The sequence below is a fragment of the Falco cherrug genome, chromosome 16 (genome assembly GCF_023634085.1).
Source record: "Falco cherrug isolate bFalChe1 chromosome 16, bFalChe1.pri, whole genome shotgun sequence".
Lineage (NCBI taxonomy): Eukaryota > Metazoa > Chordata > Aves > Falconiformes > Falconidae > Falco > Falco cherrug.
Genome location: NC_073712.1, coordinates 8,544,727 through 8,816,502, shown reverse-complemented (window position 1 = coordinate 8,816,502; position 271,776 = coordinate 8,544,727). Strand labels below are relative to the sequence as shown.

The 271,776-nt window shown below is 51.8% G+C and overlaps 9 protein-coding genes across 18 annotated transcripts; 4 read left to right on the top strand and 5 right to left on the bottom strand.

Annotated features, from left to right (window-relative positions):
* Positions 1-272: 272 nt before the first annotated feature.
* LRIG2 (leucine rich repeats and immunoglobulin like domains 2) lies at positions 273-25,895 on the bottom strand. 3 transcript variants are annotated; one of them, XM_055728046.1, is made up of 19 exons: positions 25,582-25,676; positions 24,422-24,545; positions 19,109-19,180; positions 18,566-18,640; positions 17,922-18,056; positions 17,266-17,409; positions 16,993-17,136; positions 16,243-16,386; positions 15,841-15,984; positions 13,006-13,086; positions 12,078-12,149; positions 11,878-11,946; positions 10,376-10,539; positions 8,853-9,173; positions 7,655-7,936; positions 6,581-7,030; positions 5,944-6,093; positions 4,370-4,651; positions 273-3,714 (listed from the first exon to the last, which is right to left on the bottom strand). In XM_055728046.1, exons 4-19 carry the CDS (start codon positions 18,634-18,636, stop codon positions 3,485-3,487), a joined length of 2,883 nt encoding a protein of 960 aa, XP_055584021.1. In that variant the 5' UTR covers positions 18,637-18,640; positions 19,109-19,180; positions 24,422-24,545; positions 25,582-25,676; the 3' UTR covers positions 273-3,484. The 3 variants fall into 3 exon arrangements, with proteins under 3 accessions (XP_055584021.1, XP_055584019.1, XP_055584020.1); XM_055728044.1 differs by lacking the exon at positions 24,422-24,545 and having other exon boundaries at positions 25,582-25,894; XM_055728045.1 differs by lacking the exons at positions 15,841-15,984; positions 24,422-24,545 and having other exon boundaries at positions 25,582-25,895.
* A 19,446-nt stretch (positions 25,896-45,341) lies between these two features.
* SLC16A1 (solute carrier family 16 member 1) lies at positions 45,342-61,944 on the top strand. Of its 3 annotated transcripts, none has more exons than XM_055728135.1 (5): positions 45,342-45,363; positions 55,228-55,485; positions 58,596-58,739; positions 59,185-60,048; positions 60,361-61,944. In XM_055728135.1, exons 2-5 carry the CDS (start codon positions 55,269-55,271, stop codon positions 60,636-60,638), a joined length of 1,503 nt encoding a protein of 500 aa, XP_055584110.1. In that variant the 5' UTR covers positions 45,342-45,363; positions 55,228-55,268; the 3' UTR covers positions 60,639-61,944. The 3 variants fall into 3 exon arrangements, with proteins under 3 accessions (XP_055584110.1, XP_055584109.1, XP_005447167.2); XM_055728134.1 differs by lacking the exon at positions 45,342-45,363 and adding an exon at positions 46,220-46,347; XM_005447110.4 differs by lacking the exon at positions 45,342-45,363 and adding an exon at positions 53,384-53,620.
* Positions 61,945-150,301: 88,357 nt separating this feature from the next.
* TAFA3 (TAFA chemokine like family member 3) lies at positions 150,302-170,241 on the bottom strand. Its single transcript, XM_055728302.1, has 6 exons — positions 170,001-170,241; positions 162,992-163,076; positions 162,602-162,717; positions 154,377-154,526; positions 153,285-153,409; positions 150,302-151,880 (listed from the first exon to the last, which is right to left on the bottom strand). The coding sequence occupies exons 3-6, from the start codon at positions 162,714-162,716 to the stop codon at positions 151,869-151,871; spliced, it is 402 nt and encodes a 133-aa protein (XP_055584277.1). The 5' UTR covers position 162,717; positions 162,992-163,076; positions 170,001-170,241; the 3' UTR covers positions 150,302-151,868.
* Positions 170,242-177,697: 7,456 nt separating this feature from the next.
* PPM1J (protein phosphatase, Mg2+/Mn2+ dependent 1J) lies at positions 177,698-187,275 on the top strand. The gene is made up of 10 exons (XM_055728296.1): positions 177,698-178,070; positions 179,351-179,477; positions 180,009-180,332; positions 180,897-181,009; positions 182,550-182,634; positions 184,228-184,346; positions 184,587-184,650; positions 184,829-184,936; positions 185,088-185,239; positions 185,546-187,275. The coding sequence occupies exons 1-10, from the start codon at positions 177,826-177,828 to the stop codon at positions 185,691-185,693; spliced, it is 1,485 nt and encodes a 494-aa protein (XP_055584271.1). The 5' UTR covers positions 177,698-177,825; the 3' UTR covers positions 185,694-187,275.
* A 1,602-nt stretch (positions 187,276-188,877) lies between these two features.
* Positions 188,878-198,872, top strand: RHOC (ras homolog family member C). 5 transcript variants are annotated; one of them, XM_027816500.2, is made up of 7 exons: positions 188,907-189,035; positions 190,430-190,502; positions 192,490-192,654; positions 196,861-197,018; positions 197,292-197,412; positions 197,734-197,864; positions 198,021-198,872. In XM_027816500.2, the coding sequence occupies exons 4-7, from the start codon at positions 196,863-196,865 to the stop codon at positions 198,192-198,194; spliced, it is 582 nt and encodes a 193-aa protein (XP_027672301.1). In that variant the 5' UTR covers positions 188,907-189,035; positions 190,430-190,502; positions 192,490-192,654; positions 196,861-196,862; the 3' UTR covers positions 198,195-198,872. The 5 variants fall into 5 exon arrangements, with proteins under 5 accessions (XP_055584399.1, XP_027672303.1, XP_027672302.1 ...); XM_027816501.2 differs by lacking the exon at positions 190,430-190,502 and having other exon boundaries at positions 188,897-189,035; XM_027816499.2 differs by lacking the exon at positions 192,490-192,654.
* A 379-nt stretch (positions 198,873-199,251) lies between these two features.
* MOV10 (Mov10 RISC complex RNA helicase) lies at positions 199,252-206,664 on the bottom strand. Of its 2 annotated transcripts, none has more exons than XM_055728422.1 (22): positions 206,432-206,664; positions 205,162-205,258; positions 204,910-205,040; positions 204,588-204,826; positions 204,268-204,508; positions 203,904-204,026; positions 203,645-203,798; positions 203,410-203,564; positions 203,091-203,267; positions 202,856-203,003; positions 202,604-202,765; positions 202,406-202,509; positions 202,077-202,174; positions 201,873-201,992; positions 201,685-201,787; positions 201,336-201,459; positions 201,063-201,254; positions 200,849-200,923; positions 200,610-200,735; positions 200,333-200,421; positions 200,009-200,130; positions 199,252-199,535 (listed from the first exon to the last, which is right to left on the bottom strand). In XM_055728422.1, the coding sequence occupies exons 1-21, from the start codon at positions 206,563-206,565 to the stop codon at positions 200,016-200,018; spliced, it is 2,907 nt and encodes a 968-aa protein (XP_055584397.1). In that variant the 5' UTR covers positions 206,566-206,664; the 3' UTR covers positions 199,252-199,535; positions 200,009-200,015. The 2 variants fall into 2 exon arrangements, with proteins under 2 accessions (XP_055584397.1, XP_055584396.1); XM_055728421.1 differs by having other exon boundaries at positions 199,252-199,757; positions 206,432-206,663.
* A 2,014-nt stretch (positions 206,665-208,678) lies between these two features.
* CAPZA1 (capping actin protein of muscle Z-line subunit alpha 1) lies at positions 208,679-220,325 on the bottom strand. Its single transcript, XM_005447108.4, has 10 exons — positions 220,183-220,325; positions 215,709-215,772; positions 215,396-215,447; positions 214,501-214,564; positions 213,097-213,303; positions 212,616-212,695; positions 212,090-212,168; positions 211,519-211,590; positions 210,820-210,882; positions 208,679-210,239 (listed from the first exon to the last, which is right to left on the bottom strand). Exons 1-10 carry the CDS (start codon positions 220,219-220,221, stop codon positions 210,099-210,101), a joined length of 861 nt encoding a protein of 286 aa, XP_005447165.1. The 5' UTR covers positions 220,222-220,325; the 3' UTR covers positions 208,679-210,098.
* A 127-nt stretch (positions 220,326-220,452) lies between these two features.
* On the top strand, positions 220,453-243,477 carry ST7L (suppression of tumorigenicity 7 like). Its single transcript, XM_055728423.1, has 16 exons — positions 220,453-220,769; positions 221,671-221,753; positions 223,455-223,614; positions 224,165-224,219; positions 224,763-224,878; positions 226,494-226,572; positions 227,409-227,563; positions 228,115-228,212; positions 228,840-228,954; positions 230,720-230,792; positions 231,459-231,561; positions 234,722-234,872; positions 235,009-235,101; positions 237,891-237,949; positions 242,639-242,708; positions 242,942-243,477. Exons 1-15 carry the CDS (start codon positions 220,571-220,573, stop codon positions 242,690-242,692), a joined length of 1,593 nt encoding a protein of 530 aa, XP_055584398.1. The 5' UTR covers positions 220,453-220,570; the 3' UTR covers positions 242,693-242,708; positions 242,942-243,477.
* A 7,052-nt stretch (positions 243,478-250,529) lies between these two features.
* WNT2B (Wnt family member 2B) lies at positions 250,530-268,523 on the bottom strand. Its single transcript, XM_055728392.1, has 5 exons — positions 268,127-268,523; positions 255,854-256,074; positions 253,949-254,226; positions 253,257-253,521; positions 250,530-251,856 (listed from the first exon to the last, which is right to left on the bottom strand). Exons 1-5 carry the CDS (start codon positions 268,288-268,290, stop codon positions 251,627-251,629), a joined length of 1,158 nt encoding a protein of 385 aa, XP_055584367.1. The 5' UTR covers positions 268,291-268,523; the 3' UTR covers positions 250,530-251,626.
* Positions 268,524-271,776: the final 3,253 nt, after the last annotated feature.

The following is a 271,776-nucleotide window of genomic DNA, read 5'->3' as shown; positions in this document are numbered from 1 at the left end:
GAAGAAGTACCTGCACATTTTCAGAAAAGGGTACAGGGTGTTTCCTACTAGAAAACTGAAATAAAAATCACAGAATCAGATAATGGCCGAGGCAGGAAGGGACCTCTGGAGGTCACCTCCAAAGCCTCTGCTCAAGCAGGGGCACCTGGAGCCAGCTGCCCAGGAACACCTCCAGATGGCAGTTTACTGTACTTTTTTTCCCTTGGAAAATTAAGTATCACAGAACAAAAATAAATTACTTGATTTGCAAACTAACAAAGCTACACCGGATGCTCAATGTATATAGCATTTTATTGAATGAAGGTATATTACAATAGACAAACATATATTACACATGCTATACAAAATATACATTCTTATGTGAAAAAAATATAAATAGACACTAGGAAATAGCAACAGAGAACAAGAGCAGCTTTGCTCACGCTCTTATGAACCCCCAGTTCCTGCACTGTTAATACTTTGGCATTGATTGTGTTTTGTGAAAACAGAATGGCCACTCTGTCCTGTCTGCACCTCCTGGAGGAAAGGGCAAAGAAAAGAGACTTGATTTTTTCTGCAAGTCTACCTAGGAAGTTGTTCCACAATGCTAAGCACAGCAAGGTGTTCACCTACTTACAAGCTTCAGCTATTTCCAACCAGCTTACGGACTTTAACAAGATACCGTTGCTCACGGAAGGATGCAAGTGTCCTAATTCATATCAGCAGCTTTTCTAGGCCACTATCTCACAGAAATCAGTGCAGCTTGAGCTCCTAAATGGCTTCAAGAGCTAGCACTTCAGTTTGCTCTGGTGCAGATGGCATTAATTTTAAAGCCTTGGTCCTGGCCGAGCACGTCTTGCCTACCTAAAGGGAATTCAATCGCACTAGGGAGTTGTGCTCAAAGTACACCTGAGATCTGGACATCCACAACTGTATGGCGGCAGATCTCTATTAGCTCAACTCCACAGGAGAGAGGGATGAAAGAAAAAGTAAGAGGCATTTGCCAAACAGCGATGGGAGGCAGAGCAGCAAGGGGGCTGTTTTCCCACTATTGGGAAATGGTGGCCCCACACATGCCAAGCAGCACTCCGCCACAGCAGCCTCTGCGAGGATCTGGAGAAAGCAGCAAGCTGCCCAAAAGAATGAGGCTTCTCTGCTGCTGTAGTTTCATGACATGACCTTTCTCATCTGGATTTAAACTGACAGTACTGGGCTCCTGCAACAGAGAGAACTCTGGATTGAAAACAGGCACCATGTCTTAAATTCAGTCTGGAGAGGAAAAGCCTGGAGGAAGTTAAGTTCATTCCTTTCTGGTTTTAAGATTCTTCTTTTAGCATGTATGTTATTAAAACATTTTGGATGTCAGCACCCAGAAGAGTTTAACACACCTGTGTTTCTCTCTACTTTATCCAAAGGTCAAGGACAATCGGATCATCTTCCTACTACAGCTACTGACTATCAAAGCAACCACAGCTGCTTTGAGAGTGTGCAAAGAGCGCTTGATAATATTTGCTCATTTCCATAGGTCTGAGTATTATTCATGTCCAAAGAGCTGTGAGAAAATAATAGTTATTCTCAGTGTTTCCTCACTTGTTTACTCAAGTAATCCAGTCTCAAAAGTTTCAGCTGTGATTCTGCATCACTGCATCCGATACTTCAGTCACACACCCTTCTATCCAGGAATGGATCAATGGGAAGTCTTACATGCCTCCCTTGGGCTGGTCCAGAAAGGTTTTCCTGTCTTTATAAAAATACACTGCGCACCTGTTTTCATTTTAGTATACATCCTATGGCTTGGAAAAAAATGCAACAATGACTAGGAAAAAAGCCCCTTGGCTCTTCAGGCATGAGTATACAGGATGACGCTGAAGCACTCTTAGCACTGAGCACAACATACTTGCTGAAAACTCACCACTGACGAGCCTTCAACAAAAAGATGCATCTTCCCAGAAGAACGAACTTGTCAGGAATGTCCTTCCTTTAATTTTGTCAGGCACATGCCACTGTAACTAATGAAGTCTGCGCTTCCTCTGTCTCAGCAAGTACTGGACTTTCAATATCGAGTGGTTCCCTGCATATTGTTTCATTTCTTACCTGCCAAATATTTAAACATTGTGGCCACACTGAAGTCTAGGGAATTATTAGAGAGTTCAACAGGGCAAAAATTTTGCCCGATACTTTACAACAGAAAAGGATACAAGTGTTTTAAGCTACATATGCCCCTTGGCTGTGCTGAGGAAACCGAAAATCCACAGTATAGTTCACTAAGTATTTATCAAATGCTCTCCCAATCTTTCTGATGCTTTTCATCACAACATTCTCTTCAAAAGCTCACTTAACTGTCAAGCTATAAAAAAATACACGAAGACCTCTCTGCAACATACACAACAGAAAGGCTTTTTTTAAAGATAAAAGGTTACATAAACTTCTGAAACAAACCACTGAAAACTCTCATCTTATAGCTGTTTTACCAGATGACCAGAAAGAAACATTCTGTTTACTGTTCTTTTTGTTTGCTATTTACAGAAACTTGTGGGAAGTTAGATACTACAGCATGGAACGCAGGTTAATACCACTCGTTAATGCAGGGCCTGCTGGGTTTATGCTGTAACGGACAAGATGGTGCCTGATAGAGAGATCTAAGGACTCTCTCAACACTCACGTGGGTGAAACTTGGCATTTTTCTCATGTCATGAAATGGATCAGCTTGCAGTCAGGTCAGCCCAGCTTAAGGCATATAGAACTGTACGTACAACGAAATTCATTAATATCACAGTTTCACCACATACCTATAGTAAATTCACCTCTTTCCGAAACGAAGACAGCCCTATCTTCTCAGAAACAAGCTTTCAGTCCCACCAAAAACACCCCATCCATATGGCTTGATATGCAGCTGTCAAGGCTAACAGTATGATACATACCTTTGGCATAATAGAAAATATATTTACATTACAGCCAACACATTTATATGCTTAGTGTATACAAAATATTTATAAATGCAAATTTATTTACAACTAGAGTCCATTATTCATAGGAGAAAAGAAGCTCCAAAGTTAGACTGGTAACAGACACCTGCCAACAGTCTAAGGAACAAAAAGCTGGCCAAGAGTTTTATGTTTACAGTTACTGGGGAATTCCACGAGGAGACCCTGAACATTTGTTTTCAAGCAGACAATGCAGCGTGAAATAGCTATGCATTCTTGAGAGATTTTCAAAGCATGCACCAACACAAAGGCTGCTTCCAACATCAGAAAATCCATGTTTTAATGCTATTCTTGTAGACATCACTAATCATCACCTGTTGCACATTCCCATTTTCCAATACACAGAAATCTAAGGAAAAAGGGCATGTGCCACCTCCTCCTAGAGAGTCCAACTCTACTTAGTCAGCCTGTAATTGCAGACACACATACACAAGCATCTTTGGCCTTGGGGTTAGTCCTGAGGTAGTAAATACAAAAAGTCAGTTGATAAGGATTTGCTTTCAAGACTTCATTTTAGTGTCTTACGTGGTTTCACTATAGTCATGAATGTTCCGTGTCCTATTAAAATCAAAGTTATGTTCACATAATCTGTGGCAAGGTCTGGGTGAAGCAGCTTGTTCCCGGTCACTGTCAATAATGCCCTCGCTTCGAAGAGGTCGTGGGGTCTCATGGGCTGACTGCTGATGCAGAAAGTGCGAGTGAGAGCACGCTAGGTCTTTGTTTATTCCCCATAAAGGAAGCTGAAAGGGTTCTGAGGAAGAAAAATTGGAAGAGGAACAGGACTGAGTTAATGATAAACACACTCAAATTTTAGACAGATTTTTTGAGTTGTGTGACTCAGCAATAACAGTCTTTCTGAGGTTATTTTTTCTATTTTTGCGAGCATATTTTACTGGACGCTGTCCCTTTTCAGCAGTCTGTTACAGTAACCAGAAAACAACACGCAGAGTTTCAGTGTGACTGTTTAAAAAGGCTACCTGGAAGAAAGTCAACATAAACCCAATCAATTTACAAAACCAAAATATTAAAAAAACCCAACTTTTGGAGTTCTTGGAAACTCAGGCCAGCTTAAACAGAAGGGCTATTGGAATTTTATTATATGAAGCTTTAACTCTTGGCTAATAGAGGTCCTTGGGAGTACATGCAAAGGATCACACTGCACAAGATTTAAGAGATGAACTGCAGATTAAGAAGCATCGTACTTTTAACATCACCCTCTTCGACTCTTGGGTACTGGATGCAAATCGAGGGCTAGTTCCGAGAACAGGTGGGTGGTAATGAACAGATGAGTTACCCCACAAACTACAGTCACTTGAAGAATTAGCTGTGTGTCAGCAACGAAGGGCAGCACAAGGAAGAACAGAGTTATCAGGGAATACAAAGCAACAAAAGGGGAAAGAGCTCACCATTAATCTGCTGGGAGGAGATTTTCTTTTCACTTATTTTGTCATGGTTGGTGAGGAAGACAGACATGTCTCTGTCTGCTAGGAGACTATCAAGAGCACTGGTTTCACGCTGGGTGCGTGCTGCATATGTTTCCTTAGGGATCTGCACCATGAGATTAGGGAGAGTTTGATCCAGGGGGTCCTCTTCTGTGATGTAGGCATAGGGACAGTACTCTCGTGTCCTGGAGTAGATGTTTGCATTGTCGTAACAGTCTGAGCAGATCACCAATGGCGTTGCACCACCTGGTAAATGCAAGGGAAAACAGAAACGCTCTCAAAGAGGATAAGGATGCTTCACTTCAATAGACTCTTTCCTGTCTCAGTATGATCAGATACTACAGTGGCACGGTTGGGAGGGCCTTTATGTAGTTAATGTGGTAACAGAGTACCCAGCTTAACGGTTTACTGAAGCAATGACATGAGCAATGCTCTAGGCTTCCCACCATCCAAATTCTCAATAGCACTGCCCTTCTGAGGCTGACCAGGGGAAAACCATGGACATGAGCAAAACAAAATCTCATGTTTGCTCTCCTGTTTCAAGGGCAAAAGGGTTCCATGCAGGTTCAATCAGCTTGGGCAGTGGGCTGAAACAGCCCTGGAATCAATCTGGGATACCTATCCATACTGGCTTATGCTCTTGTACCAGACTTGTACCCTGCAGGCCCACACGCCTCAAACCAGATGATAAAGTGGTCACTGATCTCAACTCCTTCCCCATACACACTCTAGTGTAGCGGGACTACAGACTAGAGGGAATGGATCATGGGAGAGATGTGAAAAACTTACACTGAAGGATCACTTTTGAAAGCCAGCCTATTTAAGGATTGGATGGCTTCTCGGCACTTGGATGGTAAAAAATAGCCTCCCTGTAGACTCAATGATGCAAATATCCTGAAAAGCATCCAAACAAGGCAGGGAAACAGTGCAGACCCTTTAGTTATGATTGTAGCAAGCAGACTATACGTCTGGCAGAGGCAGTAATTTTATGCCAAGGATGAAAGGTACAGCAAGTCACCTTCCAAGCAAAATATTTCCACCTCTATTGCCTGGCCTTTTGAGATGCCAAATGAAAGAAACAGCATAAAAATCTACCTTGGCATGTAACTTAGGAATTCTCTAATGGCATCCCCGCCTTGCTGAACAGATCACAAACCCTGAAGCAATGAGCCTCTGGAGGGACCTGTACTACTCTGGCACCTGAAGGACAGCAGTCACATCATCTACATGCAAAGGCACTCACAGAAGATGTGAGCCCAGACACTGTTGGACCAAAGATTAAACAACACGCACAGAAGGCAAAAACCTTGATAGCAGAATGTAAACAAACACTAGAAGAAAAACAGGGGATGCCTAAAACTCAGAATGATCAATGGAAATTTTCCGATCAGCACGAACTCTCACGTAGGAAAAGTCACCTTTGATGTTAATACACAGTACTGCGCTGCATTATGCAATACTGCTGCCAGTTATGAGGACTAGACTGCGCACTGGCATCCTGCTGAAACACAAGTAATACACGTGAGGGCTTTGCTTACCATCTGTGCCTTTATGCACGTAGCTACCGGCTGGAGGCATAAGCTGCTGATGGCTTCCCGCCTCCGAGTTACTGTAGCCTTCCTGAGGCTCCGACAGAGTTCCTTGGGAGGATAGATAGCTGGGAATGTCTGCAGGTAGGTTCATCTCCTCTGCAAGGCAGAATTAACATTGATGACATTAACAGCAAAGTCTGAAGATTTCAAGGTAGTACCAATAGTATTACCCACATTAACAAAAATGTTATCCAGAATTTCAACTCACATATAGTTATCTTTTTTTCTACCTCAGTGATTAGAAGTCCATATAGCTAGTTCAAAAGTAACAGGGCCTGAACAGAAATTTATACAGATTATTCCAGATCCTGAAAATGTTTGTATGTCTATTCAAATATTTATTTCCAAACTTTACTGTTTTCCCTCAATATAGAGCAAATCTAGTGCATAAGGGATAAAATTAATGCTTCTGATGTTTTAGAAAAAACTCTAAATTGAAGGAGTTTGAGCAAATCCCTGAAGAGCTTTTAGGAGGAAATATTCAGTGCTTCAATCTTACACACCTGTAATGAATCCAGAAATTTTACCACTCTTAAGTGTTTTGGATTAAAAACAGGGATGAGGACTTGCTTTTGCAGTTTACCTGTATTAGTGATGCTGTAATCTTCACTCTTCCTTCTCATGTGGTAGATCACGATAACCCACACCAGGGATGTTCCCACAACACAGCACACGACGACAATAATCACAATGCCTACTGTTGTCCAGCCATCCTCCTCATGGACAATGCCATTCTGGGAAGAATCACAATTTGGGGAAGCCAGGACATTCAGGTAAATATGGCCACGCTCGGTGCCCAGTGTGTTGGACATAATGCACGTGTACTTCCCAGCATCCTCCAGTCCAGCATCCACAATGATAAGGAGTTGATTTGCCGCAGCAAAAAAATGCCGTTCTGTGACTGTCAAAGGACCATCATCTTTAGTCCAGTTGAGGCGAGGGGCAGGACTGCCACCAGCTATGCACTGCAGGACAGCAGTTTCACCTCGGGTTACAGTTCTGTCTTCCAGGGGCCTAACAAAGGAAGGAGTTTCTGTGACAGTGGAGGAAAAAGAAAGGAAATTGTAAGATAATTTCACTGTGCAATACCAGAGCGTACTCCGTGGTATTTAAAAATCTGATCTTAAAACCCAAACCTAAAACTCCAGCAATGAAACACAGGATTCAGGAAATCCTATGAGTTCAGCTCTTCTATGGATCACTGCAGCAAATGCAGGTACAGCAAACATCCCCAGAATTACACTAGCCACAGTCTGCTTTAAGCATTCAGATTCTAAATTTGCCTATGACCATCATGTTAAAAGTCAGGGTCTTCAAAAAATACCACACTCTAGAAGGAACAAGCCTTCCATTACCACTCACCACAGTTCATGTTACCTGTGACTAAGTATGTTCTAAGGCAACAGAAATTACCTAGTCTACACTGCTGGATGGAGATACGCCCCTCAGTTCTCTCCTGCAAAGATCATACTAACTTCACAGGTCAGCGCTGTCGCTTAGCTTCTAAAGCTTCACTGTTCAAAAATCACTGCACGTGCCACTCTTTGTATTTTAACTTCTTTCTTCAGCACTTAAACTTGCTGCTTACAGATAAGCTACACTACCCCTGCAAAAGTGAAGGGATGCGTATGCAAGCATGTATTAGCACACCACTTACCTAACACAGTCAGCGTGGCATTTGCTGACAACCCCCCCGCAGTGTTTTGTGCCATACAGCTATAGATTCCCATGTCTTCTATTTTTACATTTGCAATAAAGAACACATCATCCTCAGGCATGACATGCATCCTCCTCTCTCTTGCAGCAGGGAAGTCTGTGCCACCATCTTTCTGCCAGGAGATCTGTGGAGTAGGGTGGCCCTCTGCAGCACACTCCAGCCGGGCCATTGCCCCAGTGCGGATAGTAAGATCCATGGGGGTTTTCAGGAAAGAAGGTAGCTCTGGATCAAAGGAGACAGTTTCAGTACCAGGGAAAAAGGTGCAAAAGCTCCACAGCACAGAGAGTATCTAAAACCAAAGAAATCTGAAACACACCTGCAGCTCTCCTTAAGAGAGAGGGACAGATTATTCTGAAGAATCGCACAGATTCTCAGGGATCATTTCTAAGAGCTTATCCGCGAAGTGTCAATACAGTATCTACAGTGCTTATTTAAGATGATCTGAAGGACATCGTTTCTCATGGGGAAAAGACAGGGAAAAGGTTTCGCCTTCTTCATAATCCCTTTGTCACACTTTTTCTTCCCTGGTAACAGGGAAGGTGAACTTCCATCTCATCAGTCCAGGTCTGATTATCTGTTCTGGACAAGCACAAGCAACACAGGCACCTCTGCTCTCAGATACAACAGGAATCAGTGGTTTACCGATGTGAACACTCTTCTTACCTCCCTTCCCTCAAGCCAAAATAAAGAGAGCCATGATGGATAAAAGCAAAGGACTTCACAATTGATTTTTCAGACTTTGCTTCCAGACCTACCTACTTTTAGCCGAGTCTTCCCAGCACTACAAACACATGGGAAGGTGCTTAGCTCTGAAGAAACAGCAGAGGGAGCTTTTAGTTTAAGACACTTCTACCTCCATTTAACTAGATGAACAACTAATTGTGTTTTAATGAAAGCATGGGAGATACCTGCCCCTTTTGGAAAGTGAGCAGAAGGCTCTTCACCCACAAAAAAACCCCATCAACAAACACCAAAAAACCCAAAACACTTCCTTCTGGCTTTATAAAAAGATGCTTGATACCAGTAAGACAGTCTTGCAACACTATTTTGGACCAGCTCTAGTGAAAAATAGACTTGTAGCTACTTAAATAAAGCTTTAGGTTAAAGGTGATTTTCCTTAATTATCATTATTGCTTACCATTGACAGTCAGCTTGGCTTTGTCAGAATAATTGGAACCAAAGTGATTGGTGACAATGCACTGATACTTTCCTTCATCAGTGAAATTCACATTGAAAAGATGCAGGACAGTGGTGTACTCAACCACCTCGCCACTTTGCTGCTGGTATCTGGCAAAATTCTTAATCTCTGCATCATACAATACTTCACTGTCTTTACGCCAGGCAGTGGACATGGGTGAATCACTGCTGCTCACAGCAGTGCAAGTCAGAGTCACGTTCATGCCTCGCAGAGCAACTGTGGTCTCAGGATGCACTCTTATCTGTGGTTTAGGGAAATTATCTGAAAATAAAAGCATCAAGATCAGTTACTTTCCTCTTCAACTTGCTAGTAATATTGCAAGAAAACTCACTGAAAAGACAATGTAAGCAGAAAGAAAGCTTTGGGAACAGATGTCCTGCTTGAGGTGCACATATTCAGCTGTTTTCAGTTGGAAATCAAGCTATGAAAGAGGATTAGAACCACAGGTAGGCATACAGAAAAAGCATTGAAAACAGTTCATGTAGAAGCATGGTCCTGAGCAGCGCCCTGCATTTTGTACAACTGTCTGGAACTTGCTATATTTAGATCACACACAAAAGTCATGCTAGCTGAAGAGCTAGGCTATTTAACGAAGGACTGAGACTTACTTTCAGATAGCATAAACATCTTGAAGAGCCTTTAAGCTCTACAAATACAAAGCATAGCAAGCTGGCAGTTCACTCTATCTCATCCCACTTGATGAGAGTTATTTCAATACCCGTTATTTCAGCAAAGACATTCTTGTAGGCACAGAGAACGTTCGGTATCAGGCTCCACAGTGGTGGTATTAGAATGGAGAAGTGGGTGCTTGCATCTACATGATGATTATTGTAGCCTTTACCACCAAAAGAATGAAAGAATTGCATACGCACAAGTAACACTTATCAGATTGCTCATCCAGAAAATGGAACACCAGACTATTTCCAGGCCTGCCACAGAATTCACACGTGACTCTGGACAAAGAACGTCTCAGTTTTCCATCTCACAGTTCAGTTACAAAAATAAACAGGCTTATGTCTGAAACCGTGGTGGCAGAGACCAGATAAACATTACAGATCCAGAGTGTCAGAATACGTGCCAGAGTATTAACTACTCTAGCCTTGCTGGTACGGACAAGAATTGGTAAGGAAGTGTCAAACAGTCCTTCCAAAGCTAAAGTCATTTATCAGCAGGGAGAAGGGAAGCATAACCAGTTTTTAACAGTAACCTACATGAAAAACAATGCAGTCTCACAGAATAACTCACTCAGGTTAACTTCAGTGCTCAAATACAACAAAACAAAGCAAAGAGAAACAGAATTAAATCCCAAACTCCAAAGCAGACCCAGTGATGTACACAGGCCCATGTGCGCATCATAGCCAAGACCGAGTATTTCCAGCAGTGCTTCAGCTTGATTTCCGAAAGGTACCTGCACAGATCTGTGTTACCATGTTTTTATATCAAAAGTCATTAAAAATACAAACCACAGACAAAGTCATCAGGGTCCACACTGAGAAGGCTTTGTCCTGCTAACCACTCAGGATGAGCACAGCTAACATTTACAGCCTGCTGTAAATGGCTGTCAGTGAGCCACTGGGGCAGCCATTTCAACTGGCAATCACAAAGCAAGCTGCTAGTGTTCAAAATTCTGCAGAAACAAGGCAAAACAAAAGCGTGATTAAAGTTTATGTATTTCACATACTTACATGTGATTTCATGCAACAGAACAAAGCATATAGACTCAGAAGTGTCAAGACTTACAGTATTCTTTTACGCCTATGGGTATTTATTATAAAATGTTAGCTATATACATGCTATAAACAATCTCGAAAAACCTTCCCTCTGTGTCAGCGTTAAAACCTTAGACTTCTTTTCAATTCTGAAGGAGACAGCCTCAGATTTTCAACTTTAAAAAAAGTTAAGCCTGTCTTTACAATTATCCCATCCCTCTTTAAAGCAATTAAAAGGAACATAACACTGCAGAGCAGCCCTATGTCTCAAACTAAACATACTTGCCATTATGAAATGAATGTAAGCCTCAACGCTCATTTTTGTGCCAGCTAATAAATATTTAAGAATGGAAGTGATTTGTTTCATACAGGTATCTACTGTAGCTTGTTTTCTCTGCTCCACAGAGAAAACTGCCAACAGGAAACAATAATGTGTCACTTTTCCCCCACCACCTGCTTTCAAAGTTTCCTAAATATTATGCATGACTATGACTGATGAGAGAAAGTCCACCACTTCAACAAGAAGTGATCTGCCACTAGATTAATCTAGTGATGAGAGAGGAGAGGTATGCCAACAAGCCAGGATTCATCCTACTGTTTTGCCCATACATACCAACAATTCCTCACTTTTAAGGTACATTAAAGAAGGCAATGAGCCTTCATCTTTAACACCTAAAACGTGTCTCCTCAAACTGGTAGAACTTGCAGACTAAGTCCATTTAGCCAAGATTAACCAATTGAATAACAGTTTTAAAACAGATTACATGATATTCAGAGGCTTTATCTCATAGAGATGACTGTGTTACATTAGGATTAGTCTTGGGTGTGAAGGTCACTTTACATTGTTATACTTTGAATGTCTGAAGATCACAAGAAGCTCTAGCAGCTTAAGCATCTGCTGAGCAAGTAAGAATTCTTGTCTAGCTGTGAATTTTAAAGCTCTTCCCTAGTCCCAAAAATGGGAAGACAAAATACAGGGTTTGCTAACTCCCCTGAAAAATTCCTGATAAATTATATAATTTTTCTTCTGTTCGCTGTCTACATGCTAGTGTGTGCCGAGCTTGCTGCAAAATCATCAGATATGAAAGACTTAACAGTTCAGCACTGCATGAAGAAATTATTTTTTACTAACTGCAACTAAGAAATGCAAAAAATGGAGGCACAGGTTTTATCAAACCTTAAATCTAAGTATACTGCTGCCAACTGTGAGTTGGTAGCACTTGTAAAGAATCTGTAAATAATTGTCATAAACTTACAGCTCCTTCAGGTGAGCCTGGGCAAATGCATTTTCTTGGATGGACATTACTGCATTGTTGCTTAAATCTCTGTAAGTTAAGCAAAGAGAACAATTATGGGCAAATATGATTTCATATGCTACCTTCAGTTAAATTATTGAAAATTTGACAGAGAATAGAAGACTGAAGTTGACAAATAGTAAGTTCTACAAAGCACTTACAGGTGTTCAAGTCCTTCAAGACCAGAGAATGCTTTCTTGGTAATTGACTTAATCTGGTTTCCTTGCAAGATTCTGAAAGACAAAGCCCCACAAACTCAGAAACCAGTCTGAATGTCAATGGGAGTGCACAAATAAGACCTAAAAGACTAGGGTTTTTCTAATTCTAGCTAAGCTAAAAGATCAAACAGAATTTTTTTGAGCTTAGAGGCTCAACTAATTTTCCCAAGAACAGTTCCTTTTCCATTCTTAACCCAGAGATTTGGGTTAGAGATGTGTCAGGAGGTAATTTAAGTCAGCAGAATAAGACATTGATAAGTAGAACTTGGGAGTGGAGCAATAACTTCCTCATACCAGTCTGCCACAATCACATCAGTTCCCAAGACTGCACCTTTATACCAAGCTATTCATTATAAGCAATGCCTGTAGCTCCAGAGGATGGAGCTTTCTACAAAGCACATGGCTCTGGATGAATCAAGTGTACAGTTTAACTACTGAAAAACTGTTAATTCTAGTGTTTCATGTTTGCTCAAAAATACTTTGTGGTGTGGTTTTGGTTCTGGGGTTTTTGTTGGTTTTTTTCTTCCAAGTGGTAACTTTTACCCAAACTAAAGCAGCACAAAAAGTGACAATCATCACACAGCAGGACTGGGCTATTCAATAATACGTACAGCCAAATACTTATGCTTAATTTCTTCAAATTGGTGCTGCAAGGTGATCTAGTGCTACACAGATCAAATGCTCCTGAACATGGAGCCCAAACCTGTATCAAGAGGTTGTAGCACACAAGTGGAAACACACCGAATACAGCTGCCAACTAGAAAGGCTTTCTGCCTTGTGTCATTGATTTACAATCACTTAATATTTTGCACTCTCCCTCTACTCTGTGTGCCTGGGAAGTACTGTCATTTTGATGGTTTCTAATACATACAGTTTATCCAGCCTGCCGAGTCCCACAAATGCTTCATTTGCATCTTCTATGGCCCAGGAGATCTCATTGTTCCGCAAGTCCCTGCAGAAGAAGAGCTTTCTTATACAGAAGCCTTGTAACATCATCATGACCACTGCTAGTGGCAAGCTGGGGATGAGAACTTTCTGTTGTACAGGCCAGCAACAGCGTTCTGGCACAGTGTCACCTGGAAGGTCTCAAATCTTTTAAAACAGTTTGTCAGAAGATGAATATCCCATTTCAGAGATGCCAGGGAAAATGGAATCGTTCAAGATCAGTGCCACAGACAGCACCACAAACAAATTCTGCAGTAAACTTCTTGATGTGGTATTTAAGCAAAGACCCAGTCTGACTAGCACTTGTCATGTGATGGACTATTTGCCAGAAGCTGGGAGAGGCTCCTGAAGCAAGTTGGTTCATGTAAGCGAATTAACCAATACACTAGCAGCATTAATCTTCCTGAGTAACAGGCTTATAATAGCATTAGCATATTAAGAGATTACACATAGGTTACAGTGTAAGGCTGCCAGGCACAAAGTAGTAGATTTTCAGAATGAAGTTGATACACTGCTCACAAATCTCGTTACCAGCTAATGGGATTTGTTTGACCTCTGCACAGCACTTTGGCCCCTCACATAGAAGAACCGACTAAACAGCAAAAGGAACAGAGCAATATGGTTCAGAGAGGATTACATGCTGTTTAGTGAGAAGGAGAAATAAATTCAGTTGCATTGTTAGCCTGAATGGCATGGACTGAGCCAAGAGTTTCCATCAAAGCCACGGTTTTTGTCTGTTTTGATACCACCATGCACAGAAGTCCCTGCAGGAAGGAGTGTGTTTAAAGGAAAATGCACCAATGAAAAAACAGTCTTTACTGCATTTTACCAGATACTTGCTTGATGGAGCTTCCAAACAAGTCAACTGACACAGATAGCTAGCTACTTATACAGGTAATTGTATACATCACCTCACACAAACACTTCCTTTCTTTCCTCACCTTAATGGTGGGAAAACAAAGTATCTACTTTCCCTTGGGTGAGACAGTAAATTGCATAGAATACCATCCTGGAAGAAAGAGTGATCAACCTCCAGGACGCTATCTGTGATAATACATTATTTTCTTACTTTTCCTACTTTGAAATATGGAAGCCTTGTTCTTAACACCACGCAGCAGTCATTTCCACAATAAATATATACACTTTAACATTTGGGACGAAAAGCAAAGAATTCCATGATTCACACATCAGAGGATCTTAACAAATATGGCCCTGATACTTCCTCACATTAAGTATTTTCCGCTTTGAAAATTATTCAGGCTAAGGCACTCAACATGGATGTGATCTAATGAGAAGAATGACTGATGAATAATATGCCAAATTTATTTCCAAGTTTCTAATTCCTGTGATCTGAAACTTGTTTCTAGAATTACCTCGCTGTCTGCTTTGGAATTTTAGATTGTGAATGCTGGAGGGGTATCAATGCCAAGCTACTCGCAGTATTATGAAGTAAATAATGTGTTAAGATGTAAAATTCCAGTGCTATTCTTCAATATACCTTTAATCCTACCTTGCTCTTATTACCTCGTAGTTAATATACCGTTTTACAGTTTATTCTTGTCAATTAAAGCTACATTGCAGAATAGTGACAGAGGCTGAACATACAGAGAAATATTAACGTCAGCCTTAGCACTGAAACAACCAGTATACAAACAATGGACAGTGACACGGTATCTCCTGTTGTTTGAAGTATTTTTACACTCCACTACTCAGACCATTTAGCAAAATGAGTGAGCAACGCAAAAGAAAAGCCCCTCATTGTGCGAGCTGAGGAGCTGCCTCCTCATGCTTGGCTGGCCACGAATGCTTGGAGCCTTGTTAATCACCACTGCCCTCTGTCCTGCACATTCCAACCCCGAAGCAAATGGCCAGCCTCTCAGCTGTTGACGCCCCTGAGGAGCCCAGGAAAACCTACTAATTAATCTGCTCTTGTTCTTTTTCATGCTACTCTAAATCTAAGAAATTAGTTTTAATTATTTCATTAAAAGGTTGCATTAAGGTTAACAGAATATGACTGCTTACATAAATCTCTCTGGTGAGTTTGCTTATTTAAGCATTTATTTAATGAACTGACAGAGGGGTTACAAACTTTCACTCCTTTCTCAACTACCATTGTTTAAGATGATTACAACTGTTCAGATCTACTTGGGACTTTTTTCCTTTTTTTTTTTTTTTATTAAGAGGCAAGATTGAGTCTTTTCTTGTCAGAGATACCAAACAGCTGCAGCTGCTACGAAAGGTCCTGGTGAGTGCAGAGCTGTGCCTCTACAACAGCAAGAAGTAACCCTACACCCTCCTATGCACTGTGCCTGCCTTCAGCACACAAGCAGGGTGGGCTTAAACCGTACCTTCTGCAACCAAAAGGGTTCACCGCTTGGTTTCTGAGGCTCCAACCCTAACAAAATGCTCTGGAATTAGGAGAGGTCCAGGCTGACCATTCATTCCACAACTGGCATTTATACAAGCTGACTATCCACACCTTCTTAGAACCAGTACGACATGCAGCTTGCACTCGAGGTCACCAAGCCACTGTTTCTTACCACCTCTAAACTGAAGTGGTTGGTTTGTTTTAGCTGCGGCAGAATTCTGTATCTCAACAGACCAAAAGATTATCAACTGCAGCACACCTGCAGGCAGGACAGCATGCAACAATGCCAACACGCTGATCTCAGGCTTGCATGGTGCAATATTCATTGTCTTTATTTCCAAAAGCTTCACTGCATTAAACTGAAATTTCGACTAGAAGTTTTTCTGTACTTACAAGGTTCGAAGATTTGTCAGACCTTTAAATACACCATCAGCAATGTGACTAATGCGATTGTCACCCAGGTTTAGTTTCTCCAATAAACCAAGTCCCACAAAGGCAGACTCCTTAAGGCGAGTTAGCTGGTTGTACGACAAGTCTCTAGAAACATTGAACATACACTTTAAAGGCAAGTAGGGGGGATTAATTATGAAGATACTATTGAACTTGATTAATTCTTCAGTTCTGCTTAATTTCTCTAACAGAACACTTGAAATATAAGTAAAATACACAGCATTACTATGGGCCTAACAAGAAAATGGAGTACTGCCTCGGCAATTCATTCTTGCTACATACCTGCTATCCAATCTGTTATTGCAACATTACAAAACCCCCAATGAAAAGCAGCCCAGGACTTACAGCTCAGAAAGTCTTTGGCAGAACTCCCATGCATCTGGACTGATCCTGTTAATGGCATTCTGGCTAACATAGAGTTGTTGCAATGTCCGCAGACCATACAACCAGCCCTTGTTTACTTCTGTTAAGTTATTATGTTCCAGTTCTCTGAGGAATTAAAAAGAAAAGCATTTGCCAAATAGATAATCAATGAAAAATATGTTTACAAAATTTGACCTTGTGGATCTCAAAATCATTTACTCACATTAAGCCTCAGGCAACCTGAAATGCATGATTATATTCATTCCATTGAAACCAGAAGAGCAAACTGAAGTACATGAAAAACTGAGTAACTCAACAGCTGCACTGACCCAGTGGCAGAAACAAAACTAATCTCTGTTCTCAAAGATTACTTCTTTTTAAAAAAGTTCTTGCTAGCACTGCATGGCACACTCTTGTGCTATCTCTGCCAAACAGTCACACAGCAAAAAAACATTCCATGTTATGGGGAGTGCAAATGAAAACCAGCAAAAAGCAGCCTAAAGGGTCAAAGCACTCTTGATCAAGTGGGAGGAAGTTGGGGAGAGCCAAGATCCTTCCACCTCTGAAGTAACTGGACACGATATCAAAACAATGGGAAAATACAGATCTGAACTCATTTCCTGTGATGCTCACCAGTACCTCAGCACCACCCTGACGTAAGGCAAGCCATACAGGACACAGCCCTCCACAGCTAGAGCCCCTAGAAGAAGTTCCACAACTAGGCGTACTCACAATTCTTCTATATTACCCAGGCCAAAGAATGCTCCATCCATTAGTCTGTTAATCCCATTGCGCTGCATTTTCAAGGATTTTAAGGATTCCAGTCCTTGGAATGTAAGGCTTTCCACTATTTTAATCCGGTTCCTTTTCAGCTCCCTTTCATAAAGATGACATCCAAATATTAAGACATCTTTCGAAAAGCACCACTTTGTTGAAAGTCAAGAACACAGATGAACACCACAGCTGTAAATGCCATGTTTTTAAGTTTTCAAGACTGCTACTTACAGAAACTGCACGTGAGGCAATTTGAAGATCTTTGGTGGAATCACACTAATCCTATTTCTATTCAGCTTTACCACCATCAGTGAGCTAGATAAGTTATCAAGACAGCCTGCTTCTAGAGTAGTAATTCTGTTGTTGCTCAGATTCCTAGGAAAGAAACAGGGAAAGAGGCCTTTCAAAGCATTTTATGAACACAACTGCACAAGCAATTCAGAGTGACCACTTATTTTTAGAACTCACGTTCCTTGTAAAGTCACATCACATCTGAATTCTGGCATACCAAACTAATTTTTTTCCAAAGAACTGGTGCTAGGAGCTGATTTTTACTGCATGCACATGCTTCAGTTAAACATAGTTAAGACAATGTCAACAGTCATCTACTCAAAATGGGCAGGAATCATTCCATGTCCCTGCTGGCTGAAGTACCTGCACTTTGACAACAGCAGTTATTGTTTTCCCTACTATTTGAGAAAACACAATACAGATTGGTATGAAAAGTGTTTTATTTCAAGCACATTTTTAGCTACGTTAAACGCTGCTACCAGTTCACAGCCATGCAAGGCTGCCTGCTTTAAGACAGTAACTTAAGAGTAGATGAGCTACTCAACGTTACTGTGCAGAGTCAGGAATCTCAGACATAACAGATCACTCATACTTACAGATACTTCAGTTGCATCCGAGGAAAAGAAGAAGCTTTAATTTCTGAGATCAGATTAGAACTAAGATCTAGATTTTCCAATGAAAGGTAAACTTGGAGTTGCTCAGCATTTATTTCTGGAATAGTATTGTGTACCCTGGAAAAAAAACCAACCAGCAACCAATATGGTTATCAAAACATCCTATTCTTCAAGTTGTACAGCTAAACCAGCTAAAGGATTCTTTCTGTATAGAAATATTATTAGCAAGCCTCTTAAATGGGACATGTACCACACACTTCAGAGTGTTAATTCCCAACGCAATACTGAAAATCCAAGAGCTATTTGCCACCTTGACATATGAATAGATTCAAATTCTGGGGCCTGTATTTGGGCTGCTCCTTGTGGGAACTGTCATTCCTAGACTGAATCCCTCCCCTTCAAAGCTGCCTGCCTTGGCTGACTGCATTTTATTGGTAATTTAGGGCGACTTGATTGCCTAACTGATTTGTATTTCTTTAAAGAGTGCTTACACATTCCCTAAAGCACTTCAGATGAGCAGTATTTCAAGACAAAAGAAGCTATGTTTTCCTGCAACTTGATAGCAGAACTCTAATACAATTCTCTCATTTGTTAAACAAGAAAAAGGCAGACAAGCTATTACTTACAATGAAAGAAGAGTTATATTAGAAGTTGTTTCTCCAAAATACGGAATTTCACTTAGCTCATTGTAATTCATTTTCCTTAAAAACAAAACAAAACACATTATTGGCACTGCAAAGAGAAGAAAAACCATTCTGTTTGCAGTGGAACTAACTTCTATCACAGAATGAATTTAACAATTTTGTTATCTTAATAGTACTTAGTAGTTGACAAAAAAGGTTCCCTAGCAGCTTAAATACTAATAATTTGAATAATTTAATAGTGGAGCATGCTAGTTTTTACCATTTTCATGGACACTATAACTTAGAACCACCTACAGTCAAAACAAACACATCTAATTTCTTTTTTGAAAATAATGGTCTTCTAATCTCTTATGAAAAAGTCTTCTGCTCACAAAGGATCACTTCTGTGCAAAATGTGCCACCATTTTTAATTAACTGGCAATGAATATTTCTACAAGTCAGACCAGACATCTAGACATGCAATGAAATGTACTAATTAGAATTAGGTACGATATCTTTAGTTTATCCTCATAAAAAACAACTTACACTTCTTGTAGTGTATGAACAGACAAATCAATGCTCCAGTTGGATGACAATAAGTGATTATGACTCAAATCCCTAGAGAACAGACAGAAAAGTTATTCTAGCTCCTGGAATAATAATTAAAAAACCCCAAAACACCATCATGTATCCTTTATGCAACCTAAAAGTTTTAAACCATATTTATGCTACATACAATTCTTCCTAGCTCATTCTAGTGGTCACTCACAATAGAAGTCTACAGTTCTATTTCTCTGCTTGAATCAAGTAACTTTTTTTCAAAAAGGTTTCTTGAAGGAAAGATCATACCTGACCTGAGCATTTTCCCCTCAAATCATAGCTTTATAGATCATACATGCCTATCACAAAAGAGAAAAACCTTCCAGGGACATGAAAATAATTTCTTACAAAACACCTGTTATTGAACTGATTTCTGTAGCAGCTACAAGCCCCATTTTCTCAGCGTGCCCAGCTTTTCAAAGATGTTGACTAGTCAAGGCGGGCTTGTTTTGGAGGAACAATGTACACACAATTACCAGACAAGCTGGAGGGGAGAGAAACATGAGGCTGGGAAGCTTATAGAAGGCATGCTTTAGTGCCAGCTGGTTTTGCTTATAAGAAACAAATGCAGGAATTGGATTGTTTCAATGGGCAGGAGAGTAATTAAATCTGTTTTTAATGCACATACTGGATGTTGATACTGTTCCCATTGCTTTTTAACTTTAAAGCAGTAATTTTTGCCTTGGACTTGGTGCAAAAAATGTTACTTGGGGAAAAAAAGCCCACAGGTCCGCTTTGGAGAGCTAACTCCTTGGACAGAAACTATCTCTATTTTGCGACATGAATCAAAGCATGACCAGAAAACGTCAGGTTTTGATGGAAGCCTAGTTCTAGCTATACCAGTGAGGACAGACATCGCTCCACATGGTGAAACCAACTCATCTTTTTGACGCCTTTCTGGCACAAGTCCAGAACGAAGATGAATCCCTGAAGCTTGTGCCAACAGCCCGAGTCGTTGTGCAAAGGAACAGGATTGGCACTGATGCCAAGCTCGTGAAACATAACTGACACCCCTGCCACAGTTGGAAAACTGTTGATAGGTGCATATATTATAACTGGACACTGCCTATTAAATCAAGAAGTCTGTCTCTGCTGGCTAGTTGTGCCTGCCTGTCAGCAAGGTAAGATGCTTCTCACTCCATTTCCAATTCTGACACCGAAGACAGAGCTATAATGAAGTATCTTCAGCAGAAGCTGTTCACCTCCTGATGAATTCCTCTATTAAGGTCCTGTATCACTGATTCTCTTTCATGATTACAGAAGTAACACAGTATATATTTATTACAGCCAGTTTTAAGATTATCAGGCAGGCTGCAGCTATGCTGACACAGGAGACAAAATTATCCTTTACAAACAAAACTATCTGTTAAAAAGCTTATTGAAGTGTCACAGTTAAAAATAATTCCATTGACAACCAGGCTCAGGCAGTCACTGCACCCACATGCTCGTCTACTCCTGCAATAGCTTTGGGCTTGTGGTCAACTGAACTACACTGAGGGTCGAACTTGTACAGACACGAAGCTGCCCAAAAACACATGACTAGGGGAAGACAAGAAATTGTACTGGTGCTGCTGCTGAAGAAGGTGTTGCAGTACACATTTAACCCTCGCTGAGGACCTGTAAGCATCTGTCAGTGGGTGTTAATGCTGACACAAGAACCCTCCATGCAGGAGGGAAGACTTGCAGCTAACCAGAAGACAACCTGAGCAGGACCTGGTTTTTTTCACCCCAGCACGCATGTACCTATGTATTTTTGATCTGTAAGACCAGAACCTTCTGGGAGAGAGCAAGGACTTCACAGACTATTTGCTGTTAACGTCCACTCAGGCTCAGCAACAAAGATACCGTTCTAACAATGAATTATTAAAATCCTGGGTGTCGTGGCAAGTCAGACAGTTGTTAATGCATTCTTTTAATTACATCAAGATGTAAATTATACAGATACAGCAGCAGTCAGGTTTGCAAACAATTATTCATTCCTACAATTAAAAGAAAAAGAACCTGGAGAAAGAAAACAATGCACATGCAGCCACTGAACACTACTCTACAGGCCTGCTCCCTTGATATAAGCAGTAATTAAGCCAATCCTAAATGCCAATAACACATGAAAACAATCAAGTGTGAACTGCTCCAGGTCAGGGGAGGCTGAGCACTCAGGACACCCTCTCAGGCTGTCGGGATCCACCCTGCCCACCACTGCCGGAGCCTGGCTCAGCCTGGGGGCTCTGGACTTGGCAGAGGAGCCCAGCATGACCCGCAGGAGCCACCAGCCACGCTCGCAGAGTGGGCAGCACGGATCCCAACTCCCAGAGGCAGGCTCTTTCCTGGATCTTTCCAACACTCAGGCACCCAGCCAGCACTGAGGAGACTAATCTTGGTAGCAGTGGGTTTAACCAGAGCGGGGAGTACTAAGCCACGCTGTTTCCAAAGGACATAAGTGCAACCCATGGAGGAAGGATGAGACAATGGACACAGAAGATAACAACACACTCCTCAAGGTGGCCAGATACTACAATGATGAGCAAAACCATGCCACAGGTGCTGAGCCAGACCAACCTGTGTGTCAGGCATGGTTAGTGGGCACTGACAAAGATCTCACGAGTCAGATTAAAATGCAAAGAAAACAGAAACTTGATTTTCCTAAGGCTTTCAGGAAGAATATCATAGAATAGAATATTTCAGTTGGAAAGGACATACAATGATCAGCTAGCCCAACTGCCTAACCACTTCAGGACTGGCCAAAAGTTAAAGCAAATTATTAAGGGCATTGTCCAAACGCCTCTTAAACACTGACAGGCATGGGGCCTGGGTGATGAGGATTTGCTAACATGCAGGTCTCCCCCCCCCCGGAGACAGAAGCCTACTGTCTTACTAAATTAAGATTTTAATTTAGAAAGCCCAAAAAAGTTTTTTCTATTATTACTCAGATTTGGACTACAACACAGTTTTGATCAACAGTAACTCCTCTTTCAAGAAGTTGGTTATAGTTCATACTTAAAACAGTTCTGACATTACTTATGCCTAGTTACTGTTACTGATACTTTTCTTTTTGAAATAGAGTGACCGATCACTAAATCCAAAGTGAAATATATTGTCTGATTTTCTATGTTTATAGATCATTCCATCACACAGCTAAGACTTCTGCTATTATGCAGAACCAGATAATTCCCTTGCTCTGAAAAAGCCAAAACCAAGAAATCCATCATTTTAAAAGCACTTGCATTTTTACTGTGAGGCCCATGTTATGCCAGATACAGAGCAAACACACAAAATTTGTATTTGGGAGTTTATTATCTGGTATTGTATGTAAAAATCATCTAAACATTCATTTTGAGCAGAAGTGGTATTCATCTCAAACAGAACACAAAGCACACACCAAACTGATTACTGTATACTGAGTCCTGGAGAATGATCTTAATTCATCCCAGCTGAGCGTACCAGCTCCCTCCCCACGGCACTGTGCTGGTACAGGTGCTGATGCAGCAATGCAGCCAGCCATGTGAGCTGAAAACACATAAGCTCACCCCAAAAAACTGTTGCAAATGGAACCAGCTGAACTAATTAACTTCTATTCATTGTCTTCCTATTTACCAGGATATATAAACAAACTTTCAGGCACTTGCGTAGGACTGAAAGGCAGCGACCACCAGCATCGTGCTTCCCTTTCCCACTACAAATGACTGCCCTACAAACAGGGCTTGCATTCCTTGCTCTAAAGAACATAAAGTTGAGATGCAGACATATAAAAAAATATTCACTAACTTCTTGACTTCCCTACCCTTTTCATCACCTGCCAAGTTACCCACAAAACATATGTAATTTAGCAGGAAAAATGAAGATACAGTTGCCTGAATACTTCTGTCATGAAAACAAGTTCTGAAGGCGTTCTCCTGGCCTTATTAAAAATGAAAACCCAAAACAAAACCAAAAACCCCCTACACTGGAAGCATCACCTGCAAGTAGTTTGAAAGGGATCGGAAAAACAAGAAATTTTAGTTCTCAAAGTTAGGTGAAATGGTATCACAGAACTAAGAAGGAAAAGCATATCTGGGACTTCTTCATGCGAGAAAACTTAAGCTTTGATTAATTTTAAACAGCTTGTATGCATTATAGCTTGTTTAGATTGAGAGCTGCTAGAGTAGTCCTAGTGAAGAAAAAACGTCACCCACACACACACACACTTTGTGTGCCAAAATCCTGAAAGCCACAAGAGAGAACATATGCAGAATGAATTGGGAGCAGCCCTCAGAAGGACTGGGGATGCTGGTTGACAAGAAGCTCAACAGGGCCCAGCAACATGTGTTTCCAGCCCAGAAAGCCAACTGTATCCTGGGCTGTATCAAAAGAAGTGTGACCAGCGGGGTCAAGGGAGGAGATTCTCTTCTACTCTGCTGTGGTGAAATCCCACCTGCAGTACTGCATTCAGCTCTGGGGCCCCCAACACAAGAAGGACATGAACCTGTTGGAGTGAACCCAGAGGCCATGAAGATGCTCAGGGGGCTGGAGCACCTCTCCTGTGGGAACAGGCTGAGAGTTAGTTCTTCAGCCTAGAGAAGGCTCCAGGGAGACCTTAGAGGAGCTTCCAGTACCTGAAGGGGCTGACAAGAAAGCTGGGGAGGGGCTTTTCACAAGAGCATGCAGCGACAGGACAAGGGGAATGGCTTTAAACTGAAAGAGGGGAGATTTAGATTAGATATAGGGAAGAAATTCTTCACCATGAGGGCAGCGTGGTGCTGGCACAGGGTGCCCAGAGCAGCTGTTGATGCCCCATCCCTGGAAGGGTTCAAGGCCAGGTTGGACGGGGCTGGGAGCAAGCTGGGCTGGCGGAAGGTGTCCCTGCCCATGGCAGAGGGGTGGGAACTAGATGATCTTTAATGTCCCCTTCCAACCCAAACCATCCTATGATACACTTATTTATTGCTTGCAGCATATGTCAGATTGCATAATGTAGTACAGTGCCAGCACTGCTTTTTCCCATTCCATTTTGTGCCAAGTAATTTTAAACACACCCTCTATCAGCTTGCAGAAAGATGCAAGTATATGTTGAAGCTTGAAAACTTGCTCTCCAAACAGCATGGATATCGTTTTGCTTATTAGCTACCTGATGAACTGCCAACTCACTGTTCCAAGCACTGACACCCTCCCTGGCAAGTGCTAAAGTTAAGATATCCTTGTACTTTTCTAAACACAAAAGGTTTCACAGACAACAATTTCTGTACTGAAATACACATTTACTCTTAAACATTTCCAATTGCTTACCATGCAGGGAAAGAAAACTACAGAACCACAAAGGGGTGAGAAGGTGACAAGCTTCCTCAGATATGCCCAGTTTTTAACACAGATCAGACTCTTTCAGTCCTGCTGGAGGAACTCCTGTAGTGAACTGAACAGTGGTTTGCATGTTTATACTATCTTCCAAACAGGCTTTTTTTCCCCCTTGGCCTGAAATAACGTTATTTCTATCAACTAGGAAACAGAATCACTCCAAGAGGGCTTGAAAACTGTTGCTTGAGCACAAAACTGGGTTTTGATATCCCTCATACTTCAGCAGCTCTTCCACCTGAGTACACTGGAGCCAAAGGTGACAAATGCAACAGTGACTATTATGACAGTAATAGCCAAGGAAGAATAAAGGTGTACTGGGCTCAGCCCCACCTGAACACTGTTTCGCCCACTGTCTAATTAAACTCTTGGGGGCAGAGACTAAAGGTGCATTGTAAAATGTTCTGAGGGTTGCGTTTTTTTGAAAAACAATGGCAGCAAATGTTTAGGGGAGCCCACAGCGGTTTTCCTAGGGGAAAAGGAAGTCACTGAGTCGGCAAGGCAGCAAAGGGATGCAGGGGAAACCAGAAGCAGTAGGAGCTGCCACAGCACATAGCTGAAGCTGGGGGCTGGAAAGAATATTTCCAAGCACAACTGTGAGGGACTGTGTCCTACAGCCTGACCCGAAAAAACGTTAAATCCTGGCTGGACGGGCATTACCATTCCAGCCTGCTTCTGCTTCACACTGCTCTCAAATGTTATCATCATGTAGCAAGCTAAGAAAAGCGTGACATCTGTGCCCTAGCGACCGCGAAGCACCAAGCTTCCTCCGGGCGGCTGCTGGAGCAGCGGGGCGCGACCGCCCCCCGGCCCAGCGGTGGCTCAGCCGCTGCCCCTGCCAGCCGCTGCCCCCCACCCCCCGCAGCACTGACCGCCCCGGGCCCGCGGCAACAACCCACGGGCCCCGGGGCCCAGCATCGCCGGCCTCCCGCCGCTCCCACCCGAGAGCCACGCTGCGGCGGCCAGGAGGCCCGGCCAGGCCCCGGCTCGTACCACCCTCCGCCGCCGGTACGCCGCTAGGCCCCGCACCCGCCGCCCCGCCGCCCGTTAGGCCCCGCGGCCTCACGGCCGCCCGCCCGCCCGCCGCGCTCACTCACAGGCCCGTGGTGCCGGCGGGCAGCGGCGGGATCCTCCACGGGCCCGGCCCGCCGGGCAGGCGGTGCCGGCTGCAGTCCAGCAGGCCGCGGCGGCAGGAGCAGGGCGCGGCGCAGGGCTCGGCGGCGGCGGCCGCAGCCACGGCCACCCGCGCCCACAGCAGCGTCAGCAGCAGCACCACCGCCAGCAGCGCCAGCAGGGCCCGCGGCAGCGCCCCGCGGGCGGCCCGCACACCCGGCCCCGCTCCCCGCATTCCCCGGCCCAGCGCGGCCCGGCCCGGCCCCGCCGCCCGGCCCAGCCGCCGCGCCCCGGCCCGCCCCGCCGCGCCACCTCAGCGCGCAGGCGGCGCTGCGCGGGGTGGGGCCGCGCCCCCCTGCCTGCCTCAGCCTGCCGGCGGTGTGGCGGCTCCTCTGTCGCCTCACGCCCGCCGGCCCGGCCCCCCCAGCCCCGCCGGGGGGTCCCTGCGCCGGGGGGCAGCGCGGCTCGGGGCCTGCCGGGCCTCCTCCGCGGCCGGGGGGCTCTCGGAGCGCGCGGTGAGGGCCCGCTGTGTCACCCGTCGCCGGGGTGCGGGCGCCCCCCGCACGCCGAGCTCGCCGGGGCTGTGGGGCGATGAGGACTTAATTACACACGGCGCTGATCGCGCTCGGCGGGAGGAGAGGTGGGGTCTCACCGGGGTCTGTCAGCGGCTCCCGGGGCCTCCGCTCGGCGGCTGCTCGGCCGCTGTGTGCTGGGCGGGGGGGGCGCTGCATGGAGACCCCCAGGCCCGGCTCCGCGCCCGCGGCCCGGCGTGACCCCGAGTGCCGGAGCCGCTGGCACCCGGCCGAGCACCACCCAGCCCTGTCACCGACGCCTGGTCGCAGCCTGCAGCACCCGAACCCCCGGGCCCCCGCAGCCTGCTGCTGCGAGCCCTCCGCAACCCACCCATCCCGCGCGTCCTGCTGACGGGTGCGGGCGGCCCGCAGCCCCTACGCCAGGTCCCCGAGGGTGGCTCTGGGGAGCAGCGCTGCTGGCCCCCAGCCCTGCACCCCGAGAAGCCGCTTGGCTGCTGCGGGGAGGTCGCAGGGGTCTCTGTCAGGGCGGGAGCCCCCAGTGCCGCTCATGCTGTTCACGCACTGCCACCTCGTGGTCCCGGCCCCGAGTGGGAAGGGACACGGGTGGAGGACGGCCACGCTCCCCCAGGACCCGGCTGCCCACCGGGCCTGGCGTGGGCACCTGCGGCCACAGGGCTGGGGCGTGGGGCTGGTAGCTGGTGGCAAGGCCAGCCCGCCCTGTCAGCATGGGGCTGCCGGAGGCCCAGTCCCGAGCGGGCTCAAGAGAAAACACCCCCCTTCCCCTCGGGCCGGCATCTGCGGCTCAGTGGTACCCGCCAGCAGAGCAAGCCAGGGCTGGCACCTGCAGCACCTGCGGTCCTGGTGCAGCCCCAGCCTCCCCAGGCGGCTTGCAGGGAGGCTGGGCCGCAGCCAGGTCCTGCTGCCCGCGGGTCTGGCTGCATGGCAAAGGCGTGCTCTCCCCGGCTGAGGCAGCTGCACATATCCCTGCTCCCCAGAGCAGCTCAAGGCACGGCTTCTGCCGCAGAAACTGGAATCGGTTGCCAGTGGCAGGTGCAGTGAGGCCCAAGTGCCCTGCCTGTTGCTGCTGGTACATCAGCATCTGTGCAAATGGGGCCATGCTCTGTGTGGGGACAGGGCACGGCAGCGGTGCTGCCAGCTGGAGAACCTGCTGCCAATGTCACGGTGGCCGCTGGCAGTGCTGTCCCCGGCTGCCCAGGGCCACAGGCTGTGGGAAGAGCTCAGCTAGGAGCATCTGTGCTGCTCAGACAAAGTCCAGGGCCCAGCACCAATCTCTCCAACAATGGTTCCCACTGTAATTTGCATTTACAAGAATATTGCCATGGCAGCAGAAATTTGCATATTAATAGAAGCCAGTCCTAATTGTTGAGTTACTCCCAATGTCTGGAAGCAGAAGGAAGCCTGCTGTGTTTTACCAAGCTGCAACTGTGGCTGTTGGAGGCCCTGCCTTCCCAGCCAAGTTCCTTAAAGCTCTCCCTGCTGCCCGCCCCCGCCCAGCACAGCTCTCCTGAGGTCCTCGCAGTCACCCGCTGTGTCAATTTTGCGGTGCAAGCTGGGGCTGCCACCCTGCCTGCCGGCAGCCACCCATGCACACAGGACAGATGCTGTACGTGGTGCGTGTCCTGCGTGCCTGGTACTGCCGGTGCTTCCCTCCGGGCACCTCGAGCCCCAGCCCCGCTGAACTGGGCACAAACCCTTGCAGAGTTGGTAGAAGTGGCACGTGTGGGACCACCTGACACGGTCCCACTGTCATCGAAATCAGGAATATGAAACTCCTTAACAACAATGTAGTTAAGAAGCAGGCACGCTTTATTGCAGTGATGGATAAAGCAATGGAGCGATCCGTGCATCCATCTCTGCAATAAAGCATGCCTGCTTCCTAGCGCTACGTTGGTGTTAAGGAGTTCCATATTCCCGATGTCGGTGATGCCAGGAGGTACCACCAGCCCGACCAGCAGAGCCAGCGTGGTTTCTCATGGTGGGGGCACTGGGTGCTGTCCCTGGCTAGGACATGCGGTGTGGGTGGCCGGGGCTCGGCAGGGAAGGATGTGCACGGCTCCCTGTCCCTGAGATGAAGGCTCCCTCCTCCTCAGCACAGGGCGCTCCCCGATCCCCACGGCAGGGGCCGGAGGCTCTGCTGCCTCCCAGCCCTGCCTGCCCCCCCCGGGACGCCCCCCTTCCGCAGCGCCTGAGCTGCTCTCCAGCCCCCTGAGCACCCGGGGGGGCCGGGCTCCTGCCAGCCGGCACTGCAGGCTCAGCGCGTCCCCTGCCGCCGGGGGGTGCCGGGGGTCCCCCGGGGGATGCCCCCGGGCTGGCGCCCGGCGCGACTGCCCCTGCCCGGCGCTGAGCGGCGCGGCGGGAGGGCGCAGCCTGCGCCGGGCCGCGGCCACTGGATGGCACACGAGCCCCGGCGGCGGAGCCGGGGGGCCCCGGCGGCTGCGCAAAGCCGCACTGCTCTGCGCGGGGCGGCCGGCCGGCTGGGGGGTGCTGGAGAGCGCTGTGGTGCCAGGGGGCTAGGGCTGCCGAGGGCTGCTGAAGGTGCTGGGGGGTGCCGGGGCGGACTGGAGGGGGCTGGGGGGTGCTCGGGGGGCTGGGGGTGCCAGGGGATGCTGGGGGATGCCAGGGGTTGCTGGGGTGCCAGGGGATGCTGCAGAGTGCTGGGGGTGCCAGGGGGCTATGGCTGTCCAGAGTGTGCCAAGGGGTGCTGAGGGTGCCGAAGAATGCTGCAATGCCAGGGGATGCCAGAGGTGCCAGGGGCTGCTGGGGACTGCTGGGGGCTGCTGGGGGTTGCTGGGGGATACTGGAGGATGCTGTGGGGTGCAGGAGGTGTCAAAGGATGCTGGGGGTGCTAGGGGGTGCCAGGAGACTGGGAGTGCTGAGGGGCTGGGGGGTTCTGTCAGTGCCGTGGGTGCTGGGGAGTGCCAGGGGGCTGGGGGCGTTGTGGGATGCTGAGGGATCTGGAGGGTGCAGGGGGAAGCTGGGGGAGGATGGAGGTGCTTGGGGGTACCAGGGGGTGCCAAGGGATGCTGGGGGATGCCAGGTGTACCAGGAGGTGCCGGGCTCCCAGCCGCACAGCTCTACTCCCTCCTCGCAGCCCTCAGGAGCATCGGTGGCCCGATCAGAGTGGGACTGTGACCTTGGCTGGATGCTATCTGCTGCACCTCCAGCTGGGCGCCCGGCTGCTCCGTGGGGGCAGCAAGGCCATCGTGATCAGCACTCTCTCCAGATAAGAGCAAGCTCACCTCCCTGCTCCTCGCAGGCTGGAAAATCAGGGAAGGGCTTTACACCTGCCAGCCTTGACAAGCATGGGCTGAAGTGAGCTCTTTATTTAATATCGCCCTTCTTGCCAGCAACTCTAGTGGAAGGCGGAGGGTGTCAGCCTGGCCGATAACTCACAGTAAAAACCTCTGACCATCTCCATCTGCCCCTGTCATCCTCTCATCCAGGGGCTCCTCACCAGCACAGAAGTACCTCCACGTCCCTCCCCTCACTGGGACGGCTCCCACCAGCATCAGGTGGTGCAGCGTGGCCCCATGCTGGGGGATGCCTGATGCTGCGCTGCTGGGACCGGGCAGCATCCGCCTGCCCAGGCTGTGGCTTCACCCTGGTGCCATCACCTTGTTGGCCGTGCCACAGGTCCTTGGGGCCTGCGTGCCCAGCTGTGCCCAGGAAGGTGAGCAGGCAGCCAGAGGAAGGGGCAGGGTGTCACTCCACCACCCTTGGCCTCCTTGTTCTCCTGCACCCACTGTGTCAACAAGAGCTGGGAGAAGAAACGGGGGCTAAGGAGGTACCAAGACCCCGCTGCTAAAGGAAAGATAAGGAGGGGGGGGCATTTACTGGTTTTCCAGTGGCGGTGGATGCAGCAGGTTCCCCTGTGGTGCAGGAGATGGGGGGATTGTGTCCCCAGACAGCCTGCCATGCTACCATGCAGGCACTGGGCAGGGACTGGGCATCCGCAGAATGCTCAGGCAGTGGTTTATTTAGGCCAGACTTTGCAAAAGACGCAAGTGATTTGCCTGAGAAGCCTTGGAGAGATCTGGCACTGTGGGGGAGGACTCCCTCACCTGCAGACCCTCCCTCCCCAAGAAGTAAGGCTGGTGCCCAGCTGGGCTCTGGCTGGGGCTCGGTGGAGCAGCCTCCCCTCCTCCAGCCCATTCCCAAGGTGGCTGCACCCTCCCAGCCCCGAGGGGTGGGATGCAATCAGGCAACCCTGGCTGTGTGCATCCATGGCCCCTATGTCCAGGGCACTGTGCTTGGTTGGCAGGAAGGGGAAAGTGCTGGGGGGCTGGCGGCACTGCTGCCCTCCCCCCCCCCTCCCCCCGCCCCGAGATTCACTGGCATGCAGCAGTCTGCTACGCACCTGCTCTGGGATCTGGGCACCTTCCCACAGTCACCCTGCCTGCAAACAGCCCGCAAAGGGGTGGCAAAGCCTGAAGAACAGCAGCAGCCATGGGCCTGGCCAGGGCTCGTAGGTCTTGCTTGGAGCATGCACAGAGCCACCCCACCGCCATGGCCTCCTCCCCGGCCCCAGGTCCGTTTGGTTTGGTGCCTACAGGATCACAACCCCACAGCTGCTGATGTGCAGCAGCCGAGGAGCTGCTGTGCCTGTGTGAGCACTCATGTGCGTGCGCCCGCCCGAGTGCAGTGCCTGCACGTCCTCTGAAACACCCGTTGTTCGGCCGGGAGCCAGAGCCAAGCCCCAGCGCTGCTGGCCATCAGTGGTCCCACGGCATGTCTGCTGGAGCTGGGCACGGGCGCCTCATCCAGTGTGGCCACAGCGCAGCCAGGAGATGCAGAGCTGCCATTTGGCCATTGTGTCTGTTCACAGTAGCATTCACAGCAGCATCATAAAGTAACAGCAAAAGTCTCAAATGCTTCTGCAGCCTTTGGGCTGCCCTTGCCCTGAATCCACACCCTTCCAGTCACCAAGCGCTTCCCAGGAACAGTAAGGAGATCTCCAGGCCTGTTTTCCCTAGGAAATCACTGCAACACAATAGCATCTTCAGGTGGAGCTCAGCAGACACGTAGCCAACACCTACAGCCCTTCCTCTCCCTCCCCTCCCACAGTTTGTTTGTTTTCTTCAACATTTATGGGTCAGCTGGAGTCTGGAGAGCTAATGAGTGTGAGCATGGCCCCAGGCCCTTCCCAGGCCATTACAGATGGAATGCTGCATAGGGGATGGGGACTGAATGGGGACAGGGATGGGGACAGGGTGGCCAGGGGAAGGCTCCTGCAGCACACAGCTGAGGCGGGTGACCTGCATTTCAATGGTGCTGCAGGCCCAGCCCAGAGACTGTGAGATCAAGAGTTAACTGTCTCCCTAAAGTGGGTCTATGAGCAATAAACTAGGAGCAATTTAACATTTATCCCAGCGTGGAGACCAAATACTGTGATAAACTGAACAATAAAAGAGCCGTTATTTTATAAACTTCAAGCTATATTTAAACTAAATGGAAATTAATATTTTAAAATATCTGACTTTATCTAGATTTACATTTTCATCGTCAGACTAGATCAAAGCATTTCCCGGGGAAGTTTATTTTAGGAATGTTTTTGGGACATACACCTGTGATGTTGCTCTATTTGGGACACTCAGGATACAATTCTTCCCAGCTGCCACACGTCATTACTTCCAGCGACAGGCTAGGAGCCACCCTTCAGATCTGCTGTCTGGTGTGGAAAAGCACCGGATCCAGGCAAGGAGACCATGACCATCGTCCCAGCATCTCTAGCAGACCACCGCACCGCACGCACCCCAGCGGGGGTGCCGGGTTCAGGGGGAAGTGTCAAGCCAAAGGCTCTGGAAAGCCACCTCCTGGTCCCTTGCCGCTGGCCGGTCCTGCTCAGAGGAGTCAGGGACAGAACAGGCTCAGGAACTGCGGTCAGGCAGCTGCGAAACCACCGGGCCTTCGCTGCTTCTCCACAGGGGCAGCCGTGTCCTGCCCAGCACCTCCAGACACCGCTGCCACGGGAGCTCCCAGAGCCAGCGCAGGATCCAAAGAGCACGCCGCCGATGTCAGAGCCAGGGCAAAGTCTGGCAGGACGCAGAGAGGTGTGAAAGCAGAGTGCCGTCACATGTGCCCAATACACGTGACTGCCGGTGGAGGTCCAGCGCCTGCGCTGCCTGCCTGGTGCTCTGCACTGGCCCGGCCGCATCCTGGCAATGTGCACAGGCGGGAGGAGAGTGGGGCCAGGGCAGGGATGCCTCCCACCGTGCGTGTCTCCTGGAGCAGGCAGCAGGAGCAGGGAGAAGCATCCTTTCCCATGGCTGTCATGTACCTGGGACATGCTGCACTGCAGCCATGCTGCCGGCACCTCACAGCTGCGCTGCACGGTGTGTCCCGGGATCGTCCCAGTCTGCGGGCATTGCCCTGGGATGACCGCGCCAGCCTGGGCCGGTGGTGGCCTTCTGCCGGTGGGGTGCAGGGACGAGCGGGTGCGTGTGAGGGTGTCTGCGCACCCCGGCCAGGGCATCGCCTTTCATGAGGCTTTGTCCACACCATCATTAATAATATCAAGGTGTTCTGCCAAGTTCCTTCCAGCAAACCTATGACTTCATTCAAAGTGACAGGGGACCTGATTTATTATACTAACGAGCCGGCGATAAATAAACATGACCTGAGAGAATCCCAATCCCACAATTCCATTCTTGTTCGGCTCCTTGGGGGAGATAAAAGGTTTCCTGCAATTTCCCAGTGCTACCCAGAATCTCCCCTACTTGATCTGCCAAAGCTTTCTCCTGCTGTCGAGCCTGGCATTTGATTGAATTGACAGGAGCGGCTTATTAATTGTACTAATGAGGGGCTCAGCAATATGGAGCAGTGGAGAGAGTCCAGTGTGGCTAATAAAACGCTCAAAGCTGAGCAGAGCATAAGGTCACTGTGTTGCCAGGCTACTGGCTAAACTGCCTGGAAAACGACTATGTGAACCAGTAGGTGACTCTGGGAAAAATACTGCTCTGGAACTCACATAATTAATAGGACAGTGATGCTTTATTTTCTTAGGAAGAATATACACTAGGGACGGTGTGAGCACACAGGCATCGCAGCCATCCCTGCGCTCAGCAGCAGGCAGGGGCCGAGTGGCTGGGGCGGCTGGGGGCTGCGGCCGGCGCTGGGGCTCGCTGCATGTGGGGTCCTGCGGCTCTGCCGAGCAGGACCAGGACAGGGCCACCAGTGGCCATAGAAGCCGTGCCATGGCAGGGCTGATGGGGGCTGAGTGCAGCAGCCCACGCCAGGAGCAGCCTGCAGCTCTCCCTTGGCTGGCCCTTTCCCGGCAGCACGGTCTGAGCCTGAGCAGCAGGATGCTCGCTGGGTCCAGCCAGGCTCCAGGAGAAGGTGCGAGGAAGGTGTCCATGCTGGGAGGGATCCTGTGCAGCCTGAAGGGAGATTTCAGATATCTGGCAACCAGGGAACTGTCCCGTGTTTGACCTGTGCTAGTTTTCCAAATACCACCACAGGGAGAGATAAACAAGGCTGATTAGAGCGAACAGTAACTGTAAATTTGGCAAGGGGATGTTCTCGGGATCTCTGATCTCTTGAGACAGTAATTCCCACTAGGAGTTTACCATACAGCCCCCAAGGGCTTGTAGCAATAAACAGGAATATTTTTACTCTAGCAGGAAGGAAAAAAGAAAAAAAAAGACAAATACTGATCTTAATCTCTTTCTCTGCAACCAGTTTTGGAGCCCCCATTCAAGTTCTCCAAATTGCACCTCACCAGGGGAGCTCACTCTCATACCAGACCATTATCTGAAGGAAGCCCTGGAGCCCGAGCCCTCTGGTCTGCAATGATGGCTCTGCCTAAAGAAAACGCTGGAAAAAAGGTCATTCATCTTTCAGGCTTGTCTGGGACTCGGAGCCGTGGCACTGGGGGCTCCTGTGTACCCCTCTGCCTGGTACCCATGCTGTGTGTGAGGCTGCCCAGCCCGTGAGCTGCTGGCTCTGTGCTGGGAGTGTTAGTGCGGTCCCTGCACAGGGAGTGAGCTCCAGGGATCTGGACCATCCCCCCAGGAGTGAGCAGCAGGCCACTGCGCCGTCTGCTGCAGTGCTGACATCTTTCCCACTCCATTGGCTGGAGCCACCTTGCAACCAGTGATGCACAGTCATCGGACAGGCTTGGTTTGCCTTTTCAAAATGCACTGACGTGGCTGTGGTGGCCAGAGAGCGGCAGCTGATAAGCCACAGAAATAACTCTCAGACAACTCGGCAGAAAGGTGTCCTTACAAAATCCACCAGATTAATGTCAGGGGAATGTAGTAATGTGACAGAAATGGCTTTGACTGTGGATGGGATCACAGGGGCTTTATCCGTCTAAACAGAGAGGCCAAAGGGACACCAGGGGATGGCCAGAGCCCCTCCCTCCAACTGCTGTGAGCATCTCTGGCTGCATGGGGCTGCATCCTGTGCCCATTCCTGGCCTTGGGCTGGCTCCTGGGGAAGTGTTGGTGGCTGCCACCCTGTCCTGGGATGAGCCAGGTGCTGTTCCCCACAGCGGCTGGGTGTCGGGGCAGGCAGGAGGGAGGGCATCCCAGCCCCATGTCCCCGGGGAGCCAGTGGCGTGTGCCCTGGCGGCTGGGTACGGGCATTGCTGGCAAGGTGGTGGGTTGGGAGTGGAGGCAGGAGGGCAGGCGGGAGGCAGGGAGGGAGGGCAGCCGGTCTCCACACCGTGCCTCACCCCAGGGCTGCCGAACAATGGCAAGGAAGGCGGCGGGGAGCTGGGAAGTGTGGGGTGTCAACAGGACACGCTCCAGTCACCTGCACCCTGCTCCTGCCAGAGCCTGGCAGGCTCCCTCCTGCTGGCACTTGCCTTCCAGCTGTGGTCCCACGGCTCCCTGCCCCACGGCTCCCTGCCCTCCGAGGCAGCTGCCTGGCCCTTCCCTCCCAAAGCTTTTGTTTCCCTTCTCTGGAGGGAAATGGATCTGAGGCTCAGGTTTCCAAGGTGGAAAAGCAATTTCTTCCCCTGCAAATTGCTCCGGTTTTGTTTTGTTTCCTGATCCCCGCTGACTCTGCTCACCCAGGCTGGGAGGCTGTGGTGGCTCCCAGGGCCACCCCGGTAGGTGTGAGCCCCCCGTGAGCACTGCCCGTGCCCCTGGGGCTGCGGAGCCGGGTGCGGGAGCCGGGTGGCTTTCCAGGGCTCAGCCAGCTGCTCAAAGCTGCAGCGGCACAGCAGACCCGTCCAGGACACAGATCTCCACCTTGCTATGGCCCCAGCCGTGGCTCGTGTGGGACACCAAGGTTTTTCAGACAGAAACGGGTGTTGCAAACCTCCTGCTCACCCTGGGGCTCCATGCCTGGGGTGGTAAGCCTCTGACACCTCATTGAGGCCCGTGTGGCCGTAGGGATCTGCAGAGGTGCAGACTGCTCCAGCCAGGCTGGTCCATGAACTCTGTCTCCTGCATGGGAGTTTCAGCTGAATTCTCTCCGCAACTGAGGTGAAATTCAAGGTTTCCTGGTGTGAGGGTTCTGCCAGCACCACCACAGCCCACTGCCCTGCTGCCTGGGGTGCCCGGGGCAGGGTGCATCATGCCACAGCATCCTGCCCTCGCCCCCGCTCCCCCGGCGGTGAGGATGCCAAGGGCCCCCTGCCAAGTTCCCTCTGCCCGTCTCCTCTCGCCAGCTTGAAATTCACTTGGGAAAAAAATACTTAGACTAACAAATAACAAACCTGGCAGCCAGCCAGTGATTCAAAGGCTCCAAAAATGAAGCCGAAATTTGCAGCTGGCCACACTCCCTCACGGTTTGGCAGCAGTGCTGGTGTCTGAACACCTGCCAGGGCCAGGAGCGCCTGCAGCGCCTGCAGCAGAGCGCGCCGAACCAGCCGTGGGGCATCATGCGTGCCCTGGCACTGCTGCTGGGGCCAGGCAGCGCTGTGTACCTGTGCCCCAGGCTTTATTCTCACAGAAAGGGATATGCTGGCTGAAGCAAGCAGCTGCTGGGACAAGGAAAATGCCCTGGAAAACTGTGCTGTGGGAGGCAGGGTGTGTGCTGGGGCTCTTTGCACAGCCGGGTTCAACAGGGCAGTGTTGCTCACCTCTCCCACATCCTGTGAACCTCCCAGCCGGCCAGGCTGGCTCCCTCCCCATCCCACGCAGGCTGGCATTGCTGTCCCAGACAGGCTGGCATCGCCATCCCAGGCAGGCTGGCATTGCCACCCAAGCCAGCTGAACACCAGCTCAACCAGGTCCGGTGCTGCCAGGGCAGCGAGGGAGCACGGGGCTGGCTGGGCAGGGAGGTCAGCGTGGTGCTGGGGAGCACGCAGCCGGGCGAGAAAACACAAAAGAGCCTGGCAGAGGGTCGGGGCTCCTGCAGCATAATGCATACTTTGCTAATCTTAAATGACACCGAGGCAGAGAGGTGCAGGGGAGCGGAGGAGCCAAGTGGGTGGCTGCTGGAGGGGCAGGGCGCTGGGTTGTGGCCCCCTGGCCTCCCCACGCCTGGGAAGGGGTGTCATGTGGAAGGGTAATTGGATCCTGGGATTTACTGAATGATACTGTGGATTATTTCACAGCCATCATGTCACAGGGTAATCTTGTTACGGCATTACACGGCCACGCGCACGCACAGCCCCAGCGTGCCCATGGCTGGTGACACATGAGGACCTACTTGGGAAGTCCCTTTGCTGAAGCTCGGTCTGAGACCAGATGGCAGAGGGGGGGGTGTCATTAGCCAAGGGTGGCTAGTCTTTTTGGGACCTGGGGCTATCCGAGGTACGTGAAAGGCTGGGACGTGGTGCCTGGCCTTTGCGGCAGGGCACAGAGCCCCCAGGGGTCTGTGAGGGGCCTTGGCAGGCGATGGCATGGCCACTCCTGCCCCAGTAGCACTGGGGCTGGGGTCTCGCCCCAGGGGTGGTCCTTGGGCAAAGGTGGCCGCACAGCAGGCAGGCAGCATCTCCTGGCTGGCACGCAGCGCTCAGCCCCCAGCTGCCCACCGCGTGCCCCTGGTGCCGGGCTCCCCCTCTGCCGGGCTGGTTTTGGCAAAGCCCACACCCGGAGAGGGAAAATGCCCGTCCCGGGAGAGCTGAGCCCCAGGTCTGCTGGGGGGGCACAAGCAGGGCGTCCTGCGGAGGTAGGGGGGCTCGTGGCTGGGTTGCTGTGTGGGACCTGGATGCGGGGTCTGCAGCTGCTGCTGGCCCTGTGACAAACGCCTCCTGCAAGCCCAGACCATGCGCCTCCCCCTCCGCTCCCTGCAACAGTCAGCTGCTTTTCCAAGGCGTAACGGAGGCAAATCCTGTCTCTGAGGCAGTGAAAATATGGCTCCCCCCACCCCGAGGTGTGTAAGAATAGCAGATGAGCTAGGGCAGAAAAACAACCGCGACCGCAGCTTCCTGCCGTGGCCCTGCAGCCCAAGGAGATGGAGGTGATGGGGACCGCCCGCACTGGGGCACCCACCGCTGCACCAGGGTCTCGGGGCTGCTGCTGGGAGTGGAGCGCAGCCACCCAGCCCGTGTGCCAGTGCGAGACCCCAACCCAACTGGGCACGGGGCATGGATCCCCCGAGGCCAGGGCTGCCAGAGGGCAGTAGGAACCCCCACCACCCTCCTCCTCCCTTGTCCCTCTGGTTTGGGATGGGGAAGTGGAAATTGTGGGGCAGCACGAGAGCAGCTGCCAGCTGAGTGGTGGCACTGGGCACACAGTCTGTGTTTTACTGGGGATTAATGGTCTTCGGTGCTTGTGCCACAATGAACTCCCACCTAGAAAATAAATATTTGTACCTGGCAGCAACAGGTTTAATCAAAAACAAGCTTTAATAGCACTTTTTTTGTTTGTTTGTGCCCTGCTGAAACACTGAAATCTGAAACATTGTAGATGCAGCGAACGCTCCCACCGCAGCTTTCCAGCAGGTTAACTTTGGACTGGGATGATAACAGATTATCTTCTAAACACACATGTGAAGGGAGCTTAATGCCAGCATGTTTGACTTGTCTTTAGTTGCTCCTACTCTAGTTTTGTCTGACTTTTTTTTTTCCACTCAATACCTTTTGCTCTTTTAAGCCTGTAAATCAGGGAAAGGGTAGCAGCACCTTTATCCTAAGATGAAGCATGACCTCCTGCTTAAAAACAAGGGCTGGCTTTATTTATCTCAAAGCTGGGCTTGGGGAATAACAGAAATATCTGTTGTCCCACAAAAGACTAGCTTATCAGCTATTATTAGAGCAGGGATGATAATTCAAAAGGAACAGCTTATTAGGCACATTTAACCCCATTCTCTGTTTATGGAAGACCTGGGATTTGTTTAGATGGTAACTGTGGTTGTTGCAAGGATTTTCTTCTGAGGCTTTTTGGAGACAGTGTGCATGTGCCCCGTGCCTGTGCTGGCGTGCATGCCATGGGCTGTTGTGCCGCTGTGGCGGGTATGTAGGTAGGTAGGTCAAAAGACATTTCACGGGGCACCTGCCCAGGTGAGGAAGCAGTTCTAGCTTGCACATAAGACTCATTAAATTGCTTTATGCAACTTCTCCTGCCTGTACAGCTCAGCCAACAGAGTTTGTGTAAACCAAACACAAAAAGCGCATGAAAAAGCAGAACTGAATTTGCCAGTGAGAGCTAGTTTTGACGGACACTTTGCAGTGTTTACCCAAACCTTATCCCTGGTAACGTGGACTTGGAATGCAAGATTCAGGGCCTGTAAATGTGTCTTCTCCCTCACAACAGCCTTCTTACTGCTCACCATGGCAGACAGCACTATCTCCTGGAGTCCAGCCATGCAGCTGGCCATGTGGCACCACGAACGCTGAGGGTGTTTAGTGTGAGGGCTGTGGGGAAGAGGAGAGCACGGACCTGTGGAGCGGGAGAGGCCAGGGGCAGAGCCAGCAGAGCATCCCAGCAGGGCAAAGGCAGGAGGAGAGTGCAGCCGAGTGGGCGACATGGCAGCAGGCAGGTCCCTAATGAAGCAGCAGCCACTTCCCAGGCAAAAGCCGCCTGTATCCCGCCCCGACCCTTGCTGCTGGTAGGGCATGAAATCCCAGCCTCTGCGGCAGCAAAAAGCAAAGTCCCAAAAGCCTGTACCGGGGCCATGACTGCCTCCAGCTCCCAGTGTACTTTGGTGGTGTTGGACTTAGGCCGGCCTGTGTTTGCGCAGCAAAGGGACCTGACCCACTTCAGAAGGAGCTGGCTCCAGGTGAGCCTTTGGGACGAGCTCTGGCCAGCACCCAGGGCCCCACTGCCTCCTCTGCCTGCTCTGCTGGCCATGGGTGCTGCTCCCTGCTCCCTCCTTCCCAGGGCTGGGAATGATGCTGAGCTGGGCCCTGGGAAGGAGCCAAGCCCATGGGCTCCCCCTGCTCTGCCCACAAGCAGAGGCTGCTCCTCAGCAGCAGCAAGCCTGGGTCGGGGCATGCAGTGGCTGCGAGCTCCTCTCCGGGGATCTTTCCTCCAAACAAGCACGGTCAAACAAAGCTGGGGGGGGGGGGGGATGGAGGCTTTCCTGACATTGTCAGTCCTGGCTCTTTGGGAACGGAACAAGTGGGGTTTTGGAACAAGCAGCACAAATGTGTATTTACACGTGCACACAATAGGTTGTGTGCTCCCCAGCGCTGGATGGGAGCAAACCACAGCCGTCCCGCTGCCAGGTCCTGCCAGCAAGGGAAGGACTGAGGCAGCAGCACCACTAAGCGCAGCCATGCAGAAACTGCCAGCATCCAGAGCTCTGCATTTGCTTTCCTTTGCCCCATGCTTGCCTCCACGCAGCCGGTGGGGGTTGTGGGCAAATGGCAGGGTATTTAAAAAATGCACCTGCATTAGAGCAGCCTGACCGCTCCTCTGAGCTCTGCTCTGTTCTCCCTCATGCCCAGTAACCTCGGAGCAGAGCAGTGCTCAGCACTGGCGTGCCCTGGGGCACCTCTTGGTGCAGCGGTGCTTGGGATGCTGCTGTGGAAGCAGTGTCTGCAGAGAAGGGGTCAGGCTCCAGCTGGGGTGTTGCTGGCACAGTGTGTCACAGGTACTGGGGTGTTACTGGCATGGTGTGCCACAGGTGCTGCCTTTCTCTCCCTTTTTGTTCCCCAATGGGCTCTGGGAGGTTATTTTGGGGGGAACTTTCAGGTGTCAAGCCAGCCCAGAAAGGGAGAGCAGGGCTGGATGGTCCCAGGCTGCTGCCACCCCTGTGGGCAAGAGGCTCTGCAGGGTGCTGGATGGGGGCACCTGGGCAGGGCTGCCAAGGCCAGACACATGGAGTATTGTCTGCCCTTGCCTCCCCATGGCCCCACGAGCAGGGTCATGTTTGCTCCACAGACACAAATGTGTCTCCAGAGGTGAGCACCCAGTCTGAAGCATCAGGAGCCCACCCAAGGGCTCTGCATCCCCTTTATAGTGCAGGAGAAAGTGAGCACATTCCTGACCTCCTCCCTGCATCTTCTGGTTTCCTTCTTGACAGTCACCCAGACATGGAGCCGCGCAGGCTGGGCGGTCACAGGGCTCTGCACTGGTGCTGGCCTGGCAGAGGGAGAGGGCTTGGTGCCTGCTCCAGGAGCAGACGGGTGCTCAGTCCCCAGGGGCTGCACCCATGGAGCCCTGGGTCGGCACGCACGGCCTGCTCTGCAGGCACTGCCTTGCCCGGCACCTGCCGGCTTGGTCAGCCTGGTTCTGCCACGTGCTGGCAGCCAGGACTTCCCAGGTGGGGTGGCAGGAGCAGGCTCCTTGCCATCCACAACCTGTGTGTTCAAGCCAGGAAATCCCAGCCCTTTGGTACTTGCCAGGCTCCAGGTTTAAAAATACTTAAGGAAAATAATCCTCCAGTCTCATCGAGGCCAAAGCAGTTCTGGGCAGGTTTCAGAACAAATACTGGGGGCTGTGTTTTGTCTGTTCTCAGCAGGCGCTTGGCTCAGTGCACACTGCCTCTCTGGGGACTCACACAGACATGATGTCTCAGTGGCAGTCCTCGGCCACATCATGGCTTGGGAGGGGACCGCACGAGGCAAGCCATCCTCTGCACACTGTGGAGTGGGAGCACTCAGCCTCGCCAGCCAGGAGTTGCCCGATGGCGGCTGAAGCCATCCACGGGGTTCGGGAGTGTGGTGTTTCATGCCCAGGTCCGTGATGCTTGCTCTGACCAGTGCTCACTCTCCACTTCAGCCTCTTCCTCCATAAGGGATGCTTGGCAGAGCCCCAGAGTCTGCTGGCCCTGCTGCCCTGTCCCGCGGCTCCCCAGACACTACACAGTCATGTGCCGAAGCACCAAGTGCACTGGGGCTCCCCAGTGACTCCCCCCAGCTGGGGAATGCCCAGGGCTGGTACTCACCAAGGCAGCAGGAAAAACAGCTGCCCCATGCAACTGGGCAGTGGGAGCAGGGCACCAGGGGACCACAAGGCATCTCCACAGGCATCAGAGCCAGCTGGACAAGACCCATGCCTGGAGGAAGGCAGGCCACCTGCAATCCTCCTGGCTCTCAGGCTGCCTGCAGTCCTCTCCCTTCCTTTTCAGACCTCTGAGAGTGCCCCAAGCTGCCTGAAGCTGATGCAGGACCAAAAATGTCGGGTACTACAGAGAGGAGCTGGGTTTTGTGCAACATCTCAAGGAAACAGCTGCTACAGACGCTGCAAAGCAGGACCAGAGCTGGAAAGCAGCCGTGAGCTCTACCTTATCCCTGTGGTGATGCTACCCTGAGATCACTGAAGGTGCCGTCCTCCCAGAAGCAGATCAGTCACCAAAGCCACCAGCAGTGAGAACCAGTCCTAGAAATGCGTCATGTGGAGGAGAGGAGCTGCAGCTTGTCTGAAGACCACGAGACATGGTCATGAACGCCACTAGTCTCTGACAGCTGGGGATCTTGCAAGGCAGGCTGTGAAACAAGGTGGAAACAGGCTCTCCGGGCAGGGATACAAGGGCGATGCAGGTGAGGCAGGGTTATCAACGCACAGTTACTTGGTGCAGGATATGGTTAAATTATTTGCAAAGCCCCCACCTTTTCCTCCCCACCCCAAGAACAGGAATAGAGTCACTAAAACGGCATGTTCTGGGACAGGGCATGTTCTGGGACAGCGGTGATCCCACGGGAGAGCTGGACACGGTGAGAAGTACACCCACCACTGTGGCCTGACCCGGTACCCCTGTGTCTCTCGTCAGGGGTCCCCAGGTCTGCAAGAAAGCTTTACAAGGAAGATAATCCCAGCACCTGGTGTATGTAGCAGAACAGGATCTCGTGCTGGTCAGACTGGTTTGTGTGGCCCCAGCTTGAAGAGGACACCAGTGTGGCTGGGCTGCAGTTGGATGTTCATCCACCAGCATCACCCTGAGGACGAGGACGGTGCCTCTGTGTCACCTACAGCACATGATGATGCTCCATCCCAGCAGTCTGCACGCTTGTGAAGGCACACGGTGAGATTCACCTCCAAGCAGGGGACTGAGCCCCTCCTGCCAGGGAAGACATCAGTCCCCTCCTCTGCCTGCGTGGAGGCACTGACAGCACCCGCTATGGATCCTGTAGGATGGGCTGCTTACTTGAGCAGAGGACTGATGCTGCCAAGATGTGCTAGTCAGGCGGCCAGCACTTGGGAAACGAGGAAGGAGAGTGGAAGGAACGAGTCACTGCACTGGGAACATATGGGATGACAATCTGCAGGGAAGGACGGCAGCCCCCACACTCCCAGAGACCCTCCCAAGTCCTCGTGGAGCAGCGAATTAGCATTGGAAAGTACATCAGCATCACTTCCCTCTGGCTCCAGGGACAGCAAGGGAGGAGGAACAGAGATACTATCTCCTGTGTCAGATAAGCTCCTTGGCTAAAGGTGACAGGCTGGCGTACTCTGCAGCATGAGGGGCCCACAGAAAGGAGCCAGAGAGCACTCACACCAGAAGATGAGGCACAACGCAAGCATCGGGGGAAGACTACAGTGTGTGATGTCTCTTAACATTTGCTATCTGGTCTCCGTGTGGGCAAGGATCCCCCATTTCTAGGCAAGCTCACCAAGGAGAGCATCTCCCTCCTGGCAGCGAAGATCAGGTGTGACAGCTTGCCGGGATGCACGGGGGAGCCAGGCATGTGGCATGGAGCAGCCTTGTCTTTCCTAGTGGTGCAAGCCTACTTGCTCCCATGTGCCTCTGAGTACCGCCACCCCCTCCTTAGCTCCCACCACCCCCAGGGCTCGCATGGAGGTGGCAGTCACCCTTTGGCACAGCTTCTGGGAGAGACTACCTGAGATTATCTTCTTTCTGCTGGTCTCGCATCATCTCATGCCCCAACCCACTGTATTTGTCTCACCACTCACTGGTCACACTGTGTCCTGCAACTGATTTTGATAGGGAATGTGCTTCGCTACCATCAGGTAACATGTATTGGGTGCAACTAGCATGCTAAGCGAGTGTAAGAAAAACTTCAGCTCCTCTTTACGCTGGCGTGCCAGCAGATACAGGTCTCTGATGCAGCCACTGGTGTCTGGACCCAGCGCACTTGGGACCACTTTCCAGAGGCACGACCTTGCTGAGGGGTGGCCTGTATCCCCAGGGGGATACATGTGTGAGTCTTACGGCAGGCGGAGGACAGAGCAGCGAAAGGAGCCCAAACGGGTGAGAAGTATTGACCTAAATGAGTGTGAAGTCGACCACAACTGCAAAAAAGTTCTCTGTGGCATATTAATTGCCATTTTGAACATCTTATCAGCACTTTCCTCCTAAGAGATTATTTTCTAAACAATGACAGAGGCTGTTACACCAACACACCTCCAAACAATGTCATGCTGACCCAGGCAGAGCCCGCACATTCCCTGAGGGCAGAACTCCTCGCCTTCTCTTCCCCATCCATTGTCACCGGGTTGCTATGATGGGTAAACTCAAAGCCTGGAAGCTAGCTCAGTTGAAGTGAAGTGTGAATCCAAAAGTTGAGAAAACCTTTTCCCCAAGCCTAGTCAGGAAATGAGGATGGATATCTCAAAAGAACAGACTTTCCCAAGAGATTTCCAATAATTCCTGGATTTGGACTCATGTTACCTCTCTTACTAAGCAGGACATGCGTATTCATGACAGATGAGAGGGCTAGACTTTTAGACCTGCTAGAGACATTAATTCCAAGAAAAAACAGAGCTAGTGATTACATTTTAAGATTACTACAGGTACTTAGCGTTTACAACAGGACACAGAAATCCTGAACTTGAATTGCTGTGCTGTGGCCTCTCTCGCTGGAAGTAAAATGGTTCAGCTGTGCCCGACTTTGAACTCAATTAGTGCCCACAACAAATGCAGCCAGTAGCAAGACTGCAAGGCTGCTTAGAGTTGCTTTTCAAGGACAGCTTTGTTGCCCAATATCCTGAAACAATATCCTGTTTTCTTCACAAGAAAAAAATTCCTAATGGGATTAATATTAAATCCGTCTTTTAAAGGAGACAAAAATGCAGTGGCAAGAACAGGAAGGACTCCTTTACACAAGATGGAGAAACAGCAGCAGCAGCAGTGCTGTCCTATGGCTTCTTGCCTGCCCTTCCAGCCCATCACTGCTTTGGCAGCTCCCTGCTCACCTGAGCTCTGCCATCCCTGGCCTCTCCTTTTCTACATTTCTCTAGAGCATAGCCATGCTTGGGGCATCGTAGAGGAGCGCCAGGGAAAGGACACGCTCTCCAGCCGTCATACGGCTTCATTTGCCCCAGCGGTGTGGGGTCTCCTCAAAGGAAACTGGAAGGCCGTGTGCCGGCTGGGATCCCCTCGCAGCACCTCCCACCCACGGCTGGCAGCGCTTGGCCCCGGCACTGCAGAGAGCTTCACCTCAGATAGGCTGTCAAAGAATGGCAAAAGCTAAGCTCGATCCAAAATTGCCCCTTTTAATTATTATTCATGTTGTTGTCTAAGCAAAATAGAGTGCAGACCTCTCCCTGTTAGGTCATGCAGGAGCAGAGGTATCAAGAAAACCTCCCACGCACTCACTCTTGGGTTTACAGAGCCTTGCCTCAGAAGTGGGTGAAGGAGTTTGTTGTAGTCCCTGGCCTTTTATTGAGTGCACCTGGTCCATTAAGTGCCTTGACATGCACAGAGCACACCCGTGCACGCGCCCGCTGCGACGCGCCGAGCGGTGGTTTCCTTTGATATGAAAGCCCTCACACCTCCCCTGCAGCTGCTGCCATCTCCGTCTGTAGAGTGTCACCATTTTTTTCCCTTCTTTCCCTCTCTTGGCTCTGAGTCGAACTACATCACGCTCCTTTCGGCTCTAAAACAAATTAGCACATTAGACATGCGACCCAGAAGACAATTAGCATCATTAGGCTGCGGGAGAGAGCAGCTCAAGGAAAAGATGGGCAGGTAACAGTGCTTTTGTGCGGTGCTTGGTACACGTGGGGAAGGAAAAGCGCTGGCTGCATGGCTGCCACAGGCAGTTCTGCATCTGGAGGGTGAGAAGCTCTGCTTGGGATGGGGACACGCATCCAGCAGGGGCCTGTCCTGCACCCCACGGCATTGCGCACACCAAGTCCGGGACCATTTTCTCCCACAAAACCCAACCGTGGGGGGAATGTCAGCAGCCCCCAGCTCTGGGCACCCGGCTGCTGGGCGCAGGGAGCAGCAGCCACCTGCAGCAGGGCGGCGTGGGGCTGGCTGCGGCTGAGGTAGCGGCAGACACACCAGAAGCATCCCCCACCGGCAGAGCGCGTCACGGCCATCGTGGGAAAGCAGGGGCCAGCTGGGGCGAGCCAGGGCCAGGAGGGCTGCAGCCGACACTAACGCGCACGGTCAGGCCACGGAGAGCCGGTGGGGTTTAATGGGGACACCGGAGCGAGCAAGGGCAGGGCACGGGCCGGGATGCGGCCGGGCCCGGCAGCGTGGGCAGCGGGTCCCGGGCCGAGCGAGGGCAGGGTAGAGTGGGGGGTCGCCCGGCTGCTCCTGCCCGGCCCCACGCGTGGGCCAGCCGCGCTTGCGGGACAGGCTCGGTGAGGTCCCCGCGCTGCTGCTGCGGCCCGCGGAACCCCGGCTGCGCCAGCCCGGCCCCGCCGGCGGCCCCGGCCGCCCGCTCCCCTCACCGCCGCCCGGGCACGCGCGGGCGGGGCGCGCTCCCGCTTCCCGCCGGCGGGGCGGTACGTGCCGGGGCGCACGGCGGGGCCGGGCGATGCCGGGGGCCGGGGGCTGCGGCGGCGCGGGGCAGCGCGCACGTGGCGCGGCGGGGGCGGCGCTCGGCAGCGGCTCGGCAGCGGCCCGGCCCCGGTCCCCGCCCCCCCCCGGCGGCGCGGCCCCTCCGCCCTTATAGCGGCGGGGGCGGGGGCGGCGGCACTCGGCCGGCGGCGGCACGCGCAGGTAGGGCCCGGCGCCGCGGCGGCTCCACGTGGCGGGACGGGATGTGGCGGGTGCGGGGGGGGCCGTGGGGCCGGGCCGTGGGTGTCCCCCTCCCCCCACATACACCATCGCCCTGGTGGTTCCGCGCGCTCCCGGCGCGGGGGCTCTGGCACGTGGGGCTGCGGCGGGTCGCGGCCCCACGCCGGTCGCGCGTGGCCGCCGCTCCGGGCCCCCCTGTGCCCCACGCCGGGGGTGCGCGCGGCGCCGGGGTTTGTTCCGCCGCCGGCACGGCCGCGTGGGCGAGCGGCCCCGCTGCGTGACGAGTCCCGTGTCGTGTCTCCCCCACCCCCTCGCCACGGGTAGCAGCGCCCCGGGGCCGGGTCCCGCCCCGCGCCCTTGTCGCGGTGACCTCCCCGCCCCGGAGGCGGTGGCTGGTGGCCTCAGGGGGTCCCGGGCGGCTTCTGGGCTTCAGGGCCGGGGGGGCTGCCCCGCGGGCCTGCGCGTCCCTCCGCCATGGCGAGTCCTGTCCCCGGCGGGGCTGGTGGGGACCCGCTGGGACGGGGCCCGGCTGGCCCTGACCGCTCTCCGCCGCTGGCACGGCAGGGCCGTTCCTGGGGGCTGCGGCGGGGGGTCCCCCCGCGCCCTCCCTGTAGGTCCCGATAGCGGGGTGTGTGTGTGTGACTAACGGAGCGGCTAGCACCCGATAATGGAGTGGGGGCTCCGGGGGGGCTGCTTCGCTGCGGTCCCAACGCGTGGGAGATGCGCTTTGGGAGTGCGGGTGGGTCTGCTGTACCGGAGGGGCAGGAGGCTGGCCCCTTCCTCGGCCCGCAGTGTCGGCGTGGAGCCCCCTGCCCACGTCGGGGGGGAGCATCGAGGTGCCGGTTCCACAGGACGCGTGCACGGGCACTTGGCTGTTTCTTCATGGCAGGCGCTGGACCTCGGCCGCTCGAAGCCGCTTGGGTGGGCCGGTTGCTGCTGTCCCGCTGGGGTAGGAGCTGGCGGGGAGGGGGCTGCATGGGGGGAGCCTGCAGGACTGTGCTCCGGCCCCTGGAGAAGTGCCTTTTAATGCATGTTTTTGCATTGCTCAGGGGGAAGCTGCGGGCACTGCGGTCCCCGCCAGCAGTGTGCGTGTGCTGGGGCATATGCCCACCTACCCACCCTTGGGTGCAGGGGCAGGCTGTCGCCCTGCCGCCATGGTCCCACTGTGATGGGCAGTGGGAAGCTGGGGCCGCTGGAGCTTGCTAGTAGCTGGCGTGCCCCCCGCTCTCAGTAGCGTGGGGCTGTTGAAAAGCTCCTGCAGCCAATGTCTCCTGCAGTTGCTTCCCTGCTCCAGTAGCTAGGTGCAGCCGGAGCTCGCCAGGCCTTGGTGACCACTATATTTGAAGCCTGGTGGCCTCCAGCAGGTGTTTGGTAGCCCCAGGATGCGATGCTCAGTGGGGCCAGGGAGCAGCTGGGTGAGTGGAGGGGAGTGAGCCCCAGCAGACATGCTGCTGGGGTGCTTCAGCCAGGGTGGGTGTCCTGGCTTAGGCTGGGGTCCCACAGGCAAGGGGCATGCGTGTGCATCGTGGAAGGGTGAGCAATGCCTGTGGGTTTGGAAGTTGACCTGAGGAAGGGGGTTGGGCATCAACAGGAGGATCAGAAGGAAACTGGTGTGGGCAGCTTGTATCCGCAGCAGGAGAGGTGGGATGTGTGTCCTTCCTTGTGACAGCAAACTGCCCGAGTGCTGCACGGCCCCTTCTGCTGGGCTCCCAGGTCCGATGCTTTGTGCAAGGGTTGTTGATGTTCTCAGGCTTTAAGTTTCTTCTGAGGAAAAAAGATGGTGGTTTTTTGTTTTAGTTGCATCACAAGAAACCTGAAATCTAATGATACTGGTTTTGTGCTTTTCTGGGAGCCCTAAGCCTTTGTGGTGCATAAGCATCCTATTTTCATGCTAAGTGAGGTAATTTAGTGCTGGCTGATTCTCCTGGGTGTCTTTGCTCTGAGGTTTTCTCGGCTGTGTCTAGAAGGAAAGGAGCAGGGCTGAGAAATGGGCCAGTACAGGGAATAGCTGGTGTGTGCTGGGGTTGGGGGGCAGGCTCCAGGCATAGAGAAACACCCTGCTCCTGTTGGGTGGCTTTGTGAGGAGGGGCTTTATCCATCTTACATCAATCGCTGGAGTGATGGATCTCTTAATTACGAACAAGTGTTTTGCTAGTGTACCGCTAACTTCCCTGCCCCAAAGTCACGGGGTGGGCCTGTGCCCATCCTGGCCCCTCGGGAAGGTGGAAAGCATCGTCCCCTTCCAGGAGGTGGTTCCTGAACAAGGTGTGAATGGTTGTGAGTGCTTTCTCCTGGTGCCTATCTCACACAGATTGGTCTGACTTATCTGGCAGCTAAGGTGGAAAATACCCGGTGACTTGCATGCTATTATTTTATATTTCCTTTATAAGGAGTTGAAAAGCCGCACGTAGGCCAAAGGAGGCAAGTTGTATCTCATTAAGCACTGTAGTGCTAATCTCATTGTTGCACTTCTATGGCTTTTCCTATTTCCTTCTGTGGAATCGGCCTCTAACAGTGACTTGAAGAAACTGGGAGCCTCTCACTGGTGATGTCTGTGCAAGTCGCTTTCAAATGTGCCTTTAAAGCTGCCGCAGTGTAGTTCTACTGTAGCCAAAGAAAATTCACATGGAGCTGTAGTTAATTCCCAAAACTGCAGTCACCCACATGCTGCTGGGTTGCTGGTGAGAGTCTGCCATCGCCAGCCCTGCACTGCCTCGGCCCTGGTTTGAGGGCTTTAACGAAGTGATAATATGGCGGTGGCTGGGAGCAAAGGCAGCTCGGACTCTTGCTCCCAGGAAGAGAGCGGCAGTCATGTTTTGACTCCGATGGCTGTGGCTTTCTGGCATTTTGTAGCCAACTGCTACCCTGCTCTGCCATGAAACCTAGAGCGGCCATGTCCATGGCTGGTGGTTCAGGCATCTAAAGAAAGAATGCCAATGCTATTTGGTACCACATTTTTCTCATTCTGAGGATTTCCTGGCGGGTACTGGCTGTCCTGGGAGCGTTCCTGAGTACCGCTGGTACAGGGAGGGTTGGCTCTGCTCCCTGGCAGAGCATGGCTTGTACTTGGGGGGGGACTGTGAAAGCCTGCACAGGGGCTCCGAGCCTTCCTGAGACGGGGAGGCTCAGCTGGCTGCGGAGGGGCTGACAGCTGGTTGTGTGGGAAGCCTTTTTCCTAGGGACTGGGAGCATGAGCGGCATCTGAGGCTGTATCACCAGCAGCACCCTTGCTCCATCCCCAGTACCTCTGAGCTGCAGGGATGGTGCCCTTATACTGTCAGGCTTGCGCTTTTTAAATGTGTGCTTTTTGGGTGAGTCCCTTCAATCCTGCCTGTGAAACTCCCCAGCACAGACAAGCCGCCCGGCAGCTCCCTGGGGCAAAGTGCTGGCAGAGCTGGGTCTGCAGCGAGATGGGCTGAGAGTGGAGGGTGGGCAGGGGCCAGCCCTTGCCCGGGGATGAGCCATACCCTTGTGGGGCTGGTTGGAGAGGGGGCTCCGGGTGCTGCGCCTGGGGCTGAAGCGGATGTGAGGATGCCTGTAAGAGCTGCTTCACCTAACGTTCCTGTGACCCGCCTGCAAACCTCTCTGAGTTTGCCTGCAGGGTTTTGGGTCAGAGGGCTCTGGGGGAGCCACGGCCAGGCTCTGGCATAGAGATAAGCCAGGCTTTGTGCTTTGGTCTTGCTGATAGCTTGCTTAAGCTCGACTTCACACTTTCTTGTACCAGTAAGATGCTTGGTCCTTGCTCAGCCACGCTGAGCATCACTGGTGCTAACAAGCAGGCACAGCAGCCCAGGATGGGAGCATGCCTGTTGTCTGTTAGGCAGAAACAGCTGCCCGTCCTCCTGTTGGGTCGGTTGCTCCCCCCGCGAAGCTCCTGACAAACCACCCCAATGTCCCACTTTGCAAGGCAGCTTGCAGCCCATGCACGGCAGCTGCCACACTGGGCCTGTCCCTGGGTGGTTGGAGGGGCTCTGCCTGCTGGAGAGACCAGTGGTGGGTGTCAGGGGGAGCCCCGGGGAGCGCCGGCTGCTGGCGGGGTGAGTGGGCTGCTCCGTGCCTCTGCAGGCCAGGGCTGGTGCCGGCGCAGCTGGGAGCTGGAGCAGGGCAGCTGCTGGTGCCGCCTCTGCCCGCGCTGCCACCGTGCCCTGTGGCGTCGGCCTGTCTGCGTGCCCGGGGTAGCTCACCCGGCTGGCAGCGCGGGATGCGCCTGTGGCTGTGCCGGCTGGCCCGGGTGGGCAGAGGTGCTGAGCTGCTGCTGGCAAAACCCTTGAGCTCGCCCGTGTGGGCTGCGGGCCTTGGGCAAACCCTGCCCGTGCTGCTGACCTCGCCTCACCCTGCGAGCACGCGTGGCGGCGGAGCAGGACCTCAATTGAGTATTGTCTTGGTGCGGCTCCCCTGCGAGCACTGGGGAGTCACGTAGCCTGTGTGCTGCCAGGTTAAACCCTGGCTATGGGTGCTCGCTGGAATTACAGCTCCACACTTAATGCTGTAAACCTGCTTAAAACTGGTGAGAGTGGTGTCTCATTAGCTTGTAACAATCAGTTTCATCTAGCTTCTGGCCAGAAAAAGGGCAAATTTGAAGCTATGAAGTGTTACTGTATACACTGTAACCAGGCTCATCGTTGCCAGCACCTCTGTTTCCCCAGCAGTAAGTACGAGGCTTCGGTATAGTTTTGGGGACCTGAACGGATGCTCAGGGTCTGCTGGTTCCTCACGTGGACAAATGTCCCACAAGGGTCTTTATGGCCCCGTGCTGTCCCACCGCGTGCTGGGCACTGAAAGGTCTGGCTGCTGTGAGCCCCTTTGGGGAGGCTGGGGTTGGGTGGATGGATGTGTTTCAGGCTCTTGTTCAGGTAACACTTCAGGACAGGGCTGGTGGGAACAGGCACTCGCCAGGCTCCTGGGGAGCAGCGTCCCCCTCCTGCGTCCCTCCCCTCTGCTGGGGGCTCGTGGTGGGTGATCCCTTGGGGAGCAGGGGCTGGGGCTGCTGGCAGGGGGCAGCTTTGGTGCCTGGCCTGGGCGTTTTGGTATCAGCATTCATTGGCCAAAGGCCGGGTCCAGCTGACAAGGCATGAGGAGCCCAAATAGCCACCATACAGCAGGGGTGTCTCTGGGAATCTTGCTGCCACAGAGGTCCCCTCCAGGCGTTGCACATCCCTCTCTGGAGCTGGGAGCAGAGGCAGCCTGCCCCCAACAGATGCCGTGTGCCTGGAGCAGGGAAGCCGTGAGCCGGAGGGCATGTGAGGGGAGGTGGAGGCACATGATGTGTGGGCAGGGGGCATCGCTCTTCCTCTGACCCCAAACAGGAGCGGTGTGAGGACACTTCCAGAGAGGCTTTGCCCCAGAAATATTTTGTGGCATTTGCAGCGCTTTATAAATGTGAGCCTCTGTCTTTCTGCGCTGGAGTCCTGCCAGTCCAGGGCCTTTAAAAGCATGGCAATTTGCTACATTATGTAACTAAAAGTCTTGAAATCTTCCTGTTCCAGGCCCCGCTGGAGAAGGGATAACAGAGCTTGTGCGCAGAACCCAGGAGATGGAGTGGGTTTTGGTCTGGTGTGGGATCTGTTTTGAGGTGATAATGTCCTTGCTGCCTAAGAAGTCTCGGTTCCTGGTCTCGCTGTTGCTGTGCAGAGGAGGGTTGCTGTAGGCTACCCATTCCTGTGGATTAGACAAGATGTTTACGGGGAGCAGATGTGATACTTGCAGTCATTACTTGGTCTCATCAGTCTTAATTACTGCAAATATGGTTATTTTATGTCCTAATAGGGCAAACTGTAGCTAGCTGCCTGGCAGCTGTGAATTTGATTTCCAAACACGTCTTACACGTTGCAGCTCTTCCAAAACAGAGCTGTAAATGTCATAACTATGTTCTGGGTGGCTTTTTTTTTTCCTTTTTGCAAAGAGGAGGGAAGCTTTCCAATTGAACTGGCTGCCTTACATGTGCTTTTTTTTTTTTGTTGCCCTCTCTCCTTTGAAACTTCTGTGTTGGGACAAGAAGGAAATAAGCAAGAAGCCTTAATGCGGTTGAAGGAAGAGTTTTCTAAAACTGGTCTTCCTTAATGAGGATTTTCAATGAGTCAGGGAAAAATGTTGTGGCATGCAGAACTCATCATGTAAACCCTCTGGCGTCAGGCTTTGGGAATCTTGCTTCATGGTCTCAAGCCTTGTTCAGATCAAGGTTTTTGTCTGTGCCTCAGCAATGCAAGAGAGGTCATGTCTAACCCACGAAAAGTCTTCTATTTTGTAGAGAGAGATGCCACCTGAGCACCCACAGGAGGAGGAATGCTGCTTGCAAGGAAAGAACAAATAGATGAATCAAGCCACAGCAATTTCAGTGCAGTTGAGCTCCTTGAGAGGGGTGGAAGAATTAAACGCGTGTCTCGGGAGCAAAAGGACAAAATTCCCAACACCTCATCAGCACCCCCCAGCTTTTGCTTAGGATAGCTTTTATTGCCAGTAGTTTTAATTAGTGCTAACAAATACGTTGTATCCCTCCTGGCAGCTTTTACTGCCAACACCTGGTAGTCTCATCTTTTTGAAATGTTTTAGACAAATTGGTATCATTGGATGATGCTTTAAAGTTCATTGAATGCTGTGAAAGCTCAGTGTGACTCAAAGCAAGAGGTGGCCAGAGCTCCAGCATGCAGCTGGTGCGGGGAAGTGATGGTAAGCAAAACCCAGCGTTCATAGCAGCCTTGCAGACGGAGCTGATGGGCGGGTGGGCTGTTCCGCATGCTGAGAGGCCGAATGTACGTGGTGAGCCTCTGCAGAGCCTGGCACTTCCCTCCCCGCCTGCCGGTGCCAGGCTGGTGCCCGTGGGTGCATGCTGGCTCTGGGCTGTGCCTCCGGGACCTGCCTGCAGCCAGACCCCAGTGGCGGGGGCTCGGCGTGGTGTCGGATGGGCTGCTTGCTGCAGCTGTGGTCCTTGGGGTCCAGGGGGGGCAATCTGCTCCTCTGGCTCCTGGGCATAGTTCAGCCGTGGACGTGCCCGGGGCAGCGTCTTGTAAATGATTCCTTTGTTGGAGTGGCAGGGTGGCTCGGATCTGCTCGTGATGGTCATGTGTCATACTGGCCGGGATGCAGGAAAATACCCTGCCAGCGAAAAAATCGGTGTCTGGGTTGGGCTAAACCAGTCTTAGCGGCTTACGGTAACCAGCCCCCTGTGCTCTGCTTCCTCTCGCCCTGTGCAGGTCCAAGGCATCACCTGAGCGCATCCGGGTGTCAGGTGGCTCTGGCAAACCTGGTGCCGTATCAGGTAACTTTGCCACCTGCGGTGCCAGGTGGGAGCGGGGGCTCCCTATGGCTCGGGGCCACTGGCTGCACTTCAGCCGGGACACCTTGGAACCCGGCCTCGGGTGTGCACCGAAGTGGTGGGGAGCGAGCGAGAGCAAGGCAGGCACTCATGGTACTGCATGTTGAGGGTACGAGGGGAGTGCCAGGTAGTGGCTGGCATGTCAGCAGCCGTGGATGAGATGGTAATTGCCGGGAGCGTGCTATAAATAGGAGGTTGCACCTCTCAGCCAGCATGCTGCTTTGAAATTTCGCTGCGCCTGGTGTGACCTGGGGGAGTTCTGGAGAATGCTTTCTTGCTCCAAGGCGGCTTTTTCTTCAAGTGGAAGCCTGAGGAGCAGAGCAGAGAAGTGCAGTGAGGGGTGGGCACTGGCAAAGGAGCCCAGTGTCCCCTGGCTTGGTTGGTGGTGCTCAGTGTGGCCAGGGTGGGTGTCTCTGGCTGCAAGAATGGGGAGAGCTGTGGGGCGTCAGGAAGTGTCTTCTAAAATCTGCAGGGGCACACAGCAGTACTGGGGACTGCAGCGATTCCTGTTGCTTTGCATATTGTAAACCATGCTTGTGAGCAGCTGCTCTGGCTGCATTTCCTCCCTGGGATGGCTTGTGCTGCTCTCTGCTGCCTGAAGTAGCCTTATTTCTTTGAGTAACCACAGCTCCAGGGTGTGATCCAGCTGCGCAGCAGCTGCAGCACAGGGAATGCATAAGCAGCCTGACCCATCTCGGAATTGCTCCAAATCAGCCTCTCGAAGGCAATTCCACACTTCAGCAAGCCTGGGTGGCATTTCCCTCTTCATTTTGTTTTCTAATCCCTTCTGGTTTTGAGCTTTTAAGGTGAATTGTTTTTATGCCTGGGTGCCAGGTGATCCTGGGGCTGCTCTGGGCAGACCCACCTCCCCTCCTGGGCAGTGCTGGCAGCGAGCAGGAGCCTTCCCCAGTCACTAAATTTAGCAGCAGCCTGTGACCATCAGAGCTGGCTGGGCTGGTGGGTGTGCTGTGACACCTGCCTGCTCTTTCCTCGCAGAAATGGAGCCGTCCTGCCTCATGTGTGTGGACTTATTTCCCTCGGTGCATCTGGATTTAATAACCTGGGTGTGTTGCTCCTGCCCTGGGTGGCCTGGGGCTTCCCGAGACCGAGCAGTGTGCCGGGGCGGTGCTGCTATCACTCTCCTGGAAAAGCTGCAGGGCAGGCGAGCCCTGACCACACCGGCCGCTACCCTGCTCGCCCCTCCACAGGTCCAGCCCCGTGCTGCCTGTAGCCCTGCCTGCTTCACATCACCTGCCATTTTCAGCTTGGGGTGGGGTATCGTGTCTTAAATTTGTTGCTTATGGATACCTGATGGCCAGGGCTCTTCAAGGCCAGCCACAACCAGGGTGTGTGTTTTGGGGACAGCCTTACTGGGCCAGTGTGCTGATGAGCCCCAAGCACTCACCTCCTGGGTCAGCTCTCCCGGAGGTGGTCTGGGGCACCGCTGCCGCGCCAGTCTTGCTGGCAGGACTCAAGCCGTGCTGTTGCAGGCCAGGGAGCGGGGCTGCAGCTGTCTGCTTTTGGCTGAGGCAATACTTTGTCCTTTGCAGATCTCTGAACCCCAACTGAGTCATTGCCAACTTGGTTCAAGATGCCACCGGCCATCGGAGGCCCTGTGGGATACACCCCTCCTGAAGGAGGATGGGGATGGGCTGTTGTCATCGGAGCCTTCATCTCCATTGGGTTTTCCTATGCCTTCCCCAAATCCATCACAGTGTTCTTCAAAGAGATCGAGGTCATCTTCAATGCATCCAGCAGCAAAGTCTCGTGGATCTCCTCCATCATGCTGGCTGTTATGTATGCAGGAGGTAAGTGGACTGGAGGCAGCAGTACACATGCTTGTGCATCATAGTACAGGATGCAGCTCTCCTGCTGGGTCTGATTCACACCTTGCTGTAGTGACGACAACCAAAATGATGCTAAAAGTTGGAATTCTTTCCTTATGTGAGAGCAAAACTTGCCTTAGCAAGTTTGCATGAAGGATGTTACTCAAAGAGTTCTATTTAATGCCCAGAATGCAAAAACCGGGTTAATCTGTCCTCCTCTGCAAAGCTGTAAGTAAAATCTTTCCGGGGAATTACGACTTGTGTAATTCTGCCCTTGTCCTTGTTACAGTGTGCTGCAGATGCTGTATCTGCTTCCAACTCCTGCTCAAAGGCCAGGGGAGCTGCTTTGCCGGGCATACCCAGCTCACAAGGTCTTTTAGATAAAGACACCAGGGGTTTTTTTTATTATTTATTATTATTGATTTTTTTAATCCAGCAAACAGTGGTTGTATCCTAGGGATCTGTTCCCAGTTTCTAGTCAGCTCCAATGGCTCAGCTGGGCTCTGGAGTGTAGTGAAACCTGGCACTGCCTGTTCTTCCTTGCCGGTGCTGAGCAGCGCCGTAGGCAGTTTGTGCTGTTTGAGGGTGGCAGTGCACGCTGGAAGCAGAGACATGAACAGAATAAAGCAAAACTACTTAAACTGAAGCAGCTCCCCTCCCCCATCCTCCAGAAACTGCTTCTTGGAGTCTTTTTAATCGCCAAGCTATGTGCTTTATGCCAGTCTCTAAGGTGAGGAGCAGGCAGAGTGCTCCCTGCGGGGCAATGCACTCCCGGCCCTCGCCTCGCCGCTCTCCAAACCCCGGTGTCTCATACCCACTTGCAAACACAGCTTTGTACTGGGTCGCTTGGCTGAAAGACACTCTTATTGGGAGCCTGCTGTTGTGTCCACTTCAGAGGCAGATCAGAGCTTGTACCACTGCCATCCCCAGCTGGCAAACTGCCCGCATCCTTGCTGCATTTGTGCATCGAAAGGAGCTGACGTCAGCACCCAGCTGAACACGAGGCTTTTCCTTTGGGGGAACAGGCTCTGCTTTGTCTTAGCTCAGCTAGCGAAGCGACCAGCACATTTCCCTGCTCCGATGTTATAACAAGCTTGTAAACTGTGTAACTGCTTTAATGAGACTCAATCTGGGCCATTCCTCCTCTCCTAATAGCACAGAGCTGGTTCTTCTGGGCACCCTGGAGGCCATGGTAAGAGCTCCCTCCTCCAGTCCCGGGCTTGCCCCCCTCCCTCCATGCTGACACTGTCCCTTCTGCTCCCCTTGAACTGTTGCCATTAAATCCCAGCAGCTTGCTAGTCTTGAACTGGTTGCCTGTAAGCCAGTGGTCTTGAACTGGTTGCCTGTAAGCCAGTGGCAGGGATGCTGAAGAGACCCCAGACCTGCCCAGGTGCATCTCCGGCTGTCGGAGTGCGGGAACATGGCACTGCCCCACTTGCTTGTTCCAGGGCTCCTACAGCCTGAACCCCCAGGCCCTTTGTAGGGGCTGAATTGCACTGGAGCTGTCATAGTACTGCATCCTGTTCTTCCCATCCCCCAGGGAACCTTCCTGCAGGAGCTGTGCGCTTGCTTGGAGGCAGAAAAAGTAGCTCATGCTCTGGCAAAGGGTGCTGGGCTGATGGTATCTTGCAGAGCTGGGGTAGTTCCTGTCCTGGGCAGAGCTGGGGGTGGTGGAGCAGCACATCCTGCAGCCCCACGCAGTCACCATCGGAGTATGTGGATGTAACAATCTCAGCTCCCCATTCAGGTCGAGGAGGACTCTGGTTCTGTTAGTCACACTTTTTTCACAGCAGGAATAATCAAAACACATCAACTAACTTTTGGTCAGAAAAGCTTCATGTGAATGTAGAAAACTGGAGTGGGTGTAAATTCTTATTTTTTGTTGTAATTAAAAAAAAAAAAAAGAGGGGGGAATTGCCATCAGGGTATGTGGCACTGCCTAGCTGAGTGGCTTCCTGGTAGCTGCCCTTGGAGCCTGCTGCTCCGGGCTGAGCTTCCCGGAGGAAAGGCCACAGCTGCCTTTAGACTCTGGCCAGAGGCATCACATTTGCTGAGTTCAAGGTACAGGTTTTGCAAAGTGCTGCGTGCTCTTTGGGGAAGCATGCAGGGCTGCGGACGATGTGGCAGCCCCCGGGTGCTGCTGCTGCCTCTCCCGGGACAGGGGCTGTGGCCCCTTCCCATCTGCTGGTGGCATCAGGTCGGAGCTGCTGGCGTGGGCTGCTCTAGCTGGCACGTAGGCCACTGGAGAGCTGGCCACCGGCTGCAGAGAGCAAGGTGCCGTGGGGCTGGGGGCAGCTTCTGCAGCAGCCCGGCTCCTGTGACCTTCTCCAGGCTTTGTTTAAACTGGGCAAAAAGGTCAAGTAGCATCTGAGGACCCATGAATAACATGTTGACAACCTTGCTATCTGTTAATGGCAAAACTAGATCTGTTAATATTCAATGGATGTTCATTCAGTTTATTTAAATACATTTTAGTATCTGTAGAGCATGCTTTGCAGTATCTAATCACTGTTTACTTTGGATTAAAGCTCCTGATAATGAAGCACTTAAGGCGGGTGTGCAGAGCAATTGGGCTCTTCCTGGCTTAGGGGTAGCAGTGAAAACAGAAGCACACCTTCTGCTTGCACTACCCCTCCCGTGAGCCCTTGAGAAGCTTTGCCTGCACCCCTCGAACCTGTTTCTTCACAGCTTTGTCTGATCAAGGCCAGAAACCTCTTGCTGGAGACAGGCAGTTGCTGTGCACTTGCTTGGCTGCTGAGACCCCAGCGCTGTGCAGGGCGGGTGGTTTCACCCCATCCCGGACCCCTGTTGCTGGGGGGCCGCCGGTGCCCAGCCGCTCCGGGTGTAGCCACCAGAAGGCAGCTTGTTCGGAGATGGCTCAGCTTTCTGTGCTCCAACCAGATTAACTCTGTTAATTCCCGCTGCCTCCAAACCTCCTGTCGTTTCCCCTTCCCCCAGTTCCCTGGCTGGGTGAAGTGTCACTATGTGAAAGCTCAGCAGCCTGGGCAGTAAACCTCCAGCGAGCTTGCGGGCATCTGTCTTGTCTCTCCTGCGAGCATCACTCATCTGGGTGTATCTCCTTCCCTCCCCAGGTCCCATCAGCAGCATCCTGGTGAACAAATATGGCAGCCGGCCCATCATGATCGCCGGCGGCTGCCTCTCGGGCTGTGGGCTGATCGCAGCTTCTTTCTGCAACACAGTGGAGGAGCTCTACTTCTGTGTCGGGGTTGTAGGGGGTAAGTGATGGCTCTGCCCCACCGGGGCTGCAGCAGAGGTAAGACCTCTCCCGAGGCAGCAAGAGGAGCATCTCGAACCCAGTAATTATTAGGGAATATTTATGGTGAATTTGCATAAACCCTGATTCCTGTTACATATGGGGTGGCCCAGGTGACAATATGGGGAGCCTGTATGTGGGACCGGTACTTGGTCCTGGCTGGAGAGAGTGTCTGTTCTGACCCGGGTTGGTGCTGTGCCCTGATGGTCTCCCGGCCCCCGAGCTCCTGTGTGCGGTTTCACTGCTGCCCCGGTGCCTCCTGCCCGGCCAGCAGTGGTGCCCAGCACCGCTCAGGTGATGGGGAAGCAATACACTGGAACCCTGCTTGTCCCACCGCCCCTTCTGCCGGTGCTGCTGGCTCAGGGGGGTGGTTGAGCTCTGAGCCCCTCGTTTCTCCTCTTCTTCAGGGCTTGGCCTCGCGTTTAACTTGAACCCAGCCCTGACCATGATCGGCAAGTACTTCTTCAAGAAGCGTCCCCTGGCTAACGGGCTGGCGATGGCGGGCAGCCCCGTGTTCCTCTCCACCCTGGCACCTGTAAACCAGCTCTTCTTTGGCATATTTGGGTGGCGTGGCAGCTTCCTCATCCTCGGTGGTCTCTTGCTGAACTGCTGCGTGGCCGGATCCCTGATGCGGCCCATAGGCCCCAAGCCAGACCAGCTGAAGAAAGAGGCCACTAAGGAGGTGCTGCAGGAAGCTGGGAAGGTGGTGAAAAAGGATGACAGTGACACCAGTGCAGACCTCATTGGCGGGAGGACCAAGAAACAGAAGAGCACACTCTTCCAGACAATCAACAAGTTCTTGGACCTGTCCCTGTTCACGCACAGGGGCTTCCTGCTCTACCTGTCAGGCAACGTGATCATGTTCTTCGGGCTCTTCACTCCCTTGGTCTTCCTCAGCAATTACGCGAAGAGCAAGAAGATTGCTAATGAGTCTGCAGCCTTCCTGCTCTCCATCCTGGCCTTTGTAGACATGGTGGCCAGACCTTCCATGGGACTGGTGGCAAACACCAAGTGGATCAGACCCAGAGTCCAGTATTTCTTTGCCATCTCTGTGATCTACAACGGGGTGTGCCACCTCTTGGCCCCCATGTCCACCACCTATGCCGGCTTCTGCATCTACGCTGGCTTCTTTGGCTTTGCCTTCGGCTGGCTGAGCTCAGTCCTGTTTGAGACCCTGATGGACCTGGTGGGAGCACAGCGGTTCTCCAGCGCCGTCGGCCTGGTGACCATCGTGGAGTGCTGCCCTGTGCTTCTGGGACCCCCCCTGCTAGGTAGGGTGTGCTGTGCCTGGGGGGCTCTGCTTGGCCTTGTGGGGCGGGGGTGGGTCCCCCTGAGCTGTGGGCAGCCCTCGGCACTGGGATGGGGGGGAGGGGGGGAGCACTGGCACTGAGATTGCCCTGGCATCTGAGGGATGGCTGGGGAAGTGGAGGGGTGAGCCCTGGCAATGGGGGTGGGGAGCAGGGGCTGGAGGAATAGAGGTGTGAAGCTGAGGGTGATGGGTTTGGGCTGGTCTTGGGAACGTCTCTACAACCTGGAGCGGTTCTGGGGGTATTTGACTAAGCTGTCCCCTCTCTGTCCCTCAGGGAAACTTAATGACATGTACGGTGACTACAAGTACACGTACTGGGCTTGTGGGGTCATCCTCATAGTCTCTGGGATCTACCTCTTCATCGGGATGGGCATCAACTACCGTCTGGTGGCAAAGGAGCAGAAGGCAGAGGAGAAGGCACGGAATGAAGGGAAGGAAGAGGAGACCAATGTCGATGAGGCTGAGAAGCAGAAAGAGGCAAACAATGACGTGGCCCCCTCGCCTCAGAAGAGTGCGGAGGATGGTGTCAAAGAGGAGGAGAGCCACATGTGAGGGACTGGTCTCAATCCCGGAGTGTCGGGGAAGTGCTGCTGCCCTGGCGCGGTGGCCGGGGCAGTGCTCCGCTGGCGCTGGGCAGCCGTGAGAAGTGTTTAAACCAGGTGTTCATTTTTAACCGGGCTCTGAATTGTCTTTCCATCTGTGTTCAACAAAGGTAACAGGGCTACACATGCAGTATCCGCATGTACCAGGGGCAGGGGAGCTTTTTATAGTCTGGCTTTTTAACAGTAACATGAATGTACTAATATGTGCCTTACAGCCTTCATATCTAGCTGAATTTGGACAAGCCTTAACTCTAAACCATGCTTTAGCCCTGTGTTCTGCTCGGGGTGGGGGGGCAGGGGGATGTGTATGTGTGTGGGGTTGGGGGAGTTTCGTTGTTAAAAAGCCATAAAAAGCAGGATACTGGATTTGTTGAAGCACGATGGGCTTCAGGGCCAGCCCTGGATGAATACTGCTTCACACGCTTCTTACCGCAGGCCCTCTGTGGAGAGGGGGGTCCGGGCGCGGGGCAGGGTGGGCTTCAGTTCCTGTGCCTGGTGCCTTCTGTCTCTGTAGTTGGTCTTTAGGTATGTTTTCAAAACACTTTAGCTACTGTAGTTCTTTAAAATCCCTCTTCTTGTAGCTGTGCTCTCATGGGATATTTAGGTTGGAGAAGGATGGCTGCGGTTTGTGTCAGGCAGCCTTGTCTGCTCTGGGGCTGCAGCAGCCCCTGCAGCCGAGCCCTCCGTAGGGAGGGCTGGGGTCTCCCCCCTTGCCCCCTGACTCTGCCCTGGCAGTGCTTCTTCTCAGCCCAGCACTGGGTGACGTGAAACGGGTGTGAATGCCGGGGGCTTGGCCAGCAGTGCTGGGTTGGGGTGCTGGGCCCAGTCCTGCTGTGGGGCTGTGCTGCCCTGTCCCCCTGGGGTGGGTTTCCCCCCCACCCGAGCATCCCTGCGCTGGTCCATCCCACCCAGGCGGGTGTTGCGAGTGCCTGACCCTGGGCAGAGTGGAGGGGCTGGATGGGGTGGGTGAGGTGGTACATCCCTGAGACAGGCCTGCTGCTTTTGCTCTTTTATCTCTTAGAAACCTCTATTACTTGCTTCTGTTCAACTGAGATCTTAAGGCAGTGAATGCCTAACCACTCAATCTAGGACATGTAAGGGGGAGGAAAGAATTTGTACGTATTTATTTTTTATTTTTTAGCGCTGGAAAATATCTCAACGTACGTGGAGCAGGTTAATGGCTCTCAAGTTCTAGTAAATGTTGATCAGAAATCATGTAAGAGGCTAAGTTTTTTTTCAAATAAACTTTTTTTTTTTTACAATTTACCCACCAAATGTGGAACTTCTTTCCTAGGACCACACTTCTCTGTGACACATATTATAAGGTCTGTTTTGGGGAGAGGTGCATGGGGCTTTGGCAGAACCCCAGTTTCCACCCGCTGCTCCAGCACCAGCACCCCAAGGCTCCCACTGAGTGGGTCCTGCTGGCTGTGGAAGCTGGTCCCCACCCGGCAAGGGTGAGATGCCCCTTTCCCACCTCAGCCACAAGAGGAGGCTTTGGGTAGGGTTTGGGGTGGCCATGGCTAAGTGTCCCCATGCACTCCGGTTGTGGAGACATCTCCCTTTGTTACAGGATGCTGGTGAAAGCCTTGAGGTCCCCCGCTGGCGAGGGGGATGGGCAGACTCCCCTGTCCTGCTGCTTCCCCCCAGCCGAGTGGGGCCAGGTGGTATGCAGCCCAGGGTCCGGCCCCCCCCTGCCATGGCCCTGCACTGATGGCTGAAACCAAACAAGGGGGTGAACCAGGGTCTCACTGATGGAGCTGCCCTGGGGTCCCCGGAGCCCCCAGCAGGGCCAGACCCTGCTCTGTGGCTGCTCTCCTTGCACTCCCTTGGCTGTGGGGCTTCTTGGGGCTCTTACAGTCTAAATCTCACAGAAAGCAGGCCAGGGGGGTTTGTTTTTTGGTTTTTTTTTTTTCATACTGTAGAATAACTTTATAAAGCCAACAGAGTGTTTTGTACAAAAGGATTTTGTTATACAGTGCTGAGCTGTGATACTGTAAAGCCAAGGAACTGTATTTTTATAAATGGAGTGTCTACCGTAGCTACAGTAATGGGTTCACATCACAATAAACCAACCCTGAGGAGCTGCCCCTGTTGTCCCTGTTTCTCCGGACAAGCTGCCAGCCCTGCCTGCTCCCCTCCGTGTCTGGGGTGGTCCCTACGGGGGCTGTCACCCGTGTAGGGGGCTGCAGGAGGGGGCTTGGGTGTAGCTGGCTGATGGCCATCAAGCACTGACAATGCCCCTGGGTGGGGGGGTCCTTGCCTGTCCCGTATTCTGGTGTCCCCACAGTTGACACAGGTGTTACCGTAACCAGCACTGCCTGGGAGAGACTTGCACAGCTGAGGCCGGGTGCCAGCCCTTTTTCTAAGGAAAAAAAAAATGTTTAAATAATTTCCTGCTGCTTGGACTTGGCTGGCTGGGAACACTTTGCTAGTAAATCCTTGACTGTTTTCCAAGGGTGGCCTCTCCCTGCGCTGTCCCCTCTGCGCTGTGCTGTCTGGAGCTGGGCGTCAGCCCTGCCTTGGCTCCAGCACCTCCTGTGGGACTGCTGCTGGAATCCACCGTCGTGGAAGTGCAGGTGAAGGAGGAAGGGAGGCGGGTGGGTTCAGGATGAGAATCCTGCCCTTGCTCTCGGGCTGGGGAGTGACGCAGTCTAGTAGCAGTCGTATAATTGCTCTGCTTGTAAGGGCAGAGCGCCGGGGCCCGGTCTGCGTGCCGTGGTGGGGCTGGCACCCCGGCGAGGTGCGGACTCTGCCCTGCAGCAAGCCTCTCCCAGGCGGCATGGCTGGGCAGGGGCTGTCTGTGCCCCGGCCCTCCCTGGCGGCTCAGCTCGCAGAGGGAGCAGGAGCAGGGCTATATTTAGTCACGTTATTTCAACCAGCAAAGGTATCCGGGGCACTGGGAAGTACAAGAGCGGTGCTCGGCTGCCGGAGCCCCCCACTATCACCTACCCGTAAAACAGCAGCTAAAATAAGCCACAGGGCATGGTGCAACTGGCAGGAGTTCTGGCTTTTGCCATGGTGGTGGGTGAGCAGGTGCTGGATGCTCAAACCGGACCTTGGTGCCTTCGGGGAAGTGCCACTCTGCAAAAGCCCGTGTGGCAGGGACACCCTGTGGGCTGAGCCCCTGGGGCTGCTTCACCAGAGCTGGCTGGCAACTGCTGGGACGATGCCTCTGCAATGGGCCACAGAAAGCCCGTGGGGACGTGGGCACCCCCCCAGTCCCCAAGCCAAGAGGCCCCAGCGGCAGCGGGCGAGCAGCGTGGGCACCACCGGCCAACCCCCTGAATGATCACACAGATTTCCTTTGCGCTCCGCCAGGCCGCCTTCCTTCCTCCTGGGGGGTAGCAAAATAAAATTCTCTTCATAGCAGGCAGAATTGAGGAAATACTTGGGAGCTAATTCCCGTGCAGTTTGTTTTCCCAAACATCTGAGGTCGCCGGCCAGAAATGCTCAGCAGTGGCTGGGGGGGCTTGGGGGCTCCCAGAGGAGCAGGCGGTTGCTCCAGCCGCCATCCGGGAACTGCTGCTGGCTGCTGACCGGGAACTGCTGCTGGCTGCTGACCGCCGGCGACAGCCCCGGCCGGGTGCCCGTGGGAGGGGTGCGCTGCGGGATGCCCTTCTTCCTTCCCTTCGTCCCTGTTCTGGGGGATTTGGGGGATGTGGGGGGAGGGCACTGGGTGACCCCCTGTGGATGCGGGGGCTGGGGAGCTGCCATCACCCACCCACCGCCCCTCGGGGGGCTGCCCAAGCGCACCCCTGCCCAGTGGGTGCCCTGGGCCCATCTCCCCGCTGTGTGGGAGCTCCTGCCCCCAGTACCATGAGGGGCCAGGGCAGGCAGGGGAGGGGGCAGCCTTGCAGCAGCCCCGCATGCACAGATGCTCCCGGTCTCTTGAAACAGCCTAATCCTCCCCACAATGTGGCACAATCCCCTTCCTGGGGAGAGGGGAGCCCGGCTGCAGAGCTCATTCATGTGACAAGCATGAGGAGGGGATCTGGGTCCCTGCCCAGCTTCTGCTCTGCCGGGGAAGTTTATTCAGTATTTTCGGGAGATTTGGGTTCTGCTGAGTGTGCAGCTCCAGCCGCTGCTCTGCAAACAACTGCTGCTGTTCCCAGCGCCGGCGAAGGTGCTGGCTGGGTGATGCTGAGGCAAGCACCGTGCCCAGGAAGGGAGGGCGGCTGTGGGGACAGTCTGTGCCACCAGCACTGCCCAGCTGGGCAGGGGGCAGTGGGCACCTGCCCTGCCTGGTCAGGGGCAAGCCATCCACGTGGCTGCCACCTTCTCTCTGCAGGCGGGTGTGTGGGAATGACCACAGCCCCACAGAGCCCACCTCCACTCCCCCAGAGGCGAACATGGCTGCAGAGATGCTTTCTCCAGCATCACCCAACACCCCCCACAGCTTGCAGCTGAGGAGCAGGAGGAACCCGCAGGAGGAGCTCATGGCTCTCAGGGAAGCCTTCCTCCTCTTCCTCTTTCTTGGGCTGCCCGTGGGACAGGCTGGCTCCGGGCCCATGCCTCGGCACAGGCAGAGCTCTCCCTGCCTGCACTCACTGGTTCAGCCCTGGGGGTGGCCAGTCCTGCCTGTGGCGTGGGGGCAGCTGGGCTGGTGGCCACGGCCACGGCCACGGCTGTGTGTGCAGCCTTCGCCACTTGGTCTGGGCTCTGCAGGGAAAAGCAACAGCACCTTAAGGTATGAGCAAAGCGGCATTACGGGAGACAGATAATCAATTGCTACAAGATGATCATCAATTATTTTCACTGCACATTATATTCTGTTAATGAAAGCCCTTTGCCAGTGTCACGGAGCCATTACAGGGGAGGTGAGGGATGCTCTGCCGTTGCACGGTGATGGCAGGGTGCAGCACATGCCCCGGGTGGCTCCCATGGGGCTGATGGGCTGTGTTCACTGCAAACACTGCCAAGGACAAGCTCTTCTGCACTTTGCCCGGGCTTTTCCCTGGGTGGACCCGAGACCTTTGCTCTGCTTCATGCAAATTGTGGCATCTTCATGTTACTGGGGTACAGCCTTGGAGAATAGCCTTGAGGTCCGGGGGGCAGACAGTGCTGCCTGGGCAGGGACTGGGATGCTGTAGCTGGGGTGCCCGCAGGGTGCTCAGGGTGGCTCTGGGCCAGTGAGGCAAAGGAGGTGTTGGTGCAAAAAGCTGGCTGGAGGCACATGGTAGGCAGGCTGATTCAGTCTATGCTGCATGCCATGACTGTGCATGGTGGGAAGAGGCTACACTGGCCCCACAATGGGCCCAGACATGTCCTGAGCACCCCAGGCTTTCTGCAGTGCTGGCTGATGACTGCTGTGTTGGCAGCCAGGAGGTGCTTGCAGCTGCCGAGGCTGGTGCCTTGGCCAAATGCCTGCCTGCACCCGCAGCCGTGCCCACTGCTCTGCCCACTCTGCACCCCAGTGTACAGCAAGGGGAGGAGGAGATGCTCATGGCCACCCTGGATGCTGTTGGGCCCAGCAGGAGGGAGCCACAAGGCCAGCTTCCCCGGGTGCACAGGGACAAGCTGATTTACCCCGCTGCAAATCATCAGAGCGTCCTGGGGCCACAGTGCATTGCCTGCTCATCCCTCTTGGGCTGTCAGCATCTCAACAGTGGCTTTTATTGCTGTGCTGCCCTGTGACGTTTCTCTGTGGCTTGATATGAATTTAATTATTGCTATTAATCATGAGAAGGGTCTGTGCTGGTGGTTTGCAGAGCCAGCCACCAAGATTTACAGCCAGAGCAGCCGGTTACTGGTAGAATTAGGGCTGGAGCAGAGCATTGGTGACCCACACGGGACGGCTTGGGGCTTGGCTGCCTTGGGACCACCATCTGCCACAGCAAGGGCAAAGGCCTGGTCCCAGCACTGCGCAGCACAAACCCCTGCTCCTCCAGGAGCTCTGAGCCAGGCCTGCTGTCATCCCTGCTTTCCGTATGATGGATGTTACATGGTGCCAACATGTGCCCATTTCAGGACACAGCCCTAGGAGAAACAGCTCTTGCACGAGAATTGGCAAAGTGTCAGCACTGCAGCGGGCAGGAACCATCCCCATGTGTGGTGGGAGCTGGGGACAGGAGTCCGGGTGGGTCCATCAGCCCCAGGGCGGAGGGCTGGGGCTGCGGGGCTGGGGCCAGTGCTGTGCTGGGAGCCTCTCTGGGCTCATGGAGGCATCGGGCAGACGGTGCCACGGGCAGGGGCCAGCTGGGCTCCCACTGCGATGCTCCTGGGCAGGCAGGAGCCAGCCCAAGGACGGGGCAAACCCGCCACCCAAATCGCTGCAGGAGGTGTCCTTTGGGGAGCCACGGGCTGCTGCGAGCCGTGTGGGCAGGAGGCAGCTTGCAGGCGGGAGCGGTTTGCAGGCAGGAGCTGCCCGGAGGCCGTTGCCTCACGTACCCACGCACAGGCTGCACGGTCCAGCGTCGGATCCAGCTGCATGAGCACCCTCTCGTGGCAACGCCCCCCGCGGCCCTGCTCCCCTGCGCGTGTACCTGCATCCCCACCCTGCCCCGCGACCCACGAGCATCCCGGGGGGCTGGATGCTGCACCCCAGGCAGCTGCCAGGGCTCCAATGTCCCTGCTGGGACCCGTTCCTGCAGCAGGCGGATGAGCTGGTTTCTGGGGGGGGCGGGGGGCATGGTGCATTGGGGGGTGTGGGTGTGAGCCGGGCTGGGACCCCAGGGGTCTGGGGGCTGCGGGCCAGGGTACGGGCAGGGCTGTGCCAAGTTAACCAGCCTGCCTGCACCTGCGACTCCAGGCATGAGAGCTGGGAGTAACTGCACTGGGAAAAGATTAACGCTGAGTAAATCAAAACAGTATGATCCTGGCCACGATTAACAAAGTATTAATTAATTACATACCCACAGAAAAAAAAGATAGCTAATTACCTTCTATGGAAAATTAGGGGGGGAAAGACAGAAAATGAAACATGTTTAAAATTTAATTAGAGGCCGCATGTTGTGCATAAGAATGAGCCTGTTTTTGTGAATTTAATTGTTTGCAATTACAGACCAGTGTCTTGTTTTCACCTCCTCCCCATCAGACAGTGAGCTGCATCCCTCATCCAGTGGTGTTGGTGTCCCACCTCCCCTCCGCCCTGTCCCCTGCGGGGTGGCCGAGCCGCAGGGGAGGAGAGTGGTGTCACGGCGGCTCCTCGGCCAAGAGCCCGAGCTGTTCCCATGCGTAGGTGCGGAGCCCAAGCCCCCCGCTGACCCCTCCATCACTCCCCTTCCTTTGATGTCTGTCTCAGGAGTGCCCGCAGCCCTCAGACAATGAAACGGTAAAGCTAACCATGCTTTGAACTGCAATAAACCGTGTGAAAATGGAATCAATTCTGCAGTCGGATGACTCAGTAATGAAGAGTCAAGTCCCACACTGCGGTGTGTCACATCTCTGATATCTTCATTGCTTTTATCTGCATGGAGGGAGCAGATTTACCCGGCTTTCAACTGAGACTGCAGCAAACGGGCTGGCGATTATCCCCTTCCCAGAGACATCCCAGAGGTTAATCCCTGATCCACCCCAGTGCACCGGGGCAGGAGGGAAGCTGCCAGTGCGGAGCTGGGTCCTGCACTGTCAGCAGGTGCTGCAGGAGCATCACCAGCTGGCCCCAGCCGTGAGGCCCCAGCTCTGCCCAGCACCTACGTGCAGCTGGGCACCGGTGCCCACGGCAGGGTGGCCGGAGCAGCCCGAGGGGCACGCAGTGGGCTCTGGAGCTGTTTGCCAGTGGGAGCATGGCCTGGGCAGAGCTGAGAGCAGCGCTTGGCTCCTTCCGAGGCTGGGGGGGAATCCCTTGCAGGGCTGTGCAGGACATCGCAGCTGGTGATGGGTCTTCGCACTGGGGCCAGGGCCAGGGTGGGAGCAGAGAGCAGAGCACTGAGGGACTAATACATTAATAACATCTTAAAATAAAAGATTTATTCTCACCCAGAACAATTTCTGCTACTACATCAGGTCAGCCCCAAGCTTTGGAAAGGGCTGAGAAGTCAGTCAGGGCACCATGTCCCAGCACAAACCCCAGCCTGGCACTGGGTGCCATCCCAAATGGCTTCTATCCCTCTGCAAAGCTGAAGGGGGAAAAGCCACATCTGGCTGCAGTCCCAGCCCCTGGCAAAGGCACTGAGGCAGCCCCAGCTCTGAGCTCAACCACAATGTGCCGACACATTTAGAGTGCATCAGCCCCTTCAAAGTGCATCCTCACCAAACCTGCAGCTCCACGGCTTTGAACAGCCTGTGCTGGCCGGGTCGAGTGAAGGGAACAGCTGAAAATGTCTATAAAATAATTTAGGAGCTTCTCTTCCAAGTTTCTTCCTGCACAAAGCAAAGGAACAGTAAAACAGGGTGATTTGCTCAGGAGAGCAGCAGCTGGGACCCAGAACCAGCCCAGCCCACCCAGGTGAGAGCAGCACCTCGCTGGGACCCAGGGTGCCCGTTGCACTGCCCGCCGCTCAGGGTGGCCGGGACTGCTTGGCCTCACCGTCAGGACAGGGTGCAGAGCAGCAGACATGTTTCCCAGGCCTCAGCCTTGGCCATTGCTGCTTTCAAAGGAGCGGTGCTCCCTTGGAACCCTTCCCTGCAGCAGCCCTGGCTCTGTGCTGTCCTGCGCCAGGCACCGTGACACAGCCCCGTCCTTCAGGGGCCGGTGGCAGATCCTGGGGCAGCCGCCAATGGCGGTGATGCCTCTTGTGTCGAAACCGGTAAGATCTCCCATTAGCTGAAGCTATAGTTTTGTCCTGTCCTAAAAACAAGATCTTACCAGGTTTGACTTTAAGGATGTAATTAATAGCATACAAGTCAGAATAAACCCAATTATGAAATACACTTGTGCTAATAACTGCTTTTGAGACCATATGGGGATCTAACACATGGCAAATAAAAGGCAAAGCAAGCCATTATCTTGAAATGTTGGGTTCTCGCTCAGCCAAACACTATGAAATCATTGTGTTTAATTATGGGATATCACCCTGGAATACCAGCTTACTAATTATTTATAATGATTTCTGAATGCACGTTATAGGCTCCTGGACAGGGCACTGACAGTTGCCGTGAGTGGCTGCAGCCCGTAGTGCTTTCCTGTGGCCGGGCGCTGTTTCTCCCAGGAGATTTCATGATCCCACAGGCTGAGATGTCCCTGTTCCCCAAGGGAATGGCTTTTGCTTCCTTTTCCCACTGTGGTGCACCAGGGTCTGTGGTGCCCAGGGTCCCACTGTGATGCAGCCTGCAGGGTATGGCGGGGCGAAAGGCCCATTGCCCGGCCCCAGGGCCAGCAGGGTTGGGTATCACCCGGCACCTGCGGTGGATCTGTCCCCTCTGGGCACATGCACCAGGGCTGGAGAGCTGTTGGTTCATGGGAAACAGGTGCTTGTGCATTTATGAGAGCTGCACAGGAGCACAGCAGCGGTTCTGGGGGAGCAGCTGTGCACCCCGCTGCCAGTCCATGGATATTCCTGCCTTGGGTGGGTGCAGAGCCCATTACAGCCATCACCCCCCGCGATGCTCGACTGGCTGCCCTGCGGTTCCGTGTCCTTGCAAACCCTGCAAAAGTCACTGGAGCATCTCCTGCCCGTCACTCCACACCTGGGAAGCCTGGTCAGTGCTTGCGGCTGTTTGCCCCAACCCTGTCGGACAGGGGAGCATCTCCTCGGTGCCGGGGCGTAACAGGTAGCGGTAACAAGGACATAAGACCCCCCCATAAATTGCTCCTTGGTGATATTGTCACATTAATGGCAAAGTGAACAGCCCCCTCATCGGCCACCTGCTTTCAGCTCGGTGGGGGAAGGGGAAAGTCTCGTCTGCAGTGGTGACTGCTGAGGTGGGTGCTGACCGGAGCCGGGGACCGGGCAGGATCCAGGCGGGGCGTCCTGCCTGCGGTCCCGCAGCCCTTCACCCCCCTTCTCCCTCAGCTGCTCTCAGCCTCTGCTTTTCCCTGGGGGCCGGGGCAGGGCAGCCCCCGCTCAGCCGGGGCCAGGCCAAGGCCAGCCCCGCTCCTCCGCCCGCCGCTGCCCGCCGAGCTTCCCGGCGGCGCCAGAGGGCACTATGCGCCGGGAGCCGGGCGGGGGGAGCCGGGAGCCGGGCGGGGGGAGCCGGGAGCCGGGCTGGGGGAGCCGGGCTGGGGGAGCCGGGAGCCGGGCGGGGGGAGCCGGGCGGGGGGAGCCGGGCTGGGGGAGCCGGGAGCCGGGCTGGGGGAGCCGGGAGCCGGGCGGGGGGAGCCGGGCTGGGGGAGCCGGGAGCCGGGCTGGGGGAGCCCGGCTGGGGGGAGCCGGGCTGGGGGAGCCGGGAGCCGGGCTGGGGGAGCCGGGCTGGGGGAGCCGGGAGCCGGGCTGGGGGAGCCGGGAGCCGGGCGGGGGGAGCCGGGCGGGGGGAGCCGGGCTGGGGGAGCCGGGAGCCGGGCTGGGGGAGCCGGGAGCCGGGCGGGGGGAGCCGGGCTGGGGGAGCCGGGAGCCGGGCTGGGGGAGCCCGGCTGGGGGGAGCCGGGCTGGGGGAGCCGGGAGCCGGGCGGGGGGAGCCGGGCTGGGGGAGCCGGGAGCCGGGCTGGGGGAGCCGGGCTGGGGGAGCCGGGCTGGGGGAGCCGGGAGCCGGGCTGGGGGAGCCGGGAGCCGGGCGGGGGGAGCCGGGCTGGGGGGAGCCGGGCTGGGGGAGCCGGGAGCCGGGCGGGGGGAGCCGGGCTGGGGGAGCCGGGAGCCGGGCTGGGGGAGCCCGGCTGGGGGGAGCCGGGCTGGGGGAGCCGGGCTGGGGGAGCCGGGCTGGGGGAGCCGGGAGCCGGGCGGGGGGAGCCGGGCTGGGGGAGCCGGGAGCCGGGCTGGGGGAGCCGGGCTGGGGGAGCCGGGCTGGGGGAGCCGGGAGCCGGGCTGGGGGAGCCGGGAGCCGGGCGGGGGGAGCCGGGCTGGGGGGAGCCGGGCTGGGGGAGCCGGGAGCCGGGCGGGGGGAGCCGGGAGCCGGGCTTGGGGGCACCGGGAGCCGGGCTGGGGGAGCCGGGCGGGGGGGAGCCGGGCGCGGGGAGCTGGGCGGGGGGAGCCGGGAGCCGGGCTTGGGGGCACCGGGAGCCGGGCTGGGGGAGCCGGGCGGGGGGGAGCCGGGCGCGGGGAGCTGGGCGGGGGGAGCCGGGAGCCGGGCGGGGGGAGCCGGGAGCCGGGAGCCGGGCTGGGGGAGCCGGGCTGGGGGAGCCGGGAGCCGGGCTGGGGGGGGGCCGGGAGCCGGGTTGGGGGCACCGGGAGCCGGGCTGGGGGAGCCGGGCTGGGGGGAGCCGGGCGCGGGGAGCCGGGCGGGGGGAGCCGGGAGCCGGGCTTGGGGGGGGCCGGGAGCCGGGTTGGGGGAACCGGGAGCCGGGCTGGGGGGATCCAGGGGCGGGGCTGGGGGAGCCGGGAGCCGGGCTGCGGGAGCTCCCGGCGCGGAGCAGCACCCCGGGGTGCCTTGGCGGGCGGGGGGGATGGGGGTGGGGGTGGCCAGCAGCAGTGCGGGCTGGAGCAGCCCCGGGTGGCTGAGGCCAGCGGTGCTGGGCGGTCACTGGTCACAGCCAGCCACGAGCCACCGGCTCTTTGAACAGAGAGGGCTGTGTTCTGTAGTTAAGGTAAACTACTGGCCTGCTGGAACAGTCTCTCATTGCAGACCTCTGGCTAATTTGTTGTTGTTAAAGGTAATGGACAGCTTTTCTTTAGCCATGAAATTGACAAAAAAAACCCCCCAAAAAACCAAAAAACCCCCCAAAACCCACCCCAAACAAACAAAAAACAACCCACAAAAAAAAATCCAAACAACAAAAAGCAGGAAAAATAAGTAGCAGCCCTCTCAGCCTGTCTCCATGGGAGTAGAACAAGTAGGATTAATGCACAGCATGGTCAAATAAAGTGCTGCTTTCAATGACTCTTAAAGACAGACAAGAAAGGAGGAACGAAAGCAAAGCGGGAGAGAGGAATTAAACCTCACCAGGCCAGAAGGCAGAGGAGCTGAGAGCAAGGGCTCCTCTGAGCATCTCATTGAAGTGACCTTCACCTGTGGAGCCAAGGGGAAAACCCGCAGGGGTCAACATTGCTGTTCCTGCAGCCTCTCCCAGGAGCCCGGGGCAAGCACCCTGTGCCGCAGGATGGGGATGGACATGCTGCGCCCAGCCCTGGTGCTGTTGAGAATTCAAACTTCACCGAGGCAGGCAATCCAGCCGCTGCCACACAAGGGCCTGGGAGCACAGCTCACATCACTTGGCACACACAGGGTTACCTAATTTACAGGATTTATGACCTCCAGTGCTTCCCATGTTTTCTCTACCCTCTGCTATTAATCAATAACCCATTATCATAACCCTTAGGAAATGATTTATAGATTGTATCTTCAGTTTCCATCTTGGAAACAATACTTGTCTGCATCACAGCTTCCTCTAGAGCCTCTGGGCTGTGAGGATGAATAGAGATAGCGTGTCTGGAGCTGAGGGGAAGGGACAGCACAGCTGCCTGCCTGTCAATGAAGATATCCCGCGTGCCGGTGTCCCTGTGTGGTGCCAAGCCACGGACCCCCACTCCTGCCTGCGCCAGCTGTGCAGGGGGTGGTGGCCCCCAGCGTGATGGGGAGTAGTCTGGGCTGGAGAGCAGCAGGCAGGAGCAGGAGGCAAAACACCGGTAGCCCAAGTCCTGGCAGTCACGGGGCTACCGCTTTGTACAAAGGCATTTTCCTGGCAGTGCAGCCACTGCTGGCAGTGAGAGCGCAGCCGTGAGCTTGCTGCACCGTCAGTTGCTGAGTGTGTTATCTCTAGAATTAATATGCCATCGGCCAGGGGCATGGATTATTATAGAAAAATTATGCAACTAAGTAGGTTGTTAACAAGTTGATTTAAAATTTATAAATGGGGGGGGGGATAACAGGGCAAAGAACGACAGGCTCAAATTAATTTAAACTGTTTGATGAGGAATCAGCGATGTAGGGAATGAGATAGGGAGGAGGATTAAAAGGAGTTCATATTTAAAATCAATTTGAAAGGGTGCCAGAAACCACTCCGTTCAGACTTGGTCATTGTGAGACCTCGTTGCTTTTTTCATTAGTTCCAAACTTGTTGGCTGTAATTGCCAGGTCCCAGGCAGGGTGGTGGCTGACCTCCCTCCAGTTGCTGCAGAGGATGCTCACCTAAAACTGCTTTTCTGCCCCCACTTGAGTTGCTTGGCACCACCGTGGCCTGGGTCCCGCACCCAGAGAAGTGATAAAGCTCAGTTATGTCTGAGGGTGACCTAGCTGGCATGTATGAGGATGAAAGGCTCGTGGGGAAGAGAGGAGTCGGATGGAGAAGAAAGAGCAGCTGAAGGTGCTGGAGAAGCTCCAGGTGACAGTTTTGTGATGTGGCGGCATGGCTGCTGCAGGAAACAGGAGAAAAGACGCTGCATTGCTTATGCCTACAAATTCTCCAGCATCATCATGCATGCTTTCATGCTAAATTTACGTAAATAAGGCTTAGGATAACAAGCAAAAGAGCATAACCAGGGACTGCTGTTCTGGCTCAGGACATAAGCAAAACAGGGTGGGGAAAGCTGCATCTCTTGTCTTCTAGTCCTTTATGAGAAAGAATCATCTGCATTTTTAAAAAATCATTTGCTAAATCAACATCACTTTTATGCATATATGCGCCCATTTGTGGGAGCACAGGGCTGGCCATCCATCACACACTGTCCTGCCCTGGTGTGTCTGTGGCCACTGTTCAAATGCCGGTCAGGTGAAATGAATGGGAGTAATTTTTAAATAATAAGAAAAGTTGTAAAGAGATGGTATCAGTATTTAACTTTAATTGGCTTTTGTGGGGCTCAGATTCCCAAAGTAGCATATTTTTAGTAACAGCAGCATTTTTATGGGCTTAAAATTGGGTGAGACCAAAGAACTGTTATGTATTTTAGGCAATCAACAGACTACTTTTTCCAAAGTTAATTTGAAATGTAAATCCATATAGTTGTTTGTTATGCACTAATCCAGCTGTGTGAGCATAAAGCTCCCTACAACATAAGTTGTTCACTTACTATGTTATAATACTTTCATTTTAAGCTTCGCAGAGGCAGTGGCTTGTCCTGTTCCTCTGTTGGGCCAGGTCAGAGGGAACACCCTGGTGCTGGTGCTGGAGTGGCAGGATGCTGCACACTGCTCTGGCATCCCGCAGGAGCGGCAGCTTCCCCAGGCGAGCAGGGTGCTGGGCACTGCTCAGTGCCGCAGGGATGACATCTGTGATGCCAGCCTGGCACGTTGACTCCCTGTCTCAAATAAAGACCTGCTTCCAAACCAGTTCTGAACAGTGAGACATACATAAAATCCAATTAAAAATATTCCAGCTTTGTTTTTACTCTCGGTGACTTGTCAGTTTAGCAAACAATGGTGCTTATAACCATTAATCATCGGGGCTCAATTTGTGCCAGCTGACTCATTTACCTCCCAAGCAGGCAGGCTTGCAATACCTTCATTGTGTGTTTAACTTTACAAATAATTTATCAAACACAACACCCAATTAAATTGCCCTTCTGTATCCATTAACCATCATATTGATCTTCTTTTTGCTACCTTCACCACTAGCTGTGGGCCTTGGGTTTGTTTAATATCATAAATATTATTGCAGCCCTCCCTGAAATCCTGCTGATGAGCCTGTGCCCACACCGAGCATCATTTGGGTTTGCTCCACACTGCCTGGCCCCCGCTGTAAAGGACATTCCCCTCTCCATCCTTCCCCGGGATGAAATCTCAGCTGCTGGTGAGTGTTCTGCTGCCGGAAGGGTGAGAGGAGGTGCAGAAATGCAAGGTGTCTCCCCAGTCAAATCCAAATCTCTTCAGTGCACGAGGGTGTGAGGGCTGGGCTTAGTGGTCATGGCTGGCCAGTGCCTGTACAATGACGTGGGGCCTCAAAACATTTCCAAACAATTCCAAGCTTCAGAAATGCTGCAGAGTGTTTATAAATAGCTGCATGGTTTATCTTAGTGCAGGGTTAAATGGCAAAAAAAAAAATATAAATAATTAAGTGACTTGCCCTAGGCTACCTAACACATTGAGGGGAGGCTTGAGATTAGAAGCCAGGTGTCCTCAGTCCCTCTCCTCTGCCCTCATCATCACCAGATAAAGACAGCTTCTTTAGTCTTTCTTTGTATCCATGAATCTCAGTTTAATTAGCTTTATCTCCATATACCTGCTTTATCTCTTTTCCTGCACCTCCGAGACTTATCTCTTGTCATACTTCTGCACTGGGTGTGCTCTTTGCAGACCATCTTCTTCAGCCCCACGAGAGGCAGGCAACAGATGAATTTACCCTTTGGACTAAAGAATATTCTTCTTAATTTACTGACACACTAAAGCATTTAGTCTCTATCCCACACAGAAACCTTCAAAGCGGGAAGATTTTCCATCAAAGCGGGGAAGTTTGTAATCCTGTGCAATTTCATGGCTACTTGGAAATAACACATTAAGGCAAAAATCCCATACTGGGCCAGACTATTTAGGGGTGCTGGGTCAATAGCAAAGATAATTAGATACTAACAACAGAGTTATTCCACATTGTCCTCTGGATTGTATTAAAGAAATGCTTTGCAGCAAAACTAAGCGGAAGAATGCTGCTTTGTCTTTTTTTGTATCCACGAAGCCGTGAACTGATTTATTGTTCCTGTCCTCGGGGTCCAGCTTCTCTACCTGTTGTTGGAGCCTGGGATGCTGGGTGGCCACTCACAGGAGGGATGTACTGAGCCCCTTCTCCCTCCCAGTCCTGGCCACGCTGTGGGAGCATGTGGGTCTCTGTGGGTGCAGCACCGTGCTGAGCCCACTGGAGACAGTCTGACATGGTGGGGGACTCGAGGGGGACCACGGAGCAGGCTGGACCAGGGCATCTCCTGCCCAGCCTGCAGCAAGCAGTGCTATCAGGGCTCACACAGAAGAGTCCATGATATCGAAATTAATCACTTTATTTATTTACTTAATTAAATTGGAGTGGTGCCATCAGAGAGTCAGCTGAAAGTAGAATGAAAGTCATGAATAAAACAGGGAGGTGTCAACTTCAGCAGCACTCCCTTGGGTGGGCAGGGCAGGTATTAGGGTCTGCAGGGCAGTGCAGGGTCCCAGGGCAGTCGGAGACCCTCTGCTGAAGGGGCGAGGGACTCCCCATGGGTAGGCAGGGGCCATTAGGAAGGCTTCTCATCTCCAGGAGTGACAGCCTAGGCACAAACCCCCAAATCTAGTGTCCCATCCAGAGCCTCTCTGGTGCCAGCAAGTGCCTCCACCTCTGCACATCTCCCCTGGCCACTCAGCCTGACGTTCTCGATGGAGGATTAACCCAGGGCAGTGGAAACTCCTCTGACAGCAGCTCTCCCTCAGCCCTCTCTTTTCTTGTGGCCTGCTGCAGGGAATGAAAAATAACCCATGCACATCCCTATTATTTCCACATTAATATTTCCTAATTTAAAATGCCACAGCACATTAATCTAATGAAAGCATTTAAATCTTCTTCCCTGCCGTGGCCCCTCCAGCAGACTGGGCACACGCTGGGTTATTGCCATGACTCCCTTTGCCCCGTGGAGTATCCCTAGCCCTGCAGCGTGGCTGGTGAGCACTGTGCTCCCCAGCTGCCATGGGCATGGGGCAAGGCAGGGTCCAGGAGGCTTCTGCAGGTGCCACTGAGCGTTTTCCATCTCCCTCCTTGTGCCACATCCGGCAAGTGAAGGCAAAGTGGGGTCCCACTCCAGCATGCAGGCCCATCCCCAAGGCTACTGGACCACTGGTTTTTGCCATGGTTCCTCTCCAGATCAGGGCTGCAGACTTTCAAGGAGAGGGAGTGCATGAGCCCGTCTGCAGGCAAACAGGCTGAAGCTTGGGAACGAAAGAAAGGTCAAGAAGCTGCTCAGACTGACACGGCACGGCATGATGTGATTTGGCAGCGTGCAAGCTGATGGCTTGTGATGGGAGGCAGAGTCCAGAGAACATTTGTGAGCCAAAGTGACACTGGTTTCTGCACTGGGCTAAGGAGCGAGCTCCCGGTTCAGTGCTGGGGAGCAGGGCAGGCAGCCCAGCACCCCAAAGGGAGGTCAGCACCCACCCTATGGGGACAGTGTCCCCTCATCACCAACCCCAGCCGCAGCTTCAAGGCTCCAGGTGCTAGGAAGGTGAGAGGATCGATACATAGGCATGGAGAACCACACGGGCACCACTAGCTCAGGCTCCCTAGTGCTGGCTGGGAAAAGAGGCCATAGTGATGGGCAGCAACGTAGCCAGCCCCCCACAACCCCCCCACTGTGGAGCATCAGTCAGAGTACCCCCGTGGGTCTGGGAGGTTTGGCTTTCCAGGGCATCAGGTCTGACAGGCAGGAACCTGCCCTACGGGCAACCCTCCTTGTCAGCGCTGTGCTCCCCCCCGTACGAGGCAGCCCCTGGCGCTGGGAAGCCATACGTGCTGCCCTGGCTTTGCATTCCCAGCACATCCCTGGCTAACGGATAACTGCGGCAGTACTATAATTCCATAATCACTTGCAGAGAGACTGGTTCCTGCCTTCTCATTTAAAATGTCACAGCTTGTGTTTGCTCTTTTATGCTTTGTACTTTCAATGAACTTCTTCTTCCCAGGACCCATTAGCTGGTTTAAAACTTTATAACAATCATTAGGGAGTTGTTCATTGCTAATTGTGCAGTCAGGAATATGCCTGCCAAGCTCTGCCACCTCCTCCCTCCTCCTCCCCTGCTCATTAAGGTGCATTGCTTCTGCCCTGACATCCCGTCCAGAGCAGGCAGGCACAGAGGTAGGCAGGGCAGGGATGGCGCTGCGTGCTGCCTGCTGGGCCATGCAGCTGCAGAGCAGAAGCCACAGGGAAAATCACTTGCCCTCTCTTTATAGATGCTTATCAACATCAATGCACAGCTCCCAGCCTGGTCCTGGGGAGTAAAATCAATGCCTTCAATACGTTTCCAGGTATCCTGTCAGGGCACCCCCAGCAGACAGAGCTTGTGGAGACAGTGAGTTCTACCACCCTGGGGCTGCCTTCTGCAACCTACCTACAAAGGCTTTACAAAGGAGGGAAGGGCTCCTTTTTGTGGTAGTGGGGGGAACTGGATGCTATGGCTGCTCCTCAGCCTGGCTAGTGCCTAGGAGCCACATGTAGGACTCTGGCCAGGACAGTGCTGCAGCAAAGAGATGCTGTGCAGAAGGTGGCCTGACTGGCAGAGAGAAGGTGGCTTCCAGAGGTTCTCGCTGCCCCCAGAGCATACACTGAACCCCTCTCTGAAGGCCTGAAAAAAGAGATGTTTCAAAAATGAAACCTGCTTTTTACAATGAAATGTGTCAGCTGAATCCATAGTGACTGCAGGGGGATAACATGTTTAATCCTCCCAAGCAAGAGGGAAGATCCCTGCTAATCCACGCTTAGCCCCAGGAGGAGCAGGCAGGAGGGATGCAGGGGGCATTTTGGAGAGCAGCGGAGCACTTGAATGGGAATTAAGGCAGCCTGAAGTGCCAAGGCTGAGCATCGCACCCAGCCCAGGGCTGGGGTGCTGAGGGCAGGGTGTGAACCTGGACCACACGTGTGCTGGAGGGGCTGCAGATGCACCCCTGGACATGCCGGTCAGCAGTGACCTGAGATACCATGGCTTGGGGTGGATTTTCCCTCTTTGCCACCCTCCTGAGTCCTGCTTCCCCCTGCTCTGGGCTCCCTGACTCGATTGTCCTTGGGAAAACTGGTTGCCCTCAAACCAGCCCTGTTTGCAAGCAAAACAAAAACCCTTCGTTAGCTGGATACTTTTCCACTGCTGCTGTAACCAAATGCCAAGTTAAATAAGTTATATGAACGGTATTTGATTTGGTGACAAGCTGGAGGAGACCTCTGGTGCCCAGGGGATTAATGTCTAATCTTTGTCCTGTATGTGGAGGAGGCGAAGAGCACAGCAGTCAATAATGCACTCAATTTTGTTGCTCATCCACAGCCTTCTTCACCAGTAATTAGACTGGGAAATGATGAAGTGTGAGGTTGGTGGCATTTGCATGCTGGCTGGCTAGTGCTAATCAGAAAGGAGAAAATACACTTCTTTTAATTGGATTATGCAATCAGAACTGATGAGAGGAAGAAACTTCTTCCTACTGAACAGCAATTTGTTGTTGCTTGAGTGAAGGTTTTGTGCCCCACGATCTCACTTTGTGCCATACCCTTTTAGCAGACTTATTTTCCTACCTTAAAGTCAATTAATTTCCTCTGTGTCCAAATGCATCTTGGGTCCACTTCTGTGTGCTTTTCAGTCAATAGCTCGGGCTTTTCTTTCACCAGGCGATGGCAAAGGTTTCAGAAATCACTGACATTTTGAGACTGGCACTGATGTGACCATATTCATCCACAAAATGAGGACGTGAGACACTTTCAGTGTAGGCGCAGGAGGAATTCTGCCAAAGAAGCAATTTTGTCCCCATTTCTCCGCATACAGCCCACAACTGCAGAAGAGAATTAATCTTCCCTGGCCACGTGCTTCCTCGTGCAGCCCGGATGCTGCCCGGCTCTGCTGCCCATGCGGAGCCTAAGCCCACTGGCGGTGGGAGAGCCGGCGGCGACAGGCTGGGTCCTGCACCGCTGTGGGCAGGGGCTGGGGTTGCTCCTCGGAGCTGGGCTGCAGGGAGCACTGGTTCAGCTGCGAGTTTCTTAGAGATGTCAGCCTGGGAGCTCCTGCTTCACTGTGCAAACCCAATCAATGTGGCTCGTGTAGATGACTGAAGGAGTTAAAAGTGATGAAGGTCAAGTCATTGCTGAGATGCTGAGCAGTGGTGCTTGTTCCACTGCCTGCATCTTTCTCTTTAACCTCCCATAGCCCTGCCCAGGTCCGTTTCTGCTCTCAGTAGTACTCCCCAATTCCTTGTTGCATCCCTAAGATGTGCACATCAGGTCTGACCGTGCCACCAGCCCTGCAGCAGAACAAGCAGGAGCGCTCCAGCCACACTGACACTTGCTCAGGCCAGAGCTGAAGGACAAGGACAGGAGAATCCCACCTCCTGATGCAGCTAAGGGCTGGTGACACTTTGCAGCGAAGCTGTTATTTTCCCAAAGCTTATTCACATCTGATTTGGCTGTTTTTGAGAGCCGGGAAACACAGGCCTGCACCCCTGCATTGAACATCACCTGGAGCAGAGGCTTTCTGCGTTGCTGTTCCCCTGGGCTCTGCTGCAAAGGGCAGATGTGGGTGCAGCTCGGTGTCCTTTACAGGGTAATGGTCTTCTTGTCTGTTTTACAATATTAAACAAATGAACAGTCTTGTCCTGTTGGTACCTTCTTGATAATAACTCAAGCTGTTCTTGTTTGCCATGATACTGTTCTAAACCACCATTGCATGATGCTGTCACTGCATGACAAAAAAAGACTAGCGAGGTTCAGCATGGCTGGGGGGCTGGGGTGTACACCCACTGCCTCCCTGCAGGAGCTGCCCCTGCTCCCAGCCCTCTGCTCGTCGCAGGCAGCTCATCCATCACACGGGCTGATGGGCAAACCCTGCCGGGGTAGGGACGGAGCAGGATGGAGGCAGTGGCTGGCGGCTCTTCCCAAGTGCCCTGGAATTCCCACACGGCACAGACTCAGCAGATCCGGTGAAGTGCGTTGTGCAGTGGCAGGGGAAGCAGCAGAGCCCAGGAGTCTGGTCCTGGCCCTGAGAGTTACAACACAGGAAAGACACCATTTACGTACAGCTGGCATCCCTGCAGAATGAAAACCCATTATCCTTGCTGAAACCTTCAGGTCTCAAACCATTTCAGATGTAATTCAGTTTCTTAATGCAAAAGAGAAATGCTCTGCAGGTCCGCAGGGCCAGTCGCAGGGATGCTTCCTGCTGCTGCTGGAGTTAAAAGCCGTGTTTGGAGAGTGGGTTGCCGAAGGGGAAGGAAGTGATGGGGCATGGTGCTACCACCATTCCAAGGGCATCACAGCTCCAGAGGCTTTAAATATTTATAATTATTTTTCTCAGCTCTTGAATTATTAAGTGCTGGGTGTGTGGTTTACTCTGCAGTGAACGTGAACAATCAGGCTGCATTTTTTCTGAATGAACTCTCTGCTGGTAAGGATTGCCAGAGCTGCATTCTGCACAGCTTGTAAGGTGCATCTCAGCGGGTCTGATCTGTGTCAGAGCTATTAGACCAGCATGTGACCCTGTGGATGCCAGAGCTTTTTCTTGAGTTCCTGGGGCTTAGTTCCAGCTGTGATTAGCCCAACCCAAGCAGTGCATTCAGACGCAGCCAGCACCACTGGAGTCTTCATTCACTGGGCATAACACTCCCTCCGGCAGTCTACTGCATGGGGAAGGGCTCACTCCAGCGGCACTAACTCCCTCCTCTTCCTCCCTGGGCTTAAGTCTGACCAAGGAGCACTGTTAAACTGGAACTTGCACGCAGGCTCTGCCAGTCTAAGGCCAGACATTAATCGAAGGGGATGACATCATGTAGACAAGACCCAAGGCAAGGAAGGGACTGGGAAATGCCTCATGTAGCCCAGCCTGAGGCTTTGTACACAGACCATGATGCACAACCCTGCTTAAAAACTGATTTGCAGCCCTGCTGTGATGGAGAAGGCAAGGTGGAGGCAAGCAATAAGGCAGACAGCATAAAGGGTAGCTTAGCCGCAACCGCCCTCTGTGTTTTTAATTTGCCTTGTATCAGAAGACTGCAGTCCATTTCACATTAGCAGTCCTTGCTAAGCCCTGCTGGCTCAAGCAGGCAGGACCACTGTCGGGTGCTCAGACTGGCAGCACCTTCAAGGACCAGACTTAAAAGAGAAGGCGGCTGCAAAAGCCACTGAGCTGCCTAAGGCAGCAGGTACAGGACTGGCCTTAGCGGTGCAGGAAGAGCTGAACTGACAGTCCTGAGTGAATCGCCATTTGCCATTCCTCTCCAGGCTTCAAGGCTTACCACAGACAAATAGGGAATATCCTTTTCTCAGTTCAGCTGCCATTAGAAAGGGCTCCTCGGCCTCTCTTGGGTGCTACAGATAAGGAAACAGCATGTCCTACACACCACATCCTATACACGGCACCAGTGGCAGGAAGACAGCTCAACACCATGTCCCAGAACAAGGCCGTGCCAGCGGTGGACGGAGCTGCCCGGGCTCTGCAGAGCAGTTGTGGGAGGGAGGAAACCCCTGGCGATCTGCAGGAGGTGCTGGGGAGATGCAGCCCGGGTGCCCTGTTTTGCCAAGGCATCCAGCTGGAAAAGTCTGTGCCTTTCGGTGAGTCCTGGCTGAGGTTTCCCTTCATCCCCACCCCCCCACTACCCTGCCATCCCTGGCACATTTGGGTGGGAGAGGGACTTCTCCCTTTCACCATCACCTGCCTTCCATGAAGAACACTGTCCAAAGGGGCACATACCCCAGTTGTCGCAGAGCAGAGTTTAGCTGAGGATATTCTTCCCTTCCCTCCTGGGCTGGGGAGCTGAAAGGGGGAATGAATTTGATATAAATGCCAAGGACCCAGAGTCCAATTGTTTTAATCTGCTAATATTGCAAAAGCTGAAATTTATGATTATTTTTGCATATATCACTTTGAAATGCAAATTTTAATGACGGCTTAGATATCTGCATAGTCTCTCAGGGTTAAAGGACAAAGGGTAGCTAATAACTTGTAAAAAAATGTCTATTTCCTTAGAGCACTTTGTACTATCAGGTAATTTCCATATCTGGCCGATTTTCCTAAATTCCCTGGCCCACCAGAACTAGGAGCAAGAACTCTGTTGTACTTGGCTAATAGCGTAGAGAACCGAGCAGCGGCTGGTCTTCACTTCAGCCCTCCGGGATTTGCAGCAGATGCTGAGTGCTGCAGTACCAGGCAATTTCCAGGCTTTGCCTGTTCATCCCGGGGAGTTCTCTCTCTCCTCTCTCCCTTCTCTCCAGTTACCAGGATTACCTTAAGCAGCTGGGTTGTCTTCCACTGGTAAGGATGCTTAAACGCAGACAGATTTACAGGCTCCCAGGTCTCCATCCTGGGCACACGCTCCTCTCCAGCACACACCTTTGTAGATGCTGGTGATGCCGACCCAGAATGGTGTTAATTATATAGGGTTACATTGGCAATAACGCATGGTGTACATTCAGTCCTCCCACCCCCCGCATGTGAATGTGATCAATAAGCAATCCAGTCATTAGAAATAAAGCTACTCCTATTATCTGCTGATCAATAACACATTAGTCTTGGACATACCTGCCTTACAGCACCTCTGGAAGGAGAGTAGCTTACAGCAGGCAGACCAAGGGCAGGGGCTGCAGCCCCACATTAGCCCCCCTGGCACAGCCTCCTAGTGCTGCAGAGCATCTGTCTGCCTGGGGCACGGGCAGCTTTCACTGATACCCGCTTTGTACCAGCTGGGACATGAGACACACACCCCCACCTCCCCCCCAGCTTTGCTTCTGTAAAACAATCTGTTTGCAGAGCCAAGGGCAATCGCAGCTCGCCTCTTAAGGCTCTTTGCTACACAGCATCTCTCACCACCACACACAAGTGTAAACACAGCCTTGACTCCACTCCTTATTTTACTGCCCAGTATATCTGCATGTGGACAGAAATATCTCACCAGAGGATGCTGCTGGGAAATAGCTGCTCAGTTCTCGCTCCCCTTCCCCGCCGGCAGCACAGGTCCCTGCCAGCACTGTGAACATCTCGCATGCTGCTGCTGGTTGCTAAATTGGGGTGGCTTCAGGCCAGCCACAGGGGCCCTCCTGCGGGTTTGCCCAGCCTGTTGGCACAGGCAGCATCTCTCAGAGACCAGTGATTTGGGGACAGTGGCCAGGGACCCAGGCTGGCGGGAGCACAGCCACCACAGCCCTGTTGTGCTCTGCACCTGCCCGCGTTTATATCACAGTGCTTTCACCTGCGCCCCGGTGGGCCTTTGGTGCCCAAGGACAGCCTGATGTTTCTTCAGTCTGGGCCCATATCTATTATTAATATGCAATTGTAAACAGCTTTTTATTATTGCACACCTCCAACCTCTCGGTCCCCCATGCCCTCCCTCTGCTGCTCCCCACTGCCCCTGACTGGAAATGTTGACAGTAATAAATGGCTGGCAAAGCAATTATACACATTAAGCCGAAAAGTATGAAGACGAGGTCAAAACTATTTTCTTTCTATAATTACACAGAGAGTAAATTCGTTTGGCCAGGAATAAAAGTGACACCGAAGGTCATGGCAAAGCGAAGGGAGCTGGGCGACCAGGCTGCCCCACTGCACAGCTCCATCATGAGCTGCCCCCGCAGCCGCGGCTGCTGCCTGCACCCCAGTGAGGCTGGTGCTTACCAGTCACGCTGAGCTGCGAGAGAGCCCAGACCCAGGGAGTCCTGCCTTGCAAGAGCTTTTTGCTCTGTTTACGTTCTCTTCCTGCTTTCAGGTCACTTCCTAGCTTCTTAAGTGAGCAGCTGAGCTGGCCGTCCCACTTGTTTGAACATAAGCCAGCCCTGAAATAAGGCTGTTCAGTCTGAAATAAACCCTATTACAGGTTAATAAACTTTGTTACTCTGCTAATGCACCATATCAAAAAAGCTATGAAAATCAACTGCTAGGTATAATGACCTGCTCACTCCCCAGCTGAAGTGTCTTGGCCATATTATAACTGACCTTATTCTCTGTAGAGGAGGAAAAATACCTTCATTCCGCAGAGCCAGGATGTCGTCCCCAGCCTGCCGCATGCCCCGCGCCCACCTCCAAGGCCCCACAAGTGGCTGGTGCTGGGGGGCACCCTCAGACCCTCACTCACGGCTGCTGCAAGGGAGGGGCTGGGGAGCGGAGGGGGCCGGTGCCCATCCAGAGCTGCTCCTCTGTTGTGTGATCTCCACCATGGAAAATGGTGATGGCATCAAAGGTGAACTTGAGCTTCCAGGACCTGAACAGATTCAATTTTTCCTGGGTATTAACAGTCTCCTGGGAAATAAGGTGTAACGGGCTTTCCCAGAGCCCTGCAGCACTGGGTCACCTTTCCACAGATCTCAGCTGCAAGAGCCTGCTCTTCCCACAGCCCCACTGCCTCGGGGAGGCTTCCGAGCAGCAGCATCAGTGTCTGCTGCCTCCGGTACCCACTGACCTTCACCCACCACCAGTGCCAGTTATCTCACATGGTCCCTGGCCAGGGAACAGGTCACTCTGGTGTGGGGTGGGAGCATCGTGGGGGATGCCCTGGGTGCCATTAGGATGGGGGGTTAGTTGGGCACAAAACCCAGGACCTCACTTGCAGCTCTCCTTGCTCTGGGCACACAGAAAGTTTTCCCTTGAGACATCCTCCTGGCTGGCTCTGAAGTGTCTGGTTTTAGCTGAATAATCACCCGTCTTGCACTAGAAAAGGATTTCCACTCTTTAAAATTGGCTTTGGTGAGGTTTTGCTTTCTTCGAATCAAAGCTCTAAGACAATTAATCACTGCCCAACTCCTGCCGGTGCATTTAAGTGCTCAGCTTGAAACAGAGATCAGTAACGGGAATTAATCTTTCTGTAACAAGGTCTTCAAAATAACAATCACCGTCCTGCAGCTGTTCTGAAAGACCTGTTCTACCACCATGCAAACAGAGGGACCCCGCTCCAGATTCCACTGGCAGTGAGGCACGGCAGGGATGGATCTGCAGCTCCCCACAGCTCCCGTTCCAGCCCTTCCCTGTGCACTGGGACCAGGTTTGGGGCAGCAGCTGCCCCTCCGTGGGAGGAAGAGGTGGAGAAGTGTGACATTCCCAACCTTTCTGGGCACCTGGTTTGTGCCATGCCCTCGCACAGGGTGGAGCAGCAGTCAAGGCATGGCTCCAAGCCTGTCCCCCCCCCAGGACCCCTTGGCTTCGGGAGGAAGGGGAGCCGGGCACAGCGAGCGTGCCACACGCTCCCCCTCCCACACCAGCCCTGCTGCTGCTCCTCACGCAGCCGGATGGTGACCTCCTGTTATTCGCACGGAGCATTGAAGTTAACATCTGGAGATATCTAATGAAACTCCAGATTATTAATGACTTCCATGCAACATTTACAGTTAAAGGGCATTTCCCACAGCTGTTTATATTTCAGCAGAGACATGTGCAACCTTTCTCTGAGATCCCCAGAGCCTAACTACGGTAACTGCATTTGATAAGGAAAATTCAAATCAACTCCTTTCCATTTTTCCCCCTTTCTTTTTTAGTTCACAGACCATGAAGGAAACAGGTGGGAGTTGAACAGAGATTGAAAATGACAAAGGAAGTCTAGAGACATTTATTTCCACTCAGAACAAATTAATTAGGATGTCTGGGGACACCTGATTAAAGTTTCTGGCAGAGTAAGGGAGCTAAAGCACTGTTTCCTCTCCGTGCAGGGAATGCTTTAGCACACAGCATCACCAGAGCCGAGCCGCTGGGGCCAGGGCAGCCAGCGCGGGCAGCACCAGGACCCCGCTGCAGGCAGGGCAGGCTTGCTGCCTGCGGGACAGACCCTGGGAAGCTGCCACCCACTCTGCCTTCCAAGTTCCCAAAGCACTAAAGACTTTTTTTTTTTTTTTTCAGGTGCAAGCCCTTCAGCTGGGTTATTCTGGGGTGGGTTTTTTTGCCTGTATTATTTAGAAAGAAAAAAATAAAGCTTTCAGGTTTTTCTTTCTTTTTGACATTGGGCTTTCTCTCATTCTTCCTCCTATTTGTTTTGCAGCACTGGCAAAGGGGAAGAGAAACACCAAGAAATAAAGAAGCACTAGAGCACAAAACCCTGAAGTCAGAAGCAGCAGTTGAGAGGAAGGCTGTCCTGTAGGTTGGGAATAGCTTTAACAACACATTTTAATCTCACGAGGCATTCCACCTCAGTTGATGCCCCTTCCTGTTACCAGCCAATTAAGGCCTTTATCAGGGAGCACATCACTTCGGCTTAGCAGATCCAGAGCAGTGGCCGGTGGTGCTGTATTCCGCTGGCTGAGCAGCACTCGTGTCATCCCAGGGACCCCCTCCCTCCCCAGCCGCTCCCCTGCGGAGCTGCACCCCTACCTCCAGGAAAGGCTCTGCTCTGCCCAGAGGATGCCCAGCTCCCCGAGCTGCTGCTGCACCAAACGCCTCCAGGGAAGTGATAATAGAGACTGGTCTGACTGGGAGCAGAGCATAAATATCAGCAGTGAGGGGCTCGGTAACTGGAGTCTCTTTCAACCAGGCACAAAATTCCAGGTTCTGCCCTGCTACCATGGCAATTGTTAAAGTTTGGGGGGGAAGGTTGGGGACTGCGGGGAGGTGAGGTGCCCAGAGGATTGCAGCTGGCTCTGTATTTCATTCAGCTTTATTTCATGTCCTTTAGGTACTGCCAGGCAATTTCTGCTAACGTGCTTATGGCTCGGACAGAGGTGGGAGGGGGTCTTGGTACCCAAGTGATCTCCATACAGAAGCGGGCAGTGGTTACCATGCAGGGTTTGGCATTGTACCTGTGCCCTGGCCAGCAAGGATGGCAGCTAAATGGGGCTGCACGCCTGCTGCGAGGGTCTTGGCATGAGCACCTTGCAAAGGGGACTCCCTTGTGGCTGCTGGGTAGCACATTGCCATCCTCAACTAATTAATCTACTGCTTGTCTTCAAATTACCCTTCAGCAAAGAACAGCTCAAGCACCTAAAGTTGTGTTTGCATCACACCATAAGTTAGTGCAGAACAAGGGATTTCCATCTCTGCCTGCAGGCTGGCGCCCAAGACCAAGGCTACAAAACAATTGCTGCTTTTCAGGATTTGCAGCTGTCCCCTTCCTCCTGCTGCTGCAGCCAAAGCTGGAGCGCTCATCGCAGCGGCAGAGAGCTGGCAGGCCCTGACCTCTGACAGGCTGCAAAACGCTGTGTTTAAATCGGTAATGACTCTTGGCACTATTCCTAATTTAAATCAAGGGGTACGTACTTATAGGGGAGAAAGTGGTTTTTATGACCCTATCTTTGTATCATCTATCAAAAAGACAATTTGGTCCCTGCAGTATTCATCTATTTATCTGGACATGCGCACTTCACTTCCATTCGGCAAGATTTATTGTTTTTTCCTGTTAGCCTCAGAAATTGCTTCCATTCCCCCGGCTGCTGTGGGTGGGTAACTAGTGGATACACGTTTATGGCCTGATGTAAAGTGCTTGAAAAGCCCGTTGAAACCCACTGTGCAAGGTGAAGATGGCAAGGAATGGGATGCTGAATCCTCGGCATTCCTGCCCAAGCCCGGCATGGTGCCTGAGCCCTGGCGCAGAAGCTCTCCCAGCCAGGACACAATTAGCTGAGATGAAACAACAAAGTCCTTTCTAAATTAAATATACATAAAATCCTCGATTACCAAGCTATTTTCAGCAGAGAATGCCATAATTTCCTGCTCATTCCCATTCAGTGGTCCCTCATTTTGCCACCACTGCTCAGAGTGGGGTCAGCAGCACTGAGCCCAAAATTCCTCCCTTATTCTCACCACCTCTTCTCTCCAACTTCTTATTCCCATTGTCTGCAGCACACAAGTGAGTGTGGATGTAGCTCAGCTCATGACAACAAAGAGGGAGGAAAAAGGTATTGGTGCATGTGTGAACAAATTTTTTTTTCTCCATCAATAATTTCTGTTTAAAATTTTATGAACTCCATGAAATCAAGATTCCTTATTTAACTCACTCTGAACGAATGCAATAAAGCCGCTCTGGAGGAAACTTTCCAGTGGCTGCAGGCATGGGAGGGTGGGTAGGACCATCTCTGTCCTCCCCAGGCGAGGAGAGGGCACCGGCAGGGGTGCTGAGTCTGAGCCCAGGTACAGCAGCAGCAGCACAGCCCCACAGGGTCCTATGACTACAGGGCTATGACCAAAGTTTATTTTTGGCCCTATTTTTAATCCTAGCTGGAAAATTTTCCTCCTCCCTGGGAGCTGACCATCATGCAAAAAAAAAAAAAAAAGAAAAAGAAAAAGAAAAAAAGAGAGAGTGCAGCTTTTATGGCATATTAAGTAGTCAGAAAACCAAGATCCATTTGTATCGGGGGAGCTTGCTTTTGGTCTAACTGTATTTGGAAATTTGCTGTCTGGAAGAGCTCAAGCCCTTAGAAAAGCAAAAGGAAAACTTTGCTTGTAAACCATTTCATGCCCAGGGTGGTTGGAGAGCTGCACCGAGGCTGCAGAGATGAGCAAACACACCAATCCAACCCATGCACGGAGAGGACATGCAGACCTTCTGCCACTTCTCTCTGAGAGCAGGACATAAATGAGCCTGTCAGCACAGACAGCACTAAGCGGAGGACAAGACTTTTTAACACACCTATTTATTCATGTCTAAATCCGTCTCGCTGGGCCATGCCAGCCATCAGTGCTACAGTTTGATGGGAACGGTGCTTCCCTGCATCCCTCCCTCCTCCTGCCCAGCCGCACTGAAGGACAGAAGAATAGTAATAAAAAAAGGCAAAAGAAAGGAAGACCAGTGACTTTTGCTTGGAGCTGCTTCCTCAGCCAGCCGAGCCCGTGGTTCCTGGGCAGAACCCGGCCATGGGGCGGTTGGGATGTGTCCCAGGAGTGGGGATCAGCTGCACCTTTGTCACTCCCTTTGATGGACCCAGGCCTGGGGCCAGGCAGCACCTACACTGAGCTGGAAGTGGATTATCTTCCCCAGTTCAGAGCAGCCGCACTCATCAAGGCAGTAATCCGTGTCTGTTTAGACAGGCTTGTTTGTTCCGGAGGGGCAGAGCAGAGGCGGGGGTCACCAGGAGCCGGCAGCAGCTACCAGCCCTGCTGCCGAGCAAGCGCATTAAACATCGCTGGGTCCTCCAGCCCACAGCTCCCCAGCTTCACTGCAAAACAGGCACGTTAAACATCACCAGGGCTTCCCGCTGTGCGCTGGCACAGCTCAGCATCAGCACTGTCCTGGCTAACAGCTGCGTGGGCAAACATCGGTATTTCTGCACTGCTGGCACTGCTGAGCAGATTTGGCCATTAGAAATTATTTGCTGCTTGCAGCCCTTGTAGGTACATACAGGGGAAGAGAGGACAAAGCCAGGAGGGAGGATGAACTAACCCAGAAGCCACAGGAGTGGCAAAGAGTTGGGGGAATTCAGCGAATTGGTCTTGCATTGCCATGACAGTGTTTCCCGTTCCTCAGGGAAAGCTGTTCCAAAAGATAAATAGCCTGAAACTACTGGGTTCTCTCTTTCCCTCCTATTCTGTGAAAATGCCCTTTGGGCATTGCATTGTCAAAGTGGAAATTTGCCCATTTTCCCTGGTATTGAATGTAGTAACGGATCTGGCACAGCTTCCCTCTGCCCGTGTGTTTGCAAAGGAAGAACATGATAGACTATCAAATCCCTCAACTTCTGTAGCCTCTGTTAGATAGCGATGTAGATACGGAAAGCATAAGGGAATCACAGAAATGGCATAATGATTTCTTCAAAAGGATATCATTTGGAAACAGCTTTTCTATTTCCACTTTATTGGTTATTTTTAGTTGAGCAGCTGTTCTTCTTGTGTTGATATAAAATCTGTTTCTTTCATTCCTGAAGAATGAATTTCTTTATTTTGTGGCTATAGAATTCAACTTTAGAGGTCACTTATTGTTTCCAAGTTCAACATGCTCTGGAAGGAATCTATATTCTTCTCATATGGTTCCCAGGCATGAAAGCAATCTCTAAATACTCAGAGGATAAAATGAGGTCAAACCTGCAATTCCACGCAGCTGCTGCCGAGTGAAGCCAGCACTCCGACCTGCTGCTTTGTTTCTGTCAAAGCAGTTTACAAAACAGCGGTGGGAAATTATTTTGCAATAAGTAGAAACCTACAAGTACAGACAGGCTGCAGCCTTGGGTTTTCTTTCAAGTTAGTCCCCTAAGAAAAGATTGGGAATTTCAGTTGGCCAGACTAAATTTATAGCTGAAGGAAGGGCCATTTCACATACAAATTATTACAATTGCATCATTTGCAAAACCTTCTAGTGCAGCAAAGATTGCACACCCTCACCAGTGCCGGGCTTGAGCTGCAGGATTCCCCATGGCACGTGGATCAAGACAGGTACTTAGAGGTAGGAAACGGCATCCAGCGCTTCCCAGCTCCTACAGAATGGGAGCTTTCCCCTCTGTGGCAATCGGAGCAGGAGCTGGAGAAGTTCTGCCAAAATTTACACAGAAGCGGCGGTGATGAGCTGCATCCCAGCGAGCTCGGTGGAACCACTCCGGTGCCACCATGGCTCGGCACAGTCCAGGGCTGCTCAGGGCACTGCTCGGGGTCCTGCACAGCCAGGTGCTCACAGCCGGATTCCCCCCAGTTCCCACGGGAGGGTGGGGGTGTCCCTGCAGGCACACGGCTAGGATGCTCGCTCCAGAGCCACCCCATCACCAGAGAGCTGGCTGGGTGGGAGATGTGCACAGCGCTCCAATAAAGCACTAATTGCCATATCAAGGCATTTAGCTTTCTTCTACGGGCAGTTCATCCTGGAAGCCTCCATTGTGTCTGAGGCTAAGTAGAGGTGTTAATTACACAGTGCTCATTTCCAAGGTGGGTATTACAATGCCTTTCCTGCTGCAGCTGGAGGAATGTACAAAAGCATTAATACCCCATTCTGGAGAAAATAAAGCATTTAAAATGTCCCCAAAAATGCACTTTAAAATTTCACACAATTCAGCATTTGCAGAAGTTGCAATTACCTAAGCCAGTGCTGTATCTTCCAAAATAACCAGTTCCTTTCTTTCCTGATGCTTGTTATAACACTGCAGAGGTTGTTAGACATTTTCTCACCATCTGACCGTAGTTAGATACAATTCAGATCATAGAGAATTTAAAAACAGTTTCTTTTTAACCCTCTTCTTACAAAGACCTTCCTTCCCTCCAGCCACCTGGGTTTGAACCAGTCAGAAATACTGTGAAAGCCGCTTTTGTCACAGCCTCGGTCGAGGGAGGGTTCCAGCCACCTTTGCTCCCTGCGCAGCCCTGCCTCTGCCGGCACCGTGACCTGTGCCGGAGCCGGAGCCCCGGCTGCAGCCCAACGCGCCCACCTCACCCAGTCACCTCGCACAGCTCCGCAGGCAGAGCAGCCCCAGCCTTCGGCCTCAATACTGGCTCCACAAGAACGCCCGCGAAGGTGATGTTTAACACTCCAAACACACGTTATGGTTGAAAGCTCCCTGGTGACTGACCCATGATCAGCTGCTGTCAGAAGCTTATGCCAGGAAAGTGATGTGACTGCCGTGCGGCGACCCCAGCTCGCCACGCTGAGCTTAAAGCCCAGGAACAATCCGGCGGAAAGGCAGGAGGGTATCCAACAACTGCTGTCACAGGGAGCAAGAACAGACTGCAGGCAGTATGCTTACATGACTCTGAGAAACTTTTGTCATATAAAATCCAGGAAATACTCAACATCATTGGAAGCACTGGCAAACATTCCCCTGCTTAAGCTCTCCCCTTTACAGGGTGCACAGAAGCTCAAACCACTTTACAAAGTTAAACTGATAGGCAAACTAAAATTTGTGTGTGTATACATACACACACAGAGTCCAGCTTATATCCTGTATTTTCTATTTCATGTGTCAGCAACTCCATATAGAAAAATACTGCGCGTATAAAGAATCATTGCTCTGACTGTAAAAATGCAAGTTTCTCTGGGTGAAAAACATTGTCTGTTTAACTGTGCATAGCAACGCTACAAATCCATAAAGAACATGAGGTGACTTTATTGCACTGCCGTTTCCTGGGGAGTTTGGGCAGCATCCAGTCGGCCAGCCTGCAGTAGGGCTGGCACTCCGCATTTAATGGTGGAATTTGGGCAGGGATTGACCACGACTTCATTGCTTCCACAGTACATACCCCCACTCTTGCAAGAAGAGTTTATTTGCCTTTAATTGCCTAAATACCTGGGTCCTTCCCTCATCTGGAGAACGGCATCTGTATTTCTGTGCCCTCAGAGTGCTGCTGTGCCATCACTCCTATACCGAAGTAGCCCAACAGCCACGTCTGCTGAAATCCCACATTTGCTCACAGGAGATGCCAATCCCTTTTTGTCTCTGTCAGCCTGGAGTTCTGACCGACAGTAAAAAATAAGCTGTTTAAAAAAAGTCTAAGCAACTCAGTATGTGTAGCTCATTGAAGTAAAAAAACTTGCACACTGCAACTTCAAGATCTTCCTAATTAATACACATAAGTGATTGATTGACCTCAAAACTTTGTGGCAGGAAATCTATTCACTTGCCAATCAATCCTGAAGAGCTGCCATTTAAAAAGGACTAAGACAGATGGCACCAATGAATTGTGCTGCAGTGAAATGAAGCTAGGAACGCAACTTCAATTTTTCACTTTAATCTACACCAGAATGTCACTGTGTTCATTTACAGTACCCGTGTATATTGCCATGTACCATATGTAAAACGCCTGTCTGCAGGCTGAGGGGAGGTGTAAGAATTTAGTAACAAATTACACCAGGAGATGTAAACAGAATGAGAAATGCTTTGCCCTAGGACGAGGTCGCCAAAGGCCAGGTATAGAGCACCTGGTGGAAACGAGCCCATGAGCAGGATGGAGCCTCGAGCAGCACGGCTGAGCCGACACGAGTTCTGCTCCCTGCTGGAGTGCGTGGCTCTGAGCCTCCACGCACTCTTCCAAGGAGCTGCGTGAAGCTGGACAGCTCTGCAGAACTTGGTAAAGTCATGGGAAAACATGATTTGTGAGTTCTTATTACGGCACATTTAGCCAGCAGCTGGTGCATGAAATCCAAGTTGAGTTCCCCAATATTACATTTACAGGAGGGGTGTTTCTGAGCGTGAAGTGCTGACTGCAGAGACTGGTGAGGTGCAACCAAAAGCCACATAGGCTTGAGGACAAGTTGAAAAACACTGCTCTCACTCCTCATTTCCACCTCCACTGGAAAATTTTGCTTTTGTAACTTTTGCTTCCATCTGTCCAGTCTTTAGGAGCCAGCCAAGCAGAACACACAAATTCAAGAGCATTGCAATGCTTTGGTTTGTATGAGCGAGGACCCTGCCACACATCTCATGTATACGAGGCAAAGCAATGGAGAAGTTAAGAACCTGCTAGAGGTCAGGCAGAGCTGAGCACCCGCTGCCAGGCTTTCTGGCTGCTACCCCACTGCCGAGATCCCTTTTGCTCTGGGTACGGGCTGGAGGCACCGGAGCTCGGCTCACCTCTGCCCTGAGTCAGAGCAGATCTCGCTGGGCAGGGATTTCACGTCACTTAGTCTTAGATTCTGCAATAGAAACTCATTTCTCCCTGCTTCAGGTCATTAAAGCTTCTGTCAAAGTGATAAAGCACCCAAAAGTTTTGCTGTTACAGACCGCAGCCTCACCCCACAGCTGGGCTGACACAGGTAAGCTGGGAAAAAGCAGCACAAAAGATGGTCATAGTTTTATGGGAAGTTACTCCAGAGTCTAAACCAAAACAAAGCTGCTTCCCATATTTTTTGATAATTTATCCCATGAAAGCAAGAACTGCCTTGGACACGTGGAAGCAAATAATTAAGAAGTGCAAATGAAGGTGTTCAGCAAAGTGTTTTGCTGCATTTCAAAGGGACACACACGAGATCTTCCTTCAAAGGCTGCCGGCGCACGGAGCGTGTGGGAATGCAGCTCCGCCACCTGCTACCCACCCCGCCGCCGAGCAGAGGATGTATATACACACTAATTGGTGTTGGGCATGTTGTGGGGTTGGTTTTTTAAGTAATTCCTTCTTTTTCATCTAAGCTTTTTCTCTTTCTAGATGAAAGCAAACTGCATTAATTTCTCTTGATTTAGTGGAACCCCAGCTCTGTTTACACTTACTCAATATTTCCTAATTCAAACCCAGGACATTTGTAATTTCAGGTTTATTTGCGACCCTTAAGATTTTAATATGTTAGCTGGAACATTTTTGCAGAAATATGCTGAGTACTGTTTCCATTATGATTAGTGCTGCAAAAGAATTTCTGGTTGTCAGCTTCACTTTTAATATTTTATAATCAATAGCTAGATAAATAATAATGCGATCAGGAGCCCCTTTACCAGCGATACAAATTATTCTGAAACCCAGCTAGTGCAATTAACATTTTCTTTTAATTTCTCTGTATAGAAAATTAAGATTGCTGTCAGGAGTATTATAATTCTTGGAGGAGGAAAGCAACTAAACGGCTGTGCTATGACTTGTGGTCTGCCCAACAGGAGGGATCCTGCTGGGATCCTGCTGATCTGAGCTCACCTGAGGGGCCCGTGTCCCGGCCAGCCTGGCTGATGGGGTCGGTCACCCCGGCCTTGTTGGTGGCACCGGCATCCTGCATCCTCCCGGTGGGGGGGGGGGGGCACGATGCCCCGGGGGTCCCTGCTACCCACACGAGCCAGTTAGACAGCACTGTGGGAGATACTTTCCCTGTCTCTAGGAACAGCTTTTACAGGTTGTTTTTTTTTCTTTATTTCTCTTCTTCATGGAATTTGGATAAAGAGTCTCTGTCATTGTCTACACGGAAGTAACATTCCTCCTCTAATCGATTGGACAAGGAGCCTAATACCAGTATCTGATCTCCCATTAATTACTGAGACAATTATCTTAAGAATCCACAGCTTAACATTCCCTGTGATTAGTGGGAGATCATTATCTACTCTGATAGGAATTTCTTCTTATATTAACAGTGATGTATCAAGGTGGCTGGAGCTGCACTCCTGCATTAATGGGAGAGGGCGTGCTTCAGCCTATCCTTCGCACCTCATGCGGTTGCACCCTGCTCCTGTCTGCTGACTTGCACTAACATAGCCCAGCAGTACACAATCAGGTAATTCAGGACCCTTGGACCATAAGCAAGTGCAGTTATTTTTGCCAGGAACATCAAAACGCAATGCTCATTAGAAACATTTTTGGTGCTGGACCCAAGTGCCGGCTCAAACCCATGGAGAGCCCAGCTGGGCACAGCACACACTGCCTCAAGCCCCAGGCACCGACCACCAGCTCCCCCAGCCCAGAACCCACCAGAGGTCAGCCCCTAAACCTCACGTGAGGGGTACAGATGGGGCCACAGGGTTTAAGATGATGCTGGAGAGCAGCAGGCAGTCCCCATGTGTGGCATGCTGTGGAGACAGCAGGTTTGGGGAGGATGCTGCAATGCATGCTGTGCTCCCACCCCATCTGATAACAAGCTTATACCCTGAGCGTCAGGCCCTGGAGCACAAGCAGGAGGGATGCAGCTGTGGTCAGCACAAGCTGCAGGAGACAAGCAGAGAAGCAAAACTGGCAGCGACGTGCCTGGCACGAGGCTGGGCAGCTGTGAGGGCAGAGATGCTGCGATTACTGCCTGCAACCGGGCAAACAAGACAGGCAGGGTAATCGATGCTGTAAAACTGTCACAATTCACGTCTTTTCTGAGTAAATAAAAGGCAGACATTAAACAAACAGGACATAAATACAATATGTTAAGGCAGCAGAGGAGCATGGTTCAAAAAACAAAGCAGCTTTTCCCTGGGAAGACCCCGCTCTGGTCTCATGTTGGGGTAATGGGCAGCCTGGGGTCCTGGGGGCTGGCACAGAGCTGAGCTTCCCCTGCTAATTATTCCTCCAGCTAAGGCTTTATGTTTCCTTAGGAGAATGACAATATTTATTGTCAAAGAGAAAGTTTAATTTACAAAATGTTTTCTATTGAGCCAAAAACCCCAAGAACACTGCACACAGCTGGTAGCCCACAGGCTGCAGAGTTGCCTCCCCTCGGCCAGCCACCCCTCCCTGCTGTTCTCCTTTCTGCACAGAGAACGGTCTGCACAACAGCTATTTGTGGCCCTACAGTGGCAGGGCTTTTCCTCCCCAGATGAGGATATGCGTTAAAGAAGATGTGCAGGTATTTCTGGGCAAGAAGCTTTTTCTGATGGATGAGGAGATAAATAGCAAATAAAGAGAGGCACTGGCTCACAGTGGGCACTGAAGTCAGTGGAGCCGCTGTAATTTACAGAAGCTGAGCTCTACCCCGACTCATAAGCCATGACTCTGCAACAACACGTATAATTAAAATACTAATCTCTATGGAAAGTGGATGTATTTAGGATGACCATAATCACAGCTGAACACAAATAGAGTTTGTTCTCACAGATCCAGGACAGCTTCCAGCAGGTAATAGCTGTCTGTGCAATGATGCTTTCCTCTCTCCCTGCTTCTCCCAACCCTGGGCTGACCTCCTGGTAGTTTAAATTAAGCAAAGGCAGAAACAATTCTACATGAAGATAAGTATATTCATTAGCAGTGGGCTCTGGTATAGCTTCATTGATTTATGGCTCCTAAAAACCCATTCTTGCATTATTGTCTGCATCACTAGAATTTGACTCCTGAAAGCCCTTTGCTGGTTCAAATGCTTCATAATTTATGTTCCCAGGTGGGCATGTCTCAGACTCACACGAGCACATGTCCCCACAGTCACAAAAAAAACCCCTTTCCCCCATTTTAAGCAGTTCACTTGCAAGATGATATCACCATGAGAATTTGGTAGTCCGTCCTCAGGAAACTAACTCCAGTATTTAGTGACAAAAAGAATGCTAGATGGAATAAAGGGCTCGAGCCATGGAGCACTTATCAGAAGAAGTTAGATAATATCCTGAGAATGCAAAATTATAAAGCAAGTACTCTGAGTCTCAGTGGAGATGATATTCACCTCTTGCACTGCGGTACTAGGGAAGAGAGAACCAAAATGAACTAAAAGTCTAGAAATATTCTAGTTCCTAGCATGCTATTTCAAATGCTTGCATTTAAATTATCTTTGGAGCGAGATGGTGTAGAATATTTATTATCGATTACATGCTCCTGCTGCTCCAGTTAGTGTTTACAGGAGGCTGCTTAAAATTCAGAACGGATGCCTCCATGTCAGCCTTGCTGTTCCCAGGGAAGTACCCATCTGAGCACCAGTTCCTCAGCAAAATAAACTTCAATGGAAACCATTCATTTGCTTCAAACTGAACCTTTATTTCAGGTCATGAGAATCATCAAAAGATATTTGGAGCAATTTGTATGCAGATGTGTTTATTTAATCTGAAGTTATTTGTGCAACTGCATTGTAATAAGATGAGAAACAGGAGTCATTTCAGAGGTTCTGTTATCTTCTCCTTTAGCAACAAAACACTTTGGTGTCCTTTGTCAGCAGCTCAGGCTGGTTTTTTAAGAGCAGTGAATTCACCATCTAAAACACAACGGGGTGCTGCCACTCCAGGGGTCAGAAACCCTGCTCGGGGATTTGGCTTTAGGAAGGCTTTGTGCAGGAGAGGGACCTGAGGAGTGATCACGAGGGTCCCAGCTGTGGTCTCCAGCTGGGCAAGTGGGGTCTGGTACAAAGCTGGATGGCCAGAGCAGATCACTTCAGTGGGACACCACAGGGAATGAAATACTGAGATGCAGCAAGACGAGCGATCGCAGACCCAGCCTCCCACACAGTGACAGCAAGGGTGCCACCAGCACCCAGCGAGCAGTGCCTGCTCATCCCAGGGACAGCCTTCCTACATCATGGAAGCCACCCAGCAACAAAACAAAAAGCCCCTATTTACACATCATAAGTGAAAATAAAAAAAGAGCAAAAGCCACAAATAGATTTGCAGATGCTGCACTTACGGAGATGGTTACACACATCCAGTGTGCCCTCCACACAAACTGCCTGCTTCGCTGTCCTGTCCCACGACTGAGCCTGATGGTCTGCCAAAATCACAGTTTTGCAGCACCAGCACTAGTCTCGCTTCATTCCAAAATTATCTAACCGTAAGTTTCAAGGGTAATGAAGTCATTCCATACACCGCTTTTCCCAGGGCACAAGTTTTGAGCCAGCCCTACCTGAAGCCAGCCAGCTGCCAGGGAAGCCACCAGGCATCCCCTACCCTCAGAGGACATCTCCACCCTGCCCCTGGGGGGGTATCGCCCTGAGGCACAGGGGGAGGATGCTGTGGGCAAGCAGGAGAAGGGAGCAAGTCTGGAGGCACTGCAAGCACAGGAGTGCTGGGAAAATTAATCTCAAGTTCTGATATTCTTTCAGTCACACTTGTAATTGTCTAATGATTTAGAGTTGGGTCCCTAGGCATGGCAGCAGTTGCCTGAAACATCAGATCTCACCAGAAAGTATTCCAGAAAAAGGTTTGTCTATTATGCCGCTAATCAGATGGTCTTGAGAAGCTGTTGGATAAAACTAAAGAGAACTAGAGAAAAAAAAAATGAAAAATGGGAGAGATGTAATGGAAGAAAAGCAGAGATAAAGTGCTGTCTGGAGAGAAAAGCAAGGAAATATGCCCCAAGAAATAAATTGAGAAACATGAGAAGACGATGAGATCTCATTTATCTCTCACGCGTTTCTCTCTCAGTGATTGAGCACTAACAGAGCAATAAAAGAGCCGCTCTGAAATCTTCTGTTGTTCAGGAATCACAAGAACACCCAAAAAGCAAGCTTTTAGCACAGCTATGAATATTTTTTAAGGCTTTCCTTAAAAAGATACAGATACTTGGCATCACCAACCCTGTATCAGCTCTAGAAGTTGCTCATGTCAAGTTTAGGTGAGCAAGGCAGTATTAACTGGGCAATTAAGCATTTAATCTGGACAGCAGGTGCAATGAGAATCCCTCTTTTTTCCCCCACACTGTAATAAAGGAGCAAACAACTTCATCAGAGGAAGGTTTTGTGAAACCAAACCATGATCTTTAAATCCTTAGAAAGAAATATAGGCAACTTCACAGCTCCTGGAAGTATTTACAAATAAATCACATTAGTGCTGCAGACTACAAGTATTCTCCCTCTGAGCCCACCAGCACATGAAGGCCAGAAGTGCCTTGAGAAGCACCACCATGCCAGGCCACGCAAACGACAGGTTTTCCCCACAGAACTGATGCTCCGCAGTAACAATGCCCCAACTCCCATCTGCTCCTACCTGCGGGGCTGTGCTCCACCCCACCATCCCATTGAGATGGGCAATTACGCTGTGACTAGGGCATCTCTCTCTCTTCCCTAGCGCCTCTGGAAGCTACTCAAACGTTGCCTTCAATTAGCCAAGCAGATCTGCCTGTGCCCTCTTCCAAAAGCCATGCTGTCCCCAGAGCAGGGCCACCTCTGTGAACTGCTCTTCAGAGGCTTTGCTGACGCTGCAGGAGCAGTGACCTCAGCAAAAGGGTGAGATCAGTCACCGAGGGATGCAGTGCATCTGCTTGGTCACTGCCTGCCAGAGCGGCTGCTGGGTCAACAGCCATGTTCAGCTTCATTTAATGGAGCCCAGCAAAAGCCAGAAGGTACAGCGTAATTAAGCACATTTGTAAAGAGAAAATGTAGCACAGTCCCACAGATATCTTATAAAATGCAATAAAATCTTCTGTGGGCCCTGGGCCAACAGGAGGGAGCAATGTCTGCTCGTTAGGCAAGCCCTGGAAGCAAATCCAGCAGTAACAGTGCAAACAGCGGTGCATGGAGTTTCATTTCCATGTCTTGGTGTTGGAGACATTTGGCACGCATTTTAACCATTAAACATTTCCTCGGACCCCATTAAGAAACAACTGCTTTAATGACTAAGGTGTCTCCTAGTGACAGCTCTTGCAAAATCTTCTCAGGGGATCGATGTTCATTAACACTCAGCCAAGCAGAGCTCACTTAACCCAAGCACACATGGGTGCTGCTGGGATGTTTGCAGTACAGGGGACAGTTCTGTATTTTGTGGGTGGTGTCAGGGAATAAACATGAAGAAAATGGTCTCTCCTGGATCACGTGCTGCTGCTATACAAGCTGCCTCCAGTTCATGGCTCTGCAGGTGTGGAGAATGTGTCCCCACCAGCCTGGGCGATGGTGGAGGTCACACACCCAGGGGCATGATCGCATTGAGCGGGCAGCAGGGGCCCAGCCGAGGATGCTGGCTGCTGGGAGGTGGCACATCGGAGCCTGCAATGCAGAAACCATCCTGCCCTTTCCCTAGAGTTTAGACCAAGTCAGAGATCTGGCCAGAAAGTCCCCACATGGAAAGTACTAATAAGAAATCATGTTAACTCAAGCCTAGATTTAGTTGCTGGAGGCCTGCCTCATCTCTGCTGCTGCACGCTCTGCTACTGCCCAGGGCTGTGGGACCCTGCCCTGGTGAGCAGGGGCTGGCGGTGGAGATCAGAAGGAAAAGTCAGTGTCTGTTGGTAAAGAAAGAAGAAGCAGCAAGATCTGGGCACCCAGAAGATTCCCAGGGATTCTTCCAGTGCAGGAAAAGCCTTGACATGCATATACCATGCCTGCCCAGCCTCAGCGAAGACAAAAGATCAAATCGCTTAACAGCAAAAGTACTCTGGCATGTAAAACATCACCGACAGGGAGGAAAACAGATAATCCACGCTCCCCTGGGCTAGGTCCCGTGGCAAACATGGCCTTAATGCTCTGCTGCCCACCTCTGCATCCCCAAGGCTTCCTGCTATTTCTGTGGCTTGCTGTAAAGTGGTTGCTCCTGGTAACTAATGCTGTCTGGCTAAAGATTAATTATTACAATTTCTCAATCTCCTTATGAGGGAAAAATAGGGTTTATCTGAAAATGGAGCTTCACAGGCTACACAACCATACCTCACACATTGTGCCATGGAAATGTCAGTGTTTGCTGGTGTTACTAGTCTACGGTGCTGAACACACTAACGGGATGATTAGGGCATCACATTAAATTAGATAGATGTTTCCAGGCCAGAAAACAGTTCCAAACTCCCACGTTCAGTGATTTTCATATAGCAGTCACGGTTCCTATTCTGATCTCAGAGATGCCCCAGAAAAGGAGCCAGAAAGGGCCAGACTGGCAGCTCTGCGCTAACAACGCCAAAAAACTGACCCAGGCCGAAGCTCCCCATGGTGCCACATTAGCCTCGTCCTCCCTCGTGTGACCTGGAGCTACCAGAGGTGACAAACACACAGTAGTGTGCCACCCGCTGCCACAAAGGGCTCTGGAAGCAGCAAGTCCGTTGGTGGCTGGGCGAGAAGGTACCTCGCTTTGTCCCTGTGCCAGGGCTCAGCACGTGCTGGTCGCCCCAGTGCCATCGCGCCTGTGGTTCTTTGGTAACTAATAATAATAATTGGCATTAATTCTTCAAACTCTCTTGCTTTCCCCAGTTCCTCTGTCATTGCAATAAGTGTCACAAAATCATTTATTAGCCTGAGACAACAGGCTGTATACTCTTATCTGGTTTCCCCCTATGTGCACCGCTGATGTCCCTTGGGACACAAAGTAATTTTTGCCACATATTTTTTGGAAAAATGGCATTGCTATAAATGCCAACAAAAGCAAGGGAGAGGTGGGGTTCACAGAAAAGCCTTTTCCAGCCATCACTGACAAAATATTGATGAGAGTGTGAGGACCTGGCTTTCTGCTCTGCAGCTAATAATGGGAATATTGCTTTAAACTGTAACACCTGAAAATTCTGGGATGTCCCTTCCCTGGGGTCAGGGCTGGCACAGGCTTGTGCTCTGTCCGCTGTTACAATTTGCATTACGGCAGTCAGGAAGTAGTGCAACACAAAACAAAATAGCAAGCAGCAAAATGCTTTACCGCTGGTCAGATTCTACTGTCCATGCTGTTTCTCCATCCTCCTGAGGCCAAACCACACTGCTCCTTCTCTCTACTTCATCTGGGTCCCCTCCTTGTCTCTGCTTCATCCAGGCCCTCCTACACTCCTCAGAGCTATTTAACCACTTTGCTGTGGGATCACAGCTGCACTTCATCAAAGCAAGGCCAACAGCTGCATATTATCAATGTCAATCAACCCACTGTCTTCGTCCCCCTACACTCTGCTGTCTTGAAGCACCGGGCTGAAGGAGCTACCGCACACCATCCTCATCCTCAGCTCAGACTCAGCACACACAGAAGCCCAATTCAGCCAAGATTTAATTGCAAAGCCTGAGTAAATGAGCCCTGGACGACTGGTGCCTCCTGCCTTCCCTCAGCCCACACAGCGCTGAGTGTGCAAGGCAGATAAAGTATTTTAAACCAGAGGCTGAGGCTGAGTGGGGAAGAGATCAAAACTTTGGGTGGGTGGCTTCTGGAGGAAGATGCTAAAAATTCCTGGGAGTTTAGGAGGATTTTTCTCTTTTAAGAGGCAATAGCTTTTGTAATGACTGTGCACAGATTTTATTTTTAGGATGACCTATCTGGAAACTTAGCATTAGCAGTGCAAAACCTCTGTATTTGCTTTTCATTAGAGCAATTTAATTTCCATTTGCCTAGTATGAAAATTCATTGTTGTCAGCAAAAAAAAACCAGCAGCAAAAAGCTTGCCTAGAAACCAATCCTGGTGCCTTGCACTCTGAGCTGTGAGGTTAACCAGCTCTGCATTCACGCGCTTCGGCTCCCTTCAAAAATGCTGTTAAATTGTACTCTGCCTCCTCTTCCCAAGTAATTCTGGATTTTGTTCAGGAGCTTATGTTGCATATGAGAAATAATACCTTCCTGTAGGGCACTGCAGGACATGCAAGCGCTAATGGCTTTCAACACGGTAGTTGTGCCGTTTAGAATGAGGTAACTCCTTTCCAAGAGAAAATAACAGCTAAACCCAGGTTTCTGTAGCCCTTAACCTCCAAGGGTTTTCCTATCTGTTGGTGGTTTGGGGTTGAAGCTTCACAGACATTGCTTTAGGGAATAGTATCATGCATGAATCGATTCCTTACAATAGTTATGGATGATGGGCGGTGTTAAAGGCAGAGAACAGGGAAAGAAATTCCTTTTTGGAGGAAGACATGAGTTGCTAGAGAGTACCCCATCATGATAAGAAGATAATGGGCTCAGGAGGCAATGGTTCTATTTAATTCCAGCATACGTTATCGTTGTGCTTGTAGGGAGTAAAGAGAGAAGTTCCCTATAGAGATGGTGTTGTGGCAGGGAGATCCTTTCAGAAAAAAAAAAAAGTGTTTTTTTTATATATATATATATATGTATATAAAAATATGTATATAAGTAATGCTAATATTTCAGTTTATTGGAGAATTGGGGCTATGTTAGTGGTACTATGAAGTCTTACCATCTCAGAAGCTTATGGAGTGTGTTTCAATAAAAATCCAAGGTGATGCCATGGGAATTCTCTTCGGAGCAGTGAAGAACTGCCTCCACAAGGTGGATGCGGCGATAGAATTCAGGAATACTGTTGACACACCAATGTTATGATTGAAATCTGAAAAAGTAATTCGCTGCATGATTGCAGAACAAAATCTAATCAACAATGCCAGCAAACAAGAGAACCTCTGAAGGTGTGACATCACAGGAATTCTCTCAAAAAGCAGTGCCCGCGTTTCTGGCGGGTTCCCTGTGGTCCCAGGGTTTGCTCCCTCTCCATCGCCTCGTTCCACCTCCGGCTTCTGTCCCTGGCTGCCATCCCAGAGGGGCCTCTGCTGTGCTGGGACGTCAGGCTTCGGCCACCGTGTCCCTGTTAACTTCTGCAGTTTAGCTCTTATATTTGCCACCTTCATTAAGTTTATGTGTCACCCAGGGCTGTTTCTGAAGCCTGATGGAAACCTTTCCCAACCCCCCGCCTTTCCCCCCCGTTTTGACTCCCTCTGTGCTGCCTTTTCCTCCCAGTCCTCATTAACATTCAGCCACATGTCAGTGGGGTTGTGTCTTCAAGGTTAAAAAATTCTGATGGCAAGTCAGATTCCCTGGTCTGAAGTTTGCCTTTGAAGTCTTTTTTTGAGCCGCTGGGGAAGGCAACAGGCGGGCAAGCGCTGTGCAGAATACTGACACCGGGCACAGCCCACGGACCGTGCCCAGGGACATGGAGCAGCGATTTCGGCGGGGGGAGCAGGTCACACCACGGGACTTTTGTTCCAATGGAGAGGAGAAATGAAATCGTCAAGTAGTGAACAATAGGGAAATTAACCATTCAGACTTTTGTTTTCAAAACTATGGCTGTTCATCCACTTAATATTCATGAAAGGAACTTAATACGTAATGTACGATAAATTAAAGCCTTTATTTCAGCGTCCTCCTGCTCTTCCAGCAAAGTGCATGGCAGACATTGTGAAACTGAAAGAATAATTAGAATTCATCTCTGGGAAAGAAAACGAAGTAATTACCATTAAAAAAATCTTTCTGCTATTTTCTACCAAGCAAGAAATTCTGCTAAGGTATTATCAGCAATCAATAGCAACGTACTTCAATAATTGATGATAAGAACATGTATCAGCTGGATAAATTGGCCTTACAGTGTGATCTGAGCACACAAGAAGATGCTGCCAAGCCTCCCGGAGCAGAGTTGTGCTCCAGCCCAGCGTGCCCAGGGCGAGCTGGAGTGGCTCGAACCCATATCCATCTTCCTGGCAGGGAGGTAAAGCCCAGGTGCTCGTGCTAAGCATGGGTGGTAATCCAAGACACAAAGAATACGAGCTTCAGCAGTTTTCCCTTAAATTACTTAGGAGTTTTGAGCTGGAAACATCTTTTGTATTCTTTCCTAAAAATCCGCGCGCTGTCCTGCATGGCAAGGAGCAGCTGCCGTGCCGGGCTGGAAGCGAGTCCTTGCAATCTGCATTTCCGTGGGTGGTCTGGGGATACTGCAGGATCAAACCTGTTGGGTGAAACTCTGAACCAGCAAAACAGTCAAGCAAAGCACAATTTAACATGGATGGCTATCATTAAATAGGTGAAAAATTCCCTTGAGACTATGCCCGTTTTTATTTGGAAGGCTGGAATTCCTGATTGGATGTGAAATCTCAGCAGGGAGGACCAGGGCTGAAAAAGCCCCTTCATTTTCTGCCAGGCAATTTGTTTTTCTAGGGGTAGAAATGCTGGCTATTTAAAATACTTATGATCAGTTCTGTTTTCAACTGTTATTTGCTGGAATTAAGTGAGTTTTGATTGGAAAATAAGCTTAACCAACTGCTTTATTAGTCAGCGGAAATTGCTTTGGCTAATTGACAGAGGAAATACTGGAAGAGAAATCAAGACCTGGAAAATGTTACTTAACAGGAATAGTTCAGCTCCCCTAAATCACGTTAACTTTCCATTTTGTGGTGATATTGAATGCAGGCGTGGTATAGGCTCTTTTTCAAGGGGAAATAGTAGAAAATTTTCCTAGTAGTGGAAAGTAATTGCATTAGATTTATTGAAATAAAGATGATTTATTCACCTTTGTGATTGGGAATATGAGTTCTCGAGGTGTAAAAACCAGACCTGATTATTTCATTCACTTTCTTATAAAATTAAAGGTTGATGGAGATGGAGAAGGCAGAGCAGGGTGGCACTTTGTTCCCAGCCACCCAACGCCCTCAATTGCCCCTCAGCAAATTCCTCCCGGGGAGTGCTGGCAGTGATATGTCACAGGAGGAGCCTTGGTCTGGGTGCCAGCCCTTTGCTGCTGGCCCAGCGGGCACATCTGCACCTAGGGGGCCTAGCACAGGCACTGCTGGCATGGGCACCATTGGAATAGGCACTGCTGGCATGGGCACCACCGGCATGGGCACTGCCAGCACATGTACCACTGGCACAGGCACCACCAGCGTGATGCCCAGCTAGGACATCCCAGGCTAAAGTGGCTGAAATGTCTCCTCTGTGGTTTTATTCTAAACAAAAGCTTTCCCTGAATGAGGAGGATGGGCCTTTTGTTATTTTTCTATACGAGTGCACTGGCTGTTCCTCCTGCCCATCCTCACGGCACAGCCCAACCCAGAGCAGGTACATTTCAAACTGGAACTGCCAGAGATAAAGCATGAAGAGAAGCAATAGCACTGGTCTTCACCATCCCCTCCCCAGGGCTGTGCCCGAACCACTGAGTGTGATGGATTTGGCCCCTCCAGACCTTAGTCATCCTTCACTTTTGCTGCTGAGGAGGTGTGAAAACAAAACCCCTGGGCCAGCCCCGGCCCAGGTCCCATGAGAGCCTGGAGGCAATTGCTCCCCACTCCCAGGGCTGAACCCCAAGGGCGGCATCCACCAGGAGAAGCAGAACTTATGTCCAGCGTTTGCTGTCCTGCCAGCACTGCAGGAGCAGGGTCCCTGCCCAGGAACTCCATCACGCTGACAGCTCCTGGAAAAATGCTGCTGCTGGCTGCTCTGCATGGCTGTTCGGCTGCCAGGCTCCCAATGGCACCATCAATCCCAGCCTGCCAAGGCTTGTTGTCCCTTACAGTGATCAAAACAAAAGCAAATTCAGGCAGCAGCTATGAAAGAAAGATGAAAAAAGGAAAGGATACCTTGGGCGAGGAAGGCTAGACCGGATCACTGGCACGAGGTACTGAGGGGTGTGCAGGGGCGCATGGCGCTTCCCAAAGGGCTCCTGGCACTCAGAGCCTGCCTGATCCCCAGCAGGATGGATCGACTTCTCCTGCCCATGTTTCTGCAGGCAATGAGCAGGATGCTGGTGAGCTGCCCCTGCCCCAGGCCAGCAGGCACCCACGGCTGCGTGGTTCACTCCGAGCTGCTTCCCCAGGTCAGAGTTTCACGGGCCAGGTCACGAGCTGCAGACACCATGCATCCTCACCTGCTGCTGCCCAGCTTCAACATCAACAGAAGATAAAGAGCTCTGAAATGTTGGTGGCCAATGTCTGTTCCTAATAAGAGGGGCCTTTCACTGGATATTTTTGTTTAATTAGCACACTGACTGTAAATATCACCATATATACGTACTGAAAGAGAGAATCAGTTCATATTGTATGGCTTGGCCTTAAGTTTTCTCAACAGTGAATTATTAGCTTGGTGATAAATACATTTTGTCATTTCCTACATCATAAACATCTATTTCTAGTGCTAATTAGAACAGATTCATTGTTGCAGAAGTTATAAGTATCTATAAAAGCTTGCAGTTGTTTCACTAAGCACTCTGTGTGCAGCTGTGCCCCCCCAAATCTGGAACACAGTAGCAGATGGCAGGTATTATTGTACAATTAGCCAGAAAGGCTGGGTTATCCGCTTACCTATGTAATTAAGGAGTTTGGGAAAAAAAAATTCAGCTTAGGCAGAAATATTAATATTACAACCCTTCTGCCTAGGCAGACTCTGCTTTTGAGCCTTACGTTCACTTTTCGTTTTGAAAGCAGAAGTACAAGGGATGGCACAGAAAAGGAGCTTCTCTGGTTGCTGACACGTTTGAGGGATATTCAGGGCTTGGGGTGTTTTTTCATTGGATATTTGTTGCTTCAGTGAGGGCTAAAAAACATTTCCCTGTTGCTTTCTGCTGCTCTGGTAGTAACAAAAACCATTATTTTCATCTGAGTGTTCTGTGTTAAGCACAACTGTGCTCAACACAGTCGATAAATGCGGGGAATAAAATGACATATAAAATGTTTGAGACACGAGAGCCTAGGTAACAATCCTCAGCCACAGAGCATGATTTTCCTGCTGGCTGTGAGCCCGTGGGACGGAGGATGTTTATCAGCTTCTCTGCCCTTGTCCCTTCCCACGCACGTTGCCGGAGGTTGGTTTGCTCGGCACGGAGGTGACTCCGGGCAGCAGATCCTACAGGCATCATCAGATTTAAAGCCTGCACGTGCCCTCGTGCCATAAGCGCGGTGCTCTGCTGATGGGAAACCTTTCACACTGGTACGACGCGTACCATAAATTACTGCAGGTGAAAGCAGCCCCAACGCCAGCTGATAACCAGCCGGTGTTTCTGCTGTGGCAGGAGCGGGTCGGGGGCACCGGCAGAGACGCAGCTTGTGCAACCACCAAGGGTGTTTTGTCTCCTCTGCTCTTGGAGGCCTGTCCAAAGGGGTGGGTGAAGGTGGGCTTCAGTGCTAGAGGTTTGGATGGGGATCAGAAGAGGAAAAACTTAAGACTGGGCATAGCAAATGCAGACACACCTGTGCAAACCAGTGCTGAAACCACGACATTCGGCCCTCACTGATGCAGCACCACATGTCAGCAGAGGTGTGCAGAAACCCCTCAGTTTTTGTCACACACAGAACTGCTAATGCGATGCCAGTTCTGCTTCCACTCCCCTATGCTGGCATAGAGTGAGTGCAGAAATAGGCATAACACAAGCAGAGAGGAAAATATCAAAATTCATATTAAAAGTTCTGCCCAATTTTGTCTGGAAAGGCATTGGACAAAGTTCCTATTTTGGTTGTAGTCAATAACTCCGTTCCAAGGTATATTGCTAGGATCATCCGCAGAGAGCATAAAGTTTGCAGGCAGACTCCCAGCCTGATGAAGACACAGCTCAGCTCAGGCTTTAACATGCAATATTCCTCGTAGAGTGATGAACTCTGAGCTGGTAGCAAGGCAATTTCTTCTCTGGATCTCATTTGGGCCAAAAATGACAAATGTAGCTGCTAATTTAATTGTCTGTTGAATTGCCTTTCTCAGAGCTGGCCCAAAAATCAATGCATGGATATATGTTGGCTGCATGTACCCAGCATTATATATACCCCCAAATAAACTCACATCTACTTCTGGTCAATTGCAAAACAGCATAAGATGGTAATAAAGACTGAACACAAATAGGCTATTTGGCTGAAATATCTGTAATTTAAAATGTGAATGTTCCTGCTGCCACAGGAGCTGAAATGAAAGGTCACACGTTGCTTGCCAGCAGCACAAGGTGGGGTAGGGAAGCCCAGGGAGCAGCAGCAGGCAGGATGGTGGGTCTGCTGTGTGGGAACTCGCACGGTGAGCAAATCCACGACCAAGAGGGGAAATATCCCAAGGAAAGGACTGCATAGTGTGAAATGCAAGCCCTGGGGAGTTGCACGGTGCTTGCCAAACTGCTGCAGAGCTGGGCAGAAAGGCAGCTGTGTCTGGTATGATAGAACCAGTCAAAGGGAGTTGAGGGCTCTCTCTGGAGCTGCTCAGACCCTGGGTGAGCACAGAGCCCCGCACGTTTCCTAAGGGCTGACACATGACAGCAGCATCCCACCTTGCGGTTAATCCCAGCCTGCAGTACCATGCAATCCTGGCCGCTTTGCGAGGCAGGATGCAGCAGGGCTCCCAGCTCATCTCCAGGTCAGTTGTTCCTCATGCAGGAGAGAAGTGGAGACACAAGAACTGGTTTGGTTGTCAAGTGTATTATTTCCCATGAGCAAAATTACCCATGTTTTGTTTCTTTAGCTATTTAGATCACTTAATTTGTTTCAAACTAATTACTACTTCATTATGGTAGCATGCCTACTGCGAGCACAATTTCGAAGTTAGAAATTTGATATGCAATACAGTCCCCGAGCTTTGGGCCAGATTTTTGCTTAATAGTTTAATTTAAAATTCAGGTGAACCCCCAAAGCATCACCAGCTCCCTCTTGAAGTCCAAATGTGTTTCTCTCTGAGCATCGCTTGTGTAGCACCCAGTACTTGCAATGTAATGTAATGCACAATGTAATGTGAAAAATGCTATTTTCTCATCAAAAGCACAATGTCAGAATTACTTTCCTCCTGTTCTTTAAGATACCTGTGCTTTCCCATCCTCAATTAAATGTCAGGTCACACTGGGTATCCAATCAAAGCTAGAGACGTTTCAGATCCCATTTCACATAAGCACGGGGAGGAATGCTGAATTTTTATCACCTTTTTTTGATCTGAAGCCTCCAGGACTGAGAACAAATATATCCAGCCCACAGAAAAACAACACTGGGGCTGCCTGCACCCACCGCCACAGTCTGCCCTGAAAAAACCCTGTGCGGATCTCATTGCCTCCTTCATGCACTGTGTTCAGCTGAATTAAGCTCAAAGATTAAAACAATAAGAAAATAAAATTGAATTAAGTTGATGAGAACACAAATGTAATTTGTAATTAGATCTTTTGTCTTGCCATTTCATTCCCTGCTCTTTTTATAGCCCTTCTCTCTCCAGCTTTTGTGCCTTCTCCTCATGTCTCTTTTGATATTTTTTTTTAAGTCCCTTGCTAAACTCTAAATAACATGTCTGCATTATGTAATCCTTAGACAAATAATTAACCAGGAGTGGTCATGGCAGCAGAGCCAGCCGAGGATAGTAATCTTTCCTGGTATTGCTTCTGCCTTGGCCTCTGGTTTCTGACCGCAGCATCCCGCAAAGCCCAAACACACCAAAGCGGCTGTTCCCAGCAACAGCCCTGCAGGCAAAGAGATTAGCCCGGTAAAGCCACATAAGACAGCAAATGGCATATTGGAATATCGTGTTGCTGGAAACCGGCCTGAAATGTTCTGCAAATGCTGCGGTGGAGGCTGGAGAGCAGCGGGGCGAGGACACCTCTGTGCTGCCCCCGGCCGTGGGGGTCTGCAGCTCCCAGCCCCACACTCCACCCGGATGACCCCCCCCATCCTTCCAGGGCCAGGGGAGCTGTGGCTGCTGCCTTCCCTGTGCTGGCCTGCGGCATCACACCCCAGCCCATAAATCTTGTTGTCCCGGGAAGAGGCTTCACCAGCCCCAGCACCCGGGTCTTTGAGGAGCATCACCAGCTCAGACACCCAGACCGGGGGGGGTGGCAGCGGGCTGATGGGCCATGGTGGCAGAACTCAGCACTCGACAGTTCTGCAAGACAGAAACTGGAGGGAAACACCTTTAAATGAACATAACGCCTATCCTAGCTACACCTAAAGAGCTGGTGCCTCTGTAGACCTCACAAAGCGAGCAACCAGGCCAACAAATGAAAGCACACATGATTCATCTGCAATGAAAGTGCCTTTCATGTGGCCTCTCTGGCTGTGGTGTCTCAGGGTTGAGCAGAGACCTCAGCCCACCTGCACATCACTCCCACACCAAAGAGCTGCTGCACAAGGGGACAGCAACATCTCATAGCAGAGCTCCAGGCAGAGACTGTGAGCCTCTGGCTAGCTCAGAGTGCTTTAAAAGCAAAGAGGGGAAATATTTGTTAGACTAGCAGCACTGTTGGGTTAAAACAGAACCTCAGAGTGTTTACAGGGTGAAAAAAATCCATGAACCCCAGGGAGAGGAGGGGAAGCATCACCCTGCTCTCCCAGCACGTGGGGCAGAGGCTGCACTGCTATGGCAGGCAGCCAGTCCTGGGCTGTCCGTCCTATTCGGGACCAGCGTTGGACCTTACATCTTGGATATACAACAAATGGCTCAGAAAGAGTCAAAAATCCCAAGGCAGTTCAGGGCAGCACATGCTCCTGGTGCATGTAAAGTCCCAGAAGTGAGGGCAGCAGGGGCCAGGGAGCTGCTGTGTTCCGCCACCAGGCATGGCTGGGGGCCAGCAGCTCCCACTGGAAGCACAACCGTGCTGGGGGATGCTTCACTCAGCTTTGCAGTTCCATAGTCCCAGCACTCATGAGCTGCCACTCTCCCAGGCCACCCTGGCACTTGGATGTCCACGACTGAGCAGTTTCTGTTGTTTTGCAGCAGCAGAGGGTAAAACCCAAGCGTGCAGCAACCAATGAGAATTTGACCAGGGACCAAGAGAAAGAGAAGAGCAGCACTGTCCTCTGGGTATTCAGAGTTCCTTACATAGCAGCTGTATGCAGGGAAGGCTCTGATTAAATTACCTCCCAAGCACACTGACTGTATTTGCCTAGAAGCCTAGCTTTTATAACTGTGTTTTCTTTAATTGAGAAAGATGACAGCTCAGTTTTCAGCACCTGCTTCAGCTCCTGCCAGGCTGGTTTTAAGACCCAGCCAACACTGTTCTCATTCATTCAAACCTGGATGCTTTTGCTGTAGCTGGTGTTCTATGATTCATACTTTTGGTTTTCCTAAATTGGATTATCACAATCCGAGGCCTTTTGGGCTGCCCACAGACTGTTCTGGCAGAGTGCAGTGCCGTAACTCAGTTTAACACGCAGAAATTTCAGTTCTGAACCTTGTTACAGTTAATCTTCATCCGCTTCCTTGTGGAGAGTGGATTGAGCTAATGCTGTATGGGATGCTCTGCCCTGCTCATCCACCATGAATTCTCCTTCTTATCATTCATGTAGTCCTGAACCAGCCGTAGGGCTGCAGAGCTGGGGCATGTCCAGCTCATGATCTTAGCCAAACTCTGAACTTACAAAGAAAATGCCACCAGGTTAAACAATTTTCCCTTTCTGAGCTGGGTGGCTCTTGGTCAGGGTCTGCCCACTGTTCTGCTGCAGGAGCTCGCACCCCCTCCTCCACACTCACAGCAACCCCGTCCCCAGGCTGAGCTCAGTGGGACTGTGCCAACAGCCCAGCCTCCAACCTGCTGCTGCCTCATTCAGTATCTAAAACTTGATTTTGTTGGTGCATGTACATAGGAAACAGGACATAAACATTTGATTGGGGGAATAAAAAATGTTTTCCTTTTCATGCCACTTTATAGTAGTTTGAGCTGATTTCTAGTTTGTCATTGGTAATTAACAGACATTACTGCTTCTAATTCCTCATTTCATTGCCCTCTGATGCAGAACGATCTCCACAGTATAAAAGCATTTGCTGGGCTGTGCCACACGCTCGCACGGGCGGGAGGCTACATGGCGTTCACTTTGTAAAGAACCATTAAAAGTGACTCCAGGAGTCAATAAGCTAACAGCTTCACTTCAGTTGCTTTATTAGTATTGATTCAGTTAATAATTATTTATCTTAATCCCAGGCCCTCGGCAGCTGCCCGTTTAACCCTTTGGAGGAGGTACGTTATGGAGTCAGGCAGCTGTGCGGCTCCCAGGCTGCAGGGAGGTTTTCTCTGTAATGAAATTCCTCAGTGATTTTCTGCTGTGATAGCCCAGGCACTCTCAGCCAAGGATCAATAAGAAGCAGATAGATGGCAGAGCAAGCAGCCCCTCTCCGAGAAGGCTGCAGGGGACAGGATGCGAGCACTGAGTCCCCTCAGCAGGACCAGGAGGGACCGGAGCATCCCTGTGCCCGAGCTCCGTGCAGGTGCTGGCACCCTGTCCCCTGGGGCAGCTTCCCCACTTCTCTCTCCCCCATCCAGCCCAATCAGTCACCGCACTCTCTTCTGCTAGGACATTTGTGTGCGGCGTTGCTGGGCTTGGCTTTGCCCCTTCACTCACCTTAACCTCTATGCAATACCTTCCTCCTCCTTTGACTCTCCAGACCCAGCAGTATTGAACATTAATTCCCCATTTATTCTCAATAAAAACCGTTCTTTAACTCCTAATAGCTTTCCTAAAGCCATAACCTGCTTTGTCTGCTGTTTAATAGGAAATCAATATTGTTGTAATACAATGAAATTAACATTGATTTATCTCATTCTAACTGGCAGCTAAACCAATAAAGCATTAGTCCATGTGCTCCTTTCAGGAGGTCCAGTCATCTTCAAGCCTGACGTGTTTCTCTTTTTTGTAATTAATTATTAGCAATCTGGCATAAGGCTTGCAAAGGGGATTAGGCAGAATAACTACTTGCAGTGGTTTTCTAAATTAATGCAAAAGTGGAACCTCTCAAACTGCGATGCATTTGAAACGTGCTCATGCTGGCAGGCACAAGTTGCATAAGGACGGTCACCTGTGCTTGCCCGGGGCTAGGAGCAGGGCAGAGGCCACCAGCACATTGTGTCTGCTCATCATGACCATTCCAGCTAGACTAGCAAAGGCTGCAGAGCCCTAACCTCCAGAGGCACGGCAGGAGTGCCTGGAGAGCATGAAGAGGAGACACTGATTTGCACCATGGCCATCCAACTGTCACCACTTGAATTCCCCTGTCACACACCCCACAGGTGGCTGTTCTGCCACCAAAACCAGGCGTTTAGAGGGAACACTCCATCCCAGAGCCAGGCAGCTTTGGTGCCAGGGGAGGTTTGTGTAAGCGACAGTGCTGCTCCTCTGCTAGCCCCAGCCCCGGCTGCTGGGTGGGAGTCTGTCCCTGCCACAAACACAAGCAGCAAGGCACAGGCTGGAGACCTGAGCTTGAGGTGTCCATGTTGTGCTATGAACACTTAATTGACTGAACAGCTTCTGTAATTACATCAGTAAATCCTGCTGCACAAGCATCCCCTAACTTGCAGCTTCAGGGTGTAAATAGTGCATTCCCCTGGGTGGGGAGGGACCTGCCTGCCCTGGGACCGATCGCACACGTGGCAGCACAGGCAGAGGGGAAGGATGGGTGTCTTGTCATTTTGCTGGAGCTTTTTTTTCAACAGCTGGTGGTGGATCAGCCGCCATCAGAAATCCTTAGAAATCAAAAGGTAAAAACATATTTTAGGCCAAGGAAAAAGGACTTTTGTCTCTCACTTGGAGGACTGGGAGAACCATTTTTCATTTTAATAATGTGGTGATTAACTTTGAGGCAGGAGGGAATACTCCTCCGAGACAGGAGCACTCTTGACTGCAGTTTACATGGGATCTACAGTAATTCTGTTGTATTAATATAATTACCAGACAATCCATTTCAATAACATAATCACAACCCATATTTCATTCTCCAATTACTGTTCTGATTAGAACAGTTCCTAAGCCATAACCTCCTCACAAACCCATCACCAAAATGATTTTTAAAAGAGAACAATCCAATAATTACTCTCACCATGTTAAGCCAATTAGCCCAGTGGCAACAGAGCAGAAAGGTGGTTTTCTTACTGACTACCCATCAGTAGGGGAAAGAGAAGTTTCAGCAGAAGAACACATCCTTCTTCAGAGACCTTTTTTAAAACTTGCAGTCTTGCTTTAACTTAAACATGCTGGGACAAATCAGCCCTGAGCAGCTGAAGACAATGCACCGACAAAGAGTTACAGTTCGGGGTTTGCCCAGTCCCATCTCCCCACCACGTCCCACCAGTTGCCCGCCAACCCCACCAGCTCCCCACCCCAGGTACCGCATGGTGATGCTCCTTCAGGGACCATTTCACTGACGCAGGTGGAGACTGGTGCACGATGCACGGGTGATGTGCCCAGGCTGCTGGGTGCTGCCCATCATTCCCTGCTGCTTTCCTGAGACTTGGCTCTGTGGCCATTTCTCCAGTCCTGCAGCTCAGCCTCGGCTGCCCTTTCTCATTTAACTGTGAGTTTTGGTAGTATTTTTCCTGCCCCACATCTCTGCACTTCCATCACGCTGGACAAGCCACTACTGCAAAAGTCTTCCTACTGGCCCCTCAGCCAGGAGCTGCTGCCGGCACTGCGGTGAGGCTGTGCCGTGGCACCATGAGTCTGCGAGGGCTGTGTCTGCTCACAGGGCGTGCTGCCCTGCGCCCCTGCTCCTGTCACCTGTTTAAGTGCTAAGGATGACCCCAGGTTTGGCCAGATGCTGTTTCTGTAGCCAACGGAGGGAAGGGGAGGGTTAGACAAGCCAACAGCCACAGTCATGGAGGACCTAGCCTCGTAATTACACTCTCATTAACAGCTCTCGCCACTTACTTTTGCCTTCACACCATCTGCAGTGCTGGCTGGGACACGGTTCACAGGAGGCACTGTGCCACCCCCCTGCCAGCAGCCCAGGTGCCCCGGGAGTGGGCACAGGCAGCCTGGCTGCAGGCTGTTCTCAGCAGGGACCCTGGGAGGGCAGCCCCCTGGCCAGACCCGTGCAGGGGGTCCCACTGGGACACAGGGCAGGCTGCAGTCTGCCCCCAGCTCCCTGCCAGCAGTCGCCCTGCTGTGATGCTTGTTTCACTACCTGGGAGCTGGACTTTCCCCAAGCAATGTGTGGGGCAAGAGGAGACCCACGTATGTTTTTGACTCCTTATCTTAGCAAACTATAAAATGTTTTGGACTTTCCCTGTATCAGAGCCTGGTCTGTTCTCGGCTGGTAAGGGAGCAGGTAACGCCATCCTCACACCTCCAACTCCTGCAGTATTACCTGCTCCAGACACCAGCTCTAAATGTTCTAAATTTAAACAAATTACATTTCCAGCTGTCCAGGAGATCACAGCAACATGCAAGGGATGAATCCCGCTTGCCTCAGCACTGGAATTAAGGAGTAGAAATACAATTGTTTGCCATAAGAAAGCAGTTCAGAAAGCTGCATATTACACATTATCATGTTATACATGATGGTTTTGCACTGCAGTCCTCCGAGATTGTAATGAATAAAATCTTGACAACATTCTCTCCTGCATTAATCATTTTAAGCTGATCCTACAGGATACAAGGGCAAATTAAATTCTATTTGCAATTTCATGCATGACGCACAGGCGCGGACGATGCCTGAGCTAGCAGTTTTTCAGTAAGACAAGCGTGTAAGTTGCAATTATGCAGTTACTTTCTCCCATGTGCCAACACTCTTATTACTGACAAATTTATAAATGAAAATGTATGAATGGTATTAAACTCACCTTCAAGTATGTAGCAAATTAAAATGAATAACTTGTAAGACTCTATTTGAAGAAAAACACTACTTTTAATGGTTAAAACGACAAATGGAAGCTGTGCCTTTCCAGGGCTGCCTGCGAGCCTGCTGTCATTGCCTGACCTGACGTGCCCTGTGGAAACCAGGAGGCTCCCACGCCACGTGCCTGTACACCTCATGCAGGCAGTTGCCTGCTGCAGGTGGGCACTGCTGGAGGTGAGCACACACCAGCTCCAGCAGGATGTTCAGGAGCCAAGACCCTGTCCCAGTGTACCCCCATCAGTAGTGCTGGGTGAGACACCCTGTCCCCAAGCTTGTGGGCAGCACAGGGATGGCTGTTCAGGACAGCAGCCCTGGCCCAGGTGGGCTTTTCCAGACACCTTTGGTTTCTGGCACTTCCAGGGCGCTTTCTTCTTCCTTTTTAAACCGTAAATAACTGGAGGAGCTCAGCTATACAGAACAGCCCAGCCAGGGCTGCAGAGCCCCACAGCTCATTAACAGCTTCTGAAACAAAAAAAAAGCAAGACCTCTTTCCCTCCTCCCTTAGCGTTTCAAAGATCCTTTCATCACCGCCAGAAAAGCACAGGGCTCCTGCTTCCGCCTCTCTCCCGCCCCAGCGGCTGGACCACGCAGCGCGCGGCAGAGCTGCAACCCGCATCCCGGCCTCCCTGCGAGCCCGGAGCGGCCGCTGCGAGCTCCTCCGCTGCCGGGATTTACGATTACCATCCGACCTGTTAAAGCAACAATCTGTCGCTTCTGCAAGGTTAACCGTGTCTATTCAGGCTGACAGAGGCTCACGCTGCTAATTTTACATGATCTACAGAGCCCTAATGCCTTCTCACTTTTGGCGACATGCAAGAAGTGTGGCATATGTAAGCTACGGTATTACTGTTGCATGCTCTTTCTGAGTAACGCAGGCATTTATTGACAGTTTCTATCTAATGCACATCTCAGAAAAGACTGCTGCCCAGGCTCTTCTTCATTTCCCATCCTGCATGACTGAGCCCCAGACAGCCTTCTGCAGCCTGAAGGCAGCCAGGACTTTCTGGATCAAGAACAACACGGATGTGAAGTTCCAGCCTAACTTCATTAATCAAACAACAATTTTCTAAGCAGCAACTAATTACCAGCTGCCTGGATCCCTCATAAGGGAGAGTTTGAAAAGCAACAGCCACAGGTATGGAAGCCAGCGGCAGACAGCCAGGAGGAGCCCAGTGACTCACACAGGGTGTCTCAGCATAGCATGAATGGTCTGATGTTGATGCAGGGTTTTATATAGGAGCAGCAGTAGGAAAGCAAAGCAATAATAGAGGTAATAATAACTCAAGCTTGCTCACTGCCCGTTTGTAGGTCAGCAGTGCCCTTCATGTGCTGACACTGCTCTGCTTGAGCAGCTCCCTTAGCACAAGAAATGTCTTATTCACCCCTGAAGCTCCCTGGCACATCTGTTGGGAGGGACTGTTTCCCTGGGGCTGGCCAACCCCATGCAACGCAGAAGTCAGAGTTGCTGCTGGTATCCACTGTTCACAGGGAGTCTGTGGCGCGCACACACACACACGCAGCCCCCAAGCATCTAGCATGCTTTGTGGTACCCAGCTCGTCCTTCTCAAATGGCTTCTTGGGTTCCCCTGTGCAGCATCTGCATGCAGGGAAGGGAAAGGGAGAAACTGGCAAAAGGCTCCATGTTCTCCTTTTCAAGCTTCACGACAGTGCTAACAATTTTTAAAATGCTGTTCTTGATTTTGTTGTTTCCTTTTCCCAAGGCCCCAGCCCCTGCAGTCAAGTGATGACGCGTGTTTCTCACTGCTGCTTTCATAGGGTAAATGTTCAAAACAAATGAAGCAAACTGGAGGGAGGGAGGAAAATAATGCAGAGCTGGTAAGTAGGATGTCTCTCTGGAAGGCACATTTGAGTCAAAATACAGGATACAAAGAATAAAGAAGTGGTACCTGGCGGGCACTTGAACCAGTGTCTTGCAAACCCTTTCCCATGCCCCTGCGATAGCAGCCAGCTCTGGAAAGTGCAGGAAAAGGGCTAGATAACAAACCTTTGTCTCAGAGAAAAGCCTTAAACTTCCCTTTGGAGGAATTAAATTCCTGCCTAAGTACTCCCCAGCCAGCCAACTTCGTGATCTCCTGTCCCTCTCCATTGCACAGCACTCCATGCAAAAGTTCAAAGCCATTTCCAGATGCATTTGTAAGGAGGCCTGTGTTAATCAGGTTATAATGTAATATGCTTCTTAGTCCTCTGGAGGGGAAACTTACACTTTTCTTCAAAGCAGTTTTCTCTGATAAGTTATAACCTCCCCCGCCCCCCCAGGCCTTTCTCCTCGTTTGCTGTTATTTCCCCACTGGGAAGAAGCGATTTTCGTGAAGTTATCATATACAATATCACACACCAGACTCCTCTGCTTTGGCCTTTCTTGGTGCACCAGCTGCAACAGAGCCCCAAAAAACACATGGGGCCCAAAGCAAGTCCCACGTGGGTATTGCAGCTCCTGCTTGCTTCTCCTGCCAGCCCCACCCCCCAACCCCCTTACCCACCCTCTCATCTCCATGGGGTTTTTTTCCCCCTCTACATTATCTTGGATTAAGAAACTCATTGCCTCAGACTGCAAAAGCCTTGGTAAGACCCTGGGCAGGATCAGGCATCAGTGCAGATCACAAGACAGCCTGGAAACCCGCGTGTGCTTACAGCGCTCTCCAGCCCCTCGCATCCTTTGTTTGCCTCTGCTTCTCCCTTCTCTCTCTCTCTCCTCTGTGCGTGTTATTTATCCCTGCAATTAGATCAGCCAGCTCTGCAGTGCGTCCAGGAGGGCATTTGCATGGATTATCTGCGAGGCACAGTGCATGGTGCTGTCGGGATCTGCCTCCCACACACCCTGCTTCTGGGGCAGCCCGTCCTGCCCAGGCACTCTGGGAGCCACTGTGGCTGGCAGCTCCCTCAGCAGAGGGGCCACCAGCCCAGGGAATGTGGCTGCCCCATGGAGCAAGACTCCTGCAGCCCTCCAGGATGCTGTGCCAGCACAGCTGGGCCATGACTGGGAGCCCCCAGGCTCATCCCAAGGCTCCTGTCTCCAGGGTCCCCTCGCCCCACAGGCAGATACTCTCCTTGTGTCAAGCAGCTCAGCTGCAGCTGGACACACACACACACACAAATAATAATCACAGATCCATAGGAAATCTTAAATTAAGTGCAGGCATCAGGCAACCAGAGAGGTAGCACACCAGATCTGATAGCAGGCGTGTAACAGGCTGACACCTCTTCAACACAGCCATGCGAAATTGCGCTGTGCTCCAGCCCGTTGCAGCCTGGAGTCCTGAAACAAACCCAAAGTCATCACCAACCTGCAGTGTCGCTCCGAACACTTAATAACTTTTATTGTGTGTTTTCAGTCTGTGCGTTTGGAGTTTTCTTGTAATTTAGGTGATAGGACCCCAAGGAGGAGCCTCATGAAAACCCTATGCCATGTTTTATTTGCAACATTATGCTAATAGTCTATGGCTTTATTTCGTTGGTCTATAAATTACCTATTCATAAGCAAAACGGTTCATCCTGTATGGATGCACCATGCTTAATTAATACTGAAAATCAGGCTGCAACTCCATGGTTGTAGAGACCAAGAAGTTCCACAAAAAGGCAGGAGAGAAGCCTGGTGTGTGCCTCAGCAGCGAGGGCCAGCCACCACCACCCACGCCAGAGACACCAGAGCCCCACGCAGCACCACCACACCGGGGCTGCCAACCAGGCCAGGCTGTGCGGGCACCTCCTGCTGCCAGCTTCTGCCTGCACCTTCGAGCCAGGAGACAGGTCGGTTGAGTAGTTAGGGCAGCGGTCTGCCAGGAGGAGTGGGGCTCAGTCCCTCAAGACCCTGAGGCTTCCCTTCCACCAGGCCTTCAGCAGCTTCCCAGCACGCTGCGGCGCACAGCTGCAGTTCTGGCATGGCTATGGTTCCATCGCTTGCACGGGGAGCTCCTGTCCCCAAACCCAACAGCAACATGTCTTGGAGAGACACCACAGAGCAGTCCCCACATTGCCCTTTCCAAGGTTGCCTGAGGAGGTAGGGGATCAAGGGATTCTTTTGCATAATTAGCTCCTTTTGTACTTGCCATATCATCACAGGCTTCTCTGAGATTTGTCACCCTCATATATTTTCTGGCTTTTGTGGGCCTATTTGAGCATTTTTTTTTTCTCAACCAGCTGTTTATGACCTTGGCAGATGCTACTAAACACTGCCTGCACCACAGCCCCGCATGAGCTGGGAACAGGGATGCAGAAGCTCAGCAGGGACTGCCAGAGGCTCGCACACACACATTTATCACACCGGCACCGCTGCCCGAGCATGGCTAGATTAAACATTAAGCATTGGCTAAACATGAACACACTGGCAGCTCAGCAAGATGCCAGCTGAGTGCTGCAATTCTGGGAGCAGGGATACAGGCATCACCCAAGCATCGCCACCGACTGCCGGCCATGGGAACCCAGCTCCCCTCCCGCCCTCGCCCCGGCAGCCGTACTCACAGAAGATCCTGCCGCCGGCAGCTCACTCTCCTGGGAGGCTGTTGCTTGCTAACCACAAGCTGCCCCGAGCCCTTTAATACCTTGCCCCAGGTGTGGTGGGCTGGAAATCCCGCAGGTGTGCCGCCACCCCCCCCCCTCCCCCCGGCCCCCCATGGGCTGATCAGCAGCTCCTGAGTAAAGACAAGTAGCTCCCTGCCATGATTGCTCTCCTCTCAAATTTACCTAACCCTGAAAACACAGTCCTAATTAAAATATTGACGCAAGGAAGTGGAATCAATCACCAGCTGGCACACCAGGACACGCTTTGCATTAAGTAGCAGCCAGCTGGGTTGTTATGGACTCCTCAGGTGACATTTAATGGCTGTTTGTACAGGAGGAGAAGTGACCCCCCAGCTCAGCGGTGGCAACAATTAGCACAGAGCAAGCCACGGGTGTGCACGATTTTAACATTGAATAAAGACTATTGGTCTTACTCCCCTTAAGCATCCAGGCAAGAAGCTGAGCCCTTGTTTTTCAAGGGTGACAAAGGTCCCATTTTCAGGGCCTGGGGGTGCAGCTCTGTGTAGTTTATGCTGGGGGGTGGGTATCAGTTATCACCCTGTGCCAGCTTCCCCTGGGACCTGGCGTGTCTGAGGGGACATTTCCGTGTGTGCCTTTGGGCGATAGCAGCCAAAACCTGGGGTGGAGGGAAGAGAGCTGGGGGCTTCGCTGGAGGAGGCAGTGGGGAGATAGGGATCCCCCCCAGCAGAGCAGGGAGGTGGGGGCTTCAGGGGTGCATTTGCATTAACAACGGGGCTCATTTTCCACTCACTCCCCTCACCAGTGCCCATGCTGTCTCTGTGCAGCAGCATCTGGTCCAGACTGGACTCCTGCACTGGGGTCACTCATGGGTGCCAGCGAGGGAGGGCCAGAATGGCTCAGCCCCACCCCCGCACCAGGAGCGGTGTGCTCTGCCACTGAAAAACGTATAAAGCAATATTCCAGGGAGCATCAAAGAGCTGCGGAAGGTATTGTTAACCTACATCAAAGATGGAGGCCTGAGCAAGCGGCTTGGCAGGGGTAGTGAAAATCACGGCAGCGAGATCAAAAGGAATAAAATACCAAGATGTGCAATATTTCTTTGCCAGCCAGAGAGACAAATAAGAGAGCTTCAAAGGCATCTTCTGTGCTCATGACTGACTGATAAATAAATAAATAAGGCAGTTGGCTCCTCCTGAGCTCAGCAGTAAGAGGATGAGGAGCAGGGAAGGAGACCTGGCTCCTGACCCTGCTCAATGGACCCGTTGCGCAGGATGGCTCCCTGCCTTCCCATCTCTGCTCTGCGGAAGAGCAGTGATCTAGAAATAGGTGCAGGGGGAAATACTCGATGGAAAACACCACCTGAGGTTCTGCCTTCACTATACGTCCATTCCTCGTGCATGGTCCAGGAGTCTCAGACCCGGAGAGCAGCTGTGGATGAACGACCCAGCAGCGGAGCATCCCCGGGCTGCCCATCCCCGCACGAAGGGGCTGCGGCTCTGCGCTCGGGAGCCCACGTGCTGCCCTCCTCCCTCTGCCTGTGGTTTTCAGCTGATTCTCTTTGAGACTGCTGTGACTCCTTGCACAAACTCTCCTCCCGAGTGTCATATTAAGGAGGCTATTAAAAGACTTTGAAAAGTGTAAGTTTTCACACTCCAGTTACAGCTGACATCTGCCAGCAGTGGCACCCACAGCTAATTAACAGCCCCTGTTATCAAAATATGAAACTCGTTATTTGAAAGTAACCGCTTTCTTTCTCCCAAACTATGTTCATAAAATGACACATCAGGCAATTTTTTTCCATCCATGAGTTACCTTCCATTTTCTCAGTATTTTGAGAAAGTACCATGGGTTTCTTTCTTTCGGAAATGTTTTTTTTTGCCATTTGGGAGGAAATGTGTGTGGCAGTGAGCACCAAGAAACAGTGGCACATGCCACAGCAATGGCAAAGCCCTGCCAATGCCTCTCCCAAAGGACTGATCCTGTGCCATAGGCTCAGGGATGGTTCTGAAATCATCATCCCCTGTTCCTGAGGCAAAAGCCACAAGGGAGCAGGAGCACCTGGCGGGTGGGAGCACCAGGGTTTGCACCCACTTCAGCAGCACCGGCAGTGGATGCTCCTTCTGAACGTGCAGACCCTGCTGCTGCCTCAAAATCAACCAAATTATCAGCATCGCTGAGAAGAGGCTTTTGCCCATCACCTCCTACTTTTGACAGTGTTTTGGGGTGGAGGCGAGACAGCTCAGCCTGTTTCATTCCAATCTCACAGGCTTCATACTCTTCTTCGTATGCATGGGGAGGTCACACGTCCACCAAGGCACGCGGGTGCAGGCGTGGGAGTGCAATTCCCTTTGGAGACAGAACCCTGTTTGGGGTACTGGTGTTTGGTCTTTCTTTCTGTCAAGAACAGGCAGCAGCAGTAAGCCCACAACTGCTGCTGAACAAAGAAGGCAGTTCTTTTATCTAAATGGCAAATTCAGAAAATAAGCAGGGAAACAGCTTGGCTTAAAAACTGAACAAACTGCAAATTATTCTGTTTGAGCCTGTTCTAAATTTTCAATTGGACAGTTCACTTTTGACTGTTAGTGGATCAAAAGATGCATTTCCTCGAGTGTCTGAAGGCAGCAGAGCGGACAGAAGCAATTTCTAACCCCTGTCAGGTCCCTGGCTGGGCTGAGCCCATCCTGGCAGCCACCAGCGCTGGGCTGGTTGTTTGCCCAGTGGCTTTAACAAGAGTTCACTCAGGCTTACCCGTGATTATTGGGTCTTTAAGCTAGTAATTATTAAAATGAAATAACAGCACAGCAGAAGGCAGACTGAACTCCCTTCACTCTGCAAACACACCAGACCCCTCTCCCTGCTGGGGTAACAAAAGCACATAAATAGTCCACTTAACACTGGAAACTCAGCCAAACAGGAAGGAATTTATTCATGGCATTTTTGCAGCTTTTGTTTGGGGATCTGCAGGGGGGATTTCAGTGTAAACCTGCCTGGCTTTGCTGTTGTTAACCCTTGTTTTGCTTTTAGCAAGGGAAAGGGAAAAGCAGCAGAGGTTCAGGTGGACACCATGGGTTTGTGTGTCCTGCAAAACCCAGGTATATCAGAGTCATCCCTGGAAAAAAAATCCATTGAAGTGAGACACAAATGCAGCTGTTAGAACAAACAGGCTCCTGCTCAGTTCACGGTCTAATCCAGCACCAATGGGAGCAGGGGGTCCACAGCTCCCCCAGACCCTCAGTGTTTTTCCATCCTGACAGGGATTTTGGTTCTGATGCTGCAAGCTGGTGTGTGCTTGGGTGGGTGAGCCCTTCCCTCCGGGACTGCTGCTCTCTGAGCTGTTGGTCTCTCTACAACACTGGGGATTATTTTCCTGCTATTATTTCCCTTTTCTCATTTTCTCCTGGATTCTCCAGTGTGTTTTTAGCATTTATAAGGGATGGCAGTCCGTCTTTCTCTGAGAGAAGCAGTTCAGAGCTGCCCGCTGTGTGTGGGAAAAGGAGCTCCAACCCAGCCAGCTTCCATCACCGCACCCGCCGCTGGCACTGCTTATCCTGCTTTTTCTGCTGCTGGTGCCCAAGTGAGACGGGCAGGTGGTGGCTTTCTTGGTTTTCTGTTTCTGCTTAAAACACCAGGATTTATTCGTGCAGTTTCTTTTCAACATTTCTGCATGAGAAATATCACCCTGATGTTCCACAACATCTCCACAGTTGCATCTTTGCCAAAACCAACAAAGCAAAAAGATATCTCCTGATGCTGACATTTCTTTAAATAATAAACTTTTCCCACATGCAGTTTCGTATCTGATGTTTTCCAATTCATAACTGCTCTGGCAGTGGAGAGAGAGAAAGTGTGAGGAACCAGGAGGCATGGTCTTGCACATCATCTAGACTCCGGCTGTCAAGCCTTCTGCACAGCCTGCCCGAGGCTTGCCTGTAGCTTCCTCGGAAAATCCCAGCCAGTGACTACTGTACCAACTTACTTTGTTGTTAACTTAGGCTTAGGAATGTTTACTGTCACCTCATTTGTTTCCCATTCTTTATGGCTCAGGTATTTTATTTGTGCAGCTTCTTGTCCTAACAAGGGCAGAGCAGAGAAGGTGAAGGGCCTGGAAGGGTTAAACAGTTCAAGGGTTAGATGGTGACATGCACCAGAAAAGGCCTAGAGCCAGCACTCCCCACAGAGCAAAGGCACGGCATCCCTGCCCCAGACCCAGGAACCGGAGCTGAAGGACAGAGGGAAACGGTCAGGATGCTCATAGCTGCCCTGGTGGGTAAAAGTGTTGTTTCCAGCACCGGGTTAAAGTGTTCAGCCCTGTGGAGTGAGAGCCAGTTGGTGTCTGAAGTATTGTACATTTGCATTATAAAGGATCAGATCCAGGTATAAATTATATATCTTGTTTCAGCCCCATCCTTAAAAGCTAGTGAAAATTGTCCTTTGAAGAACTGATTCCTCTGATAAAAGACCTGTATCACGCTTCTGAGGAGCTCACCCCCTTTGCAGAATGGGGATGGCAGGGGTGTGACAGCATTCCTGGGGTACGAACTGTCCCCTGCACAGGCCCAGCCGGCTGCTGGGAGCATGGCAAAGCGGCTTAGCTCCCATGCTTGGGGGTGCTCGTCTCCTACAGATCTAGGAGATGATTATTTCCGTTCTGGGTATAATAAAATACATAGGGACACATGCTGCCACGCTGCTCCCTGGCTGCACTGTCTCCACAGGAGATATCACAGTCACTCCACAGCTAAAACCATGTACAGAGGTACAGGAATTCAGCCTATAGTACTTGAATTATTGCCTCCCAAAAACCATGCCCAAGGGAAGCGAAGAGGGGGGGGGACAGGGCCGTGCACCCCAGGAGCCAGAGCTGGGGGCTGGAAGAACACAGCTGGCTGGGGCACGGGCAGTGGGCTGCTCCTGGGGAGGGGGGTCTGCTTCCACTGGCTTGCTCCGAACTTGTGCTGGGGGTCCAGGGAGCTGCCCACGGGCTCTGGGCTGAGAGCAGAGCTGGGGCAGGCTGGGTGCCACCCATAGCACCCGTCGCAGCCCTGCCCAGCTGCTGCTTCTCCTGCTGCCAAAGAGCCACAGCGGGGCAGGAACCGGCACCTCACACCAGAGGGGAACGCACCGAGCTCACCTCGGCACTCCTGAACACGGGCTGTGTAAAAGCCTCCGTGTTGTTCAACAATCTTGGCATTAAAAGCTGCATGAGTCTGGTGCTGCCCTCGCCTGCTTGAGGGACAGAGAAAACTCACCGTCATCATCCAGGGAGCTGACACATAACTTCCCCATTACATCATTTTTGTTGAGCTTGTGTGTCCATGATACCGCCGTCAGCAGCGGGGGGATTGCTGGTGCCACCAGCCTCCGGCGTGGGCTTGTCCCCCCTTGCTGAGGGGACAGGGAGCACAGGGCCCCAGGGACACCAGGTCTGCAGCTGCTGCGCACCCCTCAGCTCCTCACCCTGCGCGATGGAGCTGGCCTCCCTCTGTGTAGGAAAGAGAAAAAAAATGAGTGTGGCTGCCCTGGAGCTGGGGCTAGCATCAGCACCCTGTCGCTGTCTCGCAGCTCCCTGCATGCTGGTGGATGCACAGAGTGTGACCCCAGGCTGTTCTGCCCGTGCCCCCCAGCGACCACCCCACAGTCCCTTTCCTCCCTGTGCCGCTGCCCTCAGCCAGCACCGTGAAGCCTGTCCAGGGGCACCCAGGGTCCCTGCCCTGCTGGTGCGGCTCACCCCGCGGTGATGGGAAAGGTGAACCGAGGTTGTCCTCTGCTAATATCACAGCTGGAAAAATACTGTTTTCTGTCTGTGTGCATGGGAAGATGAAGGGGTACTTTGCATACTGGGAGCCATAATCTGTAGTGTGATGTACCTATTTTTGTTGTCTCCTTCAAACATATTTAGAGGATTAGAGAAAGCTCACATCATACAAGGGATATAAATGTTATTAAGGGAGAAATGTATTTTTCAGCACAGGCTGCCTGGAAAGTGTGTCGACAATAGTTTTTTAAATACCTGGGCGCTGTTAGTCATAGAAAACGCTTTTCTCCCCCCCCCCCTTTTTTTTTTTCTTGTGTAACCGTAGTCATCATTCAGCCTTATAACTATAATGGATGGTTGCTAGAAGCCTTCCAAACAAGCCAGCACAATAAGATACAGACGGTTAACCCACATCAATTCTCTAAGGAAATTTCATGTTGGGCCCTTTAATACTCTATCTTTGAAATTATTCAGATAAGTTGGTGCATAGGGCACTGCTGCAGGGAAAAAACTGAACCTGGAACAAAGTGGAATGAGATTTGAAATAATAAAAATAAAGAAAAACCACACAGGCAAGCTTCAGGTACACCTCAAAAATTCAAATGAGCTCATTTGCAGAGCTAAAAATTTCCCAGGGACTCAAGTTGATTCAAAGAGAAATGTATTTAATTTAAAACAACTCACTTCAGGGAGCTCTGCACTGGGATGAAATCTATTAAATAATTGATCAGCCGGGGAGTAAGAAAGAGGGGGGAAAAAAGAAAAAGAAAAAAGAAGGGAAGGCAGGCACCTGGCTGGTGCATGGAGCTGGCAGGGGAACGCAGGGTGCAGCATTGGGTACCAGCCCTGCTGCCCCAGCTGGGGCGAGGGACAGACCGAGGGGTGGCGGGCACCCACAGCCACCCAGCCAGGGACAGACTGAGGGGTGGCGGGCACCCACAGCCACCCAGCCAGGGACAGACCGAGGGGGTGGCGGGCACCCACAGCCACCCAGCCAGGGACAGACCGAGGGGGTGGCGGGCACCCACAGCCACCCAGCCAGGGACAGACCGAGGGGGTGGCGGGCACCCACAGCCACCCAGCCAGGGACAGACCGAGGGGGTGGCGGGCACCCACAGCCACCCAGCCAGGGACAGACCGAGGGGGTGGCGGGCACCCACAGCCACCCAGCCAGGGACAGACCGAGGGGTGGCGGGCACCCACAGCCACCCACGCTGCCCCCATGGCTCGGCAGCACCCAACCTCCAGCAGCCAAACTGGGGCCAGGGGAACCCCTGGAATGGCACATCCCAGTGTCCCTCTGCAGGGGCACAGGGATGTTCGTCTCATCCTGCCGGTGTGTCACAAGTTTTTATTACATTTTCTCCCAGCTGCAAAGTCAAACAGAGCCTCACGTCCTGCGTGGCCTCTGTCTTGGTATTGGTTTCCTTTCTGCTTCACTGGGTACTTTACAAAGTACTTAAAATAAAACAAATATACTTAGTCCTTTCTCCTCAGCAGCTCTGAGAGCAGATTAAGATGGAGCTGGTATCAAAACACATGTACCGATGATTTTTCTGCGGTGGTTTGGATTTGGATGTAAGATGGAAATACACTTTTAGTGCTTGGATGTAACACTGCTGTGTATGCAAACAGCAATTAAAACCCGCAGCCAAACTGCATAAATCCACCAGTGACAGAATAACTGCAGTTAAAGGGGAAAAATGAAAAGAAACTGCAGTTCATTTGCATTTTTTAAGAGTAATTTTGTTCAGGCTACAGTTGTTCTGAATGAAATGTAAGTTCTAAGTACTGTTTCACTGCACCGAAGGCACATTGTGAATGCAGGAGGCTTTGAGCTGCAGCTGGGCTGCTCTGAGTGGGTGATGAGGACAGTGCAGCAGGGACCCCTTCCCACCTTGGCCGCAGCACCAAGCCCAGCCAAACTGGGGAGGGTACCAGCAGCCCTGTGCCCCCCACCCCAGCCCCTCGGACAGCACTGCCTGTCTAAATGTTATTTGTATTGATTTTTTTATTTAAATAGCTTCCCCTTATTAACTAAACAGAGATGGCACAGACTTCCAGACGATATGCTTTCTGCCAGCAGCAGTGGGCAGATGAGTTAATGCATGCTGAATTTAAGATCTATCTCTTTTTACTGCAGACTTTACATGATCCTCCTGCGGGAAGCCCCTGGGACACGTGGGCTGGGCTGGTGAGAGCTGGTGTCAGTAGCAAACACTGAATGGATGCTCATATAATTTCTAATAAATGAATTAAATTAGAGGCATAAATGTAATTGTTATCCACTTCATTTACTATTGACTGCAATATTCCTGCTCAATAAGGCTCAACGAGGGAAGTGAGCAATGTACCCTGGACTGAGGATCCTGTGGGGAGGCAAAGCTCCCCCAGGCTCCTGATGTGACCGAAGCGGAGCTGGTTGGTCCTTGTGAGGGGCTGGTGGGGCTGCTGTCGCTGCCTGGGCACAGAAGCATCACCCAGCATGTCCTCCAGCAGCATTCCTCCTGCACAGCTCCTGCTCCCAGCGACGCAGCTAATGGAGGCATGGGAAAAGCCAGGATCAGAAAGGCTGGAGCTCAGATGGGTGCTGGACAAGGGGGAAAATGTGCCCTTGGACCAGCACTGGGGTGCCCAGCTCTGCTGCTGAGGGTTGAGGGCTGGAAACCCCGTAAAGGATTTATTCAAGGATACTCAGATGAGGCCAGAAGAGAAATGCTCCTTTCTGCTGCTGCCTGCTTCTGTCACGGTGGGAGATGGGTGGGCTGGTGCAAGGGGCTCCCAGTTCTGTCTGGGGCAGCTGCTGCCGAGTGGCACAGGGCTGAGCCGAGCGGGGCTGAGCAGAGCCTCTCCCCAGCAAAGACTGCTTTGCAAATGACATATAAATGCTGCTTGCTGTAAAAAACAAACTCAAATTGTATGTCTCACACAGAAGAGTGAAGCACGGGATGGGAAGAGGCACAGATGGAAGAGGTTGTATAATTTTACTGGTCTTAATAGCAGATGATGAAGTCAGTTTTTAATAAATCAGTAACAGAACTGATAGCAGCTCTCCTTGTGTCAACTGGCCAAAACCACCCCTGGATCTACCCTCTCCTGTCGCCTCTCTTCCCATTCACTACATCGCCCTCAGTTACTTCCTTTCATACCTCATTAGGACCAATAAAATATGTAAAATTGTGATAAAATAGAATATTGAACACTTTTTCCTCTGCTTGTGATCTGACAGTATCAGTCCTGGAGATTCCCAAAAAGGTTTGTTTTTTCTCTGCAAAACATCGCTGTCAAAACCGACCTGGTCTAGGACATGAGTTATGCTCCCCAAGACAGCAAAAGCTTTTTGGGTAAAAATCACAAGTACTTTCTTTCTTCTTCTTTTTCCTTCCTAATAAAAATAAAATAAAAATAATAAAACCCCACAAAAACCAAAAGAACACCCTGCTTTCTCATAACTACATGCCCAGGAATATTTCAGCTCTCCAAAAGGTCACAGTTTTCCAGCAAGTGTTGGTACCTTTCACGGACATGTGAAGCAGCTGGTTAAAAGGTAGGAAACACAACAAACCAGGGGACATCAAAACAGTCCATGCAACTCTGGTTTTTGTTTTATCCTGCAAACACGTGCATATGTGGCATCATTCAGCCAGTGAGCTAAACCCCTGGGGTGTAAAGCATACATTAAAAGTACAGGATTGAAGTCAAAGTGACAAATTTAAGGAGATTATTTCCATAAGCGTGATTGTGAATTTTCTGTCCTTTTCTTTGCAAGAACATTTTTGTCCTCTCCGCACACCCAATTACCATAGCAAGCTAATTATTGTAATGTGAACCAATTTTTTTGTATGTAAATTTAATTTAAAACACTTTTCTCTTGATCACCAATGTTTAACTAGCTCATTAGAAGCATTTATCTTTGTGAAAAGGAAAAAATCCACCCAGACATTAGAAACACTGACATGATGAGCTGCTATCAATTAGCCTGAGCCCAAGGGTCCATATTTCATCTTTTGGGAGCAGGGGGTCCTCCGGGCTGGGTGAGCACGAGGGACCGCCAGGACGGTGATGCTGATGGAGGCACAGTGCCTGGGGCAGGGGAGCTGGGGGCACAGTTCTGCCCGCTCACCTGGGCATCACCGCTGTAAAGAGGGAGCAATAGCGAGTGGGCAGTGGAGGGACGAGGGTCTCCCACCCTGCAGGGCCTGTGTGGGGTGGGGGGACTTGAAAGCAGCCGCATTATGCAGCTGAACACATCTGTGCCGGCTGTCCCCAGGGAAGAGGAGCTACCTAAATGAAAGGATGGTGTTAGCAGAGGGATGACGAGGTATGAACTGAGAAATAAATTCAGGCTGGAAATTACAAAAAGGTTTCTAAGCTCAGAGCAGCGCGGGTCTGGGTTGTAAAACCCTTCCAAGAGCGGTGGGAAAAGAAAAAAATCCACCGTACTTCTTAGAAGTGGTTTGATGAGTTTCCACAAAGACTTGCAGGGAGCAGCGCTGATGAGAGGAAGCGATGGGGTTTGCGAGGTTCCCCCCAGCTCCCGGGGGAGAGCCCTCAGAAGCTGGTACAAAGCAGCACCGGTGCCCAGGGCAGACGCGCCACATAAAGCACAACTCCCTCCTGCTTTGCTTCAGGGGGACAGGAGTGCCTGAGCCCCACAGCCCACAGTGGGGCCCATGGCTTGGACAGGAGCCAGAAATGCTTAAAAAAACCCCAACAAACAATAAAAGCCAAAACAAAGCACAACAAACTAACCCCAAAGAACCAGTCAAAGACAGACAAACAGACATCTGCCACGCTCTGGGAAGCACCAGTGGGTGTTACCCTGCGCTCAGCACAGCTCATACTCTCTGCTCCCTTTCTGAGCCAAGTGCATCCCTTGGAAAATGTATTGATTACATGAATACAGACTAATGAGAGGCAGGCAGCACCAATGAAGGCAGTTAATTGCTTATTGCACTTTTCTTTGGCTGGTCCCTGGTGATTTTTTCACCAATGAATAATTCAACAGCCACTGACACGTAAGTAATATCTCCTCATTTGCATTGAGCATCATTCATTAGGCAGCAGATGAAAACCTCACCTATCCACCAGCTAATGCCCTGGAAATGAATGTGTTGAGCAATGGTTGGTTCAGCTTCTTGTCTGGGACCTGGAGGCACCACGTGCACTTCTGCGGCAGGAGGGGAGGAACATGCCCCACGCCCCGGGGAGCCCAGCCTCCCCCGGAGGGGTGTGCAGGGCTGCCGCCCCATCCAGCACCATCCATGCGTGGCCTCCAGCCTCGGTGACCAGCAGCACAGCAGGGATGAGGGCTGTGCCTTTCGAAATCTGCCTTATTTCCAGCGTCAGCCTTTTGGCATTTTAAATCATTGAGCACTACACAGAGCTGATAATCAGATTTACTGATGGAGCTCCTCTGTCTCAGAGACATAACAAATCCCTTTTAATCCTTTTCTTAAACTCTTCCTTACAAGTGCTTACAACAGAGTTTATCTTTCAGCTTTGAGTCTAATTTTGGCTTCCAAATGTGTTTTCTTTTCAAATAAGGCTGTAGCTGTACTTGTTATTTCTAAATGACTGAAGTGGAGCATATTCCACAGACTTTACAAATATTGCACCACCCTCCCAGCCCATGAACCATCCTGAAAAGTGCATCCGAACACGCAATATCCACATGCCAAATGGGCTGGGAAAGGCACTGACCTGAAGCCTGGCAGCAGCTTTGCCTTCACCAAAGGGTCCACACAGGCAGGTGGGCATCAACACTGACCAGCTCAGCCAGTACTTGAACCCTGCCAAATGAGGACATTTGGAACACCAGGGCTGCCTCCTTAGATGCAAACAGCTCATCAGCAAAGCATCCCCATGCCACCGCCTCCGCCCCGGGAGCCATCCCTGTCCACCCAGGGCAGTGCTGGGCATCCCTGTGTGCCAGGCTGATGGCAGGGAGGGTTTTGGCTCAGCAATCTTGTTTAGGAGACATGGGTGCATTGGTGGCGTGTCACACACTGCCAGGACTGGGATACAGCAGTCCCATGGCTTGGCTATGTTCTTTCCACAGCTGGGAAGACATAGGAAAAATAAAAAAGCATTTTTAACCTGTAGCCAACACTGGTGAGAGAAAGCCAGGCAAGGGGAGGAACAGCCTCTTGCCTTCCCACCAGCAACAGATGCTCCCCCTACCTTAGCAGTGATCTTTGCAAGTGAAGTTACAGGTAATTTAGAAACCAGCAGACAAAAATAAATCACCTACTTTTTTTTTTTTTAGAGTAGGAGCTACAATCATTGCAACAAGTGATGAGATTGTTCTCCTGTGAACATCTCCTCATTACATCCCAACTAAGGTGCTCAGGCACCTTTTGGGATAGCTGCAAATTATATAAAAGCCCAGCCTGAGTCACAGCAATTAATCTCTGCATCAGCAGCACCACTCACTGCTTTTCCTGCCTCTTCTGCACGTGGTTTTCTAATCAACCAGCTCAGCCTGTTCCCATAGAAACCAAGCAGCACATCACTACAGAGTCACGGCTTCTGGGTTTTTTTTAAGTTATCATCAGATCTTTATTCTACCCCTAAGAAAGCCATGCTGATAGCTGGAATTGGGGATGGCCACTGTGCCTTGACTGCCAGTGGAAAAGGAGGCTCAGCTGTGAGTGCTCCCATGCATGGCACCTGGGGAGCTCAGCAGGCTGCAGAAAGTTTGCTGTCAGTATAAGATATTGGGAAGAAATTCTTCACTGTAAGGGCGGCAAGGTGCTGGCACAGGGTGCCCAGAGCTGCTGTGGGTGCCCCATCCCTGGAAGGGTTCAAGGCCAGGTTGGACGGGGCTTGGAGCAACCTGGGCTGGTGGCAGGTGTCCCTGCCCATGGCAGAGGGGTTGGCACTAGATGATCTTTAAGGTCCCTTCCAACCCAAACTATTTGATGAGTGCATCTCCTGAATCTATTCCAGCTGCAGCTTTGCCTTTTGCATCTGCTGTTGGCAAACATTTGTTTCTTCTCCAGTTGATGTGTGCTTCTGAATGGGAAGTTGTCCTGGCACTGAAACGCGCTGCAGTAGTGAGCCGTCACCTTCCTCCAGGGGAGGAACAGAACCAGTGTTGTGTGCTTCGCTGGGCCAGATCTGATGAAAAACGTGGAGCAACTCCAGACCCAACACTGGCTGTGGGTACCAGCACCAGGGCTGTGCCTGTGCACAGCCGTGTCCCATTGCTGCATGGCTGTGTCTCATCACTGTGTGGGCTGGGTGCCATCAGCCCGTCACCATGGCATGGGCTGAGCACCTGCTCCTGGAGCAGCGAAGAAATCAGGGTAATTCAGCTTCTCTGCTGCCCACATGTGACCCTCTCCAAAGCCCCCCACTGTCAGGACAGCCCCAGGAGGAGGGCTTGGACCAGGCTTGGTCGCCAGCAGCAGCCTCTTCAGCATCTTCCTAGTGTTCCACAGCTGTGGGTTTCAAAGGGCTTTGGGGAAAGGAGGCAACTACCCCTCACCCAGCCCTTCATCCAAGGGAAATTAGGTTTAAGGTCTCCAGTTTGGGTGCACATCTCAGGGGAGAAGCTCTTAGGAGCAAATGCTTTTAAAGATGCTTCTAGAAAAGCTCCCTTCCCTCAGGTGCCTCAGGCTGGGGCACAGAGACCTGGGGTCCTGGGGAGGCCCCTCTGCAAGGAGCCAGGCAGAGCTACCCAAGGATCCTGCTCCACTGGGGAGAGCAGCAAGAAAAAACATCTCAGAGCTGCATCTGCCTGGAAACCTTAGATGTTTTGCCTGGAGTTTTGTTTTTTCCATCAAAAGCTGCTAATGTAAATATTTACTGGCAACTATTCCCATTCTATTAGTGACAGAGCTTTGTGAAGGCTATGTTTCTTAGGGAAATACTTTAAGAATCTGCTTGATGTATTCAAATCATCTCCAATGTATTAATTTAATTTTCTTTTATTTGCAGGAGTGAAACTCCTGCACATATGGCTATGCTTATGCAACTAGTTGATTAGATTTTACATTTCCATGTGTAATTTATGGTAAATTGCCCACAGATTTTTTAAAAACCTCTATCCTTTAAATATGTCCTGAATGATCTCTTCCATGCACTTTATATAGAACAAAAATAGGGTGATTCTGTATTCTAAAGGGACACCTACTGATAAGAACATGTTGCATTTGTAGTAGTTTAAATGCAGGATATAGAAAATGCCTATCTTGCTGGGATTTTAAAGCCCCACTAAAATGTATTTCAAGGAATCAATCAGTACTGAGTCAGTGTACAAGAACTGCTTTAATAAATCTAAATAGATGTGTCAGGCTCTAAGTGAATTGCACATTAAATAAAATCTGATTCTTCATCGAATGTATTGATTGTTATCATTAAAAGCATATTTGTTACACTTTCTGAGCAGGGGGCTGATCGAAATAACAGCAGCAGACAGCACCGCTGAGCTCGTGGGCTGCAGCAGGCTCTGGAGGGTCGCCCCGCGTGTCCTGCTGAGCCTTGGCAATTCCTTAAAGCCTTCGTTTTACACTGGAGAAACCTCAGCCTTTATGTCTTTCTGTTATACGTGCCTTAAAACACGAAATCATGAAACAGAGACAGATTTTGTGAGCAACTCTGAGAAACATAAAGGTCGTCATCCTGTGCATCTTCCCAGCTCTGGAAGAGAGCCCTGGGGCGAGGCTGGGAGCTGGTCCCCAGGGTGGGAACAGCTCGTGCCTGGGCTCTGGACACGACACCTTGCCCTGCGCCAACCCGAACCACTCAGCCGTGGCCGTGGTGAGGCTTTAGTTCATCGCTTGTACGCAGATAACGACTGTGAAAGTGCAGCAGGTTGAATGCTGCACTTGGATTTCTACGGTGGGTCTTGGTAAACGTTCTGTGATCAGTTTTGCTGGGGAATGCACTTGGCTGCCAGCAGTGCGGAGCGGATGAGGGGGTTAACCCTGTGCATCATGTGCCAGCCATGACCAGAGCCTAATGCCACTGCGATCCTATCTGCCGGTGCCCCAGCAAGGCTCCACCACCGCTGGTCACAGCAACAAAGGCGGCGTGAGGGAGCGGAGGTGCTCCCTGTGTCGTGAGCATCCAGCATGTGCGAGCTGGATCGTGTCAGTGCACAGATCCCAGCCAGCTCCGTGCACAGGTGCTGCAGGGATAACGCAGGCTCTGTCAGCAGAGTACTGCGATGTGTGTTTTTTCTTCACACATTTCGCTTTCACTTGCCCTTAGGCTTTCTTTGACCCTGTTAAGTAAGCAGTTTGGGACAGGTATTCCATAAATATATATTCTCCCCAAAAAGCTGTTTTGCAAGTGTGGATTTGATGTACAATAAGCTGTTCCAATGTCTGATTTATAAAGCATATGAAGTTTCTGACTGAAAAAAATATGATTAATTTCTCAGGTGTCTCCCTGATTTATTGACCGTGTGGCAATTTATAAGTCATGTCAGCAACTTCATAAGTAACACAATTAATTCTGAAGTTATCCCTGCGTTATCAGAGTCCTGTGTCACTGATGAATACGTGATGGGTTTGAGTTATAGGTTGGCTCTGAACTATGACTGACTCTGAAATAAGTCACAAAGCTGAGTCATAAATCACAAGAGATGGATCTGGGTACACCGCTGAGTCACAAGCGCGTCGTCGGACCGCACACCCCGATTTACGGGCCGGTGAGGTGGCGTCTGCATTATCTCATGGCTTGTGAGTAAAGGCCGAGGTGTAAATCTGTGATGGTGCTGCCAGGGGGGCGAGAAGCAGCAGGCGCTGGGAGCCCTTCGCACCCGTCTGCGCTGCCCGGGAAAGGGCAAATGGGGCAATAACCTCCAGAGAAAGAGGCAAAACTTGGAGGTGTGAAACACCACTGCTCTGTCATTAGGCCCCAAGGCAGGCTCCTCCATCACTGGAGCAGCTCCGGCACCGATCAAGCAGGGAGTCACGCTGCCAAGATGCTGCCCTGACCCTGTGACTGGTGCTGGGAGCAGCTCCGGGACACCCCGTGCTGCCCAGGCTCCCCACACCAACAGACCGAATTAATCCGTCATTACCAAAGGTGTCCTGTCAGCCCTGCCGGGAGCGGGCAGCTGTGGGGCAGGGAGGGTGGGAGCACCGTGATGGGTACAGCGCTGTGGAGGGCACATTGCTGGGGTGGGACGGGGACACCACCAGCAGGTCTCCAAGGCAAGGGTGCTGATGGAAGGTGACACCGAGGGCAGGCACTGGCTTGCTCTGCCAGGCATTAGCAGAGGTGGCTGCTGCACCCTCTCCCCACCTCCCTCCCACTTGCCCTTTGGCAGCGGAAGGAGGTCTTCTCTACAGGAGCTGGTCCCAGGCAGCGCTGGGCTCTAACAATAACCCCACCTCTACAGCAGAGCAGTTTTTCTCAGGAAATCTACCTGGACATGCAAATGCACTGAGCTTATGACTTTCACTGTGACTTAGCGTTTGCCTAAATGAGAGAGGGTGGCTGGCTGTGTCCTCGGCCGGCCGTCACCAGCGGGCGACATCCCCATCACCCACCAGGGTACACGCACTCACTGCTCGCAGCCCCGGCAGCACGCCGACATACGCTCAGCACTCCCGCAGCAGGGTGAATGGACCCAGTGAGAGCAGCAGTGCAGCCGTGCTGGCCCTGTTGCTCATCTTAATGACCCCAATTAGCAGGCAGGGGCACGAAGGGGGTGCACCCCCCCCCCCCCCGCCAGCCTTCCCCGCCCCCACCTCGCTTGCGGACACACGGCACTCAGAGGCAGGAGATCGGCCCCTCGTGCCCTGGGCGTGCACTGATGCATTTGCCACTGTGCTGCTTGTGTTTGCACACGCGTGTGCGCAACTCGTCAAAGGTCAGTACGGAGAGCCTTCCCCTCGCAGGTGAATAACTGCAGGTGTGCCCCACATCTCTGTTCTCGCCTCTCTTCCTGGGGTACCAACTCTACAGCAAGCCTGGCTGGCACTGGTAGATATTGTAGGCTATTAATTAAGATGTCATTTACAGGCCCACTGGGTGACCTTAATTAAACTATAAAGAGGCAAACACTAATAAGAAAGATGATATCCCTGTGGGTGGTGAATCACGTACATGAACCTCCTAGTGAGGAAGCTTTCCTTCACCTGACGGAGACGGGAGATCTCCCAGCTTGCTGCAAGGACTAAGCCTGGTGTCACTGTTGGTGGCAGAGGTGGCAGCTCCCCTGCCCACGAGACACCTTCCTCCTGCACCCACCGCGTGGCAGGGCCATGATTCCTCCTCCTGAGTGTGCCGGGATGGGTAATTCCTGTGGACTTCACGTGGGCAACAGGACAGCAGCCTTTCCTCAGAGCATCAGACACTTCCTTGAAGGACCACCAAGATGTGTTTCCCTTCTCCTTTCAAGAATCTTCTCCCCTTTCAGCTCAGCAGGTGCTTACCACAGGCTGGGATGGAGATCACCAGAAACCACGCCGGCGCTGCGGATGTACATGGAGCTTTTCTGTTTGTTTTCCTTCCTGTGCATCACTCAGATGCTGTTACACTAAACACTCATTTCATATTCCCAGGAGATGAGGGAGATGTCATGGGAGACATTTACATTTGTAAACTGCAATCAAATCTAATTTAAACCAACACAAATACTGATTAATAGAAGAGGGAACCTGATGCCAAGTCCCATGGCTCCACCCCAAATAACAGTGGTTTATTTTTTAAGAGGCAGATTTGCTTGTTCTCTTTCATTCCCAACATCTGGCAGCACATCTCCAGGTCCTGGCTCCGAGGCAGCCTGGCAGCCACGCTGTGTTGGGAAGTGATGCAGGGGAGACCATCTGACAGCTGGAGGTTGTTCTACCTGAAACACAGCTTTTCTTCAAAAACTCACCACTGGGACATCATGATACGAGATAAGCTCCATCCCCATTCTCATTTTGCACTAGGTCACTGGTTTTGGTTTATTTCATTAAAGCTGAATTTATTCCAGCAAAGCAGTTAAAATATTCATTACTAGTCTTGCCACCTTTAAGACTCCCCGTTCCCTGTGTACCAGCCCTAATTGCTTGCTCCAGGCAGAGTGCTGGCATGCCATCTCTCCAGCTGAGGTCTTGCATGGAAAAGGTGCTAACAGGAGGGAGTCAGAGGTGTGGAAACAGCTCACAGCAGAGTGAGCTGCCACACGAGCACGTTGTCAGCAGCCCCGTGATGCACACTGGCAGCAAGGAAAACCCTTCACACGTGGACTTGGTGAGAAAAATGCAAAGCACATAGCTTGCTGAGCACAGAACATTGTACACGGAGCATTGAGCCGAACCGGAGGGAAATGGTTCCAAGTGGAGCAGAAAGCCAGTTTGTATAAAAAGCAAATTATTGATAACTGTGGAGACAAAACAAGCAGAACCACCGGATGGGGTATGAGTGATGGACGTTCCTAGGAAGACAGATTTGGAAGTGGTGACTACGGCATCAGCCATCAGCTCTGTCCTGGAAGAAGCGGACCCACCTGCCTGAGCACCGGTGACGGGGACCTCCCCCATCAGCCCTACCCTTCCCACCCAGCAATGGAGACCAGAGAGCAGCAATCCCAGGAGGGGCCAGGGGTGGTGGTGGAGGTGGGCAGGGGAGCACAGCGGGGAACAGTGGGGACATAGAAACAGTCCTCAGTGCTCCCCTCCCACTTCAAGCTGCTTCTGCAGACCCTCGGCTCCGTCTGTGCCCACAGCCTGATTTTGAGCTGTGGCTTTGTATTGCACCCAGGTAGCTGCCAGCATGAGAGGACACTTCCCTGGGATGGACTGCAGGCAATTAATTAATGTCCATGAAGTGGCTGTTATTACAGCAGCTCATCTGGCTTCTCCCTTTGCAAAGAGCCTTCACTGGGATGGTGTCTGGCAGTCACTGTTCTCAAATCACAGTTTTTTCACGGTGAAAGGCTATTTTCTCCAAGCAGCCAGCAGGGATTTTATTGTTTAAATAGTGTGAAATCCTTCTTTATGAGGCCACTTGCCTTCTGGTCTACAAGAATGGCCTTTTGCAGCATCTAATGTTCCCTGTTATCCCTGATGCTATTTGTTAGAGAGACAGTCTGTCCACTCCGGACCCTGCTGTCCTGCTCTTCCGTTGCTAACCCTTGAGGATTTAAAGATGAAATGACCGATGCTGCAGGGGAGGACCACCAGGCGCTGCACCCACAGGTGGTTAATCTTCCAATTTCTTGCAAAGGATTTTAACAGCATTTCCTTGTGGAAACGGGAGGTTTGCTCCACTGATGCCTCCTGTGCTCAGCTGTGCAAGGCCTCCTATCCAAAGGGAAGGTGAAGGAGCCAAACGCGAACATTAATCAGCCACCGCAGCCACAGTGTGCGCATGCCTTTTCCTGGCACCAGTGTCAGTGAGAGCCAGAGACAGGGGCTGAAGTGCAAGGGGGGGGGTATTCCTGGCCCCCCCCGCCCCGCCATGCCAGGGCACTGCAGGATGAAGACATGTGTGGGCAAAGCCCCGAGTGCTTCCTAGGCCCCAGCCAGCATCAGTCTCTGAGTGGGGACTACACTGACGTCGGTGGGTTCAGGGTGCAGACACCCCGTGCAGCAATGGCACCAGCTCACCTGTCAGTATGACTATACTGTCAGTATTCCACCTTCAGCTCAACTTATTAACCCAGTGTTCCTTTCAAACAAAATATCACATTGCTTAATTATTTTTTAGCTAACCATTTGCAAATGCCATCAATTACTGAAAACATGATGCCGCTGCCTTTTGCGAGGCACTGGAATCAGGCTCCATGTCACCCTCTGACAGGAGCATCGTAAAAGTGCATTAATCAAACTGCATATCAGTCACAAAAATTGAGGAGTAATTTGTCAAAGTCACAGCCGTGCTCAATAACCGTTTGGAGATGACTAAGTAATTAATCAATAATGCATTCTCACCTTTTCATTTCCCTAGGTTGCTATGGCTTGCACAGTGGAAGGGCTGGAAAACAACAGACCAAGGTGTCCGGTGGCTTTAGAAACAGCGGCTGGAATTTCCTGGGGAGTTAATTCATCCCGGCCGGGCACCTTCCCTTCTTTCCCGCACACCCGCAGGGCTGGGACCCCCTGAGCCGCCTGGCAGCCCAGACCTGCGGGGAGGCTGCACCGCACAGCCTTAACAGCAATGCTCGGAAGCCCATTTCAGAGCAGGGGGCACCAAGCACCTGGACACAAGCAGAGGCGCCATCAAAGGGACAGAAAGCATTGCCCAGGGCTTGCATTCCCGACTGGACACCTGGACAGACCCTGCCCAAACCCGTTGGCAGGCAGGGTGCATCACCACAAAGCTGGACACAACCTCCAGTTCCATCAGTCAAACCCAGGCTTTTAACCCAATGCTCACCCCGTAATCTAAATAACTGTTTATCAGAGATGCTGTTAATTTAGTCTAAATTCTTCTTTCTTAATGTTTTTGAAATAACACTCTCTAATGCGATCCAAGAATAACCCATTGGTGTAATGAAAAAATTTCCCTGTGAGGCTAAGCTGCTGCTTCTTGAATGGCCTAAAAATGGCAATTTGATTAATAAAATGGTCAGATTTGCAGTATCGAAGGGCTTTTCAACTCAGAATCAATCACTTCACATCTATTACTCAGTGCCAGATTCACTGAGTGCATTGTTGAACTCATTGAAAACTGTGTTAGTAATATTAAGTAATTAGTAAGATTAATGCTGTTGCAGAGCTATAACCTGGGCAGAATCCAGATCAATTAGAGGTAATTATCTTCTGCCCAATTAAATCATTTATATTCTGTTTTTCCCACTGTTTCCCCCCCCACTAAGAAAGATTCCCTTCCTCTGCACGGTACACACGGGCTGAGCCACCAGCACGGCGAGTGCCAGCCGCAGGATGTTTCAGCAAGACACCGCTAACCAAGGGAGTCCCTCCTGCTCCTGCTCCTCCTCCACCAGGTCAGCTCATTTCGTGCATCCAGCCCCACCACCACGCACACTGCCCACCCCGCTGCCCGGCCAGCTCAGGCAGCCCCGCGTCTGCTGCTACAAAGCCAAAATATTTTCAGCTGAACTCACCAGTTCTACACACTGTTTGGCCCGGAGGGTTGATGCAATAACTTATGCATGATCCTGGCTTTCTAATCAAAATTTCATTATTATAAATGATTGCAAAAGTTTTCATATTCTACATTTTGTCTTTGCAGAGAATTTTAAGCACTCTTTAATTTTGTCCCTTGGTGCTGGTATGTGTAATAATCCCACTGATCCATATTCATATCCTCCCAGTTCCTGCACACATTTCACAACTCATGGAATCACTTTCTTAAAGAACTGAGTATCCACAATATTTATTATTGTAATTAATGCAACATGATTTCAGTCCCTTTAATAATCACAGGACATGATTCCCAGTGTATTTAAATAAGTGATTGACTTAGAGCTCACTAATATGAATGCATCCACAAGTATTTAATTGGATCGTTACTTGATCCTGGCTCCGTGCAGTGTATCATGTTACCAATAAATCAATTATGCATCTCTCTGCTCGCAGCATCTCTCCTGATGGCTCAGAGGACCAGGCTGGCTGCAGAGGGGTGGGTGCACCGGCCCCCAGCTCAGGGCTTTCTGAGGGAGAAAGTGATGGCAAAGGATGTGTCCAGTCCTACTCTGTGGGACTCAATGCACAGCCAGCTCCCAACACACATGGAGAAGCTGAGACCAGAGAAAAGCACATCATTAGAAGGCAATGGAGCATGTGCTAATTTGTCCATGTTTTCAGTTAGGAGGCATTTATTAGGGATGTCTGACTTATTCATATTCAGGTCAACCTGCTAATATTATATTAACCTCTGTTGCCACTGATGTGCATAGGAAAAATTAAAACCACACTGCACAGGGATTTTACATGCCGCTCGAGGCATCTCCTGACCATGCTCAGTGCACCGCTGGCTGCCCACCTCAGTGCCCGTCAGCCTGGCCACTGGAAGATGCTGAAGCTTCTTACCAGCACAAGACAGCACATGGCTGGAGCACCCTGTAAGCAATTCTGTCTCACAAACCCAGGGGCTGCCCTGGTGGCCGAGTCCTCCCATGCCCAGTGCGGGTTTCTTCTCCCCAGAGCATCTTTCAGTGGCTTTGGTCCCTGCGGGCAAAAGGGCTGCTGGAGCAGCAGCAGTGCAGCAGACCCTTTCAGGACAGCAATGCCTGCTTTGTGGCTCTGAACCTGAAAGGAGGGGATGGGGACCCCCACAAGACAGGCAGCAGGGGATGCTGAACGATCCAGGAGAGCAAGTGCTAGATCATAGACTGAATGCTCCTGCAAATGTCAACAAAATCATACACATATTATTTTTACTTATTTGACCCATTAACTAACTACAAAATTTCTCAGTAATCCCCAGCAGATGAGCATCAAAGAGAAGACCTATGGTCCTAGCTAATCCTTTTATTAAGAAGTAATGCTATAGAAATCAAATACCAGCAGTAAGTCGAGAGATTAACAACAGGCTGGGAAACACACAAATTAAATTGCATTCTCCCCTGCCCCAGCCAATGGCTCGATTTCTGCTCTGGTCACTGCAGCCCACCCCTCCCCCCCCCCCCCAGCAGGAAAACAAGGTTAGACGTCACTTTATAAAAATGAGACTCTACTTTAATCCCTGATGCAGTCAGTAAACAGAACCTACCCAGGAAGAGCCGATGCCCATGCAACCCACACCCCATCTCCATGTGCCTTTTGCCTGGTGAGGGGAGAGTTCTTTTCCAAATGTGCAGGGATCCAAATCTGGAGACAGAGCCATGCCCAGAAGAGATGAGGGGCAAGTGCTGCCAGGCTGGTGGCAGCAATGACCACGTCTGGGGCTCAGCACCCCTGCCTTTTCAACCAGCTTGGGATGGGAGTCAGGGATGGGGCTTTGCCTGCAGAGAGGTGGGACATGGGCACTGCTCTCTGGTGCGGTGACACCTCTGCAGCAGTCCCCGGGCTGTCCCGCATCACCTGCCTGAATGCCAGACAGGGGGACAGGCCCTGGGTAGAAGAAAGATGATGTAAAGAAAACGGATAGCAGTTCTGTTCAGTGCCAATGGAGTAGGGGGTTCCTGCAGGGAGGGCTGTGCCAGAGCCACTGGACATGGCTGGGGTCTCCTGAGCAAGTGGCAGCGGGAACCAGTGTCCCCAGGGACCCTCCTGAGGCATGGCAGGAGCCAGACTGCTTGCAGAAGGGCCAGGTCTGCAGGTGACCCCAGCAGCACCGTTTGTGCCCTGACTCTGCTTTTATTGCACAGCAGCATCTGAATGAATATTTTATTCATTCCCTTAAGAACATCTCCACAAATGCACACTTTAATAAAACATGAGGACGTGTGTTTAGAAGAGCCATCTAATGCTTCAAACAGCCCCATCATAGCTTATTAACCAGAGCAAACACAGTGCAGTTGTATTTTTATCTTGGTGACTCTAATGGAGTCCCACCACGTGCGAGGCAATGGGAAGGTGCCCGCAGCCCCATGTCCCGGCAGCGGGGCCTGAGCTGTGGCTGCCCCAAGTGCCGGGGCACAGGGCAGTGCATGTGAACACTGGAGCCATTCACTTCACCCCCCCCCCCACAGTCAAACAGGGATGTATCTGTGAGCATGCCAGAGAGGAAAAAAACCCCAACCATACAGTGTTTCTTAGCGAAAAGTATTAGCAAACTAGAAAAATACTGAGCCAGATGCTCATGTGCAAACATGCTCATGGACAAGTGCCAGAACAGCTGCAGACACCTTCCACCTGTTCGACTCGCATAAGCTGGATGAGATGGACTCTACCGCTCCTCTGATAAGCCAATTTTGATTTTCCGCGTGTCTAAATATGGCATGGGAGCTGCATAGTAATTCTTTTTCCATAACTGAGGTGATTCTAGCAAAAAAAAAAATGCTTCTGGAAAAGGCAAAATATTTTCTTGTCCTTGTTTGACTTCATTGTAAAAACAGCAATAAACCAAACGGCCAGAGAGGAGTGAGCTGAGCAACGGCAGGAGGATGGAGGTGGCAGGGGTTACTTCTGCCTCTTCCTGCTACAGGAAAGGGAACCAATTAAGTTGGAGAGAAGGAAATTTAAAGCCAGCGAAAGAAAACGTTCCTCCGGCTCTACACCGGGCTGTTCAACTTGCTGGTGCAAGAGGCCACTGCAAGCAAGTTCCCAGTGAGATGATGTAGGAGCAACACTGGCAGAAGTCACAAGGGTGGCACTAGCTACAGCAGCGGAACTCCAGGGAAAGCAAAGGGGATTTGGGGAAGGGCATGGGCCAGCTCCGGGCAGCAGGCACTGCAGGCTGGGTGAGGGAGGGGAGCACCAAGGCCTTGGCTTTTGGAGGCATCAGCTGCTTCCACAGTGACACATGGCTCACGGTGCAGGTGTGCGCAGCAGTCCCAGCTCGGACAAGGTGCGGTCCTCACCAGCAGCATCCTTCAGAAAACTTCTGCTCTGGAACAGCTTTGCATTACTGCTGACAGGTAGCACTGATTTATAAAGCAGAAATAAATGAGTCTGCTCTGCAATTTCACCTAATTTTGTCTCCCATTTCAATTTGCCATCTTTCAGCATAATACTGGGTGGTTAATTATGTTTCCATCTTATTGCTCAGATAATACCCCCCTTGTACTGCACATCGTAGCTACTCAAAGGGTTTCATTTTACCTTTCATTTCACCTCCTAGCACAGCTTTAAATTTAGTCAGCTTGTAATTTTGGGGTATTTTATACATTATGCCTTTATTATTGTGAAGTAAAATGGAATCCTTGTCTTTTAATTCACTCTCTAATAATTCTCTACCAAACCTTATATAATACAAAAGGCTTTTTTTTCCTAAAGACTAATTGAACGGGGTGTAATTATAATACCCAGGGAGATGATATTGAAAGTACCTTAACTGTGACAGTTTCCTCTGACTAATCGCCCTTTCAGCAACTTGCAAGCCCTGGCTGCGCAAGCTCCCCAGCAGTGACTGTACTAACGTGCCGGGACCGAGCTTAGGGGGCTTTGGGCACAGTGCTGCTCCTGAGTCAGGACCTCGAGGTCTCTGAGCTGCTGGTGCAGCCAAAGCAGCATCTCTCCCCTCCAGAGACCAGCGGCATGGTCCCATGTTGGAGAAGGGAACAGGGTGTTCAAGGCAGCTGAGGGCCATGGCAGTGGCACTGTCCCACCACAGGAACAAAGACATGGGACATCTCACAGCCCTTTCCATAGGAGCAGGCGTCCAGCAGCCACAGTGTGAGGATGTTCCCACCTCCATCACCCTCTTCCTTGGGGTAACGCTCCTGCTAGAAACGTTCTTCCTGTTTGGCCAAAGGAAAGCATTGAAAATACAGAAAGAGAGCACAAGGGAGGAGTGCCAGGAGCCGAGGCAGGAGCATCCTTCCCTGGCTCCCTCCAAGAGATGGGAGACAAAACCAGCATTACTATGGGCTGTAGCGCTTTCCTCTGAAAAGCATTTTACCTGCCAGGAGGGGAGCAGTGATTTTCTTTATTTGTATACTTTACTGTGATAGCAGTATACAACAGGCAAGGTCAGCGCTCAGCAGACACCAAGGGGCTATTTCCTCACTAAACCGTGTATTGCAGTAAGTGAAAAATAAGCATTAAGGGTGGCTATTATGCTGACAATAAAATGTTTTTATATCAATGTAGGTGTCGAGCTCAACACTTCTGCAGAGTGGATCCTTCCCATTATGAGCCAACTACAAATATGCTTAGCCAAGCAGGGATGCTTCCAGTAGCAGCCCAGTGTTTGTTATTAGAAACAACAAAATTCCACTTTGCATTCAACAGCTAGGGCTCTTGGTGGAGGACAGGCTACAGACTGGCCCTGGAAAGGGGTGGCATCCGCAGGGACATTGCACTGTGGTGTGGGAGCTACTGTACAAGGAGAAAGGAGAGGACAGAGGAAGCTCTCAGCAAAGCATCCTGGAGAAATTAAGGCATGTTGCTCTAGGATTGCTATGAGTTAATTAGCCTTCACTGGCTAGAACAGGCTTTCAGCTCTCCTCCAGAGCCAGCTTTCTTCTTTCCCTCAAGCACACACTCACACAGGCTGTAGCTAGTATCGGAGGGAAAGGAGGTACTTAAGCAGAGCTCACCAGCGTCCAGCTCAGCAATCACTTGAGCTAACAGGGATCAGGTCTGGTGGGGGGTGCAGGCACCTGGGGATTTCCAGGTGCAGCTTATTCACAGTTAAGCTTCTGCCACCAAAGCTTAGCAGACACAGCAGGGATCTGCTCCCAGAGTGGCACGGTTCAAGCGCCCTTTGCCACCAAGTGTGGCTGCAGCAGGCACACATCAACACCAGCACCCCTGCACATCCCTGTGCTGCTCACCTTCCCACTGCCCATGGCCCTGATGAGCCCTGGCTGCTGCTTTCGATCCAATTTGGAATCACTCATTACTGGCATCTCTCTGGTTAAACTTCCTTGGCCAGAATTCACTCATGTACAGACTAATCCTAAAAGCCTTAAGAGCAGGGCCCCCAGCAAGGGCTTAACACCAGGGAATAACCCCTCCAGAGCCCTGGGAGGGGATGGAGGGATGGGACGCCCTCCCCACACTGGTGGGGTGAACTCAGTACCTGACCTGAGGAGCAGAAACGATTAAAGCTCCCAGCCTGCTATCAGTTGTGAAGGGCAGAGCAGGAGCACACAGAAGAAGTCCTTGTACATCCCCATGGAGGCAGAGGACAAAGTGCCATCTTCCCACAGCTGTGCTGAGCCTAGGGGCATGGAGAACCCCACCAGGCAGACACGCATGTGGGTGTAGGCAGCAGCAAGCTGCTCCCCTCTCCTGCAGGACAGCAGTGGCCAAGGCATGGAGGTACCTCCACTGCCCAGGACACCACAGGAGGGCCATGCAGAGCCCCCCCCGACAGCCCAGAACTGGGAAAAAAAGAGACATGGGAAGGTTGCTAGGAAAGCACAAAGCAAGAGCACATTCCCAGTGCCATATTGCTCCCCCAGAGCAGGAGAACGAGCAGCTGAAGCACCTGCTGCTCCCCAGCCCAACTGCCCTGGCACTTGGCTGGCAGGAGCGGGAAACAGCCCAGCCCCAAAGACACCAGGGACAGCACAGCTTCTGCACAGAACAAGAGCAGTTAAGAGCAGTACCTCCTCCCGCAGCAGCAGCATCATGCCTCTTGCAGCAGCAGGACCCACCACCCCCTGCCTCCTTTATTAAAGCTGTCCTGGGGCCTGATTGCCTATTGCCCCCAGCTGCCTTTGCCCTGCACCCCCAGCTCAGGGGGTGCATGGCCCCTCTGGCCCCTGGTGACCGGGGGAGCAGCAGTTTCTGCTGGCAACCCCCGCGTTGGGGCTGGTGGCGCAAGCCCAGGGGCTCGGGGGCTTCACCTGGCCCAGCTTCAGCTGAGCAGAGACAGAGGGAAAGGCTGGTTTGCACAGCCCAGCCTCCAGCACCAGCCCCTGCTCTCTCCAGCTGTCATCCAAGAGCGGCGCCGTAAATTATTCATGCTGGGAACAACACTCAATAAATGAGCTTGACCGGCTGTTTGTTGCAGCCCTGTCCCTCGCCCTGAGCCCTGGCCCAGAGTGGGGCACAAGTTGTCCCGTCCTGTCCCCTGCCCTCTGCCTCCCTCCTCACAGTGCTGTCCTATGTTCGGGGATGAGTCCTGCCTTTCCTCTCTGTGAGGACAGATCCTCTTTTTTCACTGCTGAGGAATCTCTTGCCGATTATTCTGAATGTGGGTTTTTTTCCCCTCTGTTTTTCTGTTTTTAACTGATAAGATCTCCCAGCAGATAGGGCTCTTCATCAGGAGAGGTACAGAAAGCTGACGGTGTTTTTTTCTGTATCTTTTGTCCATCTTAGCCTCATTTCCCCAGGGAAGGATGCTCCTGCTGTGCATCCCTTCTCCTGATAACTTGTGGCCCAGGCTCATCTCATTCCTTTGATGGAGGAAAGCCATCTCAAAGGTATTTATGTTCATTCAGCTGCCCAAGACAGAAAGCTACTGCGCAGCCAGGGCTGTCCCACCGGCAGCCCAGTGATGTCCCAATGCTGGGACACCCTGATGGCCCCAGCTGCACAGGCAGCTGCTGGCTCCTCTGCTGGGCTTTGCCCTCTGCTGCTTCTCAAACCATTCCAGCCTGCGTAACAGATAATAACAAAAAAACTGTCTCCAAATACTTGACAAAACACAAAAGCCCTTTGCTGGGTAACCCAACAGCCGAGCCATGCAGGGCCCACGACAGGACAAACGCGCTGGTAGCACATCAGCGGCCGTGGCCCCGAGCACGGCTCCCTGCCCACTGGAGCTGGAGAAGGTTGTCGCTGGTCAGATCTCAGCATGCAGAAACAGAGACACGGGCAGACTCAACCCTGCAGCAACATCAGTGAAACCGAGATGAAAATCAGCCTGCCGAGCATCACCCGAACTGCTCCTCTGCGGTTCAGCTAAATGAAAGAGTATGCCTTTTTAATGCAATGTGTAATTAGAGAGTGTAAGTCACAGCCAAAAGATTTTATTGAGCCAGAGAATTAGACAGTTGCATGAGTAATGAGAGCGGCCGCCGTTGCACAAGCCGGTTGGGATTGGAATGGCCAGGGCAGAGCCCCAGCCCCTCCACCTCGGATCCGGTCAGCAAGAGAAGAGCTCCCAAAGCCTCCCTTTGCTGCTGAATGAAAAGATTTTTTGCAGAGATTAAAATGAATTTATTATTTCACAGTCTGGTATTTACATCACATCTGGAGCAGGTATTACATACCCTGTTACAAAAATGTCTAAATAACGAGTCCCACCAGTGGCAGCTGGAGCACATAGGCAGGCAGCTGCCTGCACCCCAGCATCCCCCGGGCTGCACGCTGTGCACTCCAGCCCCAGCCCCTCCTGAGCCGGCGTGGCCCCCCGTGTGGGTCACAGAGCAGGGCTGGGGCGCCTGGGAGGCACTGGCCCCGCTCTCCACCGCAATACGCTTGCTCAGGCCGTGTGCTGCCAGCACAGCAGCCCTGGAGCCCCCAGCCTGGCTGACATCGGGAGCATGGGGCTCCCGTCCTCTCCCCCTCGAGCTGCCCCTCCAGGGGAAACGGTGTGTCCTGGAGAAGGTCACGAGCTCAGGGCCAGGAGATGGTACATTTTTCTTTATTTTGCATTAATGCAACAAAGCCTTGCATGGTCTGGCTCTCTGGCTGGGCATCAGCACGGTGTCAGGCACACCAGACCCGCAGGCAGACGAGGGCTTCCCCTGCGTGTTATCCTGAAATTCGATTGCAAACACAAGCAGTAGCTTGGTGCCTGGGACTTGCATGGTAGAAAACATATTAAACTCGCAGCCTGATTAATGTAATTAACAAGGAAGGAGAAACCAGCAGCATGCTCCATGGAGACATTTCACCATCGCCGGGGGCTGATGGGGTGTCAGACACCCCCGGCCATGCCGCCGCATCCGCCACAGGTGGCCACAGCAGGCAGGTGTTGGGGCAGGGGACACGCAATGCCCCAGGCGCAGAGCAGCCCACCAGCCACTGAGATCAGGCCGGAGCTCAGCGCCTGCTCCGGGGAACCCGCTGGGCCGGGAGCCGGCAGCCAGGCAGGGGAGAGTTTCACACAACCATTGACTTCCCAGTTCCTGACGGCAACCTTGATTCAGCATCCTGGGAGATGGGGAAAGGCGACTCACAGCAGATTTCAGCTATTCCAGAATAAAGCCCATTTGGGGGGACTGCCATCTGTCTGTCTCTGTATTGTCAACAGCTCTTACACAACTGGAGTATTTTATTTAAGAGGACAGGAAAATGAGCCCATTTCTTGGTCAGTGAGTGTGTCCATAGGGAAGGAGGAGACCACAGAGTGACAGGAGTCTTGCAGCTGCACTGGGGTCCCATACTTGCAGCTTCTGGGGAAGCTGGGGCTCAGCGGATGCTCTGACCCCATGGTCCCACCAGCAGATGCAGGACAGCAGTCCCGGAGCATCCCAGCTCTGCAGGCACCACCTGGGCCATGTCCTGCTGCTCACAGCTCCACAGAGCACTGGGGACCAGCGCCAAGGCTGGTCAGCCACCACGTTGCACGGAGGCTATCGTGTGACCTGCGGGCAGAGGAGAAGGAAGAGTGTGGCAGGTGTCTGCTAATGGAAACAGTCAATCTGTTTGCAGCAGGTGAGTTACCCAACACATCCTGCTGACTCTCCCATCCACAAATTGCCAGCAAACAGTCTCAGGAGATGCAAATATGATTTTTCTCTTTGCATTCATTTAACGGGGTGGTCATTTCAAATTTCAGCTTATGGATTGTTTGTGAACCCTGTGCTCTGGCTACAGCTTCCCCTGAGGGTCTGTCTGCAGAGGGGACTGGGAGGGGAAAACCCAGCCCCCTGGGCACAGTTCCTCACTGGGCACCCAACATCACCAAAAGTCCCTTTGAAAACATAGGTCTGTGTTTCCAAAATGCCACCTCCCCAGGCAATGGCGAGGGACCCAAAAGGGGTGTTAGGAGCATGCCCACGGAGGTTGGGGCTGTGGGCGAGGGAGGAGGGCAGAAGCCCTGGGGTCCTGCAGGTGGGAATGGTCCCCAGTGAGACCCCAGGACAGCAATGCCAGAGCAGAGGCTTTGAGCTGAGTTAGCAGCTGGGGGGAAACCAGACAAACAATACTAAGACAGGAAAAAGACAATAAACTAAAAGTAGTGCTGCAGTTACTGGTCAGTGATGGATGCCCAGGGCCAGAGGAACCTTCTTGGATGTCCATAAAAACACTTGAGCATGAAAGTGCTTTCTGTGCACAAAAATAATAGCAATAATGAAAAAAATCCCAACATAACTTAATAGGATAATTTTATGGCAGGGGATATGGGGTGAGAAAAACTAAAGCATAAGGAATAATTACACTCAACAGTATGAACAATGATTACAAAATTATGCAACTGATTAACCATGGCATATATGTAATTACTAATGAGTTTGATAAAATTTTAATTACACCTTGTTCTTTGGGGCATTCAGCAAGCCATGAAAATAATAATCATGTAGTGCTCTGTCACAGATGATTGCCTCAGACGGGGAGCGGTGACGGATTCAGGGCTGCAGCACTGTGCTGGGACGAGCAACCTGCTGCCCTGGAGCAGCCAGGAGGTGCTGAGGAGCAGCCCCGGGCTGGTAGGGAAACATCCTCAGCACATCTGCTCATGGGCTGAACCACGCAACACCCTCCTCACCGAGCCTCCTCACGGCAGTTATTGATCAGCAAAGCTGTGGGACCCACTTGGGGTTTGTACCACCCCCAGCGACCCCTCCAGCACCAGTGACAACAGCCCAGCCCAGCCCCTCTGCTCTGCGCTGGTGCATCTGTAACAAACGGTGCATGCCCTGGAGAAGCTGGAGCTCTCCCTTTCCCCTCCCTGCACACTCTCTGGGGATGCTTCCCTGGGTTTTGTTTGCTCCAAGCTGGAAAAAGTACAGCCAGGCTTCCCCCCAGCACCCTGCCAGGGGACATACCTTGGTCGTCTTCACTTTGTTGCCGCTACTGCAGCTCCAGCCCGAGAGGTCGGGCAGCACCTTGCACTCCTCCCCGTCGAGGCACGGCTCCATCTGGCACCACCACTTCTGCAGCACGATGGAGGCTGGCAGAGAGGAGGGCATCAGTGGCGGGGCGCCGAGGGTGCCAGCCCTGCCTGCCTTCGGCTGGCGGCAGGAGGTGCAGCCCCCCTCTCCAGCACAGCCCCCCTCCCCAGAGCTGCTCATCGCCAGCCTGGCCTCACTTGACCCAGCTGCTCCGCCTACCTCCAAAACACCCTGATTTCTCTCCCTATCCCAGGTAAAAAGCCTAATGGAAGCCCTGTCCTCACTCCCAGCAAGAGCAAGGAGAACACTGCTGCTCAGTAACCTACTTTGGGTTCCACTTACAGAGGCAAAGGGACTGTCTACTACCCCTCTACTCTGTTAAGTTCTTGTATGTTATGCCTCCAACATGGGTAACCCAACTGGGCTCCTCTACATTTAGGAATGACAACACACCAGCTGTTTGGGACAACAAAAGCTTTCCCTGACAATTCTTCCTGGCATTTCTTGGTGTTGCACACAAATGCACTCACAGGACACTGGCTGTAAAGCCAGTCAATATCGCACTGGCAGAGGCTGCAGACACTCCTGCCAGCCCTTCAGTGATGCCACGTGATGCTATTTGATAAAATATAGATGCTTCGAGCTTTGCTTAGTGCTCCTCGCAGGTGATGGTGCTTCATGGCTGGAGTCACATCCCTGCCCCCAGCTGCAGCAGTGCAGCGAGCAGACATGCAGGGATCGATGCTGCGGCACCTGGCCATAGCACAGCAACGCACTGGAGGAGTTCGAATCACTAGAGCACCATGACCCACCCATGGCACACAGCCCGGGGCTGCACGGGGTGGGGGGACACAGCCACGCCAATGGAGCATCCCCAGAATGCTGCCTCTCCCCTTCTGCTTCACTGCAGGAGCCCCTGGGCAGGTCTCCTCTGTTCATCCCTGGGGCACAGAAACCCTGCACCAGCCTGACCGACCCAGAAGACGCAGTCAGGGATGCACAGTATCCGGCTTGCAGGGTACTCACCATCCACACAGGAGGGAGCCGCCCTTGTTGTCCCTGCCACCTGCCCCGGGAAGCAGGAGCATTTCACTGTCTGGGAGCGCTCCTCGATCTTGTTCTTATTGCAGCACCTGTGAGCTGCAATGACTTCGCACGTGCCAGGCTCTACGTGCACTGCAGGAGGACAAAGAGCCACTGTCAGGTGAGGCTGTGCCCTGAAGCCCCCAGGCCACCTCCCGCTTGCCACCCCCAGGCAGCGCTGCCAGCGTGTGCCATGACCGAAGCATCGGGAGAGCCTAGCATGGGCAGCACTGTCCCAACCTCCGGCAATCGCCCCAGAGCTGCTGCTGACATACAGGTGGCTCTGCCCCGCATCTCCCCATCCCATCCCTAAGGAGGAGCACTGGTCCTGCTCCAGACCTCCTGCATCTGAGCTCTTACTCCCAACAGCCCTCACACCCATCCAACCCAGCAAAATTAATAGCCTCTTGCCACGGCCAAGCCAAGAGCTTTACTGAAATGAATGAGCACATTAGTTAATTGAAGCTGATGAGATGCACACTTTGCTACAAGAGAGGATGGTGTGTCATGATGCCTTTGGCTTCAAAGTACCACCTCTGGCTGGAGGAGGGAGAACCAGGACAGTGTTTCTGCCCTGCAGTGACACAGAAATATCATGGTGTTCATCAGAAATCCGGGCTGCTCTACTGTTCCCCCTCCCAGTGCCATTAAAATATTAAGGAAGAAAGAAAACTAATGTGTTGGCTTATCACCTCTGGGATCCAGGTTTAGAAGCTAGTTATGCATTGCAAATCAATGACTTTCGCTGGGTAATGGCCCACACAAGCACAATGCAAATTAGCCAGCCAGGGCTGGATAGAATTCATTCCCATGACCCGAGCGGGCAATCCCTGCAGGTCCTGTTTAATGAGTACCGGAGGAGCAAGCGCAGAGCCATGCACTGAGACATCCCCTGGGTCACCAGGAACAGGCTTTTACTTCTGCAAGTGAGTGGGAGCCAGGCTGTGAGGAGGACAGGGAAGCTGCATTCCCGCAGCGTGCCATCCCAAAACATGTGCAGACAAGCACACCCCAGGCTGCCAGACCTGGCTGCAAAGGAAAGGCTCAGTAAAGGCTGCAAGCAGGACATGCAGGGCTGCGGGGAGCAGTGGCACGCTGCCGCTGCTGGAGGTACCTGTGAGCTCACACTCAGCCCCTTCCCAGCACACGCAGCTCTGGCAGTAGCTGCGACCTCACCTGCATTTGCCAGCCCACCCTTGCCATCCTGCTCCCAGCTCTGCTTCGTGCCCCAGCCACTGCCAGGAGGGTGGTGCTGAGGGTCCCATCCAACCCCAACCCCACGAAGCGAGGCAGCCAGCCCAGGGAGTCTGTGCCGCAGGTTCACGCTGGTGTCCCCTGCCCAGCTCTGCAGGAACCGCCACGTGAAGGGGACTGGGGGGGCTGCCCTGTGTGCTCCTGTGGGTCCCCAGCACATAGCCACGCTCACCAGCAAACCTCGACTGCCTTCGAGGAGCTTTTGGAAAGCAGCCGCTTCACCTTTGCAAACGAAAGCTCTGGGAAATAGGATCTATCTCCAGGCACTGGGGGAAATCCCTCTGCCTCGCAGCCACATTTTCACATCCCTGCTGGGAAATGCTGATCGAAGGGCAACCGCCCAGCTCGTGCCAGCCAGGCACAGCTGCGACAGCTTCCAGCCAAAGCAGTCCTTGCCCCTCTCCTCTTCCCAGCCCATGCGAGCATCCGCTGGGAGACAAAAGGGCAGGACACAAAAAGCCGCCCCGGGACCCGCTCTCCAGCAATGCCACCAGCCTGGGGCCAGGGCAGAGACACTCAAGACTGGCCCTTTCTGTGCAGCTGCAGCATGAGCTTGGGCAGTGACAACACTGCTCATCCCTCGCAGCCGGCTCCATTGGGGAGCCACGGCCAGGAGCCAGGCACCCCTGCGCCCTGCACCCACCAGCACGAGGGCAGGGTGGGCCAAGCAATTACTATGGCTTTAAATTGGCTTTATTTATTGTTAATTTCATGGTCATTTCCTTTTAATGAACCATCACTTCCATTTCTGCCCATAATATTTACACAATTACCTGTCCTGGAAGTATTTTGTAATAGCATCTCTGGCCATAAATTTTATCTTCCCTTTTAAATGCCATCATAATTCAGCTTTAATGATAATTTCCATTCTTTTTGTATGCAGAAATGGTAGACTTCGTTAAAAGTGAGAAGGGAAGTAACTCATTACAACACAAACGTGGCTGGTTTGCCTTGTTTTTACAGTTAATGGGATTTTTCAAATTATCTGAGGAATAAGCAGGGGTCCTTGGCTTTGCCTGACTGTGAACCCACATTTCACCATGTTCTGGTCCAGGACCACTAGGAGTCACTCACCACCCTGTGCACCCCACCCCCAGGGGTTTTTATACCCTCCAACCCGAGTGCTCACATGTAGCGGTGGTTTTGACTCATTTTTATAAAAGCCTCTCTGCAAAGCTTCATTAGCGGAGCTCTTCCCAGGAGGAAGGGGCAGACGACTGCTCCGCTCCCTCTCACTCCTGCTCTCCGGCTTCTCATTTTCAGCTAATTTTAAAAGCTTCAGCTGAGGGAGAGCCAGGCAGAACTGAGAAATCGCTCATTACAGCCGTGCAATAAGAGTGTGCTAACACACCAAAGCCCTTTTAATTTACTCAAAAAGGTGCAGCATGGAGATAAAGAAAAATTTGCCTCTCCTCTGCATTACCACAGCTGGCTGAGCACTGCAGCACTGGACCCGCAGCCCTGGAACCCCATCCTGCCCCAGCAGGAGCCCATGGGCACCCACCGTGACTCTGCCATCACACCAAGGAACCACAGCAGGCTATGGGTGTGCAGACACAAGGAAGGTGCTCCCACCACGACAGATGGACACAGTCCACCTCCAGCTTGCATCTTGCCCCTGGCTGCCCGGGCACGGGGAAGACAAAAACCATAGCAGACGAGAGATGCTCTCACTGCTAAGATGCTGCTTTGTGCTCCAGCCCTGCTAGACCCAGCCCGGGGCTGCAGTCAGCCATGCAGTGCCAGGGGTGCAGGTCTGCTTTTGTGTGAGGAGCACGGAGGGCAGCTGCGAGCCTCAGAACAGAGAAGTTCAGAAAGCCTTTGTTTTCCCTCAGAAGCATACAGCTTTCCTTTGAGCCAGCCAGAGCCCAGGCAGCTGCTGCCAGTGGGATCATGCAGTAAAGTGCAGTGCCAGCAGCCTCTGCCCCAGGAGGAGCACAGTGTGTGGGGGCAGGCACCCCATCGCCCGCAGCCAGGCTGCTCCCACCTCACCTGCTCTGGGATTCAAACTGTGAACAGCTCAGACCAACACACCACGGAGGCTGGGCAGCCTCCTGGCACAGCCCCACAGCCCCCTCAGGGGCACACACAGCCCTGCAGCAAGGGCTCTGCTGATGGCAGAGCTGGGGAACCCCCACACCCCTGGAACCAGGCCCTCTCTTGGGCTGTGAAATACCTTCATCTGCCTAAAGGTCTTGTGAACATCCAATATCCTGCCCTGTGACACAATTACACAGGAAACTTGCCCCAGGCATTTCCATGCTGCACAGACCCCTTCAGATGCCAGCCCCAGCCCGAGGCACTGCAGCAGGGCACGGTGCATCCCCTTCCTAAGGGATTGCTCCCAAGAGAGCTGCAGGCTGCGTTTGAGCAGGAGGGGCAGCCCCATGGGGAGCAGAAGAGGCACTCCACCCGGTGTTAAAGCACCTCGGCTTCCTACGCACCAAACAGATTCACCTGCTTTCCCACACCTCAGCTGCAGGGAACGCGAACCACACCAGGCACGAGTGCCGTGGACCTCAATATCCCAGTGAGCTCAGGAGTCTGAGGGGTTGTAACCAACACAAATGAATCCCTCTGCACCAGATACGGCGAGTCCCAGGATGTCAGCAAGAGGCTTTGCTGTTTCCTCATCGCAGAGGAGATGAGCAGCCCCATGCCAAGGGATGCTGGCAGGAGAGAGATGCCACTGCTGAGCGGCTCCCTGCCACACTGAACTTTCATGTCACACACTTGGGAAGAGCAAGAAAAAAGCCTGAGCACAGAGAAAGCGATGGGCTCCTCCAGAGCTCCCTGCAGCTTCTTCTCCTTTTGCTGAGCAGCAGGAAACTTCGAACCAGATAGGACTGAAAATGCTGATGGTGTGTTTAACACTGAGAGCTGGAAACCCCCAGAGAGCCTGGGATGAGTTCCAGAGCTTCTGGCATGCTTCTCCCTCCCATTTAACTGGTATTTCCCTGCTGGAACCCTTCTTAAAAAAAAAAAAAAAAAAAATCTTATCTCACAGAACCGTAAAAGCACTGTAAGAGCACAAGGCTTTTGAATCCTTCATGCAAAAACAAAATAAAAACGCTGTCCTACTCCAGGTGACCTTTAAGTGAGTGGCAGAACATGTTTTTTTACAGAATAACCTGAAACGACACATTCTGTGTGTCCCAGGGAGGCATGGGCACAGCTCCACATGTTCAGTGTAAAATATCACTCTGCTTGCTGGTGGAGAGTTGTAAAATGAAGAGAAGCTGAATGCCTGTAACTGCCAGGCAATGCCCAAACCCTCTGTGTCAGAACCCCTTCCTCCTGGGCACTGAAATGCCATTCAAGGGGTCCAGGTGTCCAGAGAAGGGCTGATCAGCACAGCAGAGACAGGCAGAACCAGGAGGGAGGCAGAGGGTCCGGTCCCCAGCAGGGAACAGAGCAGTGCGCTCTGCTCGGAGGGTGGCACAGCCCGGGGGGCAGTGGGAAACAAAGGGCGGACCTGGGCAGCCAGTGGCGTGAGTGGTCTACTCCATGCCCTGCAACAGCTCTACTACTAATATTCACTAAATAATTAAAGTCTTAAAAATCACTACTGCCTTAGATGCATGTATTATTTAGGAGGGTTTTTGGAGAGAAGCAGGCTTGTTTTTATTGCTCCTTATCACTGCATGTCAGTTGGGATTTTTTACTATCCTGTCACCTCAAGACTCCACATTATGCTCTGTCCCCCTTCATTGCACAAATGAGCACGTGCACACCCATGAACTGCTCGTGCAAATCCCATCATTTCACACCTGCAAGCAGAAAGCCAAATATCTGGACTGTGTCAAGAGCAGTTGGAAGCATCCTGCCATCATGCAACAGATGAACCTGTACAGGCACCCTGCAGCTGTGGGATACAGCTCCCGACACACAACCTGCCTCCCTCCGCAGCACTGAGTGATGCCTCCCACACACCCAGCACAGCTCCTGCCTCAGCTACAGAGGGGGGCTTAGAAAAATATAGCATCTTGATCTAAAGGCTGCACATGATGGAGGAACCAACACTTCCCCAAGCAAGAGGGAATCTTGCAGAAGCATCTCACAAATAAACACCATCAAACTGCTGTCTTCACTCTGAGCAGCGATGCACTGACCAGTAAATCTCTCTTACAAGATAATCAGAAATCGGTGCTTCGATTCACCCAGAGAACCTCATTTCCCAAAAGCAAATCCCAGATGACTAAATGCCTTTACTTGTGGTCCAGGTTGAGCGATGAATGTGAACAAAGGCAAAGATGGGACTTTGATCATCAGCATTAGAGGGGTTTATCTGAAGATGCTGGGGCCACCTTTGTGGGAGCTGTATCCAGACAAGCAAGCCTTGTTCATCACGTAGAACTCACTGCTGTTATACGGGGGATTAAACTGCTGGTGAATCATTCTTCACCGAGGAGTTTCCTATTCCATTTCCAAACGACTTAATCTCTGCACTTGATTCATGTGGCTCTAAGTCCAGCCACACAGCCCAGGAAGCACCGCTCCACTCGGATACACCAGCATTCCCCATGTGCTGGGTGAGCACAAGTGATTCCATCTTATTTCTGCAGCCAGATGTTTACAGTGCGGCATTTCCCTGGAGGGTCTGCATGCAGGCTCTCTGTTCAAGAAATTCATAAGTCTGGGGGCTCTGAAACCTTGTGGCCACAGCGTCACAATTAGTGATCTTTCCGTTATTGCTCATTTTTCGATGCCACACATGGTTTTAACTGTGAACAAGTGCAATGCTCTAAGCACTTGAAAGCTCTGAATGTGCCTGTCAGTTGCAAATGAGAACACAACATTATGAAAGTGCGTTTCAAACTTTACTGAAAACAGTCCCAAATGAAGCAAAAGCACAGGGCAGACAACAGGAAAATAAAGCTGAAGAACTCAGCAAGCAGACTAAGAATTCCTGGTTTGTGCCCATGGAAATCAGCCCAGGAGAGGCGGCAGCTGCCAGTGCAGCCATGCAAAGTTCTTACAATGCCAGGGAACCAGGATGCACAGGGAGAAACCGTGTTAATACAGACACAGAGCGGGGTCAAACTTTTAAGTATTTGCTCCTGGCATGCCCTCTTTGCTGTGGATTAGAATTTGCTTGAATACAAAGTACAAGATTTGGTCCACTGTGGATAAGTCTGTGTGAGCAAAAAAAAAAAACCCTGGCTCCCTGCCTGTGAGCACGTGAATCCACGAGCCTGTCTCCTCACGTATGGAGCGAGACTTATACATAATTCACACCCCGTGAGTACGCTTGGGCATTTGCACTTTAAACCTAGGTGAGACGCTGCTTTATTAATGCCAGGTCTGACTCTTCCCTGAAGCAGCAGCTCCCCTGCAAATGGCTCCAGCCGAGGAGCGAGGAGGGGGGCTCTCCGTCCCCCGGGACCAGGCAGGCTGGACAAGCATCCAGCTGTGGGCAGTGCCCCAGCCTGCATCCTGGGGAGTCCTGAGCTGGTGCCAAGAAGTAACTCCAGAAATGACTGCAGAGTTTTATCTCCTCATGCACCTGCTGCAGGTTAGAAAGAGGGTAAGGCAGGTAAGTGCTGACTAACTGGTTGAGGGAGTCACTCTGGAAGACAGGTTTTGGTTTTAAGCAATGAGGATAGGGATTATAGGATTAGAACTGCTTTAACTGTCAGGCAAAAATGACAGAAATAGGACAGGGTTAGGTGTGGGTCAGGCAAGAGCACAAACAATGTCAAATTAACCCCTAAATACCTTCCTTCCCAAACACAGGCGCAAGAGGCAGACCGCAGGCACCCCAGGATTGCTCTGTACTCCAAGCCCTCACTCTGCCACCCTGCTGCACAGCTCTGCCAGCAACACCAGCCTCCCACCACCACCAAGGAGAGGAACCCCCAGCCCTGGACCACCGGATCCCCGCTCCGCACCAGGCGGGATGGGCACAAAGGGCTGAGCACGACTTCTCAGCTGCTTCTCTTCTCACGACACCAACTTCACCGTGGCTTCACGTAACCCCTCCAAAAATCACATCGACTGCACAGAAGAGCATTGCAGCCCACACGCGCAGGGGGGATCTCAAAGCCACTGCCAGAATAACAAATTAACACCCCAGAGCCAAGGCTACACTTTCCAGCAAGACTTTCAGTTCTACATCAGTTTATACTTGTTCCATGTTTCGAGATGATCTTTACAACCACAGGTCTGAAAATTTATATTTCTAATGAAAGCCTGAAGTGGAGAGTCCATTGCATAACAAGTATGGTTTGTGATATTTGTGGCAACTTAGATGGAAAGAGTTACATCTCACTGCTCACAGATGAAGAATTACCTTGGTAATAACCTGAATACATATAGATATGCCTCAGATTTTGCTATAGACATAAAGAAACGAGCTTCTCAGCTCCTCAGACTAGCTAGACTCACCAAGCAACAGTTTTTAAATGCCTCATATTAAGTATTTACAAGTCATAACTCCAAGGAACAGCTTTACTGCTATAAGGCTCCAGGTTCCTGCCTGTCTCCGAGGAGCAGCCCAGAGAGTTTCCTGCCTGCACGAACACTAGAAGCGCAAATCCCACAGCCGTCACAGCGGCACTGGAGAGAAAACGTTGGTGTCTCTCAGTGACTATTTGCTGGATTCTGCCCCTGCACCTTCAGCATGCTCATCCTCACCACCTGGAGCCCAGTGATGGGGCCAGACACAGAGGTGCCCCCAGAGAGACACCCATCCGCTCCTGCAGCTGCTGTGTGCCACAGCCCAAGACCACCTACACACATCCTCCCACCCAGGATCAAGGGATTGCCCCTGGCCCCTCACCAAACATCTCAGGTCCAACAGAACCCCCACCCTGGGCATCCCATAGAGACTCCAAGGTACCACCAGCATCACAGGAGCCCAGGGCGATCGCACAGGAGCGTGACGCACATAGCGAGGACATCGCTTCCCCTACCTGAATGGCTTCTGTGGTGGGTGGAGGCCAGCGTCAGTCTTCCCCACAGTGTGGTAAGGCAGAGAGTGAGCACGAAAACCCATTTGCTCAGGCTTTGTATGTCTCTCTCACTCATTCTACCAAAAACAAGAAGAGATGTGCGGAGGAAGAGGGGCTGAGGAGGGTTGGAAGGTGCAGCCCCCACTCACCGACGCTGCTGCACACAGCGGTGCAGCCCCTGAACATGCACGGCCACAGGGACCAGGATGGGTTCCTTGCGGGGTCACGGCCCTAGGAGGCAGGGCATGCACCCAGGATTCACCCACCGCCCTCAGACTTCTTCAGCATCATGGGCCATCGCAGCAGGACAAAGAAATCACACCAGCAGTAGCACAGATGAGTGATAGTTACCTTTTACTGGGGATTCACGCTAACACCTGCGCATCTGCCAACCTTGGGTAGGTCAGGTCTTTGCAAGGGGAAGACATCAGTGCATCTAGAAGGAGAAAGAGAAATACGGGCAGTGATACCTGCTGCAAGTGCCTGGGGAGTGAGAACCACCACATCCCCAGGCCCGGGGATGCTCTGGAGCTTGGCTGGTCCCACATCAGTGCACACACCCTCATGAACAGGAGCACCCGCCTGCCCGTTGCACACACCGGCACCTCTCCGGGAGCTCAGCCCGTAACCCTGCTCATGCCCTCTGAACAGCAGCAGGACTCCATCCACTTCAGAGGAGTTGCTCCTAATTTTTACCATCAAGAGTGCAAAATCAGGCCTGTTATAGTATGTTATTAACGCAGATCACAAATACTAAGCACAGACGCAGGTGTGTGGGAGGAGCCACGGTACATCAGCAGTGAGTCATCCCAGGTATCACCTTTTCCATGTGTGGTTACACACTGTCATTGAGGTCTTTTGCAGTGACACCCAAGGTTTGGCTCTCACAGGCTTGCAAACCACTCGTCAACTGACAGATGGACGGACTGACTGTGCCGGCTGCCCCAGGGCCAGTGCCACACGGGAAGCCAAGGGACGGGGCAGCTGACACTCAGGCAGACACACGCAGCCTGCGGCAGCACCAGGACCCACACCCCAGTGTCCCAGCGTGATGCCTTCTTCTGGGGCTGCTTCTCCTCTCAGTGTAGCTGCAAAGTTCATAAAACCATACTGACACAAAACTGCGTCCACTACCTGTGAACGTGCTGGGTCCCCCTGTCACCCCTCTTGGCACCTCTGTGCACACCAGGGCACTACGCTGGCACCCATGCCATGCAGGACGTGCTGGGAAGGAGCAGAGTTTTACATCATCTGGAGCCCTTAAGGAAAAATTCAAATTCCCAAAGACTTGGTATTTTACTGTCGACTGCTTTAAATATGTTCTCTGTACTATTTATCAGCCACAGCCCTGCAGGTGGAAACAGCTCCGGGGCTCTGCAGGCAGCAGCACAAGCAATAACAGCTCTGACAGCAACATCTCCGCTCAGCATCTGCCAAGCAAAGTGACAGCCTCCTGGCCTCAGTTATTGCCTGCTGAGATCTAACCAGGTCCAGGGCAAATAACCATGTCCCCCATAAAACTTCAGTGCTGGATCGTAATTTATTAACGAGAAGCCACAAAGACAAGCAGCAATGACTCCAAGGCTCAGGAGCGCTGCCACGACCAGACAGCGGGTGCCTGGGCTGCCCCTGCCCCATACAAGGCTCGCACCCACGGTCCCCTCCCTGGTGAGTTTCGCTGCACCAGCCTCCCTGCCCGCACCCACTGGGGCCAACGCGAGCAGCGAGGGCATTGAGGGTAGTCCTGGGGTATGGGCAGCGAGGGCAGTGCTGGGATTCCGGGCAGGCACTGGACAAACCCAGGCTGCGGGGAGAAGAAATCTTTAATTTTGAACCATCTTCTAAGTTTCTACCTGCTCTGGACCAGCCTGAGACAGTGAAACAGACTCATATAATGAAGTGCTAGAACAGAAAACATTGACATTTTTAATCAAAACAAAGTGATTTGAGGTGGTAAAAGGGCATTTCTTGTTTTGGAGCATTTCAAAATGAATTGTTCCGTTTTAAACTGACATTTCAAAATGAAAAATGTTTCATTCCAAAATGCTGATTTAAAATGATATTTTCCATTTTGATTCTCCCAGCTGGAAAAAAAAAAATAATCAGAAAATGTCACCAAAAACGTTGACATTTGCCCAGGAAAAAAAGAGAAAGGTATCTTGACAAAACCCCCCATATTTTATGCTAGAAAAGAATGTAGACGTAAGAAAATACTCCTAATTAACACTGTGGGGTAGTCAGCTTGGCCAGGAGCAGACTGAAGCATGGTTGAGGAGGGCACGGACATGCAGGCATGCCGCTTACCTTCCTGGCTCCATCCCTGCCCGCTGGGTGACAAGGGACTGATCCTGCTCCAGCACAACCCTCACTCAGGCTATACCCTGTGCTGCAGGGGCCAGAGGAGCTGTGCAGACCTGCACCACTGCCCAGGAACAAGGCAGTCCCAAGCCGGCACTGCATCACCAGAACAAACCCAGGATGGCTTAATGTGCAAAAAAGCCATCACTCCTTGAAGCCGGCACAAGCTGGTGTGACAAGACTGCGCCAACTCCCCCGTGTAAAGCTGTATTTAGGCAGTCTCCAGCGGGGCTGTCGGCAGGGTCTGCTCTGCAAGAGGCTTCCTCAGAGAGGATTTTCACACAACAGCCTGCACTGTCGGAGTCCCTTCAGAGATGCATCAACCCATCATGTAAATATTGATGCCAGCTTAAAACACGCGCTATTTCCTCAATGAAAAAGTAAACAGCTTTCTCCAAGCTGCTCAGCCCTTCACATAAACGCAGGGGCAGTTGCGTGCATCGGTGCTCAGCGCCGTGGCCAGCCGGGAGCTGGGCACGAAGCCCTCCTGTGCCTCTGCACACACACAGCCAAGCTGGACCAGGGGAGCCAGGGACAAGCTGTGCCCCAGCTGTGCTGGGACATGTACCACAGCCCACATCTGTCCTGCCCCACAAAGCAGCACACCTGGCAGCCCAGATGTGAGGACAGCAGACATGATGCTGTCACCAGCTTCTGCATCTCTTGCAGCAGCGAGCCCCCGATGCCAACGCACATCCCACGCAGCTTCCAGCAGAGCAGCTGGGTCCCTGCGGGAAGTCAGCCCACACTGGCTCCCCCTCCATGCAGGGAGCACAGCCGAGCTCCCAAGCATGAGCACAGAGCCCCACAGCACACAACAAGGCCCCTCTGGAGGAGCCCAGCCCCAGCTCCTGCCCATGGAACACTCCAGGAGACATCCCCAACTCTCTCAGCTAGACCAAAAAGCGAGTGCACTGCTGGCTCTGGCTGCCTCCATCCTGCACAGGACAGAGATGCGCTCCCAGTGCAAACTATATTTAGCTTAGAAAGGCTGAGCTGTTTGCTACAGCCAAGGAAGCATAAATAAATCACAGAGTTATCAATAATGCAGCCTGCACTGTCCACACCTCACTCAAAAGGGAAGCCACCGAGCAGCAGGAGCCAAGCTGGCGGCCAGGGAGAGCATGCGGGGTTCGAAGGATCACAAGGCCAAAAGGTGCCATCCCCGGCAGCAGCCATCGGAGCGATGCTCCTCCCCGCAGCCACACCGGCACAGGCACTCAGGGCTCCCACTCATGCATAAACTCCCATTAGAAAACACAGCTGCACAGAAATTGCTATTTTGACAGTTATCAACCTCCATTGTCATGAGACTCCAACTACAAATGTTTGGTCTGACTTGAAATTTTTCAGCCTGGAATGTCATTTTGAAACGAAGAGTGGTGTTCTGGCATGTCAAAGCACTTAATTCTGATTGAAAATATCGGTATACTCTGCTCTGTTTGGAGTTCTGTGGAATTTTTCATTAACGTTTTTTAGCTGCTTTCCGCCTTTTGGGGCTGAACTGAGACCTGAAGTAACTACAAAGTGCCCCAAACTCTCAGAAAATAAATCTCTGTTGTGGCCAGCATGGTAAGAGGTGACTGTTCCTCCACATGGGCCCACGTCCCTTTCCATGGGCACAGGCCATCACCCACACATGAGCTCATCGAGGTTCCCCCAGCACACAGACACACAGGCACACCAGGAGCAGCTCCACGCTGCCCTCCCAGACCCCAGCCACTCTGCCAGTCACAAGAACTGGAGACTTCTTCCTCCTTCTCCATTAAAGCCACACGTAGAACTGTGACCCTCCAGCCAGGACTGCTCCATCCGCAGCTCAGCTGGAACGCAGCCCAGCACCCCACAGTGCTAATGAGGGACTCTCTGTCATGCCAAATTATGCTCCAAGTCCTGCTGGTCTGGAGCATTGTTTGCAACGGTCCATGTGAGCTGCATAATTATAGTTAGCAGGATTCCACCCAGAAAAGAGACAGAGAGGTGGGGGAGGCTGGCACACCGGCTGCTTTTCTGTGCCGAGTGACACAAGCTCTCCCCACTGCAGCTCCAGCACTGCCAACCTTTGTGCACATCTGGCCCTACAGTTCTGCCAGTTTTCTGAGAGCTATATTCATACCCCTCTTGTCTCAGCACTTCTTGGAACTTGGGCACCTTCGTTTGGTGCAGGAAGAGGTGCAGACTTTGGCCCAACAGAGCACAACCCAGGGGTCCTCAGTGCCGGGCAGCCCTGAACCCCAGTGCAGAGTGGAGAAGAAACCGGGCTGGAGCCCAGCAGGCACAGAAACCTTCCCACGATGTTGGAGATGTTACACTGCTGTTGGAGGGAGCAATTTCATTTTAATACTCCCTTGAAGCAAAAAGTCAGACCATCTTAGCAAGTGCCCCACTGTGCAGGACCAGGGCACAGGCTACACACCCATGACCACCCTGTGCATCCCTGCCATGCCACACAGCTACCTGGCAAACCTCATGACAGCAGTGGCCAAGCTGACCCCTCCTCATACAAGAGGGAGGGCTGGACCCCCAGACCACTGCTAGCTCCATGCCTGCAGACACTGCCCGGAGGGAAAGTGTCCTTCCCTCACCCCGAAACACAGCTCCGTGGGCTGCACAACAGGCGATGGCAGCAGCATGGAGAGGCTGCTGAGTCTCCTGAAGAAGCTGACGCCTTCTTGAAAGATTCTGACAAGCAAGGAGACACCTTCACGGTCCCCTGGGAAAGCACAACACAGGCTCAAGAACAGCTCTGCATCCAGCAGCCAAAGAGATGGCAAAAGCAGCAGGGCAGGCTTGGCAGAGGGCATCTCCCTTCTCCCCCAAGGCTGGAAAATCAGCCAAGTGCTGGATCCTCCACCTCAGGCAGGTGAGAAAATGCTCAGCCGTGTGCAGGCTGTGAGATTTGGGCCCTGAACCTCCGAGACACTCTGCTGCTGGTGGTCCTGGGAACAAGCTGTGAGGCTGGGGGTCCGTGGGGAGGCTGGTCAGCAAGATGCTGCCATCCTCTGAGCACAGACTGACAACAGCAGCAACCTCCACACCTCCAGGTTCAGCAGTGCAGGCCAGCAGACTGGCTACCTCCTCGCTCCTTCTGCAGCACTGAGGATGCTCTATTACAGGCAAAGCTGGGAAGTCAGAGCTACTGTGGCCGCAGAGCTGGGGGCAGCGCCCAGGAGGCTGGCATGCCCGCTTGGAGCTGTGCTGACAGGAGCTTCACGCATCAATTCCTGCGCCCTCCCATGCTCCGTACTGCCCTAAACACTGCACTGCTCCCCTCCAGAGGGAACCCCCACCACAGGGGAGCCTAGCCCAAGCCCCAGAGCTCCAGGTTGAGCTGAGTCCTTTTGCACACTTCATTTAGGTCTTACTTGGGGTGCACTTACAGCAGTCCAGTCCCACAGATGTGCTAGTGAGTACAGCACGAGGCACGCACCCTCCGACCATACAAAGAGGTGGCAGGGGAGCACACAGAAATGCAGAACGCTCTTTCCCCCAAGTGTGCTCTCTCATCCTCTCCTTTATGCTGATTTATTTCCAGCTCCTTGCTCATTCCTCCAGCGTCTGCAGCATTTCCTTCCCAGTCAAGGTGAGCGGGAGAGTTTTTAACTGTAATTCCACCCAAGCACAGGCCTGCTCCTGCTCCTTCGCTCAGTGAATCCCAGCCACCCCACTGCCTCTGGCAGTTTGAAGGTCAGCTCTGCTGACAGCTCAAACCTCAGTCTCATCCAGTGCCAGGAACCTCTCTCTGGCAGAGCGTGGCCCCTCATCAGGGGTTTTGAAACCCAAGGTCAACAACAGCTCAGTCAGTCTTGTCAATGGAGGAAAGCAGAGGACTTGACAGCTCAAATTGTTTCCCCAGGAGATACACCACCTCACCTGTGCAGGCTTTTTGCCGGGGTGTGGGTGCCGCAGCACAGCGAGCTCTGCCAGGGCAAGGGCACCTGCACGCTGACTAGCCCCCCAAGCCTCACATACTGCATCAAAAGGGATGGCTAACCGGCAGGAGGAGGAGACTCCTGCTCCCTGCCCAACACCACGGCATGGATCCGCTCCTGCCTGTCTCCAGAACAGGACTGGTACCACTCACACTCTCCTGCAGACCACTGAGCCTCCCCTCGCAGGCGAGTGGAACCCCCGGCTTGTGCAAGCTGCTCCCCGGCCCCTTGCACCAGCCCGCCCGGCAGCAGGACACCAGCACCCCGCACCACCCCAGCCTGGCACCGGCCAGAAGCGAGCCCACCCCGGCCGAGGGAGCTGCAGCAGGGGGGAATGAAGTAGCCGAAGAGCGAAGCCCACCTCCCACCCGTCCCGCCCGAGGCTTTGGCTGCCGGCACGGCTCGGACCGAAGGCGGGCGGCGGTTGCTCTCGGTTCCCCATCCAGGGAGAAGCATTTTCGGCTGCAGTAACCGCGGATCCCTCCCGCAGCGCTTTGCCGCCCCAGGCTGCGAGCGGCTCCGGGGGCTGGCAGAGCCCTTCCACCGGGGGAACCGCACCCCCGGCCAGGGCTCAGCCCCGCGGCGAGACCCTGCCGAGCCGGTGACCACCCCCAGGCCCCCTCGGGGAGGGCACCCCGTCCCGCGGGGCCGCCCGCTGCTCTCGGGGTCCCCTGTAACCGGGCTCACGACGGGAGCCGGCGCGGAGAAACTTCTGCGCGGACCGGCCGAGACCCCCCCGCCCCGCAGCGCGGGGCGCTCGGGGAGCCGCGGGCCGCGCCGCCGGGGGCGCCGGGCCGGGACGCGCTGCACCCGGCCGGGCCGGACCAGGAGCGCGTTGCGCTGCGGAGCCCCGCACCGGCACCCACGGGCACCCCGAGCCCGGCGCTCCCCGCCGGTAACGGCCCTGCCCCGCAGCGGGACGGCCGCGGCCACCCCCTCGCACCGCCCCGGGGACCAGCACCGGGCAGGGGCGCGGGGCCCCGACGGCGCTGCCGCTGAGCGCCGTGCCCGGCACGGGGGTCCCGTCCCACCCCGCCCGCCCCAAACTTTCCGTCCGGGGCCGCACGTACCTGCCGGTGCCGTCCGTGCGGGCCGGGGCCGCCGCTGCCCATGGCCCACTCCGCCAGGTCAGCGCCGCGTCCGCGGGCCGCTGCGGCCGGGGGCCGCTGGCATCGCCGGGCGGCGGCGGCGCCGGTAGCGCGGGGCTGGGCTGGGCGGGGGCGGCGGGCGCGGGGCCGAGCGGAGCCGAGCGGCCCCGGTAGCCGCGCGAAGGGGTGCAGCGCCGCCTGCCGCCCCGGGACCCGCACCGGTACCGAGCCCGGGCTGGCACCCCGCTCCGCGCCAGCCCGCCCCGCCGCCCGTCCCTCCTGGAAGGATGCTGCGCTGCGCTGCCCCGCCCCAATTAGCCCCGGTGCTCATTAACGTAGCCAGTAGGGAGGACCGGTCAGAGCTAATTTACCTGAAAACCAATTTCACCCCCCGCAAATGACTAAAAGAAAAAAGCGTGAGAGCCCCGGTGCGCAGCGAGTGACACCGCACGGGGATACTCGGGCGGAGGGGCAGCCGCCCCCCCCGGTGCCCTGCCCGGGAAGGGAGCCAGGCCGCAAGCCAGCCCTCGCCGCCTTCCCGGAACCCGGAGCTGCTGCAGAAACACCGGGAGCGGCCTGGCCCCAGCCCGCCGGCGACCCCCGAGCCCGATACCGCTCCAGCGGCTCCCCCAGAGCAGCCCTAGGCCACCGAAGCGAACCCTCCCGTGCGCCCCGGGATGGCCCGTGAGCTGCTGCGGCCACTGGCAGCAACAGGCTGTAAAATGCCAACAAGCTGCAAAAGCAAGGGTTGAATTTTCACAATCGCTGCCAGGAGTTAGCCTCACAGCCTCCGGACAGCTGACATGAAAGGCTGGAATTACACGTAACTCATTTTCTTCGCTTTACCATTTGCGTACTGATGAAAGCCGGTGGTTTCTGAAGACAGCTCGCAGTTTACTCCTGGACCTTTCAAGCCACTGCTCAGCTGGAAGCACTGAATGATTTCCAAGGCCAATCTGAGTTACAGATCAGTGGCAGCTGTGCAGACAAACCACATTTGGGCAGTTTGCAGATCTCCTGGTCGTTTTGTTTCCATGAGACCACTGAAGCCTTTGTGCATCCCCTCTCCCCACCCAGGCACCAGCCCTTGGAAAGGGCTCTGCCAAAAGCCCCAGTGAAGTGTGCCAGCCACCCTCACCAAACACTCACTGCCCCCCAGGTTTGTCCAAGCCTCGCAGCCTCCAAGCACAGTGGGAGCAGCAGATCACGCTCTGAACACCCGGGGACATCTCAGATCACCACCAAGCTGGGCCCCTCAGGGCCACCCAGCACTCTTGCCCATGGCTTTGGTGTGTGGGGTCTCAGCCTGTCCTGCCTGCCAGAGCCCCGGCTCCTGCTCCTCCAATGCTCCGTGCCTCTCACAATCCTCATCATCTGACCTGTTTTCCTTCCTCTGATCCAAGCGGATTTCTGCAGCCAGTTAGAGCAAACCACAGCCTCCACAGCACCTCACATCAGACGTTTCCATTTTTTCCTTAGGAAAGGATGCCAGGCAGAGACAGGATCCCCCCCCAGCGGGGAAGGCTTCTCTCTACTTTGTGTATCCACAGCAGAAGCCCAGACTTCTTCCTTTTTAATCTTGGTTTGATTTATAATGTCTCCAGTTCTGATCAGTAAAACCAATTAGCACTGGTGAGAGCAGAGCATGGCCAGCAGCAGCGCCAGCCTCAGGCAGCCACCCCGAGCACGGTCCCTCCTAGCCCCGCCACCCTGCGCCCAGGCTGGGAGGCAGATGTCCCAAAGTGACCCACCAGCTCCCAGGGGCCCCAAGACCTCGGCCTGGGAGAAGAGTCACCCCAAAATGCACATAGAAAGCCAGGGGAAATACCCCAGCTTTAAGAAGCTCATGGTAAGAATAGGTTTCTGTACTATTTCATCTAAAGGAACTGACTTTCTCCCTTTATAGAGTCAAAATTGTATATGTCAAATTCCAATTAATTAGACTTGGTTGCTCAAAAGAAAATGGAAAAGCTCAACGTGATTAACCCAAACCCCAAGTAATAAGATATTAAGAAAATACAAGCATCTCATTTTTCAGATCAGAGGTGTTTTAATAATAATGGCAAAAATCAATATGAAAGTAAATTAAATCTGCTGTTTATATTCATCAGGTAATTTGATAGAGAGTCTGCCAATCGAGGTCTCCATTGCTATGATAAGTAAATACAAACATATTACTTCTCAGATCACAAAGTTTTAATGGAAATGATCTAGAGCAAATGCAATCAAAACTATCTTTCACACCAGCCAATTTCCAAATAGGCCAGATTATTCAATAAGGAAGCCCACAAAAAATCAAGTTCTTTATTGATATAATGGTACAGAAATACAAACTCGCTGCTTTCCAGATCACAGCATTTCAATACAGGGGAAGAATTAAGACTCCAGTAAAGCTGATTTCATTTAAATTCCACTAGAAGTGAACACAGTAATTCCTCCTCCCACCGACTGCTTGTCCGACTGCCCAGCAGCAGCAGGCTCCAGCAGTGCTCTCCTCCCCTGTCACTCTTTGAGGAGCCAGTTATCTCACCCAGGGAGGAAGGAGTTCTTAGCATCCGTAACAAGGCAAGTTCGGCGAGGAAAGGAACCACACTAGAAAGATCTTAGTGATGAATACCCCTGCTACCATGTAAGAAATCATTTCCCTTGCACTGGATGGCTGTCAACATACCTGGAACCCTTCTGTGCTCTCTAACTGGCTTTTTTTACAGGAAGAAAACTCAGGATTTACGGCAAGGGCTTGGGATAGATGCAGAGGCAGGTGGGCATGCCAGAAGACTTTAGATCCTCAGTGCGATCAACACATCTGCAGATGCTAATAGAGACATACAAACGATTTTATTAAAGATGGAAAAAAGCAAACTCCTGATGTTTTATTCCTGGGGAGGATTTGTTACACCTCGTTTTCAGTGGGTCACTGAATTAACATTTAAACTTATTTATCCCCTTCCTCTGAGGGCATGACAGTTCCTCCAGACTGTCTCAGCAGCAACCACTCAGGTCCAGAGATCTTGCTCCCTTTTCAGAAGACTTTGCTGACAGCAAGGAATTTCAGTGCAGATTCGCAGCCTGACAGTATGAGGGTACAGGAGGCAGGATCTCCAGGGAGCCCGGGGACAGGCAGGGATGAGTCCTACTCGGGGTCCCTGCATCCTCTGGGACATGGGTCTTTCCAAACTGAAAAATAAATACCCAAAGGCTCCATAAATTCCAGTTAGCATCATTATCACACATTTATTATTTTCCTTCTGTATTTCTACTGCTAGGTGACATTATATGAGGAGACTCGTGAAGCCTTTTGGAGCAGAACGTAGCATGAAGCTCCCTCGGGCAATGTGAAAGGGCTAAGGCAGATCTGGCAGCAGCAGCGGGGGGAAAAGCCTAGTGACCCAAGGGGGTAAAAACCTGCTGCCCTCTGCCACTGCAGCAGGGAGAGGTGAGGGTAAAAGCCTGCAGGAAATCTGCAGCAACACCAGGTCATCTGGTCTGCAGAACACTGACTACAACAGCCCGCAGAGAGGTCACATACACACCCCGAGCTGCAGCACTCGAAAGGCGGCTCTGCACTCGAGCAGGAAGACACAGAATAAAGATGTGTGGTTGCAATCAAATTATCCCTTCAAAGAAATAACAATAAATTCTGAACTTCCCAATTACAGGGGACAGGCAAACCTTGGAAACCATTAAGAGCTGCTTCTTCTGTTGATGAATTATCCAGAGTGCACAGAGCTATTTGCTGAGCTTCACTGTATTACACTAATTATAAATTAATATATTGCTCATTACACAGTAAAGCTGTGCAGTCAACTAATGCACTGCTGCAAAGAGCCTATTTTAAAACATCCTTTGGTACTTTTATGATCTAGATGTTTAATTTACTTCTGTTCTGGCTTAAATGCCACCAACATGTCATTCTTTCACAAAGAAATATCCCAGGCTTCATCCTACCTCCTTTGGGGCTCAGAACACAGATGGATGACGGAACTTAGAAAGGCTTTTTCAGTGCTAAGCAGTTGCATGAGAAATTAAGCAAAATAGCATAATTTAAGCCTAATTCCTTTGCTACTAGTTTTTAAAATCAGTCATTATCAGGACAGCAGGCTGGCAGGGGATTATCTGTCCCAGCGGCAGTGCTACCCGTGCACAGCTGCTTCCTCGTCGTGCAAATGCGGCTGGTGCCCTGGTGAGCTCAGCTCCTCTTGCCCTGCTCAGAGACAGGCAGAACCAGGAAGAGGGCTGCTCTTCTCAAAGAAAAAAAGGGGGTCTTTGAAAGGAATTAAAACCTCCTCTCCTTTGAAAATAAAGTTTTTCATTCAGAAAAGGGCTTTGGAAAATTGTTCCTCTGGTCTCTCCCTAGAAATTAAAAGCAGTCATTTTCATTACCCTTTTCACATAGCTTTGTCCAGAAACAGAGATGATGTCATAACCTTACATCTCCTCTGTGCTGCACAGGGAAACACTTAGCAATTAAGAAGGCAGGCAAGGACCCAGGAGTTTATCTTCTCCCTGGAGCTGCAGGGCACTCAGCTGGAGCAGGGGGGCACTCAGCTGAAGAGGGGAAGGAAACACCAGTGCCCAGATCCAGCAGAAACCCTAAAACAATGCTGAGCTGCACAGAAATCTCGGGTTTAGATCAGCCTGAGCAATCCTGACAGCTCTGGAGGCTGAGGGAAAATGTCTCCCCAGCTTTGCACCCACTTGAGTGTTGCTGCTAGAGATAACTCACTGCAGCCTGGAGGTGAAGAAGCATCTCCAGAGCTGAGTTTGGAGGCAGAAAGCTAGTGGTTTTGGTAGGAATCATGCAGGACAGTAGGTCTCCCAAATAAAGCATTGAAGGCTCACCCAAAGCCATGCCCACATAGGGTGAGTGCCTGGCCCTGTGCTCAGGCAGGGAGGGATGCTCTGGGTGAGACCAGGGGCAGGGGAAGTACAGACATCCTGGGCAGGAACCCCTGAAGCCGGGAAGGGCAAAAGGCAGAGCTGTTGGCTTCCACAGTGGCCATTTACTAGCATTTGTCTCTGCAGGCTCCTAGTCTGACTCAGTCTGTGACCGTCTGTGTCCCCAGACACAGGCAGGGGTCTTGTTCCAGGCAGCCTTGTGATGGGGAACACCAGCCTGGCAGACGAGGAAGAAAATTCACATTGAACTGGCAGGCAGGATGAATAGGAGGAAACGGAGCCCTCTTTCTTGGAAAAGTTGTTAGCATTGCATTGTTTCAGAGGACATTCTTGCAGCATGTTTTTATGTCAGACCATTGTTTGTGTGCAGCACTCAGCATAACGGAGACAACAAACGCAAAACAAGACCAGCCTTACCCAGAAGTCATTTTGGAAACTGCCGTTTCTTTCTTTCCAAGGAAAGCATCCTGGTGACTCAGCAGTATGGGGCACGTTGGCAGCCCTACAGAAGCGAGAAACATTCCCTGGAAAATCCGGTGATTTTCAATCTTAATAACACAAAGGATATTACACTCACAATACTGTGACCACCCTGTGTGACAGCAGCAGGACAGAGATGCTGCAAGGGAGAAAGCACCTGGAGCAAAGAGAGGGCTTTCCTCTTTGGAAACCCAGGGCTGCCGGAGAGGGCCCAGAAGGGTGCTGGCCTCCAGGCTGGCACAGCTGCTCTCGGTCAGCCCCTGCCCACCACAGCTCCCCTCCTTTGGGGCTGGGGCTGCCAGAGCACCCACACAGCCAGAAGGCACCAGGGGCCACAGGGAAAGAGATGGGGAGCCGGTGCTAGAAATAAGTGAAACTGGGTAACCTGTGGTGTGCCAGGGCTGCACACCCAGCCCAACCCGGGGGTCCCCAGCCCCCCACAGTACCAAACCCTAAAGTAGCTTACGGAGAGGTGTACCGAGCCAGGGGGTGCTGCAGAGACGGGGCTCCCAGCCGTGCCAGCCCACCCAGGAGAGGGGCAGGAGGGCAGCTCAGCAGCCTTGCTGCAGGTGCCGGCAGTCGCAGCCCACTCGCTGCAGCTCTCCCTGCCCGGTGTCCCGGGGGGGCTCGGTCCGGTGTCCCCGGGGGGAGGGTGGGTCCTCGGCCTGGTGTCTCTGGGGTGGCGGTGGGACGACTTTGGTCTGGTCTCTGCAGGGGGTCGAGGTCTAGTGTCCCCAGCCCGGTGTCCCGGCGGGGGAAGCTCGGTCTGGTGTCCCCAGCCCTGTTCCCGCGGCGGAGGGGGTTCGGGCTGGTGTCCCCAAGGTGGGGGTGGGCTCGGTCCGGGGTTTCTGGCCCAGCGTCCCCGGGGCTCCGTGCAGCCGGCCGGTTCCCAGGGCCGTAGCGCAGCCTGTGTCGCCACCCAGCGCCTCCACCGCTCCCTGCACCCCCTCCCCCCCCCACCGGGGGGCCCGCGCTGAGCGCCCCCGGACAGACAAGGGGTAATGGAGGGTGGCGGGGCTGGGAGCGGCTATAGCATCCCCCCCCCCCCCCCGGCACAGACACACATCGCTGCTGCCGGGATGGTCTCAGCTGGGCAGCTCGCAGCAGAGCTCGGGGATCGCTAGTTAGCGGCAAGACACTGCACTGACCCGCTAACGTGCGGTGGGGCGAAGAAGCACCCACATAGGCGCTGATGCACCCACGTGCGCTGAGCTGTGCTGCAAACATCCACTGCAGGTCAGGGGTCCCGGCGCACTCCCTCTCAGTTCTGTAGCACCCGTGATGGGGAGCAGGGACATATTTATCAAGGAACACTTTAACTGGAGCCAAGCAACAGCTGGGACCACCAGGTGAGCAGTGGGTGCAAAGCAAGGTGGGAAATGAGGCAGCAGTTTCAAATAGGGGCACGTGAACAGCAAGGAGAGCAGGAGAAAGAATATGAGCTTGGGTTACATGAGGACTGTTAAAGAACAGCAGGCTACTGAATAGCTAGTAACCCAAGGGCTTGGAAGGTGGGAATAGAGGTAGTATGAGCAGCTTCTGTAGGGTGGTCTTAATAGCCTGGTGTGGTTAGAAGAGCTGGGGGTGAAGGTGGCTAAAGCATGGAGGGCTTTATATAGCTAGCAGCGAGAGCTCTGCATCTGCTCAGACCTCTGTAAAAGCCCTGCGTGGGAAGGAGTAAATGGCTCTTCTGCAGAGCTGAGAGCACTGGGACACACGAGCCCTGGAAATAGCCTCAGTTTTACTCTACAGTAGACAAACACTGGTTTTTTCAGCAGGTTTTCTGTTGTCATAGGAACCCAGTGGCAGGGAGGCAGAGGTTGGGCCATGTGAGAGATGCTGTATGAGTGCCAGATCTTCCTCCTGCCCAGCAGGTGGGAATGTGCTGTTCTGGGTCAGCTAAACCTGCGTCCTGCTCGGCGCTGGGGTCCCGAGCCTGGCTGGGAGCGGGGGGAGCCCCGAGTCCTAGTCCTCTCGCGTTAGCTCCTCGCTTCTCCGCAGGCTGCCTGTTTATTAATAGCCTGGCATGGCTGCGAGGGGGTTGGGTTTCCTTGATGAGCGCAGGGAGAGTGACAAAGCACCTGTCGCGGGAAGGGGATGTTGTACCGCACTCGGTGGCTCTGCTGGACCCCCGGGAAGATCCAGCCAGGAAACCCACCTGGCTGGAAAGCCCAGGCACGGAACGGGGCAGGGCGCGCCCGCCAGCTGTAGACCCCCCTCCCCGCCTCCGCCAGCCGGGACGAGCCTTCCCCCGAGCGGCTTCTGGCCGCTGCCCCGCCGCCGGGGGCTCTGCCAGCGCCGGGGCCGCCGCTCGCCGCCCGCGGAGCCACCGCGGGCCGATGCGCGTCCGCGCTGCGGCGCGGCCCCCCCCGCCCGGGGCGGAAGGCGGGGCGGGGCGGGGTCCCGGCACGGCTCGGCACGGCTCGGCATGCTGCTGCGGGTGCGCACCGCCGTGGCGCAGCTGGTGGCGGGGCTGGGCGCGGGCGCGCACCCCCCCGCGGAGCCCCGGGGCGGTGGGGAGGGGGCGTCGCCGGCGGGACCCCCGTTCTGCCGGCCGGCGTTCCTGCAGCTGACGCCCGAGGAGCTGCGCCGGGCCGACGACCACGCGGGCCGGGCGGTGCAGAGCCCCCGCGACGGCCGCCGCCGCCTGCCCTGGAGCACGGGCTACGCCGAGTGAGCGGGGCCGGGGCCGGGGGGCGCCGGGCGGGGGTCTGCGGCCCGGGGAGGGCGGGGCGGGCAGCGCAGGGCGCCGGAGCGGGATCCTCGGGAGCTAAAGTGGGTCGCAGCCCGCCGGCGGTGAGCTCGTTGGCTTCCGCAGGAGCTGGGGAGCTTGTGCCGGTAACGGTGGCGGCGTGGGCTCAGGCTCGTCCCCGTCCCGAGGGTTTGAGCTGTGATGGCTTTTTTGTGCTCATCTGCGCGGTACCGGTGACGCTGATGGGGAACTGCCACCGAGGGCTGAAGGAACTGCTGCAGGACCCCGGGGGGAGGAGGGGGTTGAAGCTGTCTTTGGGATGGGACCTGACTTCAACTTCCCCTTGGAGGGCCTGATCCTCTTCTTCTTTTACTTGCTGCCAGTTTCACCCTTAACTGAAGGCCGATGGAGAAGGTCAGGCTCTGAAGGCCACCTTTGCTGCACAGTGCTGTCAGTTCACACCCCCATCCCTTGCTCAGGCCGGCCTTCCTGATATCTTAGGGAGCTTTCTGAGATACTAGTTTGCCCCAGGAGATACTGGGATAGGAGTACCTGGGGCAAAACCCACCCTCTGCTCGGTGCCGAGGCTTCCCTTCCATCTCCCAAGACTTGTTTGTGCAAACCACTTCAAAAATCTGTGCCCACAGAGCTCATCCTGTTGTGGATGCTTACAGCTTCCTCCCGTGAGCAGGTTTTGCAATCTAGACCTGAAATCTGCTGTGCCAGCATAGGTTGTGAAAACTTAGTGTGAATCTTTTTGCAAAAGTTCTGCTGGTTTAATGTTCATTGCCTTCTCCCCTCCTTCTCTGAGGCACCTGCTCCCTCTGAGAGGTGCTGGGTGTGATGGGACGTGGATGAGGCTGTAATCCTGTCCATGAGTCCCAGCTGGGGCGGTGTGCATTGAGGCTGGTCCAGGTTTTCAGGCAATTGCTCTGCATGGGGCAGTGGTGAGGACCTTCAGCAAAACCAGCTTTTTCTGGTCACCTCCCTTGGTGGGTGGCTGGATGGCCGCTCTACCCTGGACCCATCTGTGCTGGTGGGAGCGAGCACTGCTGCTGGTGCCAGATCAACCCATGCAACTGGTCTGGGACATCTGCTCGCCTGGCTGCTGCTGCCCCAGGCGGGACAGGAGCATCCACAGAGAGCATCCCCCAGGATGTGGGGGAACAAATGGGGGCCGGTGGGATGAGGTGCTGCGAGGTGGCTTCTGCTGGAGTGTGGTGTGAAAAAGGAGCCTTCATACCTTGTTTCCTTCTGGCAGGGTGATAAATGCAGGGAAGAGCCAGCACAACGAGGACCAGGCATGCTGCGAGGTGGTGTTCGTGGAGAGGAGACCCAGCCTGAGGGGCCGGCTGCCATCCCGGGAAGGCAGCGGAGAGCTGGACGGGGTGAGAGCTGGGGCAGCATGCACAGGCGGGGACATGACAGAGAGGATGCCCAGTGGCAGGACACGAGATGGGGCCCATGGCGATGTGTGCACACTGCTGCTTCCCTGGGGATTCCCTTGGTTCCCAGGTCAGCTGCCCCTGCTCCCTGCCAGCTCCTGCTATCATCCCTGCTGGACTACACCAGGGTTGGCTGGCCCAGGGAGACTGCTGGCCCACGTGCCCCGATGGGCTGCGGAGGTGGCTGCCATGCTGGCCCCATCGTGCCTCCTCTTTGGAGGAGCCAGCTGCTGGAGACATGTTGCTGGCAGCACGAGGTGTCTGACGCAGGGCTGGGCTCCAGCCAGGGACCAGCCGTGTCCAGACAGCTTTGACCAGCTGCCCACATCGCTCCTGCCTGCGCTGGGCTGGGACCTGCGAGCCAGACGCAAAGCCCCATGTCACTGTCCTCAGCTGGTGACCCCAGCTGCTCTCAATTCCCCATCCCATCTGCTTCCTCACAGGCTCACTTAACCTTCCTTTCTCTCCCTGCAGGGCAGGAAGGGTTTTTATTTCCACTACTGGGCCTTGTTTGACGGCCATGCGGGCAGTGGTGCTGCTGTCATGGCATCCAAGAGGCTCCATCTGCACATCTGTGAGCAGCTCCGGGATCTCGTGGACATCCTGCAGGACCCTTCCCCGCCTCCCGTCTGCCTCCTGCATGATGCGAGGGCTGGCCCTGCGGAGCCAAGCCGGGTGCCCCTCACAGAGGATGACAGGGAGGTCCCCCACGATGCTTTGCCGCGGTTTCATCTGGAGAAAGCGGTCTCCCATGACAGCCTGGTGATCGGTGCCATCGAGAACGCCTTTAAGGAAATGGTGAGTGAGCCCCTGCCTGCAGGGATGCCCAGGGCATCTCCTGGGAGCATCTCTGCTGCCTGTGTGTACCCTGGCTTGTCCCCTTCAGCAAAAGGCAGCTCTGCAGCAAGTAGGGGGCTGCAGTGAGCGGTCATAGCAGGGCGGGCTCAGAGAGGGCACTGCGATGCTCTCCTGTATTTTAGGGGTTCAGGACGCAGAGGCTTGGGGCTCCAGGTCTGTGTGGGTGCAAAGGGCTTCGTTGCACTTTGTTCCAGCAGGGCCAGCTGATCCCCTCCTGTCTTGCTCTTTCCTGCCCACTCCACTGCCCTGGTAAAGCCACTTCCCCAGCTGTCCCGCAGGACCCCTGCCTGCCCCCCAAGCCCTGCAGCCACCCCTGGGCTGTGTGGGGAAAGGTGCCCGGGCCCTGGCTGGCCGCGGCTCCTCACCTGGAGCGGGTTCTTGGCTTGGTCAGCAGCTGAGGTGCTGTCAGAGCAGCCAGGCACTATTTTGGGCTGGTTGCGGCTTTGCTTGCTGGCGTGGGGCCATGTGCCCGCCCTTGCCTGGAGCTGCTCTCTGTCTCCCCAGGACGACCAGATCAAGCGGGAGCGGGCGTCCCAGCACGTGTCTGGGGGCTGCTGTGCCCTGGCTGCCATCTACCTCATGGGCAAGTTCTACGTGGCCAATGCCGGTGACAGCAGGTACGGCCCCACAGGGCAGCCCCCTCCTTTCACCCCATAACTGGGGAGCATTCCGGCAGAGTAGGGTAGTGCTGGAGGCATGGCTGGAGCACCCGGCTCCATCCCTGAAGCTGGGCTGTCCTGGGGAGGGCAGAGGCAGCAGGACTGGGCAGAGCCTGCCTGCCTGCATGCCCTGGGGACAGCATGCCCTGCCATGATCTCCACATTTGCCCAGTGCACAGATGGGGCTGCAAAATCACTTCCCAAAATTTGGGACTTGCTCTCTTCTTTCCTGACAGTGTCCTGTCTGCTTCCCAGATGGCTCTGGATCACACCCTAGACCCTGCTGCTGGCGGTGGCCTAGGCTGCAAGTTGGGGAGTGAAAACTGCCCTCAGCAAAGCTTTCAAAAATGTGCAAGAAGTCATTTTAGGGCACGCTTTATAGCAGCGAACTGTTTCAGGAGAAGGACATGCAAATCTATGTGCAGACAAATTCCATGGGGGCTTGGAGCCTGAGGACTTTGACTGATACATGCATATCCTTGGGTACATTACTGTAATTGTGCCTGGGTGTCTTCGTTCCCCCCAAGCAATGGCAGGGAGGCAAGTCCGCCTTATGCTGAGGGTGAAGCTGGTTTGAATTGCCCTGTATTTACTGCAGGGTTAGCTTGCCCTCAGCAGTGTCAGGCCAGCAAATACTGGCTCTGGTAAATTGTCTGAGGCTGGAGGACATGCATCCAGCTCAGGGACAAAGGAAGAGTAGATCCTTTGTGCCTCTGCTTTTGGGTGCAGGACCTCTCCATGGCAGCAGCAGCCAGGCGCCAGCTGTGCGGGACAGCAGCATGCACAGGATGCTGAGGCTGTAACTGTGCCCCTGGGTGAGGATCTGTGGTCCCTCCTTGGGCATTAGATGCTGCCAGAGCTGGGTTCAACCAGGCCCTGTGTTGTGTGTCCCCCCACCCTGAGAGGGGACCTGCAGCCCTAGGCAGGACAGCAGGCGGGACAGCTGAGCCACCAGTGCTGGAGATCTGTGACTCCCCCCATGACATCCAGAAACATCTCATAATCAGACTTCCTTTTTTTCCTCTTTTTTTTTTTTTAACACATCAAACAGTCAGACTGGCCCCAGCAGTGAGCTGCAGTGCTGGTGCGGGCTGGGTGCTTGCACCCATGTCCTGCTGCTGCTGGTTTCTGCCTCTCCTGTGTGCGGTTCCCTCTAAGGGAGGGTTCAGCACCTTTGTGCTGCTCCTGTTCTAACCATACCCTGTCCTTTGGTTTGCTCTGCTTCATCCCCCTCTGCCGCATCCTTCTCTTCCATTTTCTCTTCCTCTGTGCCCTTATCCTGCACAGGAGAGAGGCATGCCCTGCCTGCCAGGGGCTGTGGGGCTGGCGGGGGGCAAGCTGCAGCGGAGCCAGCAAGCAGCCCCCCAGCCCAAGGCTGGGAAGGAGGGAAGGGGTTGCACCCCCTAGGCAGGGAATCAGCCCAAGAGAGCTGGGCTTAGCTCCCCCACCATGTCTCTTCTCCTCCTCTCTAATCTCATCCTTCCATGTTTCATTGCAGGGCCATTATCATCCGTAACGGGGAAATCATTCCAATGTCCAGGGAGTTTACTCCAGAGACAGAGAGGCAGAGGCTGCAGCTTTTAGTAAGAAAGACCTTTCTTCTCATTCCTGCTGAACCACCTCCTGGCCCCTTCCCAGCCCTCCATGCTGCCCGCTGGGCTGCCATGGTGGGGTGCTGGGGGTCAAGGGCAGCCCCACAGCTGGGTCCTGCTGCTGGCACTTGTCCATCCCAGCCAGCTCGCTGGGAGAGGCACTGGGACGTGGGGAGCTGCCCTGGCTTACTGGCGTGGGGGCATCTCGTGGCTGGTGCAGCCCTGGTTTGCTACGGGGCCAGCACGAGGGGCTGTGCCTGTGAGCCTGACCTGGTCAGGACCTGGGGATCCTGGGCGCTCGGCACGGGGCTGGTTCGGTACAGTTGCATGGAACCAGTTCGGTCCATCTTTTGCTGCTCCTGCCCGGGGAACGGAGAGCATCACCTGCCTGGGCTGCGCACTCACCTGCTGCTGCTGCAGGAGCACCGGGCTGGCTTGTGCAGTGGCCAGGAGGAGCGCGACTCTGCTCCTCCACCCACCGTGCTCCCTTGCACGGTCGAAGGAGCCGCAGTGCTTGCGCCGAGTCCTACTTTCTTCCCTGGCTGCTCCCTGGGGAGGCAGGGAGCTGATGCATGCCAGCAGGTTTCTAGCTTTCTTCCTGAAAGCTCCTTCTCCTGCCCGGCCTGGACAAACCTCCCTGTGCCACGCAGGGAGACTTTTTAAGGTTATAAAGACCTCTCTGACGGCAGTGCAGAGAAGGAGGCATTTGTGTTGGAGGAGGTCTTGCTGGATGCGATCTCCTGGCTTGCAGTGTACTTGGAAAAACACTGAGCCATTTTTTCTTGAATCTATTTTTGAATGACCGAGAGGAGGAAACTGCTGTGAGTGGGATCCTCTCCAGCCGGCTGTGATGGGCAGGACGCGGGCAGGGGGCCAGGCGCATGCTTGCTCCACTGCACGGTGCCCAGGCTGTGGTCAGGGCCTGTCCTGAAGCGGGCCGGGGCTCTCCATGCCTCTGCACCAAACCCTCCCATGTTCCTGAGGGCTCTCCTCCTTTCTTTCAGCTCTTTCTTCCTCCATCTGCACTTTCTAGTGTGTCCCTGTTCCCGGTCCCTTGCACGGTGTGCTCCAGGAGGCCCTGGGGCTGCTGGTGCTGCCCTGGGAAGGGGCTCTGTGCTGCTGCTTGTCCCTCATCACGGCTGCAGCTGGGACACGGTTTCTGGAAAGACTCCTCAGCTCTTTTCCTCGGGCGAGTGCCATGCCCTGTGCTGAGCCTGGGGTCCCAGGAGGTTTGCGGCTCTGACTCCTCCTGGGAAAATTCCAGCTTTTCCTGGAATTTGCTAGGTTTTGATCTCTTTTGGAGATCCTTATTTCCCAAAACTCCTCATGCAAAAGCTTAACCTTCTTGCTGGGTGGTGGCATGGCTGTCCCCAGCTCTGGGCATAGCACAGACAGGTGGTTTGAAGCTGCTTCACCACTGCCTGTTGGGGTTGCAGCAGAGCGGCTGGTGTTATTCCCACCACGAAATGCTGTCGCCGAGGTCCTGGCAGGCTGGTGGGTCCCATGCCACAGTGGCCAGTGAGGTGCTGCTGCATGGATCCTGCTCTCCTGGCCCTGCAGCTGAGCTGCTGCTTCTTCCCGCAGGCGTTCCTGAGGCCCGAGCTGCTGGGGAAGGAGTTCACCCACCTCGAGTTCCCCCGCAGGATCCAGCCCAAGGAGCTGGGGAAGAAGATGCTGTACAGAGACCAAAACATGAATGGCTGGTAACCCCCCCAACCCGCCTGGCAGGCTCCGTGCCAAGGGGCAGCACTGGGGTCCCACTGCACATGGGTGCCTGGCTCCAGCATCCCTTCCCATGGGGCAGGGCGGGGCTGTGGCACACTGGGTACCGGGTCTTAAAAAAAAGGGATTTTGTCCCCGGGGATGCTGTGTCCTGAGTGGGCAGGGGAGGTGCTGGAAGCCTTCACCTGCTGACGTTTTGTCTCTGACTTATTTTAAACCAGGGCTTACAAAAAGATAGAAGAGGATGACCTGAAGTTTCCACTTATCTATGGGGAAGGCAAAAAGGTGAAGTGCTTTGGCAGGAGGTGTGTGTGGGTCGCTTCCTGCCTGCCCTCACTGAATCAGGAGTTTCCAGCCCGTTTTTGCTAGTGCTGTTGCTGCTCCAGTGCCACCAATTCTCAGGTGGGAATGGAGGTGGAGATGAAGCAGCTTAAAGTTTTCTTTTGATTTCGCCATTCTCCAGGCTCGGGTGATGGCCACAATTGGGGTCACACGGGGTCTGGGAGACCATGACCTCAAGGTGTTCAGCTCCAACGTCCACATCAAGCCTTTCCTGTCCTGCTTCCCAGAGGTGAGTGTGGCTGCCAGTCACTCCATGCCCAGGGGCTCCTGCAACGGCTGGAGCCGGTCAGGGTGACCAGATCTGTGGTGCACCCAGCGCAGCAGGAGCCTGCTCTGCCTCTCTGCCCCTCACCCTCACGTCTTGCCCCATTGCTTGCCAGGTCAGAGTTTACGACCTCACACAGTATGAGCACTGCCCTGACGATGTTCTGGTCTTGGGCACTGATGGGCTCTGGGATGTCACCAACGACAAGGAGGTGGCTGGCGTGGTGATGGAGGTGCTGACAAACTATGAGCCCAATGACCCGTGCAGGTGAGTTTCGAGCAGGCAGGGGGATGAGCGTGTCCTTCACTAACACCTCCCCTTGGCCTCGCTCCTTGGAGCAGTGTCGTGGCTGTGCATCCTTCTGGCCTTTGGGCTGGTGCTGTTGCTCTGCAGTGTGCAATGCTTCCCTGGATGTGTGTATCTGAGCTCAGATCTCTCCTCTCCAGGGGGCCCTTTCCTGCACCTCTAGCTCCTCCACCTTCTCCTTCCTTGTAAGGGACTGCAGGATGCTGCAACAGGGAGTCTCGTGGGGTCTGGGCTTTCTGCTGAGCTGTGCTGTGCTGTGCCCCCCAGGTATACCGTGGTGGCCCAGGAGCTGGTGGTGCGGTCCAGAGGAGTGCTGAAGGAGAGGGGCTGGCGGCTGGCCAATGACAAGCTGGGCTCTGGCGATGACATCTCTGTCTTCGTGATCCCTCTGGGTGGCCCAGGCAACTACACATGATGCCCGATGACCCCAGGGCAGCGGGGCTTGCCTTGCCTGGATGAAGATGAGCAGGACACTTGACGCTGCCTCGGGGCCACCTCTCCCCCAAGCACTTGTTTCCTGAGCCGACTGTGAGAAGAGTAAGAAACCTGGAGCCTCTGTCTGTGCCCCTGCCCAGAGCATCCCTTTCCACCTGCTTGCATCCCAGCCCCGGGTGGAGATGGAAAGGCCTTGGACAGAGAACGGGGACTGGGGTCGAGGGATCTTTTTTCATGCTGCCACTTTCTTGATTGCTGTGAAAAGCCAAAAGGCTCCCTGGCTTCTTGGTGCATCCTTTGCATCTCACCCTGGGCCTGGGGGTGCTGGTTCCAGCAGTGTGCAAGAGCTGTCAGGCTGGTGGGGCACTCATACCTGGGGATGTGCGTACTTGCTGCTGCTGCAATCATCTCCCCCTGCCCTGTGGCACTTGCACCGGTGACACCAAAGCTGCTGCTGGGGCTAGGTGCTGGGGCTAGGATGGGCAGTGGTCTGGGGTGAAGCCCTGCCGGCAGCTGGGCAATGCTCAGCGTGGCATAAATCGAGCTGAGGGTGGTGTGGTGGTGGGTGAGCACCACGACTGACATCCCAGCTTTGTGCTTGCCCTCTCCAGCCCCTCACGCCTACATCCCAGCCATGCACCTTGTTTCAGTCTCCAGTTTGGGAGGATGGGGCAGTGCTGGTTTGCTGCGGTGCACCGAGAGCCCCTGGGAAGGAATGAGCATTGTTGCACTTGCACTGGCTGTGCCATGGGTTCTGCCCCCACCCTTCTTCATGCCTTGGATCACTGCTGTGTTTCTGGAGCCAATTATTTATTACTGTCTGGAGAGCTGAGCTGGAAATTGTCTAAGTCCTTTCTTGGTGTGGAGAGTCTGTATGAATATATGTCTGTATTCTTGAGCAGTTCTAAGTTGGCCACTGCTGAGCAGCAGTTGCACGCAGGGCAGCCCTATTCAGCCAAGCTTAACAGCTTAAACGTGCTGCATGGATCTGCTTAGCTGAGGGCTGGAAACCCACAATAAAAGCAGCTTGGTTGTGACTGGGGGGGGGGGTGTGGGGGTGGTGCGGGGGAGACAACTCCCTCCTTTTTCTCAATAATCTCAAAGCTGGTGCTGAGCAGAGCTGTTGTAGCAGCAGTTGATCTCTGTGCAGGATCTTATTTTATATCGCACATACCACTGACCTGAAGGATGCATTTCCTGGAGCTCTGCAGTGTGTTGCATCCTCCCAAAACATGAGGGACGATCCCACCCTGGCACTGTGGTGAGGGGGAGAGCTGCGCCATGGTCCCTTGTTTTGGAAAAGCTCCCTGGCACCAGCAGTTTGTGTCCTGCTGTCCTGGGTGCAGCCAGCTCTTGTCAAGTGTCACCTTTGGTGAATGTTGTTTGTCTCTTGTAATCAGTGAGGTGTAAATAAACTGGGTGCACTTAATGGGAAGTGAAAGCTATCCAGTGAGATTTTAACCTATTGACATCTGTGCTGAAGGGAGCAGGGAGCAATACTGGAGCTGGGAGCATGTCCTCACATAGCACTGTGTGTTTAAATAAAGGTTTTGCCACTCGGAGTCCCACTTCAAAGTCTTTCTTGCAGTGCTCCTGCAAAGAAGACTTACCTAAAAGCCAATTAGCTCTGATTAATTTATGTAGGCAGGCTCGGTAGCGAATAGGCCCAGGCAGGGTCATGTGAGCTGCTGTCCCTCTGCCCTTGGCCCTGGCCAGACCCCATGGACTATCCCTGCCTGGGGTGGGCTGGGGGGGGGGGTCGCAGCTCCCCACAGCAGGCTGGGGGACAGTGGCAATGGCCAGCCTGGTGGGGAAGGGTCACAGGGGGGGTCATTAACCCAAACCACAACCTGGCTGCTGAGCGCTGCATTGGGTTTGGATGGGGACTGAAAACCAGCAGGCGTCAGCCTGGCCCCCCCCCCCGGCTGCTCTCTGGTGTAGGCAGTGCCAGGGCACAGGCAGGGATGGGAGGGGAGGAAAGGCTAATGGTTTTCCTGCCCATGGGGTCCCTCCTTCAGGAACGGGTGGGCTGTGGATGGGGACACAGCTCTGCAGGTTATGGCTCCCATGGATGGGACTGTTAGGGAGGTAGGACCCCTCTCCTGGTGTTCAGGCATCCCAGCAGCAGCTTCCCCTGCCTCTAGGCATCCCTGCTGTCCCAGGTCCCCCTGACTGTTACCCTTGTGCTCCTGATGCTCACACGTGTTTTCCCCACACCTCCAGCCCCCCCTACTTGTTTGCACAGCCCTCTTCCCCTGGCACAATGTTCTTTGTGCTGGTGGCTGAGGACTGGCTCTGCTTTTCCAGGTCACTGCTTGGGAGCTGCTGGGTAAGGCGAGGAGGCAGAGGCTGCGTTTAAAGCTTCCTCTGTAGTTCCCTTTTTTCACTAAGGAAACATTTCCTTTGGAACCAGCTCCTGGCCTGGGGCTTGATAAATTAAGAAAAATTGTCTCCGAGCCCTTAAAATAGCAGCAGTTTATGAGCCTGGGTCTGGGCCAGGACCCTGGGGCTGCCTTTCCCTGGCTGCGTGACAGGGACTCAGCCCTGCAGCGGGGGCGTCGCAGGGGGAGCAGCCACCCGTCCTCCCGTGGTGGGCAAGGAGAGCCGGAGCCCCTGCCTGCAGCACTGGGGTCATCTCGGTGTGGGGTCCGACGGGTCACAGACCCCCTCTGCCAGTGCCCCTGCGGAGGGGAGACAAGACCCTGGGGACAGGGCATGTCCTTTGCAGCTCCGCTGTGCCTGTTACGGTGGGGAACGGGGCCTTCCCCGGGGACAAGGAGCCGACTGGGCAGCGCGAGGGGTTGCAGGGGGGTGCGATGGGGTTCGGGTGCTGGTGCTTGCTGGCATCCGCCGTCCCCGGCTAGCGACGGCTTTGGGCTGCCCTCAGCAACGCTCACGGGGGCAAAGGCGTCTCCTCCAGAGATGCTCCGATGGGGACGGCTGGGTAGGGGGCAGAGAGTGGGGGGTCCTCCCTGGAAGGGTGGGTGGGAGCGGCCGCTCAGCCTGTCCAGCGGCCCGGTCCCTGCCTGCCGGCGGGAGCCCCGCCCGGGAAAAGCCGCTGGGGGCGCCCGGGCTGGCGGAGGCCGCGGCTGTCGCCCCGCCCGGCGGCTCGGGACCGGGCTGGGATCGGCGCCCGGGGGTCCCCGGCGCCGGGAGGGGGGCTGCGGGCTGAGCACGGCTCGGCTCGGCCGGGCTCGGCGCTCCCGCCCCGCCCTCGGCGGGCGGCCCCCGGACGGGGCGGTGCCGGCGGAGCCGCGCTGCGGGGCCGAGGCCGGAGCTGGGACCCGCACCGGGACCGCGCCCGGGGCCGCGGCGGAGAGAGGTGCGGGCTGCGCTCGGGGTGCGGGGCCGGGCGCTGGGGGCACTGGGGGCGGGACGGGACCGGACCGGACCGGACCGGACCGAGGCCGGTGCTGGGGACTGGGGTTACTGGTGGGATGTGGGGTTACAGGGGTCTGGGGTTACTGGTGGCGTCTGGGGTTACCGGTACTGGTAAGGTGTGGGGTCGGAGCTGGGATCTGGGGGAACTGGTGGGGTTTGGGGTTACTGGTGGGGTCTGGAGTTACTTGTGCTAGTGGAGTGTGAGGTCGGAGCTGGGGTCTGGGGGAACTGGGGTCTGGAGTTACTGGCACTGATATGGGGCGGGGTCAGAGCTCGGGTCTGCGGGAACTGGGGTGTGGGGTTACTGGTGGGATCTGGGGCTACTGGTGGGGTGTGGTGTCAGTGCTGGGGTGGGCTCTGGGGCACTGCTGGGGCAGCCGGGCACGGGGGGTGGGTGCCCCAGCCAGGCTGGGTTGGAGCCCAGCGGGACGGGAACCAGGATGGGATGGGTATGCCAGGGATGGGATGGGGGTCCCTGCCTGCGGGGTGGGGGTGTGTCAGCGGCAGTTCGGCCACCGCGAGTCATCCCCCAAGGGTGGCCTTGGACTGCAGGTCCCGACTCGTGGATGCTGCCCAGACAGGGCTCCCCACTGCCTCCCAGCCTGTGACTGACAGGGCCAGGCTAGGGTGAGAGCCCAGGAGCTGCTGCCCCGTCCCGCCGTCCCTCCCCACTGCCCCTGCTCCAGCAGCATCCCCATGCACGGCCTTGCTTGTGGAGCGGCCGCTCTGTGTTTTCTTCAGAAAAAGGAAAAAAGTTCCCTTTGCTTACTGCTGAGCTCATTTTTAAACGTTTATATTAGGGGGGCTTGCGGGGAGGAGAAATAATTGTGTAATGTCTTAGAAGCAGGGAGCATTCCAAAAGCATGACTGCGTGGCCTGTTCCAGCACTAACAGTCCGCAGCCAAACCTTCCCAGCGGCCGCCAGGGCCCCTCAGCCCAGCTTCAGCCTCTCGACACCCGCGGGGAAAGAGCAGCGTGATCCCGGGCTGCTCCGCCGGGCATCGGCACAGGGATGCGCTGGGAGCCGGGACCCAGCTGAGCCACCCGGGCCAGGCAGCAGCTCTGCCGCATCCCCAGCAATTCCCCTCGTGAAACCGGAGACAGGAAGGTAGCGGCTCTAGCTGTGTTTGGCTGAGACCAGTTGCATTTTATTTTCATTTTGCCAAGCGCCTTTAGCTGTCCCAACAGCTTCAATTTATGTTCAGCTCCTCCTTCCCAGCTACAAGTAGTGTAGGTAGAGACCGTGTGAGATTTTACGGGCTTTAAATTGAATCCATGTTCCTGACAGCTACAGCTTCTCCAGGGAAAATAAGCCAAGTCACTGTCTTCCAACAGGTTATCAGGAGCGTTTAACCAGGCTCACCTCCTAACTTGCTGTTTACACTGGAGAGGCGTATTGACATGAAAAGTAAGGAATGTATTAGCAAATATTGATTGGCCCTGGGGCAGCAGCAGTCAGGCATTGCATGAGTACAGGCATCTGCTGAGATTGTGGCATGTTATTTGAAGCTTTCAGCAAGACACTTGTACTGCTGTGAGTCTGGGAAGGCTGTCATTTCTGTGGGAGGTAAAATAAGAACATGGCATGATGTCCTTTGGAAAAGGCAGGCAGTGTTTTCCCACGAAGCTCAAGCATTTGTGGTTCAAGCTTTGTTAAGGCTTTCAAATTCTTCTGTTCCAAGTCCTTTTCTCTGTTTTGCTTCTGGATGTTTTTGCGGGATTTAGCAAAGAAAACAAGCCAGATTGGCTGCTCTGCTCCGGGTCTGGGTTGGGACAGTTGCCCTTTGCTGCTGTGCTAGAACATGCTTTAACCCAGGCCGCTGATTGTGCCCAGAGAATAACTCATAATTTTAGAAGAAAATTGGTAAGCTGAGTTTGAGCTCACCATTTGGATGTGGCAAGTCTAGGTGTTAAGGCGTCACGCAGCTTTCCCGGGGTAAATACAGATGCTTTCCCCAGTGCCGGGTGGTTTTGGCAACGGTGGGGCAGGATGGGGAGGCTTGGAGCAGTGGGAGCCGGTGTTGCCAGTAGGTGTGGGTTGTGCTCTGGGTGTCAGCGATGGTTGTTGGCGTGAGTAAGGGCTGGAGGCTGGTCTCCTCTGTGCTACACAGAAATGCCCAGCTTGGCCTGCCGGGGGGCTGTGTGAGCATGAAATTGCAGATGCTGCTGTGCCAAAACCAGCGCCGCTTTGATCGTCTCGAAGCTGCAATCTGCCGGGAGCTCAGAGCCCAAGTTCTGCCCGGGCTGTTGCGTTTCCCTCTGGCATTGCTCTTTGCTTCAAGCCTTTTAGGAACTTTTTTCTGCTTCAGTATGAGAGTCCCTCAGATACCCGAGACACTTGCCAAGATGCTTGTCCTGTGCTACCTTGGTCATGGTTTAGATATCTCAGAAAATTAAGTTCCCCTTGATGGGCGAACCTGTCAGATTTTAATTTGGAAGTTTATTTTCTTTTTCATTGCACCAGTTGTGCCAACAAGTGCTACCAGCTAAAACTGTTTCTGTTGTGAAACAGCACTGCAGGGCTTTCTGCTGGGAATTCATGCAAAGAACCTTGTCCCTCTGCCATCCCATGCCCAAACACCCTCCATGCCCTTCCAATTACTTGAACTTGGGGACAGCTGTAGCCTTGACATACACCTTGGTGGGCTCCCTGCTTGTGCTGATCCAAGCTGTGACATGTTGGTGGGGTGGGAGGAGAGCTGCTCCCAAGGGGGTCCGGGGGAGGGACCCCCGTGCCCCCAGCCTCTGGGACTCTGGCAGTGTCTCTGGTGTTCCAGGGCTGTCCAAAGCAGCTCTTGTTTGCCCAGCAGCACCTCGCCGGGGTCCTGTCCCAAGGTGCCCTCGCCTGGCTCGCTGGGGTGGTGGCAGCAGCCCTGTGCACACACACAGCCATGTTTAGAAGTGGAGACAGCCTGTGCTTGGCTGCACTGGTTAGAAAACATTTTCTGTGTTCCCTGCTAGTGTTCTGTGCTTTCTGGATGCTGCGAGCTGCCTTAGGTCTCGTCTGTATTTCAGGTTGCACAACCTGAACCGAAGGCATGCGTTTTGGCGTTTTTGAAATCCAGTTGCGTGCCTCGTGGCTGTTGTAGCCTTGAGCCCGGTCTGTGCCGTGTTAGCCCAGCTCCTTCCCAAACAGGAGTTAAACTGAAACAGTCCAACCGAGCACTTGAATGCTTTAAAGTTTAGTAGAGCTGAAGACACAGCAATATCAGGAAAATGTTGGTCTGTTCAAGAGAGGTGGTTTTGCTTCTGTGGTTGTGTTGCACTGCCAGGGGGTCCGGGTGGGTGCCTGGGCTTTGGGGTGACAGCAGGCTGCTTGTTCCCTGAGCCTCTGGTCTCAGGGGAGCAACCACAGAGCTGCTGGGGCAAAGGCGTATTTGCTAATCTTCCAACAGGCAGCCTGGAAGGAGATGCTTGGTGGCTGCTGTGCAAGGCAGGAACACCAGCCCCGGGTCTGTTCTCCCATCTCTGGCCGTGAAGATCCCCAGGGCAATCCTAGTGGCTGCACAAGCGGTGCCTGGAGCTTTGATGCTCCTCCTTGCTCTGCTCTCCTGGACAAGGTGCTCTTTCTGGACAAGGAGATTTTGTTTGGAGCCGGATGGCTGCTGGGCTGGGGGGCAGTGGGGAGCTGGCCCTGCCATGCTGGCAGCACTGAGGGTGTCCCTGTGAAGGGGGTGTCCCTGTGAAAGGGCTGCTCCCAGCATGGCTCCATCCCTGCCAGCTCAGCCCTGCCCAGGCTTCGGGGTTATGCCTCCAGCCAGGGCTGTGGGCAGAACAGAAATTCGGCTGGTTTTGCTGATAAGTGGTGTGACAGGTCTGGCCGGGTGGGGCTGTCATCAGCAGCGCCTGGGAATTTCTGCTGTAGAACAAAACCCCTCTGTTGGCTGGGGGTGTGTGGGGTGGGTGTGTGTGGGGGTGGCTCGCGCCTTGCCAAGGAGGTTCATTGAAAGATTTTGCCCCCTACCTTGGAGTCCTGCTTCAAAGTGTTAATATCTTTCTCTGCCATTTCCTGAGAGCCCGTAGCAGACGCTGGATGATGGACTCATCCTGCTGCCAGAGGAATTCCCTGTTTCCTGCTCAGCAAGAACCTCACATTTTGAGGCACGAAGCTGGGCGAGGCCAATGACACAAGGGCTGCCCTGAAGCCCTGGCTGGTTTTATGGTGATGGCTTTAGATTAGCTGCTTGGAAAGCAGAACAGAGTGATTTGGTTGCATTTTGCAATTTCTTGGTGTGATGAATAAGATGCCTGCTCAGGATTAGGCTGGTGCCGGCCCCAGTGGTGAGCACTAAGCCCGTGGCCGTCCTGGGGTGGCCCCAGCCTGCCCGCAGCAGGGTGCAGGGCTGGGCAGGAGCCTGTGGGGTTTGGCAGTGCCGCTCTGTGGGAGATGCCGGCACAAAGTTGCTGCCCCCTTTTGTTATCTCTGTGGACACAGATGCGAAGACGTCTTCCAGTGAGGCACCTCAAGCGCTGCTCACGCTCAAAACCCGTGGTTGCTGCACGGGCCGGGTTGGATTGCCAGCGTGGCTGGGCAGTCTTTGCTGTAACTTGGGGTGGTTAACACTTGGCAGAGTTTAAAATCTGGATTTCCACGTCTTGATGTGGGTGACTGTGTCCTTTTAATCGTTTGGCCTGCCAGCAGCTGTAGTAAAGCTATCCTCCTCAACTTGTCTTCACATTTTCCACTCTCTTTTATCTGCTTGCAATCTGGGAACAGTGCAGAGCCCTTTGCGTCAGGCTCCCCTGTCCCAGGGACCGGCCTCATCCTGCTGAGTGACAGCATCCCCTGGCAGAGGAGCTAGTCCCTCCCCGCACAGAGTGCCGGCAGCCGGTGGCGTTGGTGCTGCACCGGCTGGCTTGTAGGGTGAGGGCACAGATGGGGGCACCCGGCCGGTCGCCGAGGCACACAGTGCTCACAGCCTCCTTGCCCCACTTGCCTTTGCATGCCAGCTATGGATTAGTAATGGGCTATTTCTGGATGGCTTTTGTGAGTAATGGAATGAATTGTGCTGAGATTTTGGGTGGGGACAGTGCCTCTGCCTGCTGAGTCACCGCTTGGCATCACACAGGGCTTGGGAGCTGTCGGGGCCCAGAGCCATCCCAGGTCAGGGTGGATGATGGAGGCCGTGGGAAGGAGCGCTGGGTGCGGCAATGCTGTTCGGTTTGGAGCATCTGCCATCGTCCTCGCGGGACAGCATGCGGGTGCAGGGGAGCTGGCAGCCGTGAGGTGGTCTTGTTTTAGGTCCGATGTCAGGCAGACTGGACACAGGCAGATCCTGGCGTCTGTCTGGGAGCAGGTGTTTATCTCCCCAGGCATCCTCTGTTCCTCACGCTGCAGTTGTGTCTCCTGTGTTGGGTGGATTAGATAGCGGTGTTACCCACACCACCTTTCTTCCTCCATTCATCTCCGAGATACAGAGCTGCAAAGCAGCAGATCACATGTTGCTGCGGGCAAAGGAGTTTCTGTGTTAGTAAATAGACTTTTTTGCCCATGAGCTCTCCTTTTACTGTGCTGTGGAGATGATGGCTGGAGAGAGGACGAGCCTTTGGTCAGATGAGAAGGATGGTTGCAATGGGGGATGCATTTCTTGTGTTCTCAGGGTTACACTGTCCCTGACAACTTGCCCTTCTCATGGGGGCAGGAGACAGCAGGCTCCTCCAGCCCTTTTATCTGCCTCTGTAACACAAATGTCACGTCTCCTGAGGATAAGCTCCTGGCCGGCTGCCCATGTGAGGGGCCCTGGGCGTTCCTGGCCCAGCTGGGACAGGCAGGAGCAGGAGGACATGAGGAAAGGGAATAGGAGCTGTGCTGGGGGGGTTTCCCCTCTGTGCTCAGCCCCTGGCAGTGGGACCCTTTGGGCACTTCAAGTTTTTTATTCAACTTCAGCGTTGCACAGATGTGCTCACCCTTTATATAGGTATGCTGCTCCACTGGGATGTGCACTTTACGCCGAGGCTCCTGGTTGAGGAGTGCCGGCTCCTGCCAGATGTGGCCCTTCATCCTTGCTTTTCTCACTTAACAAGTGCTGGTTTACTATTTTTATTAATTGCTCCATGGCACTCAGCAGCCACAAACCATTCCTGCTTCATCTTGTGAGGCAAAGTGCTTGTAACCTGGCAGGGGCTGGCATGGGTTTGGGTGAAACCTTTCTCTCTTCTGCCCCATCCACACGGTTGGGCAGTTTGGTTTGTGAGAGCTGGGGTGGTCCCTGAGACTTCCCCAGGGTCCATGTGACAGCCCTGGGGAGGTTTCCTCCAGGCAGGAGCTTAGCGTGACCGTGACCGTGACCGGCTAAGTATGCAGAGGAGAGGAGCTCCCTTCAGCCTGCTTTTGAAATGCAAGTCAGCCGCTGAGTCTTAATTTCTTAATCCTTCACTTGCAGCTAATTATGATGCAGCCTTACTCGGGCTTTTCTCCTCCCTTTTCTGTTGGCGCAGGGTGCGGGTGTGATTGCCCCGGCAGAGGACGGACACCAATGCCTTTGTTAGGGCTCGGTGTCAGTGCCCGATAGGTTTTCCCAGCGTGATCTGCTCCCAGCTCGGTGCCTTGGTGTAGGTGTCCTTCCCGCAGAACTGCCCCTTCCAGTCCTGCTGCCCTGGGCAGAGTGGGTTCGGAGAGGGGCAGGGCTGGCTGGAGGACACGGAGCATCCCTGCCTTCGTGAGCGGTTTGCTGGTCACCTACAATTTCCCCCAGCCCACAGACCAGCATGTGCCTTTCCAGGGATTAAACCCTGAGCTGTCAGTGTGTGTCTTGCCCGGGGTTTCTGCAGGGACAGGGAGCTGGTGATGTGCCGAAGGTGCGTAAGGAGTGGGTCAGGCTTTTTGGACTGAAGCATCTGGGAAGCTGGGGATGGGAAAGAGATTTGGGGCCTGAGGTCAGGGAAGGATGTGATCCCACCACGACTGATTTTCTTGTGCCTTGTTCAGACACCACAGCAGGCATTTTGTGGCATTTTCCTGGGTGATTCTCAGGCTCAGCTGTAATCTCCTTTTGAAACTCAAGGATGCAAAGGCAGAGTTTTACTTGGGGCAGAAAGCAGCCTGCTGTACTGTGAGGTTTCAGCTGTTTGCTGAGTGATAGCTGGCAGCTTCTGCTGCTGCCGTTGCCAGTGTTGGATCTCCGCGGTTGTGTGGCAAAGACTCCTTTGTCAAATAAGCTGGGATGGGGCCAGCCCAGTGCCAGGTGCCAGGCGTGCAAGTCATGCTCGCTCGGACCTCCTAGAGATCGGTTTGGCAAGTTCCAGCTGCTGATCAGATAACTTGGGAGCTGGTGAGCATGCTTGAGTGAAACTCGGAGTACAGTTTCTGCCCTGAAGAATTCATAATCTAAAATAAAATGTGTGTGTGTGACACTAAGGTTGTCAAAAATCCCATTTTCCTGGGGTTGGATGGCAGGGGCGGGAGCCTGGCTGCTCGGTGGGGTGGGTTCATTGTCTTGCACAAGGTCCCTGTGTGCAGCCGCCAGCCCTCACCATGGCTGGGGCATCGGGGTGTCAATTCTCCTGGCTGTGGCTGCAGGATATAAATGGTTCCAGTCAGGCTGGTTCTTGCAGTGCCTGTGAGCTGGTGCGTGCGTGGAGGTGTACCTGGCTGGGCTGGGAGAGCCTCTGTCCTGGCAGTCACCAGCTGCTCATGCCAGGTGTGCCCGGGTGTCCGTGTCCAGTGCCCTCCCGGGCAGTCGTTTGAAAGGTTTTGGGGCACGGGGGGCCAGGAGCATGGGCTGCCCATGGCTGCTCTGTCCTCTCACCTGCTCTTGTCCCCGCAGCAATGGCAGCCATCAGGAAGAAGCTGGTGATTGTGGGAGATGGTGCCTGTGGAAAGACGTGTCTGCTGATCGTGTTCAGCAAGGACCAGTTCCCTGAGGTCTACGTGCCCACTGTGTTCGAGAACTACATCGCTGACATAGAGGTAGACGGGAAGCAGGTAAGGGCAGTTGCAGGGTGCTGGAGCTGCTCCCGTCCCCTCGCTCCTGCCCTGTCAGTGCCATCAGCCAGCGCTGCCGCACGGGTCGGTCCGTGCAGCTCGAATTCACCTGCAGTGCTCGGGGGAGCCCCACGGGTCCTGCGTTTCTGGGTCACCCTGAACCTGCCCCAGTTTAAGGAATATTGTAGCTAGAACTGAGGAAGAGAAACCTGCTTGCTCCTGGCCCGCCGAGCTGTCTGCAAGCTGCTGAGCTGTGTCACTCTCCCTTCCCAGGTGGAGCTGGCCCTGTGGGACACAGCGGGACAGGAGGACTACGACAGGCTGCGGCCCCTCTCCTACCCGGACACAGACGTTATCCTCATGTGCTTTTCTATTGACAGCCCAGATAGCCTCGGTAGGGAGTGGGGAGCAAGGGGGGGACCTGGGGCTCCCACAGGATTGGGTGCTGCTGCTAAACCCCTTGGGGTCTGGAAAGCCCCCGTGCTGCCTCTCTGGGGGATGCCAGTCCCTCCCTTCCATCTCCTGGCTTTGTGTGTGCTCCAGAAAAATGCAGGGAACTTGCAGGCTTGGTGGAGGTGGTGGGAGAGGAGGATGCTGCAGGGCAAGCTTTCCCTGCTTTCTTATGGGAAAAGCCTGGTGCCGGTTCCTGGGGCTGCGAGGAGGCTGGGAGGGAGCAGCCCCTCAGCTCAGAGGGGTCCGTGTGTGTTGCTTGCAGAGAACATCCCTGAGAAGTGGACACCAGAGGTGAAGCACTTTTGCCCCAACGTGCCCATCATCCTGGTGGGGAACAAGAAGGACCTGCGGAATGACGAGCACACGCGGCGGGAGCTGGCAAAGATGAAGCAGGTGAGGGCAGCCCCGGGGTCCCGCTGTTCTGCTGGCGACCTGCCTCTCCCCGTGCTGCATCCTGGTGCTGGGGGCTGGATGCCCCAAGGGCACTCACTGCGCTTTTGCTGCTGTTTTCTGGTGAAGTTTTCGAATCCTCTTTTTAATGTTTTCTAGGAGCCGGTGAAGCCAGAGGAGGGGAGGGACATGGCCAACAGGATCAACGCCTTCGGCTACCTTGAGTGCTCCGCCAAGACGAAGGAGGGCGTGCGGGAGGTCTTCGAGATGGCCACCCGCGCTGGGCTGCAGGTTCGGAAGAACAAGAAGCGCAGAGGCTGCCCGCTGCTGTGAGCAGCCCGGCGGGTCAGGAGGCAGCTGCCTGCGCCGGCACCCTGCTGCCCCGCACCGTGCGGGGAGGGAGTGCTGGCAGATGGACCTCGTGGTGCCAGTACCTGCCCCGAACCCTCTGCACCAGAGCTGCTGCCCAAGCCTGCAGGTGTCCCTGCGAGGCTGCGGGGCCGTGAGGGGCCAGTGCCTTCCGTACCCACTGGTCTCTATGGGCTGGGCGTTTGCGTAGCTCCCTGTGTCACCCCGTTTTTGTACCGCTCACCCTGGTTTTGCCTCTCCCATGGGAATTGCCACGGTGTTCGCTCTCCCTCCCCAGCTCCAGGCAGGTGCTGCAGAAGCAGGAGGTGCTGCTGGCTGCTGCCCGCAGCTCACACGTGGGGTCTGCTGTGCCCTCGAGGTGCTCTGCCCACTCCCCTGGGCCATGCGGGCAGTGCTCACCAGCTTTATACAGACTTGCCCAGGGCAGCTTTCAGCCCAGTCTGTGTGCAGAGCCAGGCTCAGCCGCTGCTGCAGGGAGCTGGGCTTGGCTGCTGCCAGAAGCGCTCTGCTCCCAGGACCAGTGCTCTGCCCAGCTCTGCCAGTAACACCTTCTTCCAGTCTGCACGGGTCACGGACTTAGCATCGGTAAACTGAACTGCGTAATTGGGAGAATAAATGCAAACTGGTATTTTAGTAATTTAACTCAGCTTGTGTTGCATCCTTCTGGCTGTCCTTTGTGCCCTGTGCTGGTCCAAGCTGCTGCCTGGGGACTGGGTCCATGCGCTGCAGGGTGGGGGCTTGCTTGGCCCCCAGCCCCTCTTGGTTCAGCCCCTGGTGGGGGATCAGGGCTTGTCACCATGCACTTGGGTAAGGCCCAGGGAGCAGCTTATGTGGGAAGGGCTGGGCAGGAGTTTCCTAGTTGTACCCAGTCCCTGGTGCAACAGGTGCTGCGGTCACTGCTGGAGCCATCCCTCCTCTTTAACCATCTTGGAGCAGGTCAGGGAGGGCTGCAGCAAGCCTGTCCCTGCTCCGGCAGCCCCAGCTGCAGTGGCAGGGCCCAGAACTTGACTTCAATACACCATTTTTCTCTAAATGTTTATTGCAGGGAAACAAAATGAAGTGTGGCTGCACAGCCATGCCAGCTCTTGGGCCGAGGAGCCGAGCCACCCTGTGCCTGAGCCCCAGTCACCCACTGCAGCAGCGCTGAGCTCCCCTGCACACCCCAGGATGCTCTTTGGAGGCTGGAGTTGCGCTTAAGCCAGTCATTGACTGGTGAGACCAGTCACAAAGAATTAGCTTTCCACAACTGTATCGAAAACCTTAAAATGGAGAGTGATTCCAGTCGAGCACTGGCACGGTCCCGCTCTGCAAGGAGAGAAAGGTGGCTGCCCCACAGTCTGTGCCAGGGCTCTTGGCTGGCAGGACCCCCCTGCCCCTCGGGCTCAGCCCCATCCCCACAGGGATGCATGGTGCACTGGGCACCCCGGGAGTGAGGCAGGGGGAGAGCAGGCAGCTGCTTCAGGCCAGGTGCAGGCCAAGGGGTGCTGGAGCTCCACAGGGCTTCTCCTCCTTTCCCAGATGGGTTTCCTACAGAGAAACCCCATGGCAGAGCTGCCCCCTGATTCAGGAGGGGACAGGCAGCCCCAAAGCAAGAGCCCATCCCAAGTCCTGTTGCACTTGCTGCAGGAGAAGCCTCCCAGGGTCCCTTGCACATGAAACTCTACCTCGGCTCATCCCCGGCCCCGCTGCCCCCCGGGGTGCTGATGCCACCCGTTCAGCTGTGCCGCTCCTCACCTTGCTCCCGTGGGGCTCCACTGGCAGCTCCCAGCCCTGCTCACCTGGCTGCTAATTGCTGAGGTGCAGCGCGTGGAGGTCAGCGGTGAGGGTGTCCTCTGCCGGGCTCTCGTCCTCGTAAGGGTAGCCCGTGTAGCCACCCTCCTCCTTGCAGTACCTGAGGAACCTGCGGGCACAGAGCGAGGGGAGCATGGGCAGGAGGTGCCAGTGGCATTGCTGCCTGCGCTGGCCTCACTGCTTGCAATGGCCTTGCTGGCTCTGTAGTGCTGGGCACAGCCAGGCACTGTCTGCAGGCAGCAGGGAAGGGCAGGCAGGTGCTCCAGAGCATCGCCTGGGGAGGGGGCCAGGTGCAGCTGGGCAAGGCTGACCTCTGCCAGTGCTGGTCCTTGCTGAGCACGGCCGGGTTACCCACCACGATCAGCAGAGCCTTGGCCCTGGTGATGGCCACGTTGAACCTCTGAAAAGGTAAGAAGAGCGAGGGCCTTACCGTGCAGCAGCGCTTCTCAGCCCCCTCGCCAGCCCCTCCCAGCCACAGGCAGCTCCACTGGGGTGCTGAGCACCCAGAGCAGCTCTACCTGCCTGCAGGACACTGGGGAGGAGGGGGGAGTGCTGAGGGAAAGGGGTCTGCTCAAGGCAGCACAGTACCTTGGGGTTCTTGAGGAAGCCCAGCTTGAAGTCCTGGTCAAGCTGGAGGTATTCACTGCAGCTGCGCACAGTGGAGATGAGGATGATGCACCGCTCCTGGCCTTGGAACTCCTCCACGGAGCCCACCTGTGTCAGGGACAGCAGGTGAGTGTCTGGGGAGCACCCCCAGGCTGGGGCTGGTGGGGGTCCCTCTGCCCATGGCAGGGTGGGCTCCTCTCCCCCGGCACCCAGGACCATACCTTCAGCAGGCTGATGTCTGGCAGTGACCGCAGGGTGGGGTCCAGGGAGGTGATGGCTTTCCGGATCTTCTCCACCTGGGGGGAAGCATGCAGCACAGTCCAGCTGCCATGGAGCCATCCTCAAGTGCCAGCCCCGGGGCTGCCCACCATCCCAGTGCCGCTGCCCCCTGGGAGGTCTCTGCCTGTCCCCGGCCCGCAGAGCCGTGCCCCTCACCTGCTTCCTGTAGGGAGAGATGATGCCGATGTCCTTGGGTGAGACGCTGGGGCAGCCCCCCTTGCCCCGGCTCTGCAGCAGCTTCTTGAGGTAGTGGACCAGCACCTCAATCTCAGCCGTGTTGAAGAACGAGGGGCTCTTGGCTTCTCTCCGGTCTTCCCCACAAACCCCATGGAAGATGATGGGGAAGCCCTGGCGATGAAGAGCGTTGGGCTCTGCTCTGCCCACAGCTCAGGGCTCCCCCATGGGCCCCCTCACTGCTGCACCCCTCACTTTTTTGGGAAGCTCCTCCCAGGCACAATACAGACTCCGGACGTCAAGCTCGATGCTCTCACAGGCCTTCAGCTCACTGTCATAGAAGAGCTCATTGGGGATCCTGAGGATGGCTTCGTGGGACCTGGCAGAGGCAGGACAGTGCCCAGGGCATGTACCACGCAGCCCCAGCACCCTGCTGGGTGCCGTGCATCCAGACTGGTGGGTGAGCTCCCATCTCCCACACCAGCTGGGGCACTATGAGGCTCTGGGGAGCCCGGGATGCACGCACAGGTCTTGCACCAAGCCACACTCAGCAGAGCAGCCCCATCCCCACCTGCGCCCATCCCCATGCTGGCCCCGTCCCCACCTGTAGTTCCAGAGCAGTTTGGTGACGAACTGGGGGTTGTATCCTCCACTCGACTTCTTGTACAGGGGGTTGTGCAGCATCAGCCTCTCCAACAGCGAGGTGCCTGCACCCAGCGAGACCCCGTGGCTCCCCGCAAGGCTGCTCAGCCCCTGGGCGCTGGCAGCGCTTCCCTCCCTCTCCCCACTCACCCAAGCCATGCTTGATGGATAGCGGTGACCTCAGGACGGGGCCCAGCTGCTGGGGGTCTCCTGCCAGCACCAGCTGCCCCCCATTGGGGTTGGTCTCTGGGTCCATGGCAGTCAGGAGCCCTGGGCAGAGGGAGAGCTGAGTGAGGGACAGGGGGGTCCCCAGGCCACGCAGAGACGCTGGTCCCTGAGATGGCAGCCACTCACCTGCGATAGCAACCACACTCTCTGGCTCTACCGCCTGGCCGCACTCATCAATGAAGACGTGGGAGAAAAACCCTGGGGGGAAGTTGGCTGATGCCAGCCTAGGGGAGAGGTGGAGTGAGGCTGCCTCAGCATCCCTGCCCTGGCTGGCCATCCTTCCTCTCCTCACCTTCATCCCCACCCTCCTGCAGAGGAAGCGTCCCCTCTGCTGCCCACTCTCCTCCACACCTTCTCCCCACCACACCCCACCAGGCTGCCCTCACAGCCTGGCTGCAGGGCAGCCCCTGGGTCCACCCACTATGGGCAGTGGGGACAATCCCTGGTCCTCCAACCTTCCTGCTGTCACCAGCGTGGTGATGAAGATCCGGTAGCGCCCCAGGTGCTCCTTGCTCAGGTACACGTAGCAGCTCTGCTTGTCATCCCAGTTGCAGCAGGGCTAAAACAGAGGTGTTCGGCAGGATCCTGCTCTCGCTGGGAACCGTCAGCCCAGACATGCAGCATGGTGCCGGGATGGAGGGGCAGGGACCTACCCTGATATCGGCGGGCACCTCATGGTAGCTTCTGGAGCTGGCGATGAGCCTGTAGATGTACCGGGGAGCAATGTCCTTGATCAGGCGCTGGCACAGCAGGTCTGCGGCACTGTTGGAAGGGCTGCAGGCCAAGATGTGGGCATCCTTGAAGCACGTCCATACCTAGGTGAGAGGATAGGGTGACAGCACCGAGCCCCACGGGCCAGGGTGGGCAGCAATGCCCAGGACTGGACCTGAGCACTGGCTGCTCACCTGCTTGATGGCTTCTACCACTGTGACCGTCTTGCCTGTCCCAGGGGGGCCAAAAATGAGGTATGGGGCTGGCCTGGACATCCCCGTCACGATGTGCATCACAGCTCTGCACTGCTCCTCGTTTGCTTGCAGCTTGCGGTCAAACCACCTGTGGCAGCAGAGGCTGAGCGTGCCAGGTCCCCATCCCCTCCTGTCCCTGTCCGTCCCCTCCTGCGCCACAGGCACGGGGACTCACCGGGGCTGGAAGGTGCCTGGGAAGAGGGACTTGTGGCAGGAGGCAGAGGGGAAGAGGAGGCTGGACAAGCCACGCTGCATGGCCAGGGCTGCAGCCCGGTGCTGGACCCGCAGCGGCAGCCGGCTGAAGGTGAAGGTCACGTCGAATCTCAGATTGTTCACAAACTTCTTCAGCAGCCTGGGAAGGAGCAGTGTAAGCAGGGCATAGGGATGCTCCCCCCTGCCTTCCTCAGCCCTTCCCAGCCCACACCCGGCCTTCAGTGCATCCCAGTGGGGCTGCCAGGGCCCTGCCAGCCCAGCCGGGGCTGGACGCCACTCACTTGGAGGAGAAGCCCAGCCTGACCTTCTCCAGCTCCACGCTGTGCACGTAGCCCTTGTACTGGACAAGCGGGGAGCAGTCCCGCTCACTGCTCAGGTGGGCAAAGAGGTGGTCCCCCTTGAGCACAGACGGGCGGTTCTCGGCCACACCAGGCACCTGTGCCGAACAGCCAGCGTGATGCCAAGCACGCCGAGAGCCCCAGCACCCCTTCCGCCCCCCGGGCTCTCCCTACGCACATTGAGGACCAGCAGCGTCCTGTCCTGCACCATGGGCACATCCTGCATGTCGTAGCGTCGGATGTCCACCTCCATCTGGATCTCCTCCAGGTGCAGCAGCAGCTGGAACTTCTGCTTGTAGTTCTCAGCCTGCAAGGGGGCTTCCAGCAGCGACCTGCAGGCAGCAGGGATGTCATCGTGGCCCAGGGACACCCTGGCCAAGGGGCAGCGGGTGGGGGGTGAAGGGCTGGGCAGCATGCCCCCACCCCTTGGCACTCACTGCATGGCAGCCCAGCTGGAGCTGGCACTGGCGCTGGGACCGAGCAGGATGGTGTCCTTGAGGCTCTTTGGGTAGTGGTAGATACCCAGAGGGATTTCCCTCTCCAGTTCGTTTTTCAGGGAGCTGGGGGGAGGGGACAGCAGTGCCACAAGGACTGCAGGGTTGGGCTCACGCTGGGCTGAAACCACCCATGGACCCCACAAGCAGGGTGTCCCCAACCCTGCTGTCACCAGCCATCATGCGGGGATGAAGCACTGTCCCAGGGTGCCGGACAGCTAGATCCCAAGGAGTTGAGCATTGTCCCAGCTGGAGAATAGGCTGGGGCCCTCTGCACAGGATGGCCGCAGGTGACCCTGCCACATACCTGTCAGGGGGGACACCGTCCTCAGTGATGATGGTGACAGGGTGCTGGAGACTGGCCTGGTAAGACTGGAAAGGTGCTGAGGGTCCCAGGTCCTTGGCCAGCTGGCTCTCAGCAACAGCAGCAATGCAGCGCCCGATGCTGAAGTGCTCATTCGGCTCCTTGGTGAACTCGAAGACCACCACGATGCAGAAGAACCCGTTGCAGGTGCTCAGGCACTGCACCTGGATGGGGTATGTGCCGCCTGCGAGGCAAAGAGGTGAGAGCTGGGTCCTGCACCTCCTCCAGTGGGGCAGGGTGCGGGCCAGGGGCCAGGGCCCTACCTGGGTGCAGCAGCAGGGACTGGCCCTGTGTCACCCCTTGCTCATCGGTGAAGGAGAGCTCTCGCGATGGCTGGCGTGGCTGGCACCGCCACAGTGTCACAGCCTCCGTCCCACGGTTCTGCACCAGGACAGAGGCCAAGCAGGGCTTGCCACGCACCACCGGGAAGCGGATCTGTCCGTTGCCCTGGTCGTGCTCCGAGGTGATCTCTACCCCATGCTTCCCGCGGATTAACTTGGCCCTGTGGGAAGGGAGGGTCAGACTTTCCCTGCTGGTGTGGGGGATCCCCAGGGCCATGCCGGGGCAGGGTGCTGCTGGTCATACCACTTCTTGGCATGGCTCTGGGGCACTTGTGGAGTGGAGCTGGGCTGCTGCCCTGAGGCAGATGCAGACGCTGCCTTTGTGTTTGTCCTGGGTCTCCGGTACTGGTCTGCCACCACCACACGCCTCTTCTCCTGCAAGAAGCCACCAGCATCAGTGTGCCCCCAGGGTTCTGCCGGGGCTGGGAGCTCTCACAGAGCCAGTCCCAGTGGGTGCAGGAGCTGCTGTGCTGCCCCAGCCTGGGGCCTCCCTCACCTTCTTGAAGTGCACTGACTCCCCATGGACCTGCACCTGATGGGTCACTCTCAGCGCGTACAAGATGCAGGAGAAGTTGGGTATTTTTGTATCAGTCCTGCACAGACAAGGGAGAGCCCAGCTCGGCTGCGGGGGGCACAAGCAGCTGAGAGGAGGCAAGCAGGGAGGGAAGGTGAAGCAGGGCACTGAGGCTGGGGTGAGGGGCACTCGGTGGCTCCTCTCTGCGCTGGGAGAGGGAGGAGGACTGGGGCTTTCCACTGGCCCCTGCAAATCTTACATCCCTGTAGGCTGCTCCAGCAGCTCCATGCTGTGGCATGTTGTTCCAGCTGTGCCATGGCCATTCCAGCTGTGCCACAGCATCACTGGCCCCAACAGCTATGCAGTCCCTGTCCCTGCACAAGTGACAGCAGGGCAGGGACGCATCCTCATCCCAAGATCCTCGACAAAGACGCTGTCCAGAGGGGTCAGCTACCTGCACAGCCCCAGGGGCTGAGCCGGCACAGATGGGGGCTCCTCCAAGGCACGGCCACTTTGCTTCTGGCAGTGATGCCTCACCTGGTTCCTCCTCCCACACCCTCGGGCATGTCCCGCAGCTTGCCAATGGGCTGAATCCCGCCTTTGCCAATAATTAACAGTAGTGACATTGCACAAGGGCCAGCGTGACCAGTGTCAGCAGGGTGAGATGGGGAGCGTGGCAGGCAGTGGGTGTCCAAGGCGAGCCCAGGCAGCTGCTGAGGGGCCCATGCAGCTGGGAAACATCTCAGCAGGGCTGTGCTGAGATGGGGGGGCCTGGGAGCATGCCAGGCTGGTGTCTGGAGAGGCAGCTCTGCCCCACACTGCACCTACAGCCCAGCATGACACGGCTGCCCCAGCAATGCTGCTCTGTCCTCTCCATGCCTGGAGGGAGCGGAGCCTCTGCATTTAACTCGTCCAAGTGGTCCTTGCTGCTCAGAAAGCACATGCTCCTCCATCGCCCCCAGGCAGGTGATGAGGGAGAGCCCCTGAAGACCACACTGGCTCCCCAGTGCTACCCTCACACCCAGCTGATGGCTGGAGCTGGCTTGACACCCCATGCAAAGCCCTGGCAATGCTGGCTGGGGACTGGTGATGCTGGCCAGGTACTGGCAGTGCTGGCTGGGGGAATGGGCAGTGCTGGCCGGGGGAATGGATGATGCTGGCCTGGGACTGGCGACACTGGCCGGGCGATGGACGATGCTGGCTGGGGGTCCATCCCAGGCAGTGCTGCCGGGGTCCGGCCAAGGGCTCTCACCTGCTCCGAAACTCCTGGTTGTAGATGCCCCGCAGCGTGTCCCTCCGGCTCTCCTGCTCCCGGCCCGTGTCCTGCAGGAACTGCACGAACTGATGTCCCCACCGCCGGGCCTCCGCCACGCTGAACCGCGGCATGGCAGAGCCGAACTGTGCCGTGCGGAGCCGTGCCGAGGTGTGCCGTGTCGGGCTGGGCTGGGCTGGGCTGAGCCGCGTCGGGGCTGGCCCCGCAGGGGGAAACGAAAGCGAAAGGGGCCGCAAGCGCTGCGGGACCGCCCTCCCGGAGCGGGGGAGCGGGGCGGGGGGGGGGCGGCTCCGGTAAGGCACGGCACGGCACGGCACGGCACGGCACGGCATGGCACCATCGCCCCGTGCCCAGTTCGGGGAGAGCCTCGCCCCGGGTCCCGCAGCGCACAGAGGGTCCCGCCTGCGGCATCCACATGGCAGCGGGGATCGCGCTGGCTGCGTGCGGGGGGACCGGGACCCCGAGGGGCGCGCAGCCCCCTCGCAGGGCTGCCCCAGGCGCGGGGGAAGCGAGCGCCCAGAGCGGGGCTGCGGTTGCGGGGCTGGAGGAGCTGAGGTGCTGCGTGTCAAAGGTCTGGGCTCGCCGTCACCCCCAAGCCCCGGCAGGAATCGCTCCCAGGGAGGCGTGCAGAGGCTGCCACTCGCACCCGTGCTGCTGCCAGGGCAGGAGCGGGGCCCCGGTGCTCTGCATCGCTGTATGCAGTGACGGGGGTGATTGCTCCCAGAGCTCACACAGCTGCTCTACCAATGGGGCAGCAGCAAGAGCTGGGTTCTCTGCTCCTGGTTTCCTGAGCTTCCATCCTCCAGCCCGCCTACGAGGGGGGCGATCCCTGACCTGCCTCTGTGCAAATGGCTCAGGACCCTGGGACCGCGTGTGGTGCTGGCTGGCTGCTGCTTTTGCCTCGCCCGTGGCCCAGGGCTGCTGGAGTAAGCTACTGTTCTCCCCACCTTAGCTTGGGTGGCGTTTCCACCGCTCCGAGCTCTTCAGGCTGCTGCTGTCTGAGGGTGGCTGCCAGGCTGCGATGGTGCAGGGCCCCTCGCAGGTTGCGGGAGGGCTCGAAAAATGGGGTGTTGCCTTTGAAGAAGTTGCTTGTAAGTCTGTCAGGTATCGCAGGCAGAATCCTGGTGCTTTAAGCTTGAACTTGCAAATGGGTAGGAAAGCTCCTTCCCCAGGGGGCAGCCGCCTGGGCTGGCTTTGCCTTCCTTGGCTTAGCCCAGCAGTCCCAGCTCACTGTCATTCACCTGGGCTCAGCCTCTGACTTCGGTACCTTTACCAGAGCCAGCCTGGGATATGCCTGCTCTGGAGCTGGCCTCAGCCTCTGGTCTCCAGCAGACAACAGCAGATGACTGTAAGGACTAGAACGCCTCTGGGCATGTGTCACCGTGGGGCTGGCACTTGCTTAGGGTCCCGGTGGCTGAGAGTCACGCCAAGCCTTGCTTTTCCAAGGAGGAAATAGGAGCTGGGAAGGGGTGAGGACTGGGAGCGCTGAGTCTGCTGTAGAGAAGGCTGGTGGGGGAGAAGGGCCAGGCAGGGAACAAGTTGGCCTAAAGGATGATTAGCTAAAGATTTGGAGGACAAAGAGATACAAACAGTCTTAAGGCTGGAACAAGTGGTGGCAAACTATTAGCCTAACTAACCCGTAGCAGGGAAAAAGCTAACCTTGAGGCAGATAAAAGCTCTTTTGTGTGCATAGCCTTATCTTGCGACCCGCTTCAACTTCACATTCTTCAAACTGCTGCAGTGCTTGTCTGGATGGGACCACAGCCACAGACTGCAGCACCTTAGGTGCTCATCCACCATAACCTTTCCTCTAGGTGCTGCAGCAGGGAGGAAACCCTTTCTACAAACACCTGCTGGCAGCAGCGCTGTCCTTGAGTAGCGCTCTGCACAGCAGTGTGCAAACCCTCCAGAAGACGGTCCTTGCCACGCACCCGGCACAGGACACATCCAGCAGTTAGTATTTCACAGGCCGAGCAGAAGAGGTGGGGCAGGCAAGGCACAGATGAGTGGAATAAGCTTGTCCACCATTTTCCCCAGGGTGAAGTGCTTCATTAAAGCTGCGTGACCATTTTTTCTTCTAATCTGAAAGCTCTCTGGTCTGTGTAGCAGAGTGGGAGCATCACCTGTGGGTCTGCGAGCAATACCAGCCCTGCTTTCAGGCTGTTACCTGGAGATCTGCCTTCATCAGGAGCCAACAGAAACAAGCCACAAAAGAACACACACAAATGGCTTTAAAACAAAGATGGGTGTATTTCTACTAGACTGTTTGGTACAGAGATGGCCTGTAAGATGGTCAGTCCTGACAGCAAATACAAATATACTTTATTCAGACAAAACTTCTCACAAAGGATAGACACTTATTTTAGGATATTACTGTGCAAAATCTGAAGCGTGATGCACAGGCAGTTCCATCCCTCTCTTCCCAACTCCCTTCTTTGTGTATTTAAAAATAGGAAGACACTAGCCAGTTTAAAAAACAGAACATGCAAGAACACCCAGTGATAAAAAAGTGCAAACAAAATGAGTTCACCAAAAGGGTTTCATTTTGCAGTGAAGCCATGTTCTGAGTTCTGAGAAAGGCATTCACATGCCTCTTCAACCTCCCCTTAAGAGAAACTGGTAGGACTGCTATTTCTGATTTTACAGGGGAAAAAAATTAACACAGAGCAAGCATTTAGAGAGCAACAAATAGATCAATTCCAAAATTCCCTTTAAGTATGAAAAGAAACTGGCCACAATTGAGACAAAATGGAAAGATATTTTCTCTCACTTTGGTGCAAGTTTATTTATTTTGTACACTATCCATTGATACACCTGTGATACAAATTCTATGAACCTGCCACAAAGCATTAAAGCACAACATACCTATTATTCTGTAGACATTTGCATTTTTTAATCACCATCCAGCCTACATGGATCACTACCGATTCAACACAGGAACTTGCAGTTCTCTAAAAATGCAGATGTCTGACAACCGTACTTACATGGGGGAGTGGAGGGCAGAAATGTTCACTTTTGGGGAACATGGCTCAAATCTTCAGATTAAAAAAAAAAAAAAAAAAAAAAAAAAAGTGATGTCCCTGGAAGAGCTGGCTGTGTAGGGATTTCTGTAAAGAATCTTGTAAACTCATTTTATACAGTAAAATCTAAGCCTGCAGGCTTTTTGCTTTGTGGGGGTCAGAAATAATAAGGAGAACATGAGGACGTACTGTCTTTTGCATTTATTATACCTTGCAGCATAGCGCCTTGAGCTGTTGGCAGATTTGACAAACTTACTGGAGGACCTGGAGTGCTGTGTACGGGTGAAGGGAATGCTCTGCACCCTCAGCTGTATTTGTAAAGGGCTTTTCCAGCTAGGAAGTTTTCCAACCAGTACAATCAGTGACTGAGAACAGCTGTACTTCTGAACCATGAATGTAGCTTAATTAAAATGACCTATCAGTAAATGCAGTCACAACAGGAAGTTTATGTGGCAGGAAACACAAAACACAGACAACGCTGTTTGTTCCACAGTTCTGAGGCTAGAAAACCTGTTAACTTTGAAAGCCCTAGAAACACGCTGCACTGGTTTAGAAACCATCTACTTGGCATAGGACCACATTTGTTTTTTGCACACAAACATTTCATAGATCTCCTTACTTCTGCACTAAGCATTCTGCATTTCTTTGCCAATCTTGTAGCTGAGGATTTTGTTCCAGTCGATCTTGGTGCGGGTGACGGGTAGCTGCCGGCGTAAGGCTTTGAAAGTGGTGTCTGACATAGTCTGGTAGTTTTCACTGATTGCTGTCTGCAAAAGCAAGTAGATTCAGTTACAGCAGGAGTAAGACACACTGAGAAAAGCATGACTCTCTGTTAAAGCTGCAAAACCCTTTCTACAAGGTGAAGGCATGCTATTAACTAAACTAGTAACGCAGTCACCAGTCTGTGTGCAAGTAAAAGGGTTTCTATTAAACTCCCCTGTGAACGCAGCAGTGTTTCCTTAGGTGTTTCAGTGACTTATTTTTTATCGAGTCTCCTTGCACACGGGCTGGGACAATGTAAAAAGCTGTCACACAAATTTCCTCTTCAGTATTTTTAACTGTCACAGAGGAAAATACTTAAGACTCACCCACTCCCTTTCCACGCTTGTTCCAGGTATCATTTGAAACCCTTTAAAATAACTATATAGCAAACTTAATTATTAATTACAAGTAGTTTACAGCTACATTCTTTAAACAAATACTACTGTTCTTTTCTAGGTAATTCTTACAGTCAATATCAGATTCAGCCAGAAACAGAATTACAGGTCGGTTTTCCATATTTCCATTAACTGTAAATGAAGACCAGTATGATTACATCATACTTATTTAACCACCACTGATCCTTACCTGGTACTCGTTTTCTGCATTTTCTATTATCTTAATAAATTCCTTAGCTGTCTGGACATCACTCTACAAAAAGGGGAAAAATATTTTTTTATGTTTAAGAGCAACTTACAAAAGCTACACAATGGGTTTTTCAAATGACAGGCTGAGTACAGAGGAAGAGGATAACATCAGCAGCTTCCGCCTCATGTTTGCAGCTGGGTTCCTTTTGCTCTCTAAGGATGTCTCAGTGAGGTTCAGGACAGAGGTATGTATTGGCTAGAGCTTTTGCTCCAAACCGAAACAGGACTGCACCCTAGTGAGCAAAAGCCAAGTAGACCTTCGTGGTATAGACTGGGGATTTTGTGACTGTTGCTCCCTCTACCGTACCACAGGACTTCTTTTCCCTTACTGTACTGCTCTTACCATTTGTTTTCCTTGCACGTAGGTAGAAAAGCAGATTCTGCCCTCTTTAACTGAGCCTCCTAGGATGAACTTTCCGACAGAGACTGTATTTTCCAGTACAGGCAAACTTGAAGCAATCGAGAACCTGGGCTTCCCATGTGACTCTAAGCACTACAACTACATTGACCAGTCACCCTAAAATTACATTACTTTGAAGTGAAGAGAACATAGACATAGAAGCACATACTTCACGAGATGTTTAAGAAATAGTGTCTTTATCATAAAAAAACCCAACCAAAAAACTTGTAGCATACTTACTGAAACCTGTACAGAGTCCTGTATATCTTTATGACTAACCAGCTGAACGTTGCCATCCTCATAATAATGAACCTGAACAAAGAGACAAAATGCAAGTTATCATTAACACTCTTTATAATCCCTAGAGCCCCCAAATGCTACCAAAATGGCGCAACAGCATTGTTGTGCCAGTCTTCTCTGCTTACGTGGAGACTAAAAGCAGGATGGATTTTCTAAAAGGTTTCATTCTTTGTCAAGACTGCTCAAGATAATGTTAATGCAGTAAATGCCTAGAGTTGAAATAAGAGCAATTATAAAAGAGTTCATGGTATAGGTTTTAGCCCTATAAAGTGAAGCACACTTGGAGGCGCATAGGGTAATGCTATACAATAAACCACAGGCCAGACTGTAGACCATGCCCGAAACACTAGATTTAAGAATAAATTTCTTGAATTATATAGTTTAATGCCATCTTGACTTGAGAAGGACATTTCAGCTGTGTTTCAGCATCTCATGCCGAGCTGAATGCATTCATGTAAGAGAAGCACAATGCATCTTCTCCTGTTATGTCCACCTGGATTTTGTAACTCACCTGGATTTTGAGCACTGCAGCCACTTGAGCTGTTGGTGGTGTGATGGTAAACTTCCATTCTGATCTCCAACGACCATTCCTAAAAACAATCAAAGCATGAAAACAATTTCCAAGAAGCTTCAACAACAAAAAGAACCAAACTAACAAAAGCAATCTGTTTCTGCTGTCATCTTATGACCAGTATTACAGTGCCTTACATGGCACTGAATTAAATTTCTGAAGCACAGCTGAATACGATGCAGCTTCAGTACAGGCCAGCTCCAGTGCACTTGTGCTCAGGAATACGTAAGGGGATAACTAGCTAGCTCTGCTAACACCTTTCTCTCTGGATAGGTCACTGAGCTACACTGAAACCTTCAGGGAAGCACCAAGGGAGCTGCAAGGAAAAGAGACTACAGCATGAAAAGCAGAACTTCTTGGGAAGTCCAAGGCTACTTGCTCTTCAGACTGTGTCAGACAACATGGAGGATGGGTTTGCTTGAGGACTAGTAAAGGAAGAAAATACACAATGTTGAAATAATCTTACCAGAAGTTTTTGGGCTGGAACTGGTGGCTCTCAATACAGGCAATAATTGTCTGCTGCCCATCTATAGATTTACCATAAACCTGTGTTTAGAAAAAGAGTTATAAAGGCCCAAGAGCTGAGGAAAGCCATTCTTAACATCCCTTTTTTGCAGTATGGTGGCTTGCTGTGTGGTATCTCACCGAGAACATGTACCACTGATTACACCTCCACTTGCACATACGTGCAAATACTGCCTCCTTTTTACTAACTGTGGGTGTTCAGATGCTTGGCAGCCATGACTAGAAAAAATTAGGTCTAATACATCTTTACCACTGTGGCATACCCAGCTATTTGCACTTTCTTTGGAACTTGTTATTCCAAAGTTAGCAAAAACGTTAGTGAGGATGGAGAATTCAAACAGCATGGCCCAGCACAGAGTCCACTCAAGGTACTGATTGACACGAAGCAATGAAATTTCAGTGAAAAAAGATAGATACTCAACAGTACAGAAGCCATTGGGGTAATGATCTTTCACATAAGCTCTCAATGCACTGTCACAGGCATCTCTCCATTGTTTTAAAGCTGATTCTGTGTCCTCAGGCTGGGGGTCACTTGCTTCTTTCCTTAAGTGATCAAACTTAAAAGAAAGCTTGTTTCTTGGGTCTAAAAATCTGCCATTGCCCAGATCACCATGTTCTGTGATTAAGACCTGTAAAAGAAGTTGAAATTAAGATACACTTATGCCACTCTAAATGTGCTGTTTTGCATTTTCCCCTGAATATTTGAATAGATATCAATGTTTCAATAGATTCTTTCATTGGGCTATAATATCACATAAAGAAACAAGGATTTTCAGTAATAATTTTAACCAAGAGTAGTTGAACTGAGGCTGTAGGTAACCTCTCTGTTCTTCACAGTAATACTGCACCTAGTCTTCTGTCCCAGCAATGGCTGTATTATAATAATGTACATATTCAGCTTAAAGCTGGGCATTCTTACGATACAAACAGGTGGTTTTGCTTTTACAGTTATTTTTGCTATTTTCCTTCCTCATTCTAAAGAAAATGAAGAACTTTACTCTGGAATTTACTATTTATTGTAATGTTCCGTTGTTGCAGTAGCTCTTCTTCTGGTCAGGTAGTTGTGGCTGTTTCTAATATACACAAACTAAAGTACACAGTAAAGCAGCACTGTACCTTCCCTCTCCTTTATCTTATTCACTGTAATTCTCTGGCTTCCCAAACATTGGCTTTATTGTTTTTTTTGGTTTTTATGAGGTTGTACTGTAACTTTCTCGTCAAAGCTATTTCTTTGGACAGCCCTCAAAAAAATATCTGTCCCATGAACCTATCTGGGACATCAGAAAAGCTAGGTCAGGACTTGGCTCAGAGAACAGAACAGATGGCCAGGCCAGCTTTCCATCTTCTGTAGGACTTGCTGCTTGTTTTCAGAAAAAATCCACCCTGTTCTGCTGGCATGGACTGGACAGTATTAGATTGGTATAATCAAAGATACAGCATGTCCTTTAGTGTAGGGGGGAACAGATTAAAAATGCAGGAAATGGTAAAAAAAACCCCAAACTATTAAGATTCTACTACCAATTGTCAGCAGGAACTGTAAGCAGGTAGCAACATAAGAATTTTTAAGTGCAAATGGAGCATGGAGCTTTATGTAAGGAACAACGAATTAGAGCTACTAGGCAGTATCAGAAAAAAACTTTAAGAGAACATCTCACACTTGTTCTATTAAGAACAAAAGTTTAGTAATATATGATGTGGAGGGGGAAGGAGGAGAGATGGTTACTTGTGAGTAGAATGAGCTAGTCAACATCTTGATGAAACAACATTTTTATTGGTTTTACACAGTGTAGTAATACAAACCTCAAGTGTAAAAAGTTTTCCCTTACCTGATCATCATACCCTTCTATCTTCACCGGAGTGAACTGATCCATGTTATACTGTGCAAATGCACTGTTAAGAATTAAAAGAACACGAATGTTAGCACATTTATTTTGACTCCAGAATAAGTACATCGTGTGGTTTATATTACAGACAATTTCAACTTAATTTGGCAAATAATACACACAAGCACTCTTAAAGAATTTTTCAGTACCTTTTATTGACAGTAGCTATAAAACCCCAGGTCTAAAGCCAGGTTTATTTAGTGATGACCAGAAAAGTACAGAGTTCAAAAGTACAACAGCAGGCAGCCTGGGGGAATATGAGCAAGCCAAGGCAAAGCAGGAACACCCTAGCTATAATTTAGACAGCAGTAAGGTAAACAAACGAGTAGACTAATATTTACAATTTTCTTATGTAAAGACCTGATGACTGACATGTCACCCAGCTTGAAGTAAAATCTTAGCATCAAAAACCTTGTATGCATAATCTTTAAGTGCCTTATAATGAGACTGTGCAAGTAAACAAGATATTTTGAAAGCTTTTTTTGAGGGCAGTTCTTTTTCTAAACTTCAGCTAAGGATTACTCAGTATTTCAGGCTCCACTTGCTTTACAAATCATGCTTCAACAAGATCAGGCATTCCTGCTGCTGCAGAGTTAAACTTTTTGGCAGAGTGCCTTCCTGTCAGTTCTATACAGCCTCTACAGCACAAATTCCAATTTAGGGCTTTTAAAAAGAAACATCGATGCCTTTCACTATCTATTTTGTTGGGGGGATAAGGAATTAAAGAAGATTGCTCTCAATACAACAAAGGGCTTGCTTTGTCACAGAACGATGGGCATAAGAAAACATACGCATCTCTGATGGTAATTTGACTTGCGTTTGAAATATTAGTACTTACTGTGCTGCTCCTTCCCTGAGAAGATTGTCATTGTTAAGCAATAACCGGACATCTGGAGAAGAGAAAGTTCAGTTAGGTTATTAGATTTTTTGATCAAACGTTTTTCTTTATGCATTTCATTTTCAACTGTACAGATGCAAACATTAAAGTGATTAAATAGTTTCATTAAGCATATGTAGTCACAGAGTGACAGCATGCTTTTCCCTCACCACTTCTTAACCTTAAAAGCAGTATATTGTGACACTGCCTTAGCCTCTGACGACAGATGAAATGAGAAGAAAACGCCACCGATCATTTTTCTTTATTTACTTACCATTGAATACTTCATTGAATTCTCCAGGGGGTGCGTGAGTGATGAATTTTGCAGCTATACGCACCTACAATGAAGCAGAAAAGTAATTGAACTGAAGAAGAAAGATAATTTACTGAGTTCATACATTCTGCAACCTACAATGAAGCCATTCACCAACAAAACCAGCTCTGACTATGATAGGAAGTGCCAGACTTAGGGAGACATCTAGGCATGCATTGTCAAAATAGACTAAACCCAGATTTTATTTTATTTTTTTCAGTGTAATTGAGCAGAATAATTCCAAACATATTCAGGAAGTTCACATGGGCACCTGTAAAAATCTGGACTGTTCCACCTGCACAGTACTAACCTATTTAAAGGATATGAATGCTGGCTAGCCACTCCCTTTGGCAACATTCCGAAACAATGTTTTTTCCTGATCCTTGCTAGTAATCAGAAACCTAAAGGTTTATAAAGGTATATAAAGAAACCACTGCAGTAGAAGTGACAGTGTAACTGGACAGTAACTGGAGCACAACCCCGTAGCTAAGGAGTGTCTGACTGTTTTGCAGGACACCCTCATACCCTGTGATGCAACTTGTTTGTTGCTGATGACTGGCTGAAGAAGATGCCACAGCTTCACAGCAACAGCATGTGAAGGATGAGAGGTTGATCCCTCTATAAATGGAGCAGCAAATCGATTACATTGACTGCCATGGGACTGCTTCCAGAGTTAGTTATGCCCCATGGACACTGAAAAGCCACAGACGTGCTCAGGGTGCAGAAGGTGCTATGGAGATGAAAGTAAAAAGCTGGGAACTGTCAGAAACAGGGGAGGTGACAGAAAGTGCCAAAATGAACCACAGAAGTCAGACAGAGCCTCCAAATGAAACCATGAAACCACCTACACTTCAGCAGGTGTCCTTTCCCCCCTGCCCCCCCCCCCCCCCCTCCCTTGACCCTCTAATGCTGCCCTGGTCACTTGTAACCCTAAGCAGCGGACACACCACCCGTGCCATTCGGTGGCATTTTACTCCTTTCATCTTGTGGTATTTTATTGGAAACTGTACTGTAGTCCAGCCATGAACTGTCAGGAGAGTGGAAGAATTCAAGCATGTGGAACTGTGAGTGATACCATAAATAACTGAAAAGGCTAGCTATAAGAAAAATACCTGAATGCCTGCAAACTTTGAAGCTGGAAAAGAAAAACCCGTTCTCTTCTAAAAAGTAGTAAGACTGCACCGTGTTCTGAAATCCAATACACGTCTTGCATTGTTAGAATTTAGGTGATCTAGTTATCGATTCTGCTGAAAACTAGTAAGAGTTTATGGTTTTCATAATCAGATCTTTTATGGTTTTTACAGGACCAAAGGGAACAGAGTCATCTTGGAAGACTTGAAACAGGAAAAGACACAAAATTAAACCTCTCCCTTAGAATAATAAAAACGTCATTTCTTCCAATAAGCACAGCTAACAAAGCTGTGCAATAAGCCTTTCTTGCTCAACTAGACATTTATTGAAGATGACTGCAGAACAGTGCTCATTACAACTCTGATTACTTTTTCTACTTTTCATTTTGAGCAGTAAAACAAAGGAGTGTGTATATAGCCAACTAGTTCGGCTGAATTATTGTCAGAACTGAAAATAACTTGCTTCTCTCAATAGTCTTCCCCATTTTAATTAGAAATTGTTGTTTGTCACAATGATTTAAAGCAAGCCATGAAAGGAAAAAAACACCTTTCCAAACAAAGGGTACACGGCCTTATTCCAACAGTATCAAGTAACAACTCTGCCTTAATTGGATTAGCTTCAGATAAAAATAATTGTCTTCCAAATTAGCACCTAATTTTAAAAAATGTATATACTCTTTCTGTCTTAAGTAATTAGGCAATACAAATGAAAAACTGAAAAGTCAGTAACTTGTGTAATTGATACAATACGGAATGTCAAACCATCTTCTAAATTTTTGCTTTTAGATAAGGTTGGTAAATATACAGCAACAACATAGCTCTTACTGTTGGAAAATTTTTGCCATTTTAAGAACTGTAATTCAGACACATTGTTGCCATAATCTTGTTAGATTTCACTATCAGATATCTGGATGGTGACGAAGATCACCTAACAGTAATTAAGGGGGGCACTGCTGCTTTATATCCTCTGTGGACTTTGCTGAGAGCCAGCCCTAAAGGGCTGAAAGACTTCTAAAATCACACCATATGCTTTTCTAAGAAAACGCAAGTGTAAGCATTCATACAGGCATTATCACTGTGCTAAAGGGCTTACAAATATGTACCACTTCATGCCATGATGCCTCTCAGTGGGAGGACTGTGCTGGAATACATCCTGCAAATTAATTCCCCAGGTAAACAGATTCTCTTTTATAAAGTGGTTCAACAGATGGACAAATAAGGCCCCCCAAAAAGCCATAAAACTTATAAATTTATGAACAATGTTGTGGCTGTAGAATCATACTGTAATGGAACCCTCATAAAAGGGACCACTGCTTTAATATGTTGGCTTTTAGATCAATGGATTCTCATAAAGAGATCCTTGTAAAAACCACAAATCTTACAGGATAGATTTTTAGTCTTCCAGAAATTCTTCCACTTGGAAGGATGAACAAAATTAAATCAACCCAGAAAGGACTCTGCATTTTAAATCAAATGTTATTACAAAAGCAGCCATAACAAAGCAAACGCTGCAAGGTGTTCACTTTCATAAAGTATCCCTAGCCCTGCCTCTCTTGCACAGCAAAGAAATAAAAAGCATTTAAGTCAAACTACTGAAATCAGGAGTGGAGTGCAGGAAACAGGTTGTGGAGTAATTAATTCTAAATGTCAAGCATTTGAATCAGTTGGTTTTTAGAGTTGTTTTGTTTCAAAGTGGTGTCACTGCGGTGGCAGGATGTTCATTTGCAGAAGCATGAAAATAAGACTTTCTGCAAACTGACCTACTTCCTGGCCATCGTTGCCATTTCAGGTAGTGCTGCAACACGTTAGCAAAACAAACTTCCTCCTTCTAAAATGGGGAAAGTGTCTGAGAAGGAAGCTGCAGAACCATTAGTTTAAGCTGGCAAAATGGCAGCAGAATGAACTTAGGTAGACAATAGGATACATTGCAGTAGACTTTAAACTAAAATGAATCCTTCAGGTTACCTAAAATATGCCTATAGAGAATAAAGAAGTGAGGCTAGGGGGAGAAGGAATTTATTTTGTTGCTCTATTGATTTATTCTGTTTGCTTTATTTTAAAGCATTGGTAAACTCACCTAAGAAAGGAAACATATACAAAAGTCCTAGACCTATCTGAATGGTTATAAAATAGACACTGTAGTAAATCCTTGCTGCGTGTTTCTTCTTCAGATCCTTGCTTAAGATTATCCTTTTCTACCTGTGCTAGGCATGGAGCTACTTTAAACTGAATCTAGGATGCCTGAGCTGGGACATGAAGCAGAACAAAGGCTCTGATTTCAAGCGAAATCCCATCTACTTTGCCAAATAAATTACTTGGGCGCACATAGTTCTGAAGAGCCTCTTCTTGAAGGAAAGACCTTCCCTGCAAGTGCTTTGAAAGAATTGCAGATTCCAGGTGAATGCAGTGGGAGGAGGAAAACCAACACCCACTGACCCCAGGTTCTTGCAACACTGACTCTCCTTCCCAGACTAAACAGCTAGCCGAGATGTAAGCCTAAAACAGGGACCTCGGGTGTATTTCCAGCTCTTTAAGGACCTGCTAGATTACCACAGGTGATTTACTTCACCTCCTTCACTCTCAAACCTGTACCACCCTAACACCCAAAATAACACAACTCCGGTTTTGTTTTAATTTTCACATCAAAAGCAACGATGACTTCATTTTTAAACTAGCACTTGTATGTAACTAGCGTTACCTGGCAGAAAAGGTAACCCCTTCGCCTGTTAAATGAAACTCAGTGCTGCTCTTAAGACTGTAATTTTCCCACATTCCTATGCAAGAGGAACAATCTGTTCACTTCTTTCCCAAAATAAATATTCCTCTATTTGCTTCTGCTTAGGCCCTTGCAGCCAGTATAATTTGTAGGATTTAAATAAAAGTTACTGTCAGCAGCAGGGGCAAGCAGAAAACGTGAAGACACGTTCTGAAGGTGTTTTAGAACAGAACAGGTTGCACAGCACCTTTTAAAGACACCGCTGCCTTTTACTGACCTAAGAAAAAAAAAAAGCTGAAAGCAAATATATTTTCATGCACAAAGGTGCGCCGAGACTCCTCAGCCGCACCCAAGCAATACAGAAATCGAAACGCAAAACGTTGCGCTGGTAAGTAACCGCTGTGCCCGCCCAGCCGCTCACCCGGGCAGCGCAGGCCCGGCCGGTATCCGGGGTTCGTCTGCCCCAAGGCAGTGGGAGACTAGGCCACAGGTCGGCCCGCCAACCCCAGCTAAACCTCCTCACTGCCCTCCCCACCTGCTACGGAGAAAGTGAGGCCAGCCCACTGTGTAAGTACAGCCGCCTGCCTACCTTTTCCTCATCCGACACTCGGTCCTCGAAGTCGGCCATTTTGGCAGCTTTGGGCCCAGCCCGGCCCCGCGCGGAGCATGCCGGGACCGGCGGGCTGGGCGCCGCCGCCGGGCTGGGCCGGAAGTGCGGCCAGCGCCATATTGGCTGCGGGCAGACGCCGCACGGCAGCCACGCTGGGGGGGGGTGGGCCCGCCTGGGTCGGGGAGGGCTGCGCTGGCAGAGCCAGAGCGGTCGGGGGCGGCTATGGGGCCCTCGGGGCTTCCCGGCCCGCGCCGCGGCGGGGGAGCGGCGATGGGCGCGGGGAACTGGCTGCCCACACTGGCGGAGCCCCCCGGGCCCCGCCCCGCCCCCCGCCCCGCCCCTCTCCCGGCGTCCCCCGGTGGCGGCCATGGCGGACGGCGGCGGGAGCAGCTGGGGCCCACCGTGCCCCGGGGCGGCCGCGGCGCTGCGGCGCTGGGAGCAACTACGGCGGCGGGCGGCGGCGGCGGCGCCGTGGGCTCGTGGGCTCCTGGCCGTGGCCGCTGGGCTCGGCCTCTTCTACGTGGTGCTGCGGGTGCCGCTGCGGCTCCGGGACGGCCTGGCGGCCGGTGAGACGTGGCGGGCCGCGCCGGGGGGCTGAGGGCTCGCCGCGGGGAGGCTGCTTCCGCCCGCGCCGGGCTGCTGCGGGACCGCCGGGCAGGGCCGGTCCGTCCTGGTAGCTACCTGCGGGCCGGTCCCGCGTCCTGGGCCTCCCGCAGCGACACACCGAGCGCTCTCGCAGTGCCGTGACTCTGGGGGCACCCCGGTGTCCGGGGCTGCGCCTGCAACCCCGGCCTCTGCAGACCCGCGACGGTTGGAAACACCCGAGTCGGCTCTCGTGGTGCCTCGGCCACCTCGCACCCCAGCAGGCACCTGGGGGCCCTTGCTAGGCTGGAGCCCTGACTGGGGGGAGCCTGCGGCAGCCGAGCTCCCCGTCACCGCCGGGCCGGGCCGCGCCGCCCTGGGCCCCCCAGCTTCCCCCCGGGCCGGTGGCAGAGGACAGCAGCTGGGCAGGTGGGGACAACATCCCCTCTGGAGCAGCACCAGCAGCTGCGTTCCTGGCCTTGTGGTACGAGTGGTGGGAAGGAGAGGTCTGTGGAAGATGCATGTTCTTAACGCTGACTGTGAACTTGCATCAAAACAGTGCGTTTTGGGTTTAGGTTAAAATGAAATAATAGATTGCATTGGCTTGTTTTGGTCCGCCAGCCATGATATGGCTGAAACTGTAGGCAGCTTGGTCTAAGAATTTACACTGGCTTATTTTAGATTGGGTGTATAACCTAAATCACTGGCACAGATGGCTACAAACAGCAAATAATATATAGGCAGGGTTCTCTAACAAAGCAACATTATCTACAAAATTGGTATGTTGTGATATGTGTTTGCATTATATTTCATTCAGCCTTGTTTAATAAAAAGCTACTTGTTTTTCAATTCTGTTTAAGTCTTTGTTTTTCTTTCTCTTAACAGTGACTGTGTTCTTAAGCACTTTGACTCCGAAATTCTACTTTGCCCTTACAGTGACTTCATCTTTTATATCTGGGCTGATATTTGTAAGTAGTCCACTTTTCTTAAACAGCTAGCACCTCTAAAATGCTTTTGTTAGGGGTAAAAGCAGTCGTGTTTTTTTTTTTTTATCAGACTCTAGAGGGTGCCTTTGTACTAGGAAGGAACTTGCTCAGTATCTTCTCTGTTGTATATATTCTTCTATTTATGCTGTATGTTGAGACTAAGGAAAATAACTTGTACCTGTTTTAGGAACTCAGGCTTGTATTAAGGAGGTACATAACAGTATATGTGTACATAGATTAAAAATGTAAAACATGCATGCAAACTGCAGAGCTCTGTGTCTGTGTGTGTGAAGAAAACACAGATTTTTCTCTCTCCTAAGCTAAGTTAAGGGTTTAGTTTCCACAGTAACTTTTGGTGAACTTTTATGCATGTGTCATCTTGTAACTATCTTAACAACTTTGGCGTGAAAACGAACCAATAATTCAGCTCATCTTTGTGTGACAGTGTGCACAGACGTGGCTGACTGTGAAATCAATGGGACATGCTTGTGTGGTCAGTTCTGCTAGCGCAGCTGTTTCTGCAGTGATGATTGTCTGACCCTGATACAGACTGCGGCACTACATACAAATCTTTCATGTTAATCTTTATTTTCAGTATTAAAAGCTAAAAAAAAGTCTCTTCTCATCAGTTAAACCTATTTACCAGAATGTGCAAAATCTGTTTTATAGGTGGTTTTTTGTAGCCACGCTTTTTTTAAAGTGTTTTATTTATGTGGCAGAAACAACTTGTTTGCTGTAATATTGTTTGGGTTTTGACTGAAGGATTTGAGGAAAGTCATATAAGGAGATGGATTGTGCTTGTGATAGTCTTTTACGTAGGTTTGCTCTTAAGAGAAAAAAGTGGTTGTTGGTCAGCCACTATTTATAGTAATGCTTCCTAGTAAAGAATACAGTTTGTCTAAACATCATGGTTTTCTGCTTGGTAATGAAAATACTCAGAGAAGTTGGTCAAGAACTGACAATACGGTATAGTGCTTGAGGACTTGTGATAAGTGGGTATCTTTGATGGCCTCGAAGAGAGAGATGGTAATATTTTTGACCCAAATTTCTGATAAGTGAACTTGATTGCTGTTAATTCAGCCTTTTCTCTTTGTACTTTTCTGAATGGCAGAACATGTCAGTTTAACTGTCTGTTTTGTGCTTTATTCTTTTAGAATATTTTTGTAAAATGAAGAATACACCTGTCCTGAGGTTCTTGCCTCTATGCACAGTTTTCCTATACAGGCCTTTTCTGAAAGGGTCTAGAACAGGGGTCCTCAAACTTTTTAAACAGGGGGCTGGCGCACGGATGAAGTGGCAGGCAGTCATCTGCGGCTGCTTGGTTTCTCCCCCCACAACCCCCGGCGGAGGGAGGGCGGGGGGTGTCTGTAAATACCGGGGGCCGGATTGAGGACCCTGGGGGGCCATAGCTTGAGGACCCCTGGAAGTTATCCTAATGACTCTGGGAGGGAGGAACATATGTTTGACTAAAATTTTACTTTTGTTTTTCAGTCTGTTTCATGTTATGCAGGTGATCCTGCATGACAAGACAGGCCAAACCAGATAATTAGTTTGTAGATAAGTTCTGTTTATAGTTATTTGCAAGGGGATATACTAGCTATGAACAACTGGCTCTTCGTCTCTGATGTTTGTTGGAAGGGTGTCACCTATGGAAATTTCTGATGCTTTTTTCTCCTGTGACAGGTGTTTGAATGGTGGCATTTCAGAAAATACGGCACATCTTTCATCGAGCAGGTTTCTGTGAGTCATTTGAGGCCCCTGATAGGTGGCACAGAAAACAGCCCTCCAACACCAGCAGCATTCTCCGCTGGAGAGAGTGAGACAAGCAGGCAGAGCATGCCAGGTGATTGTCAGTCTGTCCCAGCACACTGTAGCACAGCTTTTCCTTAAGCTTCAAGGTCGTGGCTGGTTTGCATGAGCTGGCTTTTAAACGACCTTCGTGCTTGCAAGAAGTGGAGAAAGGCCAGCATCTTACAACGCATTTTATTAAGAATGGTAAAAATGAACTAAACAATAATGCATCTTTGATCTGAACATTCATTATTAAAAATACTATTTAGAAAATGTATTACATATTTAGCTAAAACTGTTTCAGTAACATTAGATATTTACTGTTCTGAATATGTGTGAGAGAAACATTACATGAGTGTAAATGGCAGTGTTTAATCTTTCCACTATGTGCTTTTGTGTACCCCAGCAATGCTGGGGAGCAAAAATATTAGGGGATAGCAGAAGTTTATGAATATACTGATTGTCTGATTGTGCTCAGGTTGTATAACAATGAAATTACAGCAGCTTTTGAAAGTAAAAGTACATTTGCATTACTGCATTTTAAAGTCAAGGTAGTATTTTCTGTGCTCTTAACTCAAAAAGTACTACTTCTTTTTTTCTAGAGTGCAAAGTGTGGCGAAATCCTCTCAATCTTTTCAGGGGGGCAGAGTATAGCAGGTATTAATTATCTTACTTCCCATTGCATATTTTTAAAATTAATTGGGGGCATACATATGACTTCTTCACAGAGCTTGCACTAGTAATGTCAGGAGACAGCCGAGACCTGCAAGATTATAGGGGTGATTGATGCCAGTCGTGTGTTTAAAAGGCACCTATCCAAGCTTTGGCAGTTTCAGTGTTAAGAATGCAAATACTACTCTAACATCATCATTTTTTTGGAGAGTAAGAGAAAAAAATATTCAGAGGCTGATACAGTGTTTCTGAATCTAAATTCTCTTTATTAAAGTGATATGGCTGTATTATAAATCTCCTTATGTTATTTCATCAGAAAAGCTGCTTCCTAGGAAGCCAGGTCCCGTAGAACTTTACAACTTGAACAGATTATGGAGCAGCAGTACTTTAAAAGACTGGAGCTACCAGAATTTTATTAATAAAAATCTTCTGCAGTAGCTTCAGTTGTGGGGCACATCAGATATCCCTCTTGATATCAGCATTACTATTTACTAGGAGTGCCTCTTACTGAAATTTCTCCTCTTAAAGATACATGTGGGTGACTGGGAAGGAGCCTCTTACATACTATGACATGAATTTGTCTGCTCAAGATCATCAGAACTTTTTCACGTGTGACACAGATGCCCTTCGGCCTTCAGATACAGGTATTGATGTCGTATGCATAAGGTGTTTCACTGTTGGAGAGTATAAAGTGTTTTTCTAAATATATTTCGAGGTAGCGCAAGCTATTGTGTCAAATATTTTGTGAAATTATAGTCTTTCTCCATTGCTAAGGAGGTTTAATAGATGTATTTAGTGAAAAGATGCTCTTTTACCTTGTGCTTTCTTTCCTCTAACTTTAAGGCTGTCAGGATCCTGATGTATTTTAAGGTTTCATGTTTTTCAAATAATTAACAACACGATATTGAAAACCTGGATTGTATTCTCAACAGTCAAAGATGTGGTCTCATGTAAACCTTAATGAATAGTGTAGTCTCCAGAATCTTTTTGTTGAGTTCCACATGTTTAGTGCAGAAAATGTTCTCTACCTGGTTATTGTCAGACTGGGTGCAAACTATTGTCAATTTGTCAAGTTCCGGAAGTGTTAGTTGTCAGCTGGCTGTGACATGCTTGGTATGAACGATGTGTTTTTGTTTCACAAAATGGAGTGTATTGTCTCGCTTGCTAAGCCAAGACTAATATTTTGTTTCCAAAAGAAAACTCAAACATTTTTCCACGTTATTCTTGCTGGACAGCAGAAGGTTTTGTTCCAAAAGAAACATGTATAGATTCTTCAGTTTTCTTATCATACTTGAGATAGGCCAGATACGTAACTCCATGAACGTAAGGTTTTGGAGTTCTTTCAGAGCTCTATTTAGTGTGAAAGCTGTTAGTTCTGCATAGAAAATGGTATCCCAGAGTATGTTGTTCTTTTGCTAGAAGTTGGTTTTCAGTTTGGGATTGTCATTTTTCACTAATGGAAGCATAGCGGGGAGGGGTTGAGTCATTGCACTGAAACTGTGTTTGCTCCTTATCTAACAGTAATTTCGAATTAAAGTTGTAATTCGAACAACCTTTTTGAGTAGATAGATTTTAGTCTTTTTAATTGTTTCCTTGAACACTTCCTGATAAGGTGATGCATTATTATAGTACATCTTGAATTGGCTTTGCCATGTTATGCCACTCAAATGTGCTTTTGAAATAAAAAAAAAATAAATATTTTAACCTTTTATGATCTGGTAGTTGTCTAAATACTCAATGTATGTCTTGCATGGGTATAGTTTCAGCTTAGTCTGTCACTGCTTCCTTTGAAGTTCTGTTTGAAAGCTTAAATTAAATTCTGTGCAGGTCTGTGCAAGAACCTGTGTTTAACAATTGCTCCTGCCAAGATTTCAACAGGTCTTGGGAAATGTTTCCAAAATTCTGTAGCAATTTAGAAATTGTACATCTGCCTGGTTATGTAAGCTGTCTTTGCTTCTCAGTGTAGGACTTCTTAAATGGTTAGTGAATAATCTTCCTGGGGGTGTTGCTTTCTTAAATTAAATTTGGGGTGTAATGAGAAGTTGCAAGATTCTGCTGCTTGTGGTAGAAACTCACACTGCAACTAAAACACTTGTTTACTCTTCTCTGTAAAAATCATATAGCAAACAGGAATTTGCAAAATGGAAGTGAACATTAATGTGGAGCTGGTGCCCAAGCAGCCAGCGTTGCCTCTGTTGGCTCCCAGGTGTTTCACCCATGTCTCTGTCCCTCACCAGCCTTTCAATGTTTTTACAACAGTTATGCAGAAAGCATGGCGAGAGAGAAACCCTCAAGCCCGGATTAAAGCAGCATATCAAGCTTTAGAGTTGAACAATGAGTAAGTTTTAGAGTACATGTTCAATTCCTGTATTTCTAGTGTGAAAGATTAAGATGAGTGTTATGGGGCACACTGTCGGTTTCTTATTCTGATAATTTACTTTTGGCAAAGTTCTTGAATAGCTTAAGGGGGGCTTCTGTGAGAATTGCACATGGGGCTGTCATCTGCACTGAAATGTTGAACTGTTCTATAAAAACCAGCTTTTTTGTTCTCCCTTTTTCTTGGGCAAGATTTTTTTTTTTTAAATATCCTCTTACCACTAGCAATAACAAATGAGAAATCTTATTTAGATGTGGAACAGTAAATTGAATATGAAATCATGTGTGTTTCAGTGATAGTATTGTGGTAATGCTGTATTTGGAGTTCACAGGTGCCACTCCTGTAAGGGATTTGAAAATACATTTATAACACAAACTAAAGAATTTCACGCCCTTCTGTGATCCGTTTTGTTATGTGGTCTCATTGGTTTTGTGTATAATGTCTACCTCCTGGTTTTAGAAAAGCAAAGCAAACCAAACACACAAAAAAACCCCTCTCTCCAGACAATTGCTAGAGCATCTTTAATATTTCAAGAAACATAATTTGACTTGCTGTTATAATTCTTTCTTTTGTTCTTTCTCCAAATGTGTGTGTGTGTTCTGTAAAATGGAAAAGGTTTCTGTTTTCCTGACATCCACAGTTTAAACTCAAGTCAGTATTTTGATAGTTTAATATTGTCAATGCTAAGGTATTAAACATAAGTAAAACCTGCCCATTTCTAATGCTTTTAACACTTTTAAAAAAAATACAAAACTTTTTCCCTCAGAATAATTAGTGGGTTTTTTCCTTTATTACAGTTGTGCCACTGCGTACGTCCTCCTGGCTGAGGAAGAAGCAACAACTATTGTGGATGCTGAGAAGTATTTCAAACAGGCTCTGAAAGCAGGAGAAATGATCTACAGAAAATCTCAGAACTGCCATTCCCAAAGTCCCCAGCACGAAGCACAGCTGAGTAAGGGCTTTTGAATCACATAAAATCTTGTTTCTGTGTGAGCAGAAATGTGAAACTAAAGTTATAATTAGTGATTCTAGTTTGATTCCCAATTCAGTGAGGCAGTTACTACCATTTTAGCCATGCTTATGCGTGGTGTGCTACGTGATCTTTTGTAGTACCTGAATGAATCTTAGGAGGTGGCAGTTACGCTGTGTGTTCCATCGGGGGGTTGTCTCTCTGAGGCTCAGTACGTTATTGTCTTGGGAAGTCGGATAGGTAGAGCAGACCAATGAAGCAGTTGGTGTGTGTGAGTAGCACCTTCTTTTATACCGCCCAGCATTTTGGAAAAAAACAGAATTTTTTTTGTCATTTAACCTTGTTAAAAGTTGCTGGCATTGGATCTTGATGGGCCTTAGTTGGGAAAGCAGTAGTAATTATTTTATGTGTTTACATGTGGAAAGGAAAAGGTTGTGGTGTTTTTGGTGTGATTTTCTTTTTTTTTTTTTTGGAGAGGGAAGGAGAGGTAAGAATGAAGCTGATAGATTATATTTTTTTGTCTTTGTAATCAGGAAGAGACACCAATGTATTGGTGTATGTGAAAAGGAGACTAGCAATGTGTGCAAGAAAACTTGGACGAATACGAGAAGCAGTAAAAATGATGAGAGATGTAAGTAAAAGTAAAAAAAAATGGTCAGCAACTGTTGTTTTCAGTCACGTTGTCCAAATTCATAAAGTTCCTTTCTAGGCATCATAATTAATGTAATTGAATTATTTTCCAATGAGAGTTGCACATCATGATCTGGGATTTTTTTTGAGAACAGGTTTTTTTGGTTCCTACATGCAGGTTTTAAATTTTTGTATATTATGTCATATGTTCATGATTCTGTTGTCTGGTTTGTGACACACTTGACTTGGCAACTTAACTTGTCAAAATAGCCAACTTTAGACTTCTTCATAATTTTTCTTTCACTTCCCCAAAGTGTGTTGTAAATTCCTTTTTTCATAGGAAAATATTACAGACCAAACCAACTCACTGTAGGAGTTGTGCAGATTTCAGCTGAGAGCATGTTGTATGAACCTCAGTATACTTATTTTCCAGTAGGTGAATATAGCAAAAAAAAAAAAAGGTAGAAATGATGCAATCCCTTTCAGGCTGCTTATATGCCAGTTTGACACTGTGAAAGAATAGAACATTAAAAAGGCATAATTTATTGTACTGGGTTTTGTTAAATATTTCAGGGATTCAAGTGCAATTCTGTATGTGCTTAATTTATTTCTCTTTACTGATTTGCAGTTGATGAAAGAGTTTCCACTTCTCAGCATGTTGAATATTCATGAAAACCTCCTGGAGGCACTGCTGGAGTTACAAGCTTATGCAGATGTTCAGGCAGTTTTAGCAAAGTATGATGGTAAGTGAGGGTTATTGGGGAAATAACTGTGTTTTCACATGAAAGTATAGGTGAGGTGGGCAAAGTGTGCCTGTCCAAAAGCAGATGCCTACCCACAATCTCAGCTAGTTGACTGTATTCCATTCATTGGCAACAAACAGGCGCTTCCAGAGTTAAGTTTTTTCTCTTGAATGATGAGGTCAAATTTAGGCAAGCTAAATTGCATACAAATTACTTTTTATGTTTTTAAGTTACTTCTAATCTGTAAAGAAATCTTGAAGCTCACTTTGCTTCAATTCAAGGATTATTTTAACTTTTTAATCTCTTCTACATCCCTCATTATGCCTAAATTCATCAACCTTTTTCAGTCAGCACATAGCCCCCTAAGTAATTGATGTAAACAAGCTGGAAAAGATAGTTTTCACTTCTGTCATCTTCTAGGCCTGGCCTCGTGATTCTGTGATACTGAGGTTGCTTGCCAAAGATTAGCAACATGCAAGCATACTGCTTGCCAGAGGTTAGTGGTATGCAAGCTTTGGTCCATTAAATGGTGGTAGTTTGCTTTCACTTTCCATCTTAACTAATGTGTTTCAGGTGTTGTGCAAGTCTAGATAAAGGTTAATAAAATACATACTTTATTGTCCTCAGAGTTTTGCTACCTAGATAATGCCTACATCATTAATGTACAAAGTGCTGCTGTCAAAGCTGTCCCTTCAATCACCTTCAGAATTGAGGGGCATGGAAGCAGTATTTTGTGGCAATCATTCGCTGCCCTTGAGGAGTCAGTATGTTCTGTTCTTCATCGCTTCAGGAAATCAAAAGTACAATATTCTTGCCCAAATCCTATGCCTGTTATGTGTGGCCACCCTAGCAGCCTGCTGCTGTTACTTGCCCGTTCGTGTTCTTCTGTGTTCGTATTAATTTAACAAAACCATTGGCTCTTTTCCTAGTGTTTCTTTATGTTAACATCAGGAATTGCACCACTTTCTTAAGAAAGGGTTGTTGATTCTTTTTTTTTTCCTGAGCATCTGGAAAAATGAGTATGAGCTTCAAACTCTCTGTAGCACCTCTGTGTTTTGCTTGACACGACAGCCAGACTTCTGTTAAGTGATGGACAAGCCCAGGATGGGATTTACAAAAAAAGCAAGACCCATCTGACTATACACAACATGGTACTTGGGAATTAGACCCCAGACTTCGTCTGCTTTTAAAGTAAACTTGTGCTGTGGAGTGCTAACCTTCTAATCTGTAATTGTCAGCTCAGACCTGGCCTTGGATATTCTACAAAACCTACAACTAAGAGAATTTTTCCCATGGAAATGGAAAAGAATGGAAATTGCGTTTTCATTAAAATTTGTCTACCTGTCTGTAATCTTTTTTTTTGTCAGCTTCTAGTCGGTCTGTCATTCAGTATTGTATAAAACACAGTGTTAATGTGCAGTTGCAAAACTAAGTAAAGATTAGAAGCTTATTTTAAACCTTCATGGGTTAATACAGGAAAAGTACACCGTTCTTAAGTGTGTATTTATACATGCATTTCTCCTTGAATTCACTTTCAGTGTCTTGGTACCTTTAGAAGAAAAAATTACTTTTTACCACCTAATGACTGGTGACCAGAAAGACTATGCAAAGAAATTCTGAGTTTCTCATCATAGCTGAAATGTTCCAGATGTTACATTCATTGTCTAGTATACCCAAGTAAAAATCTTTAAGCTTAAAGGATGTAGGTTTAAAATGGTTGTCTTGCCTTAAAATATTACAGCTTAATTACTTTATTTTATCATAGATATCAGTCTTCCAAAATCGGCAGCAATATGTTACACAGCAGCACTGTTAAAAGCCAGAGCTGTTTCCGAAAGGTAAGCAAGTACATTTGTGAAAACAGTGGTTTGTTGCTAATCTTGGGTTATGCTGTAAAACATGAAATAAAGAGGTCTAAATCCAATATGTAGCAGTTACACTTAACTTGCTCCTAGAAATGTATTTATATATACATATATGTGGGTGTGTATTTAAATGTAATTTACAGTTTCTTCTAAGCATCCATGAAGTTAATGGAGGTGGAGATGTTTTTCAGGAGTGGACGTATACACATGCGCTTTTCTGTAAATTTTGTTTTCAGTGTCCAGCTCACAATGTTCAGCAGTTCTTTGTTTTATGGATTGAGTGTGGGATATTTATGGTAGTTCACGTTGGCATTTCACTTTTTTTCTGGTCTACTTGCACAGCTGATTCTGGCTTTACCACAGAGTAGGTGATGCTGTAACAATCATATGAAAGACTGTGCACTCAATTACTTTACATGACTGATACAAAGTTTCAAAAAGTTAAATGTAACTTTGTCATAGGGCATGGATGACAGTCAAGATAACAAAATCAACAGGAATGTTTGTCTCCTAGGAAGATTTGTTTATTGTTCTTGATAAATCAGCCACTTTCTAGTGAACTGCAAACTTAAAATCAATAGACACCTGGTTAGCATTTATTATTTGTTACTTTTGTTCAGCATGGGTTTTTCCCTTCAGGTTCTCCCCAGAAACTGCCTCTAAAAGAGGGCTTAGTACAGCAGAAATTAATGCTGTGGAAGCAATTCACAGGGCTGTGGAATTTAACCCTCATGTTCCAAAGGTAAGAGTATTTTATTTCCTATCAAACCTGTTTTTATCGTCTTATGAAAAAAATCATGTTATAGTATGAACTTTTTGTTGGAGCCTCTCTAGTCCCATGTTTTCTTGAAGTTTGTTGTAACTCCAGCCATTGAGTTGTTAAACACACTAGTATTTAGATCATAAGTGTTCAGTGGCCAGAATTAGTTGTTTGCAGTAGGTGATGATCAAATGTGGGTTTTTGGTTTTGGTTTTTTTTTTTTCGAAAAGATTAAACTCAGAAATTTTTAACTCATGAAAAATGGAGTAATCTATTTCTGAAGGTCCTTTATTGGGTAAGGGTAAGCATTAACAAATAGGGATTTTAAATATTTAAATTTCTGAAGCCAAATTAGGTTCTCCAAACAATAACCACTCATAGTATTTCAAAATACTTTCTGCTGTGCTTCTGAGCATGGTTTTAGAACTCGGGTTACTGAAAGATCTACAATCACTTATTTTCTTCATCCACATGTAAACAAGATTAAGTATCGCTACAGGCTGCAATTTAATGTCTGGCATTACTTGAAATGGTAAAGATGCAGATTCTGCTGAGCACTGAGTGAAAATAAAATCTTAACGTTGCTTTTTACTGTACTGTGTTGGTGATATATTCAGTTTGAATGCAGAAGCTTGGCTTAGTCCTGGACCTAATCCTCTGCAAATGATCATGGAGTCCCAGTGACTATTGCTGTGAAGCCTCGAATTATCCAGCCGCTCTATTCTGTCTGCCTGTCCAGTCTAATAGAATGTGCACTGAGAAAGCTAATTGCTGGGAGAAATTGCTGCTTGTTTGCATGACTGATCAAGAGCGTAGCAAGTTCATTTCAGACAGTCTCAGACAGATTTTTCTTTAGCCTCTGCCTTTAGGGGAAGAAGATTATAATGCATTATCATTATCTAAAAGTTCTTTTATTTCGTATATCCTCCAGTTGTTTCAGGAGCCTCACACACCTTTTTAAAGAAGTTAGATACCATTTCAAACAGGCTGTTAACAAAATATGTTCTGTACTTCTACAGGCAATCATGGAAACTGATTCCAGGTTTCAGTAATTTGATCTTGTTTTCTAATTGTATACCTATCCAGTCATCTTCATGGGCTTTTTTTATTACAGTATTGCTTTGAAACAGCAATTCATTGATGGCAGGACAGAATTTTGTTAGTGCTGGCTACCTAGAGCTCTAAAATGCTCACAGTCAACGCAAACAGGTGAACAAGGGTTCAAACAAGTTAACAGGGGCACAGACAAGTGAAATAACTTGCCCAATGGGTTACAGTGGATTAGTGGGGAAGAAAATCTGGTTTTTGAATTTGCAGTCTGTTTTGTCCCATGGACTAAAAATAAATGAGTATGTAAAGCAGAAATCCTTTTCTTGCATCTGATGAAAGTGGTTGTCTTTGCACATAACATAATTTTGTGTAAGGAAAATAATGTTTGTTTCTCTTTTTCTGAGTTATGCTTCTACAAGGATGGATTTTGTTTCAAAAGTTAGGAAGACCTTTAAAGAGTGCTAGAAAACTGGTACTCAAGCCATTTCAAACCAGAGATGTGTAACTAGACTTTGGTAACATAAGAAACAATCTTGTCCAGTCATCTTCTGAATATCTTACAGATTTGTTGCGTGTAAAGATTTTCTTAAACATGCAAAACCCCACGTATTTTCAGTGCTGATACCTTGCCTGTTTTAAACAAGGGCACAAAGACCTGCCAGACTTTGGAATTTTTCTGTTTGTGTGGTAACACGGGCGCAAAGACAGCCAAAGCCTGGGGTTCAGCACTGGCATGTTGTGGCAATACTTGCAGTGGGGCTTCATTGCTGCTATCGCGTTTATAGTCCCTTGTGCTCTGTGCAGTTAGCACAATGGAAAAGCGGGCGCTGCGGAGAGCATGAGGAGTCAGGTCAAGGGTCAGATATTTGAGACCATTTTCCCACAGCAGCACTGTGTGAGTGATCCTTTACTGTGTTAAAAAAAAAAAATAAAAAAAAAAATAATTGAAGAGGATTAGAGGGGATTAGCAAGAATATTACCCTCCGGAGCGTAGGCCCAAGGCACTAAGAGAAGAACCTAGCCAGGCAGTAAATGTGCTTTATTTGGCCGGGGCACAACCCCTCCTACATTCCTTCAAGAATCTGAATGGGAAAAGTTAAGTCCTCAAACTGGATTAGTAAATAATCTCATAGTTTGTGGCATCTGCTGAAATAAATCGGCGAGTTAGCTGCATTCTTACACTTTGGGAGACAGTCAAAGGAATTGCCAGCTACATTGATCAAAGATGTGGATTAACTTTGGCTGTTATTGAATAAGACACTATATGCTAGCAGAGGACAACTCGCAGGTAAATACTAGAGCTGAAACTGTTATTTCATTCTTGTAAAAATTACTCATCTGTCTTTAAAAGCTAAGTTCAGCTGAATACCTGTCTTTTTTTAATGTACCATGAGAAAACAAAATTGCATGTCCTGTGTTTCAAGGGAAATGGAAAATGATTACTCCTTGTGTTCTTTGACCCTTCTGTGCATCAGATGTTCTGCTGATGTAGGAAGAAGGCTGAAACTGAAAAAATCTGAAATCAGAGCTACTTTGTGGTAGTCCAGCAAAACCACATTAAAACAAGATTTTCCTGAATTTGGTTTATTATTCTTCCTTTGGTTAAGCATACTGACACTTTATGGTTTACTACTCATACTTGAGAGCTGATAAGTACTTAGCCTCCTACATTGAAACTTTCAGTGATTGAATGATGAGCAGAAAATACGGTTGGTTTGGGGTTTTGTTTGGGTTTTTTTAGCCTAAACTTGCAGCTCATTGGTATTGTACCTGCAGCATTATACTTTATGTATATTCCACAAGAATGTGTTTTTATTTTGCCTTACGGAAGTTGTTTGGTGGTGGGTTTTTTCCTGGTATTTTGTGTGTAAAAAAACCCCAGTTTGAGAGTCTTGTACACAGATGTGTGTTTTGCTGCTTTTCGTGTGTGAGTGCTGGCTGTCTGTGCTGTCAGGGTTGGCCTGTTGCAGCACGTAGATGTTGGCCCCTGTGTGATATGGTCAGTTATGCCTCAAATGATCATTTATGTTTCATGATTAACGATTTTGGAATATTCTGTGTAACCAAGTGTGCTTCTTGTTTTTACTTTCAGTATTTACTAGAAATGAAAAGCTTAGTGCTACCTCCAGAGCATATTCTGAAACGAGGGGACAGTGAGGCAGTAGCATATGCTTTTTTTCACCTCCAGCACTGGAAGAGGATAGAAGGGGCTCTAAATCTGCTGCACTGTACATGGGAAGGCAGTAAGTATCTCTCCTGGTTTTATTTTTTCCTGTACAGTAGACTAATCTCTGCCTTTATTCACCTCAAACATGATTGGTTCTCTTTGTGAGAAGCTGGTTTAGATACAGATCTAATGCCATTCACTCTTTTTTCCAGCATTTAGGATGATCCCATACCCGTTAGAGAAAGGTCATCTTTTCTATCCCTATCCGAGTTGCACAGAAACAGCAGACAGAGAACTGTTGCCAAGTAAGTGGTTTCTAAGCAGTAATGATAATAAAACATAAGCTAGGGACATGTTCAGTTTGTGGTATTCTGTATTTACCTTACTGTGATTTTTTTAGTTTGAGCTTCCTGTGAAGGAGATTCAGCTATTTGTTGATGTCCCTCCCAAACGATCCTGAAGCACTTGACGTGTGTGTGTGGTAAATGTTAGCTTGATTCTGTAATAGCTTAGGTCCTTCAAAGATGAAGTCTGTGTGTGGTACATTCAGACTTAAGTTTGGCCAACTCTGAGAACAACAAAATGGACCAGTTATTTAAATCACTTTGAAAAGTCATGGATTTGGCGACTGTTGTAGAGGAGCCATTTCCTTTTAGCAAGTGATAAATGCTTGGTTCCAGTCCTGCATTCAGGTATCTAGCAGAACCTGTGATCTTACAGAGAATCCTTGGTTAATCTATAGCTTCATAGAATACGTATTGTTGGACAGTATGCTTCCTGCAACTTCCTACCTGTGTAGGTACTTTTATGGATTTATACTAGCATTTGACACTGAAAAGTCATCTCCAGCTGCTCATTACTTCAAGATTACTTTATGCAATTATGAGCCTACATGGGGTTTTTCTTTAGGTAAGGCAAACAAGCTAAATTACTGGAGCCCCATGGTCATCATATTTAGGAAAACAGCATTAATTTAGATTAGAACTGGGCTGTTAATTACAGACGTTGATAGAATTCTTTTGGGGGTGAACTTCGTCATGAAGAAACACACGTCCCACAGGACTGGAAAGGGCTACTGCAAAAGCACCAGCAGACCCACTGAGACCACAGCTGTGGAAAGGAAAGCTACACATACGTGTTTCTATTTTAAAGCCTGAAGTTATATTTAAAATGTGTAATTTAAATTTGCCCCCAGACTGCTTTAAATTACTCATTTCTCACTTATGCAGGATATTGCACAAGGAATTCCTTGGTTAGCAACTAACCCTAAATTGTAGACTTCCCAGCATAATTAAACACCAACACATGCAGATATTTCAACACGATCACTCACGCATTCCTGTTATGTTTTAAATATAAACCTACCCATAAATAAAATCATCTTAACACTTTTATTGCAGTACTTCCTCAAGAAATCTTGACACTTAATTTTTTAAAATTTATCTATTTAAAATAATGTTGACCAAATCAATGATTCAAAAGTCCTGTGTTGGTCTGACTAGTAACAATTCTTAGATGGCTGTGAATGTATAGAATTGCCTTTAGTTGTCCTTACCTATTTTGGATTTGTTTTTAATTTCCCAGTGTAGGAAAAACTATTGCAAAAAGAATCCTTCCTATATTTTTAGGCTTTCCTAATTCATGTTGGGACCTGTCCTAAATTATATTGCTCCATATTTTAAGAATCAGGTGAGTTTCTACATATGGAGAGCATCAGAGCGTTCCATAGTAGAGAAGTGGTTTCTTTTGGCTGCTCAGTAAAGAGGAGTGTGTGACTGTTGTCAGACTAGCAGGGCTGACTGCCTGTTACAAAGGTGAATTGATAATCTCTGGGGTGACATTGAGCATCTCTGATGGGCGTTAGACATGGAACTCCAAATGTTCTACTTAGTTGTGCTCCAGAATCACACTTAAAAGCAAACCAAAACTCAAGCCCTTTGCCATTAATGAGTTGCAAGAGCACAAGCCACTTGCTGATTTTTCTCTTATAATGGTAGCTTTCCTGGGACAGCATTCAGGAGCAGGAGCTGAGAGGGTAAAGTGTCTCTTTCCTTCTCAGCCTTCAGTTTAAGAATGAGTACGATTGTATTCTCTTGTTTTACGAAAAGGCTTACTTAAATTCTGAAGCTTTTGTTATTTTTTTAAAACAGCTTGTCAAGAAGTGCGCAGCCTTTGAGTTACTCATATCTATAGAAACTTTTTTCTTTATTTAAAAACCTTTTAAAATCATTTAATAGAAGTCAGAGCTGCAGGTATTCAGAGCCAGTAATTGCAAATTCACCAAACAGGTCCTCAGCTAGTAACCGGTAGTAGTGTCTTGAGTGCTGAAAGCTCCACATGCCAGCCCTTAGGCTGTCTAATCACCTTCTTTTGATTTTGTTACCATAGATTGGAAATTGCAAGGAGCTGCTACGTACAGAATTTATAACCTAGTCCTGGTACTGTTTTCTTTGAGGTCTACTCTGTCAGCTGCTCTGAAAAAATTTACTGTAGCCAGAAATCTTTGAAAAGTGTTAAGGAGCTACCTTGCTTGTGTATGTAACATGACTGTTGTTTTGTGCTTGCTGAGCTGCTTATAGGATGGGGAGGTGTGCTGTTCTCTTCAGGTAACAGGATTAATGCTTCAGAGGGTTGAAAATACCTGAATTGTTTAAATTGCTCTAGGTAGTTTTGACACCTTGTGAATTTTACATTTCTTCCCTCTGTCCTGTTAAAAGAGTAGGTACCAAAAATGAAGCCTGATGAAATGCTTCAAAAATCAAGCCTATGCAAGTGAAAAGGCAATTGGGAAGAGAAAGATGTAGTGACTGTTAATACTGAAGACAAGCATTTAAAGTAGGGGGAAATTTTTTTAGAAGTTTAAGTACTGGGACCTAAGATGTACTGCACAATAGTCTTGAGTCCACGCTTATTGCTGAAAGTCTAAAACTGAGTTACAAGACTGTATAAATAATTCAGAAAACTGTCCTCAGTTATCAAGTGTCAATATCCTTCATTTTTTTTTTCCTTCCAGCATTTCATGAAGTCTCAGTTTACCCGCAGAAGGAACTTCCCTTTTTCATCCATTTCACAGCAGGCCTATGTTCCTTTTCAGCGATGCTTGCCCTCCTTACGCACCAGTTCCCTGAGCTGATGGTCATTTTTGCTAAAACTGTAAGTATTGTCTCTGTCAATATGCTTAGGTAATATGTGGGACCTTTGGGAGTTTTGAGGTCCATGGTGAGGTAGGCTCCAGTCAGTCTCACGCTTGTGAGGCATGAATTATTTTATCTGCTTTTGTTAGAATCTAGTTAGTTACAAACACTTGTTGAAGTTTGGGCAAAATGTCTGTTTTGACAAGAAGGTGAACTGTTACTATAACATACCATGGCTTTAACTTGCACTCGTACAGTGAGAGAGCAGCATTTCAGCACCAGAGAAGTTTTGCCACAGAGCACTGCGTTGAGTGTGAATTTTATACTCATAGAAGTGGAAGACTGCAGTGCAAGTGCCTGGAGATTTTGAGACGTGAGTAGAAGGCAGGCTGGACTGCTGGAAAACCAGGTCTCTTGGTGAACATTGAAGAGTACTAGCATGATGTAAGCCAGGTTCAGAAGTTAGGTTAGCTATCACTCACCTTTTGGGAACTAGATAATGGTTTTATATCTCATCTGGTTCTGGTTACTAGATGGAGAATGTGTTCGGTGACCACAGATCTATCATTTGAGTACCTGTTCAAGGACAGAAATTGGACTTGATAATGGCAATCAGACTTTTAGCTAGATAAATTTCTAATCTGTGCTGCTTTAAGTATATGTAAATATGTCTGCTATTGAGCCATTTGTTTCTGCAGGTGCCTTCTGTGTGTCTTTCTCCCTCTCTCTGCCCTGCTTTTTTAAGGATTTCTTTTCCTCGCTTACCTGTTAACATTGCTGCTGGCTGTAATCTTGTCATCTTTCTGGACTCTGAGAACGGTGCTGTCTTAATTTGATGGAGGGAGAAACTGCATAGGCAGCTTCCTCTCCCCACTTCTCAAACTAAGCCATGCAGTATATTTGGCCTTTATTGAACAGTGGATCTCATGCAGTAGAGCAGAGTGGCAAATAAAGAGTTCCAAACACTCAGTGAATCATTTATTCTAGCTTTGCTAGTCAAAATAGAGGGTGAAAGGTGTTATGTCATCTTGCTGTTTTAATGCAGCAGGTAATGGCGACCTGGGAGGTAAGCCTTTTTTCTCAAGAATACTTCATTCCTAAAAGCGTTGGCTTTGCTAGTGATTCTAGTCTGCAGTGCCCAAGTCATGCAGGTCTGAGAGTGGGGCCTCATTTCCACACAGTTCTGTTGATCTTTATGTTGGAAAATGTAGTTGGACATGCCAGTGACAAATTTCAGTGCTACTCATAATTGGCTGGGTTCATAGTAACTAGGATCTAACTATCTGCTTGATTAATTCTGTAAGGACTGCATTAGCAAAGTTGTATGATTTCCAAAGAGATACAAGGTCAAATGTTATGCTAACAAAGAATTGCTTGGTGAAGTTCTCTCTGCTGGGTTTCTTGAACCAAAATAAGACCTTGTACGAGTTAGCTTTGCGTAATGCCATTTTGAATGTCGAGTGATATGTCCAAAGGTGGGGGAAAAAACTCCCGGGGTTTGGTCGTTTGGCAGCGTGTTTATGTCGCTTGTTTTCTATAGGCAAGGATGGATAGTGTCTATTCAGCTGAAAAGATGATCAAGAATCATGCGTATTGCTGCATCATTCCACCAACCAAGTCTCAGTGGTGTCAGGCACAGACAAAGGGATTCTTGCCACTCACTGTGCTAGTTCAATACTGGCAAGAGTGGAAGCTGTATCGAAATAAACAGACAAGACGTGAATTCTCTATTAATTTCTTGAGATTGCTAGCTGAGAAAGAAATACCATCTTCCAGTATTCTGCTATTTAGATAGAAATGTTAACTCCCAATCATACTCTAATGACTAATATTCTTCTTCATTTTATTAGATTATTGTACTCTTGATCCCATTCCTGGTGTTTTCAGAAACATCCAGAACACTTGTAAGAAACAATGATATTCAATATCGGACAAATATTTTTACTTGTAGAGAGCTTCAGTATTTTAACTACAGATAATGCTGTATAGCGTTAGCAGCCATCACAGCATTATCTCCTGTGTTCTGGGGGTATGCGGCAGTAGCATCTAGTTGAATTTTCATACCAAAAATGGAAATTTACCTTCTATGTAATGACACCTTCCTTTCCACCCAAGAACACTATAATAAAACAATTATCTGCAGGTAGTTCTAGTGCTTTAAGCTTTCTAAATGAATTAATGGATTTTTTCCTGTGTATTTATTTCAAGTATTTTTTCATGATACTGTGTGTTTAACTTATTAAATATAGTAGTTTGAGATAATGAAGTTCTAGGCAGTATACACAAAAGCAATACAAAATGTATTCCCAGCAAATCTAGGACACAGTTTTAGGAATAACAGTTGGAAAGTATTGTGTATATGGAATTTTTTGTTGTCAATCTGACTTAGTGTGACTCCTTAAATTACATTTCAGTTGCTTCTTAAGCAAACTGTTATTTCCAGCAATTTAACCTACAGCAAACTGCGTGCCTCTAAAGGGTTTTAAGAAGTTGAATACCTTTCTATTGACTGGAAAAGTCTGAGTTTACATATTTTCATTTGTTAGTGCTTGAGTTTGTTTCCTCCATAATAAATCACAGGGTAAACCTTGGCAAATTGCTAAAAATATTCCAAGTGGCCAAAAATCACAATGAAGCATTTACTAGTTCCAATGTATACAGCATAATACACCATCAACAGAGACTTGAGCACTGGCACCGGCTGTGAGCTGGCTCCCTCTGGAGCAGGAGGCAGTCCTGCTCTGCTCCCTGGCCCTGGGAGCAGGTGCTAGAGGGATTTTTCATTGCCTTGCACAGGTAGAAAGTGCAAGGGACTGGTGCTGGCAGAGCACTTAGCATTTACGGATCCAGTTAGCCACAGTTGCTCTTGCTAGATCTTTTGCAACTCAGACTTTAATGATCTTTGATGAAGGGAGGGTGTACCATGTGAGTCGGTGCCAGTGAGGACAGTGGAATAGGCAGTGGTAGAGAGCTCTCTGTGACCTGCAGTACGAGTGCAAGGGCTGTCAGTGGGTAAGAGCTCAGCCTTGCTGATTGTTTCAGCTAGATTTCTGATCTCTCGGTGAATTACTTTGTTCTTGATAGTCAGACAGCTCTGTTTATGTAGTTGCTGTTCAGAATTTTCTCAGTGACAGAAGGAAGGAGGTATGCAAATGGGGCGACGATACACAGTTCACTGAGCAACCTGAGAAATACTCTGTTACACAAAGAAAACCTTCTGTTGAAAGTGCAGACAAATGGGTCTGATTATTTTTCCATTCAGTATGAATTTTTATTTTTTAGTAATTACGTAGATGGAGAACTGGGTAGGTATATATCATCTTGCAAATGTGACATTGTACAATTTCTTCTGTAGTATCTTACAAAGACACCAAGTCTTGACTTCAAGTAAGCTAGAGACAGGGACATCAGACAACTGTCAATAGTCATCTTGGAGGTTCCTGAAAACTCCTAACATGCTTACCTTCCAAGCAAATCAGTCACATTTCTTAAGTCTGATCCTTATGCCACTGGAATGGACCAGTATTAGTTAATATTAAAGTACTGGGAAAACATTGCAGCAGTGTTGCTGCTGAATCCTACTGGAAACAACTTCCTTGTTCAGGGAATTGGATAAAATCCTAAGACAGTCCATGTTCAAACTGTTTTGATATGGATCGCTTGATACATTCACAACAAAGGAAGAAGTCATGGGACTTAAATTAAAAATTGGCTAATTTTTACATTGCAAGATCAGGAGAGAACATTTCTTGTTCTGGTTGTTCCACAGCTCCCCATTAGAGGATTCCTTGCCATTTTGCTGACAGCAGCCATCTAGAGACAGAAAATAGGACTAAATAGAGCCCTGTCTGGCAAGTCCTGCTTTCTGTGACACTCTGCCTTACTTTCTGAACAAATCCCCCTACCACTTTCCCCAAAGCTCATTAAGTGAGACTGGAGAATTAACTTTTTAGCCAGCTGCTGAACTTTTCATATTTATAAACACTTGAGTCTTTTGCTTATCTAAGACAAAATGTGTATAGTTTGGAGATGTGCACTTCCCTGCCAATGTGTAATGAGTGGTTCTACACTTCATAGAAAAAAAGCCTGAAGTTTCCTGTCACAGCTGAGTGTCGATGCCAAGGGCAAAGGTTTCTTGCCTTGCTAATCTACATCTTAACTCATGCACTTAATGTGAAGGTGCCACACGCAAACAGGCAGGGAAGAAGCTAGCTGCAATGAAAAGCTCCTGCGCTGCTGTGAATGTTATGTTTTAAAAGCCTTTTTAATGTAATATTTGAGGTTATGATAGAAGCCAGGAGAACCAAAGTAAAACCCTCAAAGTAAATGAGTCCTGTCACTGCTGCCTCATGAAAAGAGGGTTTGTATGAGGATAACACGAGTCTCAGCAGAATACTTGGGGGATGGGTTGAGGAGGTGCAGGGGAGTTTGCAGCATTTGCTTTAGCCTAATCTTTATTTCTGGAACTGTTTAGATGGCATCTAGAATATGGATCCTGTCTGGAAGCACAGGCTGGTCTTGGTGGATGGTCTGTTCAGTTTTCACACATTTTGAGTTGATGACCTATAAATAATCCATGCTTGAATATCCAAGAAAATACACTACCCTCCTCCCCAGTCTGTTCAGCACTGAAGGTGCAGTTTGCAGAGCAGTTGGAAGAGTTGTAGCCCTGAGAAACGCTGTCCTAACCCCTCCTGTTTCTGCCTAGGTGCTGCGAGTGCTGTGGCCTGTGAGTGCTCCCAGCGTTCTGGCCTCCAGCTGAATGGACTGTGCCAAGGGTGAGTGGACAAGGCTGGAGCTGTGGCTTCCAGAGGGTTCTTTCTTCCTTTGTGTGTCTTGGCTAAAATGTAATGTTTACTACAAGCCGCTTTCATGGCATCAGCATTGAGGGGATCATAGCTCTGTTGAGGGAAAGGTACAGGGTGGTTTTTCACTCGTACCTTGAGCCTGTGAAAGGATGTTGGTTTGGAAACTGAGCTAATTTGTTCTTGTTGTGTTCTGTTTATTCCAGTGGTTGAGAACTCTTCTTTCACCCTTCAGCTTCATTAGGGAAAACATCAAGGTCCTCCTGCTCTCCAGTCTCTGACATCAGCCAACTCCAGTGTGACTGGAGCGTGCTTGCCACGATGGTTTGATTTCGTTGTTCTCACAAGCCTCAGCCCTGGTGGCTAGCTGACCCCTAGGTGTGGCGGGCAAGGAAGAAAGCCGTGCTGTTCAAACTGGTATCTTTGACAGGCTTCCGTGTTGGTAATGGTGCTTAACATATGAATTTCTTCTTTGGCCTTAGTCTGTAAGCATCTAAGAAAATAGTTTTTGTTGAGCAATACCTTATTGCTCTCTTAATCGTTTGTACAACTGGAAGCTAATACTTCCTCTGGAAGAAAGGAGGGGACGCAAACTGAGCAGATGTTTGGAGTATTGACACTTCCTTCTCAGCTGCAGATGCACCAGATAATTGGCTTAGATTTAATTTTATAAGCCTCTTTCAAAGTATTTGTTAACAGCAAAGTATGGTTCTGCTTTCTTTATTAAAAGGTTGCTTCTTAACACATTGAATTTGTTGACTTCTTAAGCGTCTGTCAATATCTATGATAGTGTGCAAACAAAGATTTTTCTTCCGTATCCTATAAGCTTGCATTATGCAAGGAAATGGTAGTATAAACGTCTCTTATTTCATATTGTTACTTCTTTAGATTTAATTGTACATCTTCTGTCTTTCAAACTGCTTTGCCTTGAAGAACAGGAGGTTTCTGAAACTGCCGAAAGTGTGATATATGCATAGGAGTCTTTTTGGGAGACCTAAACTTTCAAGTCTTAGCCCAAAATACTGTCCTTGTTGGTATCAAGACTTGAAGAGAGCTGAGATGTGAAGCACTCTTCAAAGGAACTGCTTCATGTATGGACCGTCCAAGAGGGTTTGTTTACTGCAGAGGTGAAAAGATGGCTGTGGCAGCCAAGTGGTTTGAGGTAATCGGCGTGACCTCTGTTTCCACTTTTCTCCATTAGAGAAAACGTCTACTTTTTCACATTTGGGTCTGCTGCTCTGCATTGAGAAAGCAGGGTCAAGTTAGCCAAGGCTTCTTAAAAGTGGAAGTAATAAAAATAGCACAGGCATATGGATAAATGCTAATTCTGAGCATATCAAAAGTTGTCCATCATCTTGCATTTTACAGAAACACATATACTTACTCACATTTAATCTTGCTGAGCTTTGTGAAGGACTGATGTAAGCCACGATGATGGCTTCTTTCAAAGGTGGTGTAAAGTATTCTAATTTCTGAATCCTGGATGGAAGAAGCTTACTGTAGCCTACTCTGTTCTCTTGGATAATAATACCTAAATCAATCAATTACAGGTCAATTTGAGTTGACCTATAGTCTGTCTTGATGCATTTCTTTTGTTTTCTTTTTCCCCCCCCAAATCATTCTTTACCTTGTAAGCAAAGTACTATGGAGTGGGCAGTTGCCTGTGCATTTTTTTGTAACTTTGGCTGAGAGGAAACACACGTGTTTAGGTAGAAATCCCATTGTTACTTTCCACTGTGTATTTCTATTGACTGGGCTTTGATCCAAGTTAAATACTTGAATTCATTGAGGAGTCAAGAGGGGAGCCCTACAGAAAGGTACTACCAAATTTTTCTGAGTTGCGTAACTACTTGTAGGTAATTTTCTCAACTTTCTTTCCAGTTGAATATATGTCATTGGGACTGCTTCTCACTGTGGAATCATTGTGGTGATTAATAGATATGTTGTGTTCATGTAATTTCACTTCTTGGTCCGCAGGGGCCCATAAGGTAACCAACCTAATGCTTCTTCAAGTTGAACATTCTCCAGCATTTGTGTGGGGTTATAAATGAAGCGCTGCCTCCCATGTATCATTCCAAGAGCTGCTTTCTTTCACTGTCCTCCCCTGACATAACAGTAACAGAAAGGGGATGGGCTTATGCCGAAAGTACAGCTGGCAGCAGGCTATGTAATGAAAATCTTCCTGTCTCTCTAGAAGTGCTAGCAATTATTAAGGAAGGAGGAGCGCTCTGCATGAGTTCCTAGCAGGACAGGATTGTTCCTTGCTTTATAGGAACATTCACTTGCCATTTAGGAGCAGAGACTTGCCACCTGATCCATACCATAGCGATACCATATCAGTTCACATGCAATTAAGTTGTGTGCGTGTTTTGCTCTGTGTACATATGTGTGTGTATATATATATATAAAGACAATTATGAGTCGGGACAGATAATCATTGACTGATACTATTTCCCTGAAACATGCACTGGGGTGACTTTGTAGCCATTGGGATGGCAAAAGCCTTTCTGTGAGGCTGTATGGGATGTTAGTAGACTTCTCAAATTTTCATTTCCTTCAAAGTAGTCAGTCAAAGTCAAGGAACTTGACCTGAACCATTGGGTGGACTATTCCTATATACCTACTTTTATCCGAGGAATGAATGAGCTCGGAAGAGTGAGCGCCGCGGCATTGGTCTGTAGCTGGCCCCTTCGTACAAGTAGGAGCGTTTTGATTGGGTATTGTACAGTACGGCGAGTGCTACTGGAGGCCTGCGGGGGCTGGTACCAGCTGCCTGGGAAGGATGCAAGAGCAAGCCAAGCATGTATGGCTCTTCTGTTGTGTGGTTGTCTCCTTCAGAGGCGGTGATTTTATACTGAACAGCTTTTGAGGAGGAAAACTTTCCACTGGCTATCGACGCTGTTATAATAATAATAAAACTCTTAAAAGTGGTGATGAGGCAGTTTAGACTAATAAATATTTCTGGGTGACAGGGTCTCCTCAAGGCAACTCGAGTCATGTGGCTTTGTAAACCACATCAGAATTATCCTCTGGGGAATGAGCTTTCTTGCAGCTATTTACCATGTTGTAAGCCCTTCGTTCTATTGAAACAGGATAGATGGCGTGCGTTACTGGCTCCTGTGCATGTGTATATGTGGCCACAGGACTTCTCATGCCGTTAGAAATCTCGGTCACCGTAGGTTATGTTGACCAATTCGTATGGAGGTGGTTACCTCTCAGCCCTGGCTGCTGCATTCGAGAGGTTCTCAGTCCAGGTTTGTCACAGGCCAGTTCCCTTTCCGCATCTCGGGCGCTGGCCAGGCTTGTTTATTCCCTGCTTCTCGTCCTGGAATTGTTGTGAGGGTGCCAAGGCTCGTAGATCCATGACTCTGAGCAAGGCAGGGTTTAAAGGTCATAGTCAAGACCATTAATAACAAGGTGCAAACGGCTGGTTTATATGTAATGTGAAGCTTTTTACTTATTTCATTTTTGCACTTTGGGGGCTCTGTTTGCTTATGGAGCACTTGGTGTCTGGTACCTATTTAGGCTGAGAGCAGGCAATTGGGTTCCTTCAGGCCTTCAGAGGAATGCAGAAAATTGTTCTCTGGTGTTGTAATTCTGCTGGGATAACTGCAGCTTATTTGTCTCACTGCTTATTAAATGCATACTTGTCTTGAGGTCCTCTTTTTTTTTTTTTTTTTTTTTTTTCTCTGAGAAACATTGGGTGAATCCCAAGGACCAAAAGTGAGAGGAAGATTCCAGGGGGAGGGGGAAGAGTGAAGTCTCTGCACCTCTACAAACTGCATCATCCACCTCCAGTGCCAGCGGGCTGAAGAGGTTAAATATGAGAGCAAACTCCCTTAGCCAAAAGGAGACATGCATACAGGGCTCATGCAGACATAAATTAATTTTGCCCTTCCCCCTGCCCAGAGATGACATGCTGAGGGGGGGAGATGCACCTCCCAAACTACTAATATATGGGGTGTGTGGTTGGGAGCCACGTGAGGCTGTGCTGAGGTTTCAGAATGGGACCAGCTGTGGAGGTAGGGAGCAGATGTGCACTGGTACTGAGTTCCTAGCAGAGGACAGTATTGGTAGCAAGGGCAGAGAGAACAGGTGGGGTTTGTACTTTACCAGCCTCGGAGTCACTACCGGCTTGCCCTGTTTTCCTGTTAAAAAGGACAGACGGACTCCCCCCTTCTCTCTTCAGCAGTTCTGTATGGCTGCGTAGGTGAAACGCAAGCTGTTCTGGTCTTCTGCTTATGGGTTAAAAATCTCCAAACATCAGGTCACGTTGACAGCAGCAATCACAGTGGGCTTCTGTGTACAGTCTTCTGTGGTCTGAATTCACCTGACTTCTAATAATGTGGGGAGAGGTAGCTTCAGTTTCCAGCTCTGTGTCTAGTCTCCTGGCTCCCTGCTCCCTTTCCTGAGCCTCCTACGTGGGGTGTGCTCTGCATGCCCCAGCCCTTAGCACTGTAGGAAGAAGACGGTGATCAGGGATATGCTGCTCATGTGCTTGGAATTTTCCTCATTTCCAGCTTCGATCATTGTGTTGTGCTTTTTGGTAGGCCCTTGGGTGAGTCTGGTCATTGGGGAAAGCTGGATAACACACCCACACTTACTGCATCAGTAAGGGTGCATCCACGAGGATGAGTATGTTCCTCCACTGGGGATCTTTGCTTTGGTTATTTCTGGCCAATGACATTTTCCTTTTACTCTGGCTGCATTGAATTGTGCAATCATACTGTGGCCTCATCAGCTCAGACCCTTCTCTTAAGAACTTCTTGATTTCTTTTCTAATTTGGCTGTAGGCTATCATCAGTTATAAAACAGTGTGACACAGTGTGTGACTATTGCATTCTCCCGCCTTGACTCATCAGCTGAGATTCCAGAGCAGTAACCCCCCTGCTGCTAGCTGGAGCAGCCCTCCCTGACTCTGCTTCAGTAATAAGGGATGTGAAAGCTCCCACACAGATCTTGACAGGTTATGCAAATGTTAGTCAAAATGCCCCAATAAATCTGTCCCTGAGAGCTGGACCTGTTCCAGCAGATGACCTCCATGGAGCATGCTGTTGTTGGCACAGGTACGTGAGCAAAGCCTTTCACATGCGTATGAGTGTGATGAACAGAAAGGGCCATGGCAGTGACAAGGGGGCTTTAGGCAGGGGTGTAGCTGGGCCGTGTGTCCCCTCTGCATTGCTGGGGCTCAAAAACTTCATCGACCTTACCACTACATCCATCCAGAGAAATGCTGGTGTCACCCGGGCTAAGGCCCTTGCTCACTCGCACGTGGTTTAGTGGAGAAAACATCAGTTGATGTGCATCCCATGCTTCCATTGACTTCTACCTCCTCCTGTGTGTCCTGTCCACCTTCTTCAGAGAAGGTCGTTTGTTCAGAAGCTCATTAAGCAATTAATTCTGCTCCTTGTCCTTCAGTTCAGCATGCTTTTGACTGGAGGATGATTAGAAGATGATCTTGCCTAAAAGGCTCCCTGTGCATTTTAGGCAGATTACTTAAGGGGGGCATGTGAGAGGGAGTGAGTGTTCCCTGACGAGACTGCAGCCTTCATAAACGTTTATAGATGGAAAACATCTGCTTGCTGAGGATGCGTGTGCTGACAGGGAGCTTTGGTAGGGCTCGTCTGCGGGAAGACACAGACCAGTCTGAATTTCCTTCAGCCTGCAACGGGTTGGCAACTTGCACAAGCGCTGGGAGTTAGCTCTAGCTAACGAGCGTATTTCCTATTGCCAGGCGTTGTGTTTTTGCTGACCACTTGTTAATAAACAAGCGAGTGCAGTCTCGTGGAGCCCTTTGCAGAGGAAACGCTCAGCTCTTCTGTTGGGTGGACTTGAGCTTGCCCTGCTGTCTGCACGACTGCTCCTCCAGGTGCTTCGGTAATGCTGGTACCCGCTTCCAAGTATTTTTGTTTCTCTTGATTTACTGCTGTGCTGTGATGAGGGAAGGCAGCTGGGCAGGGAGTCCCATGGTGCCAGTGGCCCCGGCAGGGCTACAGGGGGTTGCCTTCTCAGCTATGGTTATTCTACAGAGGGCTAAAGGAATCCAGTTTTAGTATCTCGGTGATGATACGGGAAAGGGGGGAGCCAATAAACCCTAGACAACCTGTCCTCAGGAGTTTTCACCTTTGTTATAAAATGTTGAACATCTGCATTCAAAGGGAAGATGTATTTTGGCAGCAGCTACTGATTAAGGTGTCATTCATCAGGTGGGCTTACAGGTCAGCTACAGAGCAGTATTTCTGCTGGAAGACATCTCCCAGGGGTCCTCTGGAGAGGAAGAAATGTTTATTAACGGCTGACCCTGGGTCCCCAGGCACTGGGTCCCTCCCAGCCCATGGAGCGTGTCCTGCTCTAGGAGGAAGGCTTGGATTGATTGCCAAGGGGGCAGCGTTTTTTTAAAGTCTGTCGTAAATTGATGGTAGGTGGAGCAGTAATGAAGATAAATGAGGGAGCTCTTCCCGGTAGATTAGCCTGCGTGCTGATGGACGGTGTGTTACGGCAGGCTTGAAATGCCTTTGGCCTGGCTCAGACCTCCTGCTCACCTGCCAGCATTCCTCGGCACAGCCAAGACAGAGCAAATCTTGAGGAAAATTGGCTCTCCTTGAAATTCAGAGGGCTTTGAAGGGCCAGGGCTGAGACCCGGGAGCCTACCAGGTAAACACCAGCTTGAGTGCAGGTTCTGCAACAACAGAGAGGGTGAAAGGTGCTGCTCAGCCCTCTCATGCTGTTAGTACGGGATTCAAAAATAGATGGTTTAGTTCTGGAAGAGATGGGTCAGGCAGTGGGGAGGTGGGAGTCCTGTAACTGTTTTAAGAGCTCTGTTAAAACGGCACCTTTTTGCTTGTCCGTGGCTCTGCAGCAGCTCTGCGTGAGCAATCTCGGTGGTCTGGCATGGAGTAAGGTGCTCTAATCTGGCCCATAATCCCACCACTTAAACTAATATTTCCTAGGGCTGTTGGGTAAAATCCCCGTTCGGAGATGCTTTTTGTAGTAGTCGATGGATGGTTTAGGACCAGAGTAATCTTTGCCTTAATCCCATCCTGCTACTTTGACCTTCCTTCAGACATCACTACTGCAGCTTGCTCAGCTCCCTCTGAATCCCTCCCACACGTCTTGCTGCTGCCAGGAGAAAACAACTCTGACTCCTCGGAGAGCTTCGCCAGCCCCTCCAGCAGCAATCGCAGTGTGAAAGCAGACCCCAGTCAAAAGTAGTCACAGGTGAATGTTGCTCTTGTCTTGTCCTTTCCCGCTGTTGTAAGCTTTATAACTTTCATGAAAACTTGCTTTGAGTGTGTGAAACATCCTTACCTGCCCATCAGCACGATGATGATCAACATTACAAAAAATAACATTTTTCCTGGGTCAGGGAGAAAGCACAGCCTGCCCGGGGCAGCCGAGCTCTGGAAGTGTAGAAGCACCCGTTAGCTTCAGCCTATGCTCAGGGATTGCAATGATTAAGATAAATTTTGTTCTGTTTTGTTTTACCTGGATCAGCTTAGTTTGCAGGTTCAACTGTCCTTCTTGTGCATTAAGTCTGTTTGTGTGGAATGGTACCTTTTGAGCAGACTATAAAATATCTGTACACTAAATAAAACACCTTTGTAATCACTGCTTGCCCAAGTTGGGGGGGAAGAATTGAGGGAATTTCTAGAGATGAGAGGGGTTGGTTGATCTCTGTAACATACCTACTGCCAGCTCTGCAGCTGCCTGCCCCTTCTTTCATCAGCTTCAATTTTAGTTGATAGTTTACATTTTGGGTGTTTGCTTGGTTTGGTTTTGTTGGGGTTTTTTTTTTTCACGGGAAAGGTTTGGAAGCTAATCTAGCATCTCCTGCTTGACCGAGCACTATGTCATTAGATGTCCTGGAGCATGCTGCTCCTTATGAGGGATTCCCCTGGGGCTTTGCACGCTGGATGCTGTGGCTCTGCTTTGTGGGAAATGAGGTAACTCCTGGGACAGGGAGGTCTGTGCTTTAGGACTGCGGGAGCTACAGCCCATTGGATAGAAGAAACGCTGCAGGCTGATTCCTGCTCTGGGGAAGTGCCCAGCTGGGTGTGTAGGAATTGAAAAAGCAAAGAACTTAATTTTCTGATATAGGTTTATAATGAATTTTGACTTAAAATAATAAGCAGTATACACAACATACAAGTGAGTTTTACAGAGATGCTGTTATCTGTTGACTTCAGAACCTACCAGTGAGTTCATAGATTTTATTTGCTTTCTCTAGCCCTCTGTGTCTGCCAGCATCTAGGGGTGGCCCTTGTCTTTGTGCAGTCATTCAGTTCCCAGTCCCAATTTACTGTTCTGCTTGTCGCCTCGGCAGGGAGACGGCGAGGGGCCTCGTGCAGAGGCGGCTCTTGCTCAGGGGGTCAGCAGTGCAGCTGGGGTGGGTGCCGAGTCCGCGTGAGGGCAATGCAGGGATCATGGAACTGTCTTACGGATTGTCAACACCCTTCCTCTGGCCTTGCAAACAAGTAAAAGCAAGAATGTTTTCTGCAAGAATGGATTATTCTGAACTAGTGTTTTTTGCTGGTGAAGCTTTACTGCAACATAAATTCTCCAGGGAGGTGCAGGTTTCCTCAGCCATCACATCCTGATGATCCTCCAAGTCTTATCGGTTGCACCAAAGGGAACGACGGGCAATGGCAGTTTCACAGTTTCAGCAAGGATTGCAGGCTCCTCCTAGGTAGGGGATTAGTTTTGCCGAGCAAATAGAAGGGTCCACAGTATCTCCTGGGAAATGTAGTCCTTTCTCTAGTGCTTTGCAGAATTAATTAAATAAAAGCCATGCAGTTGAACTAGAGCTCCCAGAATGTCCTCAGGGCACAGGGTTTTAAAAAAAATCGCAAGGGAGGGTGGCAGTGGGCTCTTCCCTCTGTGCTCCTGTCTCCTCAGGTCTGGTCCAACCACTCAGCCCGTTTCGGTGCTTTACACGTGTGCACGTCCACAGTGTCCTCACACTCCTTGCAGCGCACAGCGCAGCACCAGTGGAACTTGCACTCGCACTTGGTGATGCGAGTGACGCGCGTGGTGTCGTACCCCCGCCCGCAGCACATCACCTCGCAGCCATCCGTCCCGCGGGACATCTTGTTGCACACGCGACCGGCCGTGCCCAGGGAGCCTGGAGAGGGAAGCGAGAGTGGGTCAGGGTGTTCCTGTTCCTTGTTCAGATGCTCCCCCCGCCCCATGGCCGTTGGCAGTGCTAGGGTTACGGATCTACCGTCCGCAGTGGAGCCCTCAGATCTGGCTGCCTTAGTGGTGAAGTCCCATCATTTCTGCCGCGGTGCGTGGTGCCACAGTGTGGGCTCCAGAGGCTGGGTGCGGAGCCTGTGCTTGCCTTGCTTGAAGGGCACGGGTTGCAGCGTGGGTAGCAAGCCTGGCCAGGGATGCAGCTTTGGCGACCCTCAGCACAGCCCCTTCCCCACACCCGCTGCTGAAGCCTGCACCCGCTGCTGCCCAGAGCGGGCATGGGGACTGGCTCTGTGCAGCCCCTCAGTGCCCAGGGGGCCTGGTGCAGTGTATGGAACAGGGGGTGTTCAGCCTGGAGAGCAGCTGGCTCAGGGGGGACCTTATTGCTCTCTGCAACTACCTGAAAGGAGGTTGCAGTGAGCTGGGGGTCAGTCTCTTCTCCCAGATAACAAGCAACAAGAGGAAATGGCCTCAAGTTGCACCAGGGCAGGTTTAGATTGGATATTAAGAAAAATTTCTTTACTGAAAGGGTGGTGAAACATCTGAACAGGCTGCCCAGGGACATGGTGGAGTCACCATCCCTGGAAGTGTTTTAAAGAACATGCAGCTGTGGTGCTTATGGTTTAGCGGTGGGCTTGGCAGTGCTGGGTTAATGCTTGGGCTCGATGATCTTAAAGGTCTTTTCCAACCTGAATGTTTCTATCCCTGCTGAGCCAGGCTGTGCAGCTGGCAAAGCTAGAAACGCCCTCTCCACTCAGGCTAAGGGCTTACTGAAGGGTGGCAGGAGCACGTGCTGCCTTCCCCACCGAGCCCCCACAGCTACTGCAAACCCCCAACCCAGGGATGCTCCAGGCTGGGAAACCGCTGATCTTCTCTGCAGGAGCCAAGCAGCCCTGCTGCCACCTTCCCCACTCCCATCCCAGCTCGGGCTGTGTTCAGGGGGGAAGCCGGCAGCCCGTTGCACAAAACAGGCTCTTTATTGCCTGTTTGAGGGAGCTTTGCCCTGCAGGAGAAAGGCTCTGAGGAGATGCTGCACTACGTTCGTTACAAGAGGCCTGATGGGTTGGAGCTTTGGTGTAAAGCCTTGGGATTTTGGACAAACCCAGTCCTGCCTGCACAGGTGTGAGGTGCTGTGGGGACCCAGTAAGCACTAACAGCCCCTGAGGGCCCGGGTGACCCCCTACAGCGCAACCCCCCCCACGAGGGACGGGGGTCTGGGGGGGAGCTGAGGTCCCCAGCAGCTCTGCCAGGCTGGGCTAGTTAGGAGCTGCTGGCCTGTTGGGAGGGGAGGAAAAGCTGCTTTGGGGCAGCAAGTGGAGCTTTGGGTTGTACCTGCTGACTTGTCCATCACGCAGTAATCAGGTGAGTTCTCAAAATACACCAGATCTGTCTTTGTGGGCTTCCTGAAGTTCTTGTTGGCCACCATGAAGCCAGTGCCATCTTGGTTCATCGTCACCTGGATGGCCCCATTGTATTTCTTCCTTAGGTAATCCCCCGTTTTTCGAAAATCTGACATTGCCAGCCAACAAGTCCTTAGTGTGCAAGAGCCACTGACCCCATGGCATTTGCACTCCAGCTTCAGGAAACGCTTCACAGCCTGTGGGAAGAGGGATGCTGTGAGGACCGGCAGCCACCCTGGGCATCAGACATCGCGCCTGCATCCGCTTGTCCCTGGTGCCACTTATCAGCCCTCACCTGTGTGGGACGGGCTCCTGAGGGAGGGGGGTGCTGCTGGCGGAGGATGCGCTCCCACGGGCACTGATGCCAGCATCAGCGAGGACGTGTTGGGAGCAAAGGTAAGCAGGGTCCTGCTACCCCCGCGGGACCGTTCCCCTGCAGGGCGTGCAGGGGGGCACTGGGAAGGCAGGGCAGTGTCCTGCCCCCATCTGCAGCACGACCTGCCCTCTGCGAACCCCAGGGTCCCGCTCCTGTGCCCGAGCTGCTCCCACTGTCCCTTCCCCTGTGGGAGGTCCCGGTGGGACGGCTGGCCAGGGGCTGGGCTGGGCGGCAGGGGCTGCACTCACCATCCTCCCGCAGCGGTTGTTGTGCAGGTTCATCAGCGCCCGGGCATCCTTCACTTTCTTCTCCTTGGCATCCACGAAGGCTTTGGCAAACCGGATCCCATAGTTGATGTTGTCGCTACAGCCGCCCCAGTCGAACTCCCCGCGCTCGTCCTTGGAGCGGCCCCTTTTCAGCGGGTCGCAGCTGCATGCCTTCAGGTCCCCTTGGCTGCACGCCCGCGTGATGGCGTAGACCACTCCAGCGGAGGAGATGGCATAGACGAAGGCGGCCTCCCTGCTGCCTGCCGCAGGAAGAGAAATGGGGATGGGGAGTGAGTGTGCCAGGCACCCACAGCCCACCAAGGAGCGTGGCACCGTGCGGCAGCACCTTCGCGGCTGGGGGTGAGACCATCCCCCATGCAGGTAAGCCAAGGCCACCTCTGCTGGCCTCAGCTTCCCCGGCACCTTTCAGATTAAGGTGGATTTCATACTGATTCTCAGGGCTCAGCAGCTCGGGCTGTTGGGCTGCTCTCAGGGCTGCCTGTCAGGCCCTCCTGGCTGACCTGTGGCCCAGGTCACACGGGTGCCCATGGGTGCTGAGACTGCAGGACCAGCCAGCACCTTCGGCCGAGGCTGCCTCCCTCCCGGTGCGATGCTGAGTGCGGGAGCTGGCGCCAGCTCCGGCCAGGCTCAGCTTTCCCCGCACGGCACAGCTTGCCGCCTGCTATTTTATGTCTCTGGTTCGAGTTCGCAGCTGTTTTTATAATGCTGTAAAAGAAGCTGCAAATCAAAACCATGTTCGTCTTCATTTTGAGAGCCTTTGAAAGCAACTTCAAAGGCAGCAGAGCTCTCTTTGGGCCTCGCAGGATGGGGCTGTGGCGATGAGCTTTCATCATTCCCTATCCTCTGCTGGGAGAGGATGCAGGCAGGAGTAAAGGTGTCATTGCAGGGATGGAGAGGCTGAGACCTGGAGGGCTGCAGCATGGCAAGGCGAGTGCTGCATCCTGGTGCTTACAGCCCCCTTCCCTCCAGCCAGCTCCTCTCCGGGGGTCCGGCTTGCAGGCTGTGCTGCTTGTCTGCCCCGGTGGGCAGCTGCCCCATCCCCCCACCAGCTGGGAGCAAGCCCCCCCCTCCCTCCGCAGGCGCTCACATGTCCTCCGTATGAGCTGCTCCTGGCGAGTGGAAAGGTTCTTCCCAGCCGCCTTTGATTTGGAGGCCGTGGGGCTGGATGTGCCCTGGCACATCATGGGATGCAGCATCATCTGTCCCGCAGTGCTGCTGCCTGCGCCGGGGCTGATGCCGGCTCCCAGCGTCTGCTTGCTGCCAGAGGGCTCCCAGGGTGGCTGGAGCCCATAATGCTGCTCCTGCTCTGGAACCACCCCTGTCCCCATCACACCTTTTCTCTTTGCTCCTGGGGTACATCCCTGTGTTGTATCCATCCCTCACCTGGCGTGGGAAGGTCCCTCCCAGGCAGGCTCAGTGCCCAGCCGTTCGTGCGGGGCTGGCGGGTGCCCCGTAGCTGTGGTGGTCCTCCACCTTGGAGCCCGAAGCAAGGACTGGAGCCTCAGCTCTGCCTTGCCTCCCTTGCCATGCAAGGGAACAGCCAGTTCCCACGTGAATTGCTGAGTCCTGGCCAACCCTGCTCTCCAAATATTTATATATCCCATTACTGTTTACATATGAGCCTGTTCTCCGGAGGTGTCTCCTCCTTCCCCCTTCTCCCCCAGTGCTCCCCCTGCTCCATCTCATCTGGCGCAGCTATTCCAAGTGCAGCGCTCTGCTCCCATTACTGCTTGATTAATTTACAGGGAAAGGCAAAGCTCTCCTAAGGGAGTAATCCAAGCCCCTGGGCACGGCAGCCCAGCGAGAGGAGAAACTCCCAGGGAGACAAGGCACGTGGTGGTGGGAAGGGGACGTGGCAGAACGTACTTCGCAGCATGACCCGGCCGAAGACGGTGTGGTCCCGGTCCAGGGTGCTGCAGTTCCAGCGGTGGTGCCGGAACTGGTGCTGGCACTCCCGGATCCATTCCTTGGCTCCCTCCCCAACCGACTGCATGATGTCAGGGTATCTCTGGCACAGCTGCCGCTGCTTGTTCACCAGCCCGGGGATGTTATCGCAGATCACCCTCGCACCCAGCGCCCCAATGTACCTGCGAGAGAAAACGGTGCCGCGTTACGGTGCTGCCTGCAGAGGGGGAAGGCGCAAGGCTCCGTCCCCCTGTGTCCTCGCCTTGCTGTGGGGGGGTCTTACATTGAAGCCCACCTTTCCCTCTTGCTACCTGTGTCACAGCTGCTCCTGGGCTCTGCTGATGGCAGCCCCCCACAGTGGCGTGCCCCCCTTGCAGCATCCCCTCTGCATGGGCGAGCTGGCGGAGCTGCAGAACTTGCTGCTTGGCTGCGCGGTGAGACCTGCCCCGTGCTGGGGTTCAGACAGGCAGGATGCAGGGACAGGGCACTGCTGAGCCATCACAGACACTGGGCTTTGCGCTTTGTGTTTAACAAAATAACCCCGAGCTGCACCAGGCCGGAGGGTGAAGCTGTGCTCTGTGCGTGCATCGCTGCGGCAGGGAGCTGGGGGCCCTGTGGAGCCCATCTTCCCTGGGAGACAGCCAGCTTGGGGTGCTGCAAGTTGTGGGAACCCCTCAGAGCCTGGGCTCTCTGCGAGCTCCTGGAACTTGCTGATGTGCAAAACCTCCCTCCACCCTCTTCCCTACATCCCAGCCGGCTCTGCAGCCCAGCCCTGCTGAGCAGAGCAGGATGGAGCCCAGGTGAGCCTGGCGCAGGCTCTGCAGTGTCTCCTGCCTGCACACTGGCTGGGGCACGCTGTGGGAACAGCGACCCATGGCACAGGCACCCACGCAATGCTCAGGTGAAGGAGAGAGGTGAAGCCTGCTCCTCTCTTGCTGCTGCAGTCCTCTTTCGCACTGTTATCCCCTGGCTATCTAGTCCTCTCTCTGCATCTCCTGTACTGGTGAACATTTATCATCGTGCCCTGAAGCTGGAAAACTTGGAGAACTATGCTGTGTCTCCTGTCCTGCCTGCACCCTGGTCCCCTCCCTGCAGTGGTTGAGGAGAGAGTGGGAGCTCAGAGCAGAAAAACAATGTGCAAACAGCAGTCTGGTAGAGCCTGGCTGAGCCCCACGGGCAGCATTCCACGGGCACGAGGGAGGGACCCTGAGCTCTGCCCGCAGCCTCACACCAACCTGGACAATAGCAGCAACGTGGAATTTTCCATCCTGGTCAGCCCCTGCCGGTGCCATCGCTCACCCCAGCCACGCAGTGGCTGCTTGTGCTGGAGGATGATGTTTGCCACAGAGCGCGGAGCTGTGATTCTGGCTGGAAGGGATGAGGTTTGGGTGGGATTCAAATTTGTCAGCCCTCCCAGACTGGAAGTAAGAATGTCCTTTAATAATAATAAGCAGCAATCAGCTTGGGCAGTATTTCATTGTCTCTCTCTGGCCCTGTTCTATCACTTCTATCAGCCCCAGAGAGAGCTCACAGGCTCAGGAAAGCCCTGTGAGCACAGAAAGCAATAGGATCTGTTCCCTTTCTGAAAATATTTTGTTTAAATGCTGGCAGAAGCACAAGGTCATCTCAGGCTGGAGCTGAGGATAATAAACCCGGCTCCCCACAGCTTTGCAAGCCCCGAGTCTGAGGGACAGCGAGCATTATTTTCATAGGCTTGCTCGTCAGCCTTTCATCCTGCAGCAGGGGAGCAAGGGAGATGGCAGAAGCTGTTTAGGAAAGAAAAGCCAACAGGAGCTCATCGAGCAATGCCAACTGCAGGCATTTAATTGCCTCATTCATGCTGGGCTGTGGGAGCAGCCGGTTCCCTCCCGTGGTGAGCAGGGCAGGGTGGAGGAGCATCCCAGCAGCTGGATGGTAGCACAGGCCAGTGGTTTTGAGTGGGGCTGTAGAGATTCCATGGGGAAGCGTGCCCAGGTATCCTGGTCCTGAGTTCATTCTTCCCAGCCTGCCTGGTCCCAGCAAGGATGGGGATGGCTGATGCATCCCTGCCTGCACTGCCAAGAGCTGGGCCAAGGCTGCTGGGAGGCAGTGGTGTTGCAGGATGGAGGTTGCAGCAGCAGCCAAAGCTCGCCTTCACCGGGGGAAAGAGATGCTGGGAAAGCTGGGAAAGGTAGACTGTTCTCTGATGGGTGACCTCAGCAGGGACCTTGCGGGGACCCCATCCCCTGCCTACCTCCAGTGCTGCTGAGCTGTGGCACCGGTGTTCAGCAGCGGCGGTGTGTGTAAACAGGGCTGGCTTAGGGAAGACACGCTGGCAGAGGAGCTGCCTCCAGAGCTGGCAGATAACGCACTGCCTAGCACCATCCCCTGGGAGACGGAGATCAAGGAAAACCCTTCAGACAAGATAAACACCAGGAACTCCCTTTTTCACACTCTGAGCTAATTACTGCTCATTAATTCTCCTGCCAAATACCCAGATCAGAGCAAACACTATCAGCAGGAGAAAATGGAGGGACAGCAGGTCGAAGGGCACAGACCGCCACGGGAGCACCTCACCACACAGGGTCCCAGACCCTCACTGGGGTCGGTGGCTCTATCTCTCTTTGCTTGTGGCTGCCAACAAGCAGCATATTTGCTGCGGTACCTATAGGCCTCCATTGGAGATAATGTACTAAAATCCATCCCATGATTGCTGTGGTGTTGGAAAGTGGCATGGCATGACGAGGGGGGAAATCTGTCATCTGTCTTGGAAAGGCTGTGGTTATCTTGGTGAGACCAAGACCTTCCGTTTCGTGAGAAATGCTCCAGTTGGGTTCAGTTAGTCTGCAATGGAGCGAGACAGGGAACATCAGAAAATTCTGCCAAGCAGAATTTTGAGAGGGAATAAACACAAACATTTGTTTTGGATTGATTAAAGCATCCCTTTCTGATTTTATTTCTAAAAATCTGACGTTTTAGAAACACTGACATAGAAAAGACAATGGATGTTCTGGGAAGTCCCCAGCTGCCTTATCAAGAACTTCATTTTTAAAAAATGAAGTTGGGCTGGAAGCGGCAAATTTCTGTGAAATGCTGTACTCTTGGGAAATCTGCATTTTTACAGCAGAAAAAAAACAAAACCAAAACAAAAAAACCACCAAGCCATGAGTTCAGAAAAGCCTATGAGATGGAACTGCTTCTGACACTGGAGACTGGGCTTGGATTTCTGCATGGTGAGGAGAGGCAGGAGCAGCCTGTGAGAGCCGGGCAACCTAAGTGCATGTGGGATAACGACCCCCCACCCTGTCAAATGGGGTTCCATGGGATAGTGCCTCCTGCGAGGTCCTCGCGAAGGGTCTGCAAAGCCCTTGCATCGCTCCCTTGCTAAGTGTCAGAGCTGTTTGCTCAGCTCAGGCAACGGGGCTGGCACTGATCCCTCCAACAGCCTTCGGCTGTGTGATGCTGCATCATTTACTTCTTGCAAATGAGTGTGTAATCACAAGCTTGCTGTATTTCCCATTTGCTCCTAGGGTTCAGCTGCCAGGAGATGGGTGTGAGCTGCCACGCTACGAGGAACGCCGTGCTACCCGATGTGGCACCGGACCTTCACCTCCTGCCCTCCCTTCCCCATCCCCCGCAAGGAGCAACTTGTGCAGCAGAGGCCAGAGATTTCATGTTACAAAAGCAAATACTTTGAGAGCCTGTGAGGTGAAGCGCTCCTCGCTCCCTGCTAGCTTTCCTCCTCTCTGCAAGTCATCTGTTGCACGGCCGCATCCACTGGCGCAGCTGAAGTGAGCTTTCTCAACAGCCCGCGAGTGCCAGCCGTGCCGATGCACTGGGGGAACAGGAGACAACTGTCACATGCTGGCTCCCAGTTGTTCTTGTTCTAAGAGTCTGCTGACTTTGACTCTTGTAAACAAGGAGAAACCTAAATTGCTTCTAAGATAAACATGCAAATCGGAGGCAGACGCATCTATTTACTTGGCAGCATGCGTTCTGTGCTAACCCCCTTCCATGGCTTGCCTCCATGCTGTATGCGTCCTACTCCCGCGTTTCCCACAAGAGCGTGCCTGGCTTCCCCCAGGACTTGCAGACTCCTCGGGGTGCTCTTGTGGAACCATGTGGCCCATGTCATGTCTCTGCCCTCAGCTCAGACTGCTCTGGTGACAGTTTGAACAGCTCAGAGCTTTCCGAGCCACAGCCGCTCTCCTCCCTGTACGTGCAGCTCCCTGCGTGTTAGGAGGGGATCCCCGCAGTTGCATGTCAGCTGCGAGTCCCTGGGATCTGCTGCATCTTGTCCCAGGGATCAGACCCCAGTATGTCTCATTTCTTCTCCAGACTCACTGTGCTGGAAACTTTCCGGATCAATAAACTGTGCTTTTGGCCCTGACACAGTGTACGCAGCTTCCTGGTTGCTACGTTCTTTAGGAAAGACCAAAAGATGGGAAAAGCACCGTGCCCCAGGTGTAGCAGTGGGGACACCAAAAGCATGGCCAGAGTCTAAGGCACCTTAGCAACAGGCAGATGGGACCTTCTGCTGGAGAAAGGAGATCTCTCCACCAGCCTGGCCAGGTGAGCAAACCTGCTGTGCGGCTGTTGAGGGCTTTCTCTGGCTCCCAGGAGCACCAGACTGTGCTGCCAAGGGGAACTCAGTTTCCCTTTCATTATAAATAAACAGCCCCCTGCAGTACTGCGGCACCTCCGGATATGGTTTTTTGTGACTGTTGGCAGAGCTGTTGGCAGTAATTTTGTTCAATTGCTAACATGCCACCGGCTGACCCAGTGGTTTTGTGGGGGCAGCTCTCCAGTCCCGAAGAGGCAACAGCAGCGAAGCCTCTGTGTGCACCCAGCTCCAGCTGTCACCCGCAGAGCATCGTTCCTCCTGGGAATCGGTAAGTCAGCCCGGCAGAGGTGAAGCCTCATCTCTCTGACAAATTCCTATTTCTTAGACAAACCTCAAAATTTGAATTTTTTGTGTTCTGCTCTAGAAACAAGACAGCTGCTGAAATGGTGAAAGTTCCCACTGTGGGAAAACCAGGGTTGCACCAGTGCCATTAAAGGTACAATTTTAGATTAATACAAGCTGAGCTTAACTAAAACGACTTATCACGTTGGCTTTATGGTGGGAGAAGGATGTCTGTGCAAGCAGCGATGGTGATGCAGCAAGGCAGCCCCAGGCGCGGGGAAGCTCAGCCGGGGCAGCCCAGGGTGCGTGCACAGGGCAAACCTCCCCGGCCAGGCTGCGGCAGGGGTGAGCCGTGGCACCGGGCTGCTTCAGCATCACTGGTTAATGCAGAGAGAGTTCATGGCTAAAAAACGACCGCAGGTTAACAGGTCTCCTTCCTGTGGCTTCTCTCCTCCCAAGGATGCCAACGCCACTTTGCCAACTGTCTGCAACTCCTTGGGCGGCAAAGCAGGGCGGGAACAGCAGTGTTGGGGGGAAACAGCACATGGGGGGTAGAGATGTTCTGGCCAGACACAGCACCGTGAACCCTGTCAGCACAATGGCTTTTAAATCATCGAGAGATGTTCCTCTGACCTGCAGCTGGATCTTGGCATAGGCACCAGGCTCGGCTCTGACATCCCACCTTACGGGTTTTCAGCCAGAGAATTTGCCTTTCTTGCTCCTGCCTCTCCCCACCAAGCGAGCCAGAGCCAGAGCCCCAGTCCCCGTCCCCCCAGGCGGGCGATACTCGGCCTTCTGTGCAATCCTTCGCATAGAGCCTCCTTGCTGCTGACTCCTGCTCCAAGAGCTCCGCTGCTGAGGTTGAGATGAGTGTGCTCTGGCTGCTTAAGGGTATGGGAGGCTGTTGGAGTCCTTTCCCTGGGAAAACTGGTTCACCTCCCCTTGCTCTCATGACCACTGTGATAGTCCTGAAAGATCAACTTGGGAGCAAAACTATCTTGGCTTCTGTTCTCTTCCCATCCCATTGATTCGGCACAAAATCCTTATTTTGGTGGGAGGCTGGAAAGCCCTAGGCAGCTATTGGAGACACTTTGTGCAGATAGGATCGAATCCAACATCCCTGTCTCTCTGCCTGATAAAGAGTAAATTCCAAGGTGCCTGGCAGCATTTCACCTCCTCGAGTTCTTCGCATACTTCCCAGGGATGCCGCGCTTTCCTTCCTCTGCTCTCCCTGGCTGTGGGCAGACAATTTATAGCCAACTGCAAAGCACTTTGGGTTGCAAGGTGCTATAGACATTTGAGATATTATTTTATTATTATAAATCCTGAGTGTTTTATTAAGCCCCACTGGGAACAGGGCCATCCTGGCCTGCTGGAATTGTTAACGCCTTAGAGTGATTAATAGTCCTAATTTCCTCACTTAGAGCCACTACTCTGTATGTTGAGAGTGTTAGTCTCACTTGAATAATTTTTAATATCATAATGCTGAGGCACTACCAGTACCATTCAAGGGACGTATTTTTCATTTTCTGCACCATGATCTTTCTGTTTCTCATGTATCGCCCTTTTTCCAGTCGTGTGCCTTTGGTTCCTTGCCGGAGTCCCCTCACTGGTTTGCCTGCGCCTGTGTGCAGTCAGTAGGATATGGTTTCTGTGGGAAGGGCTGAAATGTCTGGAAAATACCTTGATGCTGGGGAGCTGGACCCACATGAGCCCTGCTGTCCCCTCGGCTGATGTGGGAGGGTCTGCTGTCGGCATCTTGTATTGAGAGTGACCTGGAAATCAAGGTCTGTTCTGCTTGCTGCGCTGTGAAGGCGAGACGCGGTGTGCGCAGGGCCGGGTGTGCGCAGGGCCGGGTGTGCGCAGGGTGTGCATCGGGTGAGCAGCAAAGCCCCCACGTGCTTGGGCCGGTGCAGCGTGGGAAAGGGCTGAGCGTGGGAGGTTATAAAAGCACAGGGAGAAAAGGGCTCCAGTGCCTTCTGCAATAGCAACCAAAACCTCGCTCAGCGCTGGGTGAAAGCTGTTCCTTGGGGGCGATGTTGGCGACGTACGAATACAACAGAAATCGTTCATCAAAAATATGCTTTATCCTTAAGTATCAAGTTTTTTCGCCTAAAACCTAAAGCACTTTGCTAAGAGGGGGGGAGGTAAGACGGTCTCTGGTGGTAAAGTAGGATGGAAGATTCTTCTCTTGTCTGTGGTGTATCTTGTGTGTTGGGTGCGAGCCGCTGAGAGCAGGGGCTGCGTGTTTCTGCAGGACCTAGCACAGATCTCACACTGGGCTGCAGGCACTGCTGAAATCCATATTAGTAATAGTAAAAGCTAATGAGTTTGGAAGAGCAGAAGGATTTTTTTCTTCTGCATTTCTTTGTAAGAAAGATTTCCTATAGGTGAAAGTGACCCTAATGAAAAATGAACTAAGGAACACAATTAGGATTATTATAACGGCGCAGAGTGACTGAGAGAACCCATCTGTTCAATACACCCCAACCAAGAACACCAGGGCTGCTGCAAAGGCCACAGGGTTCATTCTCCATCAGTCTGACGTTACTTTAAAACTTACTTTTTCAAAGCGCGGCTGCCTGGACAGCCGGAGCTGCGGAGCGCCTTGGGATAAAGACTTCCCGGTCACTGACCTCCTGCTTTTATTGCCATGCAAAGCGCTCTGCAACAACAAACGTCCAGTGGGTGCGACTCCCCCGGAGACCCCCGTGCCCCAGCGCAGCCACGCTGCACGTCATCTCCCCTTTGAGATGGAGAGTTCCCCTGCTGGTACCTGGCCTGCAACAGCCCTGGGGCTGAGAGCCGGTGGCAGGTGAGCTGCCCTGAGGCCGGGGCACTCGTGGAGGAGGGAATGGTTCCTGTGTGGTGCAGGATGGCATCCAGAGCGACGGGACACGCAGTCCTCGCAGCTGCTGTGGGAGCTGCCAGACCTTCTGCTAGTGAAGCCCTCCTGGGACTGCTGCGGGTCTGCCCTGCTGAGACTGGCATGGAGGGGAGGCAGCGACGCCCCCGTGCACCCCAAAGGGTTACACCGACGGCCTGTGGAGCTCCTCCATGCAGCTGTCTTTCCCTTGGCTTAATTTCAAACATTCCTATTGATGCTATTTCCCCTCCCACACACCTCAGTGTGATGCCCGTTTAAATGAGCCCCTCTCTCCTATATCCTGTATGCACACATACGTGTGGCTCGTTTTTTCCGTCACTCTTTTTGCCCATCCGCTGCACCTGGACCAGGACCAGCACTGGTGTCACGACAGAAACGCACGGCAGACCCCGGAGAGGGACAGCTGTGTAGCACAGCTCCTTCCTACCCATCGTGGTGGGAACGTCCCCTTCCCCACCTGCAATGGGGACATCCTTGCCATGCCCTCGGGAAGAGCATGACACCAGCTCCTGGTGTTGCTCTAACACAGAGAGTGCGATGCATGCTCCTGCTTCACACCCTTGGTGTGTCTTCCCTGCCCATAAACACACACCTCCTTCCCTGGCCAAGGAAGGGAGCTGGAGCGTGGTGGCTGCCTAACTCTGGACTTACAGCATCCCTAAAAGTGCCCGTTCAGGCATCACGCCGCGGGGTGCAGCGGCTCCTCCACAAGCCCTGTAACCTGCCGATGCCACGAGGAGCCCCACGTGGCCGCCAAGCTCCCGCACGCTCCCCGACCCGCACCCGAGCTCGCACTAGTCTTCCTTCCACAGATTTGTTTTATCTCTTTGGGAGCCTGATGCCTCCCATCTGTTCCAATGCCAGATGAAATTAAATATTTGTAGTTTCCAACGGCTGTGGTTAGCAATAAACAAGTTAGCTAACAAGGATTTGGTGTGCCGGGGGTTGGGGGGTGTGTTCATGCGGGCTTGCAGGCGAGCGGGTATGTGTGAGGGTGGGGTGCAGGGGGTGTGCGCATTGGCTTTGTGTACATTTTTCTTTAACCAAACCTTCAGTTTAAAATGGCTTTCCACACCAGAGCAGCTAGTGGGGCTCTCAATAGCAAGTAAACTCTACTTAGTTATTTACACCAAGTTTGTTTATTGCACAGTTTATGTTTATAAGCAATGTTTGTCTAGGCTTCCAAATCTTTCAGAAGGAATTTTGGAGGCCGCTTTTGGGGCCCGACGTCCTCCCGCGGCGCGCGTGGGGCACAGCCCTGCCAGGCAGGCGCCCGCCAGGGGACAGCCGCCGTCCCTGGATGATGCTGCTCTCCCTACCCAAGTGCACTCGAGTGTAAACGGGATTTAGGGATTTTCCTGTTGCATTCCTTCTTAATTTCCATCTGTGTTTCAGCTGGTATTTTGTTGCTAAGTAACACTTTATAGTTTGGGAGCATTTCTGTATGGATGCTGCTCCCCACAGCCATGGCCGTCCCGCTGCCAGTCACGGCGGCCTCGGAGCCCAGGCAGTGCCGCCGGTTGCAACTGCACCGCCCCGAGTGTGTCCCCCTGCCTGAGCATGTCCCCCTGCCCACACAAACACTGTTCTCGCCACTGCGTGCTCCGAGCACACGCACATACACACACACGCACCCACCGGCGCTTTTTCCAGCACCAAAGTTCACCAGTTCCTGGCGTTTTTTTGCGAGGCGGTGCAGGCCGTGCCTGACGTCATTGAAAATTAATAATTTGCAGTTGTTTAGAAGAAACATTTGGTTGATATTTCCTTTCCATGTACTGTGATCAGAACTGACCCAGTTTTTTCTATTAATCTACTTTAAAAGTTGACTCTGAAAATGAGAAGCATTTCCTCTATTTCCACAAGTTTATTGTGTGTGAATCCCTGGAAGAATTTGGCAATAATAATAAAAATAAGGAACGATGATGCACCACCAAATGCATTTACTGTAATATCAGTAGTGCTAAAGATGTGCTTGGAAACCTATGTAAATCACTGAATAATTTTTTCCCAAACCACAGCTGGCTGAAACCATTTTCAGTAAAACACAATTTCATCTAAACATGCTATTTTATCAGAACTGACACGTCCAGCAGAACAGTGCTCGTTTCAATGAAGACTTTTCTTAGGAATGTTCTGGTCTACAGAAGAGAAAGTACTATCAAAAATGTGAACTTTATAGAGCTTAATATATTTGGTTTCTAATTTTTTCTTTTGTTTTAAAAGTCACGTACTGAAGGTCCCTGGGACCAATTCCGCTTGCTGAAAATATTCAAAGGAATCGTGCCTGGCTGCCCCGGCGACGGCTGCCCTGACTGGGCTCCTGCCCCAGCCCCCCAGGGGCTGCCCCCCGCTCTCCCTTCTCCCTCGAGCGAGAAGCTGCCGGTCGGGGGTCTGTCTGCAAGCTGAGAGCCCAAACCGCTGCGAGAGATAAATCTAGCTTCCTCCAAACAAGCCACAGCTACTAAGGCTTAAAATGTGGCTGGTTTTCCTCCCGCTTGTTGGGAAGAGATGTGTGCTTGGAATTAGGGCAGACACTGTGGCACAGCCATTGTGGGGAGAAGCGTGGTACAACAGTGAGGAAAATAGGCGCTTTTCACACTCACCCTAAAGAAAGAATTTTCACCTTTCAGGCAGCATCCATGTTACCAGAACTGCCCAGTGCTGGGCACAGATGATGCTGTGACTACTTGGTACCACATCTTTTTCCAGCCTACTTCACCCCATGTACCCACTCCTCAGCTCCGACAAGCCTCCCCTTCTCTTGCCTCCTTGATAGAAATAATCCCACTCCTCTGCTGCCCTAAGACTCTTCCTTCCTTCCTCGGCTTCTAGCAGATCAGCAACATCACCTTCCCCACGGATGCTGTCCTGTCTTCGCCTGCCCTGATGGGTGGGGGCAGATCTGGCAGCTGGAAGCCAGGCCGGCGCTTGTATCGACCCGATACTCGCTGAGGGTGCCTCATCTCGACCAGCGATTTCGGTTCCCCATGGGGTGACCACCTGCAGATCTCCTCTGGCCATGGCCGGGAACAGCACTGGTCTTGCTGCTTTGCATCAGATGTGCCCCCCGAAGGAGTCGCCCCTCACGCCACCCACCTTTTGTGCCTGGTTGCATCCTGCTGCCCGAGCAGCACGTCTCTGGGGGCTCCTGCTCCCCCCCCAGCCCCACAGCCTTCCCGTTCGCCTTCCTCACCCTGGAACCGCTCTCCCAGGGATGCCAGCCTGGCCACGGCTGCCACACGCCTAGACGTGCTCTCAAACACCAGGAATACCTGCGTTATCAGCGTGACTATTAAGTGCTCCCTGGCCCTCACACCGTGCTCCACAGTAGTTGAGGAATTCCAGGAACCACCATTCCCTTGCAGGGGCAGATGGGTTGAATTTGATTAAGTTCTGCTTCATCCACTGCAATGTTCTAATGATGATGAGATTGGCGTGGAAAACTATTTTCCACAGGACTAGAGAGGACTTTTGCAGGGTGGGGGACCCTGAGATCTTTTCTGCAGCAAACTCCTTTTTTTCTGCAGTGTAACCGAACTACTGAAGCAGCACGGGGTTGCTTGGAAAACTACGCAGTCCTCGTTTTCTTAATTACTCTCATTCTGCATACATGAATTCTCATTGTTACAGAACTGGGGCGGGAGGAGGTTAATTTCTAGAAGGCGGGTGTCTCCTATGGCATCGTTTCTATATGGTACAGAGCCTCGTCTTATCCAAACGAGGGGGAACAGCAACTTCTTAGCTTAGGAGAAGCCGTGAGGCAAGTGCGCGGGGCGACGCCGCAGCCCGCAGGGATGCGGGAGCTCCAGCCCGATCCCCGGATCGCAGCGGGTGGATCAGGGCTGCTGCCGGCGGCTGCCGCAGCGCCGGGCGATCCCCGCTCGCTGCCGCCGAGGGACGGTTTCCCCGTGGGGGCGGCCCGTGGGGCCCGGCTCCCCGGCAGATGCGGCGGGAGCCGGGGGGGGACCGCGGCAGGTCCCGGCCCCGGGGGCGAACGAGCGGCGACGGCGCTTTTTGGGGGGCGCGGGAGCCTCGCGGGGCTGCGCCCCGGGGACAGCCCCGGCCCCGCGGCAGGCTGGGGGCGAAGGCGGGCGCCCCTCCGCCCGCTCCCCCGCGCCGCCGGGGCCAGAGCCGGAGCCGCGCAGGTGGCGCGGCGGGGACCCCCGAGCCCGTCCTGCCGCCGGGCTGCCAGGGGGTCCCGGTGCCGTCCTGCCGCGGCACTGCGACCCGGCGGCGCGGGGGGGAACCGGGAGGCCCCGGCCGGCCGCCGCTGCCCTGCGTGGGGCTCCCACGGCCGTACGTCGGGCGCGGGGCTCCGGCGGCGGCACCCCCCGGCCGGGCTTCCCCCACCACCGCCCATCCCCACCGCCATCCCCATCCCGCGGCCGAGCCCCGCGCAGCTCCCGCCGGCGGCAGCCCGGGGCCCGTCGGGGCGGGCGGGCCCGTCGCGGGGACTCACCACCACGAGGAGTCGGCGCGGGGCGTCAGGGCCAGCAGGAGGAGGACGAGGGGCAGGCAAAGCCGCGGGGCTGCGCCCGCCGTCCGGGGGAAGGCTCCGCACTCCGCACGCCCGGGGGCCAAGGCAATCCCAGGAGACGCTTCCAGGCGGTTTGGGCTGAGCATATCTCTCCGGGGCGGCGTCCAGATGGAGAAATGACCGGGGAGGGGGGTCCTGCCCGCGCTCCCCTTGGGGGCACTGCCCGTCACGGCCCCGCGGCGCGGCTGCCGGCTCCGCGCTGCTGAGCGAGCCCCGGCTGGGCCCCCGCTCCCAGGCGCATGCTGCTGCGCGGGGGGCGGCAGGGCAGGGCCGGGCCGGGCCGGGCCGGGCGGAGGGGTGGCGGCGCCGGGGCGCTCAGCGGGGCCGGCGCCCCCCGAGCGGCGGGCGGGCGGCGTGGCCGGGCCGGGCCATGGAGGTCCCTGCGCGGAGGGCGAGGCCGCTCTGGGGATGGGAGCGCGGGGGCCGTGGCCAAATACTGACAGCGCCCGCCGTGCTGCGGGCTCTCATTGGGCAGAGTCAGAGGCGCAGAGCCGCCGCTCCGGCCGGGCCGACCCCCGCCTCCCCGAGGGCACGTCGGACAGCCCCCCCGGGCTCCTGCCCACCGCCGGGGCTGCCCCCGCCGCCGCCCCGCCGCCGCGCCCCGGGGCCGCGCCCGCACCCGCAGGAACGGGACGCGGAGCCGCCGGCCGCGGCCGCCCCGTCGGGCTCCGCCCGGGGAAGGGGCTCGGCGGCGCGGCGGGATGCTCGGGGCCGGGGCCGCCGCCGGCTCCTCCCGCGCTCGCCCCCGCCAGGTGTCACTGCAGGGTGGGAAACGGCCGCGCTCCGCGGGGCTCCGCGCCACGCGTGGGGGGGCCGCCGACCCCCGGCCCCGGGGCGGGCAGGAGCGGGTCGGCCGGGTGCGGAGGGCGATGCGGGGGATCCGCAGGTCTGCGGGACGGGAGACACAGTCGCTGTTCTTGGGACACACGCGTCCCGCGGCAGTGATGTCCCCAGCCAGGGCCACCGCCTTCCTCCCCGGAGACAGCCGGTGGCCAGGCACCTGCCGTGTCCCTTCATGTCGGTTTGGCGAGAGATCTCTCACCTCCGCCGTGCCCCTGCCGCCTGCAGGACGGGACGAGCTGCCTTTGGCTCTGAGCGCCTTCATGGCCCTGAAGCTGTTGGCTGGTGAAGACCAACCTTACCTGGGAGCTCCCTGGCTGGTCCTTCCACACCCTGGTGGGGAGCAGGCATTAGGCTGCAATGGGTCACCTCTCATTGCTGGCACTTCCCAATATGCCTAATTATTTACTAGGATCGGGAACCTCATTATCCACCAAAGTCCTTTTCGTGTTGCCAGAGCCCTCAGCTGCCCCCTCCCTCCCACCCAGCTCATCTCATTCTGCTCCTTCCTTCCCATTCCTTTGGTCGCAGCTCAGAGAGTGACTTCCCCGGCCCAGGAGAAACGGGGACTAGAAACTTGCACTTGGTCATAACCCAGTTACACTTTGGAAAACTACAAGGAGAGAAGGCTGGTGCTGGTAGGGCGCTGTCCTTTTGTCTGAGAGCCCAAATGGAATATTGCATTAAGGTTTATTCATAAAGTGATTGCACTTAAAAGGCTGATATTTATAGACTTGTGTGGAAAGCTGTACATCGGTTTAGAAGACCCATCCCAGTGGATAGCATCTGGGGTCTCTGCTGCTGCTGCTGCTTCATGGACTTTTCTCAGTTACCAGTTTGTTTTCATTCAAAGAGAGGAGACGAAGTCCTCTGTATGCTGCTTTGATGGGAAAGGAAGGGGAGGAGGTGGCAAGTGCCATGTCCATCTGGGTGTGCAGGTCTCAGCTGTGACATGGTGCTGGGCAGGAGACCTCTGGGTCAGGCTGTAACTGGCTCCAGGATGATGGCAAGAGGCAGCACCTGGGAGGGGAGGGCGATGGGTGGGTCACAGGGTGGTCACAGCTGAATCTGGTTGTTGAAGTGGTAAGTGTGGGCCAAGGTTTTGCACCCAGTGTGCTGGATTTCTCTGCCAGCCTGGTTGCTTATTTTGATGTTCTTTCCCCATGAGGTGTGATGGAGAGGGACTGCCTGCTGGACCTCCCTGGGTTTGTGTCAGGCTTTCTCTTGCCTGCCTGCGTTTGGTGGGGAGGGAGGCTGGGGCAGCCCGCACTCCTCCAACTGCGGCTCAGCCGGGCAGAGACACACATTTGATCTTTCATTCAAATTAGCAGCGTGCTCAGGATGTCTGGGTGCTCATCCACATGAGCAGCGGTGAGTAAGTAAACAAGGCTCTGCTTTCAAAGGCTTTCACGATTCATTAACTTCAAAGGAACAAGCTCTCTATTTTCTTAGCAGGTCGGTCACTCCAGAGAGTCCTGGGTGCTGAAGGTAGTGGCTGCTCACGCCGGGAAGCTGGGGCAGCTGCTGCAGGGCCTGGTGGCATGCCTTGCGCAGCAGGGAGCTGTGGTGATGGGCAGAGGGATGGCCCACAGTTGGTTTTACCCTGGGGAAGAAAGCAGGGTAGGGAAATGCACAGGCAAGGACAGTCTGTGGCATTCCCTGACCTGAAGAGCTGCTCCGTAGGTGGCATCCAGACCGCAGCGTGCTCAGGGCACCGTGGGCAGGGTTTGCAAGCCAGGGACACGTACAAGATCCACGGTCTGCAGAAGCCTCCCCACCTTTTCACAGAGGCAAAGGCAGCCCGGTCTTGCCTGCCTGTGCTGTCTGTCCGTGGGTGAGGGTGCTCTGCCCCGTGAGTAGGGCTTGCTGTGGCAGCGAGAGCAGGGAGGTCGCTCTCCCTCCCCAGCTGTCTCCCCCGCCGCGGCGCTGGATTCCTGCTTTGATGGTGCAGGCACAGGTGCTGGGGCTGCGCCAGCCGCGCACGAAGCTCGAAGAGATTGCGGAGGGATTGCCGCACCTCCAAAACGCCCGTGCTGGACACAGCTAGGAAGCTAACCTTTCATGTGGCAGCCCCAGGAATAACTCGGAGCCTTGCATAATCGCAGCTGCCTGGAACCCCAAGGGGAAAAATTACTGTCCTGGGATAACCCTCAGTGCCAGGCCACCTGACCTCATGGGAAACTTATTTTCTGAGGCAACAAAGCCCCATTATAAACATATTTATTGGAACGTATTGTGAGATGGATAGTGTGGCCCAACCAAGCTCCTGAACCTGTGCAAAAGGGACCAGAGAGGGGCCGTGTGTGGGCAGGGGCAGCACAATGGGCACAGCTTCCGCCACGCTCATCTCCTCTCTGGCCACAGCACAGCAGGGCCTGGGTACCATGGGGACATGGTGCTGGATATGATCACTGCCTGGCACAGAGGCACCCTGTGAGCCCCAGGCGAGAGCTGTGCTCGTGGCAGGGTTCCTGTTCCATGCTGGGGGCTCCGCTGCTGGCAGAGCTGGCCCTGGGCCCCCTTGTTCCCCAGCTTGTGCCAAGAAGGATGCTCAGAGAAAACTGGTCCCAGGCTGGCTGGAGACAGGGAAAGGGTTCCTTGCACTGGGACACAATGGCCATGAGAGCCACGAGTGCTTTCTGCAAGCTGCATCCATCTGGTTCCGTAGAGGAGAATGTGTGGTTAGTGCTGAGCCCCAGCCTTGGGAGCGCTGAGCCCTGATGACTTCTGTA

Excerpts from the sequence above, each read along its gene's own strand:
- LRIG2 (XM_055728044.1), bottom strand. The coding sequence starts at position 25,832 with ATGCGGGGAGCGGGGCCGGGTGTGCGGGCCGCCCGCGGGGCGCTGCCG. Across the intron at positions 13,087-15,840 it reads CTGACAAATCTTCGAACCTT|GGACTTGCGGAACAATGAGA; the intron begins GTAAGTACAGAA and ends CTTCTTCTGCAG. Across the intron at positions 7,031-7,654 it reads TGCCACGCTGACTGTGTTAG|AAACTCCTTCCTTTGTTAGG; the intron begins GTAAGTGGTGTG and ends CCACTGTCACAG.
- SLC16A1 (XM_055728135.1), top strand. The coding sequence starts at position 55,269 with ATGCCACCGGCCATCGGAGGCCCTGTGGGATACACCCCTCCTGAAGGA. Across the intron at positions 55,486-58,595 it reads GGCTGTTATGTATGCAGGAG|GTCCCATCAGCAGCATCCTG; the intron begins GTAAGTGGACTG and ends TTCCCTCCCCAG. Across the intron at positions 60,049-60,360 it reads TCTGGGACCCCCCCTGCTAG|GGAAACTTAATGACATGTAC; the intron begins GTAGGGTGTGCT and ends TCTGTCCCTCAG.
- TAFA3 (XM_055728302.1), bottom strand. The coding sequence starts at position 162,716 with ATGAGTGAGAGAGACATACAAAGCCTGAGCAAATGGGTTTTCGTGCTC. Across the intron at positions 154,527-162,601 it reads CCACCACAGAAGCCATTCAG|TGCACGTAGAGCCTGGCACG; the intron begins GTAGGGGAAGCG and ends GTCCTCCTGCAG. Across the intron at positions 153,410-154,376 it reads GGCTCCCTCCTGTGTGGATG|CCTCCATCGTGCTGCAGAAG; the intron begins GTGAGTACCCTG and ends CCTCTCTGCCAG.
- PPM1J (XM_055728296.1), top strand. The coding sequence starts at position 177,826 with ATGCTGCTGCGGGTGCGCACCGCCGTGGCGCAGCTGGTGGCGGGGCTG. Across the intron at positions 180,333-180,896 it reads AGAACGCCTTTAAGGAAATG|GACGACCAGATCAAGCGGGA; the intron begins GTGAGTGAGCCC and ends CTGTCTCCCCAG. Across the intron at positions 181,010-182,549 it reads GCCAATGCCGGTGACAGCAG|GGCCATTATCATCCGTAACG; the intron begins GTACGGCCCCAC and ends GTTTCATTGCAG.
- RHOC (XM_055728424.1), top strand. The coding sequence starts at position 196,863 with ATGGCAGCCATCAGGAAGAAGCTGGTGATTGTGGGAGATGGTGCCTGT. Across the intron at positions 197,019-197,291 it reads TAGAGGTAGACGGGAAGCAG|GTGGAGCTGGCCCTGTGGGA; the intron begins GTAAGGGCAGTT and ends CTCCCTTCCCAG. Across the intron at positions 197,865-198,020 it reads AGCTGGCAAAGATGAAGCAG|GAGCCGGTGAAGCCAGAGGA; the intron begins GTGAGGGCAGCC and ends AATGTTTTCTAG.
- MOV10 (XM_055728422.1), bottom strand. The coding sequence starts at position 206,565 with ATGCCGCGGTTCAGCGTGGCGGAGGCCCGGCGGTGGGGACATCAGTTC. Across the intron at positions 203,004-203,090 it reads CCAGGCACCTTCCAGCCCCG|GTGGTTTGACCGCAAGCTGC; the intron begins GTGAGTCCCCGT and ends CTGCTGCCACAG. Across the intron at positions 200,131-200,332 it reads AAGGACCAGCACTGGCAGAG|GTTCCTCAGGTACTGCAAGG; the intron begins GTCAGCCTTGCC and ends CTGTGCCCGCAG.
- CAPZA1 (XM_005447108.4), bottom strand. The coding sequence starts at position 220,221 with ATGGCCGACTTCGAGGACCGAGTGTCGGATGAGGAAAAG. Across the intron at positions 215,448-215,708 it reads ATTCAATGAAGTATTCAATG|ATGTCCGGTTATTGCTTAAC; the intron begins GTAAGTAAATAA and ends TCTCTTCTCCAG. Across the intron at positions 212,169-212,615 it reads TTCCAGCCCAAAAACTTCTG|GAATGGTCGTTGGAGATCAG; the intron begins GTAAGATTATTT and ends GATTGTTTTTAG.
- ST7L (XM_055728423.1), top strand. The coding sequence starts at position 220,571 with ATGGCGGACGGCGGCGGGAGCAGCTGGGGCCCACCGTGCCCCGGGGCG. Across the intron at positions 224,220-224,762 it reads AGGGGGGCAGAGTATAGCAG|ATACATGTGGGTGACTGGGA; the intron begins GTATTAATTATC and ends CTCCTCTTAAAG. Across the intron at positions 234,873-235,008 it reads GCACTGTACATGGGAAGGCA|CATTTAGGATGATCCCATAC; the intron begins GTAAGTATCTCT and ends TCTTTTTTCCAG.
- WNT2B (XM_055728392.1), bottom strand. The coding sequence starts at position 268,290 with ATGCTCAGCCCAAACCGCCTGGAAGCGTCTCCTGGGATTGCCTTGGCC. Across the intron at positions 256,075-268,126 it reads CGCGCCGACTCCTCGTGGTG|GTACATTGGGGCGCTGGGTG; the intron begins GTGAGTCCCCGC and ends TTTCTCTCGCAG. Across the intron at positions 253,522-253,948 it reads ACAACCGCTGCGGGAGGATG|GCTGTGAAGCGTTTCCTGAA; the intron begins GTGAGTGCAGCC and ends CTCTTCCCACAG.